This window comes from Heterodontus francisci, chromosome 14 (assembly GCF_036365525.1).
Source record: "Heterodontus francisci isolate sHetFra1 chromosome 14, sHetFra1.hap1, whole genome shotgun sequence".
NCBI lineage: Eukaryota > Metazoa > Chordata > Chondrichthyes > Heterodontiformes > Heterodontidae > Heterodontus > Heterodontus francisci.
Genome location: NC_090384.1, coordinates 100305030 through 100593387, shown reverse-complemented (window position 1 = coordinate 100593387; position 288358 = coordinate 100305030). Strand labels below are relative to the sequence as shown.

The 288358-nt window shown below is 45.1% G+C and overlaps 1 protein-coding gene across 10 annotated transcripts; it reads right to left on the bottom strand.

Annotated features, from left to right (window-relative positions):
* Nucleotides 1-83566: 83566 nt before the first annotated feature.
* Nucleotides 83567-283925, bottom strand: mpped2a (metallophosphoesterase domain containing 2a). Of its 10 annotated transcripts, XR_010976372.1 has the most exons (9): nt 283450-283924; nt 281319-281613; nt 238485-238666; nt 207591-207816; nt 107472-107587; nt 105985-106098; nt 90339-90477; nt 85660-85707; nt 83567-85075 (listed from the first exon to the last, which is right to left on the bottom strand). XR_010976372.1 is itself a non-coding variant. In XM_068046621.1 (8 exons), exons 2-7 carry the CDS (start codon nt 281468-281470, stop codon nt 90359-90361), a joined length of 909 nt encoding a protein of 302 aa, XP_067902722.1. In that variant the 5' UTR covers nt 281471-281613; nt 283450-283925; the 3' UTR covers nt 83567-85075; nt 90339-90358. The 10 variants fall into 10 exon arrangements, 8 of the variants coding, with proteins under 8 accessions (XP_067902722.1, XP_067902720.1, XP_067902714.1 ...); XR_010976371.1 differs by having other exon boundaries at nt 85660-90477; nt 283450-283923; XM_068046621.1 differs by lacking the exon at nt 85660-85707 and having other exon boundaries at nt 283450-283925.
* Between the last annotated feature and the right edge of the window lie 4433 nt (nt 283926-288358).

Below are 288358 nucleotides of genomic sequence, written 5' to 3'. Positions count from 1 at the left end.
GTATGATTGTGGTATTGGATTGAATATGCTAATTCCAACATGAATGAAGTATCTGTCAGGAGCTCAAACCATTGAGGAAAGGGGTAGCTCTGTCGAATGTAATATCAATCAACCCGCTACCTAGAGCTTGCTTGGGAAATGCACCTTTTCTATGCTTCAGAGAATTGATTCTTTTTTTTAATTCTTTCATGGGATGTGGGCGTTGCTGGCAACGCCAGCATTTGTTGTCCATCCCTGATTGCCCTTGAACTGAGTGCAATCTGAGTACAACTGAAACTTTAAATAAAGGAGTGAATACTCTCAATAGGAACATAGCCCAAGGGCTGATGATTTTGTCTCTGCAAGCTACAATGCTCCTGTTAGAATTTGCATAGCACCTGGGATCTAAAGTAAGAAAGTTGCAGAGGTAAGGTAGGGGTGAGGTTATGTAAACAGTTGCTGGAGTATGTCACTGCTTAACTGACATATAATCTTGCTGGAGCTGAAATTTCCTCCATCGAGAAGACGGCAGTAAATCTTGTAAGAATCTGGTCCTTCCAACAACAACCTGCATTTATATAGCATCTTTAACATAGTAGAATGTCCCAAGGTGCTTCACAGGAATGTTATTAAACAGAATTTGACACAGAGCTACGTAAGGAGTGGTAACCAAAAGCTTGGTCAATGAGGTAGGTTTTAAATAGCATTTTATAGAAGACAGAGAGAGAGGCAGAGAGGTTTAGAGAGGGAATTCCAGAGCTTACGGCTTTGGCAGCTAAAGACATGGCTGCCAATGGTAGATTGAACAAATTTAGGGATGTGCAAGAGGCTAGAGTTGGGGCAGCGTGGAGATCTTGAACGGTAGTAGAACTGGACGAGATTACAGAGATAGGGAGGGGCGAGGCCATGGAGGGATTTGTAAACAGGGGTGAAAATTTTAAAAGACTTTGAGAAGACGGAAGCAAATGTTGTGAGCATCTGACACTCACTTAATCAGCATGCTTGGCTGTCGATTCAGAATGAGCCCCAGTGATCTACAATGTTAGCATTCTGGTTAACCTTGAACTGATCTTCTACACTCGATGCCTGATAAATTGCCGCAATCACCTGCCACATTCTAGAACTGCTACAGCTTACACCTGTGCGCTCACACCCACCACAAGTGAAATCTGGGGGCATTTATTTCTCAGATGCCATTTCTTGCCAGGAACAAAATTGATCCAGTGCTCTATGATCCAAGTCCGCTCCCATACACGGTACTGCATAAACATTGTCCCTACCCCCACGCTTCTCCCAAATTTTCACTGATTCCCTGAACCCTGGTGAATCGATTTCAAGATCCTTATTATTATTTTCAATCCTTTCCAGGTCCTGTTACATTTGGAAAATCTCCACGACAGCAACCCTTGTCCACATCTTTTGTTCCTCTAACTCCTGATGGTTACTTTCCCATTCTCACTACTCAAACCAGCAGAGATTGATCTTTCTACCATTCTGTCAATTCGGATTATATTAAACCAAGGTCCCGTTTGCTAGTTCTGATGGTTTAAGTGATGTTAAAGACCTTGGCTTCAAAATTTCAGATAGTGGCTGCATTGGGATCTTGTTTGCAAGTTCCCTCCAACACTCATCCTGCACTAGAGTTTCTCCGGTCAGTTGAAGGGTACTGGAAGATGAGATCCCAGTGCAGACACTATCTTTGGAATTTTGCATTAGGCACCTTTAATGCCAATGGAAATTTCTCCAGCTGCTTAGCCATGGGAGGCATGGCTCAGTGAAGCCCCCATCCCCCCTCCAATACCTATCCTGCTCTGATTGGCCTCAAACTAACTCAGGAAATCTTGTATTAAACATTATTTTCCTCTCCTTCCAGGTTCCAGGTTATTTTACAGGCCCCTTTGGTGAGGCTGGTAGACCTCCTCTCACTCATTGTACCTGCTGCCACTGATTGCCTACATTGCAGCAGTGACTAAATTTCAAAAGCACTTCATTGCTTGTAACGTCTGTCCTTCCTCCCTTCGCTCCTCCCTACCCAGCATCATTCCCTCAACCAACAGCATCAAAAATAGATTAACTGATCATTCACCTTACTATGGGGGTGATGCTGTTGAAATAGTGGCTGCAATTCTTAACTAACAACAGCGACCAGGCTTAAGATCCATTGGTGGTGAAGCACTTTGGGTCATTTATCCAATGTGATAATGCACAATATCAATTTTTTCTCCCAATGTCTTCCTGGCTCATGATCCTGCCTTCTGGAATTCTCTTCCAAACCCACTTCACTTTGTGTCAGCCATTGCTCAGTTGGTAGCACTCTTGCCTGTGAGTCATAAGATTGTGAATTGAAGTCCCACAGTCTCAGAGACATAAGCACAAAATCTAGGCTGATGCTCCAGTGCAGTCCTGAGGGAGTGCTGGACTGTCAGAAGTTCCATCTTTTAGATGAGACATTAAACCAAGACCCTGTGTGCCCTCTCAGGTGGATGTAAAAGGCTCCATGACATTATCTTGAAGAAGAGCAGGGGAGTTCTCCCCTGACCAATATTTATTCCTCAACCCACATTACAAACAACAGATGATCTGGTCATTCGCTTTTGTGGGATCTTGCTGTGTGCAAAAATAACTGCCCGTGTTTCCTACATTACAACTGTAACTGCACTTCAGAAAAGTACTTCATTGGCTGTCAGACACTTTGAAATGTCATGAAAGGTGTTATATAAATGCAATTGTTTCTTTCTTTACCTCACTGAGAGGCAGTTGTCAGCTGCAGACAGCATCAAACAAGAGGGGAGAAATTGGCATCACACAGCACGGCAACGGAACAGTATCCACGTATGCCATTAGCCACTCTGCTTCCCAACAGTACACCTGCTGTACATCGAGATCCGCAAGGCCACCGCAGGTTTTGCTGTGCATCGATTTGCCTTCAAAACCTGAAGGATTAAGTGGCTAAAAATCACGGGCAGTTATTTAAAAACGACTGGATGTTATAAGCTACGACTCGTAGAATATGTGTCACAATATTACACAGACTCGCTTTTATCCCTCAATCTGTTTCCCAAATGCAAAGTGAAAAGTCCATTCATCAAACAATTACAGCTGGTGGTTGGTTTTTGGACTTGAGACGCCAAATGGCAAGTCTGATGTGTACCCTTGAGGATCTGGGAGCGAGATTCCTGCCACACTGCACCTCCTCCATGCTAATTACACAGCTTGATTTACGGTGATGTGAGAGCAATGACTGGAAGATAAGGAACCCAGTGCTGATGCAGTCTGCCTGCCAGAAATTGCTATTGACATTTCAATTTTGCATGATTTTTCTTCTTTGATAGCATAATAGGGAAAATTTACATTTGAATAAAGAGCAAATAGTACATGTCTCTGCGAGTTTCACAGAATGTCAAAGTGTTTTTTTCCAATTACAGATCTATTTCAGATGGTATAATGCAATTAAAGAATAATTGCTACAAGAGCAGCAGCAAGGTTACGATCCCAAGCAGTCCAGTCTCTTTTTTACTCTGTAGAAACATTGAACCTCCATCCCACAAAAGGCAGTAGGGGCTGGGGGTTCAATTGAAATGTTTATGACGAAGGTCAAGACATTTTTAATAGGTAAGGGTGTCAAGGGATGTGGAGCTAAATGAGTTAAGATTCAGATCAGCTATGATCTGATTGAATGGCAGAACAGGCTCAAGGTGGCTGAATGACCTCCTCCTATGTTATGTTAACAGTGACCAGGTTCAGCTTTGGTCATCCTTGAATAATTATATGAAATTCCAAATAAATTGGTGGTAATGGAGATCCCAGCACGACTCAACATGCTCCTGCTTTTATGTTGGCTGAGAGCTGTACGTAATGCCCTGGATTTGAACCTAGATTGTAGATGAAAAACGAATGTCTACCCCACTGCCCCATCAGCCTCCTGAAATTTTTTGAATTATGTAGAAAGAACTACTTGCATTTCCTGATTGCTAGGTGCAATTTTCTTGATTTACACATCAGGTTTTATCTACATGATCAAGACATCTGTCAGCTTCAAGAGATGCAAGGTGCTTAGTTACTATGCATGATGTGGTTCTCAGAAAGGTCTATAGGAACAGGAATAGGCCATTCTGCCCCTCGAGATTGTTCTGCCATTCTATTAGATTATGGCTGATCTGTACCTCAACTTCTTTTATGCACCTTTTCTTCAAATTCCTTGATACCCTTAATTAACAAAGAAAATTTTAGTTTAGTTTAGAGATACAGCACTGAAACAGGCCCTTCGGCCCACCGAGTCTGTGCCGACCATCAGCCACCCATTTATACTAACCCTACACTAATTCCATATTCCTACCACATTCCCACCTGTCCCGATATTTCCCTACCACCTACCTATACTAGGGGCAATTTATAATGGCCAATTTACCTATCAACCTGCAAGTCTTTGGCATGTGGGAGGAAACCGGAGCACCCGGAGGAAACCCATGCAGACACAGGGAGAACTTGCAAACTCCACACAGGCAGTACCCAGAATTGAACCTGGGTTGCTGAAGCTGTGAGGCTGCGGTGCTAACCACTGCCGCCCCTATCTATCAATCTCAGTCTTGATAATTACAATTAATCCCCAGTGTCCGCAGTCTTTTCAGAGACAGAATTCCAGATTTCCACAAAATACTTCCTGATCTCACTCCTAAACAGCCTAACTAATTTTAAGGTTTAGCCCCCTTGTTCTGGACTCACCCACCAGTGGAAATCGTTTCTCTCCATCTGTTCTATCGAATCTCTATTATTTAAATACCTTATTCAGATCACCCCTCAACCTTCCAAACTCGAGGGAATACAAGCCAAGTTTATGCAATTTGTCCTTCTAGTTTAACCCTCCAAACCCTGGGTATCATCCTGGTGAATCTGTGCTGCACCCCCTCCAGGTCCAGAATATCTTTCCTGAGGTGTGGTGGCCAAAACCCAGCAGTTCTCCAGATGTTGCCTGAACACAGCTCTATACAACTGAAGTATCACTTTTGTATTCCAACCCCCTTGACATAAAGGCCAACATTCCATTAACCTTTTTGATTGCTTTTTGTACCTGTGCACTAGCATTTAGTGCTTTGTGTACATGGTCACCTCAATCTCATTGCTCGTTCACAACTCCCAGTCTCTCCCTATTAAGAAAATTCTCTGATTTGTGTTCCTTGGAACCAAAGTGGATGACCTCATGGCTCCCCACATTGAACTCTGTCTGCCATAGTTTTGCCCATTTACTTCGTCTATGTCCCTTTGTAACTCTCTGCTCCTGGCTACGCTCTGCCTTTTAACATAATGTAATCTGCAATCTTGGATACACAACTCTCTATTCCTTCATCAAATCATAAATATATGTGGTGAAAAGAAATAGGGATTAATTATTTTTTTTACTGGAAATCCTGTAATTGTGTGAATCCAGAGTTAAAGTTTGCTTTCATGCAGCTATTTGTCAGAATTGTGTATAATAATTTTAATTCCAATGAGTTACAATTTTAGTCAATCAGGCTAGATTTGCACACATTAACTTACTATACCACAAAGTCATGTCATAAACAAAAACAAAAAATGCTGGAAATATGCAGCAGTTTTGGTAGTATCTATGGAGAGAGAAACAAAATTAACGTGCTGAATTTTCCCAGTCCTGTGGAGGCGGCTTTGGAGGTGGGGGAGGGGCATGGAAATTTCGATGGAATTGCATTGGGCTGGCTTCCTAACATGTTCCCACCTGTGTACGCTTTTCCCGGAGTCAGGCTCCCAGCAGCGACAGCTACCCGCTCGGCAGTGGCAGATAGTCATTTAGGATACTTAATATGGCAATCAGTCCCTATTGTGGGAATGGATTGACATTTTTCTGATGGCACACAGGCTCCCCTGCTGTGTCAGAGGCTGCAAATGCAGTGGAGGCTGCTTCAAAGCGGGTGGTCTGAGGTGTGAAATACATGAGGCCTTTTATTAAATTGCCAGCAGCAACTCTCAATGTTCAGGTACTCCCCAAGCAGGAACATAAGAACTAGGAGCAGGAGTAGGCAATTCAGCCCTTCGAGCCTGCTCCGCCATTCAATACGATCATGCCTGATCTCATCTCGGCCTCAACTCCACTTTTCTGCCCGTTCTCCATAACCCTTCAACCCATTACTAATTAAAAATCTGTCTATCTCCTCCTTAAATTTACTCAATGTCCCGGCATCCACCGCACTCTGGGGTAGTGAATTCCACAGACTCATGACCCTTTGAGAGAAGTAGGGTGGTGCAGTGGTTAGCACCACAGCCTCACAGCTCCAGGGACCCGGGTTCAATTCTGGGTACTGCCTGTGTGGAGTTTGCAAGTTCTCCCTGTGACCGCGTGGGTTTTCGCCGGGTGCTCCGGTTTCCTCCCACATGCCAAAGACTTGCAGGTGATAGGTAAATTGGCCATTGTAAATTGCCCCTAGTGTAGGTAGGGAATATGTGATTACTGTAGGGTTAGTATAAGTGGGTCGTTCTTGGTCGGCACAGACTCGGTGGGCCAAAGGGCCTGTTTCAGTGCTGTATCTCTAAATAAAAATAAATAATTTCTCCTCAACTCTCTTTTAAATCTGCTACTCCTCATCCTAAATCTGTGACCTCTCATTCTAGATTGTCCCACCAGAGGAAACATCCTCTTTACGTCTACTTTGTCAATCCCCTTAATTATCTTATATACTTCAATTAGATCTCCTCGCATTCTTCTAAACGCTAGAGAGTAAAGGCCTAAACTGCTCAATCTCTCTTCTTAAGACAAGCCCCTCATCCCTGGAATCAATCTAGTGAACCTCCTCTGAACAGCCTCCAATGCAACTACATCCCTCCTCAAGTAAGGGGACCAAAATTGCACGCAATACTCCAGGTGCGGTCTCACTAATGCCTTGTACAGTTGCAGCAACACTTCCCTACTTTTATACTCTATTCCTTCAGCAATAAATGCCAAAATTCCACTAGCCTTCCTTATTACCTGCTACAACTGCATAGTAGTTTTCTGCGATTCATGCACGAGGACACCCAGATCCCTCTGCACCGAAGCACTCCGAAGTTTTATTATTTTATTTAGAGATACAGCACTGAAACAGGCCCTTCGGCCCATCGAGTCTGTGCCGACCAACAACCACCCATTTATACTAACTCTGCAGTAATCCCATATTCCCTATCACCTACCTACACTCGGGGCAATTTATAATGGCTAATTTACCTATCAACCTGCAAGTCTTTGGCTGTGGGAGGAAACCGGAGCACTCGGCGAAAACCCACATGGTTACAGGGAGAACTTGCAAACTCCGCACAGACAGTACCCAGAATCGAACCCGGGTCACTGGAGCTGTGAGGCTGCAGTGCTAACCACTGCGCCACTGTGCCGCTCCATTTAGATAATAATTTGCCTTTCTATTCTTCTGACCAAAATGGATAACCTCACACTTATCCACGTTAAACTCTATCTGCCAAATTTTGGACCATTCAACAAACCTATCCATATCCATTTGTAAATTTCTTATTTCTTTATTGCAACTTACTATCCCACCTATTTTAGTGTCATCTGTCAATTTGGCTATAGTACCTTCTATCCCTACATCCAAGTCATTATATAGGTGGTAGATAGTTGGGCCCGAGGACCGAACCCTGTGGCACCCCACTAGTTACATCTTGCCAACCAGAAAAGGACCCATTTATCCCGACTCTCTGTTTTCTGTTGGTGAGCCAATCCTCGATCCAAGCTAATAAATTGCCCCAACCCCATGTGATCTTACCTTGTGTATTAACCTTTTGTGCGGCACCTTATCAAATGCCTTCTGGAAGTCCAGATATACTACATCTACAGGATCCCCATTATCCACTTTACTTCTTACATCTTCGAAGAACTCTAGCAAATTAGTCAAACATGATTTATCCTTCATAAAACCATGCTGACTCTGATGGATTGTGTTTTGACTTTCTAAATGCCCTGTTATTACTTCCTTAATAATGGATTCTAACAATTTCCCAACGACAGATGTTAAACTAACTGGTCTATAGTTTCCCAAATTCTGACTCCCTCCCTTTTTGAATAAAGGCGTTACATTAGCATTTTTCCAAACCACTGGAACTTTTCCCGCATCCAGGGAATTTTGGAATATTATAACTAATGGATCTACTATCTCTGCTGCCACTTCCTTTAAGACCCTCGGATGTAGGCCATCAGGCCCTGGGGACTTGTCTGCCTTCAATCCCAATAGTTTGCTCAATACTTTTTCCCTAGTGATGATGATTGTTCCAAGTTCCTCCCTTTCTATAACATCAGCATTACCTATTGGGATGGTACTCGTGTCCTCCACCGTGAAAACTGAGGCAAAATATTGATTTAGTGTCTCCGCCATTTCTGTGTTCCCCACTATTAACTCCCCAGTCCTATCCTCCAAGGGACCAAGATTCACTTTAGCTACTCTCTTCCCTTTTATATACTTATAGAAGCTTTTGCTATCCGTTTTTATATTTTGCACAAGTTTTCTTTCATGATTTACCTTTGCTCTTTTTATTACCTTTTTAGTAACCCTTTGTTGATCTTTAAAAGTTTCCCAATCTTCCAGCCTGCCACTGGCCTTTGCATTATGGTATGCCTTAGTTTTTGTCTTTATGTTATCCTTAACTTCCTTGCTTAGCCATGGATGTTTTTCCCCCTCTTACAATCTTTCTTCCTCTCTGGAATATATTTTAGTTGGGAGGAATTGAATATCTCCTTAAACATCTACCACTGCTCATCAACCATCCTACCTTTTTGGCCCAGTCCACTAGGGCCAAATCTGTCCTCATGCCTGTGTAATTACCTTTGTTTAACTCCAGAACGCTAGTGTGAGACTCCAGTTTCTCGCCTCAAATTGAATTTGAAATTCTAGCATACTATGATCACTCATCCCTAGAGAATCCTTAACTATGAGATCATTAATTAATCCCACCTCAAAACTTAATACCAAAGCTAGAATAGCCTGCTGCCTGGTTGGTTCCACAACATATTGCTCCAAAAAACTATCTCTAATACATTCAATGAACTCTCCCTCGAGGCTACCCTTGTCAATTTGATTAAGCCAGTCTATATGCATATTAAAATCACCCATGAAGAATGCCATTGCAGTCACTTCATGGAGACTGATGTCTCTGCTAATGTAGCTCTTGATGGAACGGCAGCCTCTCCCCTCCTACTGAAGGACCTCCAGCGTCCACACTGTGAGGGAGGATGGCAGCCATACCCATTGACTGTGCTGAATGGACCTCTTAATGCTACAACGTGGCCGATATCACGAATTGGACGGGGCTCCCGGAGGCAGCTTCTTAATTGGCCGCCTCTGGGAAGATTACGACCGAGGTCACGTCACAGCCACTTCCGGATTCCCAAACTAGAATTGAGGCTGACTTCGGGATCGTGACCCATCCAGGAAAATACCGCCCAATGCTTCAGGTGGATAATCCAGTGCAAGTTAGTCTGAGATGCCGACATAACCAATGCAAAAGCAGAAAGAGAACTGGAAACATTTAGAGATGTAACAGATTTTAAGCAAGTACAAAGGTAGAGAAAGGAGAGTGGGGGTGGGGAAAGAACAAAAGGGAAGGTCTGTGGTAGGGTGGAAGGCAGGAGAGATTAAATGACAAAAGGGATGACTGTGTAAGGCTAAAGGGGACGGTAATGGGACAAATAAAGAAACAAAAGATGACTCTAGAGGAGGTGTAAATGGGAGAAGCAGAATCAGTGCCAACAGCTGCTGTCCAAAAACAAAAAAAATTTGGGGCAGAGGTTATGTTGAACTCAGCGTTGAGTCCGGAAGACTGTAAAGTGCCTAATCAATAGATGAGGTGCTGTTCCTCATGTTTTATATTAAGAATAAACTGTGGGTGCTATTTATTATGCAGGAATTGTAGTCAAGTTTCATGGTCTTTGCTTGGTCAGAAAAGGCAAATTTCACAGCTTGTGCATGAACTGAATATTGATCGTAGTAATAAGGACTCCACTTTAATTTTAAACTTGACAAATTTTACAATCACCATTTAATTAAAAACTGCAGGCTCTGCATGTTTTAATTCATTCTCATGATGTCGGTAATGTTGGCAATTATTGCCCATCCCTAGTTGCCCCTGAGAATGCAATGGTGGCCGCCTTCTTAGATCATGTAGTGAAGGCATTCCCACAATGTTGTAGCAGTTTCATATATGAGATTGGCTCATTGGACCATTTAAGGGGCAGTTGAAAGACAACCATGGAGGTGTGGGACTGGAGTCACATTTAGGCCAGACAGGGTAAGGACAGCAGATTTGCTTCTCTCAGTTACATTAGTGAACCAGTTAGGTTTTCGTGACAATCTAACATCTTCACGGAAATTGTTTTATTGATAGCAGCTTTTGCACTGATTTTTTTTTGAAGCTGAGCTCAAATTCACAAACTGCCCTTTGAACTCAGGCTCGCTGAATTACTAGTCCAGTAATATAAGCACAACACCACTGCACCCAGGTAACAGAAGGAAGAAGAAGCCAGCATAAATAAATATGAGCTTTGCTCAGTGTACAGTGAAAACTGAGCCCCCAGAAACAGACCAGGTAAAGAAAGAAAAGAAAGGGCCTGCTTTTATATAGCGCCTTTCACAACGTCAAGACATCCCAAAGTGGTTTACAGCCATTGAAGTACCTTTGAAATGTAGTCGCTGTTGTAAAGTGGGAAACGCAGCTGCCAATTTGCACACAGCAAGCTCCCAAACAGCAGCAATGTGATAATGACCGGATAATCTGCTTTTTTTCAGTTGAGGGACGAGCATTGGCCAGGACACTGAGGGGAACACCCCTGCTCTAATGGAATAGAGGCTGCTCACCAAAGAACACAATCTCAGTAGAAAGCTGCAGCAAAAGCTAAAGGTCACAATGATGCCCAAAGGACACAGGAGCAATGCAATGTAACCCAGGAGAAGAGCCCATTTGATCCAGGACCCAATACAACAACAACATCCTCCATTTATATAGCGCCTTTCAGCATAGTAAAATGACCCAAGATGCTTCACAGGAGCATTGACACCAATGGGGGCCATGCGCCTGCCTTATGATGACAACTTAATCACATGCTTGTTCCAACAAAGGAAAAGGTAATACATAGATATTCCATATGCTTCCATGGCAAAAAAACTGCACCAAGTGGTTAACAAGCTGCCTTTTTGCGATTAACAAGCACTCTAAAGAAGCAATTAAAAATGTGATGATGGCAGCTACAAATATTACATTCGCACTCTGAGACTTTTTAAGAGTTTTAATAGACCGCATACCATGTAGCATCTCAGGGCCTGGCCTTCCTATCAATAATATAACTCATGAACTATTGTGAGGTAGGTAAAAACTCAGCAAACAAAGGAAGATAAATATCCACCATTTTACAAGATATACTGCTAAACATTCTGATTGCAGTGTTTCTCTCCTGCACCATTTCCCCTCACTTCCCGTGATTTTCATTTGTTGAGAATGATTCAACAATCTGGTGGGGTAGGATGATTGGAAGGATGGGTGCATAAACCCCCTCCACTGATGCAGTTGCTCCGATTACATGGTTTTGACAGCAATGAAACAGCCCATTTGGCCCAACAGCTCTATGCTGGTGTTTATGCCCCATACGAGACTCCTCCCACCCTCTTTCTCTAACCCTATCACCACTGGGCAGCACAGTGGCGCAGTGGTTAGCACCGCAGCCTCACAGCACCAGCGACCCAGGTTCAATTCTGGGTACTGCCTGTGTGGAGTTTGCAAGTTCTCCCTGTGTCTGCGTGGGTTTCCTCCGGGTGCTCCGGTTTCCTGCCAAAAGACTTGCAGGTTGATAGGTAAATTGGCCATTAGCAATTGCCCCTAGTATAGGTAGGTGGCAGGGAAATATAGGGACAGGTGGGGATGTGGTAGGAATATGGAATTAGTGTAGGATTAGTATAAATGGGTGGTTGATGGTCGGCACAGACTCGGTGGGCCGAAGGGCCTGTTTCAGTGCTGTATCTCTAAACTGAACTAAACTATCCTTCTCTTCCTTTCTCATTTGTTCATCTAGCTTCCCTTTAAATGCACCAGGCTATTCCCACAACCACTCCCTACGGTAACGAGTTCCACATTCTCACCACTCTCTGGATAAAGACGTTTCTTTTGAAATCCCTAATGGATTTATTAGTGGCTATCTTATATTTATGGCCCCTAGTTTTGGTCTGTCCCACAAGTGGAAACATTTTCTCTACGCCTACAGTAGCAAACCCTTTCATGATTTCAAAGATATGTAGCAGTTCACCCCTCAGCCTTCTCTTTCCTAGAGAAAAGTGCCCCAGCCTGTTCAATCCTTCCTGATAGATATAACCTCTCAGTTCTGGTATCATCCTTATGAATCCTGTTACACAATGTAGAGCAGTTAAACTGCAGACTCTTGTTGGAGCCCTGGTATTTTTTTCTCCCTTTGTCTGTTTAACTGATTCAGGGAAGGCCTAACATTTTTGAGCAAGGTGTACCCTTCTCATGCACTCCCCCCGCACTTATGCCGCCCCCCCCCCCCCCCCCGCCCCACCGGCCCATTTCCTCTCACCCCTCACTAACCCCTTCATCTTCACTTTCAGGTTCTGGAAGCAACATTAGGATATTGGGTAGACAGAAGAAACAGAGACACAAAGGCAGTTGGAAACCCAACCTAAAGCCAGTTGGTGGTGACACCAATACCTGAGAGGAAATCATAAAAGGTTGTAAACTGTGAAGACAAGGAGTTAACAAGTTTGAACAATCTATGATTGCCAAATGTTTTGATAGAGTCGATAGGAAGAAACTGTTTCCACTAGCAGGACGGTCAGCAACCAGAGGACATTGGTTTAAGGCAATGGGCAAAGGAACCAGGGTGGGTGGGATGAAGAGTTTTTTTTTGCGCAACGAGTTGTTATGATCTGGAACGCGCTCCTTGAAAGGGCAGTGGAAACAGGTTCAATGGTAACCTTCAAAAAATGGAATTGGATAAATACTTGAAAGGGAAAGAAATGCAAGGTTAAGGGGAAGGAGCAGAAGAGTGGAGCTAATTGGATTGCTCCTTTAAAGAGCCAGCACAGGGACAATAGGCCGAATGGCCTATGGTTAACTGCAGTAAGATGTTAGGAGCCCATGAAGCGAAACATATCCAGAAGAAGGTCATTCTGCTATGACCAGACTATCAATTGAGTTCTCTCTTATATGTCAGCTTTGTGATAAGATATTTATCTTCAGGATCGGTTTACAAAGCTATCCAAATGCTCACCAAAGACACGGCCAATCTGAAAATGCAAATTTTGTTCTATTTTTATGCTGAGAAACAACCTTATTTGATAACTGAGGGACTGACAAAGAATTGAACAGAATGCAGTAAGTTAAACAGATCCTCAACACTGCAGGCCTTCACCAGACCATCCAGGCATCTTAAACAGAGCTTGAGAATTCCTAAGGCCTACTCCATCACACTTCCTGTAGTGGCATGGGCATCGTTATATCTGTCATCCGCTTCCGTCTGCAGAAGGATTACTGCAGTGATCAACCTTGACCATATGGGATGGTCCTAATCAGTAATCTACCATCGGATGCATGGCTGCAAGTCACAAAAGCCAGCATGGTTTTTTTTCATGAAGAACAAGTCATGGCAGCATCCTGGATACTGGCATTGATTAGAACATTAGAACATTACAGCGCAGTACAGGCCCTTCGGCCCTCGATGTTGCGCCGATCATCTGACCTACACTATTCCATTTTCATCCATATGTCTATCCAATGACCACTTAAATGCCCTTAAAGTTGGCGAGTCTACTACTGTTGCAGGCAGGGCGTTCCACGCCCCTACTACTCTGCGTAAAGAAACTACCTCTGACATCTGTCCTATATCTTTCACCCCTCAACTTAAAGCTATGTCCCCTCGTGTTTGCCATCATCATCCGAGGAAAAAGACTCTCACTATCCACCCTATCTAACCCTCTGATTATCTTGTATGTCTCTATTAAGTCACCTCTCCTCCTCCTTCTCTCTAACGAAAACAACCCCAAGTCCCTCAGCCTTTCCTCGTAAGACCTTCCTTCCATACCAGGCAACATCCTAGTAAATCTCCTCTGCACCCTTTCCAAAGCTTCCACATCCTTCCTCTAACGCGGTGACCAGAACTGCACGCAATACTCAAGGTGCGGCCTCACCAGAGTTTTGTACAGCTGCATCATGACCTCGTGGCTCCGAAACTCGATCCCCCTACTAATAAAAGCTAACACACCATATGCCTTCTTAACAGCCCTATTAACCTGGGTAGCAACTTTCAGGGATTTATGTACCTGGACACCAAGATCTCTCTGCTCATCTACACTACCAAGAATCTTCCCATTAGCCCAGTACTCTGCATTGCTGTTACTCCTTCCAAAGTGAATCACCTCACACTTCTCCGCATTAAACTCCATTTGCCATCTCTCAGCCCAGCTCTGCAGCCTATCTATGTCCCTCTGTACCCTACAACACCCTTCGACACTATCCACAACTCCACCGACCTTCGTGTCATCCGCAAATTTACTAACCCACCCTTCTACACCCTCATCTAGGTCATTTATAAAAATATAATTGATACTGCACATCAGCTGGGCATTTGTAGAATGAAAACTTTCCCAATTCATAAAATTGAGGGAGTTAGGCTATGAGACTTTGAATGTTTTGTCAATTGTTTCCTGTGCTCGTGGGAACCTTACCTGTCTGTCGGACTGGATAGCTGTCTCTCTTTGCCTGGATCCATAAGGAAGCATATGAATTGCACAGTACCCGTGAATAGAGCATCAGTAACCGTCTTGGTGAGCAGCTGCCTGACTAATGTGGCAAAGATGCTGCCTGGAAGGATCTAGTGGCAAAGAAATTGATTGGTGACCATGAATTGGTACTGAAAATGCTGTTCTCCTGTTTCAAGTGGGCTGCAGGTCTTCAACCAACAGTTGCCGTATTTCCCCAATAGCCTCAGAGGACTGTGGAGAGACACTGTCCGAGACACTGATGGTGAGAAAGTCTAAATAGGATCTTCTTGGTCTGTAAAGCCTGTTAGATGGGTATGGGGAAAAGAGATGTTTTCTGTGATTCCGTGTGATAACAGCCTCCAATCTAATCACATCCGTGTCCTCAGTCCTCTTCTTTATAAAATAATTTCTTACATTATAACAGTGACTGCACTTCAAAAGTACTTCATGGGCTGTAAAATGTTGTGGGATGTCCTGAGGTTGCAAAAGCCAGCCTTCCATCCTTGCTGTCTTTCTTTTCCCATTGGAAAATCCATGACCAGTCCTTGGAGCAGTGCTGTGTGGCACTCGAAACAAAAGTCTTGGTTGAACCTCTGAAGTACTGCAGCAAATAACAAACAGGCAAAGTAACACCAACTTTCATTAGCAGAACACTCAATGGCCCCCTCAATCTAGTATCCACCTTTGGGTCACCTTCCTGCAGATCCTACTGCCACTAATATAGCGGTGGTAATTACTTAGAGTTGGTTTGGGGCAGAACCTAGGTGAAATAGGGGGGAGGGATTTGCTAAGCCCTTGACTTTATTTACATGGGTCAGGACAAGCTCTTGGTAGCTTAAAGGGGACTGGTGACATTTTTGGAGGAATAATTGGAGGAGCACCAAGGTCTTGGAGCATTGTCAGGCTGTAGTTTTCTAGCAGATTTGTACTCCATTTACTGCTCCAAACCCACATTAGTAAGGTAATCTCAAAAGATCAAATGGCTCATTTCTAGAATTATTGTAAACTGGATGCCTTAATATGCCAGCACCAGTGATACCAGTAGAGTGGTAATGCCCAATGAGGCATTAGCTCATTGACTTTAAATCAACAGATTTACCATGAGAATCTGCTAAACCCAGAATCCAGGTTATAGTTTGCAAAAATTCAGGGAATATGATTAACAGAGGATCAGAAGTATAAGCGCTGTAATGAAGGCAATAAACATAGACAGGCGACAAGTCACATAGTAATGTTCAAGCAAACATCGAAAAGCATTTAACACAAAACAAAAGCAGTTTCATCTAATGAAATGTGGGTCTCCACATGGAATGAGTAGAGGTAGCTGCATGAAATTGGGTTACATATTTAAGAACATGAGAAATAGGAGCAGGAGTAGGCCATTCGGCCCCTTGAGCCAGCTCTACCAGTCAGTACTATCATGGTTGACCTTCTACCTCAACTCCACATTCCCACCCTATCCCCATATCCCTTGATTCCGTAGAGTGCCCAAAAATCTATTGATCTCAGTCTTGAATATACTCAATGACTGAGCATCCACAGCTCTCTGAGGTAGAGAATTCCAAAGGTTCACAAGCCTCCGAGTGAAGACATTTCTCCTCATCTCGGTCTGAAATGGCCGACCCTTTATCCTGAGGCTATGACCCCTACTTATAGAGTCTCAAGCCAGGGAAAACAGCCTCTCAGGGTCTACCCTGAGCACAAGATATTCTTTAGCAAGTGTCTATGATAATGTGGAAGATAGGTCTTTCACTGAATTAACAAGGCTCAGACAAACAACTTCTCACTTTGGAAGAAGATGATTGTTTTCTTTACAATGCAAACGCTACAATGTTAAATATATCCATAATTATTTGATAACCACCAAGCTCCACTTTCCACACAGTGAAGGTAATCTTCAGTGGAATCTAAAGGGTGCATCATTAAATTGAGGCCTCACTTTTCTGCCAGTTTCTCTCAAAGGTACTGTTCAGTCATGCTGAAGTCCAGATCAGTGAGCAGCAGGCAACTTTCTTTACCTAGAATAATAGAATGGTTAAAGCGCAGAAGGAGCCATTCGGCCTCTTTTGTCCATATTGGCTCCCTGTAAGAGATACTCAGCTAGTCCCACTCCCCCTAGAGGCCTTCGGGTTCGGGTCGGGTCGGGCCCATCTTCTGGGGCCGGCTTTTGGGCTCGGGTCGGGTCGGGTCGGGTCGGGCCGAGTCCAGATCGGGTCGGGCCGGGCCGGGTCGGGCCGGGCCGGGCTGGACACACACGGTAAGTGCTCTGCTGGTAAGTATTAAAAATAAAAAAAACTTACCTGAGCTGGGAGTCCGGGACGAAACTGAGTCTGCGCAGTGAGCGAGTAACATCACTATGACGTCTCGCGCATGCGCTGCAGCTTCTTACAGGTTCGATGTCAGGGACGTTAGTAAAGGGATGGTTGGGTCGGGCTTGGGTCGGGCCGACTAGTGGCAGGTTCGAATCGGGCTTGGGGCAATATCAGAGGGACTCGGGCCGGGTTGGGCTCGGGTCCGTGGTGGTTCGGTCGGGTTCAGGTTGGGTTCTTTTTCCCGAGCTAAAGCAGGCCTCTAACTCCCCCGCCCTTCCCCTGTAGCCCTGCAAATCTTTTCTCTTCAGATAATTATCCAATTCCCTTTTGAAAGCCAGGATTGAATCGACCTCCATCATATCCTAAGGCAGCACATTCCAGATCCTAACCACTCGCTGCATAAAGTTTTTTGTCTTATCACCTGTGGGCGGCACAGTGGCGCAGTGGTTAGCACCGCAGCCTCACAGCTCCAGGGACCAGGGTTCGATTCCGGGTACTGCCTGTGTGGAGTTTTGCAAGTTCTCCCTGTGTCTGCGTGGGTTTTCTCCGGGTGCTCCGGTTTCCTCCCACAAGCCAAAAGACTTGCAGGTTGATAGGTAAATTGGCCATTATAAATTGTCACTAGTATAGGTAGGTGGTAGGGAAATATAGGGACAGGTGGGGATGTTTGGTAGGAATAAGGGATTAGTGTAGGATTAGTATAAATGGGTGGTTGATGTTCGGCACTGACTCGGTGGGCCGAAGGGCCTGTTTCAGTGCTGTATCTCTAATCTAAAAAAAAAACCTCTGGTTCTTTTGCCAATAAACCTTAAATCGGTGTCCTCTGGTTCTTGAACCTTTCGCCAACAGGAACAGACCCCTCATGATTTTGAACACCTCTATCAAATCTCTTCTCAACCTTCCCTTTTCTACGATGAACAGTCGCAGCTTCTCCAATCTATCCACGTAACTGAAATCTCTCTTCCTGGGAATCATTATCATAAATATTTTCTGCACCATCTCCGATGCCTTCACATCCTTCCTAACGTGCAGCACCCAGAATTGGATGCAATGTCCCATTTGAGGCCGAAACAGTGTTTTATAAAGATCTTGTTCTTGCCTCCATTTATAAACCTCAGGATCTCATATGCCTTATTAACTGCCTTCTCAACCTGCCCTGCCACCTTCAACGATTTGTGCACATATACCCCCAGGTCCCTCTGCTCCTGCATCCCCTGTAGAATTCTATCCTTTATTTTATATAGCCTTTCCTTGTTCTTCCTATCAGATTATGTCACTTCACTCTTCTCTGTATTAAATTTCATCTGATGTTTCTGCCCATTCCACCAGCCTGCCTATGTCCTTTTGAGGTCTATCAATATCCTCCTCACAGTTCACAATACTCCGACTTTTGTGTCATCTGCAAATTTTGAAATTCAGCCCTGCACACCCAAGTCTAGATCATTAATATAGATCAAGAAAAGCAGTGGTCCTAATACCAGCCCTTAGTCCTCCTGTCCAAAAAACAACTGTTCACCTTTACCCTCTGTTTCCTGTCACTCAGCCAACTTTGAATCCATGCTGCCACTTTCCCTTCTATTCTAAGGGCTTTAACTTTGCCGACAAGCCTATTATGTGGCATTTCATCAAATGCCTTTTGTAAGTCCATGTAAACCATATCAACTGCAATACCCTCATCAACCCTCTCTGTCGTCTCATCAAAAAACTTAATCAAATTAGTTAAACATGATTTCCTTAATTAATCCACATTTGTCCAAGTGACAAGTAATTTTGTCCTGGATTATCATTTCTAAACCCTTTCCCACCTCCGTGGTTAAACTGACTGGCCTGTAGCTGCCAGGCTTATCCTTATACCTTTTTCTGCTTCATCTCACTCTCTATCTCTTTCATCATCCAGGGAGCTTGGGCTTTGTTTGTCCTACCTTTCCTCCTTGTGGGAATATACCTCGACTGTAACTGTACTATCTCCTCTCTAAAGGCCGCCCATTGTTCAATTACAGTTTTGCCTGCCAATTTTTGATTCCAATTTACCTGGGTCAGATCCATTCTCACCACATTGAAATTGACCCTCTTCCAATTCATTATTTTTACTCTGGATTGCGGCTTGTCGTTTTCCATAGGCAACCTAAACTATATGATGCTATGGTCACTATCTCCTAAATGTTTCCTCATTGGACTGGAAACATACTGACATACTGATGTAGAAAATTCTCCTGAACACACTTCAGAAATTCTTTGCTTCTCTGCGCTTTACACTATTACTATCCCAGTCTATATTAGGATAATTGAAGTCCCCCATTATAATTACTCTGTAGTTTTTGCACCTTTCTATAATTTCCCTGCAGATTTGTTCCTCTATATATTTCTCACTAGTTGGTGGCCTATAGAACACACCCAGTAGTGTAATAGTACCTCTATTGTTTCTTAGCTCTAACCGAAAAAATTCTGCCCTTGACCCCTCTAGGACATCCTTTTCCTACCGAAGATGGCATTACCCCTGAAATCATCAAGAGTGCCAAGCCTGCTATACTCTCAGCACCCCATGAACTGCTTTGCCTGTGCTGGGATGAGGGAGCAGTACCACAGGACATGCACGATGCCAATATCATCACCCTCTATAAGAACAAGGGTGACCGCGATGACTGCAACAACTACTGTGGAACCTCCCTGCTCAGCATAGTGGGGAAAGTCTGCGCTCGAGTCGTTTTAAACAGGCTCCAGAAGCTGGCTGAGCGTGTCTACCCTGAGGTACAGTGTGGCTTTCGAGCAGAGAGATCCACCATTGACATGCTGTTCTCCCTTCGGCAGCTACAGGAGAAATGCCGCGACCAACAGATGCACCTCTACGTTGCTTTCATTGATCTCACCAAAGCCTTTGACCTCGTCAGCATACGTGGTCTCTTCAGACTACTAGCAACGATCGGATGTCCACCAAAGCTACAAGTATCATCACCTCATTCCATGACAATATGAAAGGCACAATTCAGCATAGCGGTGCCTCATCAGACCCCTTTCCTATCCTGAGTGGTGTGAAACGGGGCTGTGTTCTCACGCCTACACTGTTTGGGATCTTCTTCTCCCTGCTGCTCTCACATGCATTCAAGTCTTCAGAAGAAGGAATTTTCCTCCACACAAGATCAGATGGCAGGTTGTTCAACCTTGCCCGTCTGAGAGTAAGACCAAAGTACACAAGGTCCTCATCAGGGAACTCCTCTTTGCTGACGATGCTGCATTAACATCTCACACTGAAGAGTGTCTGCAGAGACTCATCAACAGGATTGCGGCTGCCTGCAATGAATTTGGTCTAACCATCAGCCTCAAGAAAACAAACATCATGGGACAGGACGTCAGAAATGCACCATCCATCAATATCGGCGCCCACGCTCTGGAGGTGGTTCAAGAGTTCACCTACCTAAGCTCAACTATCACCAGTAACCTGTCTCTCGATGCAGAAATCAACAAGCACATGGGAAAGGCGTCCGCTGCTATGTCCAGACTGGCCAAGAGGGTGTGGGAAAATGGCGCACTGACACGGAACACAGAAGTCCAAGTGTATCAAGCCTGTGTCCTCAGTACCTTGCTCTACGGCAGTGAGGCCTGGACAACATATGTCAGCCAAGAGCGACGTCTCAATTCATTCCATCTTCGCTGCCTCTGGAGAATCCTTGGCATCAGGTGGCAGGACCGTATCTCCAATGCAGAAATCCTCGAGGCGGCCAACATCCCCAGCATATACACCCTACTGAGCCAGCGGCGCTTGAGATGGCTTGGCCATGTGTGCCACATGGAAGATGGCAGGATCCCCAAGGACACATTGTACAGCGAGCTCGTCACTGGTATCAGACCCACCGGCCGTCCATGTTTCCGCTTTAAAGACGTCTGCAAAGGTGACATGAAGTCCTGTGACATTGATCATAAGTCATGGGAGTCAGTTGCCAGTGATCCCCAGAGCTGGTGGACAGCCGTAAAGGCGGGGCTAAAGAGTGGCAAGTCGAAGAGACTTAGCTGTTGATAGGAAAAAAGACAGAAGCGCAAGGGGAGAGCCAACTGTGTAAGAGCTCAGACAACAAATTTTATCTGCAGCGCCTGTGGAAGAGTCTGTCACTCTAGAATTAGCCTTTATAGCCACTCCAGGCACTGCTTCACAAACCACTGACCACCTTCAGGCGCTCACCCATTGTCTCTCGAGACAAGGAGCCCAAAGAAAGAAAGAAAGTTGGTGGCCTATATAACACACCCAGTAGTGTAATGGTACCTCTATTGTTTCTTAGCTCTAACCGAATAAATTCTGCCCTTGACCCCTCTGGGCCATCCTTTTCCTCCAGCACTGTAATATTATCCTTAATCAATACTGCCACCCCTCCTCCTTTCCTTTCCTTCCCTTTATTTCCTCATGTATGTTCCTCAAGTATGAACCTAGGCAGCATGTAGCAACAGGCTACTTTGTTCATTGTGGGGGGGGGGGGGAAGGGGGGGGGTTGGGGGTGGTGAGGGCACCATCAGGATCCTAAAACTTTTATGCTTGTGTTCAAGTCCCTCCATATCCTTCCCACTCTCTATCTCTGTAATCTCCACCAGCTCCACAACCCTCTGACATATCTGTGTTCATCAGGTTCTACCGTATTGAGCATCCCTGATTTTAAACACTCCACCATTGGTGGCCGTGCCTTCAGTTGCCTGAGCCCTGAACTCTGTAATTCCCTCCCTGCAACTCTCCACTTCTCTACCTCACTTTCTTCCTTTAAGACACTCCTTAAAACCTACCTCTTTGACGAATCTTTTGGCCATCTTACCTAATATTGCCTTATGTGGCTCAATCTCTAATTTTGCTTTATAACGCCCCTGTGAAAAGCTTTGGGAAGTTTTATTATGTTAAAGGTTCGATATAAATGTAAGTTATTGCTGCTGTTATTATTGGCCAATGACAACATCCTTCCAGCAGGGGTCACTAGATAATAATTGGGAGCAAGAATCCTGACCGATATGTTAATTCTTAGGGATATTGAGGCCAATGGCCTGTCCTCCTACCCCAGGCTGAGCTCACAGTTAAAGTCAGAGGTGGGGGGTTTCTGTGGGAGCCAAAGTGTGCATCGATTCATCCAGCATCACCCCCAACCCCCACACTCACTTCAGAGCATGAAGCCCAAGAAATTTGACCTCCCAGACCTTATTAACTCGTCCCGATGTTGACTCCCGCTGAAAGCTGATGGTAATGACGAGCAGATCAATGGGTGGAAGTGGAGAATCGGGGAGTTGGGGTGTGGGAGGAGAGGGGCAGGGACCTAGGGAAAAGATCCCCAGCAAGCTAAGTGAGGAAAACGTGTGGGAGATTGAATCAGAATGATCACAGTCAGTGGAGGTTAGAACTATGGCAGGGGAAGGCGCAAGGTGTCCTTGTGGGACTGGTAAGACCACCCCTGCTCTTCCTGGCCCAAAAGAATTCCACATTAAACGTAATTTTTCCCAACTTATCTTGGCCTCTTTAGGTCATGATTCCCGCCAGGGTTGAGGTGACGGGGGACATCCCCGTGTCGACTTCCCAAACAGGGAAGTTAAAAATGCTGGTGTGGCGCTAATGGTATCATTGGGCCACGACCTATCAATGTAAAGTAGGCCCTCCTCCCACTGTGATGGACGGCTGATGGACAACCCTCCTGTGCCTTTTCCCTGGTCATGTTGATACTATGGTGAGCGAGAAAGAATGCTTCATGGGCATGGTGTAAACTCCCTGCCACCTGAACCCGCACACTTCCCGCCAGGTGATAGAGGTATGGTTGCCAACTCTGGGTGGGCATATTCTTGTGGTTTCCTCTCACAAACTCCCAGCTCCTACTCCCTTACCCATTCACACAACCTTTCTCTCCCCAACTCCATTATTTTTAAAACTAAAAATCAAAAATGTCCAAAGAAATGAAGAAAACACACTATCTTTTTCAAAACACTTGCTCCCCTATGATTTTTCTCCTGGGTTTTTGCTTATAGTAATGTCCTAGAAATTAGTCTTCAATCCCTGGAGACTCCAGGGCAATCCTGGAGGGTGGGAACGCTACTCAGACTTTAAAAACTACCCATTCAATCTATCAGCAGATCTATTTCTGAGCTCCTCATGAGGGTAAAGCAGTTGATGTAGTCTACATGGACTTCAGTAAGGCTTTTGATAAGGTCCCGCATGGGAGATTGGTCAAGAAGGTAAGAGCCCATCGGATCGAGGGCAATTTGGCAAATTGGATCCAAAATTGGCTTCGTGGCAGGAGGCAGAGGGTAATGGTCGAGCGTTGTTTTTGCGAGTGGAAGCCTGTGACCAGTGGTGTACCGCAGGGATTGGTGCTGGGACCCTTGCTGTTTGTAGTGTACATTAATGATTTAGACGTGAATATAGGAGGTATGATCAGTAAGTTCGCATATGACATGAAAATTGGTGGTTTCGTAAATAGTGAGGAGCCTTAGATTACAGGACAATATAGATGGGCTGGTAAGATGGGCGGAGCTGTGGCAAATGGAATTTAATCCTGAGAAGTGTGAGGTGATGCACTTTGGGAGGACTAACAAGGCAAGGGAATATACAATGGATGGTAGGACCCTAGGAAGTACAGAGGGACCTTGGTGTACTTGTCCATAGATCACTGAAGGCAGCAGCACAGGTAGATAAGGTGGTTAGGAAGGCATATGGGATAGCTGCCTTTATTAGCCGAGGCATAGAATATAAGAACAGGGAGGTTATGATGGAGCTGTATAAAACGCTGGTTAGGCCACAGCTGGAGAACTGTGTATAGTTCTGGGCACCACACTATAGGAAGGATGTGATTGCACTGGAGAAGGTGCAGAGGAGATTCACCAGGATGTTGCCTGGGCTGGAGCATTTCGGCGATGCAGAGAGAGTGGATAGGCTAGGGTTGTTTTCCTGAGAGCAGAGAAGGCTGAGGGGGGACCTGATTGAGGTACACAAAATTATAAGGGGCATAGATAGGTTAGATAGGAAGAAACTTTTTCCCTTAGCCGCGGGTTTAATAACCAGGGGGCATAGATTTAAGGTAAAGAGCAGGAGGTTTAGAGGGGATTTGAGGAAAAACCTTTTCACCCAGAGGGTGGTTGGAATCTGGAACACATTGCCTGAAGGGGTGGTAGAGGCAGGAACACTCACGACATTTAAGAAGTATTTAGATGAGCATTTAAAATGCCATAGCATACAAGGCTACGGGCCAAGTACTGGGAAATGGGATTAGAATAGATAGGTGCTTGATGGCTGGCGTGGACTCAGTGTGCCGAAGGGCCTGTTTCTGTGCTGTATAACTCTATAACTCTATGACTCCTCCGTGCACAACTAGTAACTAAATACTTTCTGAAACTCTGACTGACTTTGTGCCTTAAACCCTATTGGGCTGAAACAATAAACCATGTTACACATGGAGTTTCTTACAAATACTAGAATCCACCAAACATGGAAAGCTCGTCAGACTGAAATGATACAATTATTAAAAAGGCTGCAGGAATGTAGAGACTCAAGGGTTCACATACACAAATCTTTGACGGTGGCAGGTCAAATTGATAAGTCTGTTAAAAAAACATACAGAATCACTGGCTTTGTAAATAGAAGCGTGGACTACAAAAGCAAGGAAGTTCTGCTAAACCTTTATAAATCATCAGTTTGACCCCAGCTAGAGTATTGTGTCTAATTCTGGGGACCACACTTTAGGAAGGATGTCAAGGCCTTGGAAAGGGTGCGGAGGAGATTTACCAGAATGGTACCAAGGATGAGGGATTTTGGTTACAGAGAAAGGCTGGAGAAGATGGGGGTGTTGTCCTTAGAACAGAAAAGATTAAGGGGAGATTTGATTAGCGGTGCATAATTATGAGGGGTTTTTGATAGAGTAAGTAAGGAGAAACTGTTTCCAGTGACAAGAGGGTCAGTAACCGGAGGACACAGATTTACAATAGTTGTCAAAAAATCCAGGAAGGAAATAAAGAGAATTTTTTTTACGCAGCGAGATACAATCTGCAATGCGCTGCCTGAAAGGGAAGTGGAAGCAGATTCAATAGTAACTTTCAAAAGGGAGATGGATATATACTTGGAAAAGGTGCAATTTTCAGGACTATGGGAAAGAACAGGGGGAGTGACACAAATTGGATAGGTCTCTCAAAGAGCCACCAAAGGCACGATGGGCCAAATGGCCTCCTTCTGTGCTGTTTGATTCTAAGATTCCATGGTATGAGTCTAGATTGGACCTTTTTTCATAGAACTATTTATTTTGACTTGAATTCATCATTCTTCTCAGATCGGATATTTTTATTTATTTTTTTTTCATTTATTTTATTTTTAGTGTCTTTTTGCGTGAGTGCTTTTTTTTATATTCCATTAAACAGTGTGGTTCAGGCTCAGGAAAGTAGAAAGACAACACTTTTTTCTTCCTCTGTGAAATCATTCTTCTGCCTCAATGTTCCACATCACCAAAGTCCAATTTTCAATTTTATATATTAACTAAATCTCCTCAGATCTTCCCAGTTAACCATGGAATCTTACAGGGCAGAAGGAGCCCATTGGGCCGATCTTGCTTGTGGTCACCTTTTGAAAGACCTATCATGCTCTGTCCCCATAGCCTCTTCAATGGTCTTGGTTCAAAACAGTGGATTTGCAAAAATAACCCACTGAAATGTGCATATCTGGAACAGTGGTAGTTGCAGTTTAGTAGCAGGGCTTCCTTGTCTAATGTAAGAAGGGAATCAAAGGATGTGAGGATAGGACAGAAACGTGGAGTTGAGGCAGAAAAAAATCAGCCACGATTTCACTGAAGGGCGCAGCAGGCTCAAGAGACTGCATAGCTTAATTCTGCTTCTATTTTTTAAGTTCTTCTGTATGTAGGAGGGGTCTCTGTACAGTCAGTGGGCTGAGTTTTGTTGAGGTCCTGACAGTGGATCCGTAGCAGTGGGGAGGGAGGACGGGGGGAGCTGGAAGATCCTTCCGGCAGTGGCCCACAATGGAGCCCAAAGCCGGGAGTTCCGGTTCCGATCTTCCCAGAGGCAGCGAGGCTCCGTGGCAGCCGCCCCGCCGCTGGGCGACGGGATCCGCCTTAACATATTTAAATGATGAAATGAATATATTTAAATAAAATTGACAGCGATCTTACCAGCTGCCCGGGATCCTCTGTTTGGCAGCCGGCGCTCACGCACCTTCACTTTCCCATCCAGGGAAAGCTGGCGCCACCAAGGTGGGGAAGGGGGGGGATCTTAGAATTTTTACTGTAGTAGTGGGGTGTGGGACAGGGTCCAATCAGCATGTGTCGTGTAGAGGAGTGGGGAAGGGGTGACCTCTGCACTTTGAACAGTTGGGGGTAGGGGATGGAAAGGTCAAATCTTCCATGTATGTGTTTCATGGGGGGAGAGGGCAACTATTATATGTAAGTGCTATTGGGGGGGGGGGGGGAATGGCGTTTTTCTTTCTGTGGTGTACTGGGATGGGGGGGGGTATGAGTATAAATATTTAAATTTATCAGCAGGTCTGTCTGCCTTTTAAAAATGGCACCAGCGCCTGCGCAGAGGCAGCTGACACCATTGTTGGTGTCGCAGAGCCTGCCCCCACTACGTGATGGGGGTGCGGGGGAGTGGGGGGCGCGATTCGACTGGCTCATTATCCAGGGGCACCGCGAGATAGATCGCGGTGACATGGTATGTGCGGGTCGCCATTTTTTCCGCCCACCGCCAGTCCCAGCGTAGGGAACATTAAATTCAGCCCAGTAATTGTGTTTCTAATGACAAACAGAGACCGAGTTTGCAGAATTTAAGTTTATTCTGTGATACCAGCCAGACACTTAAGCGAGTCACTTAAATGTATAATTTTTCCGAACATCGAGGGAGGTGAGCTGCAAGACAGTCACAGTGCAGGTACAATTAGCAGTGCAGAAGGTAAACATACCCAAGAGCTCCAGAATCCATGGCACAATGATCTGCAGTTTCCTGAGAAGGGAGTGGAATATAAACAGCACAACATTAGCAGTCTCAGATGTGTTCTGATCATTTTAGCTGTGGATTTTTTCACTACATTTTCCAAGCTTGGCAGAATTATTATTATAATTGCGGCCTGTGTTCAGTGATTATTCTTATTAATTCCATTAATAGCATGGTCAAATCATTGCCATTACAAACATACCTGAGCCTTTTTTGCCTTATGCCTGCGATTGGATTCTGCTGTGTGATAGAGATGAACCAACCCGGTTACAATCAACAAGATCAGGGGGGATTTCTGAAATGAAAACAGAAAGTGCTGGAAATACTCAGCCGGTCTGGCAGCATCTGTAGAGAGAGAAACAGAGTTAACATCTCAGGTCTGTGACCTTTCATCAGGAATTTCTGCTCAGTTTCAATGGTTTTTGTGATATCGGCATAACTGGGTGCAAAGGATCACAGCATTTTAACCGCAAATTGGTTTATCTGACATCTGAGAAAGGTAATTCCATCCACCCCGAGGAAGGTAAGGCAATCAGTTTATCCGCACCAGCTCATAAGGATGTGGTTGTATAAATTCTGGAAACAGGACTAATTACAAGCATAGACTCTAATCTATCCAATAGACTGACCCTGTAATACTGTTAACTTGTCAGCTATCAGGAGTCGAATCAGAAATTAGTCCCATCACATTCCCTCAATCTGCTTCCAGCACAATTTTTTAAAAACTAGTGCAAACGCGAGATGCGCCGAACGTAACATGTGGTTAAAATTCCAAGATCCTTTGCACCCAGTTATGCCGATTTCACAAAGACCAGTGAAACGGAGCAGAAATTCCTGATGAAAGGTCACAGACCTGAGATGTTAACTCTGTTTCTCTCCCTACAGATGCTGCCAGACCGGCTGAGTATTTCCAGCACTTTCTGTTTTCATTTCAGAAATCCCCCCTGATCTTGTTGATTGTAACCGGGTTGGTTCATCTCTACCACACAGCAGAATCCAATCGCAGGCATAAGGCAAAAAGGCTCAGGTATGTTTGTAATGGCAATGATTTGACCATGCTATTAATGGAATTAATAAGAATAATCACTGAACACAGGCCGCAATTATAATAATAATTCTGCCTCACTTGGGAAATGTAGTGAAAACTTAAAATAAAAGCCACAGCTAAAACGAGCAGAACATATCTGAGATCGTGCCGATTTTGTGCTGTTTATATTCCTCTCCCTTCTCAAGAAACTGCAGACCATTGTGCCAGCTTGCAAGAGTTTCACTCCTGAAATGCACTGTTATAGTCTGCTGACACTGCCATGCGAATGGGATATCATTTCATCAGGGACTCTTGTTAGATTCATGACCCGGCTGCGACCTTGAATTGGCCTTTAGTCGTTACTGATGGGAGATGAAGGAACAGCTGCTGTCTACATGATTGCTGCACGGAGATGGATCTGAACACAAAGGGCAAGAGCACCACACTGAGTTAATGCGAGCAATAAATTTACTGTGTTTTTTTTCTTGTCAGGGTGGGAGTTTTAGCCTGTAAGGATCCATGTACTTGATTGCAGATTTTTATGGCTCTGTAATTGTTATATAAATATAAACCTTTCAAGGTCCTGACAGTGTGAAATATTATTGCAGGTGTTTTTATTTTAATTTTAGATAATTTTATGGATGCAGCGTAATTCCACACTCAACCTTGCCCTTTTATCCAATTGTGCTCCAAATTCACAGAAATTGCATTTGCAGGGGAGCGAATGTGCATGTTTTGATCAATACAGAAGAAATGTTGTCCCTCATTAATGGTTAGTTTAAAAAAAAAGGGGGCAGAGTTTCCACTTTGGGTGCAATTGGGGAATTGAAATTTAAAAATTGCACTGGTTAGGTTACGCTTCAAGTTTCTGCTAAAATTCATTTGCACAATTAATGTAAAATATTCCACCAACTAGCACAATCAGGCAGTGTAATAGAGCATAATCATACGAACATACGAATTAGGAGCAGGAGTAGGCCACTCGGCCCTTCAAGTCTGCTCCACCATTCAATAAGTTCATGGCTGAACTGATTACTCCACATTTCCACCTACCCCCGATAATCTTCCACCCCCTTGCTTATCAAGAATCTATCTACCTCTGCCTTAAAAATATTCAAAGACTCTGCTTCCACCGTCTTTTGAGGAAGAGAATTCCAAAGACTCACAACCCTCTTCATCTCTGTCTTAAATGGGTGACCCCTTATTTTTAAACAGTGACCCCTAGTTCTAGATTCTCCCACAAGGGGAAACATCCATTCCACATCCACCCTGTCAAGACCCCTCAGGATCTTATATGTTTCAATAAAGTCACCTCTTACTCTTCTAAATTCCAGCGGATACAAGCCTAGTCTGTCCAACCTTTCCTCATAAGACAGCCCATCCATTCTAGGTATTAGCCTAATAAACCTTCTCTGTACTGCCTCCAATGCATTTACATCCTTCCTTAAATATGGAGACCAATACTGTACACAGTACTCCAGATGTGGTCTCACCAATGCCCTGTATAGCTGAAGCATAACCTCCCTAGTTTTGTATTCAGTTCCCCTCACGATAAACCTGGGACTTGTACAAGCTGGACGTGTTGCATCTGAACCGGAATGGGACCAACATCCTTGCTGGGAGGTTTGCTAGTGCTGTTGGGCGTGGAGAGGGGGGGGGGGGCGGTGTTTAAACTAAATTGGCAAGGGGATGGGATACAGAGTGGAGGTACAGCAGGGGTGATGTACAGTCAAATATAGAAGAGAAACTGAGTCAGTCTGGAAGGCAGAGCAAATATAGACCTGTTAAGGCACAAGTGAAAAATGCATCTATTTTAATGCAAGAAGTCTTACTAGTAAGGCTGATGAATTGAGGGTGTTGATTAGCACATGGCATTATGATATTATTGCTATCACAGAGACAGGGTTGAGGGAAGGGCAGGACTGGCAGCTCAATATTCCAGGGTATAGAATCTTCAGGCGTGACAGGGGAGGGGGTAAAAGAGGAGGTGGCATTGCACTGTTGATCAAGGAGTCAATTACTGCAGTAAGGAGGGATGATATCATAGAAGGTTCCTCAAATGAGGCCATATGGGTAGAACGTAAAAACAAAAAGGGGGCAATCACTTGGCTGGGAGTGTACAACAGACCTCCAAACAGTCAGGGAGAGATAGAGGAGCAGATATGTAGGCAAATCTCAGAGAGGTGTAAAAATAATAGGGTAATAAGAGTAGGGGATTTCAACTTCCCAAATATCAACTGGGCTTGTCTTAGTGCAAAAGGCTTAAAGGGGGCGGAATTCTTAAAATGCATACAGGAGAGCTTTTTGAGCCAGTGCGTAGAAAGTCCTACAAGAGAAGGGGCAGCACTGGACCTAATCCTAGGGGATGAAGCTGAACAAATGATAGAAGTGTCAGCGGGGGAGCATTTCGGGGATAGTGACCACAGATGGACTGGAAATAAAGGTACTGAATTGGGGGAAGGCCGAATTTAAGATGATAAAACAGGATCTGGCCAAGGTGGACTCGGAGCAGCTACTTGTAGGAAAGTTTACATCATACCAGTGGGAGTCATTCGAAGAGGAAATAGTGAGAGTTCAGAGCCAACATGTACCCATTAAGGTGAAGGGTAGGACCAACAAGTCCAGGGAATCCTGAATGTCAAGGGATATAGAGGATTGGATCAGGAAAAAAAAAAGGAGGCTTACGGCAGTTTCAGAGCTCTGAAAACAGCGGAGGCACTGGAGGAGTATAGAAAGTGCAGGGGGGTACTTAAAAAAGTAATTAGGAGAGCTAAGAGGGGTCATGAAAAAACACTGGCGGGCAAGATAAAGGAAAATCCTAAGGCATTTTATAAGTATATTAAGGGCAAGAGGATAACCAGGGAAAGAGCAGGGCCCATTAGGGACTAAAGTGGCAATCTGTGTGTGGAGCGGGAGAACATAGGTGAGCTTTTAAATGATTACTTTTCATCTGTGTTCACTATGGAGAAGGACGATGTAGGTGTTGAGATCAGGGAGGGGGATTGTGATATACTTGAACTTATTAGCATTGAAAGGGAGGAAGTATTAGCTGTTTTAATGGGCTTAAAAGTGGATAAATCCCCAGGCCTAGATGAGATGTATCCCAGGCTGTTATGTGAGGCAAGGGAGGAGATTGCAGGGGCTCCAATGCAAATTTTCAAATCCTCTCTGGTCACAGGAGAGGTACCAGAGGATGGGAGGACAGCGAATGTGGTACCATTATTTAAGAAGGGTATCAGGGATAAACGAGGTAATTACAGGCCAGTGAATCTAACATAGTGGTTGGGAAAATATTGGAAAAAATTCTGAGGGACAGGATTAATCTCCACTTGGAGAGGCAGGCATTAATCAGGGATAGTCAGCATAGCTTTGTCAGGGGGAGATCGTGTCTGTCTAACTTGATTGAATTTTTTGAGACTGTGACGAGATGTGTAGATGAGAGTAAAGCAGTTGATGTAGTCTATGGACTACATCAGTAGGGCTTTTGATAAGGTCCCACATGGGAGATTGGTTAAGAAGGTAAGAGCCCATGGGATCCAGGGCAATTTGGCAAATTAGATCCAAAATTGGCTTTGTGGCAGGAGGCAGAGAGTAATGGTCGAGCGTTGGAGAGCTTTGGAGAGGGTGTAGAGGAGGTTCACCAGGATGTTGCCTGGTATGGAGGGCGCTAGCTATGAAGAGAGGTTGAGTAGATTAGGATTATTTTCATTAGAAAGACGGAGGTTGAGGGGGGACCTGATTGAGGTGTACAAAATCATGAGAGGTATAGACAGGGTGGATAGCAAGAAGCTTTTTCCCAGAGTGGGGGATTCAATTACAAGGGGACACGAGTTCAAAGTGAAAGGGGAAAAGTTTAGGGGGGATATGCGTGGAAAGTTCTTTACGCAGAGGGTGGTGGGTGCATGGAATGCATTACCAGCGGAGGTGGTAGACGTGGGCATGATAGCGTCTTTTAAGATGTATCTAGACAGATACATGAATGGGCAGGAAGTAAAGAGATACAGACCCTTAGAAAATAGGCGACAGGTTTAGATAGAGGATTTGGATCGGCGCAGGCTTGGAGGGCCGAAGGGCCTGTTCCTGTGCTGTAATTTTCTTTGTTCTTTGTTGTTTTTGCGATTGGAAGCCTGTGACCAGTGGTGTACCACAGGGATCGGTGCTGGGTCCCTTGCTGTTTGTAGTGTACATTAATGATTTAGACATGAATACAGGAGGTACGATCAGTAAGTTCACCGATGACACGAAAATTGGTGGTTTCGTAAATAGTGAGGAGGAAAGCCTTAATTTACAGGACAATATAGATGGACTGGTAAGATGGGCGGAGCAGTGGCAAATGGAATTTAATCCTGAGAAGTGTGAGGTGATGCATTTTGGGAAGACTAACAAGGCAAGAGAATATACAATGGACGGAAGTAGAGAGGGTCAGAGGGACCTTGGTGTACTTGTCCATAGATCACACCTCATGGCCCAGCATATTCCCCACTCTACCATTACCATCAAGCCAGGAGACCAACCCTGGTTCAATGAAGAGTGCAGGAGGGCATGCCAGGAGCAGCACCAGGCATACCTCAAAATGAGGTGTCAACCTGGTAAAGCTACAACCCAGGACTACTTGCATGCCAAACTGCGTAAGCAGCATGCGATAGACAGAGCTAAGCAATCCCAAACCAACGGATCAGATCTAAGCTCTGCAGTCCTGCCACATCCAGCCGTGAATGGTGGTGGACAATTAAACAATTAACTGGAGGAGGTGGAACCACAAATATCCCCATCCTCAATGATGGGGGAGCCCAGCACATCAGTGCGAAAGATAGGGCTGAAGCATTTGCAACAATCTTCAGCCAGAAGTGCTGAGTTGATGATCCATCTTGGCCTCCTCCTGAAGTCCCCAGCATCACAGGTGCCAGACTTCAGCCAATTCGATTCACTCCGCGTGATATCAAGAAACAACTGAAGGCACTAGATACTGCAAAAGCTATGGGCCCTGACAATATTCCGGCAATAGTACTGAAGACCTGTGCTCCAGAACTTGCCGTGCCCCTAGCCAAGCTGTTCCAGTACAGCTACAACACTGGCATCTACCCTGCAATGTGGAAAATTGCCCAGGTATGTCCTGCACACAAAAAGCAGGACAAGTCCAACCCGGCCAATTACCACCCCATCAGTTTACTCTCAATCATCTGTAAAGTGATGGAAAGTGTCATCAACAGTGCCATCAAGCGGCACTTGCTTAGCAACAACCTGCTCAGTGATGCTCAGTTTGGGTTCTGCCAGGGCCACTCAGCTCCTGACGTCATTACAGCCTTGGTTCAAACATGGACAAAAGAGCTGAACTCAAGAGGTGAGGTGAGAGTGACTGCCCTTGACATCAAGGCAGCATTTGACCGAGTATGGCATCAAGGAGCCCTTGCAAAACTGAGGTCAATGGGAATCAGGGGGAAAACCCTCCGCTGGCTGGAGTCATACCTAGCGCAAAGGAAGATGGTTGTGGTTGTTGGAGGTCATTCATCTGAGCTCCAGGACATCACTACAGGAGTTCCTCAGGGTAGTGTCCTCGGCCCAACCATCTTCAGCTGCTTCATCAATGACCTTCCTTCAATCATAAGGTCAGAAGTGGGGATGTTCGCTGATGATTGCATCTCCCCTTGACATTCAACGTTGGATTGCCATCGCTGAATCCCCCACTATCAACATCCTAGGGGTCACCATTGACCAGAAACTGAACTGGAGTAGCCATATAAATACCGTGGCTACAAGAGCAGGTCAGAGGCTAGGAATCCTGAGGCGAGTAACTCACCTCCTGATTCCCCAAAGCCTGTCCACCATCTACAAGGCACAAGTCAGGAGTGTGATGGAATACTCTCCACTTGCCTGGATGGGTGCAGCTCCAACAACACTCAAGAAGCTTGACACCATCCAGGCCAAAGCAGCCCGCTTGATTGGCACCCCATCTACAAACATTCACTCCCTTCATCACCGACGCACAGTGGCAGCAGTGTGTACCATCTACAAGATGCACTGCAGCAATGCACCAAGGCTCCTTAGACAGCACCTTCCAAACCCGCGACCTCTACCAACAAGAAGGACAAGGGCAGCAAATACATGGGAACACCACCATCTGCAAGTTCCCCTCCAAGTCACACACCATCCTGACTTGGAACTATATCGCCGTTCCTTCACTGTTGCTGGGTCAAAATCCTGGAACTCCCTTCCTAACAGCACTGTGGGTCTACCTACCCCAAATGGACTGCAGCGGTTCAAGAAGGCAGCTCACCACCACCTTCTCAAGGGCAATTAGGGATGGGCAATAAATGCTGGCCTGCTCAGTGACGCTCACATCCCATGAATGAACAAAAAAAAAATGAAGGCAGCAGCACAGGTAGATAAGGTGGTTAGGAAGGCATATGGGATAATTGCCTTTATTAGCCGAGGCACAGAATATAAGAGCAGGGAGGTTATGACTGAGCTGCATGAAACGCTGGTTAGGCCACAGCTGGAGTTCTGTGTACAGTTCTGGGCGCCACACTATAGGAAGGATGTGACTGCACTGGAGAAGGTGCAGAGGCGATTCACCAGAATGTTGCCTGGGCTGGAACATTTCAGCTATGAAGAGAGACTGAAAAGGCTAGGGTTGTTTTCCTTAGAGCAGAGAAGGCTGAGGGGGGATATGTTTGAGGTATACAAAATTATGAGGGGCATTGATAGGTTAGATATGAAGAAACTTTTTCCCTTAGCAGAGGGTCAATAGCCAGGTGGCATAGATTTAAGGTAAGGAGCAGAAGGTTTCGAGGGGATTTGAGGAAAAATGTTTTCACCCAGAGTGTGGTTGGAATCTGGAACACACTGCCTGAAGAGGTGGTAGAGACAGGAACCCTCACAACATTTAAGAAGTATTTAGACGAGCACTTGAAATGCCACAGAATACAAGACTAGGGGCCAAGTGCTGGAAAATGGGATTAGAATAGTTAGGTGCTTGATGGCCGGCACAGACATGATGGGCCGAAGGGCCTGTTTCTGTGCTTTCTAACTCTATGACTCTATTATACTTTATTTGCCAGGTCTTTGCCCACTCACTTAACCTATCTGTATCCCTTTGTAGCCTCCTTATGTCCTCTTCACACCTTATTTTCCTACCTAACTTTGTGTCATCAGCAAATTTAGCAATGATACCTTCGGTCCCTTCATCTAAGTCATTTATATAAATTGTAGAAAAAGTTGAGGCCCCAGCACAGATCCCTGTGGCACACCACTCGTTACATCTTGCCAACTAGAAAATTACCCATTTAAACCTATTCTCTGTTTCCTGTTAGCTAGCCAATTTTCTATCCATGTCAGTATGTTACCTCCTACACTATGAGCTTTTATTTTTTGCAATAACCTTTGATGTGGCACCTTATCAAATGCTTTCTGGAAATCTAAGTATAATACATCCACTGGTTCCCCTTTATCCACTGTGCATGTAACTCCCTCAAAGAACTCCAATGAATTGGTTATACATGATTTCCCTTTCACAAAATCATGTTGACTCACTTACATTTAAACTTTCCCAATCTTTCGGCTGATTCCATCTGCATTTTTTGTGCATTCATGCAACTAGCAGAGGGGAAGTGGTGGCGTGGAGGTAATGTCACGACACTAGTAACCCAGAGCCCCAGGCTAATGCTCTGGGGACATGGGTTTGCATCCCACCACAGCAGATGGTGGAGTTTAAGTTCAAGTAATTTGGAATTTTGAATTAAATTAATAAATCTGAAATTAAAAGTTAGTCTATTGGTGACCATGAAACCAATTGTTGTAAAAACCCATCTGGTTCTCTAGTGTCCTTTAGAGAAGGAAATCTGCTGTCCTTACCTGGTCTGGCCTACATGTCACTCCAGACCCACAGCAATGTGGTTGACTCTGAAATGGCCGAGCAAGCCACTCAGTTCAAGGGCAATTTGGGATGGGCAATAAATGCTGGCCTAGCCATCCCACAAACGAAAAAAAAGAAACAAACGGAAACTCAACTCTCATATATTTAATACAATTTCAGCAGGCGCATTCTCTAGGTGTCCCAACCAACACCTCAAACAGATTATGTGGCCAGTTATCTCATTCCTGTTCGTGGGAGCTTGCTATGTACAAATTGTGTCCTACACTACTACAGTGATTACACTTCAAAAGTAATTCATTAGCTGCAAAGAGCTTTGGGATGTCCTCAGGTTGTGAAAGGGGCTATGTAAATGCAAGTTCTACCTTTTTTCTTTACTTTGTACACATTGTGATAAAGGCTATGGGGCAAGAACAGGGCAGTGTGGTGAAATTTGAATTGTTCCAGCAAAGATAAGGATTGAAGGACTTATTTCTGTGCTACAAACATCTATGGTTCTACACCAATCTATATCTATATCATCACTGCAGGAGTTCCTCAGGGTAGTGTGCTAGGCCCAACCATCTTCATCAATGACCTTCCCTCCAACATAAGGTCAGAAGTGGGGATGTTTGCTGACAATTGGACAGTGTGCAGTACCATTTACAACTCCTCAGATACTGATGTCGTCTGTGTCCATATGCAGCAAGACCTGGACAACATTCAGGCTTGGGTTGATAAGTGGCAAGCAATGGTCATCTCCAACAAGAGAGAATTCAACCATCTCCTCTTGATTTCAATGGCATTACCATCTCTGAATCCCCAACCATCAACATCTTGGGGGTTACCATTGACCAAAAACTTAGGTGGACCAGCCATATAAATACTGTGGCTACAAGAACAAGTCAGAGGCTGGGCATTCTGTGGTGAGTAACTCACCTTCTGACTCTCAAGGCCTGTCCATCATCTATAAGGCACAAGCCAGGAGTGTGATGGAATGCTCTCCGTTTGCCTGGATGAGTGCCGCTCCAACAACACTCAAGAAACTCAGCACCATCCAGGACAAAGCCGCCCACTTGATCGGCACCTCATCCACCAACTTAAACATTCACTCCCTCCATCACCAGTGGCAGCAGTGTGTACCATATACAAGATGAACTACAGCAACTCGTCAAGGCTCCTTCGACGTCACCTTCCAAACTCACGACCTCTACCACCTAGTGGAGCAGACGCATGGGGAACACCACCACCTGCAAGTTCCCCTTCAGACTACACACCATCCTGACTTGGAAATATATTGCCATCCCCTCACTGTCGCTGGGGCAAAAACCTGGAACTCCCTCCCCAGCAGCACTGTGGGTTTACCTGCACCAGATGGACTGCGGTTAAAGAAAGTTGTTCACCATCACCTATCAAGGGCAATTAGTGATGTGGAACAAATGCTGGCCGTGCCTGTGCTGGTCAAATCCCATGAAAGAATTTTTTAAAATTCTGTATCAATCCTATATTACTGATCTTAAACCTGTGCACATGGTCATCTTTTTTCTTATAAATTCCTATGCTTACATTTGTAATAGTAACTGCCTGTGTAAACATGTCACGCTGTAATTACATTCTCCCACCAGTGGGGCATGCTTCTAATTTACATTGGTAGTTTTAATTATACAGATGGACAGGGATTTATAATGAGAAAAGTTAACAGGAGGTGTGCAGAGATAAAATTTTAGATATATTATATTACCAAACATACATTATTAAAAATATTACATAGGCCCTGGTCTCCTTATGCCTCCAATCAGTGTAGTTGGTATTGACTCTCTGGGGTAGAAATTGGACCACATTGTGCCTGTTTTACGGGCTGTAAAATCAATGCAACGAGGGCTCATGTCCAATGGACATCTTAAAGACCTGCGACCAGATATTGGATTGCGGCCCACTGCCTGAAATTTGAAATCACAGAGCGGCCTGCTTCCCTGGGGATTCTTGTGTGGTCTCTGGGCAACCATCACCAAACGGTAAGAGATTTAATGAAAAATACAAAGAAAATCATTGCTGTGGTGCCAGGAGGACCAGAGGTGCTCCACCCTCCCAACTCCGCAGCATAGGGATCATGCTCCCCACCACTCACACTCCGCTCGCTCCCTCCTCACCACCCCCCATCACTCCTCCCCCTGTTGTTGCTGCACAACCTTCACCCCGGACTTAACTTCAGGCTGGAGCCAGTGAAGGCAGGTGGCCCAAAATTCTTTACTTCAAATGACTGACCTAATGAGGGCCTAAGGCCTAATTTCAGGCCTCCCAGTTCAAGCAAGCATTGCGGCTGCTTTGCTGTCTTCACAATTGGAAACCAAGCACCCACTAATTTAAATGCCTTCTATGTGCAATTCTGCAAGTGATTGATTAGAATATATTAGAAAATCTTGAGTATAGCATTGCACTTTCTTCCTGTTGCACTGCCTTTTTATCTGTGCTATTAATTCATCTATTTTGTTGCAAATACTCTGTGTGCATTTATATATAATGACCTTTAGCTTTAACTGTTTTTTATTTTTTCTTGATGTCACTAATGGCCTATTACCTTTGTTAAGCTTTCTGTTCCTTTTTGACCTGCTCTGCTTATTTTTATTCAAATTGCTATTCTACTCCACACTTATTCTATTCTGCACTTACCTTCCGGGAGAGCAGCGGAGAGGAGCAGACCTGCGGGAAGATCACGGGGTGAGAAGCAGATAAATAGAGGCCAAGGATCGCGGCCTAGAGCACTTACTTTCCGGGAGATCAGAGGAGAGGAGCGGACCTGCGGGAAGAACACGGAGTGAGAAGCGGATAAATAGAGCCCGAGGATTGCGGCCTAGAGCACTTAGCTTCTGAAGAGCAGCGGAGAGGAGTCCAGGCGCGCCATTTGTGTAGGAAGTGTCGTCAATTGAAGCAGCTTGAGCTCCGGGCTTTGGAACTGGAGCGGCTGCTGGCGACACTGCAGTGCATTCATGAAGATGAGAGTTACGTGGATAGCACGTTTATAGATGTGGTCACCCCACAGACTGAGTATGCAGGGAGAGAGGGAATGGGTGACCATGAGACAGTCAAAAAGAATCAGGCAGGTAGTGCAGGAGACCCCTGCGTGCATCTCACTCGCCACCAGGTATTCAGTTCTGAATACTGAGGAAAGTGATGCTTCACCTGGGGATTGCAGCCAGAGCCATGTCCTTTGCACCATGGGTGGCTCAGCTGCACAGGTGGGTGCAGGGAAGACTGAAATAGCAATAGTGATGGGTGATTCAATAGTTAGGAGAACCAGACAGGTGTTTCTGTGGCTGCAGACGTGAATCCAGGATGGTGTGTTGCTTCCCTGGTGCCAGTGTCAAGGATGTCACTGAGCGGCTGCAGAGCATCCTGAAGGGGGAGGGTGAACAGCCAGCAATCGCGGTCCACATCAGAACCAACGACAAAGGTAGAAAGAGGGATGTGGTCCGGCAGTCAGAATGTAGGGAGCTGGGTAAGAAATTAACAAGCAAAACCTCAAAAGTAGTAATCTTCGGATTACTCCCAGTGCCACGCACAAGTGAGTATAGAAATAGAAGGATAAGAATGAGTGGTTGAAACAATGGTGCAGGAAGGAGGGCTTCAGATTCCTGTGACACTGGAACCGGCTCTGGGGGAGATGGGACCTGTACAGGCCGGATGGGTTGCACCTGAACAGAGACGGGACTGAGTTCCTTGCGGGATGTTTTGCTAGTGCTGTTGGGGAGGGTTTAAATTAGTTTGACAGGGGGATGGGGACCTGAGGGTAGACTCAGCTGGGAAAAAATCAGAAGTTAAAATGGAAGGCGGAAAATTAATGCATGAGTCTGGAAGGCAGAGGAAACGAGGGTTAGAAAATAAGAAAAGGAGTTTGGCAGTGCTCAAGTGTATCTATTTCAATGCAATGGGTATAGCAAATAAAGCAGAGGAGCTGAGGGCACAGATAGACACGTGGCAGTATGATATCACAGCTATTACAGAAACATGGCTTAAGGAGGGACAGGAATGGCAGCTCAACATTCCTGGTTGCAGGGTTTTCAGACGCGATAGGGAAAGGGATAAGAAAGGAGGTGGAGTGGCAATTTTGATCAAGGAAACCGTTACAGCTATGAGGAGGGCTGATGTGTTGGAAGGTTCAGTGGCGCAGTGGTTAGCACCGCAGCCTCACAGCTCCAGCGACCCGGGTTCAATTCTGGGTACTGCCTGTGTGGAGTTTGCAAGTTCTCCCTGTGTCTGCGTGGGTTTCCTCCGGGTGCTCCGGTTTCCTCCCACATGCCAAAGACTTGCAGGTTGATAGGTTAATTGGCCATTATAAATTGTCCCTAGTATAGGTAGGTGGTCGGGAAATATAGGGACAGGTGGGGATGGGGTAGGGATATGGGATTAGTGTAGGATTAGTATAAATGGGTGGTTGATGGTCGGCACAGACTCTGTGGGCTGAAGGGCCTGTTTCAGTGCTGTATCTCTAAACTAAACTAAATGAGGCCATATGGATTGAGCTAAGGAACAAAAAAGGGGCAATCACACTGCTGGGAGTGTACTATAGACTCCCAAACAGTCAGAGAGAGATAGTCGAGTAGATATGTAGGCAAATCTCTGAGAAGTGCAAGAGCAATAGGGCAATAATTTTAATTACCCCAATATTAACTGGGATAGTTTTAGTGTGAAAGGAATTGAGGGAGCAGAATTCTTGAGCTGCATTCAGGAGAACTTTTTTGCCCAGTATGTAGCAAGTCCAACAAGAGAGGGTGCAGTTTTAGACTTAGCTTTAGGAAATGAAGATGGGCAGATGGAAGGAGTGGCAGTGGGAGGCATTCAAAGGGGAGATTCAAGGGGTTCAGAGTAAACATGTTCCCACAAAGAAAAAGTGTGACATGGCCAAATCTAAAGCCTCATGGATGTCAAGGAGTTTACAGGGTAAGATAAGGGAGAAAAGGAAAGCTTATCTCCGACACCGAGAACACAGTACTACTGAAAGCTGAGAAGAGTACAGAAAGTGGAGGGGTGAAATCAAAAAGGAAATTAGGAAAGCAAAAAGAGGGCATGAAAGAATATTGGCAAGCAAAATCTAGGTGAACCCAAAGATGTTTGATCAATACCTTAAGTGTAAGAGGATAACTAAGGAGAGAGTCGGCCCCATAAAAGACCAAAAAGGTAACCTATGTGTAAGAGCGGAAGATATTGGTTTGGTTCTTAATGAATACTTTGCATCCGTCTTCACAAAAGAGGGGGATGATGCAGATATTGTAGTTAAGGAGGAGGAGTGTGACGTATTGGATGTGATAAACATAGGGAGAGAGGAAGTATTAATGGGATTAGCATCCTTGAAAGTTGATAAATCACCAGGGCCAGATGAAATGTATCCTCGGCTGTAAAAGGAGCAAGAAAGGAAATAGCAGAAGGTCTGACCATCATTTTCCAGTCCTCGCTGGATACAGGTGTGGTGCCGGAGGATTGGAGAACTGCTAACGTTGTACCTCTCTTTAAAAAGGGTGCGAAGGATAGACCGAATAATTACAAGCGGTATGTCTAACCTCAGTAGTGGGCAAATTATTGGAACCTATTCTGAGAGACAGGATAAACTGTCACTTAGAAAGGCACAGGTTAATCAAGGATAGTCAGCATGGATTTGTTAAGGGAAGATTTGTTTGACCAACTTGATCAAATTTTTTGAAGAAGTAACAAGGAAGATAGATGAGGGTAGTGCAGTTGATGTGGTCTACATGGATTTTAGCAAGGCTTTTGACAAGGTCTCACATGGCAGTCTGGTTAAAAAAATAAAATCCCATGAGATCCAGGGAAATGCAGCACGGCGGATACAAAATTGGCTCAGTGGCAGGAAACAAAGGGTAATTGTTGACAGCTGTTTTAGCGACTGGAGGGCTGTTTCCAGTGGCATTCTGCAAGGCTCAGTCCTGGGTCCCCTGCTTTTTGTGGTGTATATTAACGACTTGGACGTAGATGTAGGGGCATGATCAAGAAGTTTGCGGATGACACAAAGATTGGCCGTGTGATAGATAGCAAGGAGGATAGCTGTCGGCTGAAGGAAGATATTTATGGTCTGGTCAGATGGGCAGAAAAGTGGCAAGTGGAATTCAACTTGGATAAGTGTGAGGTGATGCATTTGCGGAGGTCAAACAAGGCAAAGGAATACATGATTAATGGGAAAATACTGAGAAGTGTAGAGGAAGTAAGGGAGCTTGGAGTGAATGTCCACAGATCCCTAAAGGTAGCAGGACAGGTCGATAAGGTGGTTAAGAAGGCATATGGAATCCTTTCCTTTATTAACCGAGGTATAGAATATAAGAGCAAGGAGATTATGCTGGAACTGTATAACTCATTGGTTAGGCCACAAATTGAGTACTGTGTGTAGTTCTGGTCACCTTATTACAGAAAGGATGTAATTGCACAAGAGAGGGTACAGAGGAAATTTACAAGGATTTTGCCAGGACTGGAAAAATGCAGCTATGAGGAAAGATTGGATAGGCTGGGGTTGTTCCCCTTGGAACAGAGAAGGCTGAGGGGAGATCTTATTGAAATGTACAAAATTTTGAGGGGCCTGGATGGAGTGGAGGTGAAGGGTCTATTCACCATAGCATAGAGGTCAGTGATGAGGGGGCGTAGATTTAAAGTGATTGGTAGAAAAATTAGGGAGGAGATGAGGAAAAACTTTTTAACCCAGAGGGTGGTGATGGTCTGGAACTCACTGCCTGAAAGGGTAGTTGATGCAAAGATCCTCAACTCATTCAAAGGGAGTCCAGATATGCACCTCAAATGCTGTAATCTGCAGGGCTACAGACCAAATGCTGGGAGGTGGGATTAGAATAGGTGGACCGTTTTTCGGCCGCACAGACACGATGGGCCAAGTGGCCTCTTTCTATGCCTTAAACTTTCTATGAATGTAAGATTCTACAGCCTTGACTTTTCTCTTACAGCTTTTGAATATATCCCTTCCTGAATCCTCCCATCACCCCCTCCCCCATCTTCATTAGTTTACATCCTGTCTACTGTCTCAGTTATTTGATTTGCCAGGACACTGGTCCCAGCCCAGTTTAAGTAGAGCCAATCCCAACGGAACAGCTCCCTCTTTCCCCAAACTGGCACTGGTGCCCCTTGAATTAAAACTCCTGCCTCTTATGCCAATCTTTCAGCCACACATTTAACCTTCTAATCTGTTCATTCCTTTGCCAATTTGCTTGTGGCTCAGGTAACAATCCAGAGATTATTACCTGTGAGGTTTTGTGCTTTGATTTCGACCCCAGCTCCTTAAACTCTCTCAGCAAAACATTGTTCCTAGTTTTGCCTGTGTTGTCTATCTGCTTTAATAATTGGTCAGAGGGGGTTAATTAATTTACCCAATGACTTCTGCAGATCATGATGGGAGCTAGGTAGTGTAAATGGTAATGCGATCCAAACTTGTAAAATAGCTTAATGAGTCAAACTTACCTCCTAGGCATAAACTGAGTGATGGACCCAAGACAGTTCTTTGACGAGGCATTAAGGTGAAAGGTTAAGGGTTTGTCGGGTACTCTTGATGAATATTTTTGTCAGGATATTAATCTCTGTCTTTTAACACTATCGTCACACTTCAGAGTTACTTACTACACCAGATATAATGCACTAGGTACTTCACTTCAAAGTCTAATACTTTGTGAGATGCAAAACATTTTAAAGAAGGAGGAAGACATTCACAGACTGCAGTCTGCAATTTAAAGCAGCTACAATGAAGGACCTCGTTAGTTTTCAACCAGCTAAAGTTACCTGGGCTTGGCTCTTTAGTTCCGAAGAAGGGTCACTGACCCGAAACGTTAACTCTGCTTCTCTTTCCACAGATGCTGCCAGACCTGCTGAGTGATTCCAGCATTTCTTGTTTTTGGCCCTTTAGAGTTGTGCTTTTAAAGGGGCAGGCCAATTTAACTGCTAAATGTCACAACTCATGACCTCTACTGCCTAGTAGGACAAGGGCAGCAGGTACAATTCGAACACCACCACCTGCAAGTTCCCCAGGTCTCAAGTCACGCAGCATCCTGGGCTGGACATATATTGGCCATTCCTTCACCATCATTGGGTCAAAATCCTGGAGCTCCCTGCCTAACAGCAGTGTGGGAGCACCTTCAACACATGGACTGTAACGGTTCTCAAAGAAGGCCCACCACCACCTTCTCAAGGGCAAGTAGGGATGGGCCAGGCGACGCTCATATCCCAAGAATGAATAATAAAAATGACATGATACACAGTGTTTTATTGAAAAATAATATGTGCCAGTCAAGGGGGATGGGAAACTACAGTTGACTGGCGACTTCCTGTGAGTAACAATTTGGGTATTATATTAGCTTTTCATGAAAAATTCTTGAAAAGTGGAAGTGAGCTACAGTCACTACCTAGCAGTAACTTCACATAACAAATAACTTGCATTTATATAGCATATTTAATATACTAAACCACCTAAGGCGCTTTACAGGAGCATAATCAGACAAAATATGACACCGAGCCACATATCAGGGAAGATGATCAAAAGCTTGATCAAAGAGTTAGATTTTAAGAAGCATCTTAAGGAATAAGGAAGAGGTGGAGAGGTTTAGGGAGCAAATTCCAAGGTTAGTGCCCTGGCAACCAAAGCACAGCCACTAATGGTGGAGCGATGGAAATCGGAGATGCTCAAGAGGTCAGAATTGCAGGAGCATAGATGTTTCAGATGGAGACTACAGAGAAAGGGAGGGGTGAGGCCACGAAGAGCTTTGAAAACAAGAATGAGAATTTTTTTTAAAAAGAGGCATTGCTTAACTGGGAGCCAATGTAGGTCAGCAAGCTGAGAGGTGATGGGTGAAGGGACTTGGTGCCAGTTAGGACATGGGCAGCAAAGTTTTGGATGAGTTTCAGTTTATAGAGGGTGGAAGATGGGAGGCCAGGAGACCATTGGAAAAGTCAAGCGTAGAGATAGCAAAGGCATGGATGAGGGTTTCAACACATTAGCTGAAGCAGGGGTTGAATTGGGCAATGTTACGGAAGTGGAAGTAATAGTTTTGGCGAACGAGCAGATAAGTGGTTGGAAGCTCATCACGGGGTCTGTCGGGGGTGAAATTCAATTTTGGTAAAACAGATGGTGGTGGATCATCTGCTCATTGTACAACCTGGCTGGCATGAAAGGGGCACAGCTCATCAACCCTTATTTTTTCCAAGAGTACATGAACAATTTGCATCTCTCTCTGACTCACTGAGGAAGTGTGGCATGTGATTAATCGTAACGGAAATGCAGAAGAAAAAAGTTCAGGGAAATTTCTCCCAGACCTCCTTTGAGAATTAAGCAAATGGCCAGCACATCAATCTAACATTACAACAGGTTATTATCCCTTTCCTTAGGGCTGAATCTGCAGTATTCAACAAACCATTTGATTATCCATCCCAGTCTTATCTTTTAGAAAATCCTGAACTGAGGTGTCCAATTGGAGTGTGAGGTACCATTCACCCAATCCAAGAGTGAAACTCCCAATCTCATGTATCTTGATACAAGTCTAGCTCCTCCAGCTGAAGGTATTCTGCTGTTTCACAGTCTGGAGTTGGAATGGTAGTCATCGGACATGCTTTCAAACAAGTACTTCTTTCATGTATTTTTGCAGCACAGTTAAGTATTGTGATTAATTATATTGTAAAACAGGAGGGAATTTAAGAAAACGGTCTCGGGACCAACATCATAAATCACTAGGGTGATGGGGAAGGGGTTGTAGAAATTGCACATTTCCTGAAATCTGAGACTCAACCTCGTTGACACTTGGCTACAGTGCACTCAGTGTTAATGGTTGTTACCGCTGTGCATCTTGGATTCATACAAGCTTAGATTCTCTAGTTGATTCATGTCTTATAGGTGACTGCTATGTCCACATTGTGAGGCAGTGTTGCTGTGCTTTAACAGTGGAGGTTCAGTGGGTAGCACTCTTGCCTCTGAGCCTATAAGGTTGGGGGTTTAGGTCCCACACCCAGAGTTATTTATGTTAGGGTGAATATCAGCCACCTTCCCACCTCCCCTGTTGGTAAAGATGTGCCCAAGGCCTGTCCCTAAAGAAGACATTAGTCACTATACAAGATAGGTTTGCTTGGAAGCAGTCAGCATAAGCTGTGCTCAGTGAAATCAAAAGAACAAAGAACAGTACAGCACAGGAACAGGCCATTCGGCCCTCCAAGCCTGTGCTGATCTTGATTCCTGTCTAAACTTCTGCACTTCCGGGGACCGTATCCCTCTATTCCCATTCTATTCATGTATTTGTCAAGATGCCTCTTAAACGTCGCTATCGTACCTGCTTCCATCACCTCCCCGGCAGCAAGTTCCAGGCACTCACCACCCTCTGTGTAAAGAACTTGCCTCGCACATCCCCCCTAAACTTTTCCCCTCGCACCTTAAACCTATGTCCCCTAGTAACTGACTCTTCCACCCTGGGAAAAAGCTTCTGACTATCCACTCTGTCCATGCCACTCATAACTTTGTAAACCTCTATCATGTCACTCCTCCACCTCCGTCGTTCCAGTGAAAACAACCCGAGTTTATCCAACCTCTCCTCATAGCTAATGCCCTCCAGACCAGGCAACATCCTGGTAAACCTCTTCTGTACCCTCTCCAAAGCCTCCACGTCCTTCTGGTAGTGTGGTGACCAGAATTGCACGCAATATTCTAAGTGTGGCCTAACTAAGGTTCTGTACAGCTGCAGCATGTCTTGCCAATTTTTATACTCTATGCCCCGACCGATGAAGGCAAGCATGCCGTATGCCTTCTTGACTACCTTATCCACCTGCGTTGCCACTTTCAGTGACATGTGGACCTGTATGCCCAGATCCCTCTGCCTGTCAATACTCCTAAGGGTTCTGCCATTTACTGTATACTTCCCACCTGTATTAGATCTTCCAAAATGCATTACCTCACATTTGTCCGGATTAAACTCCATCTGCCATTTCTCCACCCAAGTCTCCAACCGATCTATATCCTCCTGTATCCTCTGACAGTCCTCATCGCTATCCGCAACTCCACCAACCTTTGTGTCATCCGCAAACTTACTAATCAGACCAGCTACATTTTCCTCCAAATCATTTATATATACTACAAACAGCAAAGGTCCCAGCACTGATCCCTGCGGAACACCACTAGTCACAGCCCTCCATTCAGAAAAGCACCTTCCACTGCTACCCTCTGTCTTCTATGACCGAGCCAGTTCTGTATCCATCTTGCCAGCTCACCTCTGATCCCTTGTGACTTCACCTTTTGTACCAGTCTGCCATGAGGGACCTTGTCAAAGGCTTTACTGAAGTCCATATAGACAACATCCACTGCCCTTCCTTCATCAATCATCTTCGTCACTTCCTCAAAAAACTCGATCAAGTTAGTGAGACACGTCCTCCCCTTCACAAAACCATGCTACCTCTCGCTAATAAGTTCATTTGTTTCCAAATGGGAGTAAATCCTGTTCCGAAGAATCCTCTCTAATAATTTTCCTACCACTGACGTAAGGCTCACCGGCCTATAATTTCCTGGATTATCCTTGCTACCCTTCTTAAACAAAGGAACAACATTGGCTATTCTTCAGTCCTCTGGGACCTCACCTGTAGCCAATGAGGATACAAAGATTTCTGTCAAGGCCCCAACAATTTCTTCCCTTGCCTCCCTCAGTATTCTGGGGTAGATCCCATCAGGCCCTGGGGACTTATCTACCTTAATGCTTTGCGAGACGCCCAACACCTCCTCCTTCTTGATAACGACATGACCCAGACTATCTTCACTCCCTTCCCTAGACTCATCATCCACCAAGTCCTTCTCTTTGGTGAATACTGATGCAAAGTACTCATTTAATACCTCGCCCATTTCCTCTGGCTCCACACATAAATTCCCTCCTCTGTCCTTGAGTCGACCAACCCTTTCCCTGGTTACCCTCTTGCTCTTTATATACGTATAAAAAGCCTTGGGATTATCCTTAATCCTGTTTGCCAATGACTTTTCATGATCCCTTTTAGCCCTCCTGACTCCTTGCCTAAGTTCCTTCCTACTGTCTTTATATTCCTCAAGGGCTTCGTCTGTTCCCAGCCTTCTAGCCCTTACGAATGCTTCATTTTCTTTTTGACTAGGCTCACAATATCCCTCGTTATCCAAGGTTCCCGAAACTTTCCAAACTTATCCTTCTTCCTCACAGGAACATGCTGGTCCTGGATTCTAATCAACTGACGTTTGAAAGACTCCCACATATCAGATGTTGATTTACCCTCAAAGAACCGCCCCCAATCTAAATTCTTTTGATCCTGCCTAATATTGTTATAATTAGCCTTCCCACAATTTAGCACCTTCACCCGAGGACTACTCTTATCCTTATCCACAAGTACCTTAAAACTTACAGAATTATGGTTACTGTTTCCGAAATGCTCCCCTACTGAAACTTCGACCACCTGGCCAGGCTCATTCCCCAATACCAGGTCCAGTATGGCCCCTTCCCTGGTTGGACTATCTACATATTGTTTCAAGAAGCCCTCCTGGATGCTCCTTACAAATTTTGCCCCATCCAAGCCCCTAGCACTAAGTGTCACACAGACTAGTCAAGCAACAGCCTGACACAGTCATACCTATCGAATCATACCTTACAGACAATGTCCCAGACTTCTCCATCACCATACCTGGATATGTCTTGACCAATTGGCAGGACAGACCCCACAGAAGTGGCAGCACAGTGGTATACAGTGGGGAGGAAGTGGCCCTGGGAGCCATTAACTTTGACTCTGGCATCAGGTCGAACACAGGCAAAGAAATCTCCTGCTGATTATCACCTTCTGCCCTGTCTCAGCTGATGAATCATTACTCCTCCATGTTGAACATCACTTGGAAGATGCATTGAGGGTAGTAAGGACACAGAACATCATCAACATTGTCTTGATAGTACCACTACTGACCGAGCTGGCCAAGTCCTGAAGGACATGTCTGCCAGACTGGGTTTGCAGCAAATGGTGAGCCAACCAACACGAGGGCAAACCTACATGACCTCATCCTCACCAATCTACCTGTCACAGATGCATCTGTCCAATACAGTATTGGTAGGAGTGACAACTGCACAGTCCTTGTGGAGATGAAGTCTTCACACTGTGGATACCCTCCATCGTGTTGTGTGGCATTACCACTGTGCTAAATGGGATAGATTCAGAACAGATCTGCTGGCTCAAAACTGGGCATCCATGAGGCGTTGTGGGCCATCAGCAGCAGCAGAATTGTATTCAACCACTATCTGTAACCTCATGGCCTGGCATATCCCCCATTGTACCATTACCATCAAGCTGGGGGATCAACCCTGGTTCAATCAGGAGTGCAGGAGGGCATGCCAGTTGCAGCACCAGGCATACCCTAGTGAAGCTACAACACAGAACTACATGTGTGCGAAACAGCAGAAGCAGCATGCGATACAGCTAAACATTTCCACAACCAATGGATCAGATCAAAGCTCTACAGTCCTGCCAATCCAGTTGTGAATGGTGATGGAGAATTAAACAACTAACTGAAGGAGGAGGCTCCACAAACATCCCCATCCTCAATGATGGGGGAGCCCAGCACATCAGTGCAAAAGATAAGGCTGAAATGTTTACAACAATCTTCAGCCAGAAGTGCCGAGTTGATGATCCATCTCGGCCTCCTCCTGAAGTCCCCAGCATCACAGATGCCATTTTTCAGCCAATTCGATTCACTCCATGTGATATCAAGAAACGGCTGAAGGCACTGGATACTGCAAAGGCTATGGGCCCTGACAACATTCCAGTTGTGATAATGAAAATCTGTGCTCCAGAACTAGCTGCAGCCCTGGCCAAGGTGTTTCAGTACAGCCTTGACACTGCTTATCTATCTGACAATGTGGAAAATTGCCCAGGTATGTCTACAAAAAGCAAGACAAATCCAATTCAGCCAATTACCGCCCCATCAGTGTATGGTCATTCACCAGCAAAGTGATGGATGTTGTCGTCAATAGTGCTATCAAGCGACACTTACTCACCAATAACCTACTCATTGATAATCTGAGTTCCATCAGGGCCACTTGGCTCCAGACCACATTACAGCCTTGGCCCAAACATGGACAAAAGAGCTGAATCCCTGAGGTGCAGTGAGACTGACTGCCCTTGACATTAAGGCAGCATTTGTCCGAGTATGGCATCAAAGAGCCCTAGCAAAACTGGAGTCAATGGGTATCGGACTTGGCCAGCTCGGTCAGTAGTGGTACTATCAAGACAATGTTGATGATGTTCTGTGTCCTTACTACCCTCAATTGTGGAGCCTCTAAGCTGGTTGGAGTCATACTTAGCACAAAGGAAGTTGGTGGTTGTTGTTGGAGGCCAATAATTTTAGCCCCATGACATCGCTGCAGGAGTTCCTAGGATAGTGTCCTAGGTCCAAACATCTTCAGCTGCTTCATAGAATCACAGAATCATAGAAACGTTACAGTGCAGAAGGCGGCCATTCGACCCATTGTGTCTGCAGCGGCTCTCCAAACAAGAAATTCACTTAGTACTATTCTCCCCGTAACCCTGCACTTTCTTCCTCTTCATTTAACAGTCTAATCCCCTTTTGAATGCTTCAATTGAACCTGCCTCCACCGCAGTCTCATGCAGCGCATTCCAGACCTTAACCACTCGCTGTGTGAAAAAGTTTTCCCTCATGTCACTTGTACTTCTCTTACCAAGTACTTTAAATCTGTAGCCTCTCATTCTCGGTCCTTTCATGGGTGGGAACAGTTTCTCTCCATCTACTCTGTCCACACCCCTCCTGATTTTGAATACCTCTATCAAATCACCTCTCAGCCTTATCTTCTCCAAGGAAAAGAGTTGCAACTTCTCCAATCTATCTTCATAACTGAAGTTCTTCATCCCTGAAACCATTCTCGTGAATCTTTTCTGTGCTCTCTCCAATGCTCTCACATCTTTCCTAAAGTGTGGCACCCAGAACTGGATGCAATTCTCCAGCTGAGGCCGAACTAGTGTCTTATGTAAGTTCAACATAACTTTCTTGCTCTTGTACTTTATGCCCCTATTAATAAAGTGCAGGACACTGTATGCTTTGTTAACAGCGCTCTCAACCTGTCCTGCCACCTTCAATGACTTATCCACATATGCACCTAGGTCCCTCTGCTCCTGCACCCCCTTTAGAATTGTGCCCTTTATTCCATATTGTCTCTCCATGTTCTTCCTACCAAAATGAATCACTTCACATTTCTCGACATTGAACATCATCTGCCACCTGTCTGCCCATTCCACCAACTTGTCTATGTCCTTTTGAAGTTCTACACTATCCTCCTCACTGTTCACCATCCTTCCAAGTTTCGTATCATCCGCAAACTTTGAAATTGTGCCCTGTACTGCAAGGTCTAGGTCATTAATATATATCAGGAAAAGCAAGGGTCCTAGCACTGATCCCTGGGGAGCTCCACTACAAACCTTCCTCCAGCCCAAAAAACATCCAATAACTACTATCCTTTGTTTCCTGTCACCAAGCTAATTCCATATCCATGTTGCTACCATCCCTTTTATTCCATGAGTTATAACTTTGCTCACAAGTCTGTTGTGTGGCACTGTATCAAATGCCTTTTGAAAGTCTATGTACACCAACCACATCAACTGCATTGCCCTCTCCGTTACCTCCTCAAAAAACTCCAGCAAATTAGTTAAACATGATTTTCCCTTAAGAAATCCATGCTGGTTTTATTTCATTAATCTGCATTTGTTCATGTGACTACCAATTTTGTCCCGAATTTTTCTTTCCAGAAGTTTCCCCACCACTGAAGTTAAACTGACTGGCCTATAGTTGATGGGTTTATCTTTACACCCTTTGTTGAACAAGGGTATAACGTTTGCAATTCTCCAGTCCTCTGGCACCACCCCCGAGTCTAAGGAAGACTGAAAAATTATGGCCAGTGCCTCTGCTATTTCTACCCTCACTTCCCTCAGTATCCTTGGATACATCCCATCCAGTCCTGGTGCTTTATTCACTTTTAAGTACAGACAGCCTCCTTATCAATTTTAAATCCTTCTAATGTCTGAATTACCTCCTCTTTCACCATTGCCTGGGTTGCATCTTCTTCCTTGGTAAGGATAGATGCAAAGTATTCATTTAATACCTCAGCTATGCCCTCTGCCTCCATGTGTAAATCCCCTTTACGGTCCCTAATCGGCCCAACTCCTCCTTTTACCACCCTTTTACTTTTCATATCTCTCGAAAACTTTGGGATTCCCTTTAATGCTAGCTGCCAGTCTCTTCTCATGCTCTGTCTTTGCTTTTCTTATTTGCTTTTTCACTTCCCCTCTGGACCTTTTATATTCAGCCTCATTCTCAATAGTATTTTCTACCTGGCATCTGTCATAAGCACATTTTTTTCTTCTTTATCTTAATCTCTACCTCTTTTGTCATCCAGGGAGCTCTGGATTTGTTTACCCTACCTTTCCCCTTCAAGGGAACATGCCTTGACTGTATCTGAACTATCTCTGTTCAGCTACTGTTCTTCCTGCCAACCTTTGACTCCAATTTATTTGTCCCAGCTCCGTTCTTAACCCATTGAAATTAGCATTCCCCCAGTTAATTATTCTAACTCTGGATTGTTCTTTGTCCTTTTCCATAGTCAGCCTCAACCTTATGATACAATGATCACTGTCCCCTAAGAGATCTCCGACTGCTACTTGATCCACGGCCCACCTCATTTCCAAGAACCAGGTCTAGCAGTGCTTCCTTTCTCATTGGTCTAGTAACATTCTGCTGGAGAAAATTTTCCTGAACACACTCTCATAACTCTTGCCCCTCAATGCCCTTTACACTACTATTATCCCAGTCTATGTTTGGATAATTAAAGTCCCCCATTATAACTACCCTATAATTTTTGCACCTCTCTGTAATTTCCTTGCAAAGTTGTTCCTCCATGTCCTTCCCACTAGTTGGTGACCTATAGACAACACCGAGCAATGTAACTGCACTTTTTCTACTTCCTTAGCTCTAGCCAAATTGATTCTATCCTCGACCCCTCTGGGACATCCTTTTACTCCAGCACTGCAATGCTCTCCTTAATCAATACTGCCACCCCTCCTCCTTTTTTCCCTTTCCTTTCTTTCCTGAACACTGGAATATTTAACACCAGTCCTGCCCTTCTTTGAGCCAGGTCTCTGTTATAGCCACAACATCATATTTCCACATGGCAATCTGCACCTGTATCTCACCAATCTTATTAACACACCGTGCATTCACTTACATGCACATTAACCCTGATTTAGACTTTATTACTTTCTCCCTTACTCTGACCTCACCTATTAATTTACTATTCTCTCCTCTAGCACTATCTATCTCTCCCAGTATTCTGTGCACCTTGGTACTCCTCTCTGATATTTCCTCGTGGTTCCCACACCCCTGCCAAGTTAGTTTAAACTCTCCCCAATAATACTAGCAAAACGCCCCGCAAGGAAATTTGTCCCAGCTCTGTGCAGATGCAACCCGTCCGAGCTATTTAGGTCCTACCTCTCCAGAACTGGTCCCAGTCTCCCAGGAATCTAAAGCCCTCCCTCCTGCACCATCTTTTCAGCCACACATTTATCTGCACTATCCTCCTATTTCTGTATTCACTTGTGTGTGGCACTGGGAGTAATTTGGAGAGAACTACTTTTGAGGTCCTGCTTGCTGATTTCTTACCCAGCTCACTAAACTGTTTCTGCAGGACCATATCGCTCTTCCTACCTATGTCGTTGGTACCAATGTGGACCACGACTGCTGGCTGTTCACCTTCCCCCCTCACGGTGCTCTGCAGCTGATCCTTGACCCTGGCACCAGGGAGGCAACATACCATCCTGGATTCACATCTGCAGCCACAGAAATGTCTGCCTATTCCCCTGACTATTGACTCTCCTATCACTATCGCTCTTCCAGTCTTCCTTGTGCCCCCCCTGTGCAGCTGAGCCACCCATGGTGCCATGGCCTTGGCTCTGGCTGCACTCCCCAGATGAACCATCACCTTCCTCAGTATTCAGAACTGAATACCAGTTGGAGAGTGAGATGCACTCAGGGGTCGCCTGACTACCTGCCTGTTTCTTCTTGACTGTCTGGCGGTCACCCATTCCCTCTCTGCCTGCATACTCTTTAGCTGCGGGGTTCCCACTTCTACAAACATGCTATCCATGCAGCTCTCATCCTCATGAATGCTCCGCAGTGACACCAGCTGCTGTTCAAGTTCCGCTACTCAGAGCTCAAGCTGCTGCAACTGCCGATACTTCCTGCACATATGGTTATCCAGGACACGAGAAGAGTCCGAGAGTTCCCACATAGCAGATAAGTGGAAGATCCTGAGCCTGGGTCTCGGCTGTGCATTATTTGATAGTAACCTTGGCACAACAAATAAACCCTGCTACTAATACACCCTGCTACCACTAATACTAATAGTAATAAACCTTATTTAAAAATAAAAGACACGACTCACCAGCTACCCACTTGTTACTTGTGAATGATACTTAATATTTTCAACATTAAACTCCCAGCTGTTTACACTCAGTCTCTAAGCAGCAAATATTCACCAGCCAATCTACTCACTGCTTTCCTGTGATGTCACGTTTTGATGTTTTTATTTCTTCTTCAAACTCTGGCACGTACAGGTACACATCTCCTCGCAGGGTCCACTGTTTCCACCACTGCTCCCAACTCTCTCCAGATAAATGAAGGCCCCGAGCTTGAGTCTGGATTTATTCTCTCCCCAGTAGGTTCCTTGCAGGGTCCACTGCTGTTGCCATGGCCATGACTCTCTCCAGATAAATGAAGGCCCCAAGTCTAGGCCTGGATTTATTCTCTCTCTGGTACATTCCTTCCAGGTCCGCCGCTGCCACCTCTGACTCTCTCATTAATGACCTACCCTCCATCAAAGATCAGAAGTAGGGATGTTCGCTGATGATTGCACAGTGTTCAGTACCATTTGCAACTCCTCAAATACTGAAGCAGTCCGTGCCTGCATGCAGCAAGACCTGGAAAACATTCAGGCTTGGGCTGATAAATGACGTACCCATCATACAAGTGTTGGGCAATGACTATCTCAAACAAGAGAGAATCTAACCATCTCCCCTTGACTTTCAACAGGATCACCATCGCTGAATTCCCCCACTATCAACAACCTGACCAGAAACTTAACTGGACCAGCTATACAAGTACTGTGGCTACACGACCAGGTCAGACACTGGGTATTCGCTGGCAAGTAACTCACCTCCTGACTCCCCAAATCCTGTCCACCATCTATAAGGCACAAGTCAGGGGTGTGATGGAATACTCTCCAGTTGCCTGGATGAGTACAGCTCCAACAACACTCAAGAAGCTCAGCATCACCTAGGACAAAGCTGCCCGCCAATTGGCATCCCATACACCTTAAACATTCATTCCCTCCACCACCAGCGCACAGGGGCAGCAGTGTGTACCATCTACAAAATGCACTGCAGCAACTCGCCAAGCCTCCTTCGACAGCACCTTCCAAATCCGTGACCTCTACCATCTAGAAGGATGGCAGCAGTTGCATGGAAACACCACCACCTGCAAGTTCCCCTCCAAGCCACACACCATCCTGACTTGGAACTATATCGCCGTTTCTTCACTGACGCTGGGTCAAAATCCTGGAATTCCCTCCCTAACAGCACTGTGGGTGTACCTGCACCACATGGACTGCAGCGGTTCAAGAAGGTGGCTCACCACCACCTTCTCAAGGGCAATGAGGGATGGGCAATAAATGCTGGCCTTGCCAGTGAAGCTCACATTCCGGAATGAATAATAAAAAACAACAGGTGCATGACAGACAAAAAGAGAGATGGACAGATATACAGATAGATGTTTCAGGGCAATGATGCATATCATGATAGATAAGAACATTTGGCACATTCACACTAAACATGCGAATGAGATATTTCTTTAATCTCAAAGACCCCTGCTGCTCATACAATCACTGGAATGCTCCCATTTGATTTTCCTTGCAGAGAATGTCCTTAAACTTTGAACAAAATATCAGCAATTCCTGTTTACCGGCAGCTTACAACTAACATCCATCCTTCGATGCTGCCCTTGTCTTGTTTCCCAGCGCTAGGAGTTAAGCAAACACATTTCACCCATAAGGAACACGGGCCTGTGCATCTGAGGCACGTGCTTGTGTTGACTTGTACTTTATAATGTTTGTATTCCTCTCCTGCCGGAAGCAGAATGCGAATGATAAGTGATCTGTCAAGAGAATGGAGCTAAATGAAAAGAAAGCTTAGTGTACATAATAATAAAAGCAAAATACTGCGGATGCTGGAAATCTGAAACAAAAACAAGAAATGCTGGATTCACTCAGCAGGTCTGGCAGCATCTGTGGAAAGAGAAGCAGAGTTAACGTTTCGGGTCAGTGACCCTTCTTCGGAACTTAGTGTACATAACCTGTTTGAATTCCCTGACTGAAACATATAATCCATTCCCTGAGCAAGATCCCTGTACTCGTGTGCTTATGTACATGTGCAGGCGTAGGGTTGCCAACTCATTGGTTGTATTCCCAAAAGTTTTGTCATATGACTTCCTGTCTCCAATTGCCCCACTCAGTTAAATACCTTTTCCCCCATCTCCAATATTTTTATAGTTAATAAAAAGTGTTAAAAGGAAGTGAAAAAAAAACCTTTTTATGAAATGTCCAATGATTTTTCTCCTGGGTTTTGCTTGGTGCAGTGTCCAGGAGATTAATCTTTAATTCTTGGAGACTCCAGGATAATCCTGGAGGATTGGAAACCCTAATGAAGGGCCCTCTGTAGGAAAAGTCCCATTTCAGATGCTTAAACCATGCAGGCAATGGAGTATTCACTGGCTAAATAGTCGCATTGATATTAGGTACATTTAAACAATAGCTTAACAATAGGGTGGCACAGTGGCGCAGTGGTTAGCACCGCAGCCTCACAGCTCCAGCGACCCGGGTTCAATTCTGGGTACTGCCTGTGTGGAGTTTGCAAGTTCTCCCTGTGTCTGCGTGGGTTTCCTCCAGGTGCTCCGGTTTCCTCCCACATGCCAAAGACTTGCAGGTTGATAGGTTAATTGGCCATTATAAATTGCCCCTAGCATAGGTAGGTGGTAGGGAAATATAGGGACAGGTGGGGATGTGGTAGGAATATGGAATTAGTGTAGGATTAGTATAAATGGGTGGTTGATGGTCGGCACAGACTCGGTGGGCCGAAGGGCCTGTTTCAGTGCTGTATCTCTAAACTAAACTAAGCTCAGGAGGTCCAAATATTTCCTGGACACTTTTTTTCCTACCTGGTTTGACAGAGTATGGGACTTACTTAGGAACATTGTCAGCCTAAAAAAATACCAAATACCTATCTAGTTGGCCTTCCACTATCCTGCTGGTCACATGATCCAACGATAATGAAGTAGTTGACTAATCACAGCGATCAATGAGTCTCCAACACACCCAGACATGAGGTGAGGAAAACCCCCAGTGATGGAGAGCTTTGGGAACTATCGGTCCAAAGTCACCTGCTCCTCCCAAGCACTTTACACTCACCACAAGTCAGGTCTCAAGAAACTCATAGACTGGATCCCAAAGTGTTATAATAAAAGCAAAATACTGTGACTGCGTGGGTTTCCACCAGGTGCTCCGGTTTTGTCCCACAGCCAAAGACTTGCAGGTTGATAGGTAAATTGGCCATTGTAAATTGCCCCTAGTTTAGGTAGGTGGTAGGAGAATTGAGGGAAGGTGGGGATGTGGTAGGAAATATGGGATTAATGTAGGATTAGTATAAATGGGTGGTTGATGGTCGGCACAGACTTGATGGGCCGAAGGGACTGTTTCAGTGCTGTATCTCTCTATGATTGGCGCTCTGCGTGGGTCACACGTTCTGGGTTAAAATATCTTTGACATCTGAATGAGGTCATCAAAACCCGGCTTGTGCATCTCAGTGGCACCCAAAATAGACTTGCTAGAATGTTGCAACATGAAGAAGGTGGGTATCCCAATTGTTTGTTTTTAATCCCCCCACACACCCCATTCTTATCGAGTGTTGGGGTTAAAATTGAAGGGTCCTGAATTGTGTCTTCACCGTTCTCAAAGGTTGAGTTTATCCTACAACCATGTCGCTGATATGACCTATCAGCAGTGACATGGAAGCTGTAATGTAAATCCAGAGATGGCAACCAACCTGACTCCAGAGTAGACTGAGACTCTGTGGACCTGGACTACTCTGACACTGCGTCCATTCAACACTTCTTCAAAATCTTTTACATCCAAATGACTTGTTTTAACTTCACATCGGAAAGACAGCATATCTCTCCATCAGTATTGCATATGAGTGGTAGCCTGCATTATCTATTTGAACCCACAACCTTCTGATTCAAGAGATGAGTATACTAGCCACTGAGTCACAGCCAACACCTGATGTATGTGCATAGGGCTGACAATACCCAGATACCCTTCTAATATTCAGCGAAGTTTGCTCACAATGTTTGTGCCTGGGGCCTCAGACTAGCAAAGATCCAGGAACTCTAAATCAATCAGCAATGCCTATTCCACAAAACCAGGGGCCTGTGTAAAAGAAATAGAAGATTGCTGGGTTAAATTACCACGTGCACAAACAACTTCCAATTTACCCCTTACGGCCACCAATTCCAGCAGGCTCTCTGTGCCTTCATGTATTTTAGCTACAAATGCAGCAGTTTCCACATAAGAAACAAAGTAAAACATGCTCACATTACAGGCATTTTTATTATTTCTACATTTGAGCTGGATAATTGGATTCAGAATGCATTGTATTCTGTAAGAAGCTTATTTGAAACAAAAGCAATTGCTGCCCAGCCTGGTCATTTAACAACATGATGAAGAGAACTGGTTTGCACTTTCACTTCCATGCATGAAATTTAATGCATACAATGTCAGCCTAATGGGTGTAAGTCGTGACGCAATTGTATCCCACTCAGTGGTAACTTTTTTGCCAACAGTAGCTTGGAGGGTAGCATTCTCATCTTGGCATCAGAAAGCTGTGGGCTCAAGTCCCAACCCAGAGATTGGTAGCAGGCTGGCACTTCCACGACAGTACCTGGGAGGTGCTGCACTGTCAGAGGTGCTGTCCTTCAGATGAGAAGTTAAATCAAGGTTCTTTCCGCCCTATCAGCTGGATGTAAAAGATCCCATGGCACCAGTTCAACGAAGAGCGGTGAGTTCTGCCTGGTGGTCTGGCCAATATTTATCTCTCAAACAAAAGCTATAAACTGTGGCTCTTGTGTGTCCAAAGATGAAATCATCTGGAGAACTGATGAGGGAATGAGTTTTAGTTTCACATTTTAAATTAGCTCTTTAGTCCCTCATCACAACAGAAACTATGGGACATTCATTCTAAGCATATTCAATCCCCAAATCTGAAATATTCACTATCTGCTTAAACATCAATCTGAAGTGACTACAGCCTGAGAAAGTGGGCCTTCTTCTTGAACCACTAGATTTGTAGTGATATGATGCAACTGAGTAGCTGTCTAGGCTAGTTTTTGTCTCCTTATTTAAAGAGGGACATACTTGCATTGGCAGTAGTTCAAAGAAGATTCACTAGGCTGATCCCTAGGATGAGGGGATTGCTTATGAGGAAAGGATGAGCAGGTTGGGCCGATACTCATTGGAGTTTAGGAGAATGAGAGTGATCTTATTGAAACATATAGGATTCTGAGGGGTCCTGACAAGGGTGGATGCTGAAAGGACGTTTCCCCTTGTGGGAGAATCTAGAACTAGGGGTCACTGTTTAAAAATAAGGGGTCTCCCATTTAAGATGGACATGAGGAGGAATTTCTTCTCTCAAAGGGTCGTTAATGTTTGGAATTCCCTTCCCCAGAAAGCAGTGGAGGCTGGGTCATTGAATATGTTCAAGGCTGAGTTAGACAGATTTTTGATCTATAAGGGAATCAAGGATTATGGGGGGCAGGCAGGAAAGTGAAGTTAAGGCCACAATCAGATCAGCCATGATCTTACTGAATGGCAAAGCAGGCTCGAGGGGCCGAATGGCCTACTCCTGCTCCTATTTCTTAGGAGCTTATGATTAAGAGTCAACCATATTGAGTCCGATATTGGTTAGACCAGTAACTTTCCTTCCCTAAAAGGCATTATGTGAAGCATTTGGGAGTTTTAAACAACAAGCCAACAGCTTCATAGTCACTTGTACTGCTACCGGCTTTTTATCTACAGATTTCTTTTTTAAAACGAATTGAAATTCTCAAACTATTGCAGTGGGATTTGAACATGAATACGAGTCCCATAACATAAGCAGTACAGCATGGTACCTGTAGCATTGTTCAGTGGTAGACTAATGTATATTCTGGTCAGTACAGATATATCTCGGAAGGAAGATCTTTGCTCCATGCAATGAGCTTTGGTATAAAATGGCAAGGAAGCATTCTGTCCAGTCGGAGCCAACTCCAACTATGCGGTAAAGTGAGTATAATCCCCATTGGAGTTTTGGACAGGGCCCAGATGGTCTAATGAAGCAGGCAGGACTTCAATGGGTCAGAGGTTGTATAAGATATGCACAAATTGGAAATTCTGTCTCTTTCATCTGCAGCAAGTGCAAGCCTTGAAACCAAAGCAAAATGTTAAGGAATTTTGACACCAATGACGGTCAGACCGAAAAAGAACTGCGCTGGAAAGAAAAAGGGGTGTTTGCTCTCTGCTCTGGGTTGTAGGTCTGCTATAGAGAATTGCCTCACAAAGGCATAGCAGGAATGTTTGAATGCCTTTGATAGAGTGCCAGTGCTGGTCGATCATTCACATGTGCAGATGAGGTATAGTTTCCATGAGGGCAAGAGAAAGTGAGGACAGACTAAACAACATCCAGTCTCCAACCAGATCATGAAGGAACAGCTGCAACAGCTTGGCAACATCACCCAGACAGTCAAATGAGTCTGATTAATCAAAGTGCAAGACTAAATCCAGCAGCCCTCAGGACATTGAATCAAAGCATTGATCTTTAATGAGCTGGACTCCTGACTCCACATATCCGCGATATTTATGGGCATGTTCATGCTGCCCCCTTCCACTACTCCATAAACTTGATACTAAAAGCCTCTGCCCCGCTATTAATTCTAATTGCGTGACATCGTCCTTGCTGGCCCGTCCTACAGGTTGCATTCAACAGCAGTCCACAATAAAGCTTGTTATTTCCTCAACAGCATCAATTATCCTGGCTACAAAGCTCTTGCAGTTAAAGAATCATACAATTTCAGTAGGGAAGGAGGCTATAAACTGGTGTCAGTGGAATGCACTAGCCCCTTCCCTATTGAAGCCATCTACTCTAATTCCAATTTCGCTGCTCTCTAACTCTATCCTTTTACATTTTTTCTTCATGGTTTTATGTAGTGCGCTCTTAAATGTTGCATTTGATTGGCTCTTTGTGATAAAGTATTGTGTATCCTAACACCCCTTAGTGTGTTAAGTATTGATGGCTATTTTTGAAAAATTTGTTCGTGTGGTGTGGGTATCACTGGCAAAGCTGCATTTATTGCCCATCGTCAGTTTCCCTTAGAGACTGATGATGGTGTACCATCTGCCTGAACTATTGCTGAGGGTGTTTCCACAATGGCTTTGGGTATGCAACTCCAGGAACGTGACTCGACAATGATGAAGGAACAGGGATATATGTCCAAGTCAGAATGGTGTGTGACTTGGAGGGGAACTTGGAGGTGGTGGTGTTTCCATATCGTTGTTCATGTCCTTCTAAGTGACAGAGACCATGGGGTTTTGAGGTGTTGTTGATGAAACCAAGGCGAATTGCTGCAGTGTCTCCTGCAGATATTGGCACTGCAGTCACAGTGTACCAGTGGTGGAGGTTGGAGGATAGAGTGCCCAGGGGCCCTTGTTGGGTGTTGGGTTCTTGAGGGTTGTTGCAGCTGCAATACATAGTCCCCTCATCGAACTGCACTCATTGGGGGCTGAATTACCTCTGGGGGTAACATAGGAATATAAGAGTAGGCCATTCAGCCCTCGAGCCAAGGTTGTCCCCACAGTAACTTTGCCGCCATTTCAGCAGAGACATTGTCTATGCTTGTACAAGATCTACTGTGATCTTCTGCTGGTTACGGAGCCCCATTAGGACAACGCCCCTCAGAGGAAATTTCTGGTGGTTCTCTTTCTACTGTTTTCATTCACTCTCACCAATGTCCTGACTTTTCTCTTGAGCTTAGCAATTCCATAAATGAAGAGTGAGAAGTTTTTCCAATGATTTCCTTTTTGTGACAGTCCTCCTGTTTGAAAGCAACATTTTGTCAAGAGCATCATGCTTGCTGGCAAGGCAATCCTCAAAGACTCAAAAACACAAGGTGCTGGGTGTTTATTGAGCAGCACCTGCCCTGGAATCAAACAAGGGTGAGATCAACGTGGCTTTCATGTCATTTGTACAGCTTGAAATGTTTATATCAAGAATCGTCACTGCTGCTATTTTACACCAGTTAAACTGGCTGATGTACCAACAAAGACCTTATTTCCTTCACAGTGTATTTATGATCTATTTTCCTGCTTCCCATTTAGCCTTTTAAAAAATAGCAGCTACTTCACTGGAGGCACAATTAATTCCACAGAAGGTTTATCATACATCACGAAGGAATATATTGGACAGCGCTGGCCATGAGAGAGGAATACTGGGATGTTGAAAGGTCATTTCTATTTGGTCTTTGACTACTAATATTTGAATAATATTTCAAGGCCTTCAGATAAAACCGTATTAATTCCCGAGACCTTATTTGCCTCTTGCAGAAGGGTCTCTGTCCCACAGACACTGTTCGTGTGACAAGACCGTTGGCTGCTGCATTGCTTAACTGCTGTGATTGACACACGACATCTAGGAATCAGGCTGTTTGTGGGAGATTGCTGTGCTCACACTGACTGCTGCATTTTCCACATTACAGCAGTGACCATACTTCAAAAAATATTTCATCGACTGCAAAGTAATTTGGGACATCCTGAGGTTGTGAAAGGTGCTATATAAATGCAAGTTCTCTCTTCCTTTTACAGGAAACGTAAATATCCTCTACCTCTAATAGATGCGGTATACTTATCCTGCACAGCTGAAAGATAGAGCGTATATATCTTCAATTCCCAGTAGATAAACAACACCAACTTGCATTCATAAAGCACTTTTAATGTCCTAAAATGTCCCAATGTGCTTCACAAGAGTGTTATCAAACTAAATTTGACACCAAACCACATAAGGAGATATTAGGATAGCTGACCAAAAGCTTGGTCAAAGAGATAGATTTTAACGAGAGTCTTAAAGCAGGAGAGAGAGTGATAGAGAGACAAGAGGTTTAAGGAAGGAATTCCAGAGTGTAGGGCACAGGTAGCTAAAGGCACAGCCACCAATGGTGGAGTGATTAAAATGGGGGATGTGCAAGTGACTAGAATTGGAGCAGTGCAGAGATCTTGGAGGTTGTAGAGTTGGGGGAGGTGGCAAGACCATGAAGGGATTTGAAAACAAGGATGAGAGTTTTAAAATTGAGGTGTTGCTGGACCGGACTCCAATGTAAGTCAACGAGCACAGGGGTGATGGATGAACAGTACTTGATGTGAGTTAGGACACAGGTATCAGATTTTTGGAGGGTGTAAAATGGGAGGTTAGTCAGCAAAGTGTTGGAATAGTCAAGTCTAGCCCGAACTAAAGTATGGATGATGGTTTCCGCAAGAGCTGAGCTAAGGCAGGGGTGAAGCTGGGCAATGTTACAGAGGCAGGCAGTTCTGGGGGTATACAGGATATGTGATCACAAGCTCATCAGGGTGTCAAGTACAACATCAAGTTTGTGAACAGTCAAATTCAGCCTCAGACAGTTGCCAAGAACAGGGATGGAGTCTGTGGCTAGGGAACCGGGTTTGTGGCGGGGACAGAATTCTCGATAGATACAGATCTTTCACTCCAGTAGATGCATCAAACAAATTAGGCACTCCCTACACAACTATATATTGTCCAATTTGGTACTGTGAGGCATTCGCAGGATCTGGAAGTGCAGATAAGGTCTGTGAAGGTGGGAAATCTTCAGTGAGATTTGGGAAAGAGTTTCGGAGTACTGTGCCCCAGCAGAGACCGTTAATGCTGAGGGCTGCTAAGAGTTGAGTCATTTTTTGGCAGCAGGTTCCAACCATGTTATGGTGAAGGTGGAAATGTGTGGGAGAGTGGCACCCAAATTGCCCGCGACTTTCATTCTCACCCATCTGCAGTTGGGGGTGGGGGGGGTTGCGAGGGAGGGGAGGGGCAGCTAACTGTAAAATTCCAGTTGGCCTCTGATCAATGGCCTCAATTTTCCTTTTAATTGCATTAACAAGCTACCTGCCACTTGCGGGTCGGTAGCCATTCCTCACCCGATCTGGCCTCCAGGAAAATGGCCAGCACACGGGATCATGGCGGGGAACTGGCTCCCTGGCTGGCGTCTAGAAATTCCACACCCGCCCGCTTCCGTTCACCCCCCCATATCAGGGCCAGAATCCTTCTCCTGAATTCAGAAAATTTTAAAAAGCTGGAAATAAAATGCTGACCTCAGTAAATGAGAATCTGAAGCTGTCAGATTGCTGTTAAATTCCCTACTGGTTCTTTAAGGAATTGAAACCTGGGCTTATTTGTGCCAGTGATGCCCTCATCCCATGAACGAATGAAAAAAAGAGTCCCACACCAACCTGGTTGAATCTTCATTGCTCTTTGAAGGGATTGAGTGAACTCACCTTCACCTACTCAAAGCAATCAGGCCACATCTCGAGAATGAATAAAATAAAAACAGACAAAGGCTTTCCAAATCCGCTCTAGCTGCTCATTTTGCTTCCTGGTGCATGAATCATAACTTTTTACATTATTTAATAAAAAAAAGCAGAGTTTGATGGTTTGCGAAAAGTGTTTGGAAAGTGGTACAGACATTTTTTATTCTGAAAGCAAAAATCAAAGCCAAGTTAAGTCTGACTGGTCCCATGCAAAGTGTTCATATTATCAGTCCCCAACTATGATGTCTATAATGGCGGTTTGTACCAAGAGTGCCCTTTAAATATTTTTGCGAACAATATTTTATACATGTGGCAGAGCTGCGAGGAGGAGCTGTGCTACATGCGATGACCTCATTAAACTTTCAAGTGTGCAGTTTATGTGTTAAAAATTCCAGGGTCATTCATAAATTCACAAATACTTGTGCAACGTTCGAACATTGCTGCCAGAAGCTTATAAAAATGCCACCTTGGTGCATCCCTGTACTACTCCAAGTCTGAAAAAATTAGTTCAGTTCTATCGAAATGCATGAGGGCAATGCTCAATTGAAGATTATCTTTCCATCCAATAGGCTCCAGGCCTCATCTGATGAAGTCCAATGTGGCTTATATTGCCCAGCAGTGCAAGTATCGTGTTGTCATTGTAAGTTTGGCTGGCACCCGTGACCAATTGTTCAATGATGTATTGGAAAACTCCTGTCAGCATCCAGTGCTGTGAAGTACATAAAGCAACAAGCAACGACTTAAGCTCTATCGGCAAAGCTGAACGAAAATTTGAGACTAGTAAGACAGAAAGACTTGCATTTATATAGTGCCTTTCACTACTGCAGCATGTCCCAAAGTGCTTTGCAGCCAATAAAGTACTTTGGAAATGCAGTCCCTGCTGTGAAGCCAATTTGCATCCAGCAAACTCCTACAAACAAGCAATGTGATAATGTTTTGTTTGTAATGTTGGATCAGGGATAAATATTGGGCAAGACGCTGGGGATAACTGCCCTGCTTTTCTTTGAAATAGTGCCAAGGGATCTTTTACATCCACCTGGGAGAGCAGATGGGGCCTCAGTTTAACATCTCGTCCTAAAGACAGCACCTATGACAGTGCAGCATTCCTTCAGTACCACACTGGAGCACCAGCCTAGATTTTTATACTCAAATTTCTGGGGAGGGTCTTGAAGTCCCAACCTTCCTGTTCAGAGGCAAGGAAGTGCTACCCACTGAGACACAGCCAACACAATGGCTGCCAATGCCTGTCAAACACAGATTGTGTGTTGTGTAATAAAGCCATTACTTAATGAACTTGGCCAGACCAAGAACGTGTCAAGACTTTAAAGTGATTTGACTATGCTGACTATTTTGAGGTGATTCACTGGTTTCTGTAAGTTGTTCCTGAATATAGACTATACTCTTAACACCTTGTTGGAGAAACTGTAACTGTTATACTTCATTAACAATGGAAGTCACCAATAAAGAGAGTGGCATGGTCCAAGCTGAGGCCTGTAGGCCAATAGTCCTTAAACCCCTAATACCTCAGTCTTATTCGCACCTTATATCTCTATTTGCTGCTCTATTTCAGTTTCCATGTTATGAGACTGGTGGTTTAGAGACGGTCATGTTTTCCTCGTTGGTGAGGACATCGAAACATGAGTAATAAGGGTTATGGAATAAGGATTAAGATACCTAGCAGCCATGATCTAACTGAATGGCAGAACAGACTCAAAGGGCTGAATGGTCGTCTGGTGTTCCTATTTTACTAAATCTATTATTAGAACACTGTCACTATGTACCTTGATGAGTTCAGGAGGCAGGAGGCTGCAGCCCGAGATCCATGAAATCTGTCCCCGGCAGTCAGTTAAATGATGAGGGGAGAGTGCTGGGGGGTTGAGTGGGGTTCAGTGGGGTTGAGGGAGGAAAGCCCAGAGCTAGAGCATTCCAAGGTTTCCTTGTAGCAGGCCAAAGAGGAGAACTCCTACCCTTCCCAGCCTAGAAGGAGGCATGAGCAAAATTACAAAAACGTTATGGACTTGGCCTGACCAAGAACATGTCAAGACTTAAAAGTGTTTGTCTGTGTTGATTAACTTGACTGGGCACTTGAGAGCCTTCTGAACTCAACATTGAGTTCAACAATTTTAGATCGTAATCCCTGACCCTATTTTGTTTCATTTTTCTCTCCTATTTTCTTTGCTCCCGGACGGCAGCTGTTCATGATCCTGCCATTCGCCCCTCTTCCAGACACATCTTTTGTTTCTTTACTTGTCCCATTACCACTCCCTTTGGCCTTGCACCATGAACCCTTTTGTCATTTAATCTCCCCTGCCTTCTAATCACAGATCTTCCTTTTTGTTCTTTTTCTACCCTCCCCCCCCTTTCACTTGCTTCAAAGCTGTGACATCTCTAACTTTTGCCAGTTCTAATGAAGGATCACTGACCTGAAACGTTAACCCTGCTTCTCTCTCCACAGTTGCTGCCTGACCTGCTGAGTATTTCCAGCATTTTATTACAAAAACCTTAACATGCTGGACTCTCTTCTGCTACACAATACAGCTCCCAAAGATTTTGCTCGATGGGGAAGCCATCACTGCACCCACACCTACTTTGGTCTCCAGATGACATCATCAGAGCCCAATCTGCATATTTAAAGAGGACTTCACCGGTTTAGGGTGAGGCTTACAATTTAAAATTGCAGTCTGTCAGATCGGAGCAGAAAAGGATTGGGTAGATCCTCTCCTCTCCTGCTCTATTACTGCCCTACCCCTGAAAACCCCCACCAGTCTGCTTTCCATCAGGCAAGATGAGGTGGGAGAGTAGGTAAAATTTAGGGCGGCACAGTGGCTAGCACCGCAGCCTCACAACTCCAGCGACCTGGGTTTGGTTCTGGGTACTACCTGTGCGGAGTTTGCAAGTTCTCCCTGTGACAACGTGGGTTTCCACCAGGTGCTCCGGTTTCCTCCCACAGCCAAAGACTTGCAGGTTGATAGGTAAATTGGCCATTGTAAATTGCCCCTAGTGTAGGTAAGTGGCAGCAGAATTGAGGGAAGGGAATATGGGATTAATGTAGGATTGGTATAAATGGGTGGTTGATGGTCAGCACAGACTCGGTGGGCCGAAGGGCCTGTTTCAGTGCTGTATCTCTCTATGACTCTAAAAGCACGTCCAATGTCACTGCAAATCAGAAAGAGAATAAATGGTTTGTTTTAGTCGTTAAATACCAATTTCTTTAATCGTTGTTACTGTTGGAAACTGATCTTTGCTTCCTTCAATAACCCATGATGAACTTTAATAACCAAACATTTATCTGGGTTCTCTTTTCATTCATGTCATTTTGTACCTGGAGGGGGTGGGAGGGGTTGTGGAGGGGGGTGGGGAGGGTGCAGGAGAAGGGTGATGGTGATGTGGGTGGAGATGGGGAGGTGAATGGGGGAGAGTGAGGAGGAGGAGGAGGGGTGGAGGGGAGAGGTAGCATAAAGGGGGAGGGGAGGAGGGGGACCAGGGATTGGCGAGAGGGGAAGGATGAGGGGCTGCTCCAATTACAGCCCCCCTCACTTTAACATACATAAAAAAAACACTTCCTGCAGTAAAAACAAACCATCCCACTACGGATAAGGATCAGTTACGGCAAGGTTTCATGAACCATAAAAAGCAGAGCCGATATCTGGAGCCACATCTGCTGGGTTGAATGGAATGCAGCTGTCCGCCTCTAGGTTCAGCTGTTCCAAGCCCAGCCCCCCGATTCCAGAGCAGATTCTGCCAGCATCCCACAGCACAAAGCCAACTCTGAACTCAGTGACCTCCTGCGATCAATCAGCTGCTCTAAAGCTTCCCTGTATTAGAAAGAAAGAACTTGCATTTATATAGCGCCTTTCACGATTGCCGGATGTCCCAAAGTGCTTTACTACAACAACAACATTGCATTTATAAAGCCGCTTTAATGCAGTTTAAAAGGTCCCAAAGGGCTTCAGAGGAGCAGAATCTGACAAAATTTGACACAGAGCCAAATAAAGAGATATTAGGACAGGTGACCAAACACCTGATCAAAGAAGTAGCTTTAAGCTGTGCCTTAAAACAGCAGAGAAAGGCAGAGAGATTTAGGGAGGTAACTGCAAAGCTTTGGGCCTAGGCAGAAAGTGGTGGAGCGATGAAATTCTGGTCAGTGGCCAGAATTGGAGGAGGGCAGCGATCTTGGGGTGCTGTAGGAATGGAGGAGATAGGGAGGGGGCGAGGCCACAGAGGGATTTGAAAACAAAGGATAAGGATTTTAAAAATCGAGGCATTGCCAGACTGGGAGCCAGTGTGGGTCAGTGAGCACAGGGGTGATGTGTAAACGTCAAACCATCATTTATTTATTAAATATCACTGAAAAGTTTACTAAGATGGCAAAAAGGTGAAAAGTACACAGATTTCACATTCCATCTGACATTCCTTTCTGGCTTTTTCTGTAACATCAGTGGGCCTCCCTCGGAATTGACCAGGTGTTGAAAGGATAGAATTCAGGCTGCTGCATGAGCAGGGACCGAGATAATTTTGCAGGACAGTAAGGCAGCTGCTGCTGTTAACTTGGGAGTTATACGGGTCCCACTGCGCATTACATTGTTGAATATCTGGCTAAGCTGATCAAAATGGGACATGATATAGGATGATACAGCAGAGAAGAAGGCCATTTGGCCCATCACATCTGTGCTGGTTCTCTGAAAGATCTGTCCAATTAGTCCCTCTCTCCCCTGCTTTTTCCCCGTAGCCTGGCAAATTTCTCCTTTTTACGTATATCCAATTCCCTTTTGAAAGTTATTATTTAATCTACGTCCAGTGTATTCCAGACCATAACGCCACATAAAAAAACTCTCCTCATCTCCCCGTGGCCTTATTTGTTTATTATCTTCCATCAGTGTTCTCTGGTCATCAATCCCCCTGTCAGTGGCAATCTCCCTACGCGCTGTATCAGAACCCTTCAGGAACATGAGCATAGAAAGAAAAACTTGTATTTATATCATGGCCAATTCAAAAGGGTGTATAACTAAAAAGGAGAAATTTGCAGGGGAATATGGGAAAAGAAAAGTGAGAGTGAGACTAACCGGATTGCTCTTTCGCAGAACTGGAACAGGCTAGATGGGCCAAATGACCTCCTTCTGTGCTGTATGACTCTAAGATCTTAAGGATGTCCCAAAACGCTTTACAGCCAATTAAATGCTTTTGAAGTTTAGTCACCGTTGCAATCTAGGAATCTCTATTAAATCTCCTCTTAACCTTCTCTGCTCTAAGGAGAACAACCCCAATGTCCCCAGTACCACCACCTAACCACCCTCATCCCTGCTACCATTCTAGCAAATCTCCTCTGCAACCTCTCCGAGGACTTGACACCCTTCCTCAAGCGCGGTGCTCAGAAGTGAACACAATACTCTAGCTTAGGCCTAACCAGTGAACTATGCCCCTCCTTAGACGGTGGTGGTGGCTTTCATCCTTCAACCTCTGCAGTCTTTTTGGTGACTGTTCTCCTGCAGAAGGCATTTCAGGTCTCTGGGGTTGATATGGTCTTCACCTGTTATGTGAAACAGAGTCATGGCGAATCGGTGGCCAACTTTGCATCATGCCTGATTTGGTTGGTCGAAGAGGTAGCTTTTACATAGCGTCTTAAAGGAGGAGAGAGAGGTGGAGAAGGTTTAGGGAAGTAATTCCAGGGCTTAGGGCCTTGATAGCTGAAGACACATCACCAGTGGTGGAACAAAGGGAGTTGGGGCTGTGAAAGAGGCCAGAGATGGAGGAATGTGGAATTCTGGGGAGGGTAGAAATATAGTAACATAGTGATTTGTATATGGTCTCTCAGTCCACTGTCAAAGAGATTGAAGAAATGATTATTAGTTCAGGTACAGTTTTGGAAAATGACTATTTGAAAGCAGAGTCACTGAGAACTATATGGCCGAACCATTCACTCAACACGCTAGGTGACTTGAGTCAACTCTTCATCATCTGCTCAGTAACAACATTTCAGTGCATTTATCTCAGCCTACTTCAAGTGGGTATGGTTAATGATACCCAGTTACCTGATATCTTCTGTGGAGAGCGAGATGGCCGATTATGGTTCCATTGTAACCTATCCAACACAGGCAATGGCACCTCCTACATGCCCTTGTGGGGAGGGGGGGTGGTGGTGGTTGGTGACAGTGGCATAGCGGTAATGTCACTGGGCTACTAATCTATAGGCCCAGGCTACTGTCCTGGGGACATGGGTTCAAATCCTACCATGAAAGCTGGTGGAATTTAAATTCAATTGATTAATAAAAATCTAGAATTGAAAACTAGTCTCAGTAATGGTACCATAAAATTATCATTGATTGTCGTAAAAACCCATCTGGTTCACTAACGTCCTTTAGGGAAGGAAATCTGCTGTCCTTACCTGGTCTGGCCTACATGTGACTCCAGACCCACAGCAATGTGATTGACTCTTAACTGCCCTCTGAAATAGCCTAGCAAGCCACTCAGTTGTCAAGGGCAATTAGGGATGGGCAACAAACACTGGCCTTGCCAGCGACACCCACATCCCATGAAAGAAAAAAAAACTCAGATTCTTCAGAGTGTGAAAGGATAACAGACTGTTAGATTGCGATCAATAAATGAAAATTCACTTATCTAAACATTGGCCCGCATTCATACCAGTTGCTATGCAGTGGGTCTGTTGAAAGAAATGTTATATGCCTTTCCTTACTGATCCTTGCTGACTCTCCCAATGCAGTACTGAAGGAGTGCTGCACTGTCAGAGGTGCCGTCTTTAGCATGAGACTTTAAACCAAGGCTGTCTGCCCTCTGAGGTAGAAATAAAAGATCCCCCGGGCACTCTTTTCAAAAAGAGCAGTGGAGTTCTCCCTGGTGTCCTGGGCCAATATTTATCTCTCAAGTAATATCAATTAAAAAAAACAGATGATCTTGTCATTATCACATTGTTGTTTGTGGGAGCTTGCTGTGTGCAAAATTGGCTGCTGCATTTCCTACAGTGTACAGTGATTACACTTCAAAAGTATCTCATTGGTTGTAAAGTGCTTTGAGACATCTTGAGGTTGTGAAAGGTGCTATATAAATGAAAGTTATTTCTTTATAGATAGCGGATTGTCAGGTGCTACCATTTTTAGTTTTCTTCACTAAGTTCCACCCCTCAGGACGGCAAAGCAGAGGTTAGTCCCAGCCTGTAGGAGGCCTGTAGGATCATTGTATCTTTTAAGGGGAACAACAGCATTTGACATTGAGCAAGAGACATTGCACCCAGGGAGAGCATGGGGCAAGTTTGGAACCGCTCTACATATCTGTCAAATGACCTGTTTCTCTGCTGTTACTTTGTATGCTGCAATGGTGCTGTAACAATTAGTTAATGTACATTCACAACAACAGTAACGAACATTTACACAGAATCTTTAAGGTAGCCCGAGACACACCGCAGTTGGAAGCTTCACAAGAAAAGTTGGAAGATAAAGTTAAATAATAAAAAAGCTAGACATCAGACGAGGAATAATTTCTTCCAGATTATGAGACCATTAGTGCACAATAGTACCTTTCGCCTGAGGCACTATTAAAAAATAGATAGTCCACCAACCCCTTGAGTGATATTTTATGAGGAGAGTCAGGTGGCTCGACCATCTCGAACAACATTGTTGCATCATCGCTCAAAGATCACTCCTTATGCTGTGCTTGCTGATTTTTTTTTTGTCTTGTTAATCTTTATTTGTAATCAAATTTTCTATCAATAATTGAGTGTTACGGTGGCCGACACAATTTCCTCATGGCTAGTTTTTCAGCTACTGTGGAAGGTGCTGACTCAAGTTCCATGTTCTCTTGCCTCCCGTCTGCACAGCTTTTCTCCATCACCAGTGTATCTGTCTGTGGAGGGCAGCACATCCAAACCTGACCACCACCCCCATCCCCCTGCAGTCGTCAGCCGATGCCTGCTCATATGCACTTGCCAGCATGATAATGGATGGGAATAGGGAAATGCCAGCATAATTCTCAGCTCCCTAGCCCAAGGTGAAGATGGGAATTATAGTACCACTGGCTGAGATTGGCACTGGATGGCACTTTAAGCATGAACTTTCTGGTCTCCATGGCCCACATTCAAAGTGAGGCCAGGAATGGAATGGTGGAGCAGCCCTGATGGAATCACTGCTCTACAGGGTGCTCTGTGCATCTGCACCAAAAAGAACTGGCCTAGCATCATAATGCGATGTTTTACATAGAATTATGCAGAAAGTACAGCACAGAAACAGGCCATTCGGCCCAAATGGTCTATGCCAGTGTATATACCCCACATGAGCCTCCTCCCACCTCTCACCCCATCAATATACCCTTCCATTTCTTTCTCTCTCATTTGTTTATCTGGCTTACCCTTAAATACCTCTATTCATCTCAACCACTTCCTGTGATAGCAAGTTCTACATTCTCACTCTGCTCTGGGTCAAGAAGTTTCTCCTGAATTCCCAATAGGATTTATTAGCAACCGTCTTATATTGAAGTCCTTTAGATCAGGTCTCCCCCACAAGTGGAAACATCTTCTCCATGTCTATCCTGTCAAATCTCTTCATAATCTTAAAGATCAGGTCACCCCTCAGTCTTCTCTTTTCTAGAGAAAAGAGTCTCAGCCTGTTCAGTCTTCCCTGATAGTTATAACCTTTCAATTCTGGTACCATACCTGTGAAACCTTTTTGCACCTTCTCCAGGACCCCAATATCCTTTTTGTGATATGGTGAAGATTTGGATGCACTGAGTTATTCCGTGCCCAGTAAGTTTGGTTACTGGCATTCTATGCACATTGTCATCCACTGTTACATTGCCAGACTTGGTGCATTTGGCTATTATAATAAAGAGGACAACTGTTCTTCAATACAGTGCTGCTGCCCAGATTGTGAGATAGCAGCTCGATTGCATGCTGTGCTGAGTTCTTGATCTCAGCTGTGTTGCTGCAGGAAAGTACTGAGAAGATGCCAAGCCTTGGAGGATGGAAATCATTGCTGGGTTCCTTGCATGTTTCCTTGTGGGTCAAGACTGACACTCCAGCATAGTACTGAGAGATTGCTGCACTGTCGGAAGGCCAGTAAGTTCGCGGATGACACAAAGATTTGCCGAGTGGTTAACAGTGAGGTGGAATGTCTTAGGTTACAGGAAGATATAGACGGGATGGTCAAATGGGCAGAAAAGCAGCAGATGGAATTTAACGCTGAAAAGTGTGAGTTGATACACTTTGGGAGGAGTAATGTGACACAGAAGTATTCAATGAATGGCCTGACACTGGGAAGTTCCGAGGAACAAAGGGACCCTGACATGTTTGTCTATAGATCTCTGAAGGCAGAAGGGCAGGTTAATAGGGTGGTGAAAAAGGCATATGGGACACTTGCCTTTATCAATCGAGGCATAGATTACAAAAGCAGGGAGGTCATGTTGGAGTTGTACAGAACTTTGGTAAGGCCACAGCTGGAGTACTGTGTGCAATTCTGGTCACCACATTATAGGAAGGATGTGATTGCATTGGAGGGGGTGCAGAGGCGATTCACCAAGATGTTGCCGGGGATGGGACATTTAAGCTATGAAGAGAGGTTGGATAGGCTTGGGTTGTTTTCGCTGGAGCAGAGAAGACTGAGGGGTGACCTGATCGAGGTGTACAAGATTATGAGGGGAATGGACAGGGTGGATAGGGAGCAGCTGTTCCCCTTAGTTGAAGGTTCAGTTACGAGGGGTCACAAGTTTAAGGTGAGGGGCAGGAGATTTAAGGGGGATTTGAGGAAGAACGTTTTTACCCATTGGTGAGGGTGGTGACGGTCTGGAATGCCCTGCCTGGGAGGGTGGTAGAGGCGGGTTGCCTCACATCCTTTAAAAAGTACCTGGATGAGCACTTGGCACGACATAACATTCAAGGCTAAGGGCCAAATGCTGGCAAATGGGATTAGGTAGACAGGTCAGGTGTCTTTAATGCATCGGTGCAGACTCGATGGGCCGAAGGGCCTCTAATGCACTGTATTATTCTGTGATTCAGTAGTTAGCAATGCTATTGATAATTAGTGAGTATTTTATGATATAGTGCTAGTGTCAATCACTTTTGTTGTGTGGATATATATGGAAGAACTTGCATTTACATATTACCTAAGGACGTCCCAAAGTGCTCCACAATTTTGAAATCCAAGTAACAGCCACCGTGTGCACAGCAAGATCCCACATATAGAAATGAGATAAATGATCAGATAATTTTTTTTAAGTAATATTGGTTGAGGGATAAATATTTGTTCAGGACACTGGGGCGAACTCCCCAACTCTTCTTCGAAGTAGTGACTGTGGGATCTTTTACGTTCATTTGAGAGTACAGGCCGGGCCTTGGTTTAACGTCTCATCCAACACCGTACAAAAACAAGACCCTGAGGACCTGTAGTTGATGAAAAATACAATCAACATAATTCACTGGTGTTTAGCTTTCAAAAAGCTCTCATCCCTCCCTGGCATTCCTGATATAATCTCCAGTCTGAAGTTAATTTTGTTTGACAACTCATTGCTTTCACACCTCCTCCCAGTTTTTCAAAAAAAAAGCAGCTGTTCATCCAACTGCGGTAATGTGAATGACTGAAAACAGGAAGTGACAGGGTAAGACAGACAAGTGATCTGGAAATGACACTCAACTCTCTGGATGCTGTTTCTCCTGGGTCTTGCTGCTGCCATCCATGGATATAAAGTTATGAGCAGCATGATTGGGATTTTGCAACAGGACAGGGAGGATTGCGACAGGCCACTCTCGTTGGAATATCAGCCCTTGAGTGCCTTCCTATCAATCTCCTCTGTCCTTTACTTTAACAGATGGTTAATCTATTTGTAACAACAACCAGCATTTATATAGCAACTTTAACAAAAAAGAAAGACTTGCATGTATGTAGTGCTCTTCATGACCACTGGACGTCTCAAAGTGCTTTACAGCCAATTAAGTACTTTTGAAATGTTGTAATGTAGAAAACGCAGCAGCCAAATTGCGCACAGCAAGCTCCCACAAACAGCAATATGATAATGGCTGGATGTTTTGTGATATTGATTGAGGGATAAATATTGACCAGGACACCGGGGAGAACTCCCCTGCTCTTCTTTGAAATAGTGCCATGGAATGTTTTACTTCCACTTGAGAGAGCAGGCAGGGCCTCAGTTTAATGTCTCATATGAAAGACAGCACCTCCGGCAGTGCAACACTCCCTCAGTACTGCACTGGGAGTGTCAGTTGATTTTTATGCTCAATGTAATGTAATTTAATGCAGTAAAATATCCCAAGAAGGTTCACAAGAGCGATTATTAAACATAATTTGACATCAAACCGCAAAAGGCGATGTTAGGACAAGTGACCATAAGGTTTGGTCAAAGAGGTCGATCTTAAGGAACGTCTTAACGGAGGAGATGTGTGGGAGAGATGTGGAGAGGTTTAGAGAGGAAATTCCACAGCTGAAGGCATGCCGCCAATTGTGGAGCAATGAAAATTGCAAGAGGCCAGTATTGGAAGAGATCTCGGAGGGTTGTAGGGCTAAAGGTGGTGACAGAAATAGAGAGGAGCAAGGCCATGGAGAGATTTGAAGCTGAGGAATTTTACAATCAAGGCGTTGCCAGATAGGAAGTCAATGTAGATCAATGAGCACAGGAGAGATGGGTGAATGGGACTTGGTGCAAGTAAGAATAAGGGCAGCCGAGATTTGGCTGAGTTTAAGTTTGAAAAGGGTGCATGATGGGAGTCAGGCCAGGAGAGCTTTGGAATAGTCAAGTCTGCAAGTAACAAAAGCATGGATGAGGATTTCAGCAGCAGATGGGCCGAGGCAGCGGGGAGATGGTCAATGCTATGAAGGGAAGAGGCGATCTTGGTGCTGGAGAGGATATGGGTTTGGGCTCAGCTCAGGGTAACAGGAGGCCAAAGCTGCAAACAGTCTGGTTTATCCTCAGACAGTTGCTGGGGAGAGGGTTGGAGTCAGTGGTGAGTTTTCATTGCAGCAGCTTTTTCGGGAGCAGTGTGTGAGCGAGTGAGCAGCTGGGAAGGTCGGTTTGAAAGTAAATTTAATTTCCTTTTGTTTTTCGGCGGAGGCCAGGGGGCTGCTGGGTAAGTAAAACACTATATATTTGGGCGGTTTAAAATAACTTTCCTTTCATTGCAGCAGCTTTTTCGGGAGCAGTGTGTGAGCGAGTGAGCAGCTGGGAAGGTCGGTTTGAAAGTAAATTTAATTTCCTTTTGTTTTTCGGCGGAGGCCAGGGGGCTGCTGGGTAAGTAAAACACTATATATTTGGGCGGTTTCTGAACCCGAGACACCACACTTGTCGTGTCTCCCACCCGCCCTCCTCCTCTAACCAAAAAAAAAAGGACTCGGTGGGGTGTTTATAAGGTAAGGCTTTTTCGATTTCTCTGGTTTTATTGTGATTGGTAAAAACTTTTCGTTCCTTTTTCATTTAACTAAGTTAAGCTGAAGATTAAAAATGGCAGGAGATCTCAGACCCGTGTCATGCTCCTCTTGCTCAATGTGGGAGCTCAGGGACATGGCTGATGTCCCTGACTCCTTCACGTGCAGGAAGTGTGTCCAACTGCAGCTCTTGTTAGACCGCATGACGGCTCTCGAGCTGCGGATGGACTCACTTTGGAGCATGCGCGATGCTGAGGAGGTCGTGGATAGCACGTTTAGTGAATTGGTCACACCGCAGATTAGGATTGCTGAGGGAGAAAGGGAATGGGTGACCCAAAGGCAGAGAAAGAGCAGGAAGGCAGCGCAGGAGTCCCCTGCGGTCATCTCCCTCCAAAACAAGTATACCGTTTTGGATACTGTTGAGGGAGATGGCTCACCAGGGGAAGGCAGCAGTAGCCAGGTCCATGGCACCGTGGCTGGCTCTGCTGTTCAGAAGGGCGGGAAAAAGAGTGGAAGGGCTATAGTCGTAGGGGATTCGATTGTAAGGGGAGTAGATAGACGGTTCTGTGGTCGAAAACGAGGCTCCCGAATGGTATGTTGCCTCCCAGGTGCACGGGTCAGGGATGTCTCAGATCGGCTGCAGAACATTCTAAAGGGGGAGGGTGAACAGCCAGTTGTCATTGTGCACATAGGCACTAATGATATAGGTAAAAAACGGGATGAGGTCCTACAAGCAGAGTTTAGGGAGTTAGGAGCCAAGTTAAAAAGTAGGACCTCAAAGGTAGTAATCTCAGGATTACTACCAGTGCCACGTGATAGTCAGAGTAAAAATGAAAGAATAGTCAGGATGAATGCGTGGCTTGAGAGATGGTGCAGGAAGGAGGGGTTCAGATTTTTGGGACATTGGGACCGGTTCTGGGGGAGGTGGGACTATTACAAATTGGACGGTCTACACCTGGGCCGGACTGGAACCAATGTCCTTGGAGGTGCTTTTGCTAACGCTGTTGGGGAGGGTTTAAACTAATGTGGCAGGGGGATGGGAACCAATTGAGGTCAGTTGACAGTAAGGAGGTAGTAACAAAAGCCTGTAAGGAACTAGATAATGAAGTCAGTGTGACTAAGGGGAAGAGCAGGCAGGGAGCAGATGATGAATATAAAGGGACTGGTGGTCTGAGGTGCATTTGTTTTAATGCAAGAAGTGTAGTAGGTAAGGCAGATGAACTTAGGGCTTGGATTAGTACCTGGGAGTATGATGTTATTGCTATTACTGAGACTTGGTTGAGGGAAGGGCATGATTGGCAACTAAATATCCCAGGATATCGATGCTTCAGGCGGGATAGAGAGGGAGGTAAAAGGGGTGGAGGAGTTGCATTACTGGTGAAAGAGGATATCACAGCTGTGCTGAAGGAGTTCACTATGGAGGACTCGAGCAGTGAGGCAATATGGACAGAACTCAGAAATAGGAAGGGTGCGGTAACAATGTTGGGGCTGCACTACAGGCCTCCCAACAGCGAGCGTGAGATAGAGGTACAAATATGTAAACAGATTATGGAAAGATGTAGGAGCAACAGGGTGGTGGTGATAGGAGATTTTAATTTTCCCAACATTGACTGGGATTCGCTTAGTGTTAGAGGTCCAGATGGAGCAGAATTTGTAAGGAGCATCCAGGAGGGTTTTCTGGAGCAGTATGTAAATAGTCCAACTCGGGAAGGGGCCATACTGGATCTGGTGTTGGGGAATGAGCCCGGCCAGGTTGTTGAAGTTTCAGTAGGGGACTACTTTGGGAATAGTGATCACAATTCCGTAAGCTTTAAAATACTCATGGACAAAGACGAGAGTGGTCCCAAAGGAAGAGTGCTAAATTGGGGGAAGGCCAACTATACCAAAATTCGGCAGGAGCTGGGAAATGTAGATTGGGAGCAGCTGTTTGAAGGTAAATCCACATGTGATATGTGGGAGGCTTTTAAAGAGAGGTTGATTAGCGTGCAGGAGAGACATGTTCCTGTGAAAATGAGGGATAGAAATGGCAAGATTAGGGAACCATGGATGACAGGTGAAATTGTGAGACTAGCTAAGAGGAAAAAGGAAGCATACATAAGGTCTAGGCGGCTGATGAAAGACGAAGCTTTGAAAGAATATCGGGAATGTAGGACCAATCTGAAACGAGGAATTAAGAGGGCTAAAAGGGGTCATGAAATATCTTTAGCAAACAGGGTTAAGGAAAATCCCAAAGCCTTTTATTCATATATAAGGAGAAAGAGGGTAACTAGAGAAAGGATTGGCCCACTGAAGGACAAAGAAGGAATGTTATGCTTGGACTCAGAGAAAATGGGTGAGATTCTAAACGAGTACTTTGCATCGGTATTCACCGAGGAGAGGGACATGACGGATGTTGAGGTTAGGAACAGATGTTTGATTACTCTAGGTCAAGTCGGCATAAGGAGGGAGGAAGTGTTGGGTATTCTAAAGGGCATTAAGGTGGACAAGTCCCCAGGTCCGGATGGGATCTATCCCAGGTTACTGAGGGAAGCAAGAGAGGAAATAGCTGGGGCCTTAACAGATATCTTTGCAGCATCCTTAAACACGGGTGAGGTCCCGGAGGACTGGAGAATTGCTAATGTTGTCCCCTTGTTTAAGAAGGGTAGCAGGGATAATCCAGGTAATTATAGACCAGTGAGCCTGACGTCAGTGGTAGGGAAGCTGCTGGAGAAGATACTGAGGGATAGGATCTATTCCCATTTGGAAGAAAATGGGCTCATCAGTGATAGGCAACATGGTTTTGTGCAGGGAAGGTCATGTCTTACCAACTTAATAGAATTCTTTGAGGAAGTGACAAAGTTGATTGATGAGGGAAGGGCTGTCGATGTCATATACATGGACTTCAGTAAGGCGTTTGATAAGGTTCCCCATGGCAGGCTGATGGAGAAAGTGAAGGCGCTTGGGGTCCAAGGTGTACTAGCGAGATGGATAAAGAACTGGCTGGGCAACAGGAGACAGAGAGTAGCAGTAGAAGGGAGTTTCTCAAAATGGAGACGTGTGACCAGTGGTGTTCCACAGGGATCCGTGCTGGGACCACTGTTGTTTGTGATATACATTAATGATTTGGAGGAAAGTATAGGTGGACTGATTAGCAAGTTTGCAGACGACACTAAGATTGGTGGAGTAGCAGATAGTGAAGGGGACTGTCAGAGAATACAGCAGAATATAGATAGATTGGAGAGTTGGGCAGAGAAATGGCAGATGGAGTTCAATCAGGGCAAATGCGAGGTGATGCATTTTGGAAGATCCAATTCAAGAGTGAACTATACAGTAAATGGAAAAGTCCTGGGGAAAATTGATGTCCAGAGAGATTTGGGTGTTCAGGTCCACTGTTCCCTGAAGGTGGCAACGCAGGTAAATAGAGTGGTCAAGAAGGCATACGGCATGCTTTCCTTCATCGGACGGGGCATTGAGTACAAGAGTTGGCAGGTCATGTTACAGTTGTATAGGACTTTGGTTCGGCCACATTTGGAATACTGCGTACAGTTCTGGTCGCCACATTATCAAAAGGATGTGGATGCTTTGGAGAGGGTGCAGAGGAGGTTCACCAGGATGTTGCCTGGTATGGAGGGCGCTAGCTATGAGGAGAGGTTGAGTAGATTAGGATTATTTTCATTAGAAAGACGGAGGTTGAGGGGGGACCTGATTGAGGTGTACAAAATCATGAGAGGTATAGACAGGGTGGATAGCAAGAGGCTTTTTCCCAGAGTGGGGGTTTCAATTACTAGAGGACACGAGTTCAAAGTGAAAGGGGAAAGGTTTAGGGGGGATATGCGTGGAAAGTTCTTTACGCAGAGGGTGGTGGGCACCTGGAACGCATTGCCAGCGGAGGTGGTAGATGCGGGCACGATGGAGTCTTTTAAGATGTATCTAGACAGATACATGAATGGGCAGGAAGAAAAGAGATACAGAACCTTAGAAAATAGGCGACATGTTTAGAGAGAGGATCTGGATCGGCGCAGGCTTGGAGGGCCGAAGGGCCTGTTCCTGTGCTGTAATTATCTTTGTTCTTTGTTCTTTCTTGGAACAGAATGGAGCTTGTAGTGGGGGGAAAGACAATGGCTTCAGTCTTCTCAATATTTCACTGAAGGAAATTTCTACTCATTCAATACTGGATGTCTGACAATTTAGAGAGAGTGGTTGAAAGAGGTAGTGGTGAGGTAGAGCTGGGTGTCGTCAGCGTACATGTGAAAACTGACATTATGGGCAGGATTTTATCCTACCCTTGGAGACAGGAATGGAGGCGGGGGGTTGGGGCACACAAAAAGGAAAGGGATGGTGATGGCTTTTGTGCCTGACTTTGTCCTCGCCCCCCTGCCACTCTTTCTCGGTGGCCTTCCCAGCTTAGGCCATTAATTGGCCACTTAACCTGCCTTCGTTCTGATTTTACTGTAGTCAGAGGGGTCCACGCCACGTGGAGACACTGCCAGGTGAGACCTGGCGGCCTCCTAGCGGGCTTGGGGTGTCCCTCTCATGGGGCAATCCATAACTCCCAGAGGGCTCCCCAGGGGTGATGACCAACCCTGCTGCATGACCCACCTCCTCACTAGGGCCTGTCTGACTGGCCCCGGCGACCTTGATCCCAATTATCTGGCTCTGGGGTCTCCGCCATCTTGCCCTCTGTCGGGCTCCTGCAGTGCCGGCTGTGGCCACCGACTGGCCGGCAGCTCTGGAGATGGGAGCAAGTCCCTGAAAGGGATGGTGTCCTCTACAGCGTGCAGTTAATTGGCTGCCCACTGTGAAATTGTAACAGGGATCCAGAACAGGGGTCTCCTCCTGCCTTCTGTCCTGCCGCCGGGACCTCCGTCACCAGGATGAAATCCCAGCCTGTGTTTTCGAATGATATCCCCAAGGGGCAACATGTAGATGAGAAATAGGAAGAGGGCCAAGGATAGATCCTTGGGGGACACCAGAGGTAACAGTGCAGGAGCAGGAAGAGAAATCATTGCAGGTGATTCTTTGGTCGAGTCTGGTAAGAACGGAACCAGGTGAGAGCAGTCCCAACCAGATGGACAACAGTGAAGAGGCATTGGAGGACGATGGTGTGGTCGCATGTGTCAAAAGCTGCAGGCAGGTCAAGAATGAGGGGGATGGTAAGTTTACCTTTGTCACAGTCACACAGGATATCATTTGTGACGATAAAGGACTGTTTCTGCGCTGTGCCAGTGGTAGTCACATGGTTAGAGAATTAAAAGATGGAGTTGTGTGAAACTTGGGAGACAACAATGTGTTCAAGGACCTTGGAGAGAAAAGTTGCTTGGAGTTTGGGTGATAGTTCTTAAGGGAAGCTGGGATATTGGGGGATGGTGGTCAAGGGCAGGTACTTCAAGCACTTTGTGATTTCCAATGGGCTTCATCAAGGGATGAGAGGCCAGGCCTGGGCTGCTTTCCCACAGGGTTTCCTGGGAATTTTGGGGCTTTGGCATCTGGCCACAAGGTGAAGCAATGCCCCCTCCTCCAACCAGAAAATCGAGCAGGGTCGTAATCTGGCAACAGAATGCCTCACCACCTTGTTTCACAGTCCAGAAATGCCCCTATGATCAAAGCCTACTGGACATCAAAAAATAGTTTGGTTCAGGTCGAATAAACTGCTTATGTTCCTGCACTTTGATTTGCCAAGCAGAATGTGGAACGGTCCTTCCATTAATCATTGGCCTATGAATTTAACTACAGTTCATGGGCATTGCATGACCTCCTCAGACACCAATATGGCGGGTGGCAGCACCCACTCCTTTCCAGTCGATAGTGCTCTGCCTGCTATGAGGATGAGGTGGATATGCTTGAGACAAGACCGCCACCCCTCCTGCTACCCCAGGCACAGATTGCTCCCTGTGACCACACCTTGCACCTGTTCCCATACCCCGATCTTTCACCCCTGAGACCCAACCTCCAAGTCAGGATGGTGTGTGACTTGGGGAGATCTTGCAGGTGGTGGTGTTTCCATGCATCTGCTGACCTTGTCCTTCTAGGTGGTAGAGGTCACGAGTTTGCGAGGTGCTGTCGAAGAAATCTTGGTGAGTTTACTGCAGTGCATCTTGTAGATGGTACACACTGCTGCCACTGTGCGTCAGTGGTGGAGGGAGTGAATGTTTAGGTTGGTGGGATGGGGTACTGATCAAGCGGCTGCTTCTTCTGAACGTCAGAGAATATAGGACCATTCTACCCAATCTCTCCTCATAGGACAATCCTCTCATCCCAGGAATCAGTCTAGTGAACCTTCACTGCACCTCCTCTAAGGCAAGTTTATCCTCCCTGAGGTAAGGAAACCAAGTCTGTGCAGGGTCCCACAATCCCTAGTTTTCGACACTCCATCGGCTGGGGATGTGAAGGGGAAAAGAGTTACATTTTGGTGCCGAGAACAGTTGATCACAAAAGGAATCACATGATTATCTAGAAAGAAGGTGTCGACAACAAACCATTGCATAGACGCGTGAAAATCAGTCCACAGGTGGCAAGTCGTAAATTGGGTTGAAAGGCAACGGGGAATGACAACGAGAAATCTCTAAGTAAAAATCTTGCAGTTTTATTTAGATATAAAGGCTGCTAAATATATAATATCACAATAATTTTATGGAAACAAAAGAACTCTATTTGCTAATTTCCGTTCAACAGACAGAGGAAAATCAAGAGAAAATATAAGAAGCCCTTCAGCATTTATAATGCTCAACTTTAAACAAGTTATCGGGCAATTAACTTTTGTGTGCGCGAGCTAGCTTGCTTTTATACACAGTGCAAAAACAATGATAAAAAAAAGACCAGCAGTTACAAGAATAAATAAGCGATAATGAAAGTGAAGGTGTGCATTTATTATAGGGTTTAGCAAACGGGTGAAGCATTGGGTTTTTTTTTACTGGCATCCTATCAGGCTGGGAAAAGCCAGGTTTCTTTGACGAATTGAGTCCGGCAAAACATGGCTTCATGTGACTCTTCAAACTGCAGCTCCTTTCATTCCATTTGTCTGTGAGATTTAGGTTTTTTTCCCCCCCGGATAACTAGTCAGAAGGGACACGGAACTTTAAATCGGTAAAAGTAATCTCGAAATCTGATGAATTGTCGTTAAAAACCCAACTGGTTCACTAATGTCCTCCAGGGAAGGAAACCTGCTGTCCTTACCCGTTCTGGGCTTATAAGTGACCCTGAACTGACCTCTGAAGTGACCACAGCAAGCCACTCTGTTGCTTCTAGGGGGATGGACAATAAATGTCGGCCTGCTCAGCGATGCCCACATCCCAAGAAACAATTAAAATGAAAGTGTCATTCAAAATGTTGAAAGCCTAGATTTCATAGAATCATAGAAAACTTAAAGCCCAGAGGAGGCCATTTGTCCCATGGTGCATGTGCTGGCTCTTTGAAAGAGCAGTTTGCTCGAGGACGCCTAGGATTCATAACCCCTAATGAGAGATATGGTTGAGTTCTGTTAATCTTAACTGAACTGAACCCAGTCTTCCTTTGGGTCTACACAGTAGCTTATAAATAACGTAGCATAATTGTCAGTATGTGCTGGGGGTACTGCATTCAGAAAAGTCTGTTCTTTGCTGGAATTGGGGCCCACCATTTAAAAATAGAACCAGTAGCAATCCCACTCTCAGTACAATCTTCTTGGTTTTAAATAAGTTACTGGTTACCTTTCAAGCAAATTGATTTGAACCACACTTTCTAATGGGAGAAAGTATGAGGGCGTTGTTTATTCCCAGACTATTGCTATATTCACGTACCTAACCTGCCCTACTCTGGGATTGTCCAAGGTCCTGAGGTTTTTGCTCCAAGTGTGCAGGTCAGAGGATCATAATTGGGAAAATATGAGAGGTTAATAAAACTTCCACAGCAAAAAAAGACTTTAAATAATGTCGTAACTAGAGGGTTGGCGGGAGGGGAAGGGTGGCAAGGGGTAGGTGTTTCATCTCCTTGGCTGATGGAATCGCAGAGGAAGAGAGCGAGTGTTTAATGTGTGCAGCCTAACTTAGAAAACACTACCCAATGTAGATATGTTACTGTTCTTCTTCCAGTAGTTTCCTACTCTTGTCACAGGACAGATGGGCAGATGGTAACAGTCTGCAAATAAAGGTAGATTAATCAGCAGGTCAGAATGTAGGGTAAAGGTCTGCCGTAAAATCTCGCTCCCTAAACCCCTAGCTAATCTTCTCCCCACCTTTTGAAAGCTCCTTGATCTTCGAATCTTCTCCCTCTCCCTTACTATTGCTCGGCCTTTGTGTCTCCTCCTATGAAGAACCTTGGGGTGTTTCTTACATTGAAATCGTTGTAGAAATGCAAATTGCTGTTCTCTAGGTTAAATGAACCGGACTTCCAGACTTGAGTTATCATTATAAATATCCAGGGATTACTGGCATCTCATTATTGGCTGCTGGCTGTGTACAACAGAGCTCAGCTTTCCAAGAGTGCTTCACTAACTTGGGATCAAGCTTAACCAAGTAATGGCTATGGTTTTGGTGCTCAAATCAATAATTTCAGGCAGTTGGCTCCTTGGTAACTGGTAATGTAAATCATTTCATTTTTGGTATGGGCTTTCCCCGCAGAAGTTGGGTTCCATCCATGCGATTGTATAAGGTTTTGGTGGGACCACATCTGAAGTACTGTGTACAGTTTTGGTCTCCGTACCTAGGGAAGGATATACTTGCCTTAGAAGGGGTGCAACATATGTTGATTTCTGGGATGAGAAGGCTGTCCTGTGAGGAGAGATTGAATAGAATGGGAATATATTCTCTGGCATTTGGAAGATTGAGAGGTGATCTTATTGAAACTTATATAAAATTATAAAACTTATATAACCTATATAAAATTCTTAGGGAGCTTGACAGGGTAAATGCTACAAGTTTCCCACTGGCTGGAGAGTCTAGACGAGGGGGTCATAGACCTAAATGGACGATCCCTTATCCTGAGACTGAAATGAGGAGAAATCTCTTGACTCAGAGGGTTGTGAAACTTTGGAATTCTCTACCCCAGAGAGCTGTGGATTCTTAGTCATTGAGTATATTCAAGACAGAGATCGATAGATTTGTAGGCACTCAGGGAAGCAAGGCTTATGAACGTGGAGTTGATGTACCACGACTGGAAATGTCACTGAACTAGTAATGCAGAGGTCCAGGCTAATGCCCTGGGGACACAGGTTCAAATCCCACCATGGCAGCTGGTGGAATTTAAATTCAATCCATAAAAATATGAAAAGGAGAGCTAGTCTCAGTAACGGTGCCATGAAACTATCAGAGATTGTCGTAAAAACCCATCTGGTTCACTAATTCCCCTTACGGAAGGAAATCTACTGTCCTGACCTGGTCTGGCCTACATGTGACTCCAGACCCACAGCAATGTGGTTGACTCCTAAATGCCCTCTGAAATAGCCTAGCAAGCCACTCAATTGCCAAGGGCAATTAGAGATGGGCAACAAATGCTGGTCTTGCCAGCGACACCCACATCCCATGAAAGAATTTTTTAAAAATCCGGAAGCATGGCAAGATTCCCATGGTTGAACAAAGTGAATGCATGAGTCCTGCTGGAATTATAGATGTAAGCAAAAGGTAGTCGATTCCACATTTTCCTCGGAAAGCAGAAATATGGAGGATGGAGGACAATGTTGAACGTAACCCAAATCTATCTCCTTCTAAACCTTCTGCTTGGCATTGCAGATCATGATGATGGGAAGATTTCCAAAAGGTCATTGTGACAGGTAGAATGCCCTCCATTCACAGATGTCCTATTAGATAGCCTTTACAGCAACATAAGGAAATCTGGTATCTCTAATAGGGAGCGGAATGGGAGGATTTGAACATAAGCATTGAAGGTCAGAGATAACAGTGGCTTCCTTTGACTGCATCTTTTGAGGAACACTGGGAATCAAAGGGAAAGGTGGGCAGAGTTTAGGAATCCTCTCCAAGGACAGGTAGACCATATTAGCTGACTTCCCAGAGCTTCAGATTTCCCAGTCAAAACTCTCCTGCGAACGCTTTCTTCTGTGCTGTAACTATTCCATGATTCTTTCCATCATTGAAACATGAAGTCTACTTCTAAATGTCTGTTGCAATGGCTTCTGATCCTCCATACAGACTACACCATCTCAGGTATGTGACTGCTGTCTCAAATACAATTTCAAAATTTGCGGATGACATTAAATTCAGGGGAGTGGTGGGGGGTGGGGGTGGAGTGGGAGGGTGGGTGTAGTTAATATCATGGAAGACTGCGATAAAATACAGGAAGACATTAATAAACTTGCAGAATGGGTGTGTAACCTGAAAATACACTTCAACATAGATAAGTGTGAGGTGGTACATTATGGTAGGAAGAATAAGGAAGTCACATACTCCCTGGAACATAAGGCCGGCATTTTCCGGGCCCTTTGAGGCAGGCTGGGATGTGGGAAGGCTGGAAAAATGGGGCAAGAAGGCACTGGAGGAGGCGGGAGGGGGGTCTGGATTTCTTCCTGTCGCTATGCCATTTTGCCAGCGGTGAGAAATGTGGGGAGACCACCCCCCCCCACCACCCAACACAACGTAACTATCTCCGAGGGCACTAGGTCATTGAACGCGCCCTCTCTCTGCAGCAGTGGCCATTGCTGAGGCTGCTGAGCTGCCAGACCTCTGATTGGGCCAGCAGCTCTTGGGGGCGGGCTGCCGTACTTTGTTGGATGGCAGCCCCAGCGGCGGCCACTTAATTTGGGTGCTGCCGGCAATCTGCAGCCCTGGGTCCCGCCACCTGCCAAAGTGGGGTCTCCTCCCACTTTCAGCCCCTGCGGTGGGGCTTCTGCCAGCTCAGGAACATTCAGCCCCATGTGGCTAAATGGGGCAGAGGAACAGAAGAATCTGGGGGCACAGATACACAAATTACTGAAGTAGCGACACAGGTTAATAAGGCCGTGAAAAAGCAAACAAAGCACTGGGGTTCATTTCTGGAGGAATAGAATTGAAATGCAGTGAAGTTATGTTCAACTTGGATAGATACTTGGTTAGACCACACTTGGAGTACTGAACACAGTGCTGCTCTCCATATAATAAAAAGGATATGGAGGCACGAGAGAAGCTGCAAATAAGATCTGCAGGAATAATGCCAGAGCTGAGGTTATAGCTATCAGGAAAGACTGAACAGGCTCCAGAAAAGAGAAGTCTAAGGGATGACCTGATGGGAGTGCCTAAAAGAGTTTGATAGGGTAGATGTAGAGAAGATGCTTTCACTTGCGGGGGTGGGGGGGAGACTAAAACCAGAGGCCATAAATATAAGATAGTCACTAATAAATCCAGTAGGGAATTCAGGAGAAACTTCCTAGAGTGGTGAAAATGCGGATCTCAGTACCACAGGGAGTAGCAGAGGCGTGTAATACAGATGCAATTAAGGGGAAGATAAACACACGAGGGAGAAAGGAATAGGGGATATGTTGATGGAGTTAGATGAAGAAGGGTGGGAGGAGGCTCGTGTAGAGCATAAACACCAGCACAGACCTGTTGGGCCGAATGTACTGCAGATTCTGTGTGACTATGTAAAGTATTACTTATTGAGGGGGAATGCTAGCCAAGAGACCAGCAGAACTTCCAGGCTCTTCTATAAATAGTGCCAAACTCCTGGACATAGCATAATATCCAAGAACAAGAGTATAGAAATGTGTCCTTATGTTGGACGGTAATATTCGAGAAGCATGCAAGAAAATAGTTCACCAGATTTAAAAAAAAGCAACCTTCTTCCACCAAAGTATTGTGGCGGCTCAGAGCTGAGGGATGATTTTCTGCAATCATGTTTGTGATCTCCCGATATATGCTCCCGGGTAGGTGAGGCTTCAGGCTGGAAGAGTACGTGTCGAAAGTGGGCCCAAAGGTGTTGGGATTGATGGGGGGAAAAAAACCCCAACAAGGATAGGTACAGTGTAGCGAGGTGAAGCAATCTTCTTAACGGGGCAGTGCACCCATGTTTGGATGATGAGGTTGAACCTTATTTGGTGTGGATCGTATGAAAAAGAAGTCATACTTTGGCGCCTGGTCCTTGTAAGAATTGGATGAGATTTACACTGTTTTTGGAATAACTGAAATAATGCCAGGTTGATCAAATCATTCTGTACGTAACTGCCTCACTCAGAAGAAAGCATGGTGGGCAAACGATGTTCGAGGTTTACCATTGTCTGGATGGGGTAGATTTGATGGGCCGAATGGTTTTTTCTGGCTCTTGCTTGCCTGCTAAAATAATTGCCTTTCCACATTCTCTGAGGTAATTTTACTCTCTCTTTAGGACCTTCCCTCTCCCCTCCCCCACCCCGACCATTTACTGTTCCTATTTAGAAACATTTTAAGCTGGCATCCGGATCAAGGGGCATGACCCTTCCTCTGATTTCTCCTTTCCCACTTGGCATTTTCTTGCCTCAGCTCAGAAGCCCAACAGAAAGCTCATAAAGGACCAGGAACTCACCAAGCAGGGAATCCAGTGGCCTCGTGATTAGGCTGTCAACACTCAACCTCACTAGGCCGCCCCAGTTCCATCAATTTAGTAGATTCAGTAATTCAGTCACAGGCTTTTGATCTGTTCCACTGGTAAATATTGTTTGAGAATAGTCATGGTTTCTGGTTAAACATTTAGCCAGGATAGCTAAACACTGAAGCAAACACTTGTGCGCCAAACACGTACAATAAATGGACACCATTACCTTCATTGGATAAATGACCTTTATCTTCATTAACGCTTTTAGATTATGGGATTTCTTACTTTTAGACTTTAAATACAGGGTACTGGAAAATCGGAAAGTTTGAGGCCTGACAGAAACTGCTGGTATGAAGCGGTGGATGGTTCCAACGTAGGAACGCTTAAATGAGTGTTGGTGTGTCTAAAATTCCTTAGCAGAGGCCTCGAGACACTTATCTTAAACTGGTTGGCAACTCTTGCTAAAAGGGTACAAAACGGCAGGGGCAGTGGGGGTTGGGGGGGGGGAATTTCGGAAGGAATTCATTTGGTTATAACCATCCACCTTCACTTCAAGGCCCGTTTGTTTAAGGTGGCCTCTTCAGGATCTTTTGTTTCCCAACACCCAGAAATCTGACCTCAATTGAACCCAAAAGCTGACACTCAATGACTGCAATTATTTCTTTAACAGTTTAACCAGCAGATGCAAACAGAATATCATAGTTCAACTCTTACAAAGTCACAAAGCTTCATTAATCTTATGAGAACCAATCTGTATTAACAGCACAATCGCTACGATTTGTACCAGCAATTTTACAAAAAAAAAATAGAACCAGATCATACAAGAGAAAACATTTAACAGAATTATTTTTTTTTTTTAAAGTCACGCTTTCCGTTAGAAAAAAATGGCAGTTTATAGAACCTCCACCTTTGTGCGAGGGGCAGTCCTCAGGAGCCTTGTGGGTTCGGAAGGTCAAAGATAATTGGTGGATTTATTGGCTGGAAGCTGACTGTACAAGTGGAGGCGTTTACGTATGTGGTGTAGCCGTCTGTCATAATCCCATAACCTGTGGAGGGAAAAAGGGTCGCCCCAGTGTTAGTTTCACAATGGGACACCAAAACATGTTAGCCCGCACTCTGTGCTATAGGTACACCAGCACTCGCAGCTCACTCCAAACCACCTCACCCCCACCTCCCCTGAAGTGTTGAGAGATTCACAATTAAAATGCTTGAACTTTTCTGTAGCTTTCTGTGAGGTGGGGAGGGGGGGAGGGTGCTGGTGAGGGAAACCACAGACTGGGGGTGAGCATCATGTGCACCCAGAATTCTGGGTTACATATTCATGGTTGTGTGGATAGGTGGGGCAGGTGGTCGTGAATCCGCACCAACTGCCAATCTTGTGTCTCCCTCATTCCCTTTGCTTCACTATTGGTGACTGTGCCTTCAGCTGCCTGGGCCCTAAGCTCTGGAATTCCCTCCCTACACCTCTCCAACTCTCTCTCCTCCTTTAACACACTCCTTAAAACCTACCTCTTTGACCAAGCTTTTGGTCACCTGCCCTAATACCTCCTTATGCGGCTCAGTGTCAAATTTCGGTTGGATAAATGACTCCTGTGAAGTGTCCTGGGAAGTTTTACTAAGTTAAAGGAGCCATATATGAACATACAAATTAATATAATGCAAGCTGCTGTTGCTGGGACAGTGGGAAGGCACTCCGAGCAGTAAGCGCTCCCCCAGTCCTCCATCTCCTATAATTTCACTTTTTTCAAAAAAAAAGTTCAAATTGCTCTTAAATTGCTCCGTGGTAGCACATTTGCCTGAGTGAGAAGATTGTGGGTTCAAGCCCTACTCCAGAGACTTGTGCAGATGACGCAGGCTGACATGTCAGTTCAGTACTGAGAGAGTGCTGCCCTGCTGGAGATGTGGTCAACTGGATGTGACGTTAAACCAAGGACCCATCTGCCCTCTCAGGTGGATGTGAAAGATCCCAGGGCACAATTCAAAGAACAGCATCTTCTCCCAGTGCCCTGGCCAACATTCCTCTCTCAAACCTCATCACCAAAATACAAATGATCGGATCATTCACTTTGTTTGCTGTTGGTGAGGCCTTGGTCTTTGCAAAATGGCAACTGCCCTTCCCCACAAGACAACAGTGACTGCACTTCAAAAGAAATCTATTTGTGATATCTCGCGCATGTGAAAGATGATGGAGAACAAGGTCATTCTTCAAAGTGGCTGAGATTGATTGAGCAAAGCAATGTTTGTAATGGGTTTTTTCATTAAACTTGGCAACTATGACTCAATATGGAATGGACCATTCCGGTCCACTGATTAGTTTTGATCATTTAAATTTAATCTCTATTCTTCAACAGAAAAAAAGAGTTTGAGTCTTAAGGAATTTCCCAGTTTTCCAATTACGTAGAGGGAGGTCAGGATTAAAACTTTATACAATTGTTGTAACTTCATGTCTGTGGATAGTAAATCCATAGATATATGACAGGATGAACTTGTTGCTTTTCTTCCTATGTTTTATGCAAAGTAGTGTACTGATTAATGAATGACTTCATCCATTGTAAGTCATCACTAACCTAGTGTTATATTAAAGAACGAACTTGCATTTATCTAGTGTCTCATCGTATCCTTATGGTGTCCCTTAGGGGAACTGACCTGACAACATTACGAACAACTGCCCTTGCCCTGTGCTACTCAGCAGCTGAATATGTCTGCCCAGTCTGGGAATGCTCTCCCCTGCCAAGAAGTTGGATCCCATCCTCAACGCAGCTTGCAGAGCTATTACTGACTGCCTGAAACCTAAACGAGCTGCACTTGCTTGCTGTTGTTGCTCCACCTGCCATCAGGCGGTAAGCTACATCAACAGTAGAACAGGCAAAGCAGACCAGTGACCCTTGTCACCCTCTCCTCCAGAAAGAGACAGTAACAAAGAGGTTCAAGTCAAGGGGCAGTTTCTTACATACTGTCCAACTCCTAGGCTATAACCCCCACAACCCTGCCTTCCTGATTGGTCAACACATCCACAGCCGAAGGCACATGGGTTGTCTAATGACCCAGAGGACTCCTTCCCATCAGAAGCCAACGAAACATGGCCTACTTGAGTGTGTCTCAATCACCTCAGAACTGGTGTCGGCTGCTGAAAAACCCTTATGCAGAAGTGGGGATACAGCCAAACTAATTCTGTCAACTGTGACTGTGGAGAGGTATCCCAAACGATGAAAAATCTCTTAGAATGCCCTCTATTACCACAGCTAAGAAACCTTGAAGGTTTTCAATTGTCGAGCTCGAGCCTGTGTGGAACAGTGGTGAGGGAAGGCATAGCGACACGACAAGAAGGTGTCCCAAAATGGTTCACAATCAATAGTTTTGAGGTGTGATCACTGATGGTTTGTAGCAAACCACAGGAGCCAACTGGTGCACAGCAGAATTGAAAAGTAGGGAGGTTATGCTAAATCTGTATCGAACCTCGGTTAGACCACACTTTACGAGTACTGTGTGCAGTTCTGGTCGCCACATTATAAAAAGGATATAGAGATCAGAGAATATTTACAAGGATGGTACCAGAAATGTCTGGGTATACATATCAGGAAAGGATGAACAGCCTGGGTCTCTTTTCTCTAGAAAAATGAAGGCTGAGGGGTGACCTAATAGAGGCCTTCAAAATTATGAAAGGTTTTGATAGAGTGGTTACAGAGAGAATGTTTCCTCTTGCAGGGAAGAGCAAAACTAGAGGACATCAATATACGATAGTCACCAAGAAATCCAATAGGGAATTCAGAAGAAACTTCTTTATCCAAAGAGTGGTAAGAATGTGGAACTCGCGATCACAGGGAGGGGTTGAAACAAATAGTATGTGCAAAGTGCCGGATACTGAGACTAAACAACACTGTTGCTGTAAATCAGGCTGAAGCGAGTTGCTCAATGGTTTGATTTAAAGAGTGATAGTACTATGTAGCTGAGGGTTTAGGGCAGTGCCAACATTACAACCGACCTGATTACAGTGGGGAAGGTGACAGATCCCGTGTGTGAAACCACCTTGATACAAAACCATTGATCCTGGTTGTCCACCGATTCATTACAGACTGCCATTTTATGATGACCACAGCAAGACTGAGTCAACACAATTTAGCCTGGAAACGGATTGCTTGTGATAACAGCCCGACACGGCCTTCATATAGCATCTCTCTGCTCACTGCTTTAAACAAGGAGCCACTCCATTTAAAGTAAGTCACCATCTCTGTTCAAATTCCATACAAGAGGAAGCTTACACAATAACAACTTGTATTTATAGAGCGCCTTTAACATAGTAAAACGGCCCAAGGTACTTCACTGGAACATTAACAGACAAAATTTGACACCGAGCCACATAAGGACATATGAGGACAGGTGACCAAAAGCGTGATCAAAGAGGGAGCTTTAAAAGAGCGTCTTAAAGGAGGAGAGAGGGTTAGAGAGACGGAGAGGTTTAGTGTGGGAATTCCAGAGCTTAGGGCCTTGGCAGCTGAAGGCACAGTCGCCAATGGTGGAATGATTAAAACCATGGATGCTCAAGCGGCCAGAATTAGAGGAGCCCAGAGGTCTCGAAGGTTTGTGGAGCTGGAGGAAGCTAGAATTTTCAAATTGAGGCGTCACCAGACAAGCAGTCAGTGTACAAGAGTGATAAATAATGCATTTCCAACTTCCAGATATGTGGCGCTCCTCTGCAAATAATGAGACAATCTCGAGGCCCCCTTTGAAATATTGAGATAGCCTGGGGGGGTCTCGTTATCATACTGAACCATACCTCGGGACCCCCTGCAGACACTGAGACACTCCTGGACACCCTGCAGATACTGAGACACTCCTGCAGATACTGAGACAGTCCTGCAGACCCCCTGCAGATACTGAGACACTCCTGCAGATACTGAGACAGTCCTGCAGACCCCCTGCAGATACTGAGACACTCCTGCAGTCACTGAGACACTCCTGCAGAACCCCTGCAGATACTGAGACACGCCTGCAGATACTGAGACACTCCTACAGACCCCCTGCAAATACTGAGACACTCCTACAGACCCCCTGCAGATACTGAGACACTCCTGCAGACCCCCTGCAGATACTGAGACACTCCTGGACACCATGCAGATACTGAGACACTCCTGCAGACCGCCTGCAGATACTGACTCACGCCTGCAGATACTGAGACACTCCTGCAGATACTGAGACACTCCTACAGACCCCCTGCAAATACTGAGACACTCCTACAGACCCCCTGAAGATACTGAAAGACTCCTGCAGACCCCCTGCAGATACTGAGACACTCCTGCAGACCCCCTGCAGATACTGAGACACTCCTGGACACCCTGCAGATACTGAGACACTCCTGCAGAACCCCTGCAGATACTGAGACACGCCTGCAGATACTGAGACACTCCTACAGACCCCCTGCAAATACTGAGACACTCCTACAGACCCCCTGCAGATACTGAGACACTCCTGCAGACCCCCTGCACATACTGAGACACTCCTGGACACCCTGCAGATACTGAGACACTCCTGCAGAACCCCTGCAGATACTGAGACACTCCTACAGACCCCCTGAAGATACTGAAAGACTCCTGCAGACCCCCTGCAGATACTGAGACACACCTGCAGATACTGAGACACTCCTACAGACCCCCTGCAGATACTAAGACACTCCTGCAGACCCCCTGCAGATACTGAAAGACTCCTGCAGACCCCCTGCAGATACTGAGACACTCCTGCAGACCCCCTGCAGATACTGAGACACTCCTGCAGACCCCCTGCAGATACTGAGACACTCCTGGACACCATGCAGATACTGAGACACTCCTGCAGACCGCCTGCAGATACTGACTCACGCCTGCAGATACTGAGACACTCCTGCAGATACTGAGACACTCCTACAGACCCCCTGCAAATACTGAGACACTCCTACAGACCCCCTGAAGATACTGAAAGACTCCTGCAGACCCCCTGCAGATACTGAGACACTCCTGCAGACCCCCTGCAGATACTGAGACACTCCTGGACACCCTGCAGATACTGAGACACTCCTGCAGAACCCCTGCAGATACTGAGACACGCCTGCAGATACTGAGACACTCCTACAGACCCCCTGCAAATACTGAGACACTCCTACAGACCCCCTGCAGATACTGAGACACTCCTGCAGACCCCCTGCACATACTGAGACACTCCTGGACACCCTGCAGATACTGAGACACTCCTGGACACCATGCAGATACTGAGACACACCTGCAGATACTGAGACACTCCTACAGACCCCCTGCAGATACTAAGACACTCCTGCAGACCCCCTGCAGATACTGAAAGACTCCTGCAGACCCCCTGCAGATACTGAAAGACTCCTACAGACCCCCTGCAGATACTGAGACACTCCTGCAGACCCCCTGCAGATACTGAGACACTCCTGGACACCATGCAGATACTGAGACACTCCTGCAGACCGCCTGCAGATACTGACTCACGCCTGCAGATACTGAGACACTCCTGCAGATACTGAGACACTCCTACAGACCCCCTGCAAATACTGAGACACTCCTACAGACCCCCTGAAGATACTGAAAGACTCCTGCAGACCCCCTGCAGATACTGAGACACTCCTGCAGACCCCCTGCAGATACTGAGACACTCCTGGACACCCTGCAGATACTGAGACACTCCTGCAGAACCCCTGCAGATACTGAGACACGCCTGCAGATACTGAGACACTCCTACAGACCCCCTGCAAATACTGAGACACTCCTACAGACCCCCTGCAGATACTGAGACACTCCTGCAGACCCCCTGCACATACTGAGACACTCCTGGACACCCTGCAGATACTGAGACACTCCTGCAGAACCCCTGCAGATACTGAGACACTCCTACAGACCCCCTGAAGATACTGAAAGACTCCTGCAGACCCCCTGCAGATACTGAGACACACCTGCAGATACTGAGACACTCCTACAGACCCCCTGCAGATACTAAGACACTCCTGCAGACCCCCTGCAGATACTGAAAGACTCCTGCAGACCCCCTGCAGATACTGAGACACTCCTGCAGACCCCCTGCAGATACTGAGACACTCCTGCGGACCCCTTGCAGATACTGAGACACTCCTGGACCCCCTGCAGATACTGAGACACTCCTGCAGACACCCTGCAGATACTGAGACACTCCTACAGACCCCCTGCAGATACTGAGACACTCCTATAGACTCCCTGCAGTTACTGAGACACTCCTGCAGACCCCCTGCAGATACTGAGACACTCCTGCGGACCCCCTGCAGATACTGAGACACTCCTGGACCCCCTGCAGACACTGTGACATTCCTGGACCCCCTTCAGATACTGAGACACGCCTGCAGACACCCTGCAGATACTGAGACACTCCTACAGACCCCCTGCAGATACTGAGACACTCCTACAGACCCCCTGAAGATACTGAAAGACTCCTGCAGACCCCCTGCAGATACTGAGACACTCCTGCGGACCCCTGTAGATACTGAGACACTGCTGGATCCCCTTCAGATACTGACACTCCTGCAGACCCACTGTAGATACTGTGACACTCCTGCGGACCCCTGTAGATACTGAGACACTCCTGCAGACCCCCTGTAGATACTGAGACACTCCTGCGGACCCCCAGTAGATACTGAGACACTCCTGGACCCTCAGTAGATACTGAGACGCTCCTGGACCCCCTGTAGATACTGAGACACTCCTGGACCCCTTCAGATACTGAGACACTCCTGCGGACCCCCTGTAGATACTGAGACACTCCTGGACCCCCTGTAGATACTGAGACACTCCTGGACCCCCTGTAGATACTGAGACACTCCTGCGGACCCCCAGTAGATACTGAGACACTCCTGGACCCCCAGTAGATACTGAGACACTCCTGGACCCCCTGTAGATACTGAGACACTCCTGCAGACCGCCTGTAGATACTGAGACACTCCTGCAGACCCCCTGCAGATACTGAGACACTCCTGGACCCCCTGCAGGCACTGAGACACTCCTGGACCCCCCGCAGATACTGAGACACTCCTGCAGACACCCTGCAGATACTGAGACACTCCTACAGTCCCCCTGCAGATACTGAGACACTCCTACAGACCCCCTGAAGATACTGAAAGACTCCTGCAGACCCCCTGCAGATACTGAGACACTCCTGCAGACCCCCTGCAGATACTGAGACACTCCTGGACCCCCTGCAGGCACTGAGACACTCCTGGACCCCCCGCAGATACTGAGACACTCCTGCAGACACCCTGCAGATACTGAGACACTCCTACAGTCCCCCTGCAGATACTGAGACACTCCTGCGGACCCCCTGTAGATACTGAGACACTGCTGGACCCCCTTCAGATACTGACACTCCTGCAGACCCCCTGTAGATACTGTGACACTCCTGCGGACCCCCTTCAGATACTGAGACACTCCCGCGGACCCCAGTAGATACTGAGACACTCCTGGACCCCCTGTAGATACTGAGACACTCCTGGACCCCCTGTAGATACTGAGACACTCCTGGACCCCCTGTAGATACTGAGACACTCCTGGACCCCCTGCAGATACTGAGACACTCCTGTGGACCCCCTGTAGATACTGAGACACTCCTGCGGACCCCCAGTAGATACTGAGACACTCCTGGACCCCCTGTAGATACTGAGACACTCCTGGACCCCCTGTAGATACTGAGACACTCCTGCGGACCCCCAGTAGATACTGAGACACTCCTGGACCCCCTGTAGATACTGAGACACTCCTGGACCCCCTGTAGATACTGAGACACTCCTGCGGACCCCCTGTAGATACTGAGACACTCCTGCGGACCCCAGTAGATACTGAGACACTCCTGGACCCCTTCAGATACTGAGACACTCCTGCGGACCCCCTGTAGATACTGAGACACTCCTGCGGACCCCCTGTAGATACTGAGACACTCCTGCGGACCCCAGTAGATACTGAGACACTCCTGGACCCCCTGTAGATACTGAGACACTCCTGGACCCCCTGTAGATACTGAGACACTCCTGCGGACCCCCAGTAGATACTGAGACACTCCTGGACCCCCAGTAGATACTGAGACACTCCTGGACCCCCTGTAGATACTGAGACACTCCTGGACCCCTTCAGATACTGAGACACTCCTGCGGACCCCAGTAGATACTGAGACACTCCTGGACCCCCTGTAGATACTGAGACACTCCTGGACCCCCTGTAGATACTGAGACACTCCTGCGGACCCCCAGTAGATACTGAGACACTCCTGGACCCCCTGTAGATACTGAGACACTCCTGGACCCCCTGTAGATACTGAGACACTCCTGCGGACCCCCAGTAGATACTGAGACACTCCTGGACCCCCAGTAGATACTGAGACACTCCTGGACCCCCAGTAGATACTGAGACACTCCTGGACCCCCTGTAGATACTGAGACACTCCTGCAGACCGCCTGTAGATACTGAGACACTCCTGCAGACCCCCTGCAGATACTGAGACACTCCTGGACCCCCTGCAGGCACTGAGACACTCCTGGACCCCCCGCAGATACTGAGACACTCCTGCAGACACCCTGCAGATACTGAGACACTCCTACAGTCCCCCTGCAGATACTGAGACACTCCTACAGACCCCCTGAAGATACTGAAAGACTCCTGCAGACCCCCTGCAGATACTGAGACACTCCTGGACCCCCTGCAGGCACTGAGACACTCCTGGACCCCCCGCAGATACTGAGACACTCCTGCAGACACCCTGCAGATACTGAGACACTCCTACAGTCCCCCTGCAGATACTGAGACACTCCTGCGGACCCCCTGTAGATACTGAGACACTGCTGGACCCCCTTCAGATACTGACACTCCTGCAGACCCCCTGTAGATACTGTGACACTCCTGCGGACCCCCTTCAGATACTGAGACACTCCCGCGGACCCCAGTAGATACTGAGACACTCCTGGACCCCCTGTAGATACTGAGACACTCCTGGACCCCCTGTAGATACTGAGACACTCCTGGACCCCCTGTAGATATTGAGACACTCCTGGACCCCCTTCAGCTACTGAGACACTCCTGTGGACCCCCTGTAGATACTGAGACACTCCTGCGGACCCCCAGTAGATACTGAGACACTCCTGGACCCCCTGTAGATACTGAGACACTCCTGGACCCCCTGTAGATACTGAGACACTCCTGTGGACCCCCAGTAGATACTGAGACACTCCTGGACCCCCTGTAGATACTGAGACACTCCTGCAGACCGCCTGTAGATACTGAGACACGCCTGGACCCCCTTCAGATACTGAGACACTCCTGGACCCCCTGCAGATACTGAGACACTGCTGCAGATACTGAGACACTCCTACAGACACCCTGCAGATACTGAGACACTCCTACAGACCCCCTGAAGATACTGAAAGACTCCTGCAGACCCCCTGCAGATGCTGAGACACTCCTGCAGACCGCCTGTAGATACTGAGACACTCCTGCAGACCCCCTGCAGATACTGAGACACTCCTGCAGACCCCCTGCAGATACCGAGACACTCCTGCGGACCCCCTGCAGATACTGAGACACTCCTGGGCAGCCCCTAGTAAGTACTGAGACACGCCTGGGGAATGATCCGGAGTTAAGGATACAGATCAGCCATAATCTCATGGAATGGCGGGACAGGCTTGAGGGGCTGATTGGCCTCCTCCTGTTCCCATGTAGGTACGATGGCGGGGGGGTCAGATATTCTCTGAACAGGGACTGAGTGACACAAGCAAATGTGTTCATTACTGGATCAACGGCTGCCTCAGATCCACGATAGTCAACCAACCAATTCTATTCAATTAGAGCAGCCTGGTAATACAGCGAGGGAAATCAGCAGCCGCCCACATCTCTGAACATTTGAGAAATTGGGAATTTCCACTTTGGTTATTCCCCAAACTTCATTGTTGCTCCTTAAATGTCAGATGGCTCCATGAGTGATGTCTCAGGCGCAGCCTGCACGTCAGGCAGCTGCGGAAACAGGCTGATGTCAGGAGCTGCTTGCTGAATCTGCCTGGCACTCAGATCCTCCTGTACATCCCTTTACGAAAGTATTTGACATTTTAAGAAGCTGTCTCTGTAACAGGAATTGCTACCAGTGTGTGTGAGAGTGTGGGATTGGAAATGCAAATGAGTCTTGCCACAAAGATGACATCGAACGATTAGCTGCCTGGAGTCGTTTGTTTCAAAACAAAGTGATTCCTCAGCACTTCCTATGTTTCTAAAATGAAATTTAGAAAGAGGTTTCCTTCATGAAAAGGTTCACAGGAATTCGAGTCACCATCACGGCTATTTGAAATCAATTAATATTCAATGGTTACCCTGGGAAGTGTCAACTGCATTATATTTGCATGTCAATTTTGACAAAACAATCACCAAATAGTTCAGTTCACTGTGGCAGGTTTGGCACTCCGAGCACTTTCAATATTAATTTGTTTAATTATTAACTCCAACTCTGGCCTCTTGTCCAACCCCACACTCCCTTTACTCTACCATTGGCTGCTGTGCCTTCCACTGCCTGGGCCCTGGAATTCCCTCCCTAAACCTCTACACCTCTCGCTCTCCTGCTTTAAGTTCCTCCTTAAAACCTACCTCTCTGATCACCTGTCATACTGAATCCTTCCTTGACTTCGTGGTCTGATTTTTTTGTCTCATTATGCTCCTGTGAAGCACCGTGGGATGTTAAAGGCGCTATAAAAATGCAAGCTGGCAATGTTATTTCAAGGGAGAAAGTACTGGCATTATTCAGGCTGCTTTAACACTGTCCTGGCTGAGACTCCACTTGTCCTGACCAGGAGAGAGTTTTACACAGTTCCTCTCTCAAATGTTAGTGTTGAGAGTGCATGGAGCAGTGAAAGAAAAGAAGGAAGGCCTTGCATTTATATAGCGCTTTTCATGACCACAGGATTTCCCAAAAGTGCTTTACAGCCATTGAAGTACTTTTGAAATGTAGTCACTGTTGTAATGTAGGAAATGTGGCAGGCAATTTGTGCACAGCAAGCTCCCACAAACAGCAACAAGATAATGACCAGATTTTTGTGATGATGATTGAGAGATAAATATTGGCCAGAACATCGGGAAAAACTCCTCTGCTCCTCTTCGAATTGGCGCCATGGGATCTCTCAAGTCTACCTAAGTGGGCCGACGGGGTCTTGGTTTTGTAATGGAAGCCATGGTTGCACAGCTTGTTTTTTGTTAGACCCTAACTGAGAGGGAAACTAGAACTGAAACTGAAACAGAAACCAAAACTGAAACAGAAGCTGGAAAAACAAATTCAGGTTTCCGAGGAAACTGACCCTGGTTAGAAACAGAAAAACGGAGACAGAGTCCTCCCCAGACTAGGCAGATCAGGCAGGAGAGGAGCGCCGGCAAGCAGAAGAAAGTGAAGACTGAATCCAGAAGATGTTTCTGATGCTTAATGTACCCGACTAAACAGATCCGGCCATACAGTGCACAGGTCGTCACTGAAGGACTCGGATAAAGGGAAGACGGGTAAATCCACACCATCAAGTCTGTTGTGAGCAGAGCTGAGGAGGTTCTTGAGAAGTGTGCCCTGTAGTGAAGACCACACCTGCGGAGTTTGGATTGAGAGGGAACTGCTGTCGGAAGAAGAACAGCGGCTAAATCCTTGAAGAATGGAGCTGAACATCTACCTGAGGAATTTCAGAATTGTGAAAAACTGTGTGACTGTAATTTGATGCAATATACGCTGGGTGGACTGCCCAGTGAGACCCATCTCTGTTGTATCTGATAGTTAAGGTGTAAATTGTAATATATATAATGACTGTGATCTGTCCATTGCTTCGTGTTTAATTTATGTTGGTTTTGATTCGCTGGTAAAGTAAAATTTATAAAAGTGAAGTCTTGCCCATTTGGTTTGATTTCCTTAATTGGCATCAAGCGTTGGATTCAATCTTTTACGTTTGTTGGTGGTCTCCACGGGGATCATAACAATTTAATGCCTCATTCAAAAGGTGGCACCCCCAACAGTGCAGTAGCTTTACACTAAAATGTCAGCATAGATTTTTGTGTTCAAGTCCTGGGGTGGGACATGGTCCTCCAACCATGTGATTCAGCAGTCCAAATACTATCAACTGAGTCACAGCTGTCATATCTACTCATTGAATTTCCTCTTAAATGCACCTATGCTATTCATCTTAATGTCTCCCTGCAGTAATGAGTTCCACATTCTCATCACTCTCTGGATAAGGTTTTTACTGAATACCTTACTTCTTGGTGGCTATTCTACATTGATGGCTTCTAGTTTTGCTCTCCCCCACAAATGAAAACACTCTCTGTGTTTACTCTATCAAAACCTTTCATAAATTCAAACACCAGCACAGACTAGATGGATTGAATGGACTGCTATTGTGCTGCGAATTCGATGTAATTTTATATAACACATTAATAAATAACGAACTGCTGCCTGTGATGTTTTTTCCACCAAAGTTTATAGCACCAACATTGAACTAATGTATGCAAATGAATGCCTTTGATAAAAAGGCAGGGAGAAAATTTGACAGAAGTACATCACTGACAGACATCTGTACCCTTAACTTTCCATTCACCTCAGTGCTGTTTGCCAAGATATTGTGGCGTGTTAAATGACTACCAATCTTACCTACATAACACTCCCCCCACTTCAAAGAAATTGACTGTAGGTGCAACATTTGGAGATATTTCTGAGGGGTGTGAGAAGGTTTCAAGTACTGGGATTGAGGGGGTGGAATGTATTTATTTCAGTAAATCAGGCAGAACCTCCAGGAATAAAAACAAGAAATGCTGGAACCACTCAGCAGGTCTGGCAGCACCTGTGGAAAGAGAAGCAGAGTTAACGTTTCGGGTCAGTGACCCTTCATCAGAACTAGCAAATATTAGAAATGTCAAAGGTTATAAGCAAGTGAGCCGGGGGTGGGGCAAGAGATAAGAGAGATAAGAGAGGTTATCTCTTGCCCCACCCCCGGCTCACTTGCTTATAACCTTTGACATTTCTAATATTTGCTAGTTCTGATGAAGGGTCACTGACCCGAAACGTTAACTCTGCTTCTCTTTCCACAGATGCTGCCAGACCTGCTGAGTGGTTCCAGCATTTCTTGTTTTTATTTCAGATTTCCAGCATCCGCAGTATTTTGCTTTTATTTTAGAACCTCCAGGAACATGTGCTGTCCTTCAGGCAATGGAAGATATCAGCGGACCATTCCAAAAAGCAGGCTGGTTTCTGGTTTTCCAGTATTTTTTTTTTTAACAGGGCCAGGAGTGGTGGTCAGCCTGGCTGCTTGATTTCTTGCCCATACTGATCAGCAAGTTAATAAAAGCTTCTGTTCCGAAGAAGGGTCACTGACCCGAAACGTTAACTCTGCTTCTCTTTCCACAGATGCTGCCTGATCAGCAAGTTGCCTGGTTACCTGGTGCTCAGGGCTTGACGATCCATCACAAATGAGGCTTTGGCCTCATCTCCAAGGTCAAAGGGCAAGTGCAGCAATTACACCTCCCGCTGCCTCTCTGATGCCCTCACACCCTTTCCCTCGGGTTAAAATCTATCCCCTTACCTCCCTCAGGCTTATCTCTCCTCAGATCTACAGACTTTTAAAACCTAAACTCAGTGTTACCTCATCCTCACCTTGACCTTTCACCTGAGTTTCTCAGTAAGAATAATCCTTTCAAGTTGAATTCCAAGTTTTGGGCGACAGAAATAAAGCACACAGTTTTATCAGTGATTTAATATCTCTAACTGCACTGTGTGAGATGTCGTTTATCAGATGAGATGTTGAGTTAAGGCCCCGTCAGCCCTCTCAGCTGGGTGGTAAAAGATCCCATGGCCACCATTCCTGAAGAAGGGTAGAGCAGGTCTCCCTGGTGTCCTGGCCAATATTTATCCCTCAACCAACCCCGTTAAAACTGATGATCTGGCTATCATCACATTGCTGTTTGTGGGAGCTTGCTGTGCACAAAATGGCATTTCCTACATTACAACAGTGACTACACTTCAAAAAGTATGTGGTGGTTGATTGATTGACATTCTTCCATCTACGAAAGATGATGGACATGCAGCAAACAATCCATTTCGGTGGGGTGTCTTCTCTTGGTGCACCTTTGCTGATGGCAGTGAAGGCCAATCCTTGAGAGGCAGGTTCTGCCACAAGTGCTGCAACGTGAAGCTGCCAAGTGACGCAGTGAGTTGTTGTTTTTGAGGTTGGTGCCTGTTGCCAAGTTGCTGTAGCCACTGGTCATCGTGGTAGCACACACCAGTCAACAGGATATGTTGCCATTTCCCTCTTTCACCAGCTAGTGACTCCCGGGTGCGATAGTCAACATTTAGGGCCTTCATGCATGCTTTCAAGCATCCTTGAAGCAGAGCTTTGGGCACTCCACTAGCCGTCTGGCTCCAGCTACCTCACCATACAGAAAAGGTCCTTGGGTATGCGACCGTCTTCCATCCTGCAGACGTGTCTGATCCACCGAAACCTCCTCTGTTTCATTAGTGCCAACACACTTGGGAGCTCTGCCTTTGAGAGGACTGCCACATGAGGATTACATGACTTATATATTATTCCGATAGAAAGTATGTAATTGGCTGTAAAGCACATTGTGACGTCCTGAGGCTGTGAAAGGCACTATATAAATGTAAGTCTGTTCTTTGTCTTCTTTCTTAACAGTTCTGAGTAAGGGTTAAAGTATCAAATAAAGTCCAACAGCCCTGTGTTGAGTACAGTCGATAGTTGTCATAGTGATAGACCAGTAACCAGTGATCGTGTGCTCAAATGCTGCGATGACAAGCTGTGAAGCTGGTTATTTGTAGGGCTGACATCAGGTAAATGAGAGCTGCCAGCTGGTCATAAAAATCCAGCTAGAAGAAAAGACTCGCATTTATATCGCACCTTGCACAACCTCAAGGCATCACAAAGCACTTCACAGCCAATGAAGTACTTCTGAAGCGTAGTTACTGTTGCAGTGTAGGAAACGTAGGAAATCTGGAGACAACAAGCTCCCACAAGCAACAGTGCGATCATGATTAGATAACCTGTTTTAGTGATGTTGATTGAGGGATAAACATTGACTAGAATTCCAGAGAGAACTCCCCTGCTCTTCTTCAAAACAGAATTATGGGGTCTTTTACATCTGCCCTCTCCTCAAAAAACAGCACCTCTGACACTACAGCACTCCCTCAGGACTGTACTAGAAGTGTCAGCCTAGATTTTTGTACTCAAGTCTCTGGTGTGGGACCTGAACCCCAATCTTTTGTTTCAGACTGGGAGTACTACTCATTGAGCCAAGGCTGACACTAACTTGGGCTTTGAGGCAAAAGAGCCAGTTCTACCGTTCTGCTGATTCTAATTGCACTCCCAAATGGGACTATTAAACTCTTCCAAAATGGCCAAGCAAGACATGCAAAAAAAAAATCGAGGAAGTCAATCCTCACTAACAACCCTCTTCAGAAACTGGGAATGGCCATTAAACAAGGCATGCCGTATCCTGACAACCAAATGCATTTGGGGATTAAGAAAAGTCACGCACCCTCGTGAATTCCTCCAAAGACGTGTAGTTTTGGCCGTACTCGCCTCTGCACTGTGTTTAAGAGCTCGACACAGCCAACTCTCTGTAACTCTTTGGGAACCCAGTCTCGAAAACCTGCAACCAAAAAGTAAAATAAAAAAATAAGCCACAGAATTGGATTCCATCCTAATGGCACCACCTGATAAAGTACCATGCTGACGCATCATTTACTGAGATTAAACATGCAATTACACTGGATATGCATTGATTAACTTACTGCCTCTGTGACAAGTTACAGTCAGAAACTAGCGGGATCTCCCATGTTGGAGGGTACACTTCTTTTAAAAATAGACAAGATCCTTGCAAATGGTGCGTTTTTCTTCTGTTAAAGTGGAGTGATCTGCAACCTGTTTTTCTAAGGTCACTAAGTATGATTGCTTGCAGCAAATTCTCAGGTCAATTCGAAGCTGTTTACATATCTGTGCAATGTTCCCTCAGAGAACAGAATGTTGGGATCCGCAGGCTAATTAACAGTCTGACAGTGTGCAACGTGCAATACAGTGGAAATACTTTGACTAATATACCTCCCTGACAATTTACAGCCAGAAATTAGCAGATCTCTTGTGGTGCCATATTGATAGGTATGTAATTTTTGAGTACGTGTCCAGTTCTGGTCATCACACGCCAGGAAGGATGTGAGGATCCTTGAGAGGGTGCAGAGAAGATTTACTAGAATAGTTCCAGGGATGAGGGATTTTATCTACAAGGTTAGGTGAGAGAAGCTGGGGTTGTTCTCCTTGGAGCAAAGGAGATTGAGGGGAGATTTAATGTACGTGTACAAGATTATGACAGTTTTAGATAAGGTAGATAAAGAAAAGCTGTTTCCATTAGTTGATGGCAAAGGACGAGGCAACACAAATTTAAGGTTTTGGGTAAGAGATGCAGGGGGAGGTGAGGAAGAACTTTTTTATGCTGCAAGTGGCAGCACTGCACTGGAACTCACTGCCCACGAGGGCAGTGGAAGTGGAGACTATGAACGATTTCAAAATGAAATTGGATGGGCACTTGAGCAAAATAAACCTGCAGGGTCATGGGGATAGAGCAGGGGAACAGGGATGACTGGAATGCTCTACAGGGAACCAGTATGGACTCAATGAGGGCGAATGGCCTCCTTCTGTGCAGTAATGACTCTATGAGGACAGGATCGTTACACAGACTGCATTATTCTTCTTTAACTTGTTCTTCCAAGGGCACAAAGTGTAAATGTGAATATAAAAAACATGTGGCTCCTCTCTCTAAGCCAGAAGGCTTTTTTATTCTTTCATGGGATGTGGGCGTCGCTGGCAACGCCAGCATTTGTTCCCCATCCCTAACTGCCCTTCAGATAGTTGTGGTGAACTGTGTTCCTGAACCATTGCAGTTCATTGACTGAAGGCTATGGATCCAAGCTCCACTCCAGAGATTTGAGCACATAACCCAGACTCACCCACCCAGTCTTAAGGACTTACCCAACGGTGGCCCATGAGTCATGAGAATATCGATACCCTCTGGAATTAGATTCCATTTGTCCAGCAGAGATTGGCCTCTGGGCAAGTTGAAGCCCCAGCCATTAAACCACGGTGTCCTGCAAGACAGAGCAAATAATGTCAGCGCTGTGAGATATCAGCATGATCTCCTGCCCCATGTGTAAATGGGCATGGCCAAATCCCATGAGGGAAGTCACATGATGAATATCGAGTTGTAGCCCTCAGCCGCTTCTGCAAGATGCTGAGAAATGAAATGTTAGAAGAGTTCACGGGCATGTTGTTTCACGGAGCTGAACTCAAAACTCAATACTACTCACCTGGACAGAGCTCAGACAGGTCAATGGATGCAAGATCAATTGTTAATTTTACAACTGAGATACACAGATTTTTGTTAGCCAAAGGTATTAAGGGATATGGAGTTAGGTCACAGATCAGCCATGATCCCATTGAATGGCGGAACAGGCTCGAGGGGCCGAATGGCCTCCTCTTGTTCTTATGAGTGGTCCAGGCAAGTGCTCGTTTGCTTTCTGATGACCCAGACAAGCAAAGCTTTGCTTTTTTCTGAAATTTCCTTCATGTTCACTCATAAAACTGCCTTAAACATTGACTTTGAGACGATCTCCTTGCTAAATATTAGTTCTCAATTAGCAATTCCCAGAGTAAAATGTAGCCTTAAACTACAGACCAATTTATTATTTTTTTTTACAAAATTGGCACATTCTTTTTCACAAGTCCGTTTTTTTTTCAAAAGACCCGTTGTTGAAATGACAACAATTTCTTGGATATAACTAAGTTGATCGAAAAGCGCAGATACCTGGAAATGTCATAATGGTAAAATTCAGTGATTGATTTGAGAACCACAGAATGCTACAGCGTGAATTATGCCATTTGGCCCAGTGAGTTTAGACTGGTCTTTCTCTCCACATGAGCCAGCTAGTCTTACCACCCATCCTCTCCTGCTCACTCCCCGTATGCTTCAACGTGTCCATAAGGACTATATTACACCACCCCTGACAACCCTCAAACATGCACAAACATAGAGACATCTCCAACCACATAAAAACACACAAACGCTCATGCGCTCTCACAAGCACACAGAAGACACTCTGGAGACAGAGATGCCACTTGTAATCTTTGAGCATGGTGTCTAAGGTGCTCACCTTTTTCATCTTTGCTCCAGGTATGATTTTTTTCAAAAATATATTGCCCTCCTGAAGGATTAAAGCATTCTCTCCTTTCCTGTTTAATGGAGTTTTAAACTCCCTCTGCAATTGGGTCATTCTTGATGAATTTTACAACATTCCCAGTCAGTGTTAGGGGAAATAACAAAAGCCAACACTTTTCTTAAGAGCTAACAGCAAATGGTCTTCTTACAGAAAAGGCTGAGATTGCAGCGTCCTGATTGTACCTTTACAACTCAATACTTTTGACCTCTCTATGTCAATATTCAATCATAAGTCTTCAAAACACTTACACAAAAGCAAAATACTGTAGTGCTGGAAATCTGAAATAAATCAGAAATTGCTGGAAATACTTGGCAGTTCTGATGAAAGGTCATCAACCTGAAATGTTAACTGTGTTTCTCTCTCCACAGATGCCATATGATCTGCTGAGTATTTCCAGCACTTTTCTGTTTTTATTTCTTCATAACACTTAGCTGAGACACTTCATAAGCCATAAGATTTGATTGGCTTTCAGAGAAGGGAAGTGTTCTAAAGAATACAAAGACTAGGATGTAAAAGGACAAGGTTAAAATAGTGGGTAGAATCATCACATGGCACAGAAGGAGACCATTTGGCCCATCAAGTCCAGGCCAGCTCTTTGTCAAGCAATCCAATCAGTGCACTTACCCGCTCTATCCCCATAGCCCTGTGTTTATTTCTCTCGTGTCCATCTGAAATTATTCATCATCTCGGCTTCCACCACCCTTGTGGGCAGCAAATTCCAGGAAGTTACCACTCACTGTGCAAAAAAAGGTTCTTCCTCACATCCCCCATGCATCTCTTGCCCGAAACCTTAAATCTGTGTCCCCCTAGTCCTAGATTGATCAGCGAATGGGAACAGCTTTTTGTTATCTATCTTATCTAAACCTGCCTTAATCTTGTACACCTCTATCAAATCTCCCCTCAATCTCCTCTGCTCCAGCTTCTCCAATCTAACCTCTTAGCTAAAATCCCTCACCCCTGGAACCGTTCTGGTAAATCTCCTCTGCACCCTCACAAGGACCCTCACATCCTTCCTAAAGTGTGGTGACCAAAACTGGATGCAATAATCTAGTTATGGCCTAACCAGAGTTTTATAAAGGTTCAGCATAACGTCCCTACTTTTGCACTCAATATCTCTGTTTATGAAACCCAAGATCCCATAAGTTTTGTTAACTACTCTCACAGTATGTCCTGCCACATTTAAAGATCTATTCACATGAACCTCCAGGTCACAGACCCCTCTGTTCCTGCATAGTCTTTAGAACTGTGCCATTCAGCATATATTGCCTCTCCCTATCCCTTCTGCCAAAATCCATCACCTCATACTTCATTGTATTAAATTCTATCTGTCACTTGCCATTCTGCTAGCCTATCTATGTTCTGTTGCAGTCAATTGGTATCATCCTCACTGTTTGCCACACTTCCAAGTTTGATACCATTGGCAAATTTTGAAATTTACTCTGTATTCCAATATCCAAGCCATTTACGTAAATCAAAAAAAGCGGGGGTCCTAGCACTGACCCTTGGGGAACACCATCATCCAGTCTGAAAAACAACCATTTACCACGACTCGCTGTTTTCTGTTCTTAAGCCAGTTTTTTATCCACACTGATACTGATCTTCCCATTCCATGAGCTTCAATCTGTTAACTAACCTTTTATGTGGTACTTTATCAAACGCTTTCTCAAAATCCATATGGACTACATCCATTGCTTTCCCTTCATCAACCTTCTCTGTTACTTCATCAAAAAATTCTATTAGATTAATCAAGCATGATCTACCTTTTACAAATCTGTGCTGGCTCTCCTTAATGAACTCAAACCTCTCCAAGTGCCTGTTGATTTTTTTCCCTGATTATTGTTTCTAAAACCTTCCCCACCACAGATGTTAAACTGACCGGCTTGTTGTTACTAGGAATGTCCTTACACCCTTTCTCGGATAAGGGTGTTACATTTGCCACTCTCCAATTCTCTGGCACCTCCCCCGTATCTAGGGAAGACTGGCAGATTATGGTAAGCCCTTCTACTATCTCCATTCCCATTTCCTTTAGCATCTTGGGCTGCAAGCCATCCGGACCAGGCGACTTTTCCACTCTAAGCAAAGCAAGCCTTTCCAGTACATCCTGCCTATCAATTTTCACCCCATCCATTACCTCTACCATCTCTGCTTCTACCGATATTTTGACAGCATTCTCTTCCTAAGTAAACACTGATACAAAGTACTCATTAGGTATTCAAGTCTTGCATTGTGCCTCTAGGTATATATCACCCTTTTTGTCCCTAATAGGCCTCATCCCACTTCTTACTACCTGCTTACTATTTACATGCTGGTTGAAGATTTTTCGGTGCCCTTTTATGTTCACTGCCATTCTATTCTCATATTCTCACTTTGCCTGCCTTATTTTTCTCTTCATTTCTCTTCTCAACCTATTATATTTGGCCTGCTTGCTTGAAGAATTCAGCTGACATGCATCATACACCTTCTTTTCTGGTTTCATCATATTCTCTATCTCCCTTGTCATCCAAGAAGCTCTGGCTTTGTTTCCCCTACTTGCCACCCTTGTTGGAATGTACCTAACCTGAAACAACTTCTCCTTAAAGATCACTCATTGCTCCAATACAGTTTTTTCTGTCAATCTTTGCATCCATTTTAACCTGGCCAGATCCCTCCCATCCTATTGAAGTTAGCCCTCTTCCAATTTAGAAGTTTAACTTTAGATTGTTCCTTGCTATTCTCCATTACTAATCTAAACCTTATGATACAATGAACACTCTTACCCAACTGCTCCCCTACAGACACTTGGTCGGTCCACTTGGCCCACCTCTTTCCCCAGCACCAGATCCAGCAATGCTTCCTTCTTAGTTGGACTGAGAACATACTGGCCAAGGAAACTCTATTGAACACATTTCTGAAATTCCTCCCCTTCCTTACCTTTTACTCTAACATTATCCTGATCGATAATGGCCAATTTGGGTAATTAAAGTTCCCCAATATCACCACTCTATAGTTCTTGCAAATCTCTGTGATTTCCCTGCAGATTTACTCCTCTATCTCTCTCTCTCTCACTATTTGGAGGCCTATAAAATACCCCAAGTACGTGATTATCTCCTTTTTGCTTCTCATCTCTAACCAAATGGATTCTGTCCTTGCCCTCTCAAGCACTTCCTCTCTTTCCATTGCTACAATGCCTTCCCTAATAAATACTGCCACCCCACCACCCTTTTTTCCTTCTCTATCTTTTCTGAACACTTTGTATCCTTGGTGCACCCAATCCTCACCATTTTTAAGCCATGTTTCTGTCGTTGCCACTACATCATTTTCCCACACGGCTATTTGTGCTTGTAGCTCACCAGCCTTATTCATCACACTTTTGTGTGTTTACATACATGCATTCTGAACCTTTGTATTCTTCATAGTCCTTCTTAGTCTGCTCCTATCTAATATGATACTACTTAAGCTATATCTGATTTTGTGTTTGTATTTACAGTAATGGCAGAGGGAATAGGCTGCATCTGGCGTTCTAACGATCAATTCACCTTTGCGAATCCAAACTCAACATGAACTGGAAATCAGTAAATCTGACAACAGAATACTTGCAATTTCTTGAATCCACTCAAGAAAATTTTGTTCTAAAATAATTGATATGATCTCAAAACAAAAGGTTTACAGATGGATACCCAGCACCAACTCATTCTCTTTAGACCTGCTTATACTAAGATGTTCCAACTAATGTCACCCTCACATTGGTCTTTAAGTCTGCATCTACAGGTTGGCTCCAGGGATTTGCGTAGTTGCATCCGTTTCCCTCAGAATGAACAAATTGGTAAATGCAGATAAAAGTCTTGTCAAGGTAAAATTTTTAAAAATTCTTTCATAGGATGCAGGTGCCACTGGCAAGACCAGCATTTGTTGATAACTTGCTAGGCCATTTCAGAGGGCAGTTAAGAGTCAGCTATAATGCAGTGGGGCTGGAGTTACATGTAGGCCAGACCAGGTAAGGATGACAGATTTCTTTCCCTAAAGGACATTAGTGAACCAGATGGGTTTTTTGGTGACAATTGATGATAGCTTCACAAACACCATTACTGAGACTATGGCCGGGATTTTACCTTTAGTTTTTATCTGCCACCGCTCTGCATAAAGTGGCGATGGAGGCGGGAGCGGGTTGGGAAGGGCCCCCCAAGCCTCCCGCTCCATTTTACGCACCCCCCCCCCTTCCCACTTTTTGGTGGGAATTGAACCCATGCTGCCAAGGCATTAGCCTGGGTCACTGGATTATTAATTCAGTGACTGTACCACGATGCCACAATCACCCCCTTTCACAACAACAGGCTGCCTCCCCTTTCATGACCTCAGGATGTCCCAAAGTGCTTTATAGTCATTGATGCACTTTTGAAGTGTCGTCATTGTTGCAATGGAGGAAATATAGCAGCAAATTTGCACACAGCAAGATCCCACAAACAGCAGTGTGATAATGATCAGATAATGGGCTTTAGGCATTAGTTGAGTGTTAATTTCCTGGTCTATATGCTTGGTGATATCATATGAAAATTCATGTACACTGATGACACCCAGCACTACCTCACCATCAACTCTCTCCAACCCTCCACTAACTCTGATTGGCCACATTGCTTGTCCGACATCCAGTATTGGATGAGCAGAAGTTTCCTCCAAAGCTATTCCCTTCAGTCCTCCACACAAACTCCGTTCCCTAGCCACCAACTCTTTCTCTCTCCCTGGCCACTGTCTGAGGCTAAACCAGACTGTTCACAACCTTAGCGTGCTATATGGCTCTGAGCTGCGTTTCCTGCCCCATATCCTCTCTGTCATCAAGACCAACTACTTCAACCTCTGTAATATCACCCTTCTCTGACCTCTGCTACTGAAACTCTCATGCATGCTTTAGTTACCTCCAAACTTGACCATTTTAATGCTCTCCTGGCTAGCTTCCCGCATTCTAACTCCCTGTAAACTTGAGGTCATCCAAGTTTCTGCTGCCTGTGTCCTTACTTGCACGAAGTTCCATTCATCCGTCACCCCTGTGCTCGCTGACCTACACTGGCCCCCACTCAGGCAACGCCTTAAAATTAAAGTTTCCATCTAAGGCCTTGCACCCTACTTATCTCTGTAGCCTCTTCCAGCCCCACAACCCTCTGAGATCTCTGTGTTCCTCCAATTCAGGTCTCTTGTGCAATTTACATTGTTGGCCATGCCTAGGCCCTAAGCTCTGGAATTCCCTCTCTAAACCTCTCTTTCGTTCTTTAAGATGCTTGAGTCATAGAGTTATACAGCACAGAAACAAACCCTTTGGCCCATCGTGTCCGTGCCGGCCATCAAGCACCTATCTATTCTAATCCCATTTTGCAGCACTTGGCCCGTAGCCTTGTATGCTACGGCTTTTCAAGTGCTCATCTAAATACTTCTTAAATGTTGTGAGGGTTCCTGTCTCTACCACCCCTGCAGGCAGTGTGTTCCAGATTCCAACCACCCTCTGGGTGAAATTTTTTTCCCCTCAAATCCCCTCTAAACCGCCTGCCCCTTACCTTAAATCTATGCCCCCTGGTTACTGACCCCCCTGCTAAGGGAAATGTTTCTTACAATCTAACCTATCTATGCCCCTCATAATTTTGTATAGCTCAATCAGGTCCCCCCTCAGCCTTCTCTGCTCCAAGGAAAACAACCCTCGCCTATCCAGTCTTTCTTCATAGCTGAAATGCTCCAGCCCAGGCAACATCCTGGTGAATCTCCTCTGCACCCTCTCCAGTGCAATCACATCCTTCCTATAGTGTGGTGCCCAGAACTGCACACAGTACTCCAGCTGTGGTCTAACTAGTGTTTTATAGCGTATATCCAGAATTGGCCTTTATAGCCACTCCAGGCGCTGCTTCACAAACCACTGACCACCTCCAGGCACGTATCCATTGTCTCTCGAGATAAGGAGGCCAAAGAAGAAGAAGAAGAAGATATTTGCTCCTTAATAACTACCTCTTTGACCAAGTTCAGACATCTGTCTGAATATTTCCTTATGTGGTTTTGTGTCAAATTTTGTCTGCTAATATTGCTGCAAAGCACCTTCAGACATTTGACTACATTAAAGTTGCTATATAAATGCAGATTGTTGCTGATAAATATTGGGCAGGACTCCAGAGAGAACTCCCCTGCTCTTCTTTGTGAAAAACTATGGGACCTTTTACATCCACCTGAGAGTGTAGATTGGGCCTCAGCCTGACATATCATTTGGAATACAGCACCGCCAACAGTGCAGCACTCCCACAGTCCTACACTGAGCTGTCAGTAGCGAATCTATCACTAGAGTGGGACTTGAGCCCACAACTATTTGACTCGGTAAGGCATGAGTGTTACCCACTGACCCACAGTTGACACCATTGGAAAACAGCACCTATAGTGCAAAATCTGACGTCAGTTGTTGGTAAATGTTTTCCTTTTATATTGGTTATCGGTTTAAGTTTTTGTGCTGTTCTGCTTTCTAATTTCCTCCTTGGCCTTTCTTCCAAAAGTTACCTTTCTTTGCTGACTTCCTCCTCATCTTCAAAAGCTTGCTAAAATAAAAAAACACTCATTGACTATTCCTTTGATCTATTTTCCCCACATTCCTTCCCTACGCTGTGGGTTGTTAAACACTCTGAGGTGTTTCCTTTCTGTGAGAAGCACTGGACAAATGCATTTATCTTCCTAATCCTCATTCTGTCAGAACAATCACCTCATAATCACATTGCAGCAAAACGATTGAACAGTGCAAAATAAATTCTCTGAACTGAAAGTCTGCATTTACAGTCGGGGCCAAATGTTCTTGTGCAGAAAGAATTATTTTCTTGCACCTTGAAAGGAAACCTACACTTTTTAACCATCATCTGAGGATATTGCATACTCTCATGATAGCCAGATCTACCCCTCCATCATCTCTGTCAACCCCTCCACTGCCTCCATGCGGTCAGGTTGCTGGTCTGACATCCAGTGCTGGGGTAAGCTGTCACCTGCTGCAGCTAAGTAATGGATACAACAACAACAACTTGTATTTATATACCGCCAATAACATCATAAAACATCCTTAGGTGCTTCACAGGAGCATTATAAAACGAAATCTGACATCGAGCCGCATAAGGAGATATTAGGACAGGTAACCAAAAGCTTGGTCAAAGACGTAGGCCTTAACAAGTGTCTTAAAGGAGGAAAGCAAGGAAGAGAGGAGGGAAGTTTTAGGGAGGGAGGGAATTCCAGAGCTTAGGATCTAGGCAACTAAAGGCACGGCCACCAATGGTGAAGCGATTTAAATCATGGATGCAGAAGAGGCCAGAATTAGAGGAGTGTAGATATCTTGGAGGGTTGTGGAGGAGATTACGAAGATAGGGAGGGGCGAGGTCATGGAAGGATTTAGAAACAAAGACTGAGAATGGGAAGCAAACTCCCTGATCTCCCACCTGATGCTAAACCAGACTTCACAAGCTGCAACAAAATTATTCTCTTCACTTTTATCCCTCTGGCTTCTCACCACCACCATGCCAAAAATACTGGAAAGCTAAATGTTTTTCTCACTGAAAGCTTTGAAACAATTCTACCTCCCTCCCACCCTTGCTGTAAATGAATTTTCAAGCCAACATTTTACCAGTTAATTTGAATACGACAGCAATTCACTGAATGCAGCTGGAAAACCCGAGCTGTCAAATTTCACGCTGAAAGGGTGAATAGTGCAGGAGTGACTTTGCAGTGGAAACACTCTATGTTACAGCAGTGATCGTGAAAAATGCTCATTGTTAGCATGGGATCAGATTAAGTGTACAGTTCAAAGGAGCAGTCACCAGTACTGTAGGTTCCGAGGGATGTTCAAAGTCATCAGAATCCTCGATTTTCCAATAATAGTTGGTGTACTGATATACAATGTGCAATTGCTGATCTAACTGCTGTTAGGTGTGGCTCAGTTGGTTGTACTCTTGCCTCAGTCAGATGGTTGCGGGTTTCAGTCCAATGCCAGAGATTTTGAGCACAAAATCTAGTCTGAAATTAAACGGTGCAGTACTGAAGGACTGCTGCAGGTGCTGTTTTATCATGTTGTTAAACCAAGACTTTGTCTGCCTGCTCAGGTGGATGCAAATGATGCCACGGTCACTACGTGGAAAGAGAGCAGGGGAGCTCACCCCGGTATTCTGGCCAATAATCATCCCTCGACCAACATCACTAAAACATATTATCCGGTCATTATCACATTGCTGCTTGTCAGAGTTTACTGTGTGTGAACTGGCTGCTGGGTTTCCTACATTACAACAGCAATCACATTTTAAAAGTACTCCATTGGCAGCAAAGTGCTTTGAGGCATCCTGAGGTCCTGAAAGTTGCTATGAGAAATAGTGGCTCTTGCTTTTACTAGTGAATAATTGTGATGCTGTATACAAATAAAACATATGTCCATTGGATTCCTTTGAATAGCTGATAGTACCTTTCAGGATCAGAATAAGTAGTTCCTGAGCGTGTGAAAATATTTGTCAGCAAATGGAATATAAATATTTGCAGAAGCTGTCCAATTAAAAATTGGCAAGCCACCAGGATACTGTCAATATTTTCAGGAGGTTTCCGAAGAGTGCCATTATGCCTGGGGGCCCTGTGAATGCTCTAGAGTCGCCAACCCTCCAGGATTACATAGGAACATAGGATACAGAAACAGGAGTAGGCCATTCGTCCCCTTGAGCCTGCTCCGCCATTCACCTACATCATGGCTGATCATCTACCTCAACACCATTTTCCCGCACAATCCCCAGATCCCTCAATATCTTTAATATGTAGAAATCTATCGATCTCAGTCTTGAACATACTCAATGACTGAGCCTCCACAGACCTCTGGGCCAGAGAATTCCACAGATTCACCACCCTCTGAGTGAAGAAATTCCTCCTCATCTCAGTCCTAAATGGCCTACCTCTTATTCTGAGACTGTGTCCCCTGGTTCTTGAACCCCCCCCCCCCCACTCCCCCCAGCCAGGGGAAACATCCTTCCTGCATCTACACTGTCGCACCCTGTAAGAATTTTGCAAGCTTCAATGAGAACACCTCATTCTTTGAAACTCTAGAGAATACAGGCCCAGCCGCCTCAATCTCGCCTCAAAGGAAAATCCCGCCATCCCAGGCATCAGTTTGGTGAATCGTCGTTGCACTCCCTCTATGGCAAGTATATCCTTCCTTAAAAAGACCAAAACTGTACACAATTCTCCAGGTGCGGTCTCACCAGGCTCTATACAATTCCAACAAGTCCTGTCAATCCTGCAGATTGTCCTGCAGTGTCCTGGAACTAAATATTAATCTCATGGGCACTGCTTTGACTGAGACTGTAAAATAAAATATGAAAGGGTCATTAAGAAAATGTTTATTTCAGAATTTCTTTGAACACTTTACGTTATTGGTTTGAAAAATATTGGAGATGGGGGCAAAATGGGTGTTTGAGGGCAGGAAATCATATGCCGAAACTGCCAGGAATACGTTCTGCCAAAGTTGTTCACTCGAGAGTGGGTCAATATTCGTCAGGGGTTCGTGGCCGTATCTCAATGTTTGCAAAGGGGTTCCTGGGATATTTGCAAGCATTGACACCACTGGCAGGAGACTGTAAATACAGCACAATGCATTTACACAAATACCTCTTAATCTAAATGTGGACACAGGAATTTATAATGGAAACATAATACTAAGGATAAAAAGTGTAGCTTTAAACTGCTGACTGAGTTATACCTGCACACCCTGGTCTAATCATCCCCCTCTAACCTTGCTTCACTTGAACACTATATGGTACAACAGAAGACTGGCTAATTATAAAGGAGGACTAAATTGAGAGAGTTTGGAATCACACCTCGACAATGCTTCAGTAACCCTACCATAATGGTTTTAACAATATCCTCATTCTTTGCATCTATAATTACATTAGATGGAACTGACAAAGACCAACACTGTCCCAATTAATGATTTGGGTAATTGAATAGCATATTAATGACTGCAGCAAGTAATTGAATATTCACACATATTAAATCAAAGCACTGCTGTAATTCCCAGCTAAACGTGCTCTCTGCAATGGTGCTCTGAATGTCCTCCTGTTATGCTGAATCGATGGCAGCTCATTATTAATGGTGTCCCTGTGTGAACCAACACATGACCCCAGTGTGCAGGTACAAATGAGGACCAAGGGGGCAGCCGGATAAAAAGAAAAAAAAGAAAGGCTTGCATTTGCATTGCACCTTTCGCAACACAGGATGTGCCAAAGAGTTTTATAGCCAATATGCGCACAGCAAGCTCTCACAAACTGTAGTGTGACAATCACCAGGTCATCTGTTTCTGGTGATGTTGATTGAGACGCAAATATTGGGCCATGCAGAGAATTCTCTTCTTTTTTTTATTCATTCATGGGATGTGGGCATCACTGGCCAGGCCAGCATTTATTGCCCATCCCTAATTGCCCTTGAGAAGGTGGTGGTGAGCTGCCTTCTTGAACTGCTGCAGTCCATGTGGGGTAGCACGGTAGCAACTAAGACAGCAACTTTTCATTTACTGATCTTTTGAAAACCAATATCAAATTCTCAAATTATGAATGGATATGAATGGACTGTCTCTGGATTATTGATGCAGGAACATAACCACTATGCTACCACACCCATAATGGCAATTAATGTCAGTCATGGTTCAGTCAGGGTTACACTCTTGCCTCGGAGTTAGAACGTTGTGGGTGCAAGTCCCACTTGTCCATAGATCACTGAAGGCAGCAGCACAGGTAGATAAGGTGGTTAGGAAGGCCTCTGGGATACTTGCCTTTATTAGCCAAGGCATAGAATATAAGAGCAGGGAGGTTATGATGGAGCTGTATAAGACGCTAGTTAGGCCACAGCTGGTGTACTGTGTATAGTTCTGGGAACCACACTATAGGAAGGATGTGATTGCACTGGAGAGGGTGCAGAGGAGATTCACCAGGATGTTGCCTGGGCTGGAGCATTTCAGCTATGAAGAGAGACTGGATAGGCTAGGGTTGTTTTTCTTAGAACAGAGAGGCTGAGGGGGGACATGAATGAGGTATACAAAGTTATGAGGGGCATTGGTAGGTTAGATAGGAAGAAACTTTTTCCCTTAGCAGAGGCATCAGTAACCAGGGGGCATAGATTTCAGGTAAGGGGCAGGAGGTTTAGAGGGGATTTGAGGAAAATTGTTTTCACCCAGAGGGTGGTTGGAATCTGGAACGCACTGCCTGAAGAGGTGGTAGAGGCAGGAACCCTCACAACATTTAAGAAGTATTTAGATGAGCACTTGAAACGCCATAGCATACAAGGCTACGGGCCAAGTGCTGGAAAATGGGATTAGAATAGTTAGGTGCTTGATGGCCGGCACAGACACGATGGGCCGAAGTTGCCTGTTTCTGTGCTGTATAACTCTATGACTCTATGACACTCCAGAGGCTTGAGCCCATAACCCAAGCTGACACGCCCAGTGCAGTACTGAGGGAGTGCAGCACTGTTGCAGGTGTCACCTTTCGGATCAGATGTTAAACCAAAGTCCTGTCTGCTCTCTCAGGTGGCTGTAAAAGATCCCATGGTAATATTCAAGGAAGAGCAGGGGAGTTCTCCCCGGTGTTCTGGACAATATTTATTCCTCAACTAGCGTCACTAAGAAAGATAATCTGGTTATTTTCACATTGCTGTTTGTGGGAGCTTGCTGTGTGCAAATTGGCTGCTGTGTTTCCTACATTACAACAGTGACTGCACTTCAAAAAGTACTTCATTGGCTGCAAAACACTTTGGGAGGTCCTGGGGTCATGAGAGGCACTATCGAAACTCTCAATGTTCCTTAAAGCACTAAGTGCCCCCTTCATCCATCAGTCATCCTTACATTGCAGCAAGATTTATCAACCAAATACAGCAGATCAGCCTCTGGAATACAACATTCAAGACCCATCCAACCTGATGCTGTGTCTATGTTGTCCCATGTCAAACAGACTTAACCGACACAGTCAGTCACTGCTAAACTGGCAGAACCCTGGTCGTAATTGATTGTCAGCTGCAAACTCTCACTTTCTAGAAAGGGGGCAGTTGAACCCTCACTTGATTTCCCCCTCCACCCCTCTCCACTGTAGAGAGCCTGGGGCAATTACAGAGCTAATCCAATGCCGACTGACGGACTGATCTTAGACCTCCCCTAGCTCAGTGCTATCCTGAGCCTTGCTGTTCATTCGGAAGCAGTGCTCACGGTTTGGCCTTGACTCATTCCTGGCGCAGAGTATGCCATTGCAGGCGGCCATCTGCTTCATGTCCACAGAATATTACAAAGATGTGGCACACCATGAATCAATTTAAAACTAACAACTGCAAAAGGCACACAGTAGTTTAAACTGTCCAGGGCTGATTTGCTCAGACCTGCGTGAAGGGATTAACAAATATTTCTCAGGGTCCCTGGCATTCATTACATTTACAGTTCCGAGACACTGTCTGTATTGTTGGAGTGCTTGAAGATTATCGCAAAGGAACCACTCCAAGCCTTTCTGTCCTTCAACAAGCTGAGCTGCTAAAGTATCAGGAAGGAATGAATGAAACACAAAGACTTTCCCACTGAACACTGCCAGCCCCAACCCCACTCGAAAATGGCTACGTAGCACAGATCTGGAACATTCCATTTAATATAACACACCACTTTAATTTGGCTTCGTGCTTCGGAGAATTAATTCAAAGGAATATCTTGTGCCTCGGACTTTAGTTCAATGATTCCAATTTGTGCACAGCAAGCTCCCATAAACAGCAATGAGATAAATGACCCAACAGCTTGCTTTTTTGAAAAAGTGATGTTGGTTGAGGACACCAGGAGAACTCCCCTGTTCTTCACTGAAAGGGTGCTGCTGGGCTCTATCATGTTCACCTGAGAGGGCAGACGAGGCCTCGGTTTTAATTCATCCATAACATGGCACTTCTGACAGTGCAGCACTCCTTCAATTCTGCACTGAGTGTGACAACTACGTTTGAAATTAACCTTAAACCAGGTACATTTATGATTGGGAATTAGGCCTTAGAATATTAGGGTACAAATGTTTAAAGGGCTCACATGAAATGTCTATAAATGCTGCTTCAAAACAAAGGACATATAAATTTCATGTCAGCACCTGAAGAATTCATGCTGTAATATTCACAGTGCCCAATTTCAGGCCATGGACCTAAGGTAGCGGCTTTTATCAAAAAAATTTTGTTTGTCTAAGTAAAGTTTTGCGAGGAGTTCCAGGTGGGATCTGACCTTAGCCCACCCTCACAGCTGTACACCATCAGCACTGACCTTACCACCACTAACAACAACCTGCATTTATATAGTGCCTTTAATGTAGTAAAACGTCCCAAGGCACTTTACAGGAATGTTTTCAGATGGAATATGACACTGAACCACATAAGAAGGCATTACAGCAGGCGAGCAAAAGCTTGGTCAACGAGGTAGGCTTTAAGGAGTCTCTTAAAGGAGCAGAGAGAGGCCGAGAGGCTTAGGGCAGGAACTCTGGGCAGAATGCTGCTGATCTAAAATACATTTTCCAACCACACATTTTGTTTGATCATTCAACTTTGGTATGTTAGTCTCCCAGTATTACCAAGCAGTCAGAATAAATTAATTTGTCTTTTTGGAAGGAACTGTGTTTTTAACTAGCTTTTTCCTTGAAATGTGATAACTTCATTATGAACCACAGTACGCTTCCCATTCCCTCAATTCCCCATCTTCACTTACCACTGTGTCTCCACACCATCCCTGTCTAGCCTGGAGCACAGACAGACAGATAAGCCAAAGCAACTCGCTGCCAATGTTCCTCATGGCAGCGTCGGAGCTTATGGTTTCCACAGGACAAGGCAGACAACGTGACTGACTGCTTGTGCTTGGTGGATAACCCAATCAGAAAACTGGCTGAGATCCCAATTATTACTCACATCCAGACGCAGAGGTTAAGCAATAGGAAGAACTTGTACTTAAATAGCACTGTATCAGGTCCTCAACACATCCCAAAGGGGTTCGCAGCCAATGAATTACTCTGAAGCGCAGTAATTATTGTTAAGTTGGCAATCATGACAGCCAATTTTCGCACAGCAAGGTCCCACAGCAGAAAATGAATGCATGTGCAGTTAACCTCTTCTTGGATGATGGAGAAATGTTTCCCAGCACTCTAAGGGAACTCCCCTGACTTTTTCTTCTGAATAAAATCATGAGATCTTTATGTCCACCTGAGAAGGAAGAAGCCTGACAGTTTAACATCTCATCTGAAAGTCAGCACACCTGCCAGTGCAGCACTCCCTCAGTACTGTACTGGAGTGCAAGCCCAGATTGCCCACTCCAAGGCCTGCCTTGGGGCTTGAGCCCATTATCGGCTGTTACGGACGCAAGGGACGGCTCCCACCTTCGATAAACTTCAGCTCATCAAAAAACTCTGCTGCTTGTATCCGAACTCGCACCAAGTCCTGTTCACTCACCATCCTGTGTCCCATTAATGCTGCAAGGTGACGTAATTAAGCAGGAATAGTTCACAGTTAGCTTCCCTCGACCTAGTGCCTATGTTAATGTCAACATCCAGTGGTGTTAGTAGGTTACATTAATTCATTCTTGGGATGTGGGCGTCACTGGCATTTATTGCCCAACCCTAATTGTCTTTGAGAAGGTGGTGGTGAGCTGCCTTCTTGCACTACAGCAGTAGCAGTTTGACACAACTGAATGGATTGCTGGGTCACATTGAGGGTATTTAAGAGCTAACCACGTTGGTGAGGGACTGGAGTCATGTATAGACCCAGACTGGGTAAAGACAGCAGGTTTCCTTCCCTAATGGGCATTAGTGAATCTGTTGTTTTTTTTAAAATCCAACAACTTGGTGACAGCTTTTTATTTTGGATTTTTAAAACTTAATTCAAATCCTCAAACTGTCATGGTGGGATGTGAACTCTCTCTGGATTATTAGTGCAGTGTGTGATAGCTTCAACGACAAGTCAGTCCTATCCTATCCTTTGGACTGGGTACCTCAGCATAACCTTACTGCTGAGCTGAATCAGAACGGAGCCTTTTTAAAACCAATGAGGTTCTTTGCAGTTTATTCCGAGTGCTCTAAATGATTAAACACAATCTCCGAGCATGGCGAGCAATCAGGGGGGATAAAAAGGTTTCTATCTATGCCTTGGACAACATTTCTTATGCTTCTGAAAAAATAAACAGCAGTTGGAGTCTTGGGCAAACGGCAGTAATGTGCCAAGATTTTTAAAAAAATGATATTTGAAAATGGCAGATTTGTTTATTCAAATAACATTGCAACTGAGAGTCATCTGTACCTGTGCCTGAAGAGCACTTCAGAATATTAAACAGCAAACCTTTCCAGCTGGCTTTTATACAGGAGAAAACTTATTCTAATATCCATGACGCAATGGCAAAATCCCCTCAATATTCTGGTTCCTGACCACGGGAATCCGAAACTTTAATGTTAAAATCAAAACGTTCAAAATCACCATTATTGGTCTATTTGCAACTCCTCCTCCCACCCCTCATCACCTACTGGGACCAAAACAATAATAACGGGGTTACCAGCTTAACAGAAGGAGATTGCTTGCTGCATTCATTATGCTGAGCTTTGGTGCATTAGAAAATGAAAAAAAAACCTCTGAGAGCAGCCACCCATCTGACTTAGAAAATTTGACGACCGGGATAACCTATTGCATGAACAACCTATTAATTTTGTATTCGCCTTCTAGTCATGACAGTGCAGAGGGCACGCAAAGAGGTGGAATAATGGATGAAGCTGTCAAGGCCAATGAGGAGGAGCATGTTAATGGGACATTTATTGCACCCAGGAGAGGAAGCAGTGGGCCTGACAGGCTCTGGTTTATATATATATATAATATGGAGGCCTGACTTCATCAGTTATTAACAACCACGGGAAGGGTGATAATGGGAGCCAAGTGGCCGCTTGTTTTTTTGATGGAATGCTGGACAAGAGAAGCTGGACCCATCCACAAGCCTGGCTTTGACATGACATGGAGTTTGAGGAATAAACAACTCTGCGAAGGCTTGCTTCCGGCTCACACAGGATTCTGACAGAATGATCTGCACCCACTTTCTCATCCCCCTGGAGTCATAGAACATAGAACATAGAAAATACAGCACAGAACAGGCCCTTCGGCCCACGATGTTGTGCCGATCCTTTGTCCTCTGTCAAGGACAATTTAATCTATACCCCATCATTCTCCTTTATCCATATACCTATCTAAAAGCCGTTTGAAAGTCCCTAAAGTTTCTGACTCAACAACTTCCCCAGGCAAGGCATTCCATGCCCCGACCACTCTCTGGGTAAAGAACCTTCCCCTGACATCCCCCTTATATCTCCCACCCTTCACCTTAAATTTATGACCCCTTGTAACGCTTTGCTCCACCCGGGGAAAATGTTTCTGACTGTCTACCCTATCTATTCCCCTGATCATCTTATAAACCTCTATCATGTCACCCCTCATCCTTCTCCGTTCTAATGAGAAGAGGCCTAGAATGTTCAGCCTTTCCTCGTAAGACTTATTCTCCATTCCAGGCAACATCCTGGTAAATCTCCTCTGCACCCTCTCCAAGGCTTCCACATCCTTCCTAAAATGAGGCGACCAGAACTGCACACAGTACTCCAAATGAGGCCTTACCAAGGTCCTGTACAGCTGCATCATCACCTCACGGCTCTTAAATTCAATCCCTCTGCTAATGAACGCTAACACCCCATATGCCTTCTTCACAGCCCTATCCACTTGAGTTGCAACTTTCAACGATCTATGCACATAGACCCCAAGGTCTCTCTGCTCCTCCACATGCCCAAGAACCCTACCGTTAACCCAGTATTTTGCATTCGTGTTTGTCCTTCCAAAATGGACGACCTCACACTTTTCAGGGTTAAACTCCATCTGCCACTTTTCAGCCCAGCACTGCAACCTATCCAAGTCCCTTTGCAGACGACAATAGCCCTCCTCGGTATCCACAACTCCACCAACCTTTGTATCATCTGCAAATTTACTGACCCACCCTTCGACTTCCTCATCCAAGTCGTTAATAAAAATCACAAACAGGAGAGGACCCAGAACTGATCCCTGTGGCACGCCACTGGTAACTGGGCTCCAGGCTGAGTATTTACCATCTAAGACCACTCTCTGCCTTCTATCAGTTAGCCAATTCTTAATCCAACTGGCCACATTCCCCACTATCCCATGCCTCCTGACTTTCTCCATAAGTCTACCATGGGGGACCTTATCAAATGCCTTACTAAAATCCATGTACACCACATCCACTGGTTTACCCTCATCCACTTGCTTGGTCACCTGCTCAAAGAATTCAATCAGGCTTGTGAGGCAAGACCTACCCCTCACAAAACCGTGCTGACTGTCCCGAATCAAGCAGTGTCTTTCCAGATGCTCAGAAATCCTATCCCTCAGCACCTTTTCCATCAACTTGCCTACCACCGAAGTAAGACTAACTGGCCTGTAATTCCCAGGGTTGTTCCTATTCCCTTTCTTGAACAGGGGCACAACATTTGCCACCCTCCAATCACCTGGTACCACCCCCGTCAACAGAGAAGATGAAAAGATCCTTGCCAGCGGTTCTGCAATTTCATCCCTTGCTTCCCATAACATCCTTGGATATACCCCGTCAGGCCCGGGAGACTTGTCTATCTTCAAGTTATTCAAAAACCCCAACACATCTTCCCTCCTAACGAGCACTTCCTCGAGCTTACCAGTCTGTTTCACACCGTCCTCTTCAGTAATACACCCCTTCTCATTCGTAAATACCGAAGAGAAGTACTCATTCAAAACCTCACTTATCTCTTCCGGCTCAACACACAGTCTCCCGCTATTGTCCTTGACCGGACCTACGGTCCCCCTAGTCATCCTCATATTTCTGACATACGCGTAAAAGGCCTTGGGGTTTTCTTTTATCCTACCCGCCAAGCATTTTTCATGCCCTCTCTTAGCTCTCCTAATCCCTTTCTTCAGATCCTTCCTGGCCATCTTGTATCCCTCCAGAGCTATGCCTGTGCCCTTTTTCCTCAACCTTATATACGCATCCTTCTTCTTCCTAACAAGACTCTCAACCTCTCTTGTCAACCACGGTTCCCTCACATGACCATCCCTTCCCTGTCTGACAGGGACATGCTTATCAATGGCCCCTACTATCTGCTCCTTGAAAAAGTTCCACATTTCGACCGTGCCCTTCCCTGCCAGCATATGCTCCCAACTTATGCTCCTCAGTTCCTGCCTGACAGCATCATATCTACCCTTCCCCCAATTGTAAACCTTGCCCTGTTGCACATACCTATCCCTCTCCATTACCACAGTGAATGCTACAGAATTGTGATCACTATCTCCAAAGTGCTCGCCCACCAACAGCTCTATCACTTGCCCTGGTTCATTACCTAGTACCAAATCCAATATTGCCTCCCCTCTGGTCGGGCAGTCTACATACTGAGTCAGAAAAGCTTCCTGGACATACTGCACAAACACTACCCCATCCAAACTATTCGATCTAAAGAGTTGCCAATCAATATTTGGGAAGTTGAAATCCCCCATAATTACTACCCTGTGACTTCTGCTCCTTTCCAAAATCTGTTTCCCAATCTGCTCTTCCACCTCCCTGCTGCTACACAAACCCCACAGCCTCAGCTCTGAAATCCTCACCTATGGCTTTCTTACCTCCAAACTCGACTATTGCGATGTTCTCTTGCTCCCGCTCCCAATTTTCACCCTCTGTGTCCTTGTGGTCACCCCAAAACTCTGCTGCCCGCATCTTAACTCACACCAAGTCCTGTTTACTCACCATCCCTGTGTTCGCTGACCTACTTTGGCTCCCGGTTAAGCAATGCCTCATTTTTAAAATGCTCATCCTTGTTTTCAAATCCCCCCATGGCCTCACCCCTCCCCATCTCTGAAACCTCCTCCAACCCCACAACCCCATGAGATCTCTGTGCTCCTCTAATTCTGGCCTCTTGCATGGTCCTGATATTAATCGCTCTACCATTGGTGGCCTTGCTTTCAGATGCCTGGGCCCTAGGTTCTGGGAATTCCCTTCCTAAACCTTTACAACTCTCTGTCTCCTCCTTTAAGACACTCTGTATTAAAAGCAATCTCTTTGATCAAGCCTGTGGTCACCTATTCTAGTATCACCTTATGTGGCTCAGTGTCAAATTCTGTTCAATTAATTCTCTGATGAAGTGCTTTGGGATGTTTCACTACGTTAAAGGCTATATATAAATGCAGGCTGTTGTTGAGTCTCTTTTCCAGAGAGAACGCTATCTCTACAAACTCCTGACTTTAGTCAAGTGACGACAACAGCTTAGTTTCTGTATATTCTTAGTTTGGCTGGTATGGGCGCCTGACTGAGAGACAAGTGCGGGAAGCGGAATTAACGTTACAAAGCTGTAGCCCAGATCTACAATTGCATTCTGTAGAAGTGAGTCTCCTGAGTTGGGAAAGGGGGCTCATTGATTCACTTTAATGTGTTATCCAGGCAAAGGACTTTTTACAAAGTTAATGGTTGCCTGTGTTTCTTAAATACCTTTGAGGAATGAAATAAATCGTGTCTCACAAAAAGTGCTGACAAACCTGTCAGAAGCACTGTTGTGCAGACTCTTTGAATTATACCATATTCCAGCACAGAAAGGACATCCAGCTCAAGTTTATGCTGGTGTCTTTCTCCATGAGACAACACAGGCTAATCCCACTCATCCGATCACTTCTCATATCTTTTAATATCCCACTCAGTCTAATCCCACTCTCCTGCGCACTCCACACACTCTTCAAAATTCAAGCAAATATCTAATTCCCTTTTAACTTAGTGACGTATGTGTCTCAACAAAGATTTACAGCAGAGAATTCCAATCAGCTGTACAAAAGCATCCTTTCTAACCGTCCCTTTAATTCTTTTTGTGTTGATCTGAAATTTGTGATCCCTTGTTAATGACTTGCTAACCAATTGAAGCAATTTCGCACTACTTGCAACATCTTAACCCTTTATAATCTTGAAGATCTCCATCACCTCTTCCCTAACCTCTCCTCTCCCTTTCCGTAAGTATAACCACTTGTCCCTGGAAACATCACGGTCAATCCCCATCTTTTGGGTGAGATGTTGAACTGAGTCCCTGTCGACCCCCTCAGGCGGACTCCTAAAGATTCTATGGTGCTGTTTGGACACACGAATTCTCCCCAGTGTCCTGGCCAATATTTATCCTTTAATCAACATCATTCAAAAAAGAACTGGACTAGATTATCATTATCACATTGCTGTTTGTGGGAGTTTGCTGCGTGCAACTGGCTGCTACGTCCCCTGCATTACAACAGTGTCACACTCACGAGAAGTGCAGCAATGAAAATACAGAACCAAACTGAAGAGTGATAAAAAACTGGAACAATTTTAAAGAGACTGGTACATGTACTATCAACAAAATGGAGAACAAGACACATGACCCTCAGCATCTCTTGCACTCAAATCCACATCTGTGTCAACAAAGACTGAAAACCAATCAGCCCTGTCTCCATGGAAATAAGACAGATAATCACACATGGATGTGAACTATGCTCAATCAAACTAAGAATAAGGCCTTCCTCCAGACTTTCCATCTCCAACTAACCTTCCCTACAATGGGGTGTGAAGAGCCCTCATAGCCTCAAAATAGGGCTATCAAATGTTCAGCTCAGTAAGAACTGAAAACTAAAGTCACACGGGCAGAACTAACACTTGTAAGTTCACCTTAAAAGGTAATCATTCTGAGGAACAAAATGGGGATCATGCCAGTAAAGAACCTCAGACATCAAGATCAGGCTGGTCTCTCCTCAGCCACACAGAAAAACAGAAAGCCGTCTTGAACTCCAGCAAGGCTGAGAAAGAGAGAAATCAGTTCCAGCTAACACCGTTGTACTCTGCTGAGACATGTTAGAAGCCAGCTCCAGCAGAGACAGGGGAATGCCTTTGTAAAAACTAGCCTTCTACCTGTGAGAATTGAACTAAGCCATCAGCACTGTCTTCAACCTGAAGAGGACTGCCAGAAGGCTGCAACAGCCCAGCAATTACCAGACAACCAGCAACCAGGCCTGCAACTGTAAAATTCACCTTCCAGGAGGATCCTACAGGTTTGTCCCTGAAACCACAGACTTTTATACCTGGAACCCTTACTCTTTACCTTCTATCTATCTTCTCTTGAGTGCATGTGGGAGTGAATGCGTGCGTGAGTGATGTGAACATTTCAGGGAACGATCATTGTTCAATATATAGTTAATCTTCTGTTTTAAAACTACATGAAAATCTGTCACTGTCTTTTCATTTGGCAATTAAAACACTCAGGGACTAACTCATCATTTTAGACAAAACATGATTGCAGTCAGTGGGAACCACCCACACCCCTTACCACCTGTCCGTCACAACAGTGACCAGACTTCAAAAGTACTTCACTGGCTTTAGGACATCCTGAGGTTGTGAAAGGCGCTATCAAAATGCAATTCATTGCTTCTTTTATTTTATTTTTCTTCCTCGATTTCTATCCAATTCCATTATTTCTGATACTTAATCCTGACTATGCTTAGTCCAAGTTGTGGAAAGGCTTTAGCAAACAATATTCTTCTTAGGGATGATTACGATTCCTGTAATTACAAACTTTAGGTGGGTGCCCTGGTGCTTTGCGAAGTGTTGGGTTGTTGAGATCTTCACATAGTCATTTCAACCAAAACTAAGCGATATCTTTTATTTCCCTCTTATCACACCCGTGCAATTATTTGAAAAGACATCACGTCAACAATCCCAACACCGTAGATCCCCGTTAACCCTTTCGCTACTGAAATGTCACTTGTGCTTAACGTTGGTTGTTAAAATGATCATGATTCATTTTGCTGAAAATGCAATGAACAAAATGTTTCTAAATCAGCATAACCCTGGGGGTAGGGTGGGGAAAGAGGGGGTATCACTTCATTCAATAAATTTACATTGCTCTTACCCATGTTAGGTTTTGGACATTCCCACATTAAATATATAAATTCAAATTGCTATGCGACAAATAAATGAGCAACGTTTCCAATTTGATTTCCGTCCTTAGTACAAAGAGTATCCAGATACCCAGATTGGAACGTTAACCACATACTGACTGGATTGAACTGAACCTCTTCTGAAAGAAGGACAATGGTTATCACATTATAAAATGAAAAAGAAAGAACCTACACTTGTATTCGCACCTTTCACAATCTCGGGACATTCCCACGCACCTTACAGCTAATGAAGTACTTGTTTGAAGTGTAGTTACTAGTTGCAATGTAGGAATTACGGCAGCCACTTTTTCATAGCAAGGTCTCACAAACAGCACTACAATAATTACCAGATAATCGGTGTTTACTGGTAGTGGTTGTGGAATTATTATAGGCCAGGATACCAGGGAGAGCTCTCCTGTTCCTCTCCAAAATAGTGCCATGGGATCTTTTTATGTCCATCTGAAGGAGCAGACGGGGCCTTGATTTAATGCCAAAACGTAAAATGAAATTTGAGGGCCTTGGTCTTTCCGAGGCTCAGATTGATGTTACTTAATTCCTTTGCAGGCTGACAAGCTGTTAGCAAAGCATCTGTACCTGTGCTTTTATATTCCAGCATTTTACAATTTTGGCGCCAAATGCAGGAAGCTCAGCTGCCAGGCTGGTTATGAGAGGATTAGATGTTGTCTGCTGTTTCTGAGTAAATGGAGTAGTGTTTTTCTGTGACCAGAGGCAGCCAAGCAGTGTAAGGCTTGATGAATTGATCAAGTGTCTTTTGGCACTGGGTATGAAGGGGGAAGGCTGGTAGAATAGGCCTCTTCAACGCAGAGACTTACAAATAAATCTACAGCTGCACTATATATAAAAAAGCGATTCAGTACATTGAGTAGAAAAGCTCACTGACTATTTATATCTGACCAAGCAGTTATCAGGAGAGCAGTCCAACTTTGAAAATTCTCACCTTTGTTTTCAAACCCCTCCGTGGTCTATCTCTGTAACTCCTCCAACCCTACAACCCTCCGAGATCTCTGCATGCTTCCCATTCAGGCCTCTTGAGCATCCCGGATTTTAATCACTCCACTATTGGCGGCCATGCCTTTAGCTGCCTGGGCCCTAAACTCTGGAATTCCCACACTAAACCTCTGTGCCCCACTCTCCTCCTTTAAGATGCTCCTTAAAACCTACCTCTTTAACCAAGCTTTTGGTCACCTGTCCTATTATCTCCTTATGGGACTCGCTGTCAAATTTTGTTGAATAATCGCTGCAATGAGGTGCCTTGGGATATATTGCTCTGATAAAGGTGATAAATTAATGATAGATTTTATTAATAAAGGCACTAAATTAATGAAGAAGCACTGAGGGTAGCAAGGGCACACCTTGTGGGTGGAGGACTTCAATGTCCATCATCAAGAGTGGCTCGGTAGCACCACTACTGACTGAGCTGGCCGAGTCCTAAAGGACATAGCTGTGAGTCTGGGTCTGCGGCAGGTGGTGAGGGAACCAACAAGAGGGAAAAACATACTTGACCTTGTCCTCACCAATCTACCTGTCAGAGATGCATCTGTCCATGATAGTTTTGGGAGGAGTTTTCCACACAGTCCTTGTGGAGACGAAGTTCCATTTTCACACTGAGGGTACCCACCATCGTATTGTGTGGCACTACCACCATGCTAAATGGGATAGATTTCGAACAGATCTAGCAACTCAACAGTGGGCATCCATGAGGCGCTGTGGGCGATCAGCAGCAGCAGAATCACATTCAACCACAATCAGCAACCTCATGGCTTGGCGTATCCCCCACTCTACCATTACCATCAAGCCAGGAGACTAACCCTGGTTCAATGAAAAGTGTAGGAGGGCATGCCAGGAGCAGCACCAGGCATACCTCAAAATGTGGTGAAGCTACAACACAGGACTACTTGCTTGCCAAATAGTGGAAGCAGCATGCGATAGACAGAGCTAAGCGATCCCTCAACCAACAGATCAGATCTAAGCTCTGCAGTCCGCCCACGTCCAGTCGTGAATGGTGGCGGACAATTAAACAACTAACTGGAGGAGGTGGCTCCACAAACATCCACATCCTCAATGATGGAGGACCCAGCACATCAGTGTAAAAGACAAGGCTGAAGGATTTGCATCCATCTTCAGCCAGAAGTGCGGCGTTGATGATCCATCTCGGCCTCCTCCTGAGGTCCCCAGCATCACAGATGCCAGACTTCAGTCAATCTGATTCACTCCATGTGATATCAAGAAACAGCTGAAGGCACTGGATACTGCAAAGGCTATGGGCCCTCACGACATTCCGGCAATAGTACTGAAGACTTGTGCGCCAGAACTAGCCACGCCTCTAGCCAATCTGTTCCAGTACAGCTACAACACTGGCAACTTCCCAGGAATGTGGAAAATTGCCCAGGTATGTCCTGTCCACCAAAAGCAGGAAAAATCCAACCCGGCCAATTACCGCCCTATCAATCTACTCCCGATCATCAGCAAACTGATGGAAGGGGTCATCGACAGTGCTATCAAGCGGCACTTGCTCAGCAATAACCTGCTCATTGATGCTCAGTTTGGATTCCGCCAGGGCCACTCAGCTCCTGACCTCATTACAGCCTTGGTCCAAACATGGACAAAAGAGCTGAACTCCAGAGGTGAGGAGAGAGTGACTACCCTTGACATCAAGGCAGCATTTAACCGAGTATGGTATCAAGGAGCCCGAGCAAAACTGGAGTCAATGGGAATCAGGGGGGGAAACTCTCCACTGGTTGGAGTCATACCTAGCACAAAGGAAGATAGTTGTGGTTGTTGGAGGTCAATCATCTCAGTCCCAGGGCATCACTGCAGGTGTTCCTCAGGGAGTGTCCTAGGCCCAACCATCTTCAGCTGCTTCATCAATGACCTTCCTTCAACCATAAGGTCAGAAGTGGGGATGTTCGCGGATGATTGCACAATGTTCAGCACCATTCGTGACTCCTCAGATACTGAAGCAGCCCATGTCTATATGCAGCAAGACCTGGACAACATCCAGGCTTGGGCTGATAAGTGGCAAGTACCATTCGCAACACACAAGTGCCAGGCAATGACCATCTCCAACAAGAGGGAATCTAATCATCTCCCTTTGAAAGTCAATGGCAGTATCATTGCTGAATCCCCCACCACCAACATCCTGGGGGTTACCATTGATCAGAAACTGAACTGGAGCAGCCATATAAATGCTGTGGCTACAAGAGCAGTTCAGAGGCTGGGAATTCTGCAGTGAGTAACTCACCTCCTGTCTCCCCAAAGCCTGTCCACCATCTACAAGGCACAAATCAGGAGTGTGATGGAATACTCTCCACTTGCCTGGATGAGTGCGGCTCCAAAAACACTCAAGAAGCTCAGCACCATCCAGGACAAAGCAGCCCGCTTGATTGGCACCCTATCCACCACCTTCAACATTCACTCCCTCCACCACCGACACACAGTGGCATATACAAGATGCACTGCAGCAACTCACCAAGGATCCGTCAACAGCACCTTCCAAACCCGCAACCTCTACTACCTAGAAGGACAAGGGCAGCAGATACATGGGAACACCACCACCTGCAAGTTCCCCTCCATGTCATACACCATCCTGATTTGGAACTATATTGCCGTTCCTTCATTGTTGCTGGGTCAAAATCCTGGAACTCCCTTCCTAACAGCACTGTGGGTGTATCTACACCCTAAGGACTGCAGTAGTTCAAGAAGGCAGCTCACCACCTCCTTCTCAAGAGCATTTAGAGATGGACAATAAATGCTGGCCTAGTCAGCAACGCCCACATCCCCTGAACGAATAAAAAAGTTATTGTTCACTCACTATTTAAAAATAAGGGGTTGCCCATTTAAGACAGAGATGAGGAGAATTTTTTTTTCTCTCAGAGAATTGTGAGTCTTTGGAACTCTCTTCCTCAAAAGGCAGTGGAAGCAGAGTCTTTAAATCTTTTTACGACAGAAATAAATAGACTCTTGCTAAGCAAGGGGGTGAAAGGTTATTGGGGGTTGGTGGGAATGTGGAGTCGAGGTTACAATCAGATCAGTCATGATCTTATTGAATGGTGGAGCAGGCTCGAGGGGCCGAGTGGCCTACTCCTGCTCCTAATTTGTATGCTTGTACGTTCGTATTTGGGACAAAGAATTGTTCTGACCAATATTTATTCCTCAACGAACATTACTGAAAAACATTATCTAGTCGTCATCATGTTGCTATTGGTGGGAGCTTGCTGTGCGGATACTGGCTGCCACGTTTCACAGATTCCAACAGCGGAAACATGTCAAAGTAATTGGCTGTAAAGTGATCGGAGAAGTCCTGTGGTTGTGAAAAAATGCTACAGAAATGCAAGTCCTTCTTTCTCTTTTCATCAGTAACAGGCAGAGCCAGGGCCACCCCATCGATGAAACTTGAGCTGCACAGACTGGAATCAAAATGAGAACTAAAGGGAATCAGAGCTCAAAGTAACTAAAACTGAGGCCTGCATAATAACAAAGGGGAGCTCCTAAGGCAGCGGGACCAGACATTTTGTAAAAGGGGGCTGTCAGTGCAATGCCACCATGCTTTGCTACTGAGGGAGTTTCTCTACCTCTCAGTGAATGGCTGCCTCACAGCCTTCGGGAAGTCTGCACTTTAACAACCTCTAATAGATTTGGAAGGTTGCCCTGCCGGAAACATTGACTTATGATGACTTCTTTTTTGACTGGGTACCGCGCACTGGTTTCAGGCACAACATCTGTTTTCAATGGAGTCTCTGGAATGCTGCACCACATCAATCCTTTCTGCATGATACTGATCTATTCGCCAAGCCTCACGCTTGACCCAGCTGTTCCCGCTCGAGTCAGAAGTGCTGTGGGGTCGAGCCCTACTCCTGGACTGCCTGATCTAGTCCGATGCTTCATTTCAGTGCTGAGGGAGTGCTGCATTGTCAGGGATGCTCCCCTTCAACAACAACATTAAACCAAGACCCTGTCTACCATTTCCAGCCGCAGTCGGAAAAATAATATCTCATGGCGTTGCTCATGAGTGATCAGCTAGTGCCAATATTCTGCCCCTCAACTAAGTGCCACCCAAACAGATGCACTGGCTACTCATTTCATTGCTATTTATGGGAGCGCACTGTGTAACTTGCTGAGTTTGCCTGTAAACTTCTGACTGGTCTCCCGTAAACTTGAGGTCATCCAAAACTCTGCTGCCCGTGTCTGAACTCACATCAAGTCCCGTTCCCCTGTCACCCCTGTGCTTACTGACCTACAGAAGCAACGTCTTGATTTTTAAGTTCTTATCCTTGTTTTCAAATCCCTCCGTGGCCTCACACCTCCCTATCTCTGTAATTTCATCCGGCCCCACAACCCTCCGAGGCCTCTGCGCTTCTCTAATTCTGGCCTCTTGTGCATTTCTGATTGTAATCGCTCCACCATTGGTGGCCGCGCCTTCAGTTGCCTCGGCCGCAAGCTCTGGAATTCCTTCCCTACACCTCTCTCCCTCGCCACCTCACTTTCCTCCTTTAAGACACTCATTAAAACCTACCTCTTTGACCAAGCTTTTGGTCATCTGACCTAAGATCTCCTTTGGTGGCTCGGTGTCATATTTTGTTTTACAATGCTCCTGTAAAGTCCCTTGTGAGATTTTATTACATTCAAGGCTGATAAGATGGGCAGAGCAGTGGCAAATGGAATTTAATCCTGAGAAGTATGAGGTGATGCATTTTGGGAGGACTAACAAGGCAAGGGAATATACAATGGATGGTAGGACCCTAGAAGTACAGAAGGTCAGAAGGACCTTGGTGTACTTGTCCATAGATCACTGAAGGTGGCAGCGCAGGTAGATAATGTGGTCAGGAAGGCATATGGGATACTTGCCTTTATTAGCTGAGTCATAGAATATAAGAGCAGGGAGGTTATGATGGAGCTTTATAAAACACTGGTTAGGCCACAGCTGGAGTACTGTGTACAGTTATGGGTACCACACTATAGGAAGGATGTGATTGCACTGGAGAGGGTGCAGAGGAGATTCACCAGGATGTTGCCTGGGCTGGAACATTTCAGCTATGAATAGAGACTGAAAAGGCTAGGGTTGTTTTCCTTGGAGCAGAGAAGGCTGAGGGGGACATGATTGAGGTGTACAAAGTTATGAGGGGCATTGATAGGTTAGATAGGAAGAAACTTTTTCCCTTAGTGGAGGGGTCAGTAACCAGGGGGCACAGATTTAAGGTAAGGGGCAGGAGGTTTAGATGGGATATGAGGAAAAATATTTTCACTCAGAGGGTGGTGAGGATCTGGAATGCACTGCCTGAAGAGGTGGTAGAGGCAGGAAGCCTCACAACATTTAAGAAGTATTTAGATGTGCACTTGAAATGCCATAGCATACAAGGCTCTGGGCCAAGTGCTGGAAAATGGGATTAGAATAGTTAGGTGCTTGATGGCCGGCACAGACACGATGGGCCGAAGGGCCCGTTTCTGTGCTGTATAACTCTATGACTCTAAGGCGCTAAATAAATATAAATTGACAACCACGAACTGCACTTTAAAAGCGAATCAATGGTTATAAAAGATTTGGGTTCCTGAGGATGTGATGAGGCTGAATAAAGGCAAGTTCTCCAAGGGCTTGAGCACAAAATTGAGGCTGACCCTCTCACTAATGTAGTGCTGCAGTGTCAGAGGTGCTGTCTTTCAGATAGGATGTTAAACCAAGGTCCCTACTTGGCACTATTTCAAAGAAGAGCAGGGGAGTGCTCCCCGATGCTCTGGCCAATATTTATCCTTCAACTAACATCACAGAAACAGTTTATTGGATCATTATCATCCCATGGTTGTGACAGATGCTATATAAATGCAAGTTCTTTCTTTCCTTTCTATAAAAAACCATTCACATAAAACTCATGTATCTCCCACCTGCGAACATATCTTCAAATGGGTTCCAGCTCTGTAAACCCACGACCCAGTTTCATTGCTGAAGTCATCTGGGGTCAGGAATCCAACTCATATGCAGACTGCTTCTCCCCAAGGTTCTCCCTCTATGTTCCTTTTTTCTCCAGAAGATGCGAACTCAAGATTGAGCTGGTGCCAGCAGCCCCGTGACACTCGAAACTGGAGGGGGTAAGATTTCCCCTGAGTAAAAGTGTAAACCACTTTGTACGGGCAGAGATCGATGAGCGAATTGGCCTCATTCTGTGTTTTAACCATTTATGATTCTTTAAAGATTAGCTTTCGATGCTCTCTACATGTGGCAACCAAAGCAAACTTCCCATCGACCTGTCCACTATATATAGAAAAATATTGACCAATAAATTATCCCTTTTATTTCGATTACTGCGCCCACATTTATACCGTGAGCTATGTAACCATGTCCCACTGCAATGATACACTCCCTCTCGCTAAGGAGCTGCAGCACCACCACTGACAGGAGGTTGTAATTACAGTGCGGAAGTCTGAATTTTAAATGTGGACATACAGACTTATAATTAGAAATATAAATATGATGAGAGGATGTATGGATTTAATATGGTGAGCTGACTTAGAATCGTAGAATGTTTACAGCACAGAAGGAGGCCATTCGGCCTGTCGCATCCATGCTGGCTCTCAGCCGTAGCAGTGTGCTACAACTGAGCAGCTTACTGGGCCGCTTCAGAGAGCAGCTGAGAGCCAACCACGTTGGTGTGGGATTGGAGTCACATTTAGGCCCAGAGGGGGTAAGGATGATAGGTTTCCTTCCCTAAAAGGCCTGACCGGTGAACCAGTTAGGTTTGTACAACAATCTGAAACGTTTTTACAATCAGAATTCAGGAGTTACAATCCTCACTGCCCCTCTCTGTGCTGCCACAGTTACATCTAACACCCAGATCCTGAAGACCACAGTCTAACTGTGTGCTTATACAATCATAGAATCTTACAGTACAGGAGGAGGCCATTCAGCCCATTGTGCCCATGCTGGCTCTTTGAACGAGTTATCCAATTAGTCCCACTTCCCCTGCTCTTTTCTACAGCCCTGCAAATTTTTCATAGAAACATCGAAAATAGGAGCAGGAGTAGGCCATTCGGCCCTTCGAGCCTGCTCCGCCATTCATTATGATCATGGCTGATCATCCAACTCAGTCGCCTGTTCCGGCTTTCGCCCCAATAGTATTTGTACAATTCCCTTTCAAAGTTACTATTGAATTTACTTCCACAATCCTTTCAGCCAGTGTATTCCAGATCAGGACAACCAGCTGCATCAATAAAATTCTCCTCGTCTTCCTTTCTGGTTCTTTTGCCAATTACTTCAAATCTGTGTCCTTTGTTTACCGATCCTTCTGCCAATGGAAACAGTCTCTCTTTACTTAACCCTTCATGATTTTGAACACTTCTATCAGATTCCCTCTGGATCTTCTCTGCTCCAAAGGAAATAAATCCAGCTTCTCCACATAACTAAAGTCCCTTGAGGCAAAGATGACCATGCCCATCATCTGGGGTGTTTGGTAGGGTTCCGGTGGATATGACGGTGACTGCTAAGGCCAGTCTGCGCCCGAAAGGTTCTGTTGCAAATAGGGCAGGAGACTGCAGGTGATTTGAGTTGTGGATGAGCTGTTGGCTCAGGATTTCCTCTCCTCACTTCTCTCTGCCTCTGATATGTGCTTGCTTTCGAAAGAGGCCGCACCCTATTTTATTTGGTTGCTCCAGGTGCTGTGAGCCTGGGCAAACTTCTCCCAGGACTCGGGGTCAATCTCAAAACTCCTAAGCAAAGCCTTTCAGAGTGTCACTGTAGCGCTCCATTTGACCGCTATGAGAGCGCACCCCAGACTCAAGATGTCCATAGAAGATTCACTTTGGTAAGCAAGTGTCAGGCATTCTGGCTGCATGACCAGCCTAACTCAGTTGTGACTGTCTCAATAAAGTGTGGATGCTTGCCATGCCAGCTCAGATGAGCCCCTCAGTGTCTGGTATTTTGTCCTGCCAACTGATCTTTATAAGTTCCCGAAGGCTCAAGTGAAAGTGGTTGAGCTTCTTGGCATGGCGCTGGTACACAGTCCACGTCTCACATGTGGAGACCAGAGTGGGCAGGACTATTGCTCTATAGACTTTCAGTTTGATAGGCAGACTTACTTTGGCAATTCTTGCATGTGTCTTGTCATCAACATAGACATCTTGAGATAGGTGAACTTATCTGTTGCTGACAGATTCTGGTCATGGACTGAAACATTGGGCTCCAGATAGGGCTTTCCTGGAACAGTCATAGAGTGATACAGCACTGAAACAGGCCCTTCGGCCCACCGAGTCTGTGCTGACCAACAACCACACATTTATACTAATCCTATATTAATCCCATATTCCCTACCACATCCCCACAATTCTCCTACCACCTACCTACACTAGGGCAATTTACAATGGCCAATTCACCTATCATCCTGCAAGTCTTTGGATGTGGGAGGAAACCAGGAGGACCGGTGGAAACCCACGCGGTCACAGGGAGAACTTGCAAACTCCGCACAGGCAGTAGCCAGAACCGAACCCAGGTCGCTGAAGCTGTGAGGCTGCGGTGCTAACCACTGCGCCACTGTGCCGCCCTGGTACGTTACCAGGCTGGTACATTACATCAGTTTTCTTTGTGCTGATTGTAAAGCTGAAGTTGTCACATGCATTGGAGAACAAGCCCATGTTACATTGCATGTCCAGCTCTGAACCGGAAACTAGCGCACAGTCATCGGCAAACAGGAAATCGTGAAGTATGTCCTTGGAGATCTTAGATTGTGTGTGGAGTCATCTCAGATTGAGCACCTTCCCGTCTGTGCGATATCTGATTTCGATGCCAGGATCGCCATCATGGAAGGCGTTGGAGAAAAACATGCTTGGTGCTAGCACGCAGCCTGCTTAACTCCATTAGTGACTGGGAATGGGTCCGAAGACTCACCATCATCCAGGACATGCGTGGCCACACTGTCATGGAACTGTCAAACCATTGTGATGAATTTCTCAGGGCAGCTGAATTTTTCCATTCCCTTCCAAAGGCCCTCACGACTGTCAAAGGCCTTGGTCAGGTCAACAAACTTGGTGTAGAGGTCCATGTTCTGTTCTTCGCATTTCACCTGGAGCTGTCTAACTGCAAACACCATATCAATGGCTCCCCAACTGTTCTGAAACTGCACTGACTCTCTGGCAACAGATCCTGTTCAAGATGTTGCACTACGCAGTTCAGAAGACTTTGCCAGCGATGGAGAGGAGTGAGATTCCTCTGTGATTGTTGCAATACTGGCGAGTTCCTTTCAGCTTGTGCAGGTGAACAGTGGAAGCATCTTTGTATTCTTGCAGGATGGTTCCTTGCTCCCACATAGACTGAAGGAGTTCGGTGAGCTTCTTGACCGGGCACTGACCTCCAGCCTTGTAGACCTCAGCAGAGATAGCATCAGCTCCTGCAGCTTTGCCACTGGACAGGAGTTTCATAGCTTTTGTTGTTTCTAACAGTGTGGGAGGGTCATCTAGAGAACAGTTGATGGCAACTTGTGGCAGCCTGTTGATTGCTTCTTCATTGACGGATGAAGGCTGATTGATAATGTTGATGAAGTGCTCTGCCCATCTTTCTAGAATTTGGGCATTTTCTGTGAGCAGTGTTGACCTGTTGGCAATGAGGAATGGTGACAAAACAGTCGACTGGGGCCCGTAAACAGATTTTAGAGCATTGTAAAATCTCTTCCAGTCTTTGTGGTCGGCGTGTGACTGGGGCTCATCTGCTTTCTGATTCAGACAAGTGTCTTGCAAGAAATCCCTGGTACCATTGTAGTCAAACTCCTCTGCACCCTCTCCAAGGCTTTGACATCTTTCCTAAAGTGATAGCTTGCTGCACACAGCAAAGGAAAGAAGCAGCAGTGGTAGATAAGGCTCAGATCTACATGACAGATGTTCATGCGTTAAGTGAGAGAAGGGCTCTTAAGAAATTTTCTTCCTTCTCTACTAAACCCAATGTGGCCCCCACGAGGTGCACATCGAACCTGGGGTCAATGTGCACAGCCTTCGAGGGTTAAGAATGAAACAGAAAGGCCCGAAGGCCTTCTTGACCTCCTAGGTTCGTCTTTCAAGAACTTAGGTCACCAATCCGAGGCATAGGAGTACAGAAAGGAATTATGCAGCAACCTATCGACTTAGTGCTGCAGTCTCTACTGGAATGCTGTTAAACAGCGCTCGTGGGGGATACAGTACAAGCCTCTTGGGCATAAGCAGAAGCAGAGACTCAAAAGAAAATCCCCTTAGTTAATCAATAAGCTCACTTAACAATCCTGCTAACCATGAAACAGTATTCAAGGCACTGTGTACAGATGTTCTTTAATCCCTGGTCTCTGCTTCAAGAGGGCGCAGCAACTTTAAGTGGTTGGCAATGTTGATACCAGTGCACCATTCCATTAGCAAAGTCAATATTCAATTAGCAACTCCACCGCTCTGTTTTAATGAGAAGAACTACTGTTATCCAAAATAGATATTGGTGTGGACGAAAGGGAGCAGGTTTAAGTGATGCCCTCAAATTTCAGAAAGGAAATTGAAGGCAATTCTTAGAATTGTACAGAACAGGAGGCCATTGGGCCCATCGTGCCTGTGCTAGCACTTTGAAAGAGCTGTCCAATTGAAGCCACACATCTTTCCCAAAAGCCCTGCAAATATTTCCTTATGAAAGTTTATACTCAACTTGCATTTAGATACCAGCAGGATGTCCCAAATGCTTTCTGTTCAACTAATTACTTTCAAACTGTTGTTAATTGGGTAGATTTGGCCACTAATTTGGCCCAGTAATGCAGGCAGATCCCAGTTCAGCTGGTAGTGTTGACCGTGGTGGTCAGGACACTGGAAGGACTCCTTGCTCTATCGATATTCAGGCAGATTGGGTGCTGGTTTAATGTCTCATCAAAAAAACAGCACCTGAACACTCCCTCAATGCTGCCTTTTAAGTGTCAGCCTGGCTCGAACGCTGGAGTCTTGGAGTTTTTTTTCAATTTATTCATTCACTGGGCATCACTGGCAAAGCAGGCAACTGTTGCCCATCCCAAAATGCCCTTGAGAAGGTGGTGGTGAGCTGCCTTCTTGGACCGCTGCAATCCGTGTGGTGAAGGTACACCCACAGTGCTGTTAGGGAGAGATTTCCGGGAGTTTTACCCAGTAACAATGAAGGACGGCGATATAGTTCCAAGTCTACAAGATGCACTGCAGCAATGCACCAAGGCTCCTTCAATAGTACCTTCCAAACCTGTGACCTCTACCATTTAGAAGGACAAGTGGCAGATTCATGGGAACACCACAACCTGCAAATTCCCCACCAAGCCACACACCATCCTAACCATTGAGCCATGGCTGATTTCCAGCTCAGTAAATCTATTCTATAGAAACATTTTGAGTGTGTTTGACAAATGCCAGAGCATAACACTGCACGAACCACCAACAAGTCACACCTGTACAATTTTACCGTAATTTTTCAAATATAATACAAACCCCTCACATACAATACACACCTAGGCCAGGATTTTATCCTAGCGATGGGGGTCTTGCACCTGGAAAAAGTGATGCCTCAGTTGGCGGCGGTGTGGGAAGGCCATTCACAGGCCCCTGACTTAATTTTGGTGGAGGCAGGAAAGTGGCAGGGTCCCCCCTCCGCCACCATCCCACCCGATTTTAAGCTCTCCCCGCCTCCAAACCTGCTATGGAGGAGAGCATAAAACTCCCCGCCCGGAATTTCGTGAATGAAAAGACAAAATTGCCTCATCAACATGTATAATACGCACCTAGACGTCAGCAATACTGTGGTCAAAGTGTCATTATTCCTGAGGGCACAAGTGACAGACATCAATTTGCGGCAGGATGGCGGGCTTGTTTGATAGTGCCACACTCCAGGAGGGTAACCTGCACTGCCTGCTTCTTGCATGTTTTATTATATAATACACCAACTAACATATCTGGACCACGAGTAACACAATAGTTATTCCATAAAAGGCTTTGGATGACAGCTGATTGCTTATGAGGCCAGTTGAGTGAGTCCTTTGGCAGATTAAAGCCGTGCAATCCCCAGATGGTTTGCCTCGAGGAACCATCATCAAGCCGGTCTTGAAAGAAATGCTACAGGCTGTGCTGTTTAACCCTCCTGCAAGCAGCAATTTTATGTTGTGGCCTCCCCGTTTCCTTGTGAGAGTTTCCATTCTTCTGCCCTTATATAGTCAAAGGCAGGGAAACTGAGATCTGGCCTGAGTTCCTCTGTGGGCTGAATAAAAGGACCCAAACCTTTACTAGGGAAACAGAGTCAATCTCAAACAGGACTCCCCGTGAAACCCACTTACGGCTGCAAAAAAACCCATTTTAATTTGTTACCATGTATAATATGCACCTTAATTTCCAGATCGATTTTTAGGGGGGAAAATGTGTATTATATTCGGAAGATTGCAGTAAATTGGAAAACGTATCGAGCCCTCTGGTCAATTATGGCACAGAAGGCTCTTCATAAGGTAATCCAGTCAGTTCCATTCCCTCGTAGTCCTGCAAGTTTATTTCATAGAATCATAGAATGTTTAAGGCACAGAAAGAGGCCACTTGGCCCATCGTGTCTGTGCTGGCCAAAAAATGATCCACCAATTCTAATCCCACCTTCCAGCATTTGGTCCGTAGCCCTGCAGCTTACGGCACTTGAGGTGCATATCCAGACTCCTTTTGAATGAGTTGAGGGTTTCTGTCTCAACTACTCTTTCAGGCAGTGAGTTCCAGACCGCTCTCTGGGTGAAAAAGTTTTTCCGCATCTCCCCTCTAATGCTTCTACCAATCACTTTAAATCTACGCCCCCTCGTCACTGGCCTCTCTGCTAAGGTGAATAGACCCTTCACCTCCACTCTATTCAGGCCCCTCAAAGTTTTGTACATTTCAATCATATCTCCCCTCAGCCTTCTCTGTTCCAAGGAGAACAACCCCAGCCTATCCAATCTTTCCTCATAGCTGTATTTTTCCAGTCCCGGCAACATTCTCGTAAAATCTCTGTACCCTCTCTAATGCACTGACATCCTTTCTGTAAGGAGGTGACCAGAACTGCACACAGTACTCCAGCTGAGGCCTAACCAATGAGTTTTACAGTTCCAGCATAACCTCCCTGTTCTTGTATTCTATATCTCGGCGAATAAAGAAAAAGATTCCATATGCCTTCTTAAACACCTCATCGACCTGTCCTGCTATCTTCAGGGATCTGTGGACATTCACTCCAAGGTCCCTCACTTCCTCTACGCTTCTCAGTATTTTCCCATTAATCGTGTATTCCTTTGCCTTGCTTGACCTCCCCAAATGCATCACCTCACACTTCTCCAAGTTGAATTCCATTTGCCACTTTTCTGCCCATCTTAACAGACCATCAATATCGTCAATAACAGCCGTCAACAATTACCCTTTGTTTCCTGCCACTGAGCCAATTTTGTATCCACCTTGCTGCATTTCCCTGGATCCCATGGGATTTTATTTTTTTAACCAGTCTGCCATGTGGGAGCTTGGCAAAAGCCTTGCTAAAGTCCATGTAGACCACATCAACTGCACAACCATCATCTATCTTCCTTGTTACTTCTTCAAAAAATTCGATCAAGTTGGTCAAACAAGATCTTCCCTTGACAAATCCATGCTGACTATCCTTGATTAACCTGTGCCTTTCTAAGTGACAGTTTATCCTGTCTCTCAAAATAGGTTCCAATAATTTGCCCACTACTGTGGTTAGACTGACTGGCTTGTAATTATTCGGTCTATCCTTCGCTCCCTTTTTAAACAGAGGTACAAGATTAGCAATTCTCCAATCCTCCGGCACCATACCTGTGTTCAGTGAGGTCTGGAAAATGATGGTCAGACCCACTGCTATTTCCTGTCTTGCTTCTATTAACAGCCTAGGAAACATTTCATCTGGCCCTGGTGATTTATCAACTTTCAAGGATGCTAATCCCATTAATACTTCCTCTCTCCCTATGTTTATCACATCCAATACTTCACACTGTTCCTCCTTAACTACAATATCTGCATCGTCCCCCTCTTTTGTGAAGACAGACACAAAGTATTCATTAAGAACCAAACCAGTATCTTCCGCTCCTATACATAGGTTACCTTTTTGGTCTTTTACGGGCCCCACTCTCTCCTTAGTTATCCTCTTACTCTTAATGTATTGATAAAACAAGTGCCCATCCAATTTCCTTTCGAAATCATTGATTATCTCCGCTTCCACCACCCTTGTGGGTAGCGAGTTCTAGGTCTTTACCACCCACTGTGTAAAAAAGTTCTTCCTCACATCAATATAGTAAACAAGAGAAGGATATTCAGCTGTGTCCTGATGTTGAGGTGATAAATGGGAATTAAGTGGTGGGCAGTCTAGTGAAGCTTCCACCAACAATAAATTCACCATTATTTGACATCAGGACCTATGCAAATCACAAGGAGCGCCCCAATAGCTGACTAAAAAGGGTCAAGCAACACTCCAACTCTGAAGCCAAACATTACAATGAGCTCCAGAGCCAGAACCCTATGAGCACGAAACAGAAAAGATTAGACTCTGTAGAAGCTTGCACCACAGGAGGCCATTCGGCCTATTGTAACTGTGCCGGCTCTTTGAAAGAGCTTTCCAATGCGTCCCACTCCCCTGCTCTTTCGTGATGTATAATTTCAATGGATTTCACAGTTTTTGCATTTACCTAATATTTGAAGTAACCCTGGATTTCTTATGTCCTGCTTTACATTTTCTACCTTTTTCCCCCAAAGTTTCACAGAATTTACAGCCAATCAGCCCAACTGGAACATGCCACTGATTACGTTCCATACAAGCCTCCTTCCACTCCAATTCATCTCACCCTATCCTTGCTCCCTCATGTGTTTATCAAGCTTCCCCTAAAATGCATCTATACTATTCACCCCAACTGCACCTTGCGGTAGCAAGTTCCATATTCTAACCATGCTATGGGTGTTGTGGGATCACCATAAGAGGTTGTAAGTGAAGCTCACCAGAAGAAGTGATGCCACGTCACACATGACCAGGGAGTTGTGGGTGTAGCTGACAGAGTAAAATATGTGTTGGTGTGGCTCAAGCAGTAGCTGTTTATATATCTGTTCTAGTTTAAGTTATGATAAAAACCCACATATTCTTTAGATATTACTTGTAGTCCTGTGAATCTTACAATAGTTCACATATCAAAGAAACAGATAATATTACATGGTGGCAACATGTGAATTTTTTTCTGAAGAACAGCTAATTTTATACCTGGAGTGGCTGAAGATTCAGATGGAGAGTAGTTGGAACCATAGAAAAGTTATGGTACAGAAGGAGGTGATTCAGCCCATCATGTCTGAGCTGGCTGAAAAAACTAGCCACCCAATCTAATCCCACTTTTGGGCACCTGGCCCATAGCCTTGCAGGTTACAGCACTTCAGGTGCATGTCTAGGTACCTTTTAGTTGATAGGAGACCCCACAACAGTGCAGTGAGCTAGAACTACAGACAGGACCCCAGGAGGTTTTGAAATTCTGTGAGTACAGCGGGCAATTTGCCAGGGAATCGGAGCTTTCAATTAATCTGGCAGAGAAAAAGATAACTGCCCTGTCAGTTTAAACAAAAAAAAGCAGCTGTCGTCTTACTCTGAAAAGGGGCAGGTCTGCAAAAATGAACCTGTCTAAAAAAGCAAACAGGCAACTGCACCTGTAAGATAGAAAACATGTAAAGCAGAGAGCCTGTAAAATAAGTGTGCTTGTGAAAAAGAAAACCTGTAAAATGTCCTTTATTTATAAAAAGGAAGGATCATCTGGAAAATGGCTGACAGGTATCTAGTTGTGGATTGGAAGGCATCGGACATAGCATCTGAATTTAAGCTGTTTCGCCAATGTGTGGAACTGTGTTTCCTGGATTAAAAAGTGAGCAAACCAGAGAAACAAGCTGTGAAAATCAAGATTGCACGGGGCAACGAGGGCCTGCAATGGATCAAAGATCAGGATTGTCAGCTGAGGATCAGACAGACCCTAGTAAGCCATGGACATTCCTGGAGGGACAACTGAAGGTAAAGGTCAATTTCCCAGTACCTAGGCTTGAGTTTACAACCCAAGGGCAAAGGCAAGATGAGCCCATTGAAGAGTTTGTTGCAAGGTGCAACAAAGCTCAAGAATGTGACTTTGCAGATATTTAATTGCTGGAATCGGTCATAGAGCTAGTAACCATTTTGAGCCCACTAGAGGTCTTTCAAAAAGACCTGCTAGAAAAGAAGAAAGGGCACACCATAGACGCACTGCACAATGATGGAAGGAAATTTGAAGCCATCATGGCTGGGCGCCAACAGTTTCAAGCGTTGGGGCGGCTACGACTGTTAGTAGTATAACCAAGGCTCAGAAGTCTGCTAAGCCTTATGGCAAATGTGGCCTGACTCATCCAATTCGCAGTTGGCTGGCATACCAGAACAAATGCAAAGCTTTTGGCATGCAAGGACATAGTAAATTTGGATCAACTTGTCAATGCTATTGTGCAATTTGAGGCGTTTGCCATGATTGGGATTATATGCCCGCAGAAGAGTGTCAAGCATAAGCTCAGAGTAAAGGTCGATGCCGAAACAAGTGCAAATATTCGGCCCATCTGTCTACTGAAGGACATGTGCTTAAAGAAATGGGAATCTATGCTGCAACCCACTACAGCTAAGCTTTCTGCCTACAATGGTTCTCCAATTAAGTGCATTGGAATGATAACTTTACAGTGCAGCTATGGGAGCTCTGAATGACTATGACAAATGTTTTATATTATAGACACAACTGGACCAGCTGCTCAGGACTTCCAGTATGCCGAGGTTTATGAGTTGTCACAATACATGGAGTCAGTAATGCATCGAAGATGTTAGAAAATATCCAGGGCGAGTGTATCGGGTCAGTAAAGGACAACACAAAGGCTGGGAGTCTTGACACAAAGAGGCGATATGACCTGGGAGTTTCTCCTCGGGCTTCAGTTCATTGCAGCAAGTACCTGGAGGCCAGAGGGATTGTCAGTGATTGGTGAAGTTGCCAGTCAACATTTTTCTAAGTTTTCTAAACAAGGGAAGATGAAGGCATCGTATGACAGGCAAGCAGGACCAGAATTAGCTCAATCGTGAATAGGGCAGAAGGTCAAAGTCCTCAGATCAGAGTCCTCAATCATGTCTCAGGAACCTGGTATCCTGTAGAGGTTCCTAGGATATGCGACCAGCCCAGATCGTGCAAGATACAGACACGCAAAGGTGTGATTCTCAGACAGAAACAAAGTCAACTCAGAGAGCTGTACGGCAACACTACGTGACAACCCTGGGGCACTGCGGACACGTTCAAAGACAAAGTCTGAAGATGAACGTAGAGAGGCTATGAGCACAGAGGAAGAACAAGCTAACCAGAGCTCCGAGTCACCAGTGTCTCAGAGAAGTTGCCAAGATGAGCTCAGTTCTGGGAAGAGTTTTACAATAACAAGATCTAGACGAATAAGCAAACCTTCTCTATGTTTTTAGAAGTGTTAAACTTGCTTACTTGTAAATAACATTTTGTTTCAATCATGTGTAGTTAGTCCAAACCACAACATTGTTGCTTATTGTACATATGTTTTTATCTTTGAAAAAAAGGGGGATGTTGTGGAAGCTGCAAGGTCACCGCAGGAAGTGATGTTGTGAAACACATGGATAGGGAATTGTGGGTGTAGCCCAACAGAGTGAGATATGTGTTGGTGTGGCTCGTGCAGTAGCTGTGTATATATCTGTTCTAGTTTAAGTTATAATAAAAACCCACATATTCTTTGGATATTACTTGTGGTCCTGTGAATCTTACAATAGTTCACATATCAAAGGAACAACTGATATTACAATGAGTGAAAAAAATTCTCGTAAATTACTCAGCAGGATAGCTTTGAAAACCAAACTAAGATTCACAAAGGCCCACCTTACAATACTACTTTCAGGTACGCACATTAAGTGCCTTTGTTGGGGATTCCACAGCACCTCAGAAGGGGGAAAGCCTCTTGCTGCCATCAGAGAGCAGCTCCCCAAGACATTCCCTGGCCCTCCACATTAGCGGTCTTGGTGCCTGTCACACACGGAGATAGACTCTGTTTAAATTAAACATTCACTCCCTTCACCACGGGCGCACAGTGGCAGCAGTGTGCACCGCCTACAAGATCCACTGCAGCATTTCACCAAAGCTCCTTTGACAGCAACTACCAAAGCCACGACCTCGACCACCTAGAAGGACAAGGACAGCAGATGCATGGGAACACCACCACCTGCAAGTTCCCCTCCAAGTCACAAATCATCCTGACTTGGAACTATATCGCCGTTCCTTCACTGTCACTGGGTCAAGTTCCTGGAACTCCCTCCTTAACAGCACTGTAGGTGTACCTACACCCCAAGGACTGCAGCGGTTCAAGGCAACTCACCACCACCTTCTCAGTGGCAATGAGGGCTGGGCAATAAATGTTGGCCTGGTCAGCGACACCACACCCCATAACTGAATGCTAGAAGTAGGCCCAAACACTGGCTGCCCCTTAATTAACTTTACACATACAGGAAGATGGGTCTTTTTAAAATTTAAGCACCTAAACATTGCCCATCGCTAAGTACCAATGCATAAAAGGCTCTGGCCTTGCTCAGTATCTTTCTTAAATATTTTATTCCTCTCAGAACGGCTTTGCCAGCGTTTTGAGTTGTAATTACAGGGTAATTATATGCTGTGGGCTCGCTGGAGTCTGCCCAAAGAAACTGGCATATTAACAACCCATGTCTGGTATGAAAAAAAAGAGTCTGGAATGAGCTTAAACCAGAAAAAGATGTGAAGCTGCTGTCTCCAGGCAGTTTTACCAACCAGTGTCATTCAAACGCAAGAGTCACAAGCAGCTGCCTGTGTCCCAGTCCTCAAATGAAAAGTCTATTAGTCTCACAACACACTACAGAAGGAGTCGGGGTGGGAGTGGGCGGGGGGGGGGAGGTGGTGGTACTCCAGAAGAAAGAAGACCCACTGTAAGTCCATTTAGACGTGTGCCATAAACACTTCTGTGAGGGACATGATTGAAAACTAGGCTGCATTTATTTTCAAGAAGAAATAGAGTTCCCCAAATGAGGGAGGCCAGTCTTAAGCCACGTTGAAATAATGTTGGCTTGTGAATTTGCTCTGAAAAGAGCAGTTGTTTCCTTGAAAAAAGGAGTTCTTAGAAAAACGGGCAGGCCTCGACGCTTCGGGCAGCATACTCTGCCTGCTGTCTGGAGAAAGAACTGGAATGGGTGGTAACAGTGGGTTTACACATGGTGGAGAATGGGAATGTGGGAGGGATCTTATTGCTGATCGGTCATTACATGTTCTTGCTCCTGCTGGTACTGGTCAGCTAATTGTGTTCTGTGATAGGTCGGTACATGCTATTGCTCTTGCTGCTGATTGTCAACTATTGCATCTCATGGTAAGTCGATACACACTACTGTTCTTGTCAGGGAATGTTGGCTGCAGAGGTGGGAATGTGAGTTGTGAGAAGGATGCAAAGAGGTTTCAAGGGGTTTTAGACAGGCTCAGTGAGTGGGCAAGAACATGGCAAATGGAATATAATGTGGAAAAATGTGAAATGATCCACTTTGGCAGGAAAACCAGAAATGCAGAGTATTTCTTAAATGGTGAGAGATTGGGAAGTGTTGGTGTCCAAAGGGACCTGGGTGTCCTTGTTCATAAGTCATTGGAAGCTAACATGCAGGAGCAGCAAGCAATTAGAAAGGCAAATGGTACATTGACCTTTATTGCAATAGGATTTGAGTACAGGAGTAAAGAAGTCTTGCTGCAATTGTATAGCGCCTTGGTGAGACTGCAACTGGAGTATTGTGTACTCCAATAATAGTTAAGGAAGGATCTACTTACCATAGAGGGAGTGCAACAAAGGTTCACCAGACTAATTCCAGGGATGACGGGATTGTCCTACGAGGATAGGTTGAGGAGGCTGGGCCTGTATTTTCTAGAGTTTAGAAGAATGAGAGGTGATCTCATTGAAACATACACAATTCTTACAGGGCTCAACAGGGTAGATGCAGGAAGGATGTTTCCCCTGGCTGGGGGAGTCTAGAACCAGGGGACACAGTCTCAGAATAAGAGGTCGGCCATTTAGGACTGAGATGAGGAGGATCTTTTTTCACTCAGAAGATTGCGAATCTTTGGAATTCTCTACCCCAGAGGGTGGTGGTGGATCAGCCATTGAATATGTTCAAGACAGAGATCGATAGATTTCTAGCTATTAAAGGCATCAAGGGATATGGGGATAGTGCGGGAAAATGGTGTTGAGGTAAAAGATTTGATATGATCTAGTTCAGGGTTGTCCAACATTTTCAGGCGTGTTGTGATATTTGTTTGGCCCGAGGGGCGGGTGAGCATATTTCGAAAGATAAAGGCTTTAAAAATTTATCTTACTGATAAAAGCAAGAACAAATGTGCATTTTTGTGAAGAAGGTTTAAATGAGAAGACTAATTTATTGAGTTACTTTCTCGTCACTATCTTGAAAACTGATTAAGTGACATACTGGCATTGTTTTGCTTGCATAAGTAGTCAATCTCTGCCCTAACACTTGATGTAGCAATGCAGAGTATTCTGGATAGATGTCCATCTTTCAGGAGAGACCTTGATCTCTCTCCCCGCACTGTGTGTGTGTGTCTCGTTCTCTCTTCCCTCCCCTCTAGGACTAGGGGACATAGATTGAAGTTTTGTGCAAAAGATGCAGGGGGAATATGAGGAAAGCACCTTTTTACGCAGCAGGTGGTAATGACCTGGAACTCACTGCCCATAAGATTGGTAGAAGTGGAGATGATCAATGACTTCAAGAGCAAGTCGGATGGCCACCTGAGAGTAATAGACTTGCAGGGCTACGGGGATCGAGCCAGGGAGTGGGACTGACTGCATAGCTCCGTGAAGAGCTGGTATGGACTTGATGGACAGAATTGTCTCCTTCTGTGCCGTAAGTAAATGACTCTGTGACTCTCTTCCCCACTCTCTCCGTCCCCCTTCTCTTTCCCCCTCTCTCTCTCTGCTCCCCCCTCCATTCACCCCTCTCTCTCTGTCTCTCCCCCCCTCTCTCCACCCTCTCCAGCTAGACTGACAAACGGACATTTCTCATCTCAGTCCTGGTGAGGATGAGGAACAGCCCTGGGAACAGTTTACATCCACTGGATCCTGGCCTGCAGGCTATATGTTGGACAACCCTGATCAGGTTGAATGGTGGAGCAGGCTCAAGGGGCCATATAGCCTCCCTCTGCTCCAATTTCCTATGTTCCAGTTACTTCTCGGGACAACAGGCACAGTTGCTGCCTGAAAAGTCGGGGCTTGCCACATCTTCTAAGAACTCCTTGTTCAAGGAAACAACTGCTCTTTTCAGAGCAAATTCACATGGTGTAAAACTGTAAAATTGCCTTACTCAATGCTATCATTCTCACCATGATAACCTTCAAACAACTTTTAACGTTGGCTTGTTCTGTAAACAATTCTAATCACCATTTTTTTGTTTGTTGCATAGTGATTACGTTACAGGACTAGTAATCCAGAGACACAAAGTTCGAAGAAAAACAGTAAGAGCTGGAAATACTCAGCAGGTCAGGCAGCATCAGTGGAGAGAGAAACGGAGTTAACATTTCAGGTCTATTTTTCTCTGAGTTTTAAAAAATTCATTCGTGGGATGTGGGCGTCGCTGGCCAGGCCAGCATTTATTACCCATCCGTAATCGCCCTTGAGAAGCTGGTGGTGAGCTGCCTTCTTGAACGGCTGCAGTCCATGTGGGGTAGGTACAACCACAGTGCTGTTAGGAAGGGAGTTCCAGGATTTTGACCCAGTGACAGTGAAGGAATGGTGATATAGTTTCAAATCAGGATGGTGCGTGGCTTGGAGGAGAACTTGCAGGTGGTGGTGTTCCCATGCATCTGCTGCCCTTGTCCTTCTAGGTGGTAGAGGTCTCAGGTTTGGAAGGTGCTATCTAAGCAGCCTTGATGTGTTGCTGCAGTGCATCTTGTAGATGGTACACACTGCTGTCACTGTGCGTCGGTGGTGGAGGGAGTGAATGTTGTGAATGGGGTGCCAATCAAGTGAGCTGCTTTGTCCTGGATGGTGTTGAGCTTCTTGAGTGTTGTTGGAGCTGCACCCATCCAGGCAAGTGGAGCGTATTCCATCACACTGCTGACTAGTGCCTTGTAGGTGGTGGACAGGCTTTGGGGAGTCAGGAGGTGAGTTACTCTCCGCAGGATTCCTAGCCTCTGACTTGCTCTTGTAGCCAAGGTACTTATATGGCTACTCCAGTTTAGTTTCTGGTCAGTGGTAACCCCCAGGATGTTGATAATGGAGGATTCTGCAAAGGTAATGCCACTGAATGTCAAGGGGAGATGGTTAGATTCTCTCTTGTGAAACCGTTTTGCATGGTATACTGGTATGAATGCAGCCTTGGTGTTCATTTCACTGCAGTGTGTGCTGGCTGAAATGCGATCAATTATTCTTTGGTTTTGTATTGACCTCATGTTATGAAGAATAGGTGAGCAAAGTGTGCAAAGATCATCATCTACATGGAAAATAATGATCAGACTTCATGGCATCTCACTCTTCAAACCAGAGATGTCCAACATTCTGGCATAAAATGCAGATCATATCTAACACTTATGGTGTTATGGTGCAGTTGTCAAATTCCCTGTTCTTCCCATTCCCTCCTCCTAACCCAATATCAATCCAAGCCAACACTTTTGGTGCAGTACTGAGGGAGTGCTGCACTGTCGAGGAGCATCTTTTAGATGAGACATTAAATCGAGACCCTTTCGGCCCTCTCCGGTGGTGGCAAAGGGTCTATTCACTATTCAAAGAGTAAGGGAGTTCTCCCCAGTGCCCTGGCCAATATTTATCCTTCAACCAACATTATTAAAACAGATGATCTTGTTATTTATCTCACTGCTGTTTGTGGGAGCTTGCTGTGCACAAATTGGTACTGCATTTCCTAGATTACAACAGTGACTACACTTCAAAAAGTACTTCATTGGCTTTAAAGTGATTTGGCCTGTTCTGAGGTTGTAAAGGGTACTGTACTACAAGTCCCAGGGAACTTGTTTCTCTCTCCTCTTTTCAATGCAACACGGGAGAGTTGTCCAGACAATAAGCCAAGAGGCAGCTTTGTTATTATTTTAAAGTGACCAGGTTAGTTTCGCGAGCCTATCGCCCCAGCAGAGAGTGTGAAGCAGCAGCAGAGAATGAGGAGGCGGGCTTTTCGAAACCCGGTGCGGCTCGCTGACCTTTAAACCTGAATTCTCACCCTCGTTACATGAACAGCCCTGTGGCCAAAGCTTTCACGCTCAGGATCGAGTCATGAAACACGCTTACCGAAGGCCCCACATACCTGCTCTGTGAACAATGAACACACTCTGACACAACGTGGCCTGTCAACAGAAGAGGCTTCTGTTCTTACTGAGGAGAGTTACTGGTTTCACAGGGTCACTCGGATACCGAGCTCTGCAACCAGCAGAGGTCGCGACCCTTCCGATCAGGACCGGGATATCAGAGGATTGTTCCAGCAATGTCATCCCTGGTGTTAAAATTCAGGATTAGCCCATTAAAAGAAAGACTTGCATTTATATGGCGCCTTTCACAACCTCAGCATGTCCTAAAATGCTTTACAGCCAATGAAGTACTTTTGAAGTGTAGTCTCTGTTGTAATGTAGGAAACGCAGCAGCCAATTTGCGCACAGCAAGCTCCCACAAACAGCAATGTGACAATGACCAGATCATCTGCTTTTTAGTGATGTTGGTTGAAGGATAAATATTGGCTCCTGCTCTTCTTCGAAATAGTGCCATGGGATCTTTTGCATCTACCTGAGAGGGCAGACGGGGCCTTGGTTTAGCATCTCATCTCAGAAAGACGGCACCTCTGACAGTGCAGTGCTCCCTCAGTACTGCACTGGCAGTGTCAGCCATGATATTGGGCTCAAATCTCTGGAGTAGAATTTGAACCCTCAACCTTCTGACTCATTACTTGAAGTGATGGATTGGTTGCAGGTCCAGCTGCCGATATGGAGCTGTACATGATGCAGGGTACAGGGCAGGGGAAGATAGAAGGAGAAAGTAATGTGGAAAACAGACAAGAAGAAAGAAAACACAGGGGAATTAGATTCCTGTTAAAATATAAAATTTTGATTCTTGAGTTTAAGACCTTGCCCTCCCTCATCCATCCCTGCATTAAACCACCCCCCCCCACCCCCACCCCAACAGAAAACACTATTCCTCCAACTCTGGTCTCTTCTGCATCTGTCTCCGCCTCTACCTCACCACTGGTGTCTGTCCCTTCGACTACCTGGGTCCTAAGCTCTGGAATGCCCTCCTTAAATCTCTCCATCTCTCTCCTCCTTTAAGACCCTCCTTAAAACCCACCTCTTTGCTCAGGTTTCTAGACACATCTCCTTTGGCTTAAGTGTTCACTTTGGTCTTATGATACTCCTGTGAAGATGTATTTCCATGTAAAATGACCCCTAAATAAACACAAATTGTTCCTGGACAAACAACCAGATTCTCATCCAGTTCGCATCGGCATTCGGGGAAAAGGAGAGCAACGCCACTGGATGAATGAATATTAACTCCTGTCCACAAGGGACAAGGGCCCCTTCACCCACGGGAGTAAAATCCATACATAGAGCGTTCTGTTTGATACCATGAGTATGAGAAGTCTGAGTTATAAATATATTATCAGAAAAAAAAACTATTTGTTTTCTCTCATGTTAAACTGAAGCTCTATCTTCATGGCACAAAGGATTCTTTCAGAATTCTCCAGAAGAATGAGGGTTTTTGTACGACTCTAGGAACCTTGTAATGTGGTTCGAGCAGCTGGAGATATGAACTGTGAGGTGCTGGGCAGTTTGGCCATTGGGGTGGAGATGGTTAGATCACCACGGACTTGAGATTGGATGGAGAGGGGCAAGAGACAGAAGGGTAGAAGTTAATATTTGCAAGCGGCCAAAAGCGCAGCATGTTTGATGTTCCTGTCTCTGCTATTTTTAATGTGCATGTTTTAAAATAAACAGCTTAAACAGAAGAAAGACAGACGTATTTCCGCACTGCTTTTCACAGTCCCAGGATCGCTAAGTGCTTCACAGGCAATGAAGTATATTTGAAGTGCAGTTACTATTGTAAGCAATGAGGCAACCGATGTATGCACAGTAAGCTCCCATAAACAGCAATGTGATAAGAGATCAGATAATATGTTTTAGTGATGTTAGTTGAGGGTTAAATATTGGTGCAGGGCACCAAGAATAACACTAAAATAAAAGCAAAATACTGCGGATACTGGAAATCTGAAATAAAAGCAGAAAGTGCTGAAAATACTCAGCAGATCTGGCAGCATCTGTGGAGAGAGAAACAGAGTACCGAGCCACTGGGATGAGAATGGTGAGGTAGCCATTCCGCCATCTCGATGCAGTGTTCGCCCATCACTGACCATGGGGTTCGGGTGTGCGTGAACTGGGTACCTCAAGGTGGACTGTGGTGCCTGGTATTGCCCCGTGCATGCGTCTAGCACCTGCCCTCACATTTCATGGGTGCCTTTTTATTCATGCGGAGCTTCCAGTTTGCAGCTCTAAATGGCACTCACCTTTCCAGACCGCAGTAGATCATCAAATCCCTTCCAGCGCTGGATCCAGGTTCTTGCTTCTCACTATCTCTGCCACCTCCAGCCATGCCTTCTTCGTTAGGCCTGCTGGCCTCCTCCTGTCTGCTGGAAACAGGACATCTTTCCTTTCTCTTGCTGCCTGCAGGAGCGGCTCCAGGAAGGCGTCGCTGAATCGGGGAGTGACCCTTCCTCGTGCTGAAGCCATTCCTCTGCTACCTCTGTTCCTGTAGATCCCCTCCTTTGTAGCCTGAGGCTGTAGCCCGCCTGAATGATGTAGATGTGCATTTAAAGATGGCATCTCAGAGCAAGCTGCCAGCACCAGGACCCACTTGCCACCCTTAATTGGCTGGCTTTCCCGCATGCCGGCCTTTAATTGGCTCTTCCACATAAAATCGCCAAGTACGTCCCACTGCCTATCCTGCTGACTCAAATATCCCCCTGGCATCGGGTGTTTCCAGTACTGCACTGGGAGTGTCAGACTGAAGCAACATGCTTAAGAACCAACAGCAGGATCTGAACCCATGATCTTCTGACTCAGAGATAAGAGCAACTAACCACTGAGCCAAGCACAGCAAGGGTTAAGCATCTGTCCACTAAAACAGCCAGAGAGATTTCTCCGCTTACTTCAGTGTGAAGGCAACCTGAAGCAGGTGCAGCATTCTGCACAGTGTGCCAATGTGTAGATTAGGCTCAGTCTGTTCAGAGGTACGAGTCTGCCTGAAGTAAAACTCCCCAATCAAGCAGACACCTTTAAAATATTCACTGAGCTATGGGTGTGTGGCCCTGAACCCAGGCCAGAGGCACCAGGAGAAAAGTGTGCAGATCTTTACCTTGCTTTGTGCTCCCTGTTCTACCAAACAGCAGAAAAAAAACATTATACTGTAGCTTTGCTGGTTGATCAGTTTTAACTGGATCGAGCTTTTCAGTGAATGCGGTGTGCTGAGGAGGGATTAAAGATGCAAGTCTAATACTGTCATCATACCCATTCTAAACAACATGAAGGCACTGATTCAAATACTGTGTAGCCATGGGCCATGTTCCAGCTGTTACCCTTTGCCCCCAGATCTTGACATTGGAACACGCACATTCTTCAAGGCTGTCTGAGAAGGCGCATTGCATTGAATTACAAGGAACTTTATGGCACAGACACAGGCCAACTGGTCATTGTTAATTCATCATGGGATGTGGGTCTCGCTGGCTAGGCCAGCTTTTGTTGCCCATCCCTAATTGCCCTTGAGAAGGTGGTGAGCTGCCTTCATGAACCGCTGCAGTCCATGTGGGGTTGGTACACCCACAGTGCTGTCAGGAAGGGAGTTCCAGGATTTTGACCCAGTGACAGTGAAGGAACAGCGATATAGTTCCAAGTCGGGATGGTGTGTGACTTGGAGGGGAACTTGCAGGTGGTGGTGTTCCCATGCATCTGCAGGCCTTGTTCTTCTGGTCTGTGTCTGTGTTAATGCTTCCCATAAATATCCTCCCATTCTACCAACGTATTCTTCTATTCCTTTCTCCCTCATGTGCTTATCTAGCTTCTCCTTAAATATACCAACGATAAAGCGGCCCACTTGATTGGCACCCCATCCACCACCAGCGCACAGTGGCAGCAGTGTGTACCATCTATAAGATGCACTGCAGCAACTCACCAAGCCTCCTTCGACAGCACCTTCCAAACCAGCGCCCTCTACCACCCAGAAACCAGGATGCATGTCCACAACAAGAGGCAAAGATGGTGGGGCCAGGGATGGTGGTGAGAGAAATTTTTTTAAAAAGGTAAATTTGACACCAGTACATCAAAAGAGAGCAATTCCCGCAATTGCAGGTGCTTTGTCAAAGAGTATAAAAGTCAAGGGATTAAATTGGATAGTTCTTGCAAAGAGCCAGCACTGGAATGATGGGCCAAAGGGCCTCCTTCTGTGCACTAAGACGCTATGAAGAGTCAAGAGGGGCCGGTTTTAGTGCTTTCAGCCTCGGCAGGCCTTTAGTGGAATGGCAGCAGCAGACTAGAGTCACCTACCATTACACACCAACGCCACTCAAGGTGCATCAATGCCATATTAGGTACAGAAGCCTGGAGTTTCTTCTCGGTTGTGTTAGTTTCCTCGGTGTAAAGTTGGCCATAGCAGCACCAAATATGGTGCAATTTCAAGCGCAAATTACATTCAATGCAAACAAAATTTCCGTGATCCTTTGCATTAGTTTAAAAAACAATCGCGCTAGAAGCTGGACTCACAAAACTGGCCAGGTCCCCAGATCAAATTAATCATTGAGTTTCCCTTAATTGTCCCTGTTTGTGGGCCTTCAAGGAGGCTCTTAAAATGAAGCCTTTTCTCTGTAGGTGCAACGACATTAATAGGCATTGTTTTGAAATCTTTTAAACTAAGAAACTGACTACTGCACCTCAATGTAACTAAAATACTATACTGAACCATTTGCTAATGTCATTTTCAATTTGTTAAAATCGGGTTGTTCACAGGTGGTGGACCAGGGATTGTGATTAAAAATGTTTTTTTTTGGTGATAAACCCATTTTCAGCAGTATTAACCAAAGGCACCAAAGCACCACTCTTAAATGCATCAAGGATTACTTTTAAAGCAATATGCAAGTAGGTTTGAGCGGAAACGTGAGAATAGAAAAAAAAGACACTTCTGAAAACGGGCCCAATTTTGAACTCAGTCTGTGTCCAGATTGTGCCCAAAGCTGAAACTCTAACCCTAGTGACTGTATAAACACTGTAGGCCCTTGCTATCAAGTGGGAATCTGGAAAAGGGGCGGGGGGGAACAGTCCAGAACTACTGAATACAGGGGTTGACTTATGGGAGCACTGGAGAGTCAAGCAGGGAACTGAATGCCCAGCACTTCATACACACACACCTCACACACACACAAATTCACTTACTCTCACATTTACTCACAAACAATCACTCACACACACACACCACATACACACGCTCATTCACTCACACTCACACACACACACACACACACACACAGATTTGAAGTGGCTGGCAGGCAGGAAGAGTTTGCTGACATTCGATTCTGTCAGATAAAGGTTGGCAACAGGATGAAAGCATCATTACCCACTCTCCGTTGCACAGAAATGAAAGGAATGGCTCATGAATACATTCTACTCACCATTCACGAACTTCGCTCGCTGGTGCCTATGTGTCCGGAAATATTAGGATTAAGTTACCGTGCAAACCAAAATAACTGTTTGCCTTTATAAACCTGATCCATGTGAGCTGTCGGGACATATAATAAGAGGGTAAGGCCCTTGTCAAGTCAATTCTTTGACAAATTTAGAAGCAAGGCCTTTCATGGCTCACTGTGAGAGGATATTAAAGTCATAAGGCAGAAATACCAAATTCACAAAGACAGAAGATAACAATCTCCTTTTACTTTCTGTCTAATTTGAACACTGTTTTATTATTGATTTAATGTTGGGTACTAAGAGAAACTGGGCCCTCACACACAGAACAGTCTAGAAAAGGAGCCCCTTTCCATTTTGAGTTGAAACGCTTCACCCCGGAAATAAAAATGATTGTTATGTACTCTCCCTCCCCTGTCCCTTTCGCCGCCTTCTTTGTCCCCCCCTGCACCCCACTCCTCTACCCTTCCCCCACACCCCCCCCACACCCACTCCCCCTCAGCCAACTCCCACCAACAAACCCAACAGACCCAATCTCAGGGCCACTGTGTCTTTTTCAGCCTGTGATAGCCGGTCTCTAACCAGGGGCTTTACCATGTCCAGGTCCAATTCCATCAGCAATATTCACCTTATGTCAAAGCTCTGTTACAACGTCATTGCCTCTGCTGCCAATAGTGGACAGGAGGGAGGCAGGACACAGAACAGGTTAGGAAGAGAGGATGGTGCAGGATAGGAAGAAGGTGAGGAGGATATGGCAGAGAGACTGCAGTGACAGGCCACGGAGCTATTGGAAAACTGGAACCGAGATGTTAAACCGAAGCTCCATCCGCCCTCTCAGCTGCACATAAAAGATTCCAAGGCACTAATTCAAAGAAGAGCTGGGGCCAATATTTATCCCTCAACCCACGTCATTAAAAAACAGATTATCTGGTCATTATCACATCGCTGCTTGTGAGACCTTGCTGCACGCAAATTAGCTGCTACATTTCCTACAACAGGGACATCCTGAGGATGTGAAAGCGGCTATATAAATGCATGCCATTTTCTTCTTCTTCCTATATTGCCATGTCAGGAACTGGGGACAAGCTGCCCCGATGACACACTGATTGTGGAGGAGAGTTGAAGGAGAGTTCAGGGATGAGAGGGACACCCAGGTCAGGTGGTCTCAATCTGAGGCTATATTATGAGTGGGCAGGTAGAGCAGGTTGACACCCAAGGCACCAGGTTTCAGCTGGGAGCTCTCCAGGCCGGTTTCAGTCTTGCCAATACTGAGCTGAAGAAAACTTTTGATGAAAAATGTATAAAAATCCTTTCTGCACAGAACTCTCATTTGCCTTTAATTGCAAGCAAAGACTTCTCTTGCACCGCAGTCACACCCCTGTTGCTACAGAAATGATAGAAAAGCACATGGGACCACAATTAGCTTTTTAACAGCTTTATCAACTTGTCCCACCACCTTCAGAGACTTGTTTATGTTAACACCAAGTCTCAGAATAATCACATGTCAAAATAATGGGAATATAAAAGCAGCAGCTGGAGGCCATTCAGCTCCTTGAACCTGTTCTGCCACTCAATTAGATCATGGATGATTTACCCACCTTTACTCCATGTCTCCTGACGTCCTTGCCTAACAAAAACCTATTGATCTCAGTCTTGAAAACTTTGATTATTCCAGCATCCTGTGTCTTTTGAGGGAAAGAATTCCAGATTTCCACTACCCTTTGTGTGGACAAGTGCTTCCTGATTTCCCTCCGAAATGGACTACCTTAATTTTAAAACTTATCCCCTCATTCTTCATTCGCCCACCGGAGGAAATCATTTCTCTGTATCTACCCATACAGGTTACATTATTTTGATTGGATTAGATTAGATTGGATTATGTAATTGGTTACTCCGAGTCCTATTTGCTCCCTAATTAGTCAACTCGTGTGAAATCACTCATGTTATGTACAATGGAAGTTAAAATCAAACTCTTCCTGGCCATTTCTACAACATTATAAAAGAAGCCTCTCCTCCAAACTTTATCTTATTCTAAGACAGCACCATAGCTGGTGAAGCGAGGCTGTAAAAACTATGCACTGAAAAACATGTAAAAATAGATACAAGTGAGTGAGGCTCGAATGTCACAAAACATCATTAAATTAGTGCCCTGAAGGCAGAGGTGAATAATGAAAATTTCTGACCGAGGTATTATATTCCAAGTAAATGCAGTAGCTATAGTTTGTCTCGAAATGCAAGAAGTGGAGTGGTTGAGCCTTAATTTATGCAATCGTATCTGTCAATCTCCTGTGTGCAGAGATCCAAGTTCACAAGCAATGCAGCAATGACCTGTCACTGGTTCAGGTGACAGCTCTCCCTACACAAAGAACACTGCAGTCGCACACTCGGAGAGTTCATTAAATGCAAGGAGCCGGTAGGCGGTCCTGTCTATTCTATTCAAAATGTGCTGCCAAAACCTTTTACATACCCGGGCCTTCAATTATTGTGGGCCTGTATTATTCACAAGTTCTTGTTTTTGTTAAAAATACACAGAGTATATTTGCTGCACTGGGCCTGAGGCCTTCACCTGTGGCAAAATAGGCTGAAAATAGGCCCTCAAGTGGACGGGTCTCGACCTTTGACTCTTGCGCATGCCAGTAGTAATGCCAACCCATTTCAGCTGATTGGCCGCCTTCTGTGCTGCATGCTATGTAATGTAATAGGGATAATTTAAGGGAGAGACGGTGGCATAGTGGTAATGTCACGGAACCAGTAATCCAGAGGCCCAGGCTAATACTCTGGGGGCACTGTTTCAAATCCCACCATGGCAGCTGGTGGAATTTAAATTCAACTAATTAATAAAAAATCTGGGATGGAAAGCTAGTCTCAGTAATGGTGTCATGAAGCTATCATTGATTGTCGTAAAAACCGATCTGGTTTACTAATGTGCTTTAGGGAAGGAAATCTGCTGTCCTTCCCTGGTCTGGCCTACATGTGACTCCAGACCCACAGAAATGCGGTTGACTCTTAAATGCTCTCTGAAATGGCCTAGCAAGACACTCAGTTGTCTAAGGCAATTAGGGATGGGAAACAAATGCTGGCCACAGTGACACCCACCTCCCATGAGAGAATAAGAAAAAAAAATCCCCATATCCTTTGATATCTTAAATATCTAGAAATCTATCGATCTCTGTCTTGAACATACTCAGTGACTGAGCCGTCACAGCCCTCTGGGGTAGAGAATTCCAAAGGTTCACCACCCTCTGAGTGAAGAAATTCCTCCCCATCTCAGTCCTAAATGGCCTGCCCCTTATTCTAAAACTGTGTCCCCTGAGACATAATTGGGACTGGCAGCTGGTAGCCATCACCCCTCGATCCAGCCTGTTCCAAAATGGCCAGGAGGTGGGAGCATGCCAGCAAATCGGCATGCTGGCCGGTCGCGGGAAATTGCCATTCCACCGTCTTGGGTTCTGCCTCCATAGCCAAATGTAAATTTGCCTCATATCTCTGAAGAGGACAAAGGAGGCTACAAAGGGATATAGATAGGTTAAGTGAGTGGGCAAAGATCTGGCAAATGGAGTAAAATGTGGGTAAGTGTGAAATTTGGCAGGAAGAATAAAAAAGAAGCATATTATTTAAATGGTGAGAGATTGCAAAGCTCTGAGATGCAGAGGGATCTGGATGTCCTGGTGCATGAATCGCAAAAGGTTAGTATGCAGGTACAGTACGTAATTAGGAAAGCTCATAGAATGTTATTGTTTATCGCGAGCGGAATTGAATACAAAAGTAGGGAGGTTATGCTTCAGCTATACAGGGCATTAGTGAGACCACATCTGGAGTACTGTGTACAGTATATTCCTTATTTAAGGAAAGATGTAAATGTGTTGGAGGCAGTACAGAGAAGGTTTACTAGACTAATACCTGGAATGGGTGGGCTGTCTTACGAGGAAATATTGGACAGGCTAGGCTTGTATCCACTGGAATTTAGAAGAGTAAGAGGCAACTTGATTGAAACATATAAGATCCTGAGGGGTCTTGACAGGGTGGATGTAGAAAGGATGTTTCCCCTTGTGGGAGAATCTAGAACTAGGGGTCACTGTTTAAAAATAAGAGGTCGTCCATTTAAGACAGAGATGAGGAGAAGTTTTTTCTCCAGTGGGTCATGAGTCTTTGGAATTCTCTTCCTCAAAAGGCAGAAGCAGCAGAGTCTTTGAATATGTTTAAGGTAGATAGATTCTTGATAAGCAAGGGGGTGGAAGGTTATCGGGGGTAGGTGGAAATATGGAGTAATCAGTTCAGCCATGAACTTATTGAATGGTGGAGCAGGCCCGAAATGTGGATGAACACCATGGGGGGCATGGGGCACCTTGAATTCCAGAGAAGATTCCAGAAAAAACCTCATTAAAAACAAAAGGGTTTGATAGAACCATGTGACTGCTGGTGCAGCTCTGAAGGAAGGAACTGTAAGTTTTGTCACATAGACAGCAGAGAGGCAGAAACTGAAAAGCCAGCAACGAAGCAGGCTCTCCTTCTCTCTCTCCCCCCAGAAAATATCAAGAGAAGATCTGGCTGTGACTGGGAAACCACCCCCCCCCAACCCCACAACCCAAGCCTACAGACTGCTACAGCCAGCAACCAGGGGAAGAGAAACCACCACCTTCTGCCTTCAGGAGCCCTGCGCAAAGCGAGCACATCAGCGAGCGTGTGGCCCAGCAAGGACTTCAGGACTACAATTTCAGCTGAGGACTATGGGACTCACGAACTGTATTTAAATTCCATTCATTCTGGACTTTACTCCAACCATCAAATCTGTTTCCCTCTGTAATCTATTTGTGTGTCTGACTCACGTGTGAATGTGTGTGTGAATGTGTAGCATATTTTTAGTATTTTAAACCTGATCAGAGTGTTAAGTGTAATAAACTTCCTTCTTTCTTGTTTAACTCAAGATAACCTGCCTGATTGGTTCTTTTGCAATCACGTTACAGGAACAGGAGCAAATCCTCACTGAGGTGGTGAACTCAACCACTATGTGAAAAAAAGGATAAACCCTGTTGTGGTCAAACAAGAGAAGGGGAAAAGGGAAGCCTGAGACCCCCCTCCTCACCTGGCCGTAACACTTTAAAATCATTAAACCATCCTAAGGCACTTTACAGAAGTAGAAGAAACAAAAATTTAACACCGAGTCACATAAGGAGGTATTAGGACAGGTGATCAAAACTTTGGTCAAAGAAATAGGTTTTAAGGAATGTCATAAATGAAGGAGAGCATTAGAAAGGCGGAGAGGGTTAGGGAGGGAATTCCAGAGCTTAAGACTGTGGCAGCTGAAGGCATGGCTGCCAAGTGATGAAAATCGGGGATTCGCAAGAGGCCAGAACTGGAGGAAGCAATGAATCAAATGGAGATATTAGAATTGGTGACCAAAAGCGTGGTCAAAATGGTATGTTCTAAGGAAGCAAAAGGAGGGTGAGGAAATTAAACGGCAATTCTTGCACAGCCCTACTCAACCAGCAACCCTCTCGAATATACACAGAGCGAAGGATTCAGAGAGAGGTTCCTTCGTGCATCCTCAGTTAACGAATGCTGCGTACAGACTTTAGGGACAGAGCTGCTAGATGTAAGGCAGAGGGTGCCAAATCTCTGTGTTGGAGAATGACCCTCCACAGATATTACCAAACTGCCAGGAGCATCCCCCTCCGTCCACCCCATTCCCACATCTTGTCGGAGGAAGATGGCCCCTGTTCCTTTTCACTGCAAAACAGTTCGCTTTCATTCCAATATTCTGCATTGTGGATCTGCAGTAATTTTACTGCCTTCCTTTCTTGGCACACAGCCAACCTCTCTCTTTCTCCCTTGTGCACACTTAGGAAAAGAAATACACTGGGCGGGGTTAAAAGAATTTACATTTAGCCACAGAAGAGGTTGCATCGAGTCCAGGGCAACACAGCCTGCCTCCACGATGAATGAACAAACTCTTCAGGCGTTTCTCGGCAAACCAAGAGTCATTAATATATTACACAGAATTTACAGCACAGAAGCAGGCCATTCGGCCCAACTGGACCATGCTTGCGTTTATGTTCCACACAAGCCTCCTCCCACCCTTACTTCATCTCACACGATCAGCATAACCATCTAATCCTTTCTCCCTCTTGTGTTTGCCCAACTTCCCCTTAAATGCAACTATATACTATTCGCCTCAACCACTCTCTGGGTAAAGAAATTTCTCTTGAATTCCCTATTGGATTAATGAGTGACTATCTTATATTTATGGCCCCTAGATTTGGATTCTCCTGCAAATGGAAACATCTCTATGTCTACCCTATCAAACTCATTCACAACCTTAAAAACCTCTATCAGGTCACTTCTCTGCCTTCTCTTTTCAAGAGCAAGGAGCCTCAGCCTGTTCAATATTTCGTGACAGTTATAACATCTCAGTTCTGGTCTAATCCTTGTAAATCTTTCTGCACCTTCCCCAGTGCCTCTATATCCTTTTTTGTGATATGGAGACCAGAACTGCTCACATTTATAAAACAAAAATCTATATTGACCTGACCTCTGTCATACCAGTAAAGAACCTGAACCAGGTTATGTCGACCTGTTTTAATCGAGTTTTAATTTTTTTCCAATCTGAACGCAGATATAAAACTCAGTATTCAATTAATTAAATAATAAATAAAAACCTAGTATGAGCAATGGTGACCAGAAAACTCCTGGATTGTTGTAAAAACCCATCTGGTTCACTAATGCCCTTTCGGGAAGGAAATCTGCCATCCTTACCTGGTCTGGCCTACATGTGACAGACCCACAGCAATGTGGTTGACTCTTAACTGCCCTCTGAAATAGCCTCGCAAAACAATCAGTTGCATTCAAGAAGGTGGCTCAACAACATCTTCTCAAGGGCAATTAGGGAAGGCAATAAATGCTGGCCTAGCCAGTGATGCACACATCTCATGAATGAATAAAAAGGAATAATTTTGAGTGAAGATAATGCAAATGTTTACAAGGGATGATAGCAGAAGCGAAAGGTTAAAACTATCAAGAAAAACCTAACTGGCTGGGGCTCATTTCTCTTTTACTCTATGACAGGGGAAGAAGCTAGCTGGTAAGTATCTGATAAGTGGTTAAAGTCTATTAGGTTCCTAAGGTTTAAAACAGTACAGGAACCAGTGGAAAGGTTAATGACATATAAAAAAGGAAAATAAATAACTGAATCAAATAATAAAGTAGTTAATGAAAACACATGAAGGATGGCAGGACAGGTGATGTGTCACGGCTGCAGCATATGGGAGCTCCTGGATGCCAGTGTGATCCAGGACAAGCACGTCTGCAGTAAGTGCTGGCAGCTCGAGGAGCTTTGGCTCAGAGTCATTGTGCTGGAGGCCAAGCTGCAGACACTGTGACACATCAGGGAGGGGGAACGTTACTTGGGCATTTTGTGCCAGGGGGCAGTCATGCCCCTTAGGATAGGGTCCTCTGATTTGGTCAGTGGTCAGGGACAAGAGAGTGTAACTGCAGCTGAGGCAGGTAAAGGGACCCAGAGAGCAGGAGTGCAGGAGACTCAGCCTTTGCGATTGTTCAACAGGTTTGAGGTTCTTTCAGCTTGTTTGGATGAGAGTGGGGGCTGCAGGGTGGATGAGCTAACTGACCATAGCACAGTGGTACAGGAAGCCATTCAAATGGGGAGACCAAAAAGGAATGTAGTGGTAGTAGGGGACAGTATAATTAGTGGGATTGACACTGTTTTCTGTAGCAAAGAGTGAGAGTCCAGATGGCTGTGTTGCCTGGCCGGTGCCAGGGTTCAGGACTTCTGCTCAGGGCTGGAGAGAAACTTACAGTATGAGGGGGAGAATCCAATCGATGTGGTCCATGTAGGTACCAATGACATAGGCAGGACAAGGAAGCAGGTTTTGCATAGTCAGTATGAGGAGCTAGGCACTAAATTAAAAAGTAGAACCTCAAAGGTAATAAACTTTGGATTATTATCTGAGCCAAATTCAAATTGGCATAGGCCAAATAAGATTAGAGAAATGAATGCGTGGCTCAAAGACTGGTGTGGTAGAAGTAGGTTCCGGTTTGTGCAGCACTGGCACAAGTACTGGGGAAAGTGGGGGCTGTACCTTTGGGACGGTCCATACCTGAACCTTGCTGGAACCTAGTGAGCTGCATAACTCGGGAAGTAGAGAGGGGTTTAAACTAAATAGTGGGGGTAAGGGACCATATTTGGGACGATGTGGTAAATCAAAGAGTAGAGACAAGGGAAGAGAGTAAGTATTAATATGGGAAATGATAAACAGCATGTTCTGGAGCCAACCAGAGAGCAGGCTATACTAGACCTGCTATTGTGCAACGAGATAGGATTAATTGATGACCTCAAAGTGAAGGTGCCCCTAGGTAGCTGTGATCATAATATGAGTGAATTTTACATTCAGTTTGAGGGAGAGAAGAATGGGTCCAAGACTAGTATTTTAAACATAAACAAGGGCAATTATGAGGGCATGAAAGCAGAGCTAGCTAAAGTTCAGGGATAAGTCAATAGAGATGCAGTGGCAGACATTTAAGGGGATATTTCAGAATACACAGAACAGATACATTCCAACATGAAAGAAAAAATCCAAGGGGAGGACTCACCATCTGTGTTTAACTAAAAAAGTTAAAGATAGTATCAAACTTAAAGAAAAAGCATATAATTGTACAAAGATAGGTGGCAGGTCAGAAGATTTGACAGAATATAAAAAACAGCAAAGAATGACTAAAAGATTGATAGGAGGGAAAAATTAGAGTACGAGAGAAAGCTAGCTAGAAATATAACGATAGATAGTAAGAGTTTCTATAGATATTTTAAAAAGATACAAGTTAAAAAAGTGAGTGTTGGTCCTATAGAAATTGAATCTGGGGAATTAATAAGAGAAAGTAAGGAGATGGTAGATGAATTAAACAGATATTTTGCATCGGTCTTCACATTACAGAATACAAGTAACATCTCAGAAATAGCTGTAAATCATAAAATGGAAGGGAGGGAGGAACTCAAGAAAATCACCAGGGAAGTGATACTGAGCAAATTATTGAAGCTGCGGGCTAACAAGTCTCCAGGTCCTGATGGACTTCATCCTAGGGTCTTAAAAGAAGTGGTTAGTGAAATAGTTGATGCACTGGTTTTAATTTTCCAAAATTCCCTAGATTCTGGGAAGGTTCCATTAGATTGGAAAATAGCAAATATAACTCCTTTATTCAAAAAGGGAGACAGAAAGCAGGAAACTACAGGCCAGTTAGCTTAACATCTGTCTTAGAGAAAATGCTAGAAGCTATTATTAAAACGTTATAGCAGGCCACTTAGAAAAATTCAAGGTAATCAGGCAGAGTCAACACGGTTTTGTGAAAGGGAAATCATGTCTAACCAATTTATTGGAGTTCTTTGAAACAGTAACATGTGTTGTGGGTAAAGGGGAACCAGTGGATGTACTATACTTAGATTTCCAGAAGGCATTTGATAAGGTGCCACACAAAGGTTATTGTAGAAAATAAAATCTCAAGGTGTAGGGGCTCACATATTGGCATGATAGAGGATTGGCTAGCTAACAGGAAACAGAGAGTAGGTATAAATGGGTAATTTTCTAGTTAACAAGATGTAATGAGTGGTGTGCCACAGGGATCAGTGCTGGGGCCTCAACATTTTACAAATTATATAAATGACTTAGATGAAGGGACAGAAGGTATGGTTGCTAAATTTGCTGATGACACAAAGATAGGTAAGAAAATAAGTTGTGACAAGGTCATAAGGAGGCTACAAAGGAATATAGATAGGTTAAGTGAGTGGGCAAAGATCTGGCAAATGGAGTATAATGTGGGAAAATGTGAAATTGTCCACTTGGGCAGGAAGAATAAAAAAGAAGCATATTATCTAAATGGTGAAAGATTGCAGAGCTCTGTGATGCAGAGGGATCTGGGTGTCCTAGTGCATGAATTGCAAAAGGTTAGTATGCAGGTACAGCATGTAATTGGGAAAGTTAATAGATGTTATCATTTATTGTGTGGGGAATTGAATACAAAGGTAGGCAGGCTATGCTTCAGTTATACAGGGCATTGGTGAGACCACATCTGGAGTACTGTGTACAGTACTGGTCTCCTTATTTAAGGAAGGATGTAAATGCGTTGGAGGCAGTTCAAAGAAGGTTTACTAGGGTAATACCTGGAATGGGCAGGTTGTCTTATGAGGAAAGATTGGACAGGTTAGGCTTGTATCTGCTGAAGTTTAGAAGAATAAGAGTCATCTTGCTTGAAATATATAAGATCCTGAGGGGTCTTGACAGTGTGGATGTGAAAAGGATGTTTCCCCTTGTGGGAGAATCTAGAACTAGTGATCAATTTAAAAATAAGGGGTCGCCCATTTAAGACAGAGATGAGGAGAAATTTTTTCTCTCAGAGGGTCGTGAGTCTTTGGAACTCTTCTTCAAAAGGCAGCGGAAGCAGAGTCTTTGAATATTTTTAAGGCAGAGGTAGATAAGATTCTTAACAAGCAAAGGGGTGAAAGGTTATTGGGGTTAGGCGGGCATGTGGAGTTGAGGTTACAGTCAAATCAGCCCTGATCCTATTGAATGGTGGAGCAGGCTAGAGGAGACAAGGGGTGATCTGACAGATATCTTTAAAATTATGAAAGAGCTTGACTGGGTTGACATGGAGAGATGTTTCTACTTGTAGAAGAGTTCAAAACTAAGGGTCATAAATGCAAGATAATCACTAATGAACCCAATAGGGGAATTCAGGAGAAACTTCTTTATCCAGTGCTGAGAATGTGGAGCTCGCTACTACAAGAAACGGTTGAGGCAAATAGCATAGATGCATTTAAGGGGAAGCCAGATAAGCACATGAGGGCGAAAGGAGTGGAAGGTTATGTTGATAGGGTTAGATGAAATAGGATGGGAGGAGGCTCATGTGGAGTATAAACACTGACATGGACCAGCTGAACTGAATGGCCTGTTTCTGTACTTTCTAATTCTTCCCGACCCAACTTTTGTTTTCTTTCTTGCACCTTCTGCAGGCCGATGCATGCCAATTCATGGTGGCTTGCATCCCGACCACCTCTTTATTTTTGAGCTTTACAGCATCTTGTCACATCGATCGTAGGTTCTTAGGTGGAGCTGGGAGGTTCTCACACAAAAGAGTTTGAGAGCCTTTGTCCTTGGCTCTTCTTCAGTGGTGGCCAAGACTTTACCAATGTGGGAAACGACCATTAGATTTCCAATTTACTAGCTTCTGACCAGCTGGAAATACCACAAGTGAAGTCATTAATGCCTTGGTTAGGTAGTATGAGTTGATCAATCATAAAGAATGACTGCGATCAACTTTTGCAACCATCACCTGGTGCATGTTATAGATCCCAATAACTTGATAAAGAGCAGGGAGTTCTCCCTGCATCCTGGGCCAACATTCGTCCCTCAACCTACACACACCATGACGACATTGACTGCAATTCCACAGGAGGCAAAACTGTATTGGTATCTTCCCATGCAAAAAACGCCTGTGCGAGAGCAGCTACAGTGTTACACTTTATGAAGTAATTCATGGTAGCATGCAGTGCTTTGAGGACATTTCTGGCAGGGTGGGGGAAACAAAAGAATCAATATGGTGGTTATATAAATGCAAGTTCATTCTCCATTGAAAAGGCAGGTCAAGTGTATCCATCAGTGTCAACCTGGAGCCAGCCTGAAGGATCGGGTGCACAGCAGCATGCAGGCAGCACATTCAAAGTGCAAAGCAAAGCATTTTTTACAGTGTTTACTGCAGCTGTTACTCTTCCTATTTCTATGGCACTTAAGTTATTAGCAAACAATGGAAAGACATACATCCTACCACATGACAGTTTACAACTGAAACTGGCTCAGTCATTAGGCAAATTGTGACCAGAAGATGTATTTGATGCTCCCGGCTGCTTTATAAAAAAATAAATAAGAGCCGCCAGCCTCTCGAGGCTGAAATAAGCATTTGTGCCAAACTAAGAGGCGACTGGAATGAGTAATAGCAGCACCGGCGCACAGCGGCCTTCCCTCATAATGCTGCGAATCAGGCCGTGGCCCTACTCTCGCAACTGAGGTTGCCGTAGCACTGTGGCTCAGTGGGCAGCACTCTGCTCTGAGTCAGGAGAGTGTGGGTTCAAGCCCCACTCCAAAGATTCGAGCACGATTTCGTGGTTTGATGTTCCGAGCGCAGCACTGAGGGAGGGCTGCACTGTTGGAGCTGCTGCCTTTGGGGGGGTCACACATTAAACCGAGGCCCCAGCTGCCCTCTCAGGTGGACATAAAAGAGCTCGCGGCACTATTTCAAAGAAGAGCAGGGGAGTTCTCCCTGGTGTCCTGGTCAATATCTGTCCCTCAACTATTATCACATTGCTGTTTGTGGGATCTTGCTGTGTGCTGATTGGCTGGTGCGTTTCCTAAATTACAAGAGTGGCTACACTTCAAAAAGCGCTTCATTGGCTGTAAAGCACTGTGGGACAACCTGAGGCCGGGAAAGGTGCTACAGAAATACAAGTCTTTCTTTCTTACTGTCAAGAGATCTGTGAAATGCATCTGTGAAGTAAAATGGCTTCACATCAAAAGCATTAATTTCCTGAACAGGACCACTTGAATGACAGACCGGTCAAACTCAGAAAGACAGCCGTTAACACACTGCAATTTCGGAATGGGAGCAGTTTGAGATTTATCAGCACTAGGACAACAGGACTTTGTGTCTCTGTATCCCTGTGCTGAGGGACATACTAAAGCTGGGGGCAGTCGCTGCAAAGGCTCATTGGGGAAAGGCTACTGTGTAAGGTCCTCCCACCATACTATACCGAGGGTCTGGAACCCGTGTAAAACACCTCGGGCTGTATGCACCAAAATGTTTTTTGCTGTGTTATGCAAACGTACATTAAATATGAAATGGAACGGCAAGAGTTGTGAGACAACTCGTGTTTCTGTATCGAAGGAATCTGATCTCTATAGTACTTTCCAAAATGTGAAATTTGAACTGTTTTGAACTGTTTTGGTAATGTATTTTTGCAAATTTTTATGAATAAAGTATATTTTTGGGGGAAAAAAATCCCATATACGGGGCTTCCTAACTGTTAAATGAATCTGCTGGAGTGGGGGGGGGGGGTGAGAATGGGAGTGGGGTGGGGGTAGGGATCTTAAATGAGGAAAGGGGGGAGTGAGGGAGGTAACAGGAGAGTGGGGGTGGAGGGAATGGGGGTGAGGGGAGTGAGACTGGACATATTGAGGGGATCAGGGGGTTGAGGAATGCGGGTTGGTGCATAAAGGTGGTGAGATGAGGATTGCGGGGGGGTCTGGCAGGGGTGGGGGGTAAGAGTGGGGAGTTGGAGGGATGGAGAATGGGGGGAGGGTGACGGGATAGGAGTATGTGGTGGGGTAGGGGTGGAGAATGGGGGGGTGGTGGTTGAGAGGATAGGGGTGAGGGGTAAGGTAAGGTCAGTCACTGGGGTCTGGCTTCCACCCACTCGGCTCCGGATAACCAATCGCTAACTGGTGGGATGGACAAAGCTATATGAATAATTCTAATCCTGAGCACACTTGTTACTTGGTAACAATGCACAATTTTAACTAGTTAAACTTGCTCCGTGGAGAGCCAATATGGGCCAAATGGCCTCCCCCTGTGCCATAAATGACTCTATGACTCTAAGGTACTTGTGGGGATCTGTCAGAGTCAGTCAGGCTGTGAATCCTTCCACTACTTCACACCATTCTCAGAGAACTGCGTGACGATACAGGAACAGCGAACCCCTCTCTGCAGGTGGGTCCCAGTACGTTTGCTCACTTCAGCCGCACCGACACACCAAGCGCACTTTACAACAGACCATTGTCGTCGCCATCATCCCTTGTGTTATTTAATCACTTCCGTTCCATCACACACCTTCCCTTTTGTTCTTTCCTCCCCTCCCCCCTTCCCCTGCCTCTGTACTGTTTAAAACCTGTAATATCGCTAATATAAGCCAACGCTGACATCATTAACTCCATCTCTCTCTCTCTCCACAGATGCTACCGGAACAGCTGAGTATTTCCAACATTTTCTGTTTTTATTTCAGATTTCCAGCGTCTGCAGTATTTTGCCTTTGCCAAAATAAATTGTTTTTTCCGGAGTTCCACTGACCAAATGGCATCTGCCAGGGTTTATGGATAGTTGGAGATGGTGCAGGCATCAGTTAATAGAATACCAACCTGCTCATCCATGTGGATTGGGACCTGTCTCAGTCCTAGCACACTTGGCACCTACTCTGATCTCCAGACTGGGGTCCATCACCATTACTCCAATTTCCAGCCTAGATTGACGAGCTGCTCCTTCTGCTCTTCTGAACTATGAAGTCCATTCACCTCATAGAAGTACAGACATTTCCAGCACAGGAGGGGACCATTCAGGCCATCAGCTCCATGCTAGCTCTTTGCTAGAGCAATTCAAACCCAATCCCACTTACTGCTCCATCTTTCCATTATCCTGAATCGTCCTCTGCTTTAATGATTTGTCCAATTTTTCCCGAAAAGGATGATACCTGCCTCAACCACTCCCTGTGACAAAGCATCCCATGCTCCAACAAACTTCTATGTCAACAAATTTCTCCTCTGATAATTTTAAATTGGCAATCGGAAGAAATAGGAGCAGGAATAGGCCATTCGTTACCTCGAGCCAGCACCACCAGTCAATAAAATCATGGCTGATTGTCTACTTCAACTCCACTTCCCGCCCTATCCTCATATTCCTTGAATTCCTTAACTGTCTAAAAAGCTATCAATCTCACTCTTGAATATACTCAAGGACCGAGCATCCACAACCCTCTGGGGGAGAGAATTCCAAAGGTTCACAACCCTCTGTGGAAAGAAATGTCTCCTCATCTCTGTCCTAAATGGCTGACTCCTTATTCGAAGACCAAGTCCCCAAGTTATAGGATCTCCAGCCAGGGTAAACAGCCTGCCAACATCCCTCATCATTGACCCACCCACTTGAGTCATTCCCTACTGAACTCTATCAGAAATCTCCGTAATTCAAAAAAAAACTCGTTAAATCTCTTAACGTTTTCTCTGGCGGAACTGTAAATAGCTCCAGTATCTCAAGTGGCTCTTCGTATCACTGTCACCCTGTTGCTTTCATAAAACTGAACCACTGTGGGGCGCAAAGCAAGTCAAATTCTCTCGCTGACAGGAAATCTATTTTATGACAGAGAGAGCTTTTGAAGAGACTGACTGATGTTTCAATACTATTGCCGTCAGAAAGAGCTGTCCTCTCTGAGCATTTACATTGCGACTGCACTAAAGGTTAAGGTCTGCTCAGCTCCCCTGGTCTCATATCGCCAGACTGGAACACTTACCAGGAAACTATATTTGAACAGAAGTCCATCTCCTGTTACTGATTGCTCCATGATCCAATTCCACTGGCTTTTTCTTTTCCTATTTAGACTGTAGATAGATTCTCAATGGTCATTTTTCCTGTCAGAAAGTCACATGCAGCATACTTTCAAGCTTTCCATTTTCACTGCTGCTTCATGAGCAGTACACCCTCGGAGAAATTACCCTTTACCAGTTTGCTGAAACCCAAGGGCACCTGGAAACTACCTACATTTTTATATTATCTTAAATGAAAATGACGAATATTCCTCTTCAGGATGAAACCAAAGTTGCATAATTCCCTCCATTTGAGTCAAGAGGTTGTGGATTCAAGTCCCACTCCTCCAGGTGTCAGCCATGGCTCAGATGGTCATTTTCTTGCTTGGGGTCAAGACCCATTACAGAGACTTGAACACAAAGTTCAGTCTTTCTGTGCAAAAAATAAAGAAGGTTTTGCACTTCCATCCTGCCTTTTGGAGCCACAGGACATCCCTTACGGTCAATGAAGCTCTTTTGAAGTGCAGTCGCTGTTTTAATGCAGGAAATGTGACTGCCAATTTGTGCACAGCGAGATCCCGCAAACTCCAACAAGATTGTGGCCAGATAATCTTTTTTTTCTTAATGATGTGGTACTGAGGAAGTGCTGCATTGTCAGAGGTGCCATCTTTCAGGAAGAACTCCTCTGCTCTTCTTCGATATAGTGCCATGGGATTCTTTATGTCCACTTTGTTTTTTTTTAATCCGAGAAATGACACTTCTGACCGTGCAGTACTCCCTTGGGAGTGAGTGTCGGCCTGAATTTTTGCGCTCAAATCTCTGGAGTGGTACTTGTTCGGGATTCCAATTATCCTCAATATAACACACGATAATGAACTCCTAACATCACTGCCAACCAGGCATGATGGAAGGCCCCAGGTTGCCATGGAAATGATAGTGCGGCCATTACAGGAACTGCCTCAGAATCTACTTCCAAAACACTGTACCGTCATCATTAAGAAAAACCTAGATTATCTGGTCATTATATCATTGGTGTTTGCGGGATCTTGCTGTGTACAAACTGCTTGCTTCGCCCCTTAAATTAAAATAGTGACTAAATTTCAAAAGAATTTAAGTTTTTGAGATGCAAACTCACCCAAAACTGGCCAGTAAATCCAGGAATGTAGTCCAGAATAAAGTGCCCTCACTTGGTACTGAAGCAACATCATAAAGACCAGTCTCTCTGGTTCATAGCCGTACTTCTTGCACTCACTGAAGTGTCAGCACTCCCTCCTGTCCAAAAATGTACTCCACCTCCCCCAGTGTTTGGTGTGCTAACCAGACGGAGCCCTTGTTTATTCTGCAAGGTTAAGAGAGGAACCAAGTCCCTCGGCTTTGAGGAATAGACTGTGTACTTGGAACGCGGGAGACAGGTCAGAGGTCAAGATATTTCTGCCCTGTGCAGCACTTGCCCTTTTCTTAACAGTCTGTCTTTGAGGAAGGAACTGATAAAAATAGGATTAGAATGTGCTGCAGCCACAATGTGAGACGCTGGGGCAAAGGAAGAATTTCTCCTTGTGATTGATGGTTGAATAAATACACAATAGAAGGCCCACTTAGACAAGGGAACTGATGAAAAGGGAAGTAAGCTTTCATCTCCAGCATTGCCTAGACTGCAGTGCGCTTTTCAATAACCCTCTGCTAAAGACCCTGTGATTGCTGTCTGGATTCCAATATTCCGTCTTTTCACAAACTCTTTCACTCTTAACAAGCTCTAATCTTGCAATGACTGCTTTCAGGAGTCAGAAAGTCACAAGATGTCGAATATACATAAAGGCCCAGATTTTGCAAACGTGCCCCGTGAAGATTTTTTTGCCTCCTCATTCATCAGCTTGAAATTTTTTTTTGTGCCATAACTTGTTGTGAGCTGATAACAGAGTGACAAGGGTAACAGAGCAGCTGCAACTTCAGTGAACGATGGGCCCAACAGTTTGCCTCCGTAATCGATGAATTAAGGATTGAGAAAGAAACATAGGAATGAGAGAGAATGAAATGGGGTGAATTAGCATTAAATCAGGTCCAGGAGGAGAAACAGAGAGAGGGAAAGAAAGACTGGATTGTGTAAGAGAGAAAAAAAAAGGAAAGGAAAAAAAACTTTACATTTTAAATATCTCCAACAGGACTGGATGATCGCAAATATCACACCAGTATTCAAAAAAAGGGAGAAGGATAAATTTGGCAATTACAGTTCAGTCAGTTCAATGTCAGTGGCTGGGAAGCTTTTAGGAACAATAATCCAGGAGAAAATTAACAACCACTTGGACAAGTATGGACTAGAAAAGGAGAGACAGGTTTGATTTGTTAAGCACAAATCATATTTTACTAACTTGATTGAGTTTTTTGATGAGGTAACAGGGTGGATGAGGGATGTGCAATTGATGTGCTGTATATAAACTTTCAAAAGGCATTTGAAAAAGCACCACATATTTGACTTCTTAGCAAAATTGAAGCCCATGGGATAAAATGGACAGTAGCAGCATTGACACAAAATTGGTTAAGGCATAGAAAAGAGAGTTATGATGAATGGCTGTTTTTCAGCCTGGAGGAGAGTACACAGTTGAAATTCGCCAAGGTTCAATACGAGGATACTGCTATTTTTGATGTACATTAATGACTTGGACTCGGGGGTACAGGACACAATTTGCAGATGACACAAAATTTGGATGCTAACAATAGACTTCAAGAGGACATAGACAGGCTAGTGGAATCAACAGACAAGTCAGATAAAAATCAACACAGAAAAGAGTGCGCCTTTGTTAACTCTATACTTGACTATTATAACACACTCCTGGACAACCTCCCAAGTTCTACCCTCCAAAAACTTGACTTCATCAAAAACTTTGTTACCCATATCCTAACTCAACGCCAAATCCCATTCACCCCTCTCCCTATCCCCGCACCCCCCGCCCTCCACCCTGTGCTCGCTGACCTATACTGGCTCCCAATTAAGTAACATCTCAATTTTAAAATTAAAATTCTCTTGTTTTCAAATCCCTCCATGGCCTCTCCCTCCATATCTCTGTAATCTCCTCCAGGCCCACAACCCTCTGAGATATCTGCACTTCCCCAATTCCGGCATCTTAACGATTCCCGACTTTAATCGCTCCACCATTGGGCTCTGAGCACTGGAATTTCCTCCCTAAACCTCTCTGCCTCTCTACCTCACTCCTTTAAAATGGTCCTTAAAACCTACTCCTTTGACCAAGCTTTTGGTCGCCTGCCCTAAGGTGTCCTTATGTGTCTCGGTGTCTTATTTTGTTTTATAATGCTCATGTGAGCTCCTTGGGCACAGGAAATAGGAGCAAAAGTAGACCATATAGCCCATCGAGCCTGCTCCACCATTCAAGAGGATCATAGCTGATCTTAGGATTCAACTCCACTTTCCCGCTCACTCACCATACCCCTTGATTCCTTGAGAGAACAAAAGTCTTATCTATCCCAGACTCAAATGTATTCAACGATGGAGTATCCGCAACCCTCTGGGGTAGAGAATTCCAAAGATTCACAATCCTTTGACTGAATAATTTCTCCTCATCTCAGTCCTCAGGGCAATGCCTTGACCAGAGTCAAGTTGCCTGGTTTAAATTTCAAACAAAGCTTGGCAGTTAACTGTCAGTCACCACAACTGGTGCATTCTCCATGGTTAGGCCTCTAACAATCAGAGTTTACCTGCTAACCAATCAGCACTCTCTTCTCATGCAGTACAAGTTGTTGTTTTCCCTTACATTGGTTATTCTTGCGGATTGTCCTGATGAGTGCAAGACGAAAAGCTTCGACAACATGTCTCTATTTTCAGCAATTCTCATGTTCTATATTACCAAATGACTAAATGTATTTTTGTTGAACATTTTGAATTGTTTCTTTAAAGGTTTCCCACTGTTCATTTACCGCCATACCTTTTAGTCTATTTATCCAATTCACCTTAGCCAGTTCTCCCCTTATACCTACGTAATTGGCTTTGTTTAAGTTTAAGATTCTTGTTTGGGACCTTTTATTCCATTAAACAAGTGTTGTTGTTGTTGGTGAGAAGGCTGGGAGGAGATTTGATAGAGGTGTTTAAAATCATGAAACGTTTGGAAGAAGTAAATAAAGAGAAACTGTTTCCAATGGCTGAAAAGTTGCTAGCCGGACGGTTCAGATTTTAGGTGACTGGCAAAAGGACCAGAGGTGACATGAAGAAAAGTTTTTCACGCATTGAGTGGTTAGGATTTGGAAAGCACTGCCCGTTAGGGTGGTGGAAACATGTCCAATATTAGCCTTCAAAAAGGAATTGCAGAAATGCTAGAGGAGATAAATTATAGGGAAATGGGGAAAGAGTCAGGGAGTGGGACTAATTGGAAAGTTCTTTGATATAGTTAAACAGCCTCATTCTGTGATGTAGATTCACTGATTCTACATCAATTTACAACCTGTAGGAATCTGATTCCACAGTTTCAATTGTTCCTTTCTGGACAGGAGAGGTTGAATGACATTGCAGAAACATAAATCGCATAAAGAGCGCGTTTATGCTGTTAAATTTCAACCCTAACTTACTGCGGTGAGTTTTTGCCAAGACATCTCTTGTTCTTCCTGGCCCACAAGGAGTGCTGAACAAAGCCTTGTAGTAAGTGGTAATGTCACTGAACTAATAATCCAGAGCCCAGGCTAGTGCTCTCGGGACATGGGTCTGAATCCCACCACACCAGATGGTGAAATTTGAATTGAACTAATAAATTCAACTCATTAATAAAAATCTGGAATTGAAAGCTAGTCTCAGTAATGGTGTCATGAGACTATCATCGATTGTTATGAAAATCCATCTGGTTCACTAATGTCCTTTAGGGAAGGAAATCTGCCGTCCTTACCTGGTCTGGCCTACATGTGACTCCAGTCATGCAGCAACATGACTGACTCTTATATGGCCTAGCAATTAGGGATGAGAAATAAGTGCTGGCCTAGCCAGTGAGACCCACATCCCACAAATTAATAAAAAAATCTCCCTTTCACTGCTGGGTTTCAAGTAGTTCATTTGAAATCAGATATCACTGCGGGCATCTGGTTTAAGTGTTTGAAGTCCTCTGCCTCGCCACGTGCAGACACTTGGCTGCCTCAAAATCCACTGGCAATTTCCATGCTGGCTTTGGGTTACACGGGTTTCTCATTTTAACTCTGACCTGCTCCCGTCCACCATGGCCTGGTCTTATCATAGCCAAAGTGTCACCGATTCCAAGCACCTGGAGTTCCTTCAGCCCTAGCAGCCACTCAGTGCTAAAATTCTCCTGGGGCAAATGGCCTGGAGTTAAGTTCCCTTCCACAAATTTGGAGGAAAATCTCCTGTCACCAGAGAGCAACTTGGTTCAGAGCTGAAAAGATTGCAGGACCATTGCATTGAAGGATTGCAAAGAGCTTCTGGGAATCTATAGTCATTTTTACCAAAGCTCAACACATTCATTCAACTGGTAATTCAAAACTGTCCAATGGTGAATGAAATCCTGGAGGAGGAAACTGTGAACATAATCCTGTGGTGTAGCCTTATCAAAAAATAACGGGGAATTTTATGCTGACAGCAGGGGTCTCATTGAAGGGAAACTAACGCTGAGACCCCCGTGTTGCCTCTCTTCCTGAAGGTCCGCCGAATTAAGTGCCAATCAGGAACTTAACTGGACAACGTCGGGCCTTCCACAGAATTCTCGGTCTAGCAGAGCTGCCAGCCAATCAGAGGCGAGCAGCTGCAGCACACCTCACCCCACAGCACCCCTGGAGGCAGTCGCTGCTGCTGTAGCTGCATGGGGTCTCATGGGGTGAGGGTCGCAGGGGACTGAGGCGGGGGTGGGGGACGGTGGGTGGTGTGGTGGGAGGGGGGTCGGCAGCAAGGGTGGACCTCAGCGAGCACTCCCCCCCCCACCCCCCCGCTTTCCCGATGCTGGGTCCCTCGTTCAGGCACCAAGTGCCTTTTAACAACAGACACTCTCACCACCCTAACCCTCTACCCCGTAGCATGGAAGCAGCCCGCTTAGTCTCTTGTGCCATGCTTCTCATGTGACGACAGGGCCATCCGTCGCACAAGTAATTGCGGCTGCAGTGGGAAGAGGACCTTAATTAGGGATTAATGATCCAGTTAAGGGCCTCAATTGGTGGCAGGGTGGAAAGGCCGTTCAGAGGCCTTCCCGCCCCGGACTAAATTTCAGCGGAGGCGCGATCCTCCCCCATGCCACCATCCCACCCAATTTTATGCTCTCCCTGCCTCGCAACCCGCTGCGGAGCAGAGCACAAAATTCCACCCAACAAGTCAAAGAATCTTAACACTGATCAGAATCTTTTCTGCAGTTTAAATATAGATTCGGTGTCAGTAAAATGGACAATGTTTGGCAAGGCAGTACATCTCAGTTTGTTCTTCTCAAAAGAAAAGGTGCCTGCTGCGACTCAGTGGAGATTACTCTTGTCTTGGGGTTTATGAAGGTTAGAGGTTCAAGTTCCACTCCAGAGACCTGAGCACAGTGTAGTCCCCTCTGACTAACCCAGACATTCTGTCCCCATGGACAGAAGCATTAATTGGCCTCTCACTGTACCAAGCAAGTACTTGCTGGAACATCGAAACAGGAGTCGGCCACTTAGCTTCTTGAGGCTGTTCTGCCATTCAACAAAATCATGGCTGACTCCATATTCCCACTTGTGTCTCATGTTCCTTAATACCTTTGGTTAAAAAGCTATCAATCAATGAGGTGTACAAGATTATGAGGGGCATGGACAGGGTGGATAGGGAGCAGCTGTTCCCCTTAGTTGAAGGGTCAGTTACGAGGGGTCACAAGTTTAAGGTGAGGGGCGGGAGGTTTAAGGGGGATTTGAGGAAGAACTTTTTTACCCAGAGGGTGGTGACGGTCTGGAATGCCCTGCCTGGGAGGGTGGTAGAGGCAGGTTGCCTCACATCCTTTAAAAAGTACCTGGATGAGCACTTGGCACGTCATAACATTCAAGGCTATGGGCCAAGTGCTGACAAATGGGATTAGGTAGACAGGTCAGGTGTTTTAATGCATCGGTGCAGACTCGATGGGCCGAAGGGCCTCTTCTGCACTGTATTATTCTGTGATTCCATGATTCTGTGATTCAATCTCAGATTTAATCTAGCATCAACTGCTGTTTGTGGTAGTGAGCTTCGAACCTCTATTACTTTTTGTGTAGAAATGTTTCCTAATTTCATTCCTGAAAGGTTTGGCTCTAATGTTTAGACTATACCCCCTAGTCCTAGTTGCCCCAATTAGCGGAAATATTCTATCTACCCTACCAATACCCCTTAATATCTTGAAAGCTTCAATCAAATCACCCCTTAACCTTTGAAATTCCAGGGAATACAAACCTAGTTTGTGTAATCTCTCCTTGCAGTTTAACCCTTGGTGTATGGGTATCATTTCTGGTAAATCTACATGTCATCCCTCCAAGGCCAATATATCCTTACTATGGTGCAGTATCCAGAACTGCTCACAGTGCTCCAGGTGTCGTCTAACCAGGGCTTTATACAGCTGGAGCATGACTTTTATCCCCTTGTATTCACTTCCTCTAGATATAAAGCCCATCAATCCACTAGCCTATTTGATTATTTTCTTTACCTGTTCATGACATTTTAATGATCTACATAGACCTACGCTTTGGGCCTCTGCTGTTTCGACTTTTCATCATTCGGAAAGCACTCTGATCCATCCTATTTAGTTCCAAAGTGGATGACCTCACATTTGCCTTTACTGAAATCCATCGTGCCAGATTGCAAATGGGCAGGAATTCGTTTTTCCATTACAATCCACTTCCGATAACATCATTGAAACAATATCAACTCCCAAGTTCTCCTTCAAGTCACACATCATTCTTCCTAGTTTTCCTTCATCTTCACTGGATTAATATCCAGAAACCTTCTACTCCTTAGTTTGTAAACTCACACCCACTGAAATCGCTCCACCATTGGCGGCCATGCCTTCAACTGCCTAGCCCCTAAAAGCTCCGGAATTCCCTCCTTAAACCTCTCTGCTTCATTTAAGTCACTCCTTAAAACCTATCTCTTTGACCAACCTTTTGGTCACCTGTCCTATTATCACCTTATGTGACTCTGTGTCAAATTTTGTTTGATAACGCTCCCGTGAAGCACTTTGGGGCATTTTACTATTTTAGGGTTCTATATAAATACATGTTGGTGTTGTTGCTGAGCTGTAAATATCCATAGATCTTGATGAAATGAGGTTAGGAAGTCTCAATACAATTCCCAGTGGGCAGGGCCCTGCCCTGTTGCACAAGACTATCCTTTAATTTGGCAAATTTTATTCAACAAAGCCATAAGCCAAAGGCATGCATGATGTTGGATGTGGTAAAGATTTGACAGCAGTTGAGTCGCGGGTATTTTTCTGAGCTTGGGGCTGATGTATATTTCTGGGACAAAGTAGAGGGAAGCATGACTTGGGACTACTCGATGCTGTCTAAAATGGGAAGCGTCCATTCCCCTAGCACTGGCACTCTCATTGTTGAAGAGTGCAAAAAGAAAAGACCCCAAACGAAGATTTGACAAATCACCTTTGCGGTATTTTACCAAGTAAAGTTGGGACCAGCTACTGGGCAAGCAGGAAGGTCCCTGGAATGGAACATAATCGAATGCTCCTGGTATTCCCGAAAGAATTTTCACAGACGCTTTTCAGAAATCTCTAAATCTAGCGCATTCCAATCAGGTTTGGAGACTGGGAATGCAACATTCTAATGTCTGGATCCTGTCAAGCGCAAGGCCGCATAATTAGTGGTGACTCTTTATGGTTCTCCGGGACTCGTGAGGTCACGTCACAGGTCAGAATGAGGAACATAACAGCTTCTTGATCACTAGGTACTGTCTGGGAAAGAAACTATAAACACGCTGCAACCACTTGTAAAGTAAATTCAGAACAGTGCCATAACTTAGTACCATCCTGTACTATTTAATAGCAGCACTGACAAATGTCTCCAGTTATAAACTCCAATTCAGCAGCGCTCCTAAGGAACGGAACTCTATGTTAACCCATCCAATGGAAAAATATGGATGCAGTGCTGACTAAACAAAGTGGACCTTAAACAGGAAGACTTTAAAGGGAGTGGAAGAGCAGGGGAAATCTTAATGTGCAATGTGACAGGTCATGGAGAGGTCACAGCACTTGTAGATAAGGCCATACAATAGGCTGATGGAATCACTAGGATGATACCAGAATTGAGAGGTTGCAGCCACTAGGAAAGGCTGCTAAAATGTTTCGACTTGTGGGAGAATGCAAAACTAGGAGTCTTAAATATAAGATAGTCAACTAATAAATCCAAAAGGGAATTTGGGAGAAACCTCTTTACTCAGAGAGTGGTGAGAATGTGAGACTCGCTACCACAAGCATAGGATGGGACTGAGCTAAAGGTTGGAACAAACTTTGGAAGTGCAGAGTGACTAAAGCAATTTTGAACATCCTCAGTATGGAGTGAAGCTCTAAAAAAACCACAGGAGGTATTCAGCCCAAAGTGAAATTAAGCCACTGAGAGTAGAAAGGTCCAAGATTTGAGTCCACCAGTTCCAGGCTGCTGTTACAGTGGGGGGAGTGGCAGTGAGGAAATCAGGCAGGGTACCTGCTCAGAATTATAATCCACTGAGTGCATGGGAATAAGGAGGGCACGAAATTAGGGTAGGGATGTGAGGTCCCTCACAGTCAAATAGCCAGCGCACCAAACGAATGGCCAGTGGGTGGAGGTATTGTGGTGGTGCTGTGGGGGGTTCGAGGGAGGCAGGTGGCACCCATGGAACCCAAAACCCAGCAAGAATCCCGTAGATCACCCTCAAACCCTCCCCTCCTCCTCCCCCAACTCTCTCCCCGCCCCTGCACAGATCAACACAGTACCAGCAATCCCTAACACAAACTCTCAGAGACTCCTGCAGTTTAATTTATGTTTAAGTTACCGATGTATCTCTAGGGACCCCCTGATGATATTCACACGCTTTCAATGGGGTGGCCACTGACAAAGCTCAAGAATAATGGACACCAAACTGGCCAAAAAACGGACAAATGACCATCCTAATCACTCCGCACTTCCTCCCAGTTATAAACAGGAAGTTGGAAGCAAGCCAGTCACGTGACCAATGCAAGCTGAGGAAATTCAATTTTTCTTTTTAAATACAAATCCAACCATTGACTAATCATAAGCATGTGACCTCTTTAAAGTTTCGGGAGATTGCAGTGCTGGGGTATAGATCAGTCAGTGAGTGTTTTGCTTTTCTATGTTTGGGATTTTTTGGGTGTGGCTCGAGGAGACTGGAAGATCCCATGAAGACCCCATGAAGGTGCCACACAGTTGCAAAGTTCCCAATATCATTTTATTCAGAATATTATTACTTTTATTCTAAATGCAGTCAAATGCTGCAAACCTGAAAAGAGGGACTTGGTACAGTCATGCTTTTTCTAAAGTTCTGTAAGTTCAATGGCTGTAAAATCCAGTATAGAAGATACTTTTTCTCTAAAATCAGGGAAGAAAGGAATGCTTTTGTTTTCCCAATGGAGAAATGGAGTGATCCTGTCGTTTGATTAGACCATTCACAGACTTAGGTAGTGCTGACAGTCGCAAACCCGGGATGTCTGACCCATCTCACTCTCTATCAATGTCATCTGGTTAGTCGGGAGACATGGCTTCTGGGAACTCCCTATCTGGAGTAACGAAGGACTCAAAGTACTCTTTACCCTGGGCTGGGAAAGGATGAGCACAGGTGCTTCACTGTGGCAGAGCGGTCAGGGTGAGGCACAGGGATGATGCTGTTCAGGGCAGCGACCGTTTGCACTGTTAGTGACCCCCAAAATAGAAATACTGGACATAAAGGCGTCCGGTACCAGAGAGATGACAAACCAGCTGAAAAGCGGACGTGACCAGCTGACTTCTAGGATAGCCCCCTAGAAGAACACTGGCAAAACACCTGGGTATGCCCTGCAAACATCAACTCACTGCTCTCCCCCGTTCTGGATTTCTAAGAGACAGTATCAGCTACCCCGTCACTGAAAAGGCTACAGCTACTGGGATAAAGTGAGTTAATCAACGCAGAAAAATCTGGATAAAACTGCCATCGCCCCCCCTCCCCCCACAACCCCCCCCCCCACCCCGCCCGCCATCCTGAGATTTCCCCTCATCTATTCGCTGGGGTCCACAGGACAACCGTTTGAAACCCTCTGCTTTGTGCCGCTGTCTTAAAAAAACACACACACAGCAAAGTGTTGAATGTGACCTCCCTCACCTCCAGCTGATGAGGAGTAAATTAACAATCACATCGTACAACATTCTCAGAGTGAAGTGTAAAGAAGAAACTGGGGAAGAAAAACGGTGTAGGCTGTTCTGTGAAATTATAAAGTGAAAGTTCAAACGCAGCATTTCATAAAATGCCCAACACCCTGTGGTAATAAGAGCTTTTATACACACATAAGGCTTTCTTCTGCCAAGTGCTCATTTCCAGCTTGACGTCAAATAACAATCTAATATACCTTTAACAGCAATGACAACTTGCATTTATACGTTTAACGTAATAAAATGTCATTTCACAGGGACATGATCAAGCAGCATTTGACAAAGATCCACATGAGGTATTAGGGCAGGTGACCAAAAGCTCGGTCAAAGAGCTTAGTTTTAAGGAGCATCTTAAAGGAAGATGGAGAGCTGGAGCGGTTCAGGGAAGGAATTCCAGAGCTTAGGGCCAAGGCAGCTGAAGGCACGGCCTCCAATGGTGGAACGATGAAAATTGGGGATGCACAACAGGTCAGAAATAGAGGAGTGCAGAGATCTCGGAGGGTTGTGGGGCTGGAGGAGGTGACAGAGATAGGGAGGGGTAAAGCCACGGAGGGATTTGAAAACAAGCATGAGAATTTTAAAATTCTACGATCATTGTATGGTTACAGCGCAGAAGGCCATTCGGCCCGTTGTGTCTATGCCAGCTCGCTGCAAAAGGAACTCACCTAGTCTCCCTCCCCTGCCTTTTCCCCATAGCCCTGCAAATTTTACCTCTTCAGATAATTATCCAGCTCTCTTCTGAAGGCCCCGATTGAATCTGCCTCCACCACACTCTCAGGCAGTGCATTCCTGATCCTAACCACTCGCTGCCTAAAAAAAGTCTTTCCTCATGTCGCTGTCGCTTCTTTTGCCAATCAGTTTAAATCGGTGTCCTCTGGTTCTGGATCCTTCCACCAATGGGAACTATCTAACTACTGTGTCTGGACCCCTGATGATTTTGAATACCTCTATCAAATCTCCTTCGGGGTTATAAGCATGGAATTTTTCAGAGGCAACAGAAGGCACTGTACAAATGTAAGTTTTATTTAAAAATAAGCATTCTAGTAGTAAATTTGAAAAGGCAGTTTTCCACCTAAAAATTGGAGTATGAACAGTAAAATTATGACCAAAAGGTCCTCCTGAAAATATCACAGATTGATAGTTCCATTGATATTGATTGGTGGGGGGCAGAGGGCCAGTCGCCAAGCAATTTTACTTTTAGTTTGTTTTAGATTTAGAGATACAGCACTGAAACAGGCCCTTCGGCCCACCGAGTCTGTGCCGACCATCAACCACCCATTTATACTAATCCTACACTAATTCCATATTCCTACCACATCCCCACCTGTCCCTATATTGCCCTACCACCTACCTATACTAGGGGCAATTGCTAATGGCCAATTTACCTATTAACCTGCAAGTCTTTGGCATGTGGGAGGAAACCGGAGCACCCGGAGGAAACCCACGCAGACACAGGGAGAACTTGCAAACTCCACACAGGCAGTACCCGGAATTGAACCCGGGTCCCTGGAGCTGTGAGGCTGCGGTGCTAACCACTGCGCCACTGTGCCGCCCGATGACGGCCTTCCCGCCTAGAGGCCAACTGAGACCCTGAAGTGGCCAATTAAGGGCCTCTTCCCAATGCCACTGGGATCTAACCAGCAGTGGGGGTTACCTCCGCCATGCAGGGAGGGTGCCTTGCAAAATGTGGTTCACTCCCTGTTGGCGTGGCGGGGGAGTCCCACCTCCGTGGGCAAGCTATGGCTCATGGAGGACCCCCGCCGGCAAAACCTGCAACCCCTCCCGCTGGACTGTGCCCACCGCCCACCCCCCACTGTCACCGGCGACCCCCTCTCACTGACCTGAGGTCCGGTGTTCCGGCACTGGACCTGGGTCCAAGGACTCTGAATTACTGGCAGTGGCCACTGCCCCCGTCTTTAAAGGGACAGGCATCCCAGTGCGGGACACTTGGGCTTGAAAACACCAGAGGATTACGCCGGGGGTGGGGTGAGGGGGGCACGCAAAGGCTGAGGTGGGGTACCCCCCCCCTTTTCTGCCCGGCGCCGGGATCCCCCCTCCGACACAAAATCCAGCCCTAGGAGTTACATGCTGTATCTATAAATATTGGTCCACAAATATACCCAAGACCATCAAAACAAGCCCATCCCTGAAGCCTAACTGAGATCTCCCCTGGGCGTAGGGTACAAGGGGCAGAGGTAATGCCCAAGGCTACCACACATGCCACAATATCATGAGCAACTAATCAGGGGATCAGGCAACGAAGAGAGACTCAGTGCTCAGAGCAAGAGGGAAAGTGAGCAGTCAGCTGACCTCACCCAGCTCTCACACACCTCCTGACTAGCAGTAGAGGAGCACAGAGCAGGTAAACTGCCCATCACACCTGGGGGATGGAGTTTATTGCAGGGAGGGGGGAATCGGAAGGTGCTAACATTTCTGGAGTCTTCCAAGATATTTTCCCAGATACGCCTGTCGATGGAGAGAGGTTTTTCTCGAGGATTGTGACCGATTGGCAGGACTGACCATTCAGGTGACCAATGCTGGGAGAGTGGGGGTGGGGGGGAAGGGGGTGGTAGTTGGAGGCAGGAGGCCATGTGATGAAACCTCCAGATGTACAATCCATACAATCCAACCAGAGTTAGCTATCCTAACCTAAGTGAATCTAAAATGAGGGAAAACAAGCTCCCTTTTGCTACTTACACCTAAATAACAGCACAACATAAGAATCCTCAGGGCAGGGAAGAGTTTCTCTGATTGTGCAGGATATCAGCGACATTATATGCATGGCAGGAAAGTCTCACTTGTTTACTATTTCTGAAGAAATTGCTAAAAGAACAGGTTTAGTGACCAGAGGAAATCCTCCTCTCCACTCCCCCCCCCACTTTATTAGCACTTAATGGCATGTGAAACAAGTCTATCTGACTCCGTGCTGAACAGCCTATGCTGGCAGGAGATTTGATACATTCACATTCCACATGGCACACAGGGGCTGGTATGTATGTGATACAAAAGCACATGTACAGACCTATAACCAACCTGCATGAAGACCTTGGATTTATATAACCTTGAAACATCCCAAAGAAGCAATGGCATCCAGTTCTTATGGTCAATATAGCCTCAGTTAGAGATGACAGTATTCAGTGTGCCAAAAGGAATACAGTCAAGGGCAGGTTAGGGGTCATCAGCCATGTCTCATTTAATAAAGGTGATTGTCAGAGGAAGGTAATTGTTCTGTAACTATGGTGTCATAGTATTTTTAATTGATTCACTCCTTATTAATTAGCAGTTTTCCTAATGAACACCACATGTATTCATTCTGTGGTTTTGTTGCTGTTAATTATTGTAATTGATTAGTTACAAATAATTTCTTGACTGCACTTCCCAAACCTGTGACCTCCACCATCGAGAGAGACAAGAGCACCAGGATAATGTGAACATCATTAGCTCCAAGTCCCCCTTCAATTCACACACCTTCCTGACATGGAGAGATATCGCTGCTCCTTCATTGTCACTGGGTCAATATCCTGGAATTTCCTACCTGACTCAATGATGGAACCACCTTCACCATACAGGCGGTAGCCACCAACTTCTCAGGGCAACTAGGAATGGGCATTAAGCCTTGACTTTGTTATAATCCTGAGATCAAATAAATTAAAAGGTCCATTCTAACGTTGTTGCTAAGGCTCACTCTCCCTTCTGTCTGATCCCCGTCTCTCAGGTTGGCTTCACCATGCTCCATTCCCAGCTGAGGTGGATGGGTTACCTCCTCCTAGTCCTCTGCTGCTACCCAGCCAGATGCTAGGAGATGCCCAAGAGCAGCAGGCCACTAATGGTGTGATGCCATTGTGCTATCACAATGGCCCGACTTAGACCCAGAGCTCAGTAAGAAGCTGCGCCTTTAAATTGTACAATAAACCTCACCAACTTTTGACAACACAGGTAAAAGGCCAAGAGGTTATGTCACATGGAATGGTTCTAGACCCATTACTGAGCACTTACTGAGGTGTCAGTGGGTAGCCCTCTTGCTTCCGAGTCAGAAAGGTTGTGAGTTCAAGTCCCGCTCCAAAGACTGGAGCATAACATCTAGACTGACAAGTCTCAGTGTAGAACTGAGGGAGTGCTGCACTGTCAGAGGTGCCATTATTTGGATGAGACATTAAACCGAGGCCCTGTCTGCCCTATCAGGTGGACATAAAAGATCCCTCTGCGTTATTTTGAATAACAGCAGGGGAGTTCTCCCCAGCGTCCTTGTCAATATTTATCCCTCAACCAACATCACTAAAAATACAGATTACTGGTCACTACCATTTGCTGTCTGTGGGAGTTTGTTGTGTGCAAATTGGCTGTCACGTTCCCTACATCACAACAGTGACCATAATTCAAAACAAAAAATACTATGTTGGTTATAAAGTGCTTTGGGACATACTGAGGTCATGAAAGGCACTGCAGAAATGAAAATATTTCTCATTTTTCTTTTTTCTTCACCTGACCAGTTCATCGGAGTTGAACCTGTGCTGGTTGCCAGTCCTAACTTCATGGGAGATCGCGGGAATCCCTGGATAAATGGTGGGAAATCGGGAGAAACTCCCGTGGCAATTCAACCATCTAATCTCAGCTGTGGTGATGCGGAGAGCGGAGCCCGTGCAGTAAGGGGAGTAAATCTAGAAGGGTTGGAGGGGTGGGTTGGGAGGAGGGGCATTGGAGGAGATTCATTGGCATCCATTACATCCAATACAGGAAGGACCCTAAAGAGGCAAATGGCAGCAGGTTGGGCGATGTATTGTGATCTGCTCTGTCTGCTCCCACCCCCAAACCCCCACCCTCACCTCCAAACGAATGGTGGAATGATGAAAATTGGGAATGGGCAAGAGGTCAAAATAGGAGGAGCGCAGAGATCTCAGAGGGTTGTAGAGCTGAAGAAGGTTACAGAGAAAGGGAGGGAGGGATGAGGCCATGGAGGGATTTGAAAACAAGGATGAGAATTTTAAAAGCGAGGCGTTGCCGGACTGGGAACCAATGTCAGTCAGGGAGCACAGGGATGATGGGTGAATGGGACTTTGTGAGAGTCAGGATATGGGCAGCAGAGTTTTGGATGAGCTCATATCGATGGTGAGTGCAAGGGGGGGCAGGCTGGCCAGGAGCGCATTAGGATAGGCAGATCTGGAGATAACAAAGGCAACAAAGGCATGGATGAGGGTTTCAGCAGCAGATGAGCTGAGGCAGTGGCAGAGAATGCTGATATTACAGAGTTGGACGTAGGTGATCTTGGTGCTGGAGAGGGTATGGGGTAGGAAGCTCAGCTCAGGGTCAAACGGAAGGTTGTTGTTGCAAACAATCAGGTTCAGCCTCAAAGAGTGGCCAGGCAGAGGGATAATCAAACAAAACAATACACGTAACGATCCAATAACCTTCCTCTTCTCCGTTGCTCCATTCCTTAGCCTGACGTCTGTTTGAGAATGCATTCCTCAGTACTTCACCGCATCAATTAGACAGGAAAGCAATGTGAGTGCTGCCAGTGGTTACACTTAGTAACCTTTAAAGTGCATCTTCATTAAGGAATAAGTGTCAGTCAGACTGACAGAGAGACAGGAATACAGCTTCACATTCTGCACTCCTGTGTGCAAAAAGGTGAATAACTAAAACAGCCAACCCTTCAGGTACCCTCACACCAACCTCTGCAGGTCCATTAGTGTTGCCAACTCTGGTTGGATGTATTCCAGGAGATGCTGTCACATGACCTCCTGTCTCTAACCACCACTCCCTCTCCCCTACAAGCCCCTGCCATTTATCACCCAACACAGCGGCACAGTGGCGCAGTGGTTAGCACTGCAGCCTCACAGCTCCAGGGACCCGGGTTCGATTCTGGGTACTGCCTGTGTGGAGTTTGCAAGTTCTCCCTGTGTCTGCGTGGGTTTTCTCCGGGTGCTCCGGTTTCCTCCCACAAGCCAAAAGACTTGCAGGTTGGTAGGTAAATTGACCATTATAAATTGTCACTAGTATAGGTAGGTGGTCGGGAAATATAGGGACAGGTGGGGATGTTTGGTAGGAATGTAGGATTAGTATAAATGGGTGGTTGATGGTCGGCACAGACTCGGTGGGCCGAAGGGCCTGTTTCAGTGCTGTATCTCTAATCTAAATCTAATATTCATCTCCATAGTGCCTTGCCTTGCTAGGCCAATCAGAAAAGCCAATAGTCTTTGTTCGACTGGTTGATTCTCGACTGTCAATCAAACAGACACCCACCCCTCTAACACCCTATATTTTTATAATTAGGAAACAAATATGTTCAAGGAAAAGAAAAAATTCACAATTCTTTTCAATGTCCCCTATCATTTTTCTCTTGGGTTTTTGCTTGCAGCAGTGTCCTGGAGACTCCAGGGCAATCCTGGAGAGTTGCCAACTCCTAGTGATCGATGAATGCCGTTCTTTAAAATGATGACAGCAGCAATCCCCAAAGGAATTGTTTCACTTCAATTTAATTTATACCAGAAGACAAGACTATTTCCTCCATTATAACAGGGACTATTCTTCAAAAATACTTCATTGGCTGTGAAGCACTTTGGGACATCCCAAGGATGTGAAAGTTGCTATATAAATGCAAGTCCTTTCCTTCTTCATAACAAATCAGAACTCTATTAGGGCAAATTGTCTGTCATTAATTCGAGCCAAGAGACCATTTTTTTAAGTTGAACATAACAGATCGAAAACAGGTTTGTGCACTGCTGCAGATCATGAATAAACTGGTCTGAAAATTCTCCTTTTCACTCATGGCTCCTGTGTGTTTAAGATGAATTGAGCTGGAAAGCAGATCAGAGGATGAGTCTGAGCGACGGATTTTTGTTTTTAAATCGGCCCATTGTCCCACCTCAGGGCATAAAGTACTTCAATCTCAGCACATTACAACCCCGAAGTCTGAACTATTTACCATTCGTTTCAACAGAAATTGAAAGTGAATACAGCCTGAGAAAGTGGGCCTTCTTCTTGAACCACTAGACTTTGTAGTGGTATAATACAACCAGGTGGCTTGCTAGGCCACTTCAGTGAATAGTCAACCAACAACAACAACTTGCATTTATATAGCACCTTTAATGTAGTAAAACATCCCAAGGCATTTCACAGGAGTGTTATCAGATAAAATTTGACACCGAGCCACATAAGGAGATATCAGGATAGGTGACCAAACGCTTGGTTAGGAGTGTCTTAAAGGAGGAAAGGTAGTGAAGCGGAGAGGTTTAAGGAGGAAATTCCAGACCTTAGGGCCCAGGTAGCTGAAGGCACAGCCATCAAAGGTTGAGTGACTCATTTGGCAGAATGCCTCATTGCCAGAACTTGCAAAGAAGGCACCAACACGTAGCTTGGCTGGCAGTGAGAAGAGCCGCTGCATCAGATCCTTCCTGCACGCCCGAAGTCTCACTGCCTCTGCACACTGCCCTCAAGGCGGCTGTGGCGGGGAAGCGACCATTGTCAAACTCCTTCTGGAATGTGCCTTTGCAAAGCAGGTGTGGAAAGAGATGCAGTGGTTTTTGTCGAGGTTCATCCCAAGCAGCTCTGTAACACAGGACTCTGTGCTCTGCGGGCTGTTCCCAGAGACGCACACCGAGATAAACATCAACTGTTGCTGGAGGACCATCAACTCAGCAAAGGACGCACTTTGGTCTGCCCGAAACCTGCTTGTCTTCCAGTGCAAAGAGTTGTCCACAACCAAGTGATGCAGACTAGCACATTCCAAGGTCCAGGACTACATGCTGAGGGGCACACTAAAGCTTGGGGCAGCTGCCGCAAAGGCTCAATGGGGAAAGGCCACTGTGTAAGATCCTCCCGCCATCGTATAGCAAGAGGCTGGAAACCGTGTAAAACCCCTCGGGCTGTGTGCACGAGAGAATGTTTTTGGTATGCAGTGCAAACATACATTGCATGTAAAATGGAACGGCAAGAGTTGTGAAGCACCTCATGTTTCTGTATCGAAAGACACTGATCTTTTATTGCACTCCCTGAAATGTCCAATTTGAATTGTTTTGTAATGTACTTTTTTTTTTAACAAATTTTATGAATAAAATATATTTTTGGAAAAGAAAAACGATGGTGGAGTGATTAAAACAGGGAGTTCGCAATAGGCCAGATTTAAAGGAGCACAGAGATTTTGGAGGGTTATAGGACTGATCTAAGTTACTGGGATAGGGAGGAGCAGATTGTAGTCACATATAGACCAGACAAGGTAAGGGCTACAGGTTTCCTTCCATTCAGTGGACATTAGTGAACCAGTTGGGTTTTTTTTTATAACAATCTAAAGTTTTCACTTTTACTGATAACAGCTTTTCATTTCTATATTTTGTAAACTGATTCCAAATTCTCAAACACTACTGTCCCCAATTGTTTAGTGTCATTAAGATAGAAAAACACCCCAGAGTACTTCACAGAGGAGAGAAACAAATGCTGAGCAGAAGGAGTCAGCAGTGATGAGCAATATTGCAGACGGCGATAAAGGAGACGTTAATCTGGTTATTTTTATTGAGTTTACGCCTCCACCAAAACCAGAGTATTAAACAAGCAAATCCAATAAATGAATACCAAGGTGTGGAAATTGTATGTGGGATTTGCTGTCTGAAATTGAGGAGTAGGGACAGTTTGCATAGATTAGCCTTCAGTATAGGAGATCTAATTGAGGTGTGTAAGATGATAAAAGGATTTGATACAGTAATTGGAGAGAAACTATTTCCTCTGGTGAGGTAATCCAGAACAAATTAGAGATAGGCTGTTCAGAGGTGATATCAGGAAACACTTCTTCGCACAAAAGTTAGTGAAAATCTGGAACTCTCTCCCCATAAAAGCTGTTGAGGCTGAGGTCAGTTGAAAATTGATGTGTTTTCGTTAGGTAAGAGTATCAAGGGTTGGGAAACCAAGGCAGGTCACTGGAGTTCACATACTGATGAGCCATGAGCTAACTGAATGGTGGAATAGGCTCAAGGGGCTGAATGGCCTCCTCCTGTTCCAATTCCTATAATCTTCGACATAAACAAACCCCAAAAAAATAAGCACATACGGGTCCGTGCATGCCTACACACATGGTGCACTCCAGGACTTGAGCAGATAGTCTAGGAGGACAGTCCAGTGCAGTACTGAGGGGACATTGTTGGAGATGCCCAACATTAGATAAGATGTTAAGCAGTGGTTCTGTGTATTTAAAGAGGAGCGGGGAGTTCCTGCGATCTAGGCTAACATTCTTCACGTAATTATGATCCCCCACCTCAACTACCGACTGACTGATGATTCCCTTCACTGTGGGAGCCTCCTGTGCACAAAGTGACACTCACGTTTCCCTTCATAACAATAGTGAATGAATGTCAAAGTGTGTGAAGCACTTTGTGGCATTTTATATAGGATTTAGAGGACAGAAAAATGGCCATTCAGCCCACCTGGTTCATGCTGATGCTTCTGCTCCAGGCCAGCTTCCTCCCGCCCTACTTCATCTCACCCTATCAGCATAACCTTCTATTCCTTTTGCCCTCATGTCCTTATCTGGCTTCCCCTTAAATGCATCTATTCTATTCACCTCACCTATAACTTGTGGTAGCGAGTTCCACATTCTCATCACTCTCTGGGTAAAAGACGTTTCTCCTGAATTCCTAACTGGATTTATTAGTGACTATCTTATATTTATGGCCCCTAGTTTTGGTCCCCCCCCCCCCCACAATAAGTGGGAACACCTTCCCTACATCTACCCTGCCGAACCCTTTCATAAGATAAACATCAGGTCACTGCTTGGTCTTCTCCATTCTGGAGAAAAGAGCCCCAATCTGTTCAGTCTTTTCTGGTAGGTATAACCTCTCAGTTCAGAGATGCTGAAACACGCTAGACTTTTCCTTGGTGTCTTCATGTTGGAGAACAGAAAAGAATAGATAAAAGATACGGCCTGCAAAATCTTTCTTAATTTGCACTACTCTTACATTCAGGAGAAGTTATGGTGACAGAGAGAGTGTGGGCCATAGTCTTGCAGCAATGGACCGATGCAGGATCAAAGCCTCCTATTCACTGTATAATATTGTGTAAAATGTATGAATGAATCACAATAATCCTATATTGAAAAGATGGTCAGTGCTATAGTTAAACCCCACAAAGTCTGCAACAAAAAAAAAAGCTACCTAGCTTCAGGGGTTAAACCCAAATTGACTTAGATTGCGCTTTCTAGTGCAGAAGCCAAAAGAGTTTCAATCATGATTGCGAAAAAAAAGGCCTCTGATGTTAATAATGTAAATAAACATGAGCCAAGTTGGTCGTGGCCTAAGCTCTCCTTGTACGTGACTAGATATTACTGTAATGCAGTGCAGGTATTGAATTACATAATTACACAGGCTGACAGACCATACTAAACCTAACAGTAATTGCCCGTCTCAGTGAATACACTAAGTCCTGACATATTGAGGTCACCAGATAGAGCAGACACTGCCAGAATACATTTTCAGGCTGGGGATGAATGTGAAGGTGTTGAGCTATCCAGCCTCCCAGGAAACATAAATTTATCTAGTGCAACATTAAACATCTGAATCAGACTTGTTTCTATTAATACGTGATTTCTAGATCACTTCATTTTACAGTAACCGGCAAAAATTCAGCTTTGTCGTTTTGATTGGGCAGTCGTACTTCTGTCTCCACTAACAGCCCAGGACTGGGCTTGTTGCCCAGTGTGAAGCAACAAACGATTCGAGTACTCGCACGCCATTTTAACACAAATATTAACCTGCGTTAGAATGGTGGGCAAGGGAAGAGTCGCCTGAACACATTAACTAACTGCCTGCTCATATCGCCTAGGACAACAACTTGCATTTATATAGCACCTCTGACAGTAACGTCCTAAGGTGCTTCACAGGAGCGTTATCAAACAAAAAATGACATCGAGCCACTTAAGGTGATATTAGGACAGCTGACCAAAAGCTTGGCCAAAGAGGTAGGTGCCTTAAAGGAGAAGAGAGGGGTAGAGCTGGTGAGGGTTAGGGAGGGAATTCTAGAGCTTAGGGCCTCGACAGCTGAAGACACGGCCGCCAGTGGTCTAGCGATTAAAATCAGGGATACTCAAGAGGCCAGAATTGGAGGAATTGGTCTTAGATTTATAGAAAGGAAGTAAACAATAGCTTTGCTATTAGATTTAAATGGGTAATGGCGGGAAGGGACAAGAGAATAGGATTAAGTGGACAGCTCTTTCAGAGAGCCGACACAGACATGATGGGCCGAATGGCCTCATTCTGGGCTGTAAATTTCTCCTCCAAGTGTTCATAGAACAATTCTCCACCTGAGTTTAAAGGAGAAAAATCTGTACAAGCACTGGTCATTTCTCAAGGATCATTAAGCCAGTGAGTAGCATTATTGCTTCTGAAGATTGTGGGACACTGCCAGTGCAGTACTGAGGGAGTGCTGCACTGTTGGAGGCACCGTCTTTTGGATGAGAATTTAAAGCAAGGTCCTTTCTGCCCTCTCAAGTGGACATCAAAGATCCCATGGTACTATTTTGAGGAAGAACAGGGGATATTTCCCCATTGTTCTGGCTAATATTTATCCTTCAAAGACACCTAAAACAGATTATCTGATCATTTAGTTAAGTGCCACTTGCAGGACACAAATCAGTTGCTGTGTTTCCATCATTAAAGTGAAAGTACTTTGAAAGTACGTCACTGGCTGTAAAGTGCTTTGGGTCATCCTGCGGTTGTGAAAGGTGCTATATAAATGCAAGATCACTCTTATTTTCTCTTTCCATCTTTCAAATGGTTCTCAGAAAGACAATTAATTTGGCAGCCAACTGGCAGTTTAGCCTCCATCTCAGATGTTCTTCACACTTTAAAAAGGACGATCCATCACTGTCAGGGTGTGAGGATCACTCGTCACCTGTGCCACAGTGGCCTGCCAGCAACTCGATGGCATTCCTGAGACACGCTGAAACGTTTCACTCTGAACCACATCTGCTTCCATTGGGGAAGACAATAAAATAAATTCAAGTTTGGCGAGCTATTTTTTTTCCCCAAAAGAGGAGGCTCCTTGAATTATTCCTGCCATCCTGGTCTGCCCAGTTTAATGCACCTCATTTTAAAAGCAATTTGCAAGAACAAAAGGGTTTCCTATCACCCGCACTGTGCCTCCACCTCCAAGACCCTCACAATGTTGTTTCTTGGGTTGCATTTGCATCTTGCTTTAGAATGTAGCTCAAGAAAACAGTACAGAAGGTCTCATTGTCCTGGCACAGGCCTTGCTACCAGGGCCATTGATTTACAGTGACGAAGTCAAATTCTATTTTTATCACAGGAGACGCCGATTGCTTTTTAAGGCCATGGGACTGAACTTTCTGTGCCCAACGCTGATGACAGCGGCGGCCCGCACGTCACGGAGCCCCACCACAATCTTCCCTGTGCAGCTCATTTAAATAACCCCCCCCCTCCCCAACCCGATCACATGGAGAGGGCAGGATGTCCGTCCCTGGCATCTGACAGCAGCCAGATCGGGAAATTTAAATATTTTAAAATAAAGTCAATAAAAATAAATAGAGACATTTATCTGGCCCTCTCCCACCTCCCCAATAACAATTAAATTAATTATTTGCCCTTCCCCCCACTAAAACACTTACCTTGTCCATCTGACTTTGCTGGCCCCCCCAAAACTGCATAAACTTTAAACTCCAACCCTTCCCACCATCCCCTAGACCCATGATGTTACTTTGACCCCATTCCCCCACCTCCCCCAGCACTGATAAACTTACCTCCTTCCCCCTTCCCGCCAGTGTGGTGCCTCGTTTCCCCGGACGGGGATCCGAAGGCACGGGAGTGCCGGCCACGGGGCCGAAGATCGCTAGCAGGACATCAGTCGGTGGCATAAGTATCATTTATTCATTCATTTTAATTTATTTACATATTCAAATGGGGGTCTTTGCCGAGTGGCGGGGTGTAGAGTGGGTGGGGGGGGGGGGGGGAAACGCCATGAGGCCTCGCCACTGCCAGTGATATCAGGCGGGGCCCTCCCGCCATCGGGGTGTGTGGCAGCCCCCTCCCGGAGACATCTTCAGGCTCCCCCAGCCACAGACCCCAATGCCTGGGAGAGAACTAAATCCAGGCCCATGTTTTGGGGAACATTTTTTCTATTTATTCTTGGAAAGTGGGGCATTGTTGACAAGGTTGGCATTTATTGCCCCAAGGGCATTAAGTCAACTATATAGTGCGGGGCATGTGTTTAAATTCTACCAGCTCACCAGGAGCACACTAAAGCCCTACCAACAACCTGCCAACACCCCAGAAAACCATCTGTCAAAACCCATCTACTCCATAAAGCCTCCAATAAAAACCCACCAACAATCTGCCAACAGCCTATTCAAACCCTACCAATATCCCATTAAACACCCATGAAAACTCCACCAGCACACAATAAACCACCAATAAAATCCAGCAACAACCTGCCAGCAACCTTAAGAGCACAACGACCCAATAAAACCCCAAAACCCCACAAAGCTCTGCCTACACCCTTCAAACCCAATGTAAAAAGAGCATCTGCATCCCATCTTATCTTACCACAAGTGTAATTTTTTTTTCATTTATTCAGAGGCCAGATGTGGGTGTCACTGCCCATCCCTAATTGCCCTTGAGAAACTGGTGGCAGCAACTGAATAGCTTGCTCGGCCGTTTCAGAGGGCAGTTAAGAGTCAACCACATTGCTGTGGGTTTGGAGTCACATGTAGGCCAGACCAGGTAAGGATGGCAGATTTCCTTCCCTAAAAGACATTAGTGAACCAGGTGGGTTTTTACAATAATTCAGTAGTTTCATGGTCACTGACACTGATAGTAGCTTTTTATTCCAGATTTATTTAATTAAGTGAAATTAAAATTCCCCAACTGTTGTCGTAGGATTTAAATTCATGTCTCTGGATTAATAGCCCAGTAACATAACCACAATGCTACCATGTTGTCTGTGCCTGTTGGTGTAGAAATGGAGCTGCTGTTAGGAACAACATCAATTGTGCACATGGTGGGGGCTACACAATGGCTTTTTACCTCTCGGACCTTGGTGCAAATCTGGCCCAAACCGATTGGTTAAATGCCCCCTCTCTCTGCAAGGGTTCTTTGAGAAACGAGTTTGGTAATTCTCTGGGTACATGGGCCATCTGCTCAAAACTGCCTTTAATTTGGCATTAATTAGAAACCATGTTCAGTGTCCACAGGGCAGCGGGTGTGGGAAACAGAGAAGCTACAACACTGGTGTAAGTAAGGAGTCTTCTTCTGTGGTTTGAGGCTGTCGTACGTTGTCGAAGCATAGAGGGAGCTCAACACTGCACTTAACCGTGCTGTAGCTGACCCTAGATGCTCATTCTGTGGCTTAATGGGTCGTGCTCTTACCTCTGAGTCAGAAGATGTGGATTTAAATCCCGCTCCAGAGGCTTGACCACAGGATGTAGGCTGAGGGAGTGCTGCACTGTCAGAGGTGCAGTCTTTTGCATGAGATATCCAACCATGGCACTATTTTGAAGAGGCCTGTGTTGTGCCCAATAGATATTCCTCAGCATCACTAAAACATATGATCTGGTCATTATCACATTGCTGTTTGTGGGAGCTTGCTGTGTGCAAATTGGCTGCCGTGTTTCCTGCATTACAGTGACTACACTTCAAAAGTACTTCATTGGCTGTAAAGTGCTCAGGTCATGAAAGGCGCTATAGAAATGCAAGTCTGTCTTTTATGCTCTAAAATAGGAAGAGTTTCATTCTTCATTCTCTTTCCTCCCATGTCAATAAGCACACGAAAAATAAAATTTAATGTAATATAAAGTTAGTTAGTGATACAACACTGAAACAGGCCCTTCGGCCCACCGAGTCTGTGCCGACCATCAACCACCCATTTATACTAATCCTACACTAATTCCATATTCCTACCACATCCTCATCTGTCCCGATATTTCCCTACCACCTACCTATACTAGGGGCAATTTATAATGGCCAATTTACCTATCGACCTGCAAGTCTTTTGGCATGTGGGAGGAAACCGGAGCACCCGGAGAAAACCCACGCAGACACAGGGAGAACTTGCAAACTCCACACAGGCAGTACCCAGAATTGAACGCGGGTCGCTAGAGCTGTGAGGCTGCAGTGCTAACCACTGCGCCACTGTGCCGCCCTGATATAAACATCAACAGATTCCAGCCTGGATCTGGATTACTGTAGAACAAATCTAAGAGTGGGGTATTTCCCTTCTTAGTATTGACTGGTCACTTTAATATCTTCACAGGAAGATGGTTAATGAAAGGCCATGGCAATGAGGTACCTCGACTGTGATGCGGATGTTTTGCTGTGTCCCATTCAATAAGGTTGATCAGCTACTCTCCTAGTTTCTGGGGGATTTCATTATTTCCTGATTAAAATTTCCGTTTTTCCAGTGTGCTTTAAGTATTTGTTCTGTAATAAAATGGGAAGTTGGCACAGTGCTCAGTTTATGCTGTTCCTAACTGTCACCAAATTCGATCACAGCCCTGGAAATCTCATACAGCTACTGAGTAAATCACAACAAAATGGCTTGAGCTCCTAATCTGACATAATAGATATGACATTTGTTGATGAAAAACAATAACAACTTGCATTTACATATCACCTTTAACATCCCAAGGCACTTCACAGTGTGCAATCAGGAAAAAATCGACACAGAGCCAAAAAAAGGAGACGCTAGGACAGGTGATCAAATGCTCGGTTAAGGAAGTAGGTTTTAAGCATTAATTTAAAAGGAGAGAGAGAGGTGGAGAGGTTTGGGGAGGGAATTCCAGAGCTTAGGGCCTAATGGCTGAGGGGACGACCTTCAATGACGGAGCAGGCAGTGGGAGATCTGCAAGAGGCCAGAATTGGGGGAGCATTGAGATCACAGAGGGCTGGAGGAGGTTACAGAGATAGGGAGGAGTGAGGCCATATAGGAATTTTAAGGATGAGGATTTTAAATCTGAGGCATTGCCAAACCAGAAGCCAACGTCTGTCAGCAAGCACGGAAGTGATGGGTGAACGGGATTGGGTGCGAGTTCGGGAACGGGCAGCAGAATTTTGGATGAGCTTAAGTATATGAATGTTTAAATATCGGACTGAGGAATGCTGTACCGTTAAGCATTAGGCTACCAATCCCGATAACAGTCATTTCTCGGTTAATATTTATCAGTCTCAGCCCTGCTTTATTGTGGAGTCTACAACTAAAACATTAACTCTGCTTTGCTTTGAACAGATGCCGAGAGGGTTGCTGTGCATTTCTGTTTTGTTATCAGGTTCCAGCCTTTGCAGTCTCTTTTCGTCTCGCCTTGTCCTCAACTTCTACCCCTGTTTAAGCTGGTAACCTGGCGCACAGCAACCAGTTGTCTTCTGGTGGCCTTTCCCTTTGAAACAACTGACTTTTGAAGACTTGCTTTGAGTAGATTAGGGAAGGCCTTTTGGAAGGAGGCCACAGCCTGTGTTGCAATATCACCCCATTAGACAGAGGAACAGCAGGGAAACCCAGCATCATCCTGTGTTCTTTTACAAGCCAGCATTTCAGTCCAAGTCTGTAACATGGTTGTATCCTTTCCAATAAATTTAATAGTCTAAAGTCCTGCTTTCCAAGGAACTTCATTAATTTTCGATTAGAAATTCCATTATCCAGTTTGCTTCCACCCATGTCTGAAGTGACATTAAATTATTACTCGTGCTATGGGCAAACAAACACTTAAACTGGGTTATGTAGTGATCCTCTCCAATTTTAGCAAAGGCAAGAGAGTAAATCGGTTGAGAATGGCAGAGACAGGAATGCCATATGAATGAACTAAGTGTTTGTATACTAACATTGTAAACAAGAATCTCTAGGCTGCGAGGGTCTAGAAGTCCTATCATTCTCTTGAGAAAGGTTACTTTATGTCATTGTATAAAGTGTGATCCATGGCTTTATAAAGAGGCGTAGAGTATGAAAGCAAGGAAGTTATGCTCAACCTTTTTAAAGCCTCAGCTGGAGTATTATGTTCATCTCTGGGCACCGTACTTCAAGAAGGATGTCAAGGCCTTGGAGAAGGTTCAGAGGAGATGGTACCAGGGATGAGGGACTTCAGTTATGTGGAGAAACTGGAATTGTTCTCCTTAGAGAAGGTTAAGGGAAGATTTGATTGAGGTGTTCAAAACCATGAAGGGTTCTGATGCAGTAAATAAGGAGAATCCTTTTTCACTGGCAGCCCGTCTGGTGACACAGTTCGAAGGTAACTGGCAAAGGAACCAGAGGTGGCATAGAAAACATATTATTTATGATGATCTGGAATGCACTGCCTGATGGGGTGGTGGAAGCAGACTCAATAGTAACTTTCAAGAGGGAATTGGATAAATACTTGAAAAGAATAACCTGCAGGGTTCTGGGGAAACAGCAGGGGAAAGTGGACAAAGTGACTGTGGCCATTGTAAATTATCCCTCCTCATCCCTCTTGACCAGTCTGCAGCCTTTGACAATGTTGAGAACACCACTGTCTTCCAAAACCTCCCCTACATCATACAGCTGTGTGGGATTGCCCTCACCTCGTTGTTTAATTGTCAATCCAGTTGTAGCCAAAGAATCACCTGCAATGGCTTCTCTTCCTGCTCCCACACCGTTACCTCTGGTGTCCCCCAAGGATCTAACCTTGGCCTCCTCCTATTTCTGATCTACATGCTGCCCCTCAGCAGCATCTGAAAGCACTTTTGGTTCCACATGTACATTAACGACACTCACCTTTACCTCACCACCACCTCTCTCAAACCTTCAAAGTCTCCGATTTGCTACTGCATACCTGATACCTAAAATGGGATGAACGAAACTTTCCTCCAACTGAACATTGGGAAGAAAGAAACCATTGACTGCAAACCCTGTTCTCCAGCTACTGACCCCATTCCTCTCCCTAGCAGATGACTGAGAATGAAGCAGTCTGCTCGTAACATTAGTGTCATATTTGACCCCAGGGTTACCTACAATCACCTCGGTAACATCAGCTGATTCTGCTGCTGCATCAGCTCATCTGCTGGTGAAACCCTCATCCATGCCTCTGCATCGTCTAAACTTGACTATTCCAATGGTCTCCTGGCTGCCCTCCCATCTTCCACCTTAAATAAACTTGAGTTCATCCAAAACTCCACCACTCATATCTTAACTCGTACCAAGTCTACCATCACCCCTATGCTAGCTGACAGACATCAGCTCTTGGTCAAACAATGCCTCAGTTTTACAGTTCTCATTTTTTGTTTTCAAATCCCACCATGGCCTCCCCCCTCCTTATCTCTGTAACCTTCTCCAGCTCTACAACTGTCTGGTATCTCTGCGCTCCTCCGATTCTGGACTCTTGGTCATCCCGATTTTAATCGCCTCACCATTGACGGCCATGCCTTCAGCTGCCTAGGCACAAAGTTCTGGAATACCTCTCCGCCTCTCTACCTCCCCCTCTTCCTTTAAGATGCTCCTTAAAACCTAACCCTTTGACCAAGCTCTTGGTCACCAGTCCTAACACCTCCTTCCTTGGCTCGGTGTCAAATTTTGTTCTATATCACTCTTTTGATGTGCATTGTGATGTTTTACTATATTATTTATAGGCACTTTATCAATGCAAGTTTTTACTGTTGATGAATAGGATAGCTCTTTCAAAGAGACAGCACAGGCACGATGGGTTTAATAGCCACCTTTGGGTTGTATCATGCTACGACTGTATAATTTATTTGATATTCTTCCACTCCATCTTTGCCTCATTTCCACCAAAGGAACCACTTACTATCCAACAGTCCCCATCGGCTACGAGCCTGGCCTACTGAGCTCTGCACAAACACCACTGGCTGCCCTGCTCCACGCCTCAGGCAAAGGGCAGTGACCACACACTGGGCTGACCATCACCCTCCTCACCCACTCCATAAGGGTGAGACATTCCACAACAGCAGAAACAAGTGCTGCCAGGAACTCCCACAATATAGTCCCAACTACAGTGAGCATGCTTAGTTAGAGGCAGCCAACCCTTGGACTCAACCATTTAAGCTCTGGTGGTAGATGCTTGACCATGCTACATTTTCAGTTGGGTGGTTTGGTGGGTAGCGCTCTTGCCTTTAGGTCAGAAGGTTGTGGGTTCAAGCCCCACTTCAGAGATGTAAGCCCATAATCTAAGCCACTACTTGCAGCAAGAGCACTGCAGTGTAAGAGGTAGCTGTCTTTCAGAAGAGACATCAAACTGAGGTCTCATCTGCTCTTTCAGGTGGGTATAAAAGATTCAAAGAAACAGCATACTGGTCATATGACTGGACTGGTTATCATGGCAGCAGCTGGGGAGCTTAAATTCAATTAATTAAATACATTTGGAATATAAAGCTAGTATCAGTAATAGTGATCACAAAACTACTGGTTCACTCATGTCCTTAAGGGAAGGAAATCTGCTGTCCTCACCCAGGCTGGGATGATATGTGATTCCAGACCCATAACAATTGTGGTTGCCTTCCAGCAACCCACTCGGTTGTATTCAAGAAGGACAATTAAGGATGGATAATAAATGCTGGCCTTGCCAGTGACACCGACATCCCGTGAATGAATAATTTAAAAAGTGCAAGGGAGATATCCTGGTGAGCATTTATTCCCCAAACAGCATCACTGAGAAAACAGATTATCTGATCATTTTCACAGTGCTGTTTGTGGGATCTTGCTGTGCGCAACTTGGCTGCCACATTTCTCTACATTACAACCGCGACTATACTTCAAAAAGTACTTGATTGACTTTAAGGTGCTTTGGGACATCCTGAGGCTATATAAATGCAAGCTTTTCTTCCTTTATTGTATAACTTACTGGTAGCGTTGTTTTAATTTCTTTGTGATAAGCTCGACAATTCAAGCAACTTGAGCTTTGCTTTGGGGTTCAGACGAAATTTGAACATTCCAAAGCCGCAACACAATCCAAACATCGACTGATTGGCTTGTCTCCTCGGGATGTGGTTTATTTCAGAATCACACTGACAACCAGAGTTCTAACACTCTCTTCCCCAGAAATAACTGACTTGATGGTCCAGTGGGATTGCCTGGTCCAATCAATAGGATCTTGATGAAACAAATCTCATAGAGCCAGGGAGTTCTAATGGAAAACACACAGCCAATAAACTTCCTAAACTTCCTACACAGGTCCTTGCCCTAACCAATGGTGACATGAGGAAAAACCTTTTCATGCAGCGAGTAGTTAGGATCTGCAATGCACTGCCTGAGAGTGTGGTGGAGGCAGATTCAATCGCGGTTTTCAAAATGGAATTGGATAATTATCTGAAGGGAAATATTTACAGGGCTGTGGGGAAAAGGTGAGGGGAATGGGACCAGGTGAGTTGCTCTTGCAGACAGCCGGCACAGACACGATGGGCCGACAGGCCTCCTTCTGCACTGTAATGATTCTAACACGTACAGGTTGGAAACACAGTTATTGAAGGCATAATACAGAATAAATCCTTTCTGGTTGCTAATGGGACACATTATAAAACAGCTGAGAATCAAGTTATAACTTACCACGGTGTGCCATATATTTGAAATCCTTTCACCGTTACCTCCGAGTCTTGCACGTAAATACAATTGGTCAGGAGTGATTGGACATTGTCAAAGTCCTCGGGCTTCAACTTGGAGACAGATGGGAAGCGGTAGTAATCCTGCTTCACCAGCTCAGCAATGAAGTCCTTATCAAACGTCAGTTCATGGTTTCCAGCGATGACTATTTTATATTCATAGGGAAGGCTTCCTGTAATTGCAAATGAAGCACTTAATTACAACCCACTTCCCTTGCTAAACATGCTCAAGAAATACGTAAAGGGCAAGAGAGGATATGTTTGAAAAATGTGCAGGCTGTCAGAACAATTGTCGCAATAACAACAAAGGTCACATCGGGAACCATTAATCTGACTTAATTATTCAACAAATGGTCCTGTGCCCCACTCCCCGAGATTTTTACAGAGCTGAATTCAAGTGCATAATAAACAGACAGCTTCATTATCAGAGGATCCTGAAAGATCGAACAGTTGAAAAGAATTCTGATGAACTTAAACTTGATGTGTAGGTTCGAGTTCATTTTTTTTTGGATTAAATAACGAGTGCTTGCTGATGTCACTACGGGTGTTTGCTGATGTCACTGGAGATGCCGGTGATGTCATTAAAGACCCGGGCAGGATCAGTTAATAAGGCAGCAGCCTGAGGGCACAGAATTAACAAAGGGCTGGAACGGTATCGTCATCCAAGCAAATCAGTTCCACGCCTGCTGTCAGCCACGGCTCAGTGCGTGGCACTCTTGGCTTTGAGTCAGTAGATTTTGGAGTCAAGCCTCACTCCAGGGATTTGAGCACAAAATCCAGACTGGCACTCCCACTGCAGTACTGAGGGAGTGCTGCACTGTCAAGATAATGTCTTCCAGATAAAACCGAGGCCCCATTTGCCCTCTCAGGTGAACATAAGAGATGCCACAGCACAATTTCGAAGAACAGGGGAGTTGAGTTCTCCCCAGTGCCCTGGTCAAGATTTACCCCTCAATCACCATCACTAAAAAACAAATTATCTTGTCATCATCACATTGCTGTTTGTGGGAGCTTGCTGTGTGCAAATTGTCTGCTGCGTTTCCTACAACATAACAGTGACTACAATTCAAAAGTACTTCATGTGCTATATAAATGCAAGTCTTTCTTTGAATTTCCAGTGATGTTAACTGAATTTGCCTTGTATTTGTCTCAGTGGTGTCATCAGTGTTCACTGTTACAACAAATGCATTTTGTTTTAAATCAAAGACAGACATTATATTAATTATAAGGGTGGAAGTTATACTTGAAATGTTTTTATATGAACAATTTAACGGCATGGGTTAATGCCTACATTAAAATAGTGCACAAAGGAGTTAAACATTTGTACAATAAGTGATCCTCAAAATCAGGAACAAACAAATTGACTCAATCCCTGAAGCTGCCAGTCTCCCTGTGCAAGCACAGTCTCGCCAAGAAAGTAATTTCTGTCCTATAATTCTTCAAAAACAGAACGTTGTGAAGAAAAAAATCACTCTTTAAAAATAACCGGTCCTCTGTGTAAAGCAAGTGTCAATTATTCTATCACTTTGTTGTTTTTTTTAAGGTAGAGTAAGGGGAAAGATCAGTATTAATCTATTTACTAAAAATATCTTTTTATAGGGTCCTCAACTTCCTGCCCACAAATCCTGTTCACAGAAAGGTGTGACCAAAAATTGTGATAGCTCCCATTCAATTTTGCTATGTTAACAGTCACTATGCATTGTTGGCTCTGGCCACTAGGTGGCTCTGTGAAGCGTATCTCTGAAGCTTTCCTCCCAACTGTCACAATCTTGCCTTTGTAAAAATAATGATCAATTAGCCAAGGGCAATTCACAGGTTTAGTAAAATTACTCAATGCAGAGAGCTCACTGCTCTGATTATTTGAATCTCTGATAGCAACTTGGATATAGCTTTAATTGAGCAGAAACAGCAAACATGGATCCTCTCTGTTCCACCCATATATTCACTGCAGTGAGCCTGATGACTTCATATTAGCCTCATTTTAGTTCGGTTTCTAGGAGACCAATGCCTGTGAGGCAGCTCCTGTTTTTTCTGTTACTAAATCCATCTCCTGTAAATTAGACCTGATGATTAGGTTAATTTACAGAATTTTTAAACTGAGAAAAATTGCCATCGTGGGACTATGAACTCACATTCTCTGGGTTATTAGTCTAGGCCTCTGAATTACTAGTCCAGTAACATATGCACAACACTACCGTACCCAATCAAAGATCAATCTCAGGGTCACTGCTTTGAGCAACCTGGGGGGGGCGGAGAGAAAATTCATAGGAACTTTATTTTAAAAAGTCTTTTTTTCCCCTGATGTTCTTTGAACATTGTTATTTATTAGCCATTTTTCTGCCCTATCCCCACATCCTTTTGATAACCCTCAGTGACCCAAAAAATCTATTGATATCAGGTCTTGAATATATTCAACAACTGAGCATCCACAGCTCTCTGGGGTAGAGAATTCGAAAGATTTACAACACTCTGAGTGAAGAAATTTCTCCTCATCTTAATCCTAAATGGCCAACCTCTGATCCTGGGACTGGGGGCCCTAGTTCTAGATTCCCCCACAAGGGAATATTGCGTGCAATTCTGGTCGCCACACTACAGATGGACGTGGAGGCTTTGGAGAGGGTACAGAAGAGGTTTACCAGGATGTTGCCTGGTCTGGAGGGCATTAGCTATGAGGAGAGGTTGGATAAACTCGGATTGTTTTCACTGGAACGACGGAGGTGGAGGGGCGACATGATAGAGGTTTACAAAGTTATGAGCGGCATGGACAGAGTGGATAGTCAGAAGCTTTTTCCCAGGGTGGAAGAGTCAGTTACTAGGGGACATAGGTTTAAGGGGCGAGGGGAAAAGTTTAGAGGGGATGTGTGAGGCAAGTTCTTTACACAGAGGGTGGTGAGTGCCTGGAACTTGCTGCCGGGGGAGGTGGTGGAAGCAGATACGATAGCGACGTTTAAGAGGCATCTTGACAAATACATGAATAGGATGGGAATAGAGGGATACGGTCCCCGGAAGTGCAGAAGGTTTTAGTTTAGGCAGGCATCAAGATCGGCGCAGGCTTGGAGGGCCGAATGGCCTGTTCCTGTGCTGTACTGTTCTTTGTTCTTTGTTCAAGGGCAAACATCCTCTCAGCATCTACCCTGTCGAGCCCTATCAGAATCTTATATGTTCCAACGAGATCACCTCTCATTCTTCTAAACTCCAAAGAGTGTCGGCCCATTCTACTCAACCTGCAGGTTGCTAGGTTAATTGGCCATTATAAATTGCCCCTAGTATAGGTAGGTGGTAGGGAAATATAGGGACGGTAGGGATGTGGTAGGAATGTAGGATTAGTATAGATGGGTGGTTGATGGTCGGCACAGACTCGGTGGGCCGAAGGGCCTGTTTCAGTGCTGTATCTCTAAAAACTAAAAAAAAACTCTCCACATAGGACAGCCCTCTCAATCCAAGGAATCAGTCAGGTGCACCTTTGTAGCACCCCCTTCTAAGGCAAGTATATCCTTCCTTAGATAAGGAAACCAAAACTGTATACATTCAAAAAAATTGAGATGGGAATAAAGACTGCTTGACTGGGCCAGGCAGTTGGACAAAGGTGGTCATGTGAGGAAACCTCTAGGAATAGATCCAACCAGAGTTGGCAAACCGACCTTTTCCTTTGTTGCTGGGAGAGGTTTACACTGACTGAGATTAAAGGTCAAGTCCCAGTAAGTTTGGTATCTCTCCAAGTCTGCACCTTGAAGGAGTTCTCTAGATGTGGGTGCGGTTTGTTCACAGAGCTTGGAGTATAAATCTTTACCCAGGAGCATGTCACAAAGTGGTTCAGTTTCCAGAGCAGACAGTATGGGCTGCATTTTATAGAACCTTCGACGTCAGGATCTGTGGCGAGGGGGGCATGAAGATTGCTCCGGATGACGCCCGCCACGGACCTCGATGCCGGCAGAGCCCGTCCCAATATTGCTGGTGGCGGCGAGGCCTTGTGACAGCCTCCCCCCCCCCCCACAACTCGGCGACGGGTAATTTAAATTAACGAACATAGCTGCATTAATGACTTTCACGTCACCTCTTTAATTGCCGCCACGATCTTCATCCCGGCGGCCGGGACTGCTGTGCCTTCAGATCCCCGGCCGGGGAAATGAGGCACAACACTGGTGGGGCGGGGGGCGGTGGGGACAGGAGGTAAGTTTCTCAGTGCGGGGGGCGGGGGAGATGGGGTCAAATTAGCGTCATGGATGTAGGAGATGGTGGGAGGGTTATAGTTTAACGTTTGTGCAATTGTGGGCGGAAGGTCAGATACTAAAGGTAAGTGCTTTGGGGAGGGGTGGGGGGGAAGGACAAATAATTAATTTTGTTGTTATTGGGACAGTGTGTGAAGGGCAAAAGAGAGTTTTTTTTTAATGCCATTTCACTTTAAGTATTAAGATTTACCAGGAGGGCTGATGGCCCTTTAAAAATGGTATCAGAGCCTGCACATAGGCAGCTGATGCCATTGCCAGGGGTCGGACAGCCCCGACCCCTCCACATGAACGGGGGCGGGCGGCCCACCCCGGCTATTTAAATGAGCCGCCGCACCTGGAACCGTGGCAGCTCTTTGGCGTGCGACCCACACATGCAGGCCACCGTTTTTTTTTAGCCCACCTCCGATTTCGATATCAAGGGAATCAGTTTTCGACAGTCCTGATGGAAACACAGACAATGTATGACACAGAAGGAGGCCATTCGGCCCACTTGTCTGTGCCGGCCGAAAAAGAGATATCCAGCCTAATGCCACTTTCCGGCTCTTGGTCCGTAGCCCCATAGGTTATGGAAGCTCGAGGTCATATCCAAGTATATAAATGTGGTAATGGTTTCTGCTTTTACCACCCTTTCCGGCAGTGATTTCCTGACCCCCATTCCCAGTGGATGAAAAGATTTCTCCTCCACTCCCCTCTAATTCTTCTACCAATTACTTTAAATCTGTGCCTCCTGGTTATTGACCTCTCTGCTAAGGGAAATAATTCCTTCCTATCCACTCTATCTAGGCCCTTCATAATTTTATACACCTCTATCAAATCTCCCTTCAGCCTCCTCTGCATTAGAAATATGAAGAGGGCTTGCAGGTTTATAAACCCTTGCATTTTCTGGCTTCCCACAGCACTCTGGAGAACGAAAGAGGGAACGGGACTGTGACACGATTAGAGGGGAGGGGTGGAGGAGATGGTGATGGGAGGAGGACACAAGACCAGCGATGGCAGTCTCACCTAATTTGCCAAGTGCAATATTTTTCAGAAGCTCTCACAGATGTTCAAGAATGGTGGACAAGAAGGATAGAAAGGAAGAAATGAAAGAAAGAACTTACTTCTTCTAAAGAATTTATAAGTAAGAAAGCATTTCTACAGCGCCTTCATGACCTCAGAATGCCCCAAAGTACTTTACAGCCAATGAGATGCTTGTGAAGTGTAGTCATTGTTGTAATGCAGGAAATGCGACAGCCAATTTGCACACAGCAAGCTCTCGCAAACAGTCACGTGACCAGATAATCTGTGTTTCAGTGAGTTCCGGAAAGATCGACAACCTGAAATGTAAACTCTGTCTCTCTCTCCACTGACACTGCCTGCCCCGCTGAATGTCCCTAACGTTTTTGGTTTTTAACTGAAGTTGGTTGAGGAATAATGTTGGGAAGGTCACCAGGGAGAACTCCCCTCCCCTTCACGGAAATGATGCCGTGGGATCTTTTACGGCCACTTACAAGGGCAGACGAGGCTTCGGTTTTAACATCTCATCAGAAAGCTGGCACCTCCGACAGTGCAGCAAATCATAAGGACTTGTGTATTGAGATTGTGTCGTGAATATGGCCAATGGAAATCAGTGACCACGAGGATCACAGAATAAGGAAGGAAAGAAGGAAACAGTTGTTTATTACAACATTTTATCTGGTCCTCAGGGCAGCAATAATAGGTGCACACAGCACCTTTTTTGTCGAAATATGTGAGAAAAGGCTTTTCAGTAGAACGATCTTGTTTGACTCAAAGCTGACATTGTCAGCAGTTTGCATAACTCTCCCTGTATACCTGTTTCAGGAGACATTTTGTGTACTGTGGCTGTTTAATGTTTATGGAACCATAGCATGGGGACTGTGCAGGAGTTGTTAGGAGACTGCTTGGCTTGGGTGGACAGTTGAAATGCACTTCCTATAATGTGATGAGAGATGTAATGTATATGAGACAGGTATAAATCACGGAATATTAGAACATTCTCAGAGCAGAAATGGATACGCACAAGTGTTACCACAAGGACATTCGAGATTAACCACCTCAAAACCTTGAAGATTTTAACAGGCTTTCTCTCCCTTATTTTACTGCACTATAAATATGATCTTCATCGTTTAACTCTCTACTTCTTGTATTGTAGCTTCTTTTGTCACTATATTAAAACATATACACTTCATACAAAGCTCCCTATAGTTTTTTGAGTATCAAAGATCGAATCTCACAAATTACTCAGTAAAAGCTTCCCATGGTGAGATGTAGGGAAAATAGATGGTGAACCAACGGACAACATGGTCAAGTAATGACTTTTGAACTATTGTTATGTAGGCAAATACAACAGTCAATTTATGCACAGCAAGATCCACAAAGAGCCACAGTAGTGATGTTGACATTTTTGGATGCATACATCTCATTTGGACCTGGCTCATCACTAAAAAGAAAATACACAAGACAGCAATTTAGTCCAATTTTGAGCGAGCTTCTCATGGCCAATGCTCTATTTGCACGTAATGTTGTTCCAAGGGCATGAATATCAATTCTTAACCAAGACTAAACAGGATACACACTCGGTACGATAAAGAACTCAAGAAAAGTTTGGATAAAGGAGAATGATGGGGTATAGATTAAATTGTCCTTGACAGAGGACAAAGGATCGGCACAACATCGTGGGCCGAAGGGCCTGTTCTGTGCTGTATTTTTCTATGTTCATTTTTCTATGTTTTCTATGACACAGAATGGGAGCACACTTGGGCACATTGTTTTGGACATTGACATTGCTACACATATTCTTTACACAAACTATGTAACTATTGCCAAAAGCAGTGTGGCAAACACCAATTAAATATCAGCCACAGTGTCCAATTTCTCCTCATGCTTCCCAACACGTCACTTTCATTGAAGCTTTACTCTTGGGATTTCTGGGCCTCTCTTTGTCTTATATGCATTCTTATTCTGGACATAGTTTGATAAAACACCATCACCCAATCAGAAAGAGCGCTGAACTTGCCTCTAAATTCAAACAGAAAATGCTGGAAATACTCAGTATGTCAGGTAGCATCAGTGGAGAGAGAAACAGAGTTAACGTTTCAGGTACTCAGTGACCTTTCATGAAAGGAGAGGATCGTCGGTTTCTAGAGAAGGAAGAACAAGACGGGCTGAATAGCCTCTTTCATGTGTATTTTCATGACTTGCTGAATCTTATTTCAATTTGTTTGAGAGTAACCTTTTTTATGCAAAGTAACTTTACGCTTTCAAAAGACTTGGGTAAAATAAAAATCAAATAAAAAGAAAGAACATTTTTTTTTAAATCGAAAAAAATAAAATCAGGGATGAAACGCATAAGTGGTTCTTAAAGGTGGCGGGGAATGCATACTCCTTCGATCAGGATAGCCTCATTTTATTCAGCAAAACCAGCTTACTCTGTAATAAACTGCGGCACCACTGAAGAATAACTTGCATTTCAATAGCGTCTTTAGTGTAGCAAAACATACCAAAGAGACTCACAGGAGCATTATCAAACAAAATATGACTGAGCCACATAAGGAGATATTAAGATAGATGACCAAAAGCTTGGTCAAAGAGGTAGGTTTTAAGGAGCGTCTTAAAAGGAGAAAAAGCTTTAGAACAAAGAACAAAGAACAGTACAACACAGGAACAGGCCATTCGGCCCTCCAAGCCTGCGCCAATCTTGATACCTGCCTAAACTAAAACCTTCTGCACTTCCGGGATCCATATCCCTCTATTCCCATCCTATTCATGTATTTGTCAAGATGTCTCTTAAACGTCGCTATCGTACCTGATCCACCACCTGCCCCAGCAGCTAGTTCCAGGCACTCACCACCCTCTGTGTAAAGAACTTGCCTCGCACATCCCCTCTAAACTTCGCCCCTCGCACCTTAAACCTATGTCCCCTAGTAACTGACTCTTCCACCCTGGGAAAATCTTCTAACTATCCACTCTGTCCATGCCGCTCATAACTTTGTAAACCTCTATCATGTCGCCCCTCCACCTCCGTCGTTCCAGTGAAAACAATCCGAGTTTATCCAACCTCTCCTCATAGCTAATACCCTCCAGACCAGACAACATCCTGGTAAACCTCTTCTGTACCCTCTCCAAAGCCTCCACATCCTTCTGGTAGTGTGGCGACCAGAATTGCACGCAATATTCCAAGTGTGGCCTAACTAAGGTTCTGCACAGCTGCAGCATGACTTGCCAGTTTTTATACTCTATGCCCCGACCGAGCCGTATGCCTTCTTGACTACCTTATCCACCTGCGTTGCCACTTTCAGTGACCTGTGGACCTGTACGCCCAGATCTCTTTGCCTGTCCATACTCCTAAGGGTTCTTTAGTGAGGGAATTGCAGTGCTCAGGGCTCACGCATCTGAAGGCAGAGAAGGGCAGGACCATTCTGAACTTCCCTCGCTGTAATATGAAAAGGCAACATGATTCACCACAAGTTTCTCCACAGAATGTCTTCCTTTCAGAAGGTAGTGACTCTCGCTAAGATACAACTTCCAACTGGTCGCTTGTCATGTGTGCGTCTAGATCATGATGTTTGGTCTGCACTCAACTCTGGGCATCACAGCCAAACCCCATTCTGCTCAGATGTCAGCCCTGGCTCAGTGGGTAGAATGTGCATCTCAGGATCAGAGGGCTGTGGGTTCAAGTGGTTTTCTAGAGAGTTGAGCATATAATGGGCTGGATTTTGTGTAGGAGGTGGGGCTCCCGTTTCCAGGCCGAAAAGGCGGGGGGAACCCGCCTGGGCCTTTTCCTGCCGCCCCACCCCCCCCCCCCCCCCCCCACCCACCACTGCCCCCTCCCCCCCGAAGCAATCCTCTGCTCTTTTTACATCAAAGTTTCACAAACCGGGACCTCTGTCCCTTTAAAGACTGGGAACCCACCTCCATGAGCTGCCAGCCAATCAGAGGGCCAGCATCTCAGTAGTATCGGTGCGCTACCGGGAACGGTGGCCACTGCCGGTACTGCAGAGGCCTTGGACTCAGGCCTGGTGCTGGAACCCCGGACAAGAGGTAGGTGAGGCCAAGTCGCCTTGGCCAGTCCTGAAGGCCCCAGCGAGTTGGGGTGGGGGGATGATCATACAGTCCAGGGGGAGAATGGGACCTGGGGGGGGAGGGTGGTGGTACACTGATTCCTGGCAGAGTTCCTCCATGGGCCAGAGATTGCCTACGGAGATGGGACCCCCCCCCCCTACTCCACCCCCACCCACAAGGAGGGAGCCTCGATTTACACGGCGCCCTCCCCACGAGGCAAGAGCCTCAATTGCCTCTGGGCAGGAAGACCGTCGTAGGCCTATCCTGCCCCCTGTAAGATTGCTTGGCGACAGGGAGGCGACGGCCCCTCTGACCCCGCCGTGCTTCTCTATGCCCCCCTGCCTTCAGTCCCGCCTCAGGGAGCCCAATCTAAGGTGACACTCCAGTGCAGCACTGAGGGAATACTGTACTATTGAAGGTGCCATCATTCAAATGAGACATTAAACCGAGGCCCCGTCTGCCTGCTCAGATAAAAGACCACATAGCACTGTTTGAAAGAAGAGCAGGGGAGTTCTCCCCAGTGTCCTGGCCAATATTTATCCCTCAATCAACATCACTGATAAAAACAAATTATCTAGTCATTAATCACATGGCTGTGTGTGGAATTTTGTGTGGAAATTGTGGCATTTCATACATTGCAACTGTGATTACAGTTCAAATATCACTTCATCAGCTGTAAAGTGCTTTGAGATGTCCTGAGATTATGAAAGGCACTACAGAAATGAAAATCTTTCTGTCCGAAGCACACTTTCCAACATGGATCACTACGTATTGATCAGGAGGGGACCCCAATTTACACTCCCTCCAACCTGGTGCCTTCCATCCCATACCAGCTTTGCCCATCAGTGGAGAAATTGATCAACAGATTCTGTATAGACGATCTGTTGGTGCATTTAAAACTCTGCCGGCCATCTCAGTGTAATTCATCCAAGCATTTGATGTTTAAACGCTGCTGGTTATATCACCATTGATTAGGGTCATAGTCATTACAACACAGAAGGAGGCCATTTGGCCCATTAATTCCATGCTGTCTGTCTGCAGAGTAATCCAGTCAGTCCCATTCCCCCGCTCTATCCCTGTAGCCCTGCAGGTTTATTTTCCTCAAGTGCGCATCCGATTTCCTTTCAAATCATTCATTGTTGCTGCTTCCACCACCCTTATAGGCAGCCAGTTTCAGGTCATTCCTTTTTAATGTTTCGTTATTTTTTCTTTTTATTTGGTTATTTTATTTTAGGTTTTTTAGTTTGTTTCTACTGTGCCTACCCACTGTTTCTGTTTTTTTTTTAATACTGCTGCTTGGAGTGCTTTGTGTTTTACAGTCTATTCACACCCTCTCTGTACTAACACTTTGTCTTTCATCACACCATTAACATACCGTTTGCCTTTGCTCCCTGACCTTCTGGTCAGTTATTCTCTTGTCCTATCAGCACCTTCTCTTTTGTTATCTCTTGACCCACCCCCCACTTTACTTGCTTAAAACCTTTCACATTTCTAATATCTGCCAGTTCTGATGAAGGGTCACTGACCTGAAACATTAACTCTGCTTCTCTCTCCACATATGCTTCCAGACCTGCTGAGTATTGCCAGCATTTCTTGTTTTTATTCCAGGTCATTACCACTCGCTGCATAAAAAAATTTTTCTTCACGTACCCACTGTCTTGCCCAACACTTTAACTCTGTGTCCCCTAGTCCTTGTACCATCAGCTAATAGCAACAGCTTTTTTCTACCTTATCTAAACCTGTCATAATCTTGTACACCTCTATCAAATCTCCCCTCAATCTCCTTTGCTCCAGGGTGAACAACCCCAGCTTCTCCAACCGAACCTTGTAGCTAAATTCTCTCAACCCTGGAACCATTCTGGTAAATCTCCTCTGCACCCTCTCAAGGACCTTCACAACCTGGCTAAAAGTGTGGTGACCAGAAATGGATGCAATACTCCAACTTAACCAGAGCTTGAGAAAGGTTCAGCATAACTGATTAGCACCAGGTTTAATAAAGGCTGCAGTAACTAATTTCCTCTCCCCCAGGGAGCCTCACCCACCAGCAATGTACATTGGAAAAGCGCAGATGCTTTTCCAACAATGTCCCTCCCACTATGGGTGGGGAAGCATCAGCAATTTACTAATTTGTGTTCCGACTGGGTGCCAGGGCAACGTACTCAGAAAACCAGATTTGAAAGAGCAAAGCACGCAAGAGCATTCATGCCTCGTTTCAGTAAGGGAAGGTGTTACGCTGCCATTGAAAAGTTTATCTTTTTTATTAAATCTAATTACTGAAAATTCAAACCAAACTTTCCTACCACTGCCTTTCATCCAGAGCCTTGGCTTGCTCACAAAAATGCAGCTACTAAGAAACGCTTTAATTACTGAGAAGGTAGCAAAGGGCAACCCTTCTACTGAGATTATGCAACCCGCAGACTGAAACAATATTAAGTTTGAACCCCTGCCAATGAAAACATTTCGACTGATACCATCATCCTTTACAGACAAGAGTCTTCAGACTTCAGAGGGACCTTTGGGTAACACAAGTGTTCATTCAGGACAAAGGGAGTCCAGTCCTGTGGTAGCGACCACAAACAAGATTAGAAGGCATACATTGGTGTATTATTCCGAAAGCACGGACAGAGAAATTCACCCTTTGTAATATTCCCTGATGCACTTGCAGTGAGCACCAAGGTCTATAACTACTCCTGATAGGAAAAGGAGGAGGCGAGTCAGCCCTTCGCGCCTATTGTGTATTCAGTTAGATCATGGTTGATTTGAAATTTGACTCCACTTAACCACCACCCCCCCCCCCCCAAACCTTTGATTTTGTGGTCCTTAATACCCTTACCCAACAAAAATGTATCAATCTCAGTTTTCACATTTTCAATTGACGCCCAGCTACAACAGCTATTGACAGAGAGTTCCGGATTTCCACTACCCTTTGTGTGAAAAAGTGCTTCCTGAAATCCCTCCTGAATGGTCTAGCTCTAATTTTGAAGTAATGTCCGCTTGTTATGAATTCTTCAAGCACTTGTAGTGAATCCCACTGTCTATAATACCCCTCGATACAACAACCATAATAACTTGCAATTATATATAGTGTCATTAATGTAGTAAAATATTCCACAGTGCTTATCACTCAAAATCTGACACTGAGCCAAACAAGGAGACATTAAAGCAGATGACCAACAGCTTGGTCACAGAAGTAGGTTTTAAGACATGACTTAAAGTGGCAGAGATAGAGAGGTGGAGAATTTTACTTGATACACTTGTAGATGGCACCAGTGCCTGCTGGGAGCATTAGATTGGTGGATGACACCTTGTGACAACACTTCTAAAGTAATTCCTTGGACATCAAGGGCTTTGGAACATCCTGAATACGTGCTGATTCGCTCCCATGCCTGCAAGTTCTCACTGTCCTACTCTGCCTTTGTGCGATTCTCCCAGTTAAAAAAAAAGCCTAAATGGTCTTGTCCGTAACACAAAGTACAACACATCCCCAGTCAGAGATGGTACTTGCATGTATCATTTCTGCCTCTGCTGAAAGTAGCCACAGTTTGTGTCTCTAACTTCTCTGGGTTCACCGGCCAGCACTTTGGCTGCTCCAAATCTCTTACTGCTTTGCTCTGAATTATTAAACAAAACTCTGTAGAAATGAATCACTCGCCAGAGAAAATGAAAGCTCGAACTGCGATGCTTTCTGAATTATTGGTCAGGGAACTCTTAAGAAACAGCATATCGGCAGGCTCACTAATGCAATATAGAATTGTGTTGTTACATGAGAATTTCACATAAACTCAATATGGTTTGCCACGATCACTCGACTGTTCAATGAGTGACAAAATATTGAATTATTTAGAATCCTTATCAATTTTTTTAAAAGTTTGTGCTTGGACATTTTCAGCTGAAACAGAATGGTTAAATCTGGAGCATTTGAAATGTGCATAATCCCTGGACACATTCAGCTTCAGAAGTCAAAAGCTGTAATGCATAGACTAATGAATGCCTAGGGACCAAAAAGAAGGACATGCATTTCTATAGCACCTTTCACATCCTTAGGACGTCACAAAGCGCTTCACAGCCGATGAAATACTTTTGAATTGCAGTCACTGTTGTAATGTAAGCAGCGCAGCAGCCAATTTGTGCACAGCAGGATCCCGCAATCAGCTAGAAAACAAGTGACCAAATAATACGTTCTAGCGATGTTGGCTATAGAAATAAGAGGATAGAGCAAATGAATGTGTGACTGGAAAGATGGTGCAGCAGGGAGGACTTTAGATTGAGACTGGGATCGATAGATGTCTACACATTAAAAACATCAAGGGTTACGGGGGTAGCACAGGAAAATGGCGTTGAAGTAGAAGATCAGCCATGATCTCATTGAATGGCAGAGCGGGCTCGAAGGGCTGAATGGCCTACTCTTGCTCCAATTTCGCATGTTCCTGGGACACTGGGACAAGCTCTAGAGGAAATGGGACCTGTATAGGCCAGACGGGTTGCACTTGAACAGAGCTGGGACGAATTTCCTTGTGGGGCAATTTGCTAGTGCTATTGGGGAGGTTTTAAACTAACCTGGCTGGGGCGTGGGAACCAGGAGATAATACAAGAGAGGAACACCAAAGTGCACAGAGAACTGGGGAAGACAGATTGCACTAGAGTAGGAAATAGTAAAGTGTCAGGTGGAATCGAAGTAAGAGGGAAAGTAATAAAGTCTAAATTAAGGTTATTGTGCATGTATGTGAATGTGCGGAGTGTCGCAAATAAGGTTGGGGAGCTGCAGGCCAGAGAGCCACGTGGAGGTACGATGTTGGGATGATAATGGAGGACTGGTTCAAAGAAGGGAAGGACTGGGTGCTAAATACTCCTGGATACAAGGTGTTCTGAAAAGATAGGAAAGGAAAGAAAGGGGGTGGGGCAGCAGTTTTGATTAAGGAGAACATTGCAGTGCTGCACAGAGGATGTCCCAGAGCAGTCAAGGACAGAACCGATTTGGCTAGAGGCAGTTTATAGGCCACCAACCAGTGGGAAAGATGTACAGAAACAAATTTTCAAGGAGGTTACAGAGAGATGCATGAATTAAAGAGTAGTTATAATGGGGGACTTTAATTATCTGAATGTAGACTGGGACAGTGGTAGTGTAAAGAGCAGAGAGGGGCAAGAGTTTCTAGAATGTGTTCAGGAGAATTTTCTACAGCAGTAATGCAAAAGGAGGCACTGCTAGACCTGGTTCTTGGGAATGAGGTGAACCAAGTGGATCAAGTACCAGTACGGGAACAATTAGAGGACAGCGATCATAAGGTTTAGGCTGACTATGGAAAAGGACAAGGAATTATCCCGAGTAAGAATAATTAAGTGGAGGAAGGCCAACTTCATGGGTAAGAATGGATCTGGGCCAGATAAATTTGAATCATAGATTGTCAGGCAAAACGGTAACTGAACAATGGATTGCCTTTAAAAAAGAGATGGTTCAGGCACAGTCAAGGTATATTTCCACGAAGGGGAAAGGTAGGGCAAACAAATCCAGAGCTCCCTGGATGACGAAAGGGACAGAGATTAAGAAGAAGAAGAAAACGTGTGCTTATGACAGATGTCAGGTAGATAATATAACTGAGAACCAGGCTGAATATAGAAGGTTCAGAGGGAAAGTGAAAAAGCAAATAAGAGAAGCAAAGAGAGAGCATGAAAACAGACTGACAGCTAGGATTAAAGGAAATCCCAAAGTTTTCGAGAGATATGAAAAGTAAAAGGGTGGTAAAAGGTGGAGTTGGGCCAATTAGGGACCAAAAAGGGGATTTACACATAGAGGCGGGGGCATGGTTGAGGTATTAAACGAATACTTTGCATCTGTCTTTACCAAGGAAGAAGATGCTGCACAGGTCCTGGTGAAAGAGGAGGTAATTCAGACACTTGAAGGGTTTAAAATTGATAAGGAGTAGGCATTGGATAGACTAGCTGTACAGAAAGTTGATAAAGCACCAGGACCGGATGAGATGCATCCAAGGATACTGAGGGAATTGAGAGTGGAAATTGCAGAGGCACTGGCTATAATTTCCAGTCTTCCTTTGACTCAGGGGCAGTGCTGGAGGACTGGAGAATTGCAAATATTACGTCGCTGTTCAAAAAAGGGTGCAAAGATAAGCCCAGCAACTACAGGCCGATCAGTTTAACCTCGGTAGCGGGGAAGCTTCTAGAACTGATAATTCAGGACAAAATTAATAGTCACTTGGAAAATGTGGGTTAATTAGGGAAAGCCAGCACAGATCTGTGAAGGGCAAATCATGTTTAACTAACTTACTGGAGTTTTCTGATGAGGTAACAGAGAAGGTTGATCAGGGCAATGCTGTTGATGTTGTGTACATGGACTTACTAAAAACAGTTGATGAAGTTCTGCACAACAGACTTCACAGAATCACAGCATCCGTACAGTGCAGAAAGAGGCCATTCGGCCCATCGTATCTGCACTGGGTCTTCGAAAGAGTAATTCCCTCAGTTCCATTCCCCTGCCTTCTTCCCATAGCCCTTGACATTCTTCCTTTTCATATAACTGTCTAATTCCCTTTTGAGTGCTTCAGTTGAACCTGCCTCCACCACGTTCCCAGGCAGCGCATTCCAGACCTTAACCACTCGCTTCGTGAAAAAGTTTTTCCTCATGTCACTTTTGTTTCTCTTACCAAATACTTTAAATCTGTGCCCTCTCATTCTCGATTTTTTCATGAGTGGTAACAGTTTCTCTCGATCTACTCTGTCCAGACCCCTCATGACTTTGAATACCTCTATCAAATCACCTCTCAGCCTTCTCTTCTCCAAGGAAAACAGTCCTAACTTCTCCAATCTATCTTCATAACTGAAATTTCTCATCCCTGGAACCATTCTTGTAAATCTTTTCTGTACTCTCTCCAATGCCCTAACGTCTTTCCTAAAATGCGGTGCCCAGAATTGGACACAATACTCCAGCTGAGGCCGAGCTAGTGTCTTATACAAGTTCAACATAATTTCCTTGTTCTTGTACTCTATGCCCCTGTTAATAAAGCCCAGGAATCTGTATGCTTTATTAACCGCTCCCTCAACCTGTCCTGCCACCTTCAATGACTTATGCACAGATACACCCAGGTCCCTCTGCTCCTGCACCCCCTTTAGAATTGTACCTTTTATTCTACATTTCTCTCCATGTTCTTCCTACCAAAATGAATCACTTCACATTTTGTGAGCAAAGTTATAGCTCATGGAATAAAAGGGACTGTAGCAATATGGATACGAAATTGGTTGAGTGACAGGAAACAGAGAGTTGTGGTTAATGAATGCATTTTGGACTGGAGGAATGTTTGTAGTGGAGTTCCTCAAGGGTCAGTGTTAAGACCCTTGCTGTTCCTGATATAAATTAAAAACCTAAACCTTGGTGTACAGGGCATAATTTCAAAATTTCTGGATTACACGAAACTTGGAAACATTATGAACTGTAAGGAGGATAGTATAGAACTTCAAAAGGACATCGACAGGTTGGTGTAATAGGCAAACAAGTGGCGGATGAAATTTAATGCAGAGAAGTATGAAGTGATTCATTTTGGTAGGAAGAATGTGGAGAGGCAATATAAAATAAAGGGTAGAATTCTAAAGGGAGTGCAGGAGCAGAGGGACCTGGGTGTTTATGTGCATAAGTCATTGAAGGTGGCAGGACAGGTTGAGAGAGCGGTTAATAAAGCATACAGATTCCTGGGCTTTATTAATAGGGGCATAGAGTACAAGAACAAGGAAGTTATGTTGAACTTGTATAAGACACTAGTTCAGCCTCAACTAGAGCATTGTGCCCAGTTCTAGGTGGCACACTTTTGGAAGGATGCGAAGGCATTAGAGAGAGTACAGAAAAGATTCATGAGAATGGTTCCAGGGATGAAGCACTTCAGTTACGTGGGTAGATTGGAGAAGTTGGCACTATTTTCTTTGGAGGAGAAGGTTGAGGAGATTTGGTAGAGGTGTTCAAAATTATGAGGGCTCTGGACAGAGCAGATAGGGAAAAACTGTTCCCATTGGCGGAAGGATCGTGAACAAGAGGGCACAGATTAAAGGTAATTGGCAAAAGAAGCAATGGCGACATGAGGAAAAACTTTTTCACACAGTGAGTGGTTAGGACCTGGAATGGACGACCAGAGAATGTGGTGGAGGCAGATTCAATCGAGGCATTCACGAGGGAATTGGATTGTTATCTGAAAAGGAAGAATGTGCAGGGCTACAGGGAGAAGGTGGGGGAGTGGCACTAGGTAAATTGCTGTCTTGGAGAGCCAGGGCAGACACGATGGGCTGAATGGCCGCCTTCTGTGCTGGTTCAGGGAGGGAATTCCAGAGCATAAGGCAAGGATGAAAAGAAGGATAAGAATTTTAAAATCAAGGCATTGCTCAACCGATCGGAGAGAGAGGTAGAGTGACGGAAAGGTTTAGGGAAGTACTTCCAGCGTTCAGGGCCTAGGCAGCTGAAGGTAATGGTGGAGCAATTAAAATTGAGGATGTGCAAGAGGCCAGAACTGGAGAAATACAGAGATCTCAGCTGGTTGTAGGGCTGGAGGTGATAGCAGGGATGCTCCCCACCACTTGACTGACACTCAATGACAGTAAGACTCTGGGTAAAAATGACCCCCAAGTCTACAGTAGCATTGTGTACTGAGATCACCCTGTTGTGTTTCTCCAGTTAAATCGTACGGATATTCAGCTTTTAGTTGAAAATTCTCCAGGACTTGAAACCTGCAGTACTGCCCAGCTAGAACATTCTCAATGTCAACAGCAACACTTGCTGTCAATTGTGAAACCCCTGACTCAGTAAGATGTGATATTTCAATTCAAAAGCGACTAATCATTATATGAAGGGTCACTGACCTGAAACGTTAACTCTGCTTCTCTCTGCACAGATGCTGCCAGACCTACAGAGTATTTCCAACATTTCTTGTTTTTATTTTAATCATTATATTTGTTCGGGCAAAGTAAATTAACAAGTATCTAAGCTTAACCCTGCTGCTGTCCTCTGTATTTGTGTCAAATACAAATTAATTTGATTCCCATAGAGAGAATTTTTCGTAAGGATTACATACAATATACAGCACAGAAATAGGCCATTAGGCCCAACTAGTCTGTGCTGGTGTTTATATTTCACATGAGTTGCCTGCTCATCTTAGCCTTTCAACATGTCTTTCTATTCACTTTTCGCTCATCTACTCATCTCGTTTCCTTTGAAAGGATCCAAAATATTTGCCTCGACCACTTCCTGTGGTAATGAGTTCCACATTCTAACCACTCTCTGAGTGAAGAAATTTCTCCTTATTTCCCTACTGGATTTATTCGTAACTATCTTGTATTTATAGCTCCTAGTTTTGAATTTTACTGCGAGTGGAAGCATTCTCTCCATATCTACCCTGTCCAACCCATTCACCTCACATTTATCTGTGATAATGTTAATTTGCCACTTAACAGTTGTCGGCAAGTTTTCGATCATCTCCTTATATTATGTTGCATCCTTTCTTTGTTAGCTAGTTTGATATCTTCTGCAAATTATGATATTGAGATACTTATTTCTATGTCCAAATCATTCATGTAAATTATGAATAATAATGATCCCACCACTGAATCTTGTGAAACACTTCTTTCTATCTTCCTTAATCAGAATAACTACCCTTTACCCCAACTCCCTGCTTTCTATTTTTTAACGAATTTGCCATCCATTCTAACCGTACATACCCTAATCTAGATGAAACTGTTCATTTCTTAAAAGAAATGTAGAAAATAAATTGTTCAATAAGCATTCTGGGACTGTGAGGTCAAGTGACCTCACTGCCACAAATTTGCATAATTCTCTTCATACTCCAGGCATTGTTTCTTAAGCACCGGGACCACATGATCTGGCCTCAGCAGCCAGTAAAGGGCTGCTGCCTGTCCCTGGCAGGCACTTCCCTGATGTTGGAGGATGGGGGAGGGGGTGGGGCGGGGGGAATGGGGGATGGTGAGAAGGACCAGGCAGGTGGCAGAGAGGGGAGAAAATAACAGCCTTTGCTTCAGCGAATGCTCCAAAGGGGCACCAACAGTCTGGCATGCTGTTCAGGGTCTTCGGCCATGCTGGGATGGATGCCTCATTTGAATTAAAGTCAGAGGCCCCTGCAAATGATCCAGCCACAATAGCCTTGCATGCTGATTTCGAGACCTCTTGGTGCTGATATGTGAACGATTCTATTTTTCTTTGCAAGAAGTGCTTTAAGAGCTGATATTTGAATTGAGGACTAAGTGAAGTGTGCATAGACTGCAAGGCACCTGTTTCCAAGCAGCTCAACAGGGAAATGACAGGAAGATTTATGACTGTCACATGACTTGATTGTGGGTTTTAGCATGCAGTGACCTGGCTGGGACCCGTTTGCAGACCAGAGAAAAAGACCTATTTTTTGTAAAAGAAGACTTGCAACTCTTGGAAAGAAATCCTACATTTGAGGTGGTGGCTCTGGTCTGCCTGGAGAGAGGAAAAGACCCCTGGAGAGAGAAAAGACCCAGGTAAAGAGGAGTTGCTACACTCTGTGGAGGAAGATTGCTTTGCAGAGAGGAAGCTCTGCATTTTTAAAGGTAGCAGATTCCTATTGCCTCCAGTCTCTCAAGAATCCCTGCCTCAAAAGTGATTCCTGTTGCCTCTTGTGTTTTGGGAGATCCTGAAATCTCAAGAAAGCTGCTATTGCTAGACTGCTACTTTAAAATCCAAGCAGACCTATTGCTACACCCTTTGCTGAAAGATCTGTGTGACACCTGCTGCAGACAAATTGCCTTGAAATCCTACCCATCACAGACTGTTCAACAACCTGATGCAACTTTCCAAATTTCCTCGTGCCATTGCCTCCAAAGCTGTCTTCCTGGGAAAATTCTGACCAACGTTTCAGGTTGATGACCTTTCACCTGAAACGTTAACCCTGTTTCTCTCTCCTCAGATGCTGTCGAAGCTGCTGAATATTTCCAGCACTTTCTGTTTTTACTTCAGATTTCCAGCATCCAGAGTATCTTGCTTTTAGAAGCAATGCTCTTCTCTGTTTGTCTATTTGAAAATGACTCATATTCACCATATAAGAGGTGGTCTGATGGTTAGGTGAGCACTCCGTACACAGGTCCATCTTATTCCAGTTGAGGTTGAGCTTGGGCCTACTCATCAAGTGACTACTGACGTGAATGTAAAGCTTATTTAAAGATCATGCAGTGTGTTGCAGAACTTTACACAATCAAAAATGAGCCTACCATGGAATTATGCAACCAGGCAATTGAGATTATTACTTTATATTTTCACTCTAACTACCCCACCTGCTCCCCTTAATATCTTGAAAACCCTGTACTCCCTCCAATCCAATATATCCTTCCCAAGGTGTGGTGCCCAGAACTGTTCACAGTACTCCAGGTGTGGTCTAACCAGGCTTTTGTATAAATGAAGCATGAATCATGGAGCCAAAGAGTATTATGGCACAGAAGGAGGCTATTCGGCCCATCAACTCTTTGCCAGCTTTCTGAAGAGCAATCCAATCAGTCTGAATCCCCTGTTCTATCCCCGTAGCCCTGCAAATTTATTTCCCTTGGTACCCATCCAATTTCCTTTTGAAATCATTGATCATCTCTGCTTCCATAACCTCGCAGACAGCGAGTTTCAGGTCATTACCGCTGCTGCACAATAAAATGTTCTTCTCACATCCGCCCCTCCCCCAGCCCCGTAATCCTTGCCCAAAACCTTCAATCTCTGTCCCCTAGTCCTTGTACTATCAGTTAGTGGGAACAGGTTTTCTTTGTCTACCTTATCTAAGCCTGTCATAATCTTGTACATCTCTATCAAATCTCCCTTCAAGCTCCAGTGAGAACAACCCCAACGTTTCCAAACTAACCTTGTAGCTAAAATCTCCCATCCAAGGAACCATTCTGGTAAATCTCCTCTGCACCCTCTCATGGACCTTCACATCCTTCCTAAACTGTATGCAATACTCCAGCTGTGGCCCAACCAGAGCTTTGTAAAGGTTCAGCATAACTTCTCTGCTCTTGTACTCCATACCTCTATTTATGAAGCCCAAAATCCCATATGCTTTGCTAACTACTCTCGCAGTATGTCCTACCACCTTCAAAGATTATGCACATGAAGCTCCAGGTTCAACTGTCTCTGTACACGCTCTAGAACTGTGCCATTAGGTCTATATTGCCACTCCCTATCCCTTCTGCCAAAATGCATCACCTCACGCCTCCCTGTATTACATTCCATCTGGAACTTGTCTGCCCATTCTGCTATTCTACCTATATCTTATATGCCAGTAGAGGAGTTTTTGGGTTCCCTTTTATGTTAATTGCCATTCTATTCTCATATTCTCTCTTTGTCTTATTGTCCTCTTCACTTCCCCTCTCAAGTTGTTGTATTTGGCCTGCTTCTCTCTCTGTTTGAAGAATTCACCTGACACGCATCATACTCCCTCTTTTTTGTTTCATCATATTCTCTATCTCCCTCGTCATTCAAGGAGCCTGGTTTTGGTTCCCTTACTTTTCACCCTTGTTGGAATGCACCTTGCCTGTCCCTGAAACATCTCCTTCTTAAAGAACACCCATTGTTCCATGACTTTTTTTCCTGTCAGTCTTTGGTTCCATTTTACCCTGGCTAGATCCCTTCTCATCCCATTGAAGTTAGCCTGCTTCTAATTTAGAAGATCTAATTTAGACTGTTCCTTGCTCTTCTCCATTACTAATCTAAACCTTATGATACGATGATCACTCTTACCCAAATGTTCCCCCACCAACACTTGGTCCACCTCATTCCCAGCACCAGATCCAGCAATGCCTCTTTCCGAGTTGGACCAAGAACATACTGGTCAAGGAGGTTCTCCTGAACACATTTCAGTAATTCCTCCCCCTCCTTTCCCTTTACTCTAACATTATCCCAATCGATATTGGGGTAATTAAAGTTCCCCAATATCACCACTCTATAGTTCTTGCACATCTCTGTGATTTCCCTGCAGATTTCTCCTCTATCTCTCTCACTATTTGGAGGCCTATAGAATACCCCCAGTAGCAAGATCAACCCCTTTTTGCTTCTCAACTCTAACCAAATGGATTCTGTCCTTGCCCCTTCAAGATATCCTCCCTTTCTATCACTACAATGTCTTCCCTAATCAGTACTGCCACCCCACCTCCCTTTCTTCCTTCCCTATCTTTTCTGAACACTTTGCAGCCGTGAATATTAAGCACCAAGTATTCACCATTTTTAAGCTACATTTCTGTTATTGCAACTACATCATATTCCCACATGGCTATTTGTGCTTGTAGCTCACCAACCTTGTCATCACACTTTGTGCGTATATATACATGCAATCTAAACCCATCCTTGTATTCCTTGTAGCCCTTCTTAGTCTGCTCCTATCCAATATGGCACTACTTCCTTCTCTAGTATTATCCAACATGGTCACTCTTTTATGCACCTTATTCCTCTTTTCTACTTCCATATACTGGTGCGTAACCTCCTGCCAATTTAGTTTAAACCTTCCCTAACCACACGAGTGAACCTCCCCATGAGGTCATGAGCTCCAGTCCTGTTGAAGTACAACCTGTCCCTTTTGAATAGACGCCTCATGCCCCAGAACTGGTCTCAATACCTCAAGAATCTGAAGCCCTCCCTCCTGCATCATGCCTTAAGCCCACATGGATCCTCCCTATCTTCCTATTTCTACTCTCGCTGGCACGTGGCATTGGGAATAACCAGAGATTACAACCTTCGAGGTCCTACGTTTTAACTTCCTTCCTAGCTCCTGAGATCTGACCGTAGGACCTCAATACTTTCCTTCTCTATGTCGTTGGTACCGATGTGTACCACAACTCCAGGCTCACTCCCCGCTGCAGAACAGCCTGCACCCTCTCAGTGATGTCCTTTACCCTGGCACCAGGGAGGCAACACACCATGTAGGATTCAAAATTCCAAAAACCTGAGGTAATTACCAGTTCTAACTAGGTGGAGACGAGTCTGTCACTGTATAACACAGGAGTACAGAACTGGTGGAGATAGGTCTGTCACTTTATAACAATGGGGTACAGTATTTGGGGAGCAGGGGGAGACACAGAGAGAGGGGAGATAGAGAGAAAGAGGGGGAGATACATAGAGAGGGGGAGACACAGAGAGAGGGAGAGACAGGGAGAGAGAGAGAGAGACATGAGGGGAGACGGACAGAGAGGAGAGGAGCCACAGCGAGGGGAGGCAGACATGGGGGGGGGGGGGAGGTGGGTGGGGGAGACACAGAGAGGGGGGAGACAGAAAAAGCTCAAGATCACTCCTGACAGATGGATATCTATTCGGAATACTCCGCATCGCTACATCAAGTGTACAGGCAGACATTGTGCAAGCAAAAACAATGCCAGGTATTTCACTAAATCAGTGTCCAACATAGTGAACAGAAAGTAAATTCATAAATTAGTCTTCATATTTAAAGCTTGTTCACAAAAATGCACATATTTTGTTCTTTTGAATAGTAGTAAGATAAATTTCGAATGCCTTTATCTTTCCGAAATTTGCTTACAGGACCCCTCTGTGGGACAACAATTGTAATGTGGCCCCTCATGCGAGAAGGTCGGACACCCCTGGGTTACACAGACCAGGGTTGCATTGCCTTGATTATAGAAGATTAAAAGGTGATCTAATTGAATTGCTTAAAGGTGACTAAAGGATTTGATATGGCAGATAGAGAGAAACTGTTTCCTCCCATGGCAAGGAGTCCAAAACAAGGGGGCATAACCTTCAAATTAGAGCTAGGCCGTTCAGGGATGATGCCAAGAAGCATTTCTTCACACAAAGAGTGGTGGAAATCTGGAACTTTCGCCAACAAAACAGCTGCTGAGGCTGGGGGTCAACTGAAAATGTCAAAAATGAGATAAAATGATTTTTGTTAGGCAAGGGTATTAAGGATTACAGAACCAAGGCATGTAAAATGGAGCTATGATACAGATCATCCAGGATCAATTCCACTGGCGGAATAGACTTGAGGGGGTTAAATGACCACCTCCTGTTCCTATGATCCTCGTAAGCGTATTATTGAGGCAATTACAATTGGGAAGACCTTCCTCTGCTTCTGAAACAAGGACATTCTACTATTCCTGTATGTGAAGGGGTTAATAATATGGAGACAAACAGTATATAACACTCTCAGCCACTTAAAAGCCAAACACTATTAAAAAAAACTCAATACTTTCCCTTAATAAACAAGTTATAGACTTAACTTCTTTTGGTGAGGTATGGGGTAGCCTGAAACTATAGCAGTGGTTGGCATAATCCTCCACAATTTAATAATAAAAGCCATCCCTCAGTTTTTGAAATTCTGGAATATCCCCTGTGTGCATCACAGATCAATTTATGTGGCACTTTTTCACTAATCAAAAAGAAGTGGAAGGTTGAAATCAGCTTACTATATATTGAGCAGCATGAAGGCAAAATACAATTATTGCAAATAAATTAAATTTTTCACTCTCGAAGTAGATTGTTCAGACTACAGTTGAGTGCAATCGAACATTACTTTTAAATATGTCAATACGTGATTCCATTTTCTGTGCAGGATAGACTTCAAGCAAACAATTTAATATTTTTAATTGCAGCTTCTAAAGTTTTGTTGAAAAATCACGCCACTTCAAAAAACATGGTTAAGTGGCATCTGGGAAACTATAGTAAGGCCCTGGCTTAGTGTTAGCCATGCTTCACTGGCAGCACTCTCACCCCAGGGTCACAAGCTCAGGGATTCAAGTCCCACATTCTACTTCAGCACAAAATCTAAGCTGACACTCCCAGTGCAAAACCGAACGTCTGCTGCACTGTTTGAGGTGCCATATTTCTGTTCAACCCAGGTGGATGTAAAAAATCCTACAGCACTACTTCAAAGAAGTGTAGGGGAGTTCTCCCCAGTGCTCTGACTAATATTTATCCCTCAACCAACATCACAAAGAAAACAGATGATCTGGTCACTATCATATTGCTGTTTGTGGGAGCTTACTATGCACAAACCAGCTCCCTCATTTCCACATTACAACTGCGATTATATTTTTTTAATTCTTTCATGGGATGCAGGCATCACTGGCAAGGCCAGCATTTGTTTGCCCATCCCTAAATGCCCTTACACCAATTGAGTTGCTTGGTAGGCCATTTCAGAGGATAAGTAAGAGCCAACAGCATTGTTATAGGTCTGGAGGCACATGTAAAGGATGGCAGATTTCCTTCTCTAAAGGGTGAACTCTAAAAGTGAACCTGATGAGTTTTTACAACAATTGATAATAATTTTATGATACCATATCTGAGACTAACTTTCAATTATAGCTTTTGTTAAATAACTGAAATTTCACCAACTGCTATAGGGAGATTTGAACCCATGTCTCCAGTCTGAGTCACTAAATTACTAGACCAGCAGGATTACCACTACACCACCATCACCCCTCCAAACAATGCTTCAAAAGTACTTCATTGGCTGTAAAGCACTTTGGGATGTCTTGAAGTTGTAAAAGATGATACATAAATGCAAGTATTCTTTAACATGATGTTGAAACAACAAATCTGGAAATAGAGAATTCTATTGCCCTAATCACAACTCTGTTGCTGATGAAGAGCTGAAAATCTCAAGAAGCCTACATTATCTTCTGTCCACTGATCAAAACTCTGCTGATAATTTGGGTGAACAGACAATGAATATAGAACTGAAGAAACCAGCAGTGCTTTGTACGAAGATACACCACTCAGCCCATCGAGCCTGCTCCGCTATTCAATAAGTTCATGGCTGAACTGATTACACCACATTTCCACCTACTCCTAATTACCTTTCACCACCTTGCTTATCAAGAATCTATCTACCTCTGCCTTACACATATTCAAAGACTCTGCTTCCACCACCTTTTGAGGAAGACAGTTCCAAAGACTCATGACCCTCTGAGAGAAAAAATTTCTCCTCATCTCTGTCTTAAATGGGTGACTCCTTACTTTTAAACAGTGACTCCTGGTTCTAGATTCTCCCACAAGGGGAAACATCCATTCCACATCCACCCTGTCAAGACCCCTCAGGATCTTATACGTTTCAATCAAGTCACCTCTTACTCTTCTAAATTCCAGCAAATACAAGCCTAGACTGTCCAATCTTTCCTCAGAAGACAGCCCACCCATTTGAGGTATTAGCCTAGTAAACCTTCTCCGAACTGCCTCCAACGCATTTACATCCTTCCTGAAATAAGGAGACCAATACTGTACACAGTACTCCAGATGTGGCCTCACCAATGCCCTGTGTAGCTGAAGCATAACCTCCCTACTTTTGTATTCAATTCCCTGTCGCGATAAATGATAACATTCTATTAGCTTTCCTAATTATGTGCTGTACCTGCATACTAACCTTTTGCGATTCATGCACAAGGACACCCAGATCCCTCTGCATCTCAGAGCTTTGCAATTTCTTACCATTTAGATAATATGCTTTTTTATTCTTCCTGCCAAAGTGGACAATTTCACACTTTCCCACATTATACTCCATTTGCCAGGTCTTTGCCCACTCACTTAACCTATCTATATCCCTTTGTAGCCTCCTTACGTCCTCTTCACAAGTTACTTTCCTACCTATCTTTGTGTCATCAGCAAAGTTAGCAACCATACCTTCGGTCCCTTCATTTAAGTCATTTATATAAATTGTAAAAAGTTGAGGCCCCAACACTGAACCCTGTGGCAAACCACTCATTACATCTTGCCAACCAGAAAATGACCCATTTATGCCAGCCAATCTTCTATCCATGCCAATATGTTACCCCCTACACCATGAACTTTTATTTTCTGCAATAACCTTGGGCGTGTGATCAAGAAATTCAATCATGAGTTTGAAAGAACAATTGGAAAACACTCACCTGTTCAACCTGGATAGTTTTACTAGGATTGGGGTGGGGGATGGGGTGAAGGGGACGCAACGGCAGCGGCCTGTTAGATAACCTTAAATGTCTTTAATAATGCCCTTGGCCTGGTAATATCTGGATCTGTGAAGCTTCCGGCAAAACCACTGTGTTTAACAAAAATGGGGGGGGTGGTGGCGAAATTCCTCTTCAGCACTTGGGTGTGAAGCACCTCACAGGCAGAGAGCATTTAGGGAAAGTGGGCGGGCTGTGTTACAGGTGTGCGCTTTGCCGTCTTGCCTGGTTTACCTATGGTACTAAAGAGAAATTGTGACCTGATGTGCTTTATTTATCCTTACCTAATGAGGAGTCAAAAAGACGAGAGAACTATAACAACTTGTATTTGTATCGCAGCTTTAATGTAATAAAGGGCCGAAATTTATGGTCCTGCTACCATAGTTGGCGGTGGGCGAAAACAATGGCGGCCGCCCATGCAGACCGCACATCGTGGAGACGCCACGATATTAAGCGCAGCGGCTCATTCAATTGGCCAGGGCGGACTGCCCACTCCGATGACGTGGAGGCTGTCCATTCCCAGCAATGGCTAATGCCATGTTTAAAGGGCTTCGAGGCCTCGCCGCCACCTGCAATATGGGGCCAGGCCTTCCCGGCGATGAGGTCCATGCTGTGCTTCTCCCAGAGGTATTTTCTGGCCCCCTCCACCACAACCCCCGACAAAAGGTCCCAAGGCACTTCACAGGGGCATTATCAAATATAATTTGACACCGAACCACATTAGGAAATATTAGGACAGGTGACCAAAAGCTTGGTCAAAGAGATAGGTTTTAAGGAGCGTCTTAAAGGAGGAAAGAGTGGTCGAGTGACGGAGAACTTTAGGTAAGGTATTCCAGAGTTTAGGGCCTAGACAGTTAAAGGCATGGCCACCAATGACAGAGCGACTAAAATCAGGGATGCTCAAGAGGCCCTTTGGAAGAGCGCAGATATCGAAGAGTTTTAGGGCAGAAGTTGGTTACAGAGATAGGATGGGGTGAATCCATGGAAGGATTTGAAAATTTAAAAATCGAGGTGTTGCTGGACCAGGAGTCAATGTACATAACTACAAATAAGGCAAGAAGCTACGTCTGTGGACCACCTGTAAAGACAGAAAGCTCTACTGATGATGTTATCGTACTAGTGCTAAAAAAAAACTCACATCAAATACTTCTCCCCATCATTTCAACAACAGAGGCTTAAACCCTAGTAAAATATACAGAAGAACAAAACCATAAGAAACAGGAGCAGAAGTAGGCCATACAACCCGTCAAGCCTGCTCCACCATTCAATAACACTATGGCTAATCTTTGACCTCAACTCCACTCTTCCCGCTCAATCACCATAACCCTTGATTCTCCTGGAGTCCAAAAAACTAATTCTGTCTTAAATATACTCCAAGAATGAGCATGCACAGCCCTCTGGGGTAGAGAGTTCCAAAGATTCACCACCCTATATTTAGGCACGTTAACATGCCTGTCAAAACAGCAGAGGGAGTAATTTGATGTCCATGTATTAAATGCTGCTATAATAACATAATCGACATTTCTCAATTAGTTTTATTGTAAAAACCCAACTGGTTCACTAATGATCTTCAAGGGAAGGAAACTTGTCATCCTTAGCCCAGTGTAGCCGATATGTGACTCCCGTCCCTCACCAACATGGCTGGCTATCGACTGCGATCTGAAATGGTCCAGCAAGTCACTCAGTTGTACCAAACCACTACAAATAATAAGACTTCCACCACATGGGACTGCAGTGGTTCAAGATGATGGACCACCGCCACCTTCTCAGGGCAACTAGGTAGATGGGCAATAAATGCCAGCCTTGCCAGCTATGCCCACAACCTGGGAATGAGTTTTTTAAATGCCTGATGGGTAGCAGTATTCTGGTAGATAAGCAGCAGGAAGATTTACCATTGCTCTCTACGATGCTGAGAGTAAGCTAACTGGCACACTTGGTCCCACGAGATTTGCCAATCAAATTCTGTAGACTTAGGTAAGTGAGTTCTACTGCTCCAAAACTGCTTTGCAGTGACAATATACCTGCAGGCGGACATTGGGTGTGAAGGCCAGACGTTGCTCTGAAGAGATGTGGAGTGAGACTCCCTCCCCCAGTAAGTGTCACTCCGCTTTATTCCGGTGTGAGATCTGCCCCCACGGCCATACTGCACCCCCCACAGTCGCTCCCCCCGCCCCCTCCTCCAAAGCAAGGCACCCTCGGCACCGTAACTGCAGTGTCAGCGCAAAGCGATTATCACTGCTCACTGACGCAGCAGGTCTAGTGTGAATGCACCCTTAAGATGACAACAGCAACAACAACTTGCATTTGTATAGCACCTTCAATGCAGTAAAGCATCCCAGGGTGCTTCACAGGAGCATTTACCAAACCACATTTGTCACTGAGACAAAGATGGAGATATTAGGACAGATGACCAAAACTGTAGTCAAAGAGGTGGGTTTTAATTAGCGCCTTAACGGGAGGAAAGAAAGGCAGAGTGGTTTAGGGGGGGACTTCTAGAGCTGAGAGCCCTAGAAGTCATGGCTGCAATGATGAAGCAAAAGGAATGGGGGATTCACAGCAGGCCAGAGGAATGCAGAGTTCTCAGAGAGTTGTAGAACTGGACGAGTTTACAGAGCCATATACAATAAGCAGTGATCAGTTTCCACATCTGTCCCACACTCAACTTTCCTATTAGTGCACGGGCCATCTCCCTGTTCTTTCCACTGTTCGGGGTGTCTAGTAAAAGGAGACATAAAATCAGAGCCTCTTCATGCAAAGGGTGGTAGAACTCTCTCCCACAAAAAGCAGTAGGTGCCAGCTCAATTAATAATTTTAAGTCAAAGATCAATAGATTTTTACCAACCAATGGTATTAACAGTTAAGGAGCCAAGGAAAGTAGATGGAGTTAAGATACATCTCAGCCATGATGTTATTGAATGACGGGACAGGCTCAAGGGGCTTCCTGGCCCTACTCCTATTCCCATGTACTCTTTCAGATTCCAAAGAGGCCTTCGGAAAAGGAGAGGCTCATCTTCTTCTTGCCTTGGGTATTGCTTTTAATCCAGTTCTCAAGAGATGTCGGAGCAGTGGTCTTAAAGTCAGCCAATTCACCTGACAGACAATTGCAAGCGGGTACTCGCTGAGGCTTTAAATCAAGGAGAACTAGTCTTTTACCCCATGGGAAGAAAAACTACTGCTAAAAAGAACTAGAAAGGATAAGTGACTGGAGAGCACATTTCTCCATTTGAATCCGACAACATCTAACCTGAACAAAGGGGGCATTCATTTCCTCCCATTATCTGTTAATTATTAGGTACTTGGAACAGAATGGAGGTGCATAATAAATGTTTTAAGAACTGTCCCACAGCATGATGCACTTCAGATGTTCCATTGTGTCCGTTTTCCCCCTCAGTTTCTCCCAAGCTTTGGTGATTATGATAAAATGATTTTAATGAAGGATACATTGATGAGGATAGGGTGGAGGATAAGAAAAGATAAAAAAAAATATTGTTAATTAGAATCCCATGTTCCCATTCGAGCAACTTGCAGTTACCAGATACTTTGATTTAATTATGAAAATTGTGAATGGCATTCATTCAACAGAGGTTAATTAGGGTCACAAAGAGTGATCAAAAAAAATGGACTCTTACCTAACCAATCGTTGAACTTCTTAACCTCCGTGGGGAGTCCCAGCTCTGTAAAATCGCCCGTGTGAAGCAGTATGTCCCCATACGGCATCTGAATGCCATCTGTTCGGGAGTGTGTGTCTGAGACGCAGACAAATCGTGTGTGGCCTGCTGGTTTCGGAGTGTCATATGGGACAGGGTCAACCCTGAGTGCATGCACAATAAGATAAAGAGACAAAATCATGGCATTAACAAGACATTAATATATCTGCTGCTTCCTCATTAGTGACCAGTCCAGACAGAAATGCAGACCAGTTAGCATTAATTAACCTTTAAATTGCAAAAGTGTTCCACTGATAACTTGCGCACACACACACACACACAGGTCACTCAGGGAGTGGAGAATTAAAACATGGATAGTGTTAGAAACCATGTCCTTTTTTTAATAAATTAAAATGCAATTACAAATGATTTACAATACCTCATTAAAAATTACGCTCTAATTAAAGTCACTTCAGAAACTGTACCCAATGCTGTTCTACAATTAATTTAACATTTTTCAGACAAGGAGAAATCAATTCCATTTTTTTTATATACCAGGAAAAGGTTTCTCAACGGAAGGCAGCATTTGTGCGTCTGTTTTTAAAAAGAACCTATGACTTATTAACTCATTAAACACCACAGGAGTATAATAAGTATAGAAAATGAGGTTATAACTCAAATTTATTCAGAGAATGCTATGAAGTAATGTAGCATTTCCTTTTACAATATAATAAACAAGAACACATCACGACATAGATCTGGACGAGCAAGGCCATTTGGCCCATCTTAATTCATCCTATACTTCCCTGTTATGACACCCAATTATTTCTTCAATGCCTCGAGGGTTTTTGGCTCTACCTTACCTGGAAGTCCATGCCATGTGTTGGTCACTCATTGTGTGAAGAATAACTTGTCAGCATCTGTCCTAATTTTGCTTTTCCCTAGTGTGAACCTTCATCCTTCTGTTGCATTGCTGTGGTTTAGTTTAAAGTACTGTTTCAGATCTACCAATTCTCTACACTTGACAATCTTCCATAACTCGACAGGATCACCTCTAGGCCATCTTCCTACAAGGCTGTGAAATTGGAGCCTGCCTTCTGTCAGTTGAGGCTCAGAGGGTAGCACTCTTACCTCTGACTCAGAAGGTTGTAGGTTTGAGTCTCCATTCTACAGACTTGAGCTCCAAATCCAGGCTAACCCTCCGGTACAATAGTGAGGGAGTACTACACTGTCGGAGGCGCCATCTTTTGGAAGAGTTGTTAAACCAAGATGCTATCTGCCATCGCACTATTTCATAAAAGAGTAGGGGAGTTCTCCCTGGTGTCCTGGACCAATATTTATCCCTCAATCAACATCACTAAAACAGATTATCTGGTCATTATCACATTGCTGTTTATAAATTGGCTGCTGCAATTCCTACATTACAAAAGTAACTACACTTCATAATTGGCTGTGAAGCTTTGGGATGTCCTAAGGCTATGAAAAATGCTACACAGGGATCAGCTTTTCCTCATGGCTGGGAACTCTGAACGTAGGGATCACTGTCAAGGTTTTTCTTGCTAATTCACCACTGCCCAAAGGCCAGAATGTCTCCCCATGATTTGGTAAACCAGCACTGGTCACGGTAGTTGAAGTGACCTCTGGTCAGACCATGATTTTTGAGCAAGTTTGAGCAAGACTCCCTCCCACATGCACTATTCTGTTTTATTCCTCCAGAAGGCACTTCATTTTTGCCTTCTTGAGAATTTGCATGGACCTTTCCTCAGCTCATGCATGTGACACGGGCAGGTACAGATATGGAGAGCATTACACAGTTCAGTACAGAGGGTCGGACAATGCCTTGACAGGCTATGAATCGCTATCTGACGAGGAACACAGTTCCAGTGGGGACAGTAGGTGGGAGATGGTAACTGGTACCATACTCAATACCAATTGAACCCTAATGCCTCTCCTGAAGGTTCACTTGCTGGCCCAATGAGTTTCTCTTGTGTAATTCAGTCAGGAAGGCCTCGTATTTGTTCTCCAATTCCTGCTGAGTTAGTGGTAGAGAACATGGGCTGAATTTTCACCACAGAGTTGGGTTAGTTTATGGGTCAGAAACCTACTTCCGGTGGGAAACTGATTAAAATTAAAATTTTCACTGTCTTGAGTCCTTGACTGATCGGGAGACTGGTTTCCTGTTCAATTAGAGTCAGTGGGGGTGGAAATGGAGCTGGGTCAGATGAAGTGTGGCATTCATTTGGACTCCCCATGGCAACCGTCACTGAGGCTGCTGGTTGTCCTGAGGAAGAGATCTATTGATTGTGCAAAAACCTTCCACTGCACCAGAGGGAAACGAGATGTCACAGGGGAGCTGAGGCCTGGCACCAGGGCAGTGCTCCCCTTCGCTTCATCGATGTCGACCTGGATCTAATGCTGGAGGCTGTGAGGGAGAGGGGGGAGATGCTCCTTCCAGAGGGTGGCAGGAGGAGGCCACCTCATCCTGCAGGAGGGGCACCTCTCGGTTCAGTGGCATCTCCCTCTGCCTCCTCTTCCTCCTCCTATCTTACCTCCTGCTCCTTCTCCTCTCCCTGATGAGCTGTCTTCATCCAACGCCTCACCCTCTTCAAGGTCCACACCTCTCTGGAGGGCCATGTTATGGAGAGCGCAGCAGACCACCACAATGTCCGAGACCCCTGCAGAAGGACATTGGAGGACACCACCCGATGAGTCCAGGCACCGGAAACACATCTTCAGAAGCCCCGATAGTGGTTGTCCAGATGAGCAGTGGCATTGGTTGCAACATCTCTGTGTCTTTGTCTGGGACTACCATGCAGGGATCAGTAGCCATCTCTTCAAGGGATGTTCCTGTTCCCTAGGATCTGTCCACACACTTTGGAGGTTGGAGTGAAGATCTGAGGCATCCTAGATTGCCAGAGGGTGAAGGATTCATGGCAGCTGCCAGGAAAGCAAGCGGATACACAGAGGAAGCTCTTGTTGTGGTCACAAACCAATTGAACATTGAGGGAGTGGAAGACCTTTCTGTTGATAAATCTGAGTGAGCGGTCGCTGGCTGCCTAGAGTGTCACATGGGTACAATCGATGATACAGTGCACCTGGGGGAATCCACTGATGGACACGAAACCCAATGCCCTTTGCCCCTGCGAGGCTGTGTCTGTTGTTAAATGAATGTACTGTCCAGTTCTGGCAAAGAGCATCAGTGACCAGTGAGATGCAGCGTTGTGCAGTCATTTTTGAGATGCCACGAAGTCTGCAGCTGATCCTTGGAAAGAGCCAGAAGCAAAGAGGTTCAAAGTCACAGTGACTTTGACGGCCAGTGGCAGGGCATAGTGACCAGTGCTGTGAGGTGCAAGGTCTTCAGTGACGTGGGCACAGATGCCTGTGACCATCTGCCTCGAGGTTCGCAGTCCCCTGTGGCACTAGTTCTGAGTCATCTCCAGGTAGCTCCGCCTTTGCGGTAGATCTTGTGTTGAGGGTTTGGCATCCATTGCCTCTCTTTCCTCTCACATGCCCTCCTGATGCCTGGGGTTCTGCCCTGCCTGTGAAGTGTGGGGCCCCTCATTGCCACTGACCCCAGAATCTGACAGTCGTGCCCCCATTGCCAGCTGGAACCTTCCTTCTGGGCAGGTGGTCCCCCAATTGTCCTTGACAGCCTTGCCCCCTGCTCTTCTGCCCCCATGATGACAAGGGAGTGCCAACCCCATTCAAAACCTGGGCGCTGAGTGCCCACTCTCCCTGTCACCTACGCAACACCAAGAGTACCCTCTTACTGAGTGCCAAGTATTTCTTTGCCCTGCTGACCCTCTTATGGGGCTGGGGTGGTGCCCTGGGGCAGCCATGACTGGCTCCCCACTCTTTACCGCCTCCCTTTGGCTACTCTGTTTCTGAAGGCGCGGGTAACCCGTGCACCCCTTTAAAAATTTAAACTTCAACCCCTGATAAGCTTTTCACAAGCTTTTAAATGGCTTTAATTGGCCCCAATTGGGAGGAGAGTGGGATTCCTGTCCCGCCCTCCCCCCACCCTGGTGATTAATACTGACCACAGGAACAGCATCTCGAAACTAACATGCCGAATGGAATTGGTATTTTCGGCTCCCCCCTCCCCCGCCGTTCAGCTCCATCATTGCCCTAGTTAGAGAGGTGGGGGTGAGGCAGGAAGTTGCCCACTCCTGAGAACTATCCAGCAATTACTGGTGCGGGGACACACGTGGTGGATACTGGAATAAGGACAGCAACAAACCTGGCTGTGATGCACACTATGGTTAAATAGCCCAGCTGCATTCACTACGTGGGCTTACATTTCAATAATTGGCACTAGGGCAAGGTTTTAAAGGGTGACCAATACCCATAGCAATGTATCCTAACACCAAGTCTGTGTTCTGTCAAGCGGGTGGGGGAGGGGAGAAAATTGGCACGGTAAGAGTGCAATTGGATCTATTTTTTATTCAATCATGGGATGTCGCTAGCAAGGCCAACATTTATTGCCCATCCCTAATTGCCCTTGAGAAGGTGGTGGTGAGCTGCCTTCTTGAACCACTGCAGCTCTTGCGGTGTAAGTACACCAACAATGCTGTTTGGAAGGGAGTTCCAGGATTTTGACCCAGCAACAGTGTAGGAACGGCGATACAGTTCCAAGTCAGGATGGTGTGTGGCTTGAAGGGGAACTTGTAGGTGGTAGTGTTCCCATGCATCTGCTGCCCTTGTCCTTCTAGGTGGTAGAGGTCGAGGGTTTGGAAGATGCTGTCGAAGGAGCCTTTGTGAGTTGCTGCAGTGCATCTGTAGATGGTACACACTGCTGCCACTGTACGTGGGTGGTGGAGGGAGTGAATGTTTAAGGTAGTGGATGGGGTGCTGATCAAGCGGCTGTTTTGTCCCAGATAGTGTTGGACTTCTTCAGTATTGTTGGAGCCGCACTCAAGCAGGTAAGTGGAGAGTATTCCACAACACTACTGACTTGTGCCTTGTAGATGGTGGACAGGCACTGGGGAAGACAGGAGGTGAGTTACTCGCTGCAGAATTCCCAGCCTCTGACCTGCTCTTGTAGCCACAGTATTCATGTGGCTGGTCCAGTTCAGCTTCTGGTCAATGGTGAGCCCCAGGATGTTGATAGTAGGGGATTGAGTGATGGTAATGCCATTGAATGTCAAAGGGAGATGGTTAGATTCTCTCTTTTTGAGATGGTCATTGCCTGGCACTTTTGTGGCATGAATGTTACTTGCCACTTATCAGCACAAGCCTGATTGTTGTCCAGATCTTGCTGCATATGGACATGGGCTGCTTCAGTATCTGGGGAGTCGCAAATGGTGCTGAACATTGTGCAATCATCAGGGAACATCCCCACTTCTGACCTTGTAATGGATCATTGATGAAACAGCTGAATATGGTTGGGCCTAGGATACTCCCTGAGGAACTCCTATAGCAAAGTCCTAGCACTGAGATGATTGGTCTGCAACAACCACAACCATCTTCCTTTGCTCTTGGTATGACTCCAACCAGCGGAGAGTTTTCCCCCTGATTCCCATTGACTCCAGTTCTGCTAGGGCTCCTTGATGCCATACTCAGTCAAATGCTGCCCTGATGTCAAGGGCAGTCACTCTCACCTCACCTCTTGAGTTCAACTCTTTTGTCCATGTTTGAACAAAGGCAGTAATGAGGTCAGGACTGAGTGTGGCTCTGGCTGAACCCACTCCACCAGTTTGCCAGTTATGTTGGTGCTCATTGTCGCTAACTAAACTCACACTGGTTGGATGGAAAAAGATATGATTAGTGAGGCTAGCCTGTGAGTCACTGACCCCCACACACTCAGTAAGGGAGCTGTGTTAGGCTACAGTCTTTAGAGCAGTGAGCCTCTGTAACGTGTTGCCAGCCAATGTGATGGGTGCTGACCCTCACCCTTCAAGAGGGAGCTGGATCGGTTCCTGGCTGAGGCAGAGATCACACCATATAGAAGATAAGTGTCTTTACAGGTGGCACTTGGTCTGTGTGATCTCATGGGCTGGTTTTGATCGCCTGTGGGGGTCGGAGAGGGATTTCACAGAGTATTTATTTTCCTTATTGGCTCTAGGAATCTCTTTGCCTCTCCCGATAGATTGCACGGCTCTGCGGGCTGAGTTAGGTGGCGGAGCCAGGGGTGCAGGGGGTGGGGGGGGGGGGGGGGGGGTGGTGGAGTGGTGGGTGGCCTGCACTGGTAGTGGGTGGGGAGGTATCTGGTCATGACGCTCCTGTCATCACTGCCAACTAGGCTTTTCATTACCGTCAATGTTTGCAGGTACACAATGATGTGTCTTTGTAAATTATTTATCCTGCCACAATGCAAAATGACTTCCAATTTGAAAAAAACTATTGATACATGAGCTGGCAAGATTAGTTCTTTAGTCAGTTCCATGGAAGAAGGCACCTTCCTCTTTTGAGGATTTGGGCTTTTGAGTCTAGGTAGTGTTCTGCTGAGAACGGAGATGGTTAAGGGGAGATGTAAGAGCTGTTGAAATAGGGTAGATTGGGAGAAATAGCTTCCAGTGGTAATTGGGTTGACAACCAAAGTACGCAGATTTGAGGTAAAAAAGCCAGGCAGCGAGATGCGGAGAAGTTAATTTATTCAGCAAGCTGTGATCTGGAATGTACTGGCTGAAAGGATGGTGAAAGCAGGTTCGAAGGTAACTTTTACAAGGGAATTGCCTCATTAGTTGAAAAGGAGAAATTTGCGCTCTACATTTACTCAACTTCTGATACAGAGGCAGGAATGCAGCCACTGAGACAAGGCTGACAGCAGAGGGAATGGACTATACCTACAATCTGGAATTCACTGCCTGAAAAGGCGGTGGAAGCAGATTCAATAGTAACTTTCAAAAGAGAATTTGATGAACACTTGAAAAGGAAAAAGGTTTGCAGGGCTATGGGGGAACAGAAGGGAAAGGGTAGGACTAATTGGATAGCTCTGTGAAAGAGCCGACACAGGCACGATGGGCCGAATGGCCTCCTTTGTGCCATAAGATTTTATCTGTATGATTACTCTGCTCACTGTCAACAAATATTTAACACTCGCTCATGCCATTCCCCCATCTGCTACTTTAGTTGAGATGTTAACCTAGCAGACCAAGGAGTGCAGTACAAGTGGCAAGCAATTTCCCACTTATATCACCAACATTTGTGAAACGGATAAGAATTCTCTACAGAAAATGCTCTGGGTTATGCCACTGATAGGCCATCTCCTCTGTGGGGCTCTGTTTGAACAATGGAATTACTTAGCTAGTATCTAAAGTTTCAGGTATCAAATGGGTTCTACCATTAGAATTCCTGATTAACGCCCACCAGCGCGGCTCCCATCCTGATAGAATTTGATGGGAGATGTAGTTGTGGCAGATCGATCCATTTTCCTGTCATTATACCAGCTGAATTACACCTGATTTACACCGACAGTATCGATGTAAATTGGTACTCACGTTGATTGGTGCAAAATCAATAGATTCCCCTGGAATTACTACCTCTCATGCTTCCGGTCAAATATCTAACTGTGTACTCATGTTCTGTCAGTTATCAATCTGCAGCAACAAGAATGAAGCTTCGACAACCTAGTTACCACAATTCCACGATAGTAAATGAGTGCAGTTAACTAGATTACCGATGCATATGGCAGTTGCACACATTTATAAAGCCCTGGTTAGGCCACAACTAGAGTATTGCATCCAGTTCTGGTCACCAGACTTTTGAAATGATGTTAGAGTCCTTGAGAGGGTGCAGAGGAGATTTACCAGAATGGTTCCCGAGATGGGCAAATTTAGATACAAGGTTAGGTTGGAGAAGCTGGGGTTGTTCTCCTTGGAGCAAAGGAGATTGAGGGGAGATTTGATAGAGGTGTACAAGATTCTGACAGGTTTAGATAAGGTAGACAAAGAAAAGCTGTTCCCATTAACTGATGATATAAGTTCTAGGGGACACTGATTTAAGGTTTTGGGCGAGAGATACTGAGGGGATATGAGAAGAATTTTTTTAGCAGTGAGTGGTAATGACCTGAAACTCACTGCCCACGAGGGTGTTGGAAGCGGAGACAAGCAAAGATTTCTAAAGGAAATTGGATGGGCACTTGAAGGAAATAAACTTGCAGGGCTATGGGGATCAATTAGGGGAGTGGGACTGAGAGGATTGCTCCAGGGGGAGCCTGCATGGACTCAGTGGGTCGAATGGCTTCCTTCTATGCCATAACTGACCCTATGTCATTAACTGGTCTAAATACAGATCGAACCTTTGTGCCAATTAAAGTATAATATGGCAAAACAAAGTAGCATCAGTGAAAGCAGTCAACTATGGCTCAATTTGAAGCACTGCCCCCCTGCCCTCACCCTGAGGTTAAGTTGTGAGTTCAAGTACCAATTTCCAGAGACTTGAGCACATGATCTAGGCTGACACTCCAATGCAGTGTTGAGGGTGCTGTTTCTCAGATGACTGTTGCATCTGCCCTCTCAGGTGGATGTAAAAGATCCCACAGTATTTTTTCAAAGAAGAGTTTTCCCCAGAGTCCTGACTTTTATCTATCCCTCAACCAACATCGCTAAAACTGATGATCTGGCAATTATCGCCAAGTCTTTAGAATGGGACTACTGGTCCACAACCTTCTGACTCAAGAGCTAAGAGTGCTGCCCATTGAGCTGAGACTCCTAGCTGAACTAGTTATACACAGTTCAAAAACCTACTGGGATTGTGGAAGTTTGCATTAACTGTGCACTTCCCTCATGTTCATCCATCACTTCACAGAAAAGTTTTACTGAGTCAACATAAAAAAAAAACTTGCTCGAGTTGAGATTGAAATTCAAGATGGAATTTTTCACAAAAAAAAGTTATGCAACATGGCTTGAAATTTTACAAAATGATCAAAAGCAGGATGATAGTATAGGTCAGCCGCCCCTGGGAATTCCATTCACAGTTTTTATAAATTTAAGATGAAATTGAGGCTAAAGCCTCCTTGCGGTGAATTTCTCTGCAGCATTATTGGCCTTATTCAGAGCCAACATACAGTCCAAGAGCAAATTTGTTTAGATGTTGAAGGTGCTGTTCAGTGCCCAAAACAAATGGAGCACAAAAAAATTTGACTGAGTTTCCCACCTCCTTCGGTCTTTTTCCAGTAGACTAGGTCAAGTTCTACTGTACAACGTGAGGAGTAGAGACACACAGTTTGATGGTTTTTATTAAATTCGCTCTTGATATGTGTTTGCATTGCTGGACATCCTGGCATTTATTGCCCATCCTCTAGCTGCCCCTTGAGAAAGTGGTGATGGGTCATCGTCTAGAGCTGTTGCAGTCATGTGTGGTGAAAGTGCTCCCACAGTGTTCTCAGGGAAGAAGTTCCAAAGTTTTGACCCAGCAACAATGAAAGAGCTGCATTTATATAGCACCTCTCACAAACTCAGGCCATCCCAAAAGCACGTCACAGCCAATTAAGTATCTTTTGAAGTATGGTCACTGCTGGGAAATGTGGCGGCCAAATTGTGTAGAGCAAGCTCCAACAATGTAATAATAACCAGATAATTTGCTTTGTTGAGGGATAAATATTCAGAGTGTCTACTGGCACCGTGGTGTCAGCCAATGAGTGGAGCCGGGCAGGACTTCCAGCAAAGAGCGTGCAGCAAACAAAATCTAATATTAGCCAGGACACTGGGGAGAGCTCCCCCACTCTTCTTCGAAATCGTGGCCCTGGGATCTTTTACATCTGCCTGAGAGGCAGACTGGGCCTCAGCTTAACGTCTCATCTGAAAGACCACTTTCGCTGCTCAAACTAGCTGCCTGTGTGTGAGGCCGGCAGGTCTGCCTGGAAATAGCAGCGTGAGCTTGCAATTATACAGCATACTGAGGGCATCAGAAGTGGGAATTCTGGCGGATATCCCAGTCCCGCCTCCATTATCTATCACTGGCTGCAAGAATGTATGCAACAACGCAAGAAAATCCAACTGCAATGGGGCACAGACATCAACAACCTGCATTGATGTAGCACCTGTAGTGTAGTAAAACATCCCAAGTCATTTCACAGGAGTGTCATCAAACAAAATTTGACAGTGAGCCACATATGGAGAGATTAGGGCAGATGATCAAAAGGTTTGCCAAAGAGGTAGGTTTTAAGGAGTGTCTCAAAGGACGAAAGCGAGGTGGAGAGGGAGAGAGGTTTAGGGAGGGAATTCCAGAGCTTCGGGCCCAGGTAACTGAAGGCACGGCCACCAATGGTGGAACAATTAAAATCAGGGATGCTCAAAAGGCCAGAATTGGAGGAGAGTAGAGATCTCAGAGGCTTGTGGGACTGGAGGAGATTACAGAGCTAGGGAGAGGCGAGGCCATGGAAGGACTTGAATACAGGGATAAGAAGTTTAAAATCTAAGTGTTGCTTAACTTGGAGCTAGTGTAGGTCAGTGAGCACAGGGGTGATGTGTGAACAGGACTTGGTGCTAGTGAGGACATGGATGCAGAGTTTTGGATGACCTTAAGCTTACGGAGGGTGGAATGTGGGAGGCCGACCAGGAGTGTGTTGGAATAGTCAAGTATAGAGGTAACAAATGCATGGATGAGGGTTTCAGCAGCTGATGAGCTGAGACAAGGGCGGAGTGTGGCGATCTTATGGAGGTGGAATTAGGTGGTCTTACCAATCAGGGATGGCGTGGATATGAGGTCGGAAGCTGATCTCGGGGTCAAATATGACACTGAGGTTGTGAACAGACTGATTCAGTTTCAGAGAGTTGCCAGGGAGAGGGATGGAGTTGGTAGCTAGGGAACGGAGTTTGGAGTGGCAACTGAAAACAATAGCTTCAGTCTTCCCAGTATTTAATTGGAGAAAATTTCTGCTCATCCAGTACTGGATGTCGGACATATCAGGACAGGTGAACTAAAGCTTTTTAAAGAGATTTGTTTTCCGGAACGTCTTAAAGGAGGAGAGGCAGAGAGGTTTATGGAGGGAATTGCCGAGCATAGGGCCTAGACGGCTGAAGGTACTGCTGCCAATGATGGGATGAAGGGAGTTGGGGACACACACCAGGCTAGAATTGGAGCAATGTGTGTTCCTAGAGGATTGCAGGGCTCAGACTACAGAGTTAGGGTCAGGCAAGGATTTAAAAACAAGGATGAGAATTTTGAAATGGAGGTGTTGGTGGACAAGGTGATCTGGCCTAAGCCAGTTCTTGGCCCAATATCTGAACTACTAACCCTCTGTTCACCCCATATCTGCTGGCTTGTGTTCAGGCCCCTGCACTCTAAAAGCCAAAAACAATACAGTTATCAGAGACCCTAGAGACAGAGCACTTGGAACCGCCAACCTAGAGCTTTGTACGTAACACCTAGTCTTCAATGGCACTCAAGCTCATTGGTCCTGGTACTCAATGAAATCCCCAAGAACATTCTTAAGCACATAGAATCATAGGGTTGAATTTTAAGGGAACGACGTGGATGGGTATGGAGGTGCAGGGGGACAGAAAATCGGGACGGAGCGTGTCAGAGAGGTCATGACGCCCCATCACAATTTTGTCCATGGCAGCAAAGATGGATGGCGACATGGCGGGCAGGTAATTAAGCTAGTTAAACGGCCAACTGAAAGCGATTTTATGCGTCGGATGCAATTTTATAAACAACGTACGGGTATCGTAGGGACTTCAGAGTTTCACCTCCTTGGAAGGGGAGGCTATCGGAAGGGCAAACATCAAGGCCCTGGGAGGGCTGTGTTTAGTGTGTCAGGAGTGAGAGGAAGGTTGGCTTCACTGTGGGTAGGGGCTGTGACACCTGAGCACGGGTCGCAAATGAGGGCATTAAGAGGGGACAATGGAAAGGGAAAGCTGCCTTTAAGGGAGAGGCTGCTTATCACGGGCCTCATTCACACAGGCTTCGGGGACCCTGAAGACGAAATGCACCTGAGCAGGAGAGAGGGCCGGGCACTTTCAGCGGCACCGTAACAGGCTATGAGCCCACAGGAGGCCACTTAGCGGCCTCCAGATGCGGCAGAAGGGTGAAGAGGAGAGAGCGAGGGAGGTGCAGATGGAGGTACCCTCCAGAAAGAGTGTACAAGTCGAGGGTCAACTACATGCAGATGTCCGAGAGGCAGTGCGAACAAAGACTACGACGCCTCAGACAGGTCGTCGTTGACCCGTGTGCATTGATGCATAATAAGCTGTGCCCGAGGGGACTGGGTGGCAATCCAATGCCAGTGGCCCTGAAAATCACCGTGGCGCTGAACTTCTGTGCCACCAGATCTTCCAGCGATCCACAAGGGGCATTTGTGGCAGTCCGCAGCACACCGGCGCATCAAGGGGGTCACCAATGCCCTGTTCAGGAGGGCCGGAGATTAGGTGTGCTTCCGCACAGATCCCAGCTCACAAGCTAACAGGGTCATTGGTTTCAGGGCCATCACTGGATTTCGCCAGCTGCAGGGGGTCATCAACCTCACGCATGTGGCTATCAAAGCTCTGGAACACCAGCCAGTGGCCTTCATCAATAGGAAGGGCTTCCGCTCCCTCAACATACAACTGGTCTGAGACCACTGAAAACAGATCCAGCAGGTCTGCACATGCTTCCCAGGAAGTTGCCACGATGCCTATGTTTTGAGGCAGTCCCAGGTTCCTGAACGTTTCCATCATCCCTCCAGCCTTCAGGGAAGGATCCTTGGAGATGAGGGTTACCCACTGAGAACATGGCTGCTGATGCCTGTGAGGAACCCACACACGGATGCAGCGGAGAGATATAATGCCTGCCATGGGACAACGCGAGCAGCCACTGACCAGGCCTTTGGTCAGCTGAATATGAGATTCAGGTGCCTAGATCGGTCTGGGGGAGTCCTTCAGTTTGACCCAGTGAGGGTCTCCCGTGTATTCATGGTTTGCTGTGCACTGCACAGCCTTGCCCCGCAGTGGGAGGAGCCAATGAGTAATGAGGAAAGTGAGGAGCGGACGGTGAGGATGTGGAGCGGGAAGATGGGCAAGTTAGGCCAGGTGAAAAACCCCTGTGGCAACATGACATTGGACATGAGAGACGTGCAAGGGAAGCCTGCGATGTCCTTATACACTCACGTTTCATTTGACCCTTTATGGTTCGTACCTTATCCAATAAGGACCTTCCTTTAGGCAGCCATCTTTCACCATTCCTTCCTTAACCATGCATTGTCTTATTGAACAGTCGTGCAAAGCTGATCGGGCGAGTTTCTAGAGTTGAGCACTTGCAGCATCAGTGATTGCCTCCAGCTTCTTCCTAGAGGCTGGGATGCAGTGAAGGGTCAAGCCCTTGATGAAGGAAAAAGGGAGAGAGTCCACGCCGAGCAGTGAAGATTTATTTACAGTCATAGTTGAGGCGGACAATGTAATGATAGACGAACACTCACCCTTAAAAACCCAGTGATTCTCAGTGCACTGCTTAATTCGCTTACGTGAACTCCTATGCAATGCTGCCCCGGTGCTGTCGGCAGAGTAGGAGGCTGTCTGCTGACCTTGGTGCCCCGTGGCTACAGATGACCTTGGCGGCCATCCTCGGGATGCCTTGGGCCTGGAGAGCTCCGGCACACTCTGGGTCTCCTGCACAGAAGCAGTACCACCCTCTTTCAGCTGGCAATTTCCTATTTTTCTGATTAAATGAGCATTGATAATGTAGCCCTTAACTATGCAGATATAGCTAATTCTGACAATGCTTTTTGTCCTTGCCAATTTCTCTCTCCTGAAAGCAATCACTTCTTTCTGGTTCCAGGAGGGCTGGGCTTCTCTGGTACCTTTACCAATTGTAAGGGTCAAGGGTCTGCTCTCCCTCCATTGCAGACACCCCTGCAATGCAGCCCCTGTGTGCACAGGATGCCTGATGAGCAGCATGGCTCCATTGTTGCACATGCAGTGTTGTGCCCCTTGTAGAGCCTACGTACTATCTTGGGAGGGTTCCCCTGTCTCTCTGTCTTCAACGCTCCTCCCATCCTGTGGTCCAGCAAGCTCCATGGCCTCCTCCTCCACTGATATAAGGACATGCAGCAAGGGTGGCCCACCTCCTGTCTTGGCCCACTCTCTATGATTATGCGCTACCTTCTCCTGCAGACAGATGGAAGGGAGATGTTGGACATCAATCCCCACACACAGGCTGCTGGCAGTGCAGTTGCCACTGTTGGGGGCACACAGCTGCCTCCTGCATGCGTTCCATTCCCAGGGATCTCACAGGGGACCTGATTCCAGGGCTGCCGTGACAGGCCGCTGTCCCTTTGCCCGCGTCTGGGGGGGGGGGGGGGGGGGGGGCGAGGTAGATCCCTCTCGTCCCCAACACAAAGTCCTACTTCGACAGATGCAAGGCCCAAGAGGACGAAGGGATGAAATGAAACTCACTTTCGCAGCCTGGATGAGGTAGTTGAGCCGCTTGCGTCACTGTATCAATGTACGCAGGGTAACGCCGCGGCTGCAGACATCCTCAGCGATCTGCAGCCAGGCCTACTTGGTTTGGCTCGCCAGTCTCCCCCTCCTGTCGCTCAGGAATAAGATATCCCTCCTCTTCCTGACAGCCTGTAGTAGCACCTGGAGGGAGGCATCAGCAAAGTGTGGGCTGCACAGGGGGTCTCCTATCGGCCATCTCTAATCATCCAATGTCACCTCCTCCTCTTCCAGGCCATCCCAATGCAGAGCTGGCAGCCCTTTAAAAAAATGGTTGGGGTTCACGGCTTATTAATGTTAACTGGCCGGCCCCCACTGAATCACGCTCCATCCCTCAACATGCCTTGCGCCCGACGCCGGAACCAACATTCCAAACATAAAATTCAGCCCATAAAATTACAGAATGGTTACAACACAGGAGGACAGTCGGCCCGTCGTATCTGTGCTGGCTCTCCGAAGGAGGAATTCACCTAGTGCCACTCCACCACCTTCTCCCTGTAGCCCTACACATTCTTCCTTTTCAGATAACAATCCAATTCCCTCTTGAATGCCTCGATTGAACCTGCCTCCACCACACTCTCAGGCAGTGCCTTCCAGATCCTAACCACTCGCTGTGTGAAGAAGCTTTTCCTCATGTCGCCTGTTACGACCAGTCTAGGGGTCTGTTACTATCTTCACCTAATCTTATGTAACAGAGTTTAATTTTAAACGCACTGTGGTTTGAGCTCCCCCTTTGTGAATCCTTGTTCACAGCTTTCCAATTACAAGGCAAAAAAATGAGCAAACAGGCTTTCTTTGGTTTAAAGAAGAAAAGTGAAATTTATTAAACTTAAACTCTAATACGGTTCAAAGCTACGGATATACGATGCACCCACGCTACCATGCGCATGCGATATACACATGCAGATAGGGACAGAAAAGAGAAGAAAAGATAAAGTGGAACAGTTTGAGGCAATATCTTGTTACTGTGCTTTGAGCTCGCTGTAATCCTTGATTGAAGATATGGTCTTGCGTTTCATTGGGGCCCAGTATTCTGCTTAAACCTTGTTCACATAGGAAACTTTTCTCTCTTTGAGTTTACATGTCTTCAATGGTTTCTGAAACTGGTGAGAGTGAGATGAGGGCAGAGAGGAGAGGAGGTAATTCTAGCTTCAGTTGTAGGAGCACATGGCGTTCTGAGTTCAGATTGTGTTTTTCCAGTTTAAAACTCTCCTAGTTGGCCAGCAGGTGGTCATGTGACCGACTGGTTTGACTAGGTCTCTTCTGTGTATTGGGGCGGGGACTGGCTCCTTCGTTTCAATACTGTCTGGTCCTATGCAAATGTCCTTCCAGCCAGGGGCTTGCAATTTTAAGCTTTAATGTTTAGGTGGCGAAATCATGTGTGCCTCAGTCTTGACAGGTGGGGGGGGAGGGGGGGGGCGGTTTGCCTGACATGCCATTGCTTCTTTTGTGCATTCAAATGGATTTTTTTCCCCCAAGATTCTGGCAATAAAATGATCAAAGGCAACCTGTAGGTTGGCAGCCCTGGGATTTCACTCTTACCAGTTTAAAATTGAATCAGCAACTAAGGAGGAAAAGATAAGAATAATATCAACGCTGGCTGATGATTCCAAATTAATGAAAGTTTGCAGGAGGACGTCACACAAATTAGCAGACTAGGAATAGGCCCTTCAGCCCTTCGAGCTTGTTCCAGCATCCAATTAAATCATCGCTGAACTGCTTCTCGACTCCATTTACCCCTCGTTTGTTTCATACCCCTTGATAACAGTATCCATAAGGTCGAGAGAGAGAATTCCTACTGTGGAGGTGAGGGGGAGTCTTGATCAAGGGGGCAAAACCTTAAAATTAGAGCCAGGCCTTTCAGGGGTGATATCAGGAAGCCCTTCTTCACACAAAGTGGAGTGGAAATCTGGAACTGTCTCCCCCAAAAAAGCTGTTGAGGTCAGGGGCCAAATGAAAATTTCAAAACTGAGATTGATATTTTGTTAGGCAAGGGTATTAAGGATTACAAAACCAAGACAGGTACATGGAGTTAAGATGCAAATCAACCACGATCTCACTGAACAGCAGAACAGGTCCGAGAGGCTGAATAGCCTCCTCCTGTTCCTATATTTCCAAGAAAAATCTACTGATCTCAGACTTGAAAATTTCAATTGATCGCTGGTATCCACGGACTTTTGGGGACATAAGTGGCTGATTTTCACTGCCCTTTATGCGAAGCAGTGCTTCCTGATTTCACTGCCTAGATTTTCCTCCATTATTTGGAGGAAAGGATAAAAGGAATTTCCATAATGCAGTGCTGGCAGGCAAAACTCCCTATTGGATTGGTAATTTACCCTTACATCATCATTTCAAATAGTAAATCTTGGAACAGCAAGAATATAAAAGATTACCCAAGAAAAGGCAGGGAACTAGGAATAAAAGTAGATAGCTACAGTTGAAGCTACTGCACTGCAATTTACATCGGGTCTACAGTACAGAGACAGGCCATTCGGCCCAACTGGTCCATGCTGGTGTTTATGCGCCACATGAGCCTCCTCCCACCCTACTTCATCTCATCTGATCAGCATATCCCTCTATTTCTTTCTCCCTCATGTGTTTATCTAGTTTCCCCTTAAATGCATCCGTATTATTTGCCTCAACCATTCCTTGTAGCGAATTCCACATTCTCACCACTCTCTGGGTAAAGAGGTTTCTCCTGAATTCCCTATTGGATTTATAAGTGACTGCCTTATATTTATGATTCTTAGTTTTGGATTGCCCGACAAATGGTGACATCTTCTCTATGTTTACCCTATCAAGCCCCTTCATAATTTTAAAGATGTCTATCAGGTCATCCCTCAGCCTTCTCTTTTATAGAGAAAAGAGCCCCAGCCTGTTCAGTCTTTCCTGATAGTTCTAACTTCTCAGTTCTGGTATTATGCTAGTAAATCCTTCACCTATTATTCGATGTAATGAAAGTTACTGAAGTGCACATGTTATTAATTTCCATTTCCAGGGTTGAGCCTGTAGTTGAAACAACGGAGATCATGTGACATGTTAGAAGGTGAAAGGTGACACCTTGGATCACATGACTGTGCCATGTTTCTCATCTCAGGTGATTCACACTGGCAAGATGCTGAGCTGAGCCAACACTTTACCTCTGATTTAGAGGGAGCAGCACCACAGAGTTCCCTTATACTGTAACGATAGTCTCAAAAAGCAGCATAAGTGGAGGAGAGTGATCACCATTGCCTCTTTTGACCCTAAAAGGTACATGGCCTAGGGAGACAGTTAACAAGACGTAACAGAGAAGCATAATCTCCACAGAAACGTTGGGTAGAGTAGTGTATTGGTTATATTACAGGAACAGTAATCCACAGCTCAAATCTCACTGTGGCAGTTCAAATAAATAAATAAAGACAGTGATGATAAAAGCTATTGGATTGTCGCAAAAATCCAACTGGTTCATTGATCTATACAGAAGTAAACCTGCAGTCCTTGCCTGGTCTCAGCCTACGTGTGACTCCAATCCAATGCCAACGTGGTTGACTCTTAACTGCTTTCTCAAGTGGCCTAACAACAAAAAGCCCACCATATCCTCCTCAGGGCAACTAGGCATAGGCAACTGAGGTTGGAAATATACTCTTATTCATGCCTCCTAGGCAAAATAACCTTCTCCATTTCTCAAGCATTGTCATTTTTGGAATATTATTTTTCTTGAAAATCACCTACGCTTTCTTTTTGCTGAAGCATTTCCCTGGTTCCTCACTGTGGCTCATTCCCAAAGCTGTCAGGCCACCCTCCAATTCCTCGTCCACTCCAACATGCACTTGCGCACATTTCCAGCAGGAGTCCCTAGACAGCATCCACGTGCAAAAGATCTACCTTCTTAACTCGGCCTGCTGAGATCACTTATTGCACCCTCATCACCTTCTTACACAAGATTGACTATTTCAGAACAGGCTGGTGACCAAATATGGAACCTTTGGAGACTACTGGGGTATAAGAGTAAAAAAGGATGACTACAATTATACAGGGCATTGGTAAAGCCACATTGGAGTGCTGTGTGCAGTTTTGATTTCCTTACCTAAGGAATGACATTCTTGCCCTAAAGGGAGTGCAATGAAGGTTCACTAGACTGCTTCCTGGGATGAGTGGATTCGTCTATGAGGAGAGATTGAGTAGACTAGGCCTATATTCTCCTAAATTTAGAAGAATGAGAGGTGATCTCATTGAAACATATAAGATTCTTAAGGCGCTTGCAGGGTAGATGCTGAGAAAATGTTTCCCCTGGCTGGCAAATCTAGAACATGGGGTCAGAATCGCAGAATAAGGGGGTCAGAATGAGGAGAAATTTCTTCACTCAGAGGGTTTGGAATTCTCTGCCTCAGTCAATGAGGTCGATACATTTTTTGGGTTCTAAGGGAATTAAGGGATATGGGGATACTGCCAGGCTCGAAGGGTCAAATGGCCTACTCCAGCTCCTATTTCTTATGTTCTTTGGTTTGTGCAGGGCATTGGCCTACTGGAGCCATCAGCCGTCTCAATTCTAATCTCTCGAACTTAAGCTCACTTTCTCAGATACACCCTGGTGGATAACTGGCAAATATGTCCTGAGGTCAATTAAAGGTTAATTCCCATTACTGCTGGAAGCTTCTCTGGATTGGTCATTGCTTGGCCTCTTCTCGCTGTTATCTCAGCAATGCCACTGTGTAATTGAGAGGTCAGTAAAAGAGCAAGGAATGACTGGAAATACTGCATCGGTTGTGAATGCTGAACTTTTACATCTAGGGCAATGTCTACTTTGCTTTCAGAACTTTGTAAATTGGCAAAATAGCATTGTTAAATCTCCCCTTAACCCAGAGCACAGTAGGCTGAATGGCAATTTAATAGAGGTGTTCAAAATTACACAGTGTTTTAATATCATAAGGAAAGTTAAATTTTCCACTGGCAGAAGGGTGGGTAACCAGAGGACACAGATTTAATTAGTGAAAGAACAAGATGGCAGATGAGGAACAAACATTTGTGGAGTGGGACTCATTTTAAAAAGCCAGCACAGGCACAATGAGTCGAATGGCCTGTGCACATGCTGTAAGCTTTAATGAAAAACACAAATGCACAGGATATAGAGAGAGTTACAGGTCAGGGCATTTTAAGATGTCTCACACGGTCCTCCCAGCTCAAACAGACTCAAACAATTCCAGGTAGCAGATCGGACAACATTCAAAAAAGTGCCAAACTAAATTCATGATTTAATCATTTAATCAGGAGAACATCTTAAAAAAATCCCAAACAGATTTCTCGCACATCATTAGGCAGCAACTGTTTCAGTACCGAAGAGTACCGAACTGTTTGAGTTCCGAAGAAGGGTCACTGACCCGTAACGTTAACTCTGCTTCTCTTTCCACAGATGCTGCCAGACCTGTTGAGTGATTCCAGCATTTCTTGTTTTTATGTCAGATTTCCAGCATCCGCAGTATTTTGCTTTTATAACTGTTTCACTACAGCTGGCATAAATATCAGGCTCTGCGTTTATTTATAAAAGGGCCATAATTATTGCATCGCTGAAAACGAATAGATGTGTTTTTTGGAGCTGCTTCCCTTTAAGAGTGTGCCCTCAACAACTAAATGCAGTACTGTGGGAAATCTGTTGTGCATTTACAAGAAGCCAACTTGAATTCTCCAAGGACAGAGAAACAAGTCTTAATTCATTACACTCTTCCAAAAAAACGTTAGATTTTACACAGCCATCAACCAGAACTCCAGAGAATCTCTCTTATAACCGGGGCAGAAAGGGGAAATGAGCAAACTGATTTTGGATTCTCTGGGGTGTTTTTTTTCATGGGGGTGTAAAGAGACATCACATGATCGTTATGGAGCAGAACCATATCCTGTCAAATACATGCACTTAATGGGAGCACAATGCATTGCTGTGTAGAGGAGCCAACCAGCAGCAACAACAAGCTGGCGAGGTGTATCGGAAGTCTGCAATCAAGGAAATACTTCCAATTAGTGCCCCGCAGATTCCCACTCGGCTTTAATGGGGCATTGGCAACTGGAAGCAGCTGGATGCTAATCAGATCAGTCCCAAATTGGAAGGGGAAGGGAGGTGGAGGGACGGGGAGTGGGGAATAAAACTATTCAGATAAACAGAAGTGCTCTGAATTTCCAAAACCCTCCCATCCAATCCTGCTAAATCAACTACAAAGTGAACAGATCAAAATCGAGGACAAAGTTCACATTCAACTCCTTTGTGTGACAGGGTCAGAATTCCTGGTCTATGGTGCCTGCTCATTGTTCCCCTTCTCCTCCCCAGTTTGATTTTGCTAGCTCCTACTAAGGGATTTACTCATCTTTCAATCGTGTTTCAGCCGCAATCAGTTAGGAGCACTCACACCTGTCAGTCAGAAGGTTGTGGATTCCAGCCCTTCTCTAGGCTGATATGCCCAGTACAGTAGTGAGGGAGTGCTACACTGTCAGAGATGCTGTCTTTTGTTAAACTGAGGCCCCATCTGCCCTCTCAGGTGTTCACAGAAATAACCCACTGCACTATTTTGAAGAAGTGCAGGGGAGCTCTCCAAAATTTATCTCTCAAATCAATATCACTAAAACAGATCATCTGGTCATTCTCTCATGACTGCTTGTGGGATCTTGCTGTGCACAGACTGCCATGTTTCCCATTGTATAATAGTGACTACACTCCAAAAGTACTCCATTGGTTTAAAAGCGTTCAGGGACACTGTAAGCTGGTGACTGGTGCTATATAAATGCAAGTTCTTTCTTATTTCCAATGTTAGGTGGGTGTTAAAGGTATATTGGAATCACAGAAAAGTAAGGAGGTATATTATGACCAGTATCCTTCTCTCTAACTAACAAAAGCAATAACTGCTTATTCAGTTCAGTGCTATTTGCAGGACGGTGGTGGTACAAGATGACCATGGGGTTTGCCTATGTAGCAACCATCACTGCACTCTTAAAACTACTTTCACTGAATGGGGGAATGCTCTCACATACCATTCAGAGATATGATAAAGGGCTACATGTGAGTGTAGATGTTCCCTTCCAAATCTTGCTCTCTGGTTTCACATCTCCCATCACTGCCCCGTTTTACCACTGTGATCTAGATGTGCCGTGCATGTCGGAAGATCAGGTGGCAGGAAGAAAAGGTGAAGCTTTGTTTTTTGTTTTACATAGACGCAGCTTCTGTCACATGACCACATGCTGCATGTGAAAACAAATTCCTTTTAAGACAAATACAGCAGAGTGACTCCACAAAGTGAACTGCAGAAAATGGCAAAGTGGAAAATATGAAATCTTATTCTTGGTCCCAATATTCATACATTTTAAGATAGAAGGCCTCCCATGGTACCTTTAAAGCAACAAATCAGTGTAAGCATTGTTAAGCAAACACAAGCTCATGTCAATATATCTGTAAGTTTGTCAGAGAATTATACTGATGAGAAAAGCCTTGCAAGTTTGAAGCTGCCAGTCAGAGGCATCCAGCATTAAGTTACTCGCTTTCTTTATCTCTTTCATAGAATTATAGAAAGACAAAGCGCAGAAGGAGGTCATTCAGCCCATCATGTCTGTGCTGGCTCACTGAAAGAGCTGTGCAATTAGCCCCACTCTGCTGCTCTTTACCACTCAAGCCCTGCTCATGTTATCCCCATCTAGTGTTTATCCAATTCCATTTTGAACATTACTACTGAATCTTTCTTAAAGATTGGTTCTGCAACTGTAACCAAGTGTGATATTTGGTGCCCACTTGATGCACTATTTCTTTTGTACAAATACATAACTGAAAACATTTCAACCAATTTCTGACAAGTATGTGTCAGGGTGAAGGAAATGCAGGAAGCAATTCCTCACGAAGTTAGATCAGGAGGTGATTCATTTTCCCAGGTAATAGTGAACCTGTGGAACAGGCTTGCAGCTCATGTGCTAAGTGACGCTGTGGTTCAGTTGGATGCACTTACGTCGCTGAGATAGCAGGTTCTGCATTCAAATCCCATTCCTGGTATTGACCACAAAAATCAAGGCTAATGCTCCAGTAGAGTACTGCGAGCATATCTCTTAGATGCAATGTTAAACTGAAGCCTTGTCTGTTCTCTCTGGTGGACATAAAATATCCTATGATTGCTATTTCAAAGAAAAGCAGGGGAGCTATCCCCAGCGTCCTGGCCAATATTTATTCCTCAATCAACATCACTAAAACAGATTGTCTGGTTATTGTCACATTGTGGGTTGTGGGAGCTTGCTGTGTGTAAATTGGCTGCCACGTTTCCTACTTTTACAACAGTGACTACACTCCGAAAGTACTTCTTTAGCTGCAAAGAACTTTGAGACATCTGGTGGTCACAAAAGGCACTATATAAATGCAAGTCTTTCAATACACTGAATTCCTTCCAGTGACAGCTGGGTGTGTTTCTGGCTGTGGGGGAGGGGTATCATCTTGCACAAGAGGCAGGTCCTATACAGTGTGATCAGTGCCAGAATGATCTCCCGGACTAATGTCCACTGCCGAAAGGGGCAGGGTGGTTAGAGAAGTATATCCCAGATTTATTTTCCCAAAATATCCTATGTTTTTAATCTTTCACCTTTCCCAGGAGATTACATGGCTGGGGTGAGGGAGGGAGTGGGTGTGCGGGGGGGTGGGGGTTGGTGGTTGGCACTGTGGAGTGTGTGTATATATTGTGATGCACAGTTGTGTGGGACAAACTGGATGGACCAGGGTGTCATTTCCTGTGTGGCATTGTTCATAGTTACTTCAGTCAGTGCAAAATACTGAAAGCTTTTGTTACAGTGAATCCGTAACAAGCTCAACACTATTTCTCTGACTACCATATCAGACTTTGCTAAATCAGGCCACACCCACAATGAAAACCTTTTTACAATAAATATGATAGTCAGACGCTGAAACAAAGCATACTGGTGGCACACTGGCTTTCTGCATTGGACAAAGGGTTTGCTGTCCGTTTTAAATCAAAACGGTGACAGGTGCCAAATTAACACGCTGCACGGTAACTGGGCCGCACAGGCACAAGGTAATTATCACAGTATTGAATAAAAAAAGTGTCTGTGTTCTCCCAACAGCTACATTAAGAGCAGCATCAAATAGGGTATAAACCATGCTGCCTGAAAGCTCCAAGCATCGATCTCGGGCCCACTCGGGGTTGGCTGATTTCAGCTGGGGAAAGAGTGTTGGTAAAAAACCCACCAGCTGACAGCTCAACCGGGTTCCCTTCACGAGCGAGTCAGTTAAGATTTTTACAGGTGCAGGGCCTGAGCTGAGTGAAAAGGAAGAACTAGCCTTTCATATCCTTAAGATCTTCCAAATGCCTTCACAGACAATGAGTTACTTCTGAAGTGCGCTGTTTTCATGTAGGAAAACACAGCAGTCAATTTTCATACAATAACTTACATTTATATAGCGCCTTTAAAATAATAAAACGTCCCAAGGTGCTTCACAGGAGTGTTAACAAAAAAAAATTGACACCGAGTCACACAAGGCGATATTAGGAGAGGTGACCAAAATCTTAGTCAAAGAGGTAGGTATTATGGAGCATCTTCAAATAGGAGAGAGAGGTAGAGACATAGAGAAGTTTAAGGAGGGAATTCCAGAGCCTTTTTTTATTCATTTGTGGGATGTGGGCATCGCTGGCCAGGCCAGCATTTATTGCCCATCCCTAATTGCCCTTGAGAAGGTGGTGGTGAGCTGCCTTCTTGAGCCGCTGCAGTCTATGTGGTGTAGGTACATCCACAGTGCTGTTAGGGAGGGAGTTCCAGGAATTTGATCCAGCGACAGTGAAGGAATGACGATATAGTTCCAAGTCAGGATGGTGTGTGGCTTGGAGGGAAACTTGCAGGTGTTGGTGCTCCCATGCATCTGCTGCCCTTGTCCTTCGCGGTGGTAGAGGTCGCGGGTTTGGAAGGTGTTGTTGATGGAGTTTTGGTGAGTTGCTGCAGTGCATCTTGGAGCCTAGACAGCTGAAAGCAGGGCCACCAAGAGTGGAGCAATTAAATTCGGGGACCTCAAGTTTATGGAGGGTAGAATATGGCTGGCCTGCCAGGATTGCGTTGGAATAGCCAAGTCCAGAGGTATGGAAGAGTACATAAAGGTCTCCTGAAGATAAATGACCAGCTAATCTTACTCACACTCAGGAAGTCAGAACCACTGGCAAGGGAGCCAGCATTTATTGCCCATCCCCAGTTCCCCTACTGAGTGGCAGTTAAGAGTCAACCACACAAATGGAGCATCCTTTCTTCTCTGAAGGACATCAGTCAATCAGTTGGGTTTTTACAACAATTGGGTCACGTTCGCTGATACTTTTATTTCTAGAATTTCTAAAATCAAATTCTCATGAGAGGATTTGAACTTAAATGCTAACTACATCATCAGTCCAATAACATAACCACTACACGACCATACCCAACAGACAGTGTTAACCTTCCTTCTACTAAGCAGAACTGGGTTTGAACCCAGAGTTCCATAGGTGAAAGGTCAGTGGTATCTAACGCACTGCAATGCCAAACTCCCACAACTCTGCTACTTAAACCAAGACATTAACTCCTTTAAAAAAAAGAGCTCCTTCAGTTAATATAGCAGACAGAGCAATGCCTCTTTAAACCATTCATCAATAATAGCAGCAGTCAGTTCTAGGCCTGTCTATTAAATACAGTAACATTCTATACTTGGTAATTTATCTGTGGGAAGATGGTTAAGATGTGCCTAAAAAGGTCAGTAGTTGCCTTGAAAAGGGAATTGAATAAATATTGAAGGGGAAATATAATTGCAGGGAGATGTGAAAAGAGCAAAGGAGTGGGACTAACTCCCAGAAAGAGTGGCACAGACTTGATGGGCTCAATAGCCTCTTTCTGTGCTGTGCTATTCCATGATTCCATTGTGATTTTTACACCAAGTATCCACATCTTTGTATATATGTAAAACCACCAAGTATGGCAATCAGACCGCCAGATTGAATCGCTGCGATAGATATCAAATTGGCTCTGATTTTTAAATATACTGTTCGGCCAATGTGCTTTCTTGAATGATAATTTTCTTTAATCCACTGACTGGAGATCTGAATTTATATATATTTTTTAAAGATCACCGAATTTGCAACACTGTATCCTACATTGTAAAGGGCTGTGAGGAAGGAGACAAAATGGCTGCATTTCCCAACAAGAACCAAGACGCAAGAAGTCTAAGGGAACTGCTTGTTCTTTTTCTTTTTATCAAGAGAGAAATACAGCTAACCGCTATGTTTTGAATCACTGAGTGACTGTCATGTGACAAGCCCCTCTCCCCGTCTGTGGTTTTAAGATGGTGTTTTTTCTGCAGCAGAGGAGAAGCAACTGGACTCTTGACACATGCAGACCCAAGTGGGGGTCTTTCTCTCCCGCCCATTCCAGCTTGAAAGCTTCAAAATCCTGCTTGCATACTCCAGTTACAATCAGAAACCCTTCTGGAGGAAATTATCCACATCACTGTTTCCAAGAGACCCAACGAGCCAGTCATCTACCTCTTCAAACTAAAAGCCTCAGGACCACCGAATTCAGCTAGAATCCAGCCGTATCACCAAAGGCCACAGACTGTATACCCCTTTTTATGGACTCTAACTCAACCAATATACCTTTCCCCACTCCATAACCTATTTGTGTGTGTGTAAACCTCTATGTGTGCGTGAATGAAAGTTGGTGTGTAGTTTATTATTTTCATTAGTTGAGTTTAGGTACAATAAAGTTAACCTCTTTCTTTGTTGAATCCAAGAAAACCTGTCCGATTGGTTCTTGTTATGATCATAGCAAGTAAGTAATCAAACACCTACTTATATTTAAAAAAAAGAATTAAACCTGTTGTGATCAAACAAGGAGAGGGAAAAGTGGGAAGCCCTTCGATCCCTCCTCACTTGACCATAACAAAAATTTGGGGGCTCACGTCTGGGATCAAACCCAAAGACAAACGGGAAATTGGAAGCGGGAAACTAAATTGATCCCTAGCAATAAGTTAAAAACTTCAATACAGGTTTTCTTCTGGTTTTCAGTGTTGGAGTAATAAAATGTCCACATTCGAGGACGGTACCTTCCTAGGACAGAGTGAAGTAATTTGGGCCAGGTTAAAAGCCCTATCTGTTGAAGAGTTGAGGAATATAGCTGAGAAGTTAGAGATTATTATCCATCCAAAAACTAGGAAAGCAGAAATCCTAAAACTTGTGGCCAACTATTTTAAAGTTGAAACTGAAGAACCAGAGACAGGCATAGAAGCTGAAAGAGACAAAATAACAATAGCTAAGATACAACTAGAACAGAGGAGACTAGAATTAGAATTCCAAGGAAAAGAGCTTTCCAGGAAAGGGAGAAAGAAAGAAAATTCCAGGAACAGATGGAAGAGAAGTAATTCAAGTTAAGGCAGCTCGAACTGAATAGGGGAAGACCCAATGTACCCAGTGAAGGCACTGATAGTGAGGGAGGTACCCCTAGGTCAGGACTGGGTGCTGAGCTCTTAAAGTTCTCTCAGCTGATACCAAAGTTCAAAGAGGGGGATGTGGAAACATTTTTCGTATCTTTTGAAAAGCTTGAAAAACAGCTGAAATGGCTGGCAGAGAGCTGTATTATTGTATTACAAAGCAAACTAACAGGAAAAGCCCATGAGGTTTATTTACTGTTGCCTGACGAGAGTTCATCAGACTATGAGATGACTAAAAATGCTTTCCTGGGCGCATACGATCTAGTACCGGAGGCGTACGGCCAGAAATTCCGAACCCTCTGATAGCAGCTGGAACAAACTTACATCGCGTTTGGAACAGTTAAGCAACTCGCTTTTGACCAATGTATACGGGCCACTTAAGATAGAGTCCACCTATGAAAACCTCAGACAGGTCATCCTCCTCGAGGAGATCAAACACCCACTTCCCCTTTTCATAAGAAACCAAATGGAGGAACAAAAGGTTCCAAATGCCAGGCAAGCAGCAAACCTGGCTGATGATTATGCACCTATTCACAAGCCCCAAGGGAAACCCTTCCCTAGTCACCTCCAAAAACCTGATAAGGATAGGAGGTGGGAGGGTGTTCGGAGGATGAACAGCCATGTGCGAGAAGGGAGAGATGGAAACACAGGGGGTCCTCCTCAGGCCAAAAAGGAAGGTGCAGAGAACAGGAGTGACGCACGGAAGCCTGTATGTTTCCATTGTAATAAGGCAGTTCACCATCCAGCTGACTGCTGGAAGTTACAGGGAAAACCCATAGGTTTAGTCAGGGTACACCTGACCAGTGCAGCAAAAGGAGCCCTGATGGAAAGCACAGCAGACCAGGCTGTGGCTTTAACTGTGGCAGTAAACCTACCACTGACAGTGCGGGAAAACTTAACAAAATCCCTGAGAATCACCAGGACTTGTGTCCAGGGGAAAAGTGACCCCATACCCCTCAAGTGAGGTGAGTAAGCCCATAGTCATACTTAGGGATACAGGGACCATCCAATCCCTTCTGATGGGTAAAGACATGACCTTTCCCCCCAGAGAGTGCATTGAAAGCTAGAGTGCTAGTAAATAGTATCGGAGGAAAGTATATGCCCATACCTTTATACCGGGTGCACCTGGAGTGTGACCTGGTTTCAGGACTGGTAATCATGGGGACTGTTCCTAGTTTACCTGTGGACGGTGTTGACCTGCTCCTGGGTAATGATCAGGTGGGGTGAAGGTGGTAGCTTCCCCAGTGGTTTTAGAGATACTGAAAGAGGTCAGGGAGACAGAGCAGTTACAGGGAAACGTCCCTGGCATTTTTCCTGACTGTGCGGTGACCCGGGACATGGCCAAACAAGATCTGTCAGAGGAGGCTGAACTGGCGATGCAGACAGACGACCCTACTGTCTGCTTATCTGAAAACTTCTTTGGAAAGTTAGAGGACCCAAAGGATGGGTTAAAGTGGTCTTCCTTGGTCAAGGCTCAGCAAGCCAACCCAGGGTTAAAAAAGTTAGCAAAAACTGTCCAAACTGAAGCTGAAGCAAAGGGAATTCCAGAGTGCTACTATTTAAAGGATGAGGTGCTGATGAGGAAGTGGAGACCTCCTCACAGACCTGCAGACGAACAGTGGACAGTGGTTCACCAGGTAGTGGTGCCGCTGAGGTACCGCAGGGAAATATTGAGAATAGCCCACGAGATTCCAATGGCTGGACATGTCGGTATCAGAAAAACCCAAGCCCGCATCAGATCGGATATTCACTGGCCACAATGCCACAAGACTCACCACATGTGCCAGGTTGTGGGGAAACCTCAACCTGCACCCCTAATTCCCATACCAGCTTTTGAGGAACCGTTCAGCAGCATGCTGGGAAATTGTGTGTGGCCCCTGCCAAAAACAAAAGGGGGTTACCAGTATCTTCTCACCATTATGGATGTGGCTACCTGATTTCCAGAGGCTATCCCTCTAAGAACTACCTCTGCCAAGGTAGTAGTGGAGGGGCTAACCTAATTCTTCACCCGATATGGGCTGCCTGCCGAGATCCAGTCGGATCAGGGCACGGATTTTATAACCAGTATTTTTCAAAAGGTCATGGGCAATCTGGGCATAACCCAGCTAACGTCCTCAGCCTACCACCACAGTCACAAGGGGCTTTGGGGCAGTACCACCAGACCCTAAAGACAAAGATCAGGACATACTGCTATGAGTACCCTCATGACTGGGACAAAGGGCTGGGATTTCTTCTGTTTGCTACCAGAGACTCACCCAATGAGTCCACTGGCTTTAGTCCCTTTGAATTAGTTTATGGACACAAGGTGAGAGGTCCTCTAAAACTAATCAAGGAGAAGTTTTTGGGACACAGGGATGAGTCTTTCTGTTAAGACTACATCTCCATGTTCCGTGAAAGTCTCGCAAGAGCCTGTGCAGTGGGTCAGGAACACCTAACTACCTCCCAGACAACTATGATAAGGCAGGCGGACAAACATGCCAGGGCCAGAACATTTCAGCCCAGAGACCATGTGTTAGTGCTATTACCAATACAGGAAGAACCACTGAAAGCCCTGTTCAGTGGCCCATAGAGAGTAATAAAGAGAATTACCAGGTGAATTATAATTGACACCCCAGAACACAGGAAAAAGCAAAGGCTGTGTCACATCAATATGTTCAAACAGTATCACAGCTGGGAAGGGGACAAACAAACACAGGACTGTCAGGCAGTCAGGAAAGAGGAGGTCGAAAAGGACAGTGAGGATGAGTAAGAGGGAGGCCTGGAGGATCCCCAAATCAAACCCCGTACCATCTGGTTAGCTAACACTGAAATGTTAGGGAAATTAGACAGCATACTCTCCCACATAAAATCAGAACAGAGAGGCTGCTCACAGTGTTTAGAGGGGCAAACCAGGGTGCACAACTCTAACCCTACATGATGTGGATGTAGGAGAGACCCTCCCAGAAAACAAAATCCCTATCACCTTGGTCCCAGGAAACTGAGCCAGGTTTGGGAGGAAAATCAGACTGAAGACCTCGAAATTAAAGGTTTAAATTCTGAAGGGAGACACAGAAAAGGTCATAAGCCAAATGAAAACCCTCAGCCCAAAAAGGTTTTTGGGGCAGATTTGGAGGGTGGTGATGGTGGTGGTAACTGCAAGTCAAGTATCCTAACTGAGGAGGAATTGTGGACCAGGCTGGTGAGCTGGAACAACAGGAAGAGATGCAGGAGGAAATTGATCGGTGGTCTCAAGCTGCAATGAAAAAAATCCAGCACTGGGTTAAAGTACAAAATGACTATAAAGCACTTCAAGGCAGGCTTAAAACTTTGCCTGACTAAGTGTCTTATGATGTTATGGTGCCATTTGGCCCACTTGCATTTATGTCAGGACAGTTAATCCACACAAATGAAGTCACCGTTTTACTGGGTGACAATTGGTTTGGGAAGTGCTCTGCAAAGCGAGCTGTTGGCCTGGTGCAGCACAGAAAAAAGCCAAGTACAAAAAACACTGGATGATCTTCTCAAAGTTATGAACAACTTTGAATCCAGGGTTGAGTTCACTGATATAGAGAAATTGGTAAAGGAAGGTTTTGTGGAAATACACAAGGAAATTCAATGTATGCTGGAGCACAAGCTATTGAGCCCAGTCAAAGCAGTTGGAGTTTCTCAATTATTTATTTTTTATTTATTTAGAGATACAGCACTGAAACAGGCTCTTCGGCCCACCGAGTCTGTGCCGACCATTAACCACCCATTTATACTAATCCTATATTAATCCCATATTCCTACCACATCCTCACCTGTCCCTATATTTCCCTACCACCTACCTATACTAGGGGCAATTTATAATGGCCAATTTACCTTATCAACCTGCAAGTCTTTTGGCTGTGGGAGGAAACCGGAGCACCCGGAGGAAACCCACGCAGACACAGGGAGAACTTGCAAACTCCACACAGGCAGTACCCAGAATTGAACCCGGGTTGCTGGAGCTGTGAGGCTGCGGTGCTAACCACTGCGCCACTAACCACTGCGCCACTGCGCCGCCCCATCCTCGTGCTCGTGCCCATTCCCGGATAAACCAGAGCATGGCTGTGACAGTGAGACTGATGAGTGTGTGTGCAGTTTCTTTTTAATTCGTGACCTCTTAATGAAATGTTCCTGTCATCACATTTAATTTCATGTGGTAGGGAGGAGTTACTCCAATGCGCTTTGTTGAATGATAATTTTAATCCACTGACTGGCGATCTGAATTTATATTTTTTTTAAAAGCCATTTTAAGAAGAAAAGTTACAAGGATGATTTTTCTGGCAGTTTAAGATGATCACTTAATTTGCAACACTGCATCCTACATTGCAAAGGACTGTGAGGAGGGAGACAAAACGGCTACATTTCCCAGCAGGAACCAAGACCCAGGAGGTTTAAGAGAACTGCTTGTTCTTTTTCTTTTTAGCAAGAGAGAAATACTGCTAACTGCTATGTTTTGAATCACTGAGTGGCTGTCATGTGACAAGTCCTTCCCCATCTGTGGTTTTAAGCTAATGTTTTCTCTGCAACGGAGAAGAAGCAACTGGATTCTGACACATGCAGACCCAAGAGGGGGTCTCTCTCTCTCTCTATTCCAGCTTGAAAGCTTTCAAATCCTGCTTGTTGACAGACCATCTTTGCATACTCCGGCTACAATCAGAAATCCTGTTGGAGGAAATCATCTGCATCGCTGTCTCCAAAAGGCCCATCGAACCAGTCATCTACCTCTTCAAACTAAATTCGGACTACCGAATTCAGCTAGAAGCCAGCCAAATCACCAAACGCCACAGACAGTATACCCCTTTTTTCTTGACTCTAACTCAACCAATCTACCTTTCTCCACTCTGTAACCTACTTGTGCGTGTGTAAACCTCTAGTGTGTGTGTGTGTGTGAATGAAAGTTGGCGCGTAGTTCATTATTTTCATTAGTTCGGTTTAGGTACAATAAAGTTAACCTATTTGTTTGTTGAATCCAAAAAAACCTATCCGATTGGTTCTTGTTATGATCACAGCAAGTAAATAATCAAACACCTACTGAATTGGCCAGTATATCTACTTTAAAAAAGAATTAAGCCTATTCTGGCCAAACAAGGAGAGGGAAAAGAGGGAAGCCCTTCGACCCCTCCTCACTTGACCATACCAATACATACACAGGGTCTTCCAAGACAGATCTTTCTCATGCTTCACCCAGGCAAAAGACACAGGAGGAAAATTGGGAAAGAGGGAATCACATGTCAGGATCGGGCCTGTCTGAATTTTCCTCCCTGCACTGCACTAAGATAATCCTTTACATCAAAATCTGTCCCAATAATAACTTTAAAAGTAAATTCAAAGATTCAATTCAACAGTAGTGTTTATTTAAGATTCTTCATCTGGCATGGTCGTGAGTCACAATCTATTCCTGATCTGATAACGTGCTTACGTTTCACTTTTATCACACGGCTTTTCACACCGAGGTTTACAAAGCTGAAAGGCTCAGGCATGGACTGGAAAAAAAATGGGTCACTTCAACTGTGCAGTTAGGCAAATATATAGGATGGTATGGAAAATTATTTTGAATTGCATTGCGAGAGTAGGATAAGGGGGTTACAGTTTTAAACTAACAATAAGCAAAGTTAGGACTGATATTAACAACAACAATTTGCATTGATATAGTACCTTCAACAAAGTGAAATATCCCAAGGTGCTTCACAGGAGCATAATTGACACCGAGCCAAAGAAGGGGACATTAGGAAGATCAAAGAAGTCGGTTTAAAGGAGCATCTGAAAAGAGGCAGAGGTAGAGAGACAGAGAAATTTGCGGAGGAAATTCCAGAGCTTAATGCCTTGACACTGAAGGCATGGCCACCATTGGCCAGTTAGTTTTCCATCAGCCACATGGAGTTGGACTCCCATATGGAGTACTGGAGGCGAAAATCCTGGAATAATGCAAGAAACAACTCGACAATGTAATTGGAAGGAGATGGGGTTTTCTGAATGGCTAGGCTGCAAAGGGCTGAATGGCCTTCCTTTTCTGTAATCTTCTTGTGATCCGATGTGGTCCTGCCTTTTGCCTCTTTCATCAGATTCTGAATTTGACTTACAAACCTGTTATTGCTGTTTTAAGCTGTTTAAAATTAAAAAAAAACACTTATTAAACTAAAGCACTGTTCCCTTTTGGGTACTGACAATGCCTTTCAACGTTTGGACTGGAACTCCCCAGTGCTGTGTCAGGAATTGCAGGGCGGGGTGGGTAGGGAGGTGTAGAGGCACCAAGGAGACTGGTGACCTTTATATGGAAGTGCACAATACAGAAAAGTTTGGAAACTACAACAGTAGAGGGCTGTGGGAAGCCCTGAGAACAAATCTGACTCCCTTCCAGGAACCTTCTTAATCTCAATGAAAATGCTGCATAGTTTCCTTTGCGAAGCAAGCAGGTTACGTTACAACATTCAATGTCGTGTGGGACTGGGACAGTGAATATTTCATATGAGTCAGTACATATACTGAAAAACACTGAGGTTCACCACAGATCACACAAGCTCAGCCACATCAAGTCTCTTTGTATCTTTTACAAGTTTCCCCATTTCTGCTGACCGCTCCTATTTATGTAACTACAAGAAGAGCAATGACCCCAAAAAAGTTAGATCTCCCAAGGCACCCACCTCAGCTTTTCTAAAATCCAAATCTTTTACTGAAGTGCCATTTAATACTCTTATCTCCGATCTCACTCTCCTGCCCACAGAAAAAAAAGGACTGATTCACAACTACACATTATTTTCAGGCAATAATTCTGAATATTCTGAAAAAGAGAGTTCACCCCGGTGTCCCGGCTAATATTAATCCCTCAACCAACATCGCAAACAAAAAAAATGCTGATCTGCTTGTTATCACATTGCTGTTTGTGGGAGCTTGCTGCACACAAATTGGCTGCTGTGTTTCCCTACATTAGATTACAATCACTTCAAAAAGTAGTTAATTGGATGTAAAGTGCTTTTAGATCTCCTGAGGTCGAACAAGGCGCTCTATAAATGCAAGTATTTCTTTTCTACATGTTCCTCAAAGACTAGGAGCACCTGTTTTTTTGTGGCAATGGCAAATGAATGTCAACTGATCGAGTGAGTGAAAGACATGAGGGTATTGGAAACGTAGCAGAGCAAAAGCACCTTGTTACTCTGGTTTTAAAAGGTCCATGTGGCACATTTGGGGCTGGATTTTGTATTCCCGCTGCTGGGAGAGGCGGTGGGCATGGTACATGGTGGCCATCCCCCACAGACCTCGCACTGACGATATTATGTGGTGGGCAGCCATTTTACATATGCACGGCGGCTGTTTTACATATCACCCTCCCCCCACCCCCACCAGACTGCAGAGTTCACCCCTTCCCCTCCCACCAATCAGAGTGCAGAGTTCACCCCTTCCCCTCCCACCAATCAGAGTGCAGAGTTCACCCCTTCCCCTCCCACCAATCAGAGTGCAGAGTTCACCCCTCCCCCTCCTCGGTGGCGCAAGCTTTCCCTGGATGGAAAGTGAAGGCGTGTGAGTGCCGCTCGTCATGCTGAGGATCAGGAACAGAAGGTAAGATCGCTGTGGTTTATAATTTAATGCATGCAAATGTGTTATCTAAATATGCTAAGTCGGGTCCAGTCGCAAAGTGGTGCAGAGGCCGCCATGGAACTTCCCCACCGCCAGGTTCCGTGGTGGCCCCTGCCACCCTGATTTTCCAACAACCCCTCCCCCCCCCCCCCCACCACAGAACCTGACGTCAGGCTAGGAACAAAATCCAGCCCTTGGTATGGAGCTTTGCTGAATTTAGTCATTCCTTCCACAGTTGTTACTCATCAACTATTGTTTAGTCTGTGTTAAACCCGTAGCTCAGTAAAGTAATAGCAAGATGACAAAATAGATGGCCACAATGAGGAATTGACATCTCACTTGAGCATTTGCTAATGTTTCATCCTCAACATGCTGCTTGTGCAGAATTGCCAGCATTTACCGCAGCACCGTGTGAACCCGGGGCAATGGCTAATTTAGGCACAGCAATTACATTAGGTTTGCATTTGTTAAACGCAATAATCAATGGAACACGAGTGTAACTACTTCCTCACTTTTAGTGTGTTGCGATGAGGTTTCACAGAATCATACAATGAACGGTCACAGAAGGAGGCCATTCTGCCTGTGCTGACTCTGCTAAAACTTTCCAATTATTCCCATTCCTCCTGCCCTCTCCCCGTAGCCCTGTAAATTTTTTACCCTCAAATATATTATCCAACTCCCTTTTGAAAGTTACTATTGAATCTGCTTCCACCGCCAGTTCAGGCAGTGCATTCCAGATCACAACAACTCGCTGAGTAAAAAAATGCTTCCTTATGTTCACCTCTCATTTGTTTTGCCAATCATCTCAAAACTGTGTCCTCTGGTTACCGATCCTTCTGCCACAGGAAAGAATTTCTCCTTATTTACTTTATCCAAACCATTCATGGCTTTGAATGCCTCCATCAAATCTTCTCTTAACCTGCTCTGGTCTACAGAAAAGAAACCCAGCTTCTCCACATCACTGGTACCATTCTAATAAATCTCTTCCATACACTCTCTCAGGCCTTGACATCCTTCCTTAAATACAGGACCCATAACTGGCCACAACACTTCAGCAGAGGCCTAACCACCGTTTGCTAAATATTTCGTGTAATATTTCGAGTGCTTTTGCACTCTATTCCTCCAGTATAAAGTCAAGGCTTGCACGTGCCTTTTTGAAAGCAGCCTTCTCAACTTGCCCTGCCACTTACAAAGATTTGTGCACGTAAACTCCAGGTCTCTCTGTTCCTGCACCCCGTTTAAAATTGTACCAATTAGTTCAGAATCACAGAATCACAGAATAATACAGTGCAGAAGAGGCCCTTCGGCCCATCAAGTCTGCACCGATGCATTAAAGACACCTGACCTGTCTACCTAATCCCATTTGCCAGCACTTGGTCCACAGCCTTGAATGTTATGTCGTGCCAAGTGCTCATCCAGGTACTTTTTAAAGGATGTGAGGCAACCCGCCTCTACCACCCTCCCAGGCAGGGCATTCCAGACCGTCACCACCCTCTGGGTAAAAAAGTTCTTCCTCAAATCCCCCTTAAACTTTCCGCCCCTCACCTTAAACTTGTGACCCCTCGTAACTGACCCTTCAACTAAGGGTAACAGCTGCTCCCTATCCACCCTGTCCATGCCCCTCATAATCTTGTACACCTCGATCAGGTCACCCCTCAGTCTTCTCTGCTCCAGCGAAAACAACCCAAGCCTATCCAACCTCTCTTCATAGCTTAAATGTTCCATCCCCGGCAACATCCTGGTGAATAGCCTCTGCACCCCCTCCAATGCAATCACATCCTTCCTATAATGTGGTGACCAGAATTGCACACAGTACTCCAGCTGTGGCTTTACCAAAGTTCTGTACAACTCCAACATGGCCTCCCTGCTTTTGTAATCTATGCCTCGATTGATAAAGGCAAGTGTCCCATATGCCTTTTTCACCACCCTATTAACCAGCCATTCTGCCTTCAGAGATCTATGGACAAACACGGCAAGGTCCCTTTGTTCCTCAGAACTTCCCAGTGTCAGGCCATTCATTGAATACTTCCGTGTCACATTACTCCTTCCAAAGTGTATCACCTCACACTTTTCAGCGTTAAATTCCATCTGCCACTTTTCTGCCCATTTGACCATCCCATCTATATCTTCCTGTAACCTAAGACACTCCATCTCATTGTTAACCACTCGGCCAATCTTTGTGTCATCCGCGAACTTACTTAATATATATGACAAACAATAGGGGACCCTGCACAGATCCCTGTGGTACGCCACTGGACACTGGCTTCCAGTCACTAAAACAGCCGTCTGTCATCACTCTCTGTCTCCTACAGCTAAGCCAATTTTGAATCCCATGTGCATTTGCTTTCTTGATAAGTCTCCCATGTGGGACCTTGTCAAAGGCTTTGCTCAAATCCATGTTGTTTATATTGTCTCTCCTCATTTTTCCTACCAAAATGTATCACTTTACACAACCCCGCATTAAAATTCATCTGCCATTTCACCAATCTGTCTACATGCTCCTGAAGTCTGTTATTATCCTTCTCACTGTTTGCTGCACTTGCCAGTTTCATAGCATCTGCAAACTTTGAAATGATTTCCAGATCATTAATGTATATCAAAAAGGAGTTAATAACAGCTCCTGGGGAAATGGCACTCAAAAGCTCTCTCCATTCTGAAAAACAACCATTCCCCATTACTCTCTGCTTTCTGCTCCCTAGCCAATTTTGTATCCATACTGCCTTTGTCCCTTTAACTTTGCTAACTAAGCTATTATGTGGTACTTTGTCAAACATCTTTTGAAAGTCCATAGATACAACATCAACCACACTATCTTCATCAACTCTCTCCGTTCCTTCCAAGAACTTAAGCAATTTAGTCAAACATGACTTATCTTTAACAAATCCATGTTGACTTTCATTTAATAGCCCATACTTTTCCAAATGCCAGTTAATTTTGTCCCGGATTAATGTTATTAATGTGTTACTGTGCAGTAAAGAAAGTGAAGCATGACACTCTCTGTGAAAGACACAAAGGCAACAAACCTTAACGAGACTCACTCTTCAATGTTGAACAAATAAATAGATAGGAGTTAACAGAACACTTGGAAATCCACACGGTGTTTAAGCAGCTTCCTTAGCTAATATCAAAACACTCATTACATTACATTTCTTTCATCACGACAGGGACTTCAATTCAAATGCACTTCACTGTAAAACAGTTTGGGATATCCTGAAGTTTTGAAAGGTGCTATATAAATGTAAGTCTTTCTTTTATCCTAAAACTGCAAGTGTACAAAACCTAAACGGTGCCAAATAACAGTTTCAGATCAAGCCACATAAAGATATCTTTAAACAAAGTATTCATAGCAACATACAGCACAGAAGGAGGCCATTCGGCCCATCATTTATGTGTCTCTGAAAGAGGTTCACTCCCCCACACTTCACCTGTAGCCCTGCAAATCCCAGAATAATTTTTTTTTTTTTAAATCTTCAAACATGATTTTAAGGCTAGCTTTCTAGTCGTAATATATACACTGTAGGAATGCACAAGTTGTAAAGCTGAGGGCTTTGTGGCTGGTGCTGATGAAAGTAAGGGTGGACTTAGTAAGAGTCTGGCTTTGCACCGGTTATGGTGCATGTGCCACCTGAATCCAGAGTCAAAGCCTGACCTGACAGCAGAGCAAAGCAGAGCGAGAGTCCCAGAGAAGGAAGGTCTCACCCAAAGAGCTGCCTTATGCACAAACCAGTTTAACAATCAGTGCCAATCCCAAAGCGCCCTGCAATGACACTATGGACGTAACGGTGGATTGTACAAGTGTGTATGTGTGGTGCAAGCTCAGCCCTGCAGTATAAATATGATCGGAGTTAACCATGTCCCACCAGCAAAGTCACAGCCAGAATGACTGCCTGTTTCACTTTATGTTTTGGGTTTGCCATTCACTTTTAAGAGTGAGAGTTGTGACGCTCTAATTCAACGCTCTTCCCTTCCCTCCCAACAATGCAAATACTGTTGCCAACTCAAGCATAAATAATGTGTTTCCCAGCAATCCAAGCTTCATAGACATAAACCAGAGCCAGAATACATTAGAGCTGATTCCCCAGTCAGGTGGTCCCAGGAGTAGCAGTCGTAGGGACAGGATTAGGCCACTCAGCTCCTCAAGCCAGTTCCACTATAAATTGGGTCATGGCTGATCTGTTTCTTAACTTCATCCACCGACCTTGGTTCTGTAACCCTCAATACCCTATCATTCCCAGTTTTGAAATTTTCCAATTGGCCCCTAATCTCAACAGCTTTTCAGGGGGCGAGAGTTGCAGATTTCCACTAGCCTTTGTGTGAAGAAGTGCTTCCTTACATCACCCCTGAATGGTCTTGCTCTAATTTTAAGGTTATTCCCCCTTCTTTTAGGTTTTCCCACCTGAGGAAATAATTTCTCTCTATCTATCCTATCAAATTGTTTAAGCACCTTAAACACCTCAATTAGATCACCCATTAATCTTCTATATTCAAGGGATGATCCCACCACGTGACCAATAAGGGAAATCTGCTCTCTAATCTATCACCAGTAACCTGTCTCTCGATGCAGAAATCAACAAGCGCATGGGAAAGGCTTCCACTGCTATGCCAGACTGGCCAAGAGAGTGTGGGAAAATGGCGCACTGACACGGAACACAAAAGTCTGAGTGTATCAAGCCTGTGTCCTCAGTACCTTGCTTTACGCAGCGAGGCCTGGACAACGTATGTCAGCCAAGAGCAACATTTCAATTCATTCCATCTTCACTGCCTCCAGAGAATCCTTGGCATCAGGGGGCAGGACCGTATCTCTAACACAGAAGTCCTCGAGGTGGCCAACATCCCCAGCATATACACACTACTGAGTCAGCGGCACTTGAGATGGCTTGGCCATGTGAGCCGCATGGAAGATGGCAGGATCCCCAAGGACACATTGTACAGCGAGCTCGCCACTGGTATCAGACCCACCGGCCGTCCAAGTCTCCGCTTTAAAGACGTCTGCAAACGTGACATGAAGTTCTGTGACATTGATCACAAGTCGTGGGAGTCAGTTGCCGGTGATCGCCAGAGCTGGCGGGAACCCATAAAGGCGGGGCTAAAGAGTGGCGAGTCGAAGAGACTTAGCAGTTGGCAGGAAAAAAGACAGAAGCGCAAGGAGAGAGCCAACTGTGCAACAGCCCCGACAAACAATTTTATCTGCAGCACCTGTGGAAGAGTCTGTCACTCTAGAATTGGCCTTTTTCGTCACTCCAGGCGCTGCTTCACAAACCACTGACCACCTCCAGGCGCTTACCCATTGTGTCCCGAGACAAGGAGGCCAAAGAAGAAAGAAGAAGTACTTATAAATCACTTGTGGTGGAGCGTAAGCAGTAGCAAATTAAAGGATCCCAAACTCAAATCTCCCTCGAGTGTCATTTCACTGGTTAATACGGACTAGTTAAAATTCCACTGCATACTACTTTGATGGCATTTTAGAATAGAACACAAAAGAATTTGATGCAGATGCACTGATCAGTGCGCAAGAGGAAATTAAATCTCTAAACTGACGTGTACATTTTTAATAGCTGGGGTGGATGGTTTAAACTTGCCACTGTTTAAATCGGAAATAATAGTATTTTTGTTCACAAGTGTGACTTTAAAGAGCGAGTGTACCCTTTCGCTACAGTTGCCAGTTTTTGAATCAAATTCTTCCTTTAACACGTCCTTTTTTCACACCAGTCAAAAGGACTCCTTCTCGGAAGGATGTTCTTCCAAATCGTACCATTGAGTCATGAAGCTAAACATTTCATCCAACTTTGTGGCCTAAATATCAAGAGTCCTGTTTATTTCCAGATGAGCTGGCTAAAATCCTTCCCCACAGTCATCTCCAGAAGAAAACTCAACCTAGGTGGTTTCCATTTGCCATTGCTTTTTTGTCTCTCACTCTTTTACTACCAATTTCTCCTCTCATCAAAACATTGATTCCTCAACGGGTACAATTGCCTCCACCAGTCCCCCGATTCCCTTTACAGCATTTCCTCATTTGTAGGTTAGAGGAGTGAGTGTTGACAGCTATTCAACTGTTGGATGCGTCACATCTGAGCCTATCCTTGCCGTCATTTGCGAATATGCACCAGCATATCCATCGGAAAGGATCACTGATAGGCTGACCAAATGCGTGCAAGACTATATGGACAATTAAGGCATTCTCCACACTCAACTGAAAAATCATTTTAAAATCAAAAACACTTTAAAACAGTACTTCAACAGGTAATGAAAGTAGAGCTGCTTAATGTATAAAGTACAACGATAATGTCACTCATTACAATGGATAACAAGTTGCTTGGATTGAGTTACCAGGTTGACATTTAACTGAGGTTAAAATGACTGCATAAACTGTGGGAGCAAAGTTCAAGCAGCTCATAACCATTGTCTGAACACTTAAAGATTGCACTACGGCCCTGAAATCACTCAAGAACCATGTATATTATTTGTTAAAATATATAATGAAGTTCAGTGATTTTTTTTAAACATTCAGTGAGGGTCTGTTTTGCAATCAACATTAACTCTTGTGACAGGCCATCAGTAGTCAGTGTTTTATCACATCAGTGATTAAGGAGGACACCCAGAATAGTGTATTATTGCCTCATAGCGTTAAAAAGAGACTGGGAATGAGTTTTTCTCCACTTGGATTTATTTGTACACAATCTACTTTATATAGTGGCATTCTGGAGCTGCCCATATTAAATTCTCAAGTTTACTGCACTTGTGAGCAAAACATTCACAGCCTACTTTTTGACAGTGGTGACATTCCTCTTAACCCCACCCCCAAGCCCACTACAATGACTGTAATGTTAACAAAATCACTTGCTCAGAAATTGTGCATCTCAAAAGAGTCACATTCCCATGAGTTCATTAGAAGATCAATGATTGCAGAAAAGCACCCATTTCTTTTTTGGTTGAAAGAATTGCAGCCACTACAGACTGTCACGTCTGGGGCAACAGTGCAAGTCATAGTTCCACCACCGTGTACCCAGCATTTAAAAACTGGATTCCCTGCGTATCTTACATTTGAACACTGCTTCCTTTGTGCATCATGCATTTTAAAAAACTGCTCCCCATCGTGTAGCCTTGCTTCAAAAAAAAAAGCTCCCATTGTGTATCAGGTATTTAAAAAAAGTATTCCCTGTTGTGCATCCTGCGTTTAAATATTGTATGTATTGTGCAACCTGTGTTTGCACATTGTTCCTATTGTTGGTCCTGTGTTTGAGATTTGCTCTCCATTGTGGTATCATTATATTTTAGTTTGATCCCAATGCACACTCAATCTTAAAAAATCAACAAAATTACTTCCAAAATGCGCTTTTCCTTTTCATTTCTGATTTTAACCATATTACTTTTAGCTCAAGCATGCAGTTTAGTTTACCCATTCTTAGAACTAAACAACAGCGACTATTTCTCAATCAGGTGAAGCCAGATATTGATCTATAATAGCTGTGAAATAAGTGCTCGTTTTTGATTTCAAACTGATCTGCAGATTATTCAAGAGCCACACGCAGTGAATTTCGAAATTATTTTGACAAATCCTCATAAGAGCAGAAAGAAAATGAATTCTTCAAAACTGTCTGCCTCTCATGCATGCAGCTTCCTAACAGCAAAGTACATTAGAAAGTCAGGCTCCCCTGCAGTTGGCAGGTATGAGCTCACACATAACACAGTTCAATAACCCCCCAGCTACACCGTCTGAGATCTGGAGGCCCTTTTATAATAGCAGCAGTCAAATAAATATGAAGAAATCAGACACTGCCTTTGATGGTGTGTCCCTGAAAACTTTCCGATCAAAGTTTAATAGACGTTACACAGAAATGCAGGAACAGCCTTGGATATATAGTATGTGCTGCCTGAAATTTTGTGACAGTTTAAAACTATCACTTACATACCCTGGGCCAGCAAAAAATGAAACACCATCTCATTAAAAATAATAAAGGATCTTGATAATGCAGTAATGGAAACCACCTTCTGTTTTATTCCAGTCAGCTAAAATTAAGAACTGGGTTAAGATGTACTTAAGCTCTTCAGGGCTAGGTATTCCCCTATTCCCTTAGCTTTTTGACATGTAATTGACAAATAGGTTACTAACCTGCTGTAACAATTTACTTGTCAATTGCAAGTCAAATTTATAGATTGCTATGAATCACAAGAAGCTTTTGGATGCTGAACCCTGTCCGCATGTATTCCTGTTAAATCACTTCAAGGAGAGGGAGCAGTTGGAGGAATGCAAATTTTGCGAGGGGTTGGGAGATTCGAAAGGGGTTTTTTTTTTGGTTAAAAAGAGACAATAACAAACTCTTGCACCAAGAAGGGGTGGGTGAGTGTAGCTTTTAAATTCAAATGCAGACCAAAAGGGACACCCGAAAGGAGAATTAATAGGAGACTGCACAACCAGATGAAGTGAAAGGTACTTACATATGCACGTGAGGTGGCTGGAAGCGACTCTGGTTAATGTTGTAATGAGTGAAGGCTTGAGTCGGGTTGGAGCTGTACTCATCCACCGTGATGGTGATTTTCCCCTGTGAAGGAATTCCATGAGCCATCATCCCGTGCTGGACAAAATCCATCTACAACTTTTCTTCCGTAAATGCTAGGCAGCACATGGTGAGAAATTTGTTCTTGTGGGGATCCAGCCTTCCAACCGGGAAAATAGTTGCCAAATTAAATCATAAATAAAGACAGCAAAAATAAAAAAAGAAACTGCGCAGCCCTAGAAAGGAGGGAAAAATACACAATTTGAGAAACTGGGTGAATTACAGAGGGATTAAATCAAATTGTAAGAAGTTAAAGGGGAAAAAAATCGTCCGTCTCTGTCGATTAGCCGAAGATTTATACTTTCCAATAATCCAAAAAAATATATATGGAATCCGCCCACCAAAAAATTGTCTCAAAATGCAGGGAAATAAATGTGCTCACAGTAAATTAAACACACATACTCTTTTCTAAATGCAAAAACTCCAGACTCTAAATCCTCCCAGTGATTCTATCGCCGAGAGACATCAATTGAGGACAGCACGACCCCGTTTTGCTTGTATCAAAATCTGTAAGACTCGCATCAGAAAACAGGCTGAAGTTCCCGAACTTGGGACTAAAGGGATAATCCTGAGCCGTGAAACCTGTTCATCCCCACAATCTATTTTTTTTTAAAAAGCCAAGTTTACATAAATAAATCTCTCAACGCAAATATTATTTTAAAACATCCATCACAGGGCTTGTGTTGATCGAGCTCACTTGCTTACAGGGGTTGAACTGCAAGAGGCGAGGAGTTGAGATGATGCCTTTACCCGGCTGTGCTCTCCTGACTTGACATCCACACGGTAGCAATAGGCATTAGATTTCTCACTTTTCACTACTCCACAACATCCTCTCCACCAAACGTCATTCATTCCTTCAGCTAATCCCACCGCCCTCACTCATTCAGATTTTTCCCCTCAATTTTTTTTTTAGAAATACCTAATTCAAAACAGTACAAGATGCAAAGAGCAGTTAACCACCCACCGTCCTGTAAGGTCATTGTTTAACCTGTATTAAAAGAGGCTGCACTGTTCCCCCCCCCCCCCCCCTGCCTCTGTGTGTATGCTTTATTGGTAATTGCAAAATACGGAATAAATGACATGCAGGGTTCCTGTAAACTCGCTCTCTCGATCTTTGGCCAATTTTATAAAACACACAAAAAAAAATCCCTCCCTTTCTCTTAATATTTGACAAATCTAGGCCTCGGCTGTTTACAAATATTCGTTGCACCCAGACCTTCTGAAATTGTTGCAAGATTGTTATTTTTAATATATACAGATTGACACAACGATCAATAGTTCAAAATGAGCCTTTTTTGCTCCCTAATTACCTGCATCAACAGCGAACTCGGTTGCAATTTTACTAAAATTAAATAAAAACGAGAGATGATTGTCGGGGGGGGGGGGGGGGGAGAGGGAGGGGGTGGTGAGAGATGGGGATAAGACGGAGGGGGTGGAAGAGACGAGGTCAGTGCATTGCACTTTGCGTGAGCTTCTGATCTTCTTGCCTTTTGTGCGCTGGGTTACCGGAGAGAGAGAGAGAGAGAGAAACAAACACAGGAGCTCGGCCTTCCCCGCAGTTGCTTAAAAAGATCGCAACCGTGGACAGACTTGTGTGTGTTGGTGTGTTAAAAACAATTAACCAGGCACAAGCCAAATCATTTATCCCCGCTCCCCCAATACACACACACAGGTTAAATAGGAAGAGCTACTATCTGACACTAACACCAGAACGTTGCAATTTCTCAGAAGTATTAAATCCGATACATTTGGCGACATACAAGGTTCAGTTCAAGCCTGTTCATTCTGTTTCTCTCCCGCGCTGTAATGACAAGGCACCTCTAACCCAGCAGCGCCGACCCGGGCTTTTGTGGCTGCTTTTATTCCCCTCTCTTCCCTTTCTCTCCCTCCCTCCCTTCTTTCTCTCCTTCCTTCCCCCCTCCCTCCTTCCTTCCTTTCTCTCCCCCCACCCCCCGCCCCCTTCTCTGTTTCCCTAAGGTTTCTGTGTTTTTTCTCCCATATATATAGATTACCTCGGTTTGTTTTTGTGTGTGTGTGTGTGATGGTTGACTCGGGAATCCAAGACTGTCCTTTTCGGGTTCTTCACAGGAGTCGGTCCATCAGTGGGGGAGAGAATAAAGGGTGGTTTTGGAGGGGGGGGGGGGGGGATTGGGGAAGGGAGATAGGGTAGGAGGATGAAAGGGGGAAGAGAGAGAGAGGCAGAGAGAAAGAGGGATTGCCCGGGATGTCTGCCTGGAGAGCAAAAGGTGGGCAGGGAGGAAGGGAAGGAAGGGCAGTGGGTTGAAAGGTGAACTCTCTCTTTTCCGCCCTCTTCCCTCCCCGGGGCTCGAACCTCCGACCCGCCGGCACCCGGGAGCTGATGGCAGCGAAGCCTCGCTTTCGACCTTCGCTCGGGTCAGCGCTCCCGCAGGAGGAGCAAAGGGAGAGAGGGAGGGAGGGAAAGAGAGGGGGAGGGAGGGAGAAAGTGAGAGGGAGGGAGGGTGAGTGTGAAGGGAGGGTGAGTGTGAAGGGGAGGGAGGGAGAGAGTGAAAGGGAGAGGGAGGGAGAAAGGGAGTGAGAGAGTGAAAGGAAGAGGGAGGGAGGGAGAGAGAGGGAGGGAGCAGTGGAACCAAAAAAGAGGGGTGGCAGAAGAAAAGCCAAAGGGGTGATGGAGAAAGGCTTTAGGTCATTGACAGGCACAGAGAAAGCCAGAAAGAGAAGTAAAAGGACAGGGAAGAGAAGACAGTAGTGACACACTCTACCCACCCTGCAGATTTCTCTGTTATATATTTGATATATATAAAGATCTCATTTCATACAATAACTTCCCTCTCAAAAACAACTTTAGAAGTCATTTTTTTAATCAAAAAAAAACTTTTCATGTGTTTTTTCTGTGTTCTTGCTTAAAGCCAACTTATTTTTGGCTGGGGAGTCTCCGTTTAATTTGACTCCTTGGGACGGCTTCTCCCCTTTTCCTGTAGATCAAATAAACAGGGATTTGGAGCAGTTGGAGATAAGAACAGAGAGAGAGAGACAGAATACTACTCAGAGTGGTGGATAAAGAGGGAACAAACTGGTTCACAGTTAATTTGTGACTCGGTAACTCGCCTGAGACTTGGCTCCATTTAGTGTCACTCGTGGACGGAGTGTCTGCAGCATCTGCTGGGCTCTGTATGTGTGTGTGTGTCCGGAGCCCTCAGCTGTTAACCCTTTGGAAGCCAGGTGGATTGGGAACTGAGCTGAATCTCGACAAATCAGTTGATGCTCATAGACATGGCTGTGGGAGGGGCTTGAGTGAGAAGATATTCGAGGATAGAGGAGCAGGGGAGAAGGTGGGGATAGAGGGGTGGAAAGGGGGAGAGAGTGGCTAAGGTGGGGTGAGGATAGAGGGGTGGAAGGAGGGAGAGAGTGGCTAAGGTGGGGTGAGGATAGAGGGGTGGAAGGAGGGAGAGAGTGGCTAAGGTGGGATGAGGATAGAGGGGTGGAAGGAGGGAGAGAGTGGCTAAGGTGGGGTGAGGATAGAGGGATGGAAGGAGGGAGAGAGTGGCTAAGGTGGGGTGAGGATAGAGGGGTGGGGGACAGTGGAAAGGGTGCGGATGAAGGGGACTGGGTTGTGGACAGGGTGGGAAGAGGGGTAGGGGTGGGGAGGAGATGTGGGCATAGAGAGGATTAGGCTGAGATAGAGGAGGGAGAGAGGATTGAGGGGAGGGTGGAGATAGAGGGGAGTGGGCTGAAAGAGGAGGGAGAGGGGTTGAAGGAAGGGTGGGGATAGAGGGGAGTGGGCTGGGATAGAGGAAGGAGTGAGGGGAGGGGGGTTGAGGGGAATGGGCTGAGATAGAAGAGGGAGAGGGTTGAGGGAAGGGTGGGGATAGAGGGGAGTGGGCTGAGATAGAGGGAGAAGTTTGAGGGGAGGGGGGAGTGAGGGGAGTGGGCTGAGATAGAGGAGGGAGAGAGAGTTGAGGGGAGTGAGCTGAGATAGAGGAGGGAGAGAGGGTTGAAGGGAGGGTGGAGATAGAGGGGAGGGAGTTCACAATTGCATTAATTGGTACGCATCACATATCTCAAATTGTAAATAATTTTATATGAAAACGGTCTAAGGGAGAGAGGGGGTGATTAGAGTCAGCAAATTGAAAAGAAAACATTGCCTGCACACAGGACAAATCCATCATCTTTACAAATTGCTACAAAATAAAGTTTTGAAGATCATACAGAGAGTCGCTCTGTACACACTCTGGGTACTGGAATAGAATCCACATTTATTTGTTTCTGAATTGTGCATGTTTATGTGAATCTTCCATCAATCATAAAGCTGTCTTTATGCTGCCACTTGCTTAGTTCAGAGTACAAGAGGTCGGAGTCTGTGAACTGGCTCCCAGCACTTGCACCGTTAACGACAACAGAGATTGTTGGAACCACTCAGCAGGTCAGGCAGTGACTGAGGAGAGTGGAACCTCGGGTTAACAGTGTTGCAGTTCTGCACATTTATATCCCAACTCTCTTTCCCCAGCTGTATAATTATTGACCAAAGAAAAACTGGATCCACTAGAATGGGGGCTAGATTTTGTAACGTGATTGCTACATGAAAGCTTCACCCTGCACATCCCTACCACACTAAACTAAACATAGTAATCCAAAAATTGGCTGACTGGAGCAGGGCCATTGTTTCACAGCAATGGAATCAGTTACATTCTGATTTTATTATGTGGGATTTCAGGATTTTTACCAGGGCTCTGGGAAATTACATTCCACAATCCGATGAAATCCAATATTTCAATGACTTGCTTTGGCTCTGCAACAATTTTAAAGTGAGATCTTGTATTTATACAGCAACTTTCAGGACATCCCAAACAGCTTCATAGCAAATAAATTACTTCATGAAGTGGAGTCACTGTTGTAATGTAGGAAACACGGGAGCCAATTTCTGCACAGCAAGATCCCACAAACAGCAATGACCAGATATTCTGTTTTCGTTGTTGGTTGATGGATAAATATTGGTCAGGACACTGGGGAGAACTCCCATGGTTTTCTTCAAAATGGTGCTGGAGGATCTCTTGCATCCACCTGATTGGACAGGTGGGAATCTCAGTTTAATGTCTCATCTAAATGACAGTACCTCCAGCATTCCCTTAGTACTGAATTGGGAACGTCAGCCAGATTTTTGTACTCAAGTTTCCGGAGCAGGACTTGAACCCAGCACCATCTAAGTGAGTAGGTGAAAGTACTACCCCATTGAGCCACTGCCTCAGCTCAATCCCTGCCCGATATGAGACTGAAAAGGCCATCCGACAGCTAAAAAAAACAATAAGGCCATCAACGTAGACGGAATTCCCACTGAAATTCTAAAATCCGGCAGAGAGGCACTCTTGACACAAATACACGGACTCATTTCCCTCACTTGAAAGGAGGAGAGCATGTCAGGTGATCCCTGAGATGCCTTAGTTGTGACTATCTTCCAAAAAGGCGACAAGACCAACTGTGGTAACTACAGAGGGGTATCCCTGCTGTCCGCCACAAGGAAGGTCATCGCAAGAATCCTTCTCAACTGCCTCCTCCCCGTAGCTGAAGAGCTCCCACTGGAATCACAATGTGGATTCCAGTCCATCAAGAGACACAGTGGACATGATCTTCACAGCAAGACAACACCAAGAAAAATGTAGGGAGCAGCAGCAACCTTTATACATGTCCTTCTCTGACCTCACAAAGGCCTTCGACTCTATCAACCGGGAGGGATTATGGAAGATCTGCCTCAAATTTGGCTGCCCGGAGAAATTTGACACCATCCTCTGCCTGCTGCATGGGGACATGCAAGCTGTAATCCTTGCCAATGGACCTGCCACTGACCCAATCCGAGTGCAAACTGGCGTCAAGCAAGGATATGTCATCGCAAAATGCTCTTTTCCATCTTCCTCGCCTCAACACGCCACCTCATCTCCATGAAGCTCCCTGCCAGAGTAAATCTACTCTGCAGGACAAGCAGGAAACTATTTAACCTACATCGCCTCCAGTCCAGAATCAAGGCCACTCCAACCTCTGTCATTGAGCTGCAGTATGCTGATGATGCTTACGTATGTGCACACTCAGAGGCCGAGCTTCAAACCCTCGTCGATACATTCACGGAGGAGTATGAAAGAATGGGCCTTCGGCTAAACATCCAGAAGACAAAGGTCTCTAACAGCCTGCTCCCACAGCCCAACACTACCGCCAAAACATCAAGATCCATGGCGAACTACTGGACAATGTGAATCACTTCTCATACCTTGGGAGTCCCCTCTCAGCAAGGGCAGACATCGAAGATGAAACTCAGCATTACCTCCAGTGTGCCAGTGCAGCCTTCGGTCATCTGAGGAAAAGAGGGTTTGATGACTAACACCTCAAATCTGGCACCGAGCTCATGGTCTATAGGGCTGCAGTGTTATCTGCCCTCCTGTATGTGGCAGAAACATGGACACTGTACAGCAGACAGCTCAAAGCCCTGGAGAGATATCACCAGCGGTGTCTTTGTAAGATCCTGCAAATTCAGTGGCAGGACAGGCACTCCAATATCAGTGTCCTCTCTCAGGCCAACACCCCCACTATCGAGACACTGGTTATGGCTAGTCAGTTACGCTGGGTGGGCCACATTGTCCGCATGCCTGACACAAGACTCCCAAAACAGGCTTTCTGTTCCGAGCTCTGTCACGGCAAGAGGCTACCAGGAGAGCAGAGGAAACTCTACAAGGATGTCCTTAAAGCCTCACTGAAAATATGTGACATCTCCACTGATTCGTGGGAACCTCTTGCCTGAGATCACCCGAAACGGAGAAGACGCATCCGCGAAGGTGCCAACCAGTTCAAACAATGTCGATATACCCAGGCAGTGATCAAGTGTGAACAGCGGAAGGAGCGTTCGGAGTATCGAGCATCCTATCCACATGCCTCACCAAACACCACCTGCCCCCTCTG

What these genes read in the sequence shown, in the direction of transcription:
- mpped2a (XM_068046621.1), bottom strand. Translation starts at nt 281,470, where the DNA reads ATGGATTTTGTCCAGCACGGGATGATGGCTCATGGAATTCCTTCACAG. An exon ending in GACTCATGGGCCACCGTTGG is followed by an intron (nt 106,099 to 107,471) that starts GTAAGTCCTTAA and finishes TTTTGGTTGCAG; the next exon opens with GTTTTCGAGACTGGGTTCCC. An exon ending in CTTTGGAGGAATTCACGAGG is followed by an intron (nt 90,478 to 105,984) that starts GTGCGTGACTTT and finishes TTCCCTCCACAG; the next exon opens with GTTATGGGATTATGACAGAC.